Here is a 284,011-nt window from a genome sequence, read left to right on the forward strand (position 1 = left end):
AAGCTTTTGTGAGCCGGCTGCTACTCTTAAACTAGGAATGTCCTCGTAACTCAAATAACCCCATTGGGGAGGACCAGTTGGCAGTCAAAAATTGGGGTGGCAGCCCAGTTCCTAGTGAACAAATGTGTACGTTGACCAAACCAACTCTGGGCTGGCACTAATTGGGGTAGCAATGACCACAGTGGTGCTGTCTGGGCAATACCATGGTGGCCACAGCATCTGGACATTCTCTTAGGCTGTGAACTCCTTGGGGGCAGGGACAGCACCTAGAACAATGGGGCTCCTGGTCCATGAGTGGGACTCCAAGTCTATGATACAAATAACTGTGAAGCAGTCTCAGCAGAGAAGCTGAGGAAAGAGGAGAGGGCCTGATCCAGAGCTTGAAGCCAAGGGGGAGAGTCCCAGTGACTTTGGGCTTTGGATCAGGCCCGGCATGGGCCTAGACACCACTAGAGATTGCTTTTCCAGATGAGGGACACTGTTCTCCTGCGATCCTGTGTTTTATGGATAATTAAAGGCTCCTTGTCTGAACTGCTCTGTGCTGGGCTGCAAATCACCTCTCTTGGTTTGAAGCTGCTTGTCTAACAGACCCTCACGTAGAACTGCTCCGAATGGTGCCCTGATTATGACCGAGACTGTTGTAGGTGGAAATCCAATCAATGGTAATTAGGTGGAGACACGAATTAGTGCCTTGGAGACTGACTCTCTGAACTCTGATTGCAGTGGAGGTTGGGGGGAGGATGACGAAGCCCTGTAGAACAAGGCAGGTATTTAAATGATGCTGGCTAGCTGCCCGCCCAGCTCCCTTGGTGGCTTGCCCAGTCAGAGGAGAGTTCACTGTGTACCTGAAGCACACCACAAAGAGAAGGAGGCAGCTTCCGTTAACCGCTGGCCTGCTCCCTGGGAGCTGTGGAAGGACCATGCTTGCTGCTACCCACCCCCAGCCGCACCTGTTCAGCAGCCTAGCACAGAAGGAAGAGGAGGTGTTTATGGCTTTGTAAGGGGACTCGAGGCTTTACTCCCAGTCCTGCCCGTCTTCATGGGGTGGGGGGGGACCTTGACTGTGTATAATAGGGGCAGGCTCTCAAGAGCTCAGCTGCCACAGTTGACCCTGGATTTTTTCCAAAGAGCTCAGCTTCCATGGTGAGGCTTATGGCCGGATTTTCATCACAGCTGTGCACCCAGCACACCGGGCTCCTCTACAAACCTGGCCCTTTGTCTCTCTGGGCCTGTCCTCCCCACTCTGTACATGGGGAGCACAACTTCCTACCTGTCTTGTGGGGGACTTAGAGGGATAAATGAATTAATGGGGGAGGATGCTCGGATACTCCAGTGGAGATGGGGCTGTAGAAAAGCCTATCCCACTCCCTCAAGCTTGACCTCCGGAAAACCCAGCCCTCTACCTACGTGAGGTGAAGGGGAGGAGACGGCAGTTGGCTTTTGCGCCTCAGAGCAGCTGCTGCAGTTTTCTGGCCAGTGCCTTCCATTCGGGTTGGTGCACTCTGCCCCCGAAGTCCGGAAAACCAGAGCAAGCCACTGAACTAGGAGGTGGTGGTTGCCACGTGTCGGCGGGCCGTGAAACCTGAAGCAAGAGGTTCCCTGTAGGGCTTCCCATTCACTCTGCCTACTTGTGGAGAGACTGCAGGCTCAGGGCCAGGCCCTCTCGCGCCGCTGATTCCTTTTGAGACGTGCCCATTACGTAGCAGCCTGCCAAGCCATTGCCAAGAACTCCCAGGAGGCAATCCCCCTGTTCCCCCCAGCCTGCCCTCACTGCCGCAGTGGGGATGGGGGCAAACCATCACCAGGGAAACAAGAGTCTGACCGGATTAATAAAGTTAGAATTTTATTTCCTTACATTGTTGACATCACAAGTTTTTTGGAAACTTATTACAGTGGAAAAAATCCCATGGATCAGAGTCCCACTCACAACGAGATGGGGAGGAGAAGGACCTCTGTTAATATTTACAAGATGATGGAGCAGGGCTTGTAGGGACAGGGATCTTCCCCCTAGCAGCAGCCAGCTCTTTATGCCACGTGAGAGAGGACTGGGCCAGGTCACCCCAGTATACTGCTGGGCTGCAGGGAATGAAAAGTGGAACCAGCCCATGACCCACCCTGCAATCCCCAACTACAAAGCCACTCTGGGAACCGGGGTAGGAAAATGCTGTAAATCACCAGCCGGCTGCCTGTTGGCTCTCAGTATTGGAGACACAGAGTGAGACCCCTCTTGGACATTGTCTAGCATTCAGAGATGCCCTGGCAGCAGGGATCAAGCCTCTCCTAGTTTAAATCAGTGCCTCAAGGACTCCTGCAAACTTTGATCCATGTTGGTCTTGCTCAGCCTCCTCTTGGCCTGCTCTCTGCCTTCTGCCTTGCTGTCCCCTTGCATTGCAAGTGACCTTTCCTATGGGCTTCCTTCCTCCCAGGCAGATCTGGCTGTTCTGCAAGGCCTGTCTGCACTATTGTCCAGATGCATCTCATGTGTGTTGATGGCTCTGTACCTGTTGGTACCTTGGAGAAGGACATGCAAGCCCTGAGATCCAAACTTTCCCACAGCTCGGGGATGTCTGCACCCACGGCTTTGGCTCAGGCTCCACTCTAAGGATAAGCTCTCCGGGGCACAGACCATCTCTTTGCCAGCTGTATAGTTCTGACCACCATAAAGCACTCTCTATAGAGCAGAAAGGGCCTGATCCTGAGAGGTGACAAGCAATTTCAGCTCCCACTGGCTTCAGAGTGGGTTGTAGGCACTCAGCACCTCTCAGGCCTTGTCCAGATGAGGATTTGGAAGGTGTTAACAGCCTAAAAAGAAAAGGAGTACTTGTGGCACCTTAGACTAACCAATTTAGAAAGCTTATGCTCAAATAAATTGGTTAGTCTCTAAGGTGCCACAAGTACTCCTTTTCTTTTTGCGAATACAGATTAACACAGCTGTTACTCTGAAACCTGTTAACTGCCTAGTGTGGTCAAGGCAGTGTGCTTTTAATACATGTTACACCGGTGCCTTGACCTAGGCTTTAACATGAGCCATGCAACATGTGTTAAAGGCATCCTACCTTGTCTGCACCAGGCCGTGAACACAAGTTAGCCAAGACCTCCCAAATCCTGGTCTAGACAAGGCTGCAACGTCAAGCCCTGAGTGCTTCCCCAGCACCCTGACCAGCTCCCCGACCTTCCTCTTACTTCCACTGTGGGATCAGACCAGTGTGAGGCAAACAAGCCTTTCCAACCCAACAGCTCAGGCTCTCAGCACGTCCTCACTCCACCCTCTCTCTCCCTCCTGCCCATGCACATGGCAAATACCTCCCCAGGCTACCCTCCGCCGACAACAACTGAGGGACATCAGTGGGAAGGCTGGCAGGCACTCATGGGAACCCAATTCGGAACAGGTAACTCCATACCAAGAGTGATGCTTGGCCAGTCAGGGCCCCAAAACACCACCATGGGACCAATCAAAACAAATGAACATGACTCAAATTAAAGATTCTTTCCCCCCCACCCCCACCCAATGATGAATTGACTGCAATTGGGCAACAGGCTGAGAATTTATTCGTAGGAATATTTAGCCATTTGTTCTGAGCCGCTGAATGAACCTGGGGAAATTGTGAGCTGCTGATGGACAAGTTGCAAAGGGAAAGGGAAGAGAAACTCATCAAATCAATGTTTCCCTATGGAACAACTCACAGCAGCTGGTGAGGAACCTGTGCTGCTGGTTGTGGGGTGGGGGCTTGGCTCAGACAGCCCCACACCACCTCAGCGGACTTTCCAAAGGGCTGAAGGTGACCCAGTGGGGTAGAGATGAGATGACCTTAGCACCTTCTCTCCGGAGCTGTCCCCGCTGCATCCTCTCGCCCTCTGGAGATTGGGAGGGGAGGAGAAATACAAGAGAGAGTTTGCTTCCCACCTCTCAGCTCCGCTGTAGTTATACATCAGCCAGCATCCATCTCTCCTTGGGTCTCACAGCCTAGTGAGCCAGCCGCAGCAAATGTGCCCACTCTTTATGGGTGCCAAGGGGCTGCTCCCTCTGTTCACAATTAAAAGGTTTGCAGAAAGGTGCATTTCAGTTAAAACCCCTCTGGACAACGGAAATCCATTCCATCGGGATAAACCCGACATCTTTCCAGCTGTTTGGCATCATCCAAGCCGGCAACAGAGCGAGGCCGCCTGGCCCAGGTGGTGCAGAGCAGAGACTTGCCAGGCCCTGCTGCAAGGAGACCAACCCACGGGGATGTGGACAGAGGGGCTGGCCCATTGCCCCAGGAAGGTGGTATACTGCTGCGGCAGCAAGGAGTGGAGGCACCAGGCTCAGGCCGTCAGCTGCTGCTGTCAGGAGACCTGGGGAAACAAAGCACACAGGGAGCCTGTGAATCCCCCCCCATCCTTCTCTGCCTCCAACAGCCCTGGGTGCTTTGGGGCAGGTTGGGGCCCTGGACAGGGGTTTGTGCACCCAGAGGCCCATCTGCTGCCTCCTGCCTGGGGCGTCCCCACTCTTCAGTTAGCCCCTTCCCCCCCCCACCCCCCCCAGAGCATCGTCTCTGTGCTGTGAGCTTGACACTGTGGAAGGGTCTTTATCAACCCTGTGATGGTGGGGAGAGCCTAGTGCATAACAAAACCTCTGCCCTCTCTGAGAAGAAAGACACCCCAAACCTGGATATCAGCAGAGTACGGAGTGGGGGGGCATGTCAGCCTACAGGGATGGGAGTGCAGGGTCCAAACAGGGGATCCAGAGGGGGACACTGAGCAGAGAGCCCTGGACAGTGTGTGTGTGGAGTTTGAATGCCTGTGTCTAGCCACAGGGCAGGTGCCACGGGGCAAGCTCTCCACCCCAGCCCGGCAGGGTGAGAGGGGAGGTTGGCCTCCCAGCCCCGGTCAGTCCTTGGCCTCGCTGAGGGCAGCTCCTGGGTCATGCACTTCGCACTGGCCTGAGTGCAGCCAGGCCACCACACAACAGCCCTTGGCTGGCCACCGCTCTGAGGCTGGGACTGTTGAAGGAGCCGCTGCCTCAGGGTGTTAGGTGCGCAAAGCCCAGGCACCAGGCCAGATGTAAATGGGAAGCCAAGAGATGAGTGACTCTGTCTCATTCCCAGCGCCACAGGCCTACCAGCCCCCTCCTTCAGGCTGAATTTCTGAGGTGCTTTATGACTTGGACTGAGCACTGCAGGCTCCATGGAGCCAGGTGGTTCTGGGAGGCACAGAGAGGCCCACTGTATCCCCGTCACTGTGGGCACTGGCAGGTATCCTGGGGTTCCCGGGGTAGGGTGGTGATGGAGGGCAATGGGATGGTGGTGTGCTAGCATCGAAGCTGCAGAAGGGGGCAGTAGGGCTCATTCCAGCCCTGCCCTTTCAGCCAATGGCAGCTGCTTGCGTGTTTTTGGTGGTGAATCTGGCTCAGGATGAGTTTGGCTTTAGCTCTTTCTCAGTTACTGGAGGTTTTTAAGAACAGGTGAGACAAGCACCTGCCAGGGATGGTCTAGATAATACTTAGTCCTGCCCCGAGTGCAGGGGACTGGACTAGATGACCTCTCGAGGTCCCTTTCAGTTCTACCATTCTATGATCCTTTGTACACAGGAAGGAAGATGGGAGCTGGGGGGAGAGAGGCATATGTTTACATGTACACACACACTGGGAATTTTGGGGCCAGCTCTCCCCATGGGAGCAGCTCCCAGAGGAGACATGATTGGGGTGAGAGGTGCCCCTTTATTGAGCAGTCCCATAGGATAGAATACGAAATGATCACTTTTCTATAGAGTTTTTTGACCCATCCTGGAGAATCTAATACAAGGTTCTGTCCCTTCAAAGGGATGATACCAAAAGCTATAGGAAGTGCCATTCTGGGCCCATTTCAATGGGGCTTTACAGCAATTTCTAGAGAATCCTATTACATTTCTAAAACGCCCCATGGGTTTCACCCGATTAACATATCTAGGGTGGGGCCAAAGTCCCACATCTTTAGAACAGGTACAAGCATGGCCTAAACCCTGGCATGGTGACCCCACCTCCAGAGATGGGAGTTCAGTCTCCATCCAGTCGGTCCCTGGCACCTCTGCCGAGACCTGTCATTTGGTGCCAGTTATGACAGTGTGTGTCCACTAGGAACTAGAGTGAGACCCATCCGCTTATTGCACATAATCTTCCGATGGCAATGGCTCTTGGTGATGCACTATCTGGACTGGAAATGAATACCAGCCCCCTGAGCCCTCATCTTAGCTCCCCATTTCTTAAACGGTTGTAGACGACGTCATGCTCTTGGAAGCAAAGGTCTAGCGAGGAGTCTGGCTGTGCTATACAATCAGCTCTATGCAGAGTCGCCCAGAAAGACCTGCCAATGTAGCTCTCCCCTGACCTGCTATCTAGGTCGGGGCCTCCCCTGAGCTGGGGCTGCCAGCTGGCCCTCTCGGCATGGTGGTATTGCACACAAATGTCTCCTGCAGATTAAGCTGGGAGCAGCAAATCAGTTTCACATGGAACAAAGTGGCAATCTATCTCAGGTCCCCAAGAGCTGGCTGGTGCTTTACCCTGGTTGTCCTCTGAGAAACTTGTCTTTCAAGGCCCTGATCGTCTTGCTGAACTGAGACCCAGCCAACTCATCACACAGTCTACAGGCTTGTGCCACAGTAGTTCTCGACCTTTTCCATATTGCAACCCCCTTTTCAATAATCTAGCCCTGAGATTTATAAATAGGGGCAGGGCAAGGTGGTCATGATCCCCCTGACACCTGGTCATGACCTCCAATCAAGAACCTCTTCCCTAAGCCGGATGGTTAGTGCCTGGTCTAGCCAGTACCTTTCCTGTACCGATCTACTTCTGGTTGGGCTTACTGAAGGAATTAGGGGCTCCTCCACAGGAATGAACTCTGAATCTCAAGGGGGTCAATAAGAAAGGCCCAGGCAAAGAGGCACAGAGTTTGGAGGAAGAGCGGTGGGGTGTGCTGCCCCTTTCAGACCTCCCGGAGAGAGGTTGCGGGTGTTTCTGTTTATTGTGATCCATTTGCTCTGGTGGGGAGGTTTCTCCGCTCCAGAAAGCAAGTAGGATTCTGCGTTTCCCCCAACTCCTGGGGAGAAATGTGCAGATTCCACACCGCTGCCCAGTGCATTTGAATATTTAATTATGCAAAACAGGGCTGTGCAAATGGGGCAGGAGGACAGTTCTGAGACGGTGTCTGATCAGTACGAATGAGCCGCTCCTCTCCCCTGGCTCCCACTCCCAGCGTCCCAGGGTGGATTTATATTTCCTTCGGTGCCTGGAAATGGCACGCAGTTGGCTGTTCTCTGGAACAGTCTGGACCCTTTTATGCTGCACGCCAGGCTCTCACACCAGAGAGACATGCAGGGAACTGCAGGCTGAGTCAGAGGGATGGAAGGATGGGATCCCAGCCCAACAGAGCCCCAATATTCTAGACGAGGCCTGGGCTCCCCAGAAGTGAACCCACCCCCCATGAACAAGAGTCCTGACATTACAGACAGGGCTCCATCCATACCCAGACTTCTCCACTGGTCCCCAGTCTCTCAGAACCAGCTTCAATCCTAAAACCAAACCCAGTGACAACTGCAGAAAAACAGCCGTGTTAGTCTGTCTTTGCAAAAAGAAAAGGAGGACTTGTGGCACCTTAAAGACTAACCAATTTATTTGAGCATGAGCTTTCGTGAGCTACAGATCACTTCATCGGATGCATACCGTGGAAACTGCAGTAGACATTATATACACAGAGACCATGGAACAATACCCCCTCCCACCCCACTGTCCTGCTGGTAATAGCTTATCTAAAGGCCCAACTTGATGATCACTTTAGATAAGCTATTACCAGCAGGACAGTGGGGTGGGAGGGGGTATTGTTCCATGGTCTCTGTGTGTATATAATGTCTACTGCAGTTTCCACAATATGCATCCGATGAAGTGAGCTGTAGCTCACAAAAGCTCATGCTCAAATTGGTTAGTCTCTAAGGTGCCACAAGTACTCCTTTTCTAACTGCAGAAAAGACCCTGATCCAGACTCAGAGCTCAGCCTTATACAGAGACTCTGTCCTGACCATGCAGATAATGCCCTGACAATACAAAGGGTCCCATCCTTTTTAGGCAGGACTCCATGGTCATAGGGGGATGGGGCTGGAAGGGATCTCCTGGGTCAAGTCCCCTGCTATCACCAGGGCTGGGGCTGGCAACCCAACCCTGCAAGGCAAAGCCCTGATAGCGCACACAGACCTAGATGGGACACCAGCCATGGATACAGAGTCCTGAGGCTGCAAATCTGGTCCTGACCACGCACCGATAGACCTAATTAGATTCATGATTTTGCACATCATTTGATGGTGGAACTCACTTCCACATGAGGTCACTGAGGCTAAGAATTTAGCAGGATTAACAAAAGGATTGGACATTGACAGATACCATGAATATCCAGATTTAGTGTACCGTAGTTATTGCTCACAAACATTTTGGAAGGGCTAACCTCATGCTTCATAGCTTAAACTGATCTCAGGAGGAGACATAATGCAGGTTACCCATAGCTGCCCATTACAGGGTTCTTGCACCTTCCTTTGAAGCAGCAGGTGCTGGTCACTGTTGGCAACAGGATACTGGGCTAGATGGGCCCCTGGTCGGACCCAGTGCAGCCGTGCCTATGAAACTAAACAGGAAACTAAACTGTACTTCAGAGCCCAGAGGTCAGCCCTTTGCATGGGCACCTCATTCTAAACCAGCCTGAGAGCCGTGGTTTCTGCAAAGGCTCTGTCCAGCCCTCATTCCTCCCTGTGCAACAGAGGGTCCCTCCCACCGGGCCATGAGACAAACCCGATAACGTGGAGATGGCTAGAGGCCAGGACAGCCGTGCTCACACAGCTGCCTGCCTGCCAGATGAACAGCCGTGGCCTGGCCATGCCTGTCTCCCCTGTGCTGCGGGGAGCATAATTTGCTCTTCTCCAAACCTTAATGTCTCTGACATTAATAAAATATCCCGCTGCACTTCTGAGGCTCCCACCAGCAGCATCCAGCTCCCCGTTCATTGTCATTCACTGGCTGAGCTGACTGCAGAGCAGACTCCCGGGCCTCGCACGGAGGGAAGCTACGCAGCTGCTTCTGGAGCCGAGGGCTCGTTTGGGGGATGCGGCTACAGGAGTGTGTCACTTTAACAGCCTTCAGATGCAAGATACACAGACCCTCCTCCACCTGCGTCCCCTCAGACCTCCCCACAGCAGAGACCAGGGCTCCAGTCTTTCTCGGCTGTCTGTGAAGGGAAAGGCCGAGCAGCCTGACAGAATGGGCCCCAGCTCAAACCCTGGATCCAGACATCCCCAGATTCTTGGGAGGTGCCTGGAATCTGAACTTGGATCCAGGTCTGAACCTCACAGCTGGCCCCCATATCTAGAAGAGGCCAGAATAGAACCACCGATCTCAACACCCCCAACGTGTGCAGTCAGAAAGGGTTCCAAATCTGGATCCAGGTTTTGCAGCTCGGGCTTGTCCACTCCCCACCAGCCTATAAAATATCCCCAAAGTTCCGGTGGGCGTTAGGAAAAGCATGCCCCCTTCCCCTCCTCCACGGCACTGCTGCTGTCCCATGCCCGACAGCGCCCCCTGCTGGGAACGGCAGGGACTGTGGTAGTTGGGCCCTCCCCCACAGCCAGTGCTCTCGCCTCCTCCTTTACAGTCCCCGTGCTGGGAGAGGCTGGCACTAAACCAGCTGTGAACAAGTCTGCAGGTTTCAGACGTTTAAAATGACAGCATGTGTACAGGCCTATTCCAGGCTGCAGCCTGTGGCATGCTGGGGGAGCCTGGCAGGCAGCCCCAGTGGAGAAGAGGGCCTCTCCCTTGGGAAGTCAGAAGGCTGCCTGTGTTCCCTGCACTAGAAACAAAACTGTGATGCATTTGTAATCGGACAAGGCAGAACCGAGCTGGGTCCATTCTATGATAATGCAGGGCCAGGGCTTGTACCAAAGGGACACCTCCCCTTTACCCCGTCCCTGGGGTAGAGATAGTGCTGAGTGGAGTCTGTGAGTGGGGGCTAGCAGGTGGGTACTAGACCTTCTCCTCTCCCTGGGGGATGGAGCTGGGTTCGAGAGCAGGGCCTGCAGGATCTATTATTCTCTCCCTGGGTTAGCAAAGCTGATTCCCTTAGTTGCCAGCAGCTGCCTCCCTGTGCTCTCAGGGCAAGTGGAAGGAAAGTACCACGGGTTGGGATTTCATTGCAATTTCCATCAAAGCTCACAGCTCAGAGGTCTGTGTTTCAAGGGGCTGTTTCTCCCGTCGGGGTCTGTGCACGTTGCGTGGAGCAACCACAGTGCTCTGCCTGCCTGTCTAGAGTAAGAGACAGCAAGGTCCCTTTCCCGCCATGCAAATATTCCCCCTTCCCGCCCTATACCTAAAGACTTGACCTTCCCCATACACACACTCATACTAGGAGAGGGACGGTCTTGTGGTTAGTATTCAGGCCTAGGAGGCTGGAGATCTCGGCTCTCATTCTGACTCTGCCACTGAATCCGTATGCACAGTCACTTCCCCGCTCTGTGCCTCAGTTTCCCCATCACTCTAAGATGGGATAACAATTATGCAGACCTGTCCCACCCCTCACAGGCTCATTTGCGAGGCGCCTAGGCCCAGATCTTTAGGCTCCTAAATAGCTTTAACTCCCATTGGAATCACTGGGAGTTGGGCTCCTAAATACTTTTGAGGATCCAGACCATTGATAATATGGTGCTTTTTAAGCCAATCTCATGATTTTCGGGCACCTGCCTCAGGATCTTTGAATGCTTGGGGCTGACTGTGAGGGGAGAGGCCTGGAAATGCCCATAGCCACTGAAGCTAAGATCAGGCAATGGGAGTGACAGGAGGTGTAAAGAAATGGCAGTGAAACCAGTTTCTCCAGCAAAGGAGCATCCAGCCCTACGGAGACATGTTTATAGCCTGTCCTGATTGGTTCCTGGAATAGCTCTCTGGGCAGAGCAGCTCTGGTTTTACTGGGAGTGCTCCCAAATGCATGAGCTGATGGGGGGGGGGTGTCCTCACTCATCCATGGACAGACCAGTGATTCACTTTCTTTCCCAGCTAACACCAACCCCCCACAGATACCTTCAAACCAGGACACTCTCCACCCCCAGCTGGTTCCTTCTCCCATCTCAGTCGGGTTGGTTGCCAGGAGGCAGGAGTTACTTACTGTGACAGTTTTTATTCGGCCCAATCGTCGAGTGCAGCTCCAGCCTGAACGATTTATTAACAAAGTGCACTGCTCCCCTTCGGCACAGGGCTCCATCCCGCACCACTGCTTACTGGCAATGAGCTGAGCTGCCACATAGAGCGGGGGAGGTCACGGAGCATGGGGAGGGAGAAATTCGAAGGGTTATGAAAAGAGGGAGAGAGAGAGGTAGGGTACAAAGGGGAAAAAGATGGGTGTATATAGGGATGGATAGAAAGGGGTGTGTGTGTATATGTATATATATATATAGGGATGGAGAGAGATGTATATGGGGATGGATGGATAAACAGATGGGTTTATATTGAGATGGATGGATAGAAAGGTGTATATATAGGGATGGATATAATATTGGGATGGAGACAGATGTGTATGGGGATGGATGAATAGACAGATGTGTATATACAGAGATGGATGGATAGATAGATGGGTGTATATAGAAATGGAGAGACAGATATGTATGGGGATGGATAGATGGGTGTATATATAGCGATGGATGGATACATAAATGGGTGTATATAGGGATGGATGGACAGAAAGGTGTATATAGGGATGGACAGACAAATGAATATATAGAGATGGATGGACAGATAGAGGTGTGTGTGTGTGTATATAGATGTGGAGAGACAGATATGTATGGGGATGGATGGATGGATGGATAGGTGTGTGTATATAGACATGGAGAGACAGATATGTATGAGGATAGATGTGTATATAGAGAGATGGATGGATGGATAGATAGATGGGTGTGTATATAGATGTGGAGAGACAGACATGTATGGGGATGGATGGATAGATAGATGTGTATATAGGGGGATGGATGGATAGGTGTGTGTGTGTGTATATAGACGGAGAGACAGATATGTACAGGGATGGATGGATAGAGGGATGGATGGATAGATGGGTGTATATAGACATGGACAGGCAGATATGTATGGGGATGGATGGATAGATGGGTGTGTATAGGGAAAGAAAGATGGGTATATATAAGGAGGGATGGATGTGTATATATGGATGGATAGGTAGATATGAATGGCAAGAGAGAGGGCACAAGATTAAACAGGAACAAATAAGGAAAGTAAAATCAAAGGGAGTAGAAAGAAGGGTTGAGTTATCCAAAACAAGGAGACCAGGAGATAAAATAAGAGTAAAATAAAATGTGTCAAAGGGGCAGAGGCGAAAGAGAGAGAGAATTGAGGCCGTCAGGGACAGTTTATGCAGAACGTTACAATCTGTATCATTGTAGCACCTACCAACAGTAGATAACAGCCATCTGCAAGCCGGAGGCTTGGAGCAGCCTCTCGTGTTCCTCACACGTAGGGACACCTGCCACCTGTGAGGGACACATTCCCTACACATAGCAACCTGAGATGACATGTCCCTCCCTCACCAGGGCGCCACGTGGCCCCTGACACCTGCAGGACATAGCAACGCTCCTGCCTGGCAAGGCTTCCGGCAGGCACCGAAAGGATCAGTGTGGCTTTCTCTGCAGAACTCTGCCCAGCATGGCTCCTGCCTCCCTGCACTCATGCAGTGCCTGGGAGTGGAGAGGAGTTCGCTTGTGAAGCTGGACTTCCCAGAGTTCAGAGCCAAATTTTCAAGGGCTCAGCACCCACAAACAGGCCAGATTTTCCGAAGAGCTTTGCACCCCCACTTCCCCATGCTGAGGGGGTTCTTCTCCTCCCTTGCCCCCCACCTTGCTACCAACAGATATAAACCCTGATACAGCTGGACGTTGCTGGACCATGAGTGTTCTCAATGAGCAGGTGCGTGTGTGTCACCGTGGACCCCACCCAGGACAGTTTGACTGTGTGTCATGTCACCTGTACAGTTAGCTGCTCCCAGTGATGATAGGGGCCTGTGTTTCGGGGGCAGGCAGGGAGGCTGGAATGATTTGTAGAGTTGGAGGCAGGGGCTGAGAGTCATTGAACTAAACAGTAAACCCTGCATGTGATGGAAACCACTTCAAGCCAGGGGGTGCGGCCCTGCCCCTAGTTTCAGCACCTCTGGGAGCAGGAGGATCTGAGTTCTGTGGCTGCTGTCACCATAAAGTCCCAAGTGACCATGGTGAACCAAGAAGCCACAGGCAGCCCCATGGCCCTGGCCCGTAGCTCTCTGGAGCAGTCAGAGCCCTCTTACCATCCACGCAGGCAGGTTTTGCCCTCATTGTGCCCGCGACTTGGCCTCTCCTGCAGGCACAGCGTGCTGTCTGCCGGGCGATCATCCTCCTGGGGTGGCTGAGGTCTCTGTTCAGCGCCGTAATCTCACACATCCCCACCTCCAGCTCCTTGCCTGCAATGAGACAAGGGGACATCCAGCAGCCGCTGCGCAGTCAGAGTGTCGGGGCAGGGCACAGCCCTAGTAGCAAGAACAGGGAGGTGGGAGTCCGGGTGGCTGGGTCCTATGCCCTACTCTGTCACTGACTTGCTGTGTATTCTGGGCCAACAGAATCAAAAGAAGCCACTGATTTTTGGATGCCTCTATATCTTGGGAGCCCAACCAGAGCCAGCTAGGGCCTGGTTTTCAGAGGGGCTAACAGCCTGATGCTCCCACGGTGAAAGGAACTAAACCCCTCAGAAGTACAACTCCAGCAGTCCCTGTTGAGTTCAGTGGAAGCGGTTCCTCCATGGGACTGGAGCCTGAGTCAGGACAACTCTGGAGATGGCCCAATCTAGAGAAAACGCTTTTCACCTCCCTCCTGGCCAGGCACTGAGCACCTTCCCTTAGCTCCTTTCCTGTCCCGTGGGGCCTGGGAGTGGCTTACAACATAAGCAGGGTCCTTCTCCCAAGGGGAGGAGGGGGAGTCGTTCGAACAGCTCTACGGTGATCCCTTAGCACCTCTGTGCAGGGGGAGGGCTGGTAACATGGGGACGGGAAGGCAAAGCCAGCAGGCTGGGTGCACACTGAGCCAAACTGCAGCAGCTGGCAAGGCTCAGAACGTCTCCAATCCAGCCCGCATAGGGCAAGGCCCAATCTGACTGGCCTGAGGAGACTCCTCGGTACCTAAAGCGGCCCTTCCTCCGTCCTTTGATCTGTAAAGGGAGCGTGAGTGAATCCCACAGACAGGAAGGCTGGGCTGCATGCAAGACAGTCTGGGCTTCCTTGCTCTAAGGGGAAGGCTGCACTCAGCCGGAGCACGCCTCCTTGTGCTCAGCCCGGAGCGTTCCCCTGTAGCTGAGCACAGGGTCTGCGCCTGTCCTTGTTAACATTTTGGTCCCGGGGAAACAGATGTCAACCCATGAATGCCGCCAGGCAGCTGGGTGAGAGGCAGCCGCACGTGAGCGGCATCATCTCAGAGCTTTTTAAATACTCCATCCGGCTCCCCTTGCGCGCTCTCTCTGCAGCCTGTGACAAGGGGCAGGGGCAGGCAGGCCGGCAGTCCAACATGGCCCAACGCAGGGTGTTTAAAGGGTTCGGGTAGTTCGGCAGCACGCTGCCACCCTCAACTCTTGCTCTTTAGCCCAACACAACCCCCCGTTCTGGGTCTGTTTCCCTTCCCTGTTGCACTGGTGTAACTCTGACTTCAGTGGGGTTACTCCTGGTTTACACTGGTGTAAGCAAGAAGAGAATCAAGTCCACTGTAAACCTGGGGCAGGATTCTGCTCTCGCGTAGGGCTCAATTCAAAGCCCTGTGACCTAAACAGCCACTGGCTTCAGTGGGCTTTGGATCGGGGCTCAGAGATCCAGTGTACATTCACTGGGCCTGATCCTTCCCTCCTGCCACTTTTACGCTGCTGGAAGCCCACAAACTGCAGTGGAGTTACTCCAGATTTCCACCAGGGGATGTGAGAGCAGCATCCGGCCTTCAGCGGATTTACACTGCTGTACCTGAGATCAGAATCTGGCCCCTGGTATCCAACAGGCATAACAGGGTTCCCAAAACTCTTTCCGTTCCAGTGATCTAAGCTGTTCTGACTAATGCGGGGTTAGGAAACCCCTTCCCTTTAAATGTATGGATGGTTACAAACAGGAGAACATGGCAAGACCTCTTACACAGCAATGTGACTGATTCTGCCAAGGCCCCTTTAACGCCTCGCAAGCACAGTCTGCAGTTGTGGCATCTCTCTATTTCTGACAGTCCTGCTCCTTCAAATGAGGGGGAAAACCCCCACCTGTTGCCGTTTGCCCTATTAGCTGAATAAAAACATTTTTTGCTTCCCATCATATTTTTTTCCAAATTGCACAGATGAAAAGATATGAGGTCACTGGGATTTATATGGAAGGATTTGGCAGCCTTTTCCTATTTATTTGGCCTGTAATATATAAATTCAATCTGGACTCTCCCAGAGTAAGCGATTTGTTATCTGAGTAAGTAGATGTGGGTGGGTAAGATGTTTCAATTAGAATGGCATTCGTTAGGTATGACTTGCCTCCGAGTGTGGTGTTTTATGCCTTTGTTTTGATTAATTAGGACCCGGTCCTTTATTCCTCATGACAGTCGTACCACTGAAGTCAGTGGGGAACGGCCTGATGAGGAAGGATTCCAGGATCAGGCCCTTCATTTGGGCACGTCTACACAGCACACAAAAAACCAACCAACCCTGCGGCAAGGAGTCTCAGAGCACGGATCAAATGACTCAGGCTCCCAAGGCTGGCACTGCGGGGCTAAAAATAGCCGTGTAGACATCTGGGCTCAGACTGGAGTTGCAGCTGTGAAACCTGGTGAGCAGGGAGGGTCTTGGAGCCGGGGCTCCAGCCTGACCATCTACATGGCTATTTTTAGCCCTGCAGCGTGAGCCCAAGTCTGTTGATCTGGGTTCTGAGACTCGGTGGGTTTATTTTTTGCTATGAGTAGATGGTTTGTTTGGGGGGGGGGTGTTGTGGGGTTTTCTGGTTGACTTTTTAAACTTTGGGAAGCTAGCTATCAGGAGGAATGAGGAGGTGTAGTGGTCAGGGCTTTGTCCAGGGACCCAGGACATTTGGGACCTTGGGCAAGTCACTTAGGCCCAGATCCTCAAAGGTATTTAGGCACCTAATTCCCACTGACTTCAATGGGAGTTAGGCTCTGATCTTTACGTGTCTTAGTTTCTCTGTGCCTTGATTCCCCATCTGCACAATGGGGATAGTAGCAGTGCCCTACCTCCCAGGGGCGTGAGGATAAACACATTAAAGATGGTGACGCACTCTGAGATCTACTGTTGAAAGGTGTGTGACAAAGTTCCTGCTCTACCTTGGTGGGTCTTGTACTTATTGGCAGATTTGCTCGCCTTGGAGCTTCACAGCAGCCCTCAGCTTAGCCATTTTTCTGAACCCACAGTCCAGGTCGACTCCTCCTGTGTCTGACCAGGAGTTGGGAGGATTTGGGGGGAACCCAGGCCCGCCCTCTACTCTGGGTTCCAGCCCAGGGCCCTGTGGAATGCAGCTGTCTAGAGTGCCTCCTGGAACAGCTGTGTGACAGCTACAATTCCCTGGGCTACTTCCCCCATGGCCTCCTCCCAACACCTTCTTTATCCTCACCATAGGACCTTCCTCCTGGTGTCTGATAATGCTTGTACACCTCAGTACTCCAACAGTCCGTGTTCTCACTCTCAGCTCCTAGTGCCTCTTGCTCCCAGCTCCTCACACGCACACCACAAACTGAAGTGAGCTCCTTTTTAAAACTTAGGCGCCCTGATTAGCGTGCCTTAATTGATTCTAGCAGCTTCTTGATTGGCTTCAGGTGTTCTAATCAGCCTGTCTTAATTGTCTCCAGAAGGTTCCTGATTGTTCTGGAACCTTCCCTGTTAAGGAGACGGAATCGTTCTTCACTCGCTCCTGAGCTATCTGCTTTCCTTCCTTTCCTAAAGCCCCCCGGCCCGGATTTTTCACACTTTTCCTTTTGCTTAGTTTCCCCCCCCGCGTTTGGGCCGGACGCTTTGTTTTTTTGGTTTCGTTTTTTCCCGTTTTTTTGAGCTGCGTTAGTGTGCTGGCCGGTCGCCAGCACCCCCCCCCTCCGATACCTGCTTTTGGACTTTGCTCTTTGCTAATTTGAAACCCCCGGAGGAGGGGGGGAGGACTGCCGATCTGCTGTCCGGAGAGGGGAGTGGACCCCCCCAGACCCAGCTGTTTTGTTTTTTGCCTGGACTTTTTCCGAGAGCCTTGGGACAGAGCCAACAGCTGTAGCAGACGCCAGAGGCCGGAGAATTTCGCCCGGGCAGCTATAAATCACCGTGGAGAGAGGCCGTAAGACTGAGGGATTTCTTTTGAATTCTACCCTCGGGGGGGGGGGGGAGTTGACTGCATTTCAGCTGCGTCTGTGGCGGCACAGGGTGTAGCAGGGAGCTACCCCCAGATCCATCGGTGCCCCCAACCCCCCCACCACTACTACGACTATCACGGCCCCCGCTGCTTCGTCCCTGCTGGCAATCTGCCATCTGCCTTCGGATCCAGCTGTTTGCTTTGGACTTTGCCTTTTGGACCGGCATAATAACCGACCAGGCGAGACTCTTTGGACACTTGTGGTGGGTTGTCCTCCCTCCACCCCCCCCCCCCGGATTGTTTACCCCATAGCCTACCCCTACTACCGGACCCCGATTTTTGCCCCCCCTCCCCCTCCCAGTGTTTTTTTGTCACTCCCTGCTTACAATGGCAGAGAAGGAGGGACGCAAGGCCCCTCCACCGAAATTGGTTGCCCCTTCCTTATCTACCCTCCTGCCCACCCCTCAAGATTTCCCCACCGCCTCCATTGTTAGAACCCCTGCCACCGCCCCCGCTGGGGCATCAGCAGTAGGAGGCACCGGGGCGCTTACTACCGCTGCTCTGGTTTCCGCCCCATTAGATTCTAGGAACCCCCCCCCGGTTAGACGGAAAAATCGAAGCGGGCCAAAAGGGAAGGGCCCCGCTAATGCCGCTGGACCCTCCGTGGCAGAGGCCGCCCCCACCACAGTGGCCTCGTCATCGATCGCGGCACCCCTCCCAGCTGTTCCCTCCACCAGTTCTGCGATCATCCCTCCCCCGGCCCCCAGGACGTATGCCCGGGTGGCGACAGGCCCCCCCTCACCTGCCGCCTCCTCATCTCGCCCACCCACTGCCTCCGCTGCCATCACTAGCAATCGGGGCCCTTTTCCCGCCCTGACCAGGAAGCACGGTGTCCGTTGCCTCCTAGTGCCCGCCTCGCCCCACGTGGAGGCATACGTGCAGGCGTTGGCGAAAGTGGTAGGACCCATGGCCATTGTGGCGGCCTCCAAGATGTATGGGAAGGTCGTTTTTTTTCTGGCCTCGGAGACTGCCGCCCAGGAGGCGGTGGAGAAGGGCCTAGTGGTGGGGGGGGTGTTTCTCCCCCTAGAACCGCTAGAAGATCTGGGCGTTCGCTTCGTCCTCACCTCCGTTCCTCCCTTTTTGCCTAATGTTGCCCTGTTACCTGCTCTTTCCGCCCTGGGGAAGCTTGTCTCTGTTATTAGCCCTCTCCCGTTAGGCTGTAAGGACCCCGCCCTCCGTCACGTCCTTTCGTTCCGCCGGCAAGTGCAGATTTCACTGCCGGCGGGGGTGCGTGACGGAGAGGCGCTCGAGGGGTCCTTCCAAGTTCCCTACCAGGGAGCCCGCTATAGGGTCTTTTATTCCACCGGAGAGGCCCGGTGCTACCTCTGCCACTCGGCAGGGCATGTCCGCAGGGACTGCCCTTTGGCCCGGGAGAGAGGGGCACCTGAGACCCCCGAGACCCGGCGGGATATCGGCCCTGTTGTTGCCGACACCCCCGGCCACCCGGCACCCGACACCACCCCCCCTCCCACCCGATCCACCGCTGCCCCCGTCCGGGCCCAAGAGGCGCCCCTCCAACAACGCCCAGGCGACCACGGGAGTCCCACTCTTGCCGTAACCACCTCGGCAGAGTCCATGGAGGGGGGTGTGGCAGAGCTTTTGCCGGGTGCAGGAGAGGGCTCGCCCCACGGAGAACCCCCCGCCCCTAATGCTGCCTTACCGCTACCCCCCCAAACCCCTGAACCTCTGCCTCCGCGCCCCGCTCCGTCCCCTGCTACTCAACCCCCGGACGACGCCATGGAGGGCTGGACTGTAGTCCAGGGGAAGCGAGGCAAGCGGAGGGCTCGAGCTCCGCTGCATTCATCTGACGCGGAAGCCCCCCGGAAGACCAGGAAGGGAGGTACCGACCTTGAGCCTCCCGCCTCGGCCACGAGTGAGATCCATTCGCTGGTGTCGGGAGGTGAAGATAGACCAGCATTGGAGGGTGGAATCCCCCCTCCGCGGGGGACCCTCCCCTCCGAAGCCCCGGAGGAAGCCCCTTCTAACCGGATACCACCTGAACTCCCAGCGAACCCCGACGTGACCGTCGAGGCGGGCCCTAGCGGAGAGGCCCCTGGGGTGGTGGGAGTTGGCCTCTCCTCTGTGTACGCAGAGATTGAAGCCCTTGATTTGACCCCGGTCACCCAGGGAGGGGATGATTTATTGACGGCCGGCCTCGATTTGGGCAATCTCACCCCAGGCCCCCTCTCCCCATGTTCCTTCCCCCTGACCGCCTTTCCGGGTGAGCACCCCACGGAAAGTGGTTTACCACCTGAGGCCATGGCTGCCACGACCACCCCGGAGCCAGTACCTAGCATTCCTCGGAGCCCCCTCCCTTGCCCCTTAACCCCCGACCCTGCTCGGGAGGCACCTTCTTTTTGTTGCTCGCCTCCTGAAGCCCAGGGCCTTACCTCTGCCCCTGCCCCCACCCCTATTCCGGTTCCGTTTCCCTCCTCCTGCAAGGCTACCGCCGCCCCTGGGGTTATTTCTTTTCCGCCTTTTGCAGATTCCCCCCAGGGAGCAGTCTTTACGTTTTCTAGTTGCGACTCCCCAGGAGTTGCACCTTTCCCCCTGCCATCCCCGTCCACCCCAAGGCATGAGATGGAGTTAATAACCCCAGCCTGTCAGACACCCCGTCGGCGGTCCGCACCCTGCCTACCCGCCTTAGCGGACCACGAGGCTGTATCAAAAGCCCCACCAGGGACTGCTCTGGGAATTGTAACCCTACCCCCCCATGAGCTGCAGCACGCACTACGGGAGTTCTTAAAACAATGCCGTGGTGCCCGCGATAGGGCACAGCTGGCTCTCCAGCAATGGGGGGACTTTGATCGACTCCTCCGAGCCGCGAGAGCCCTTATGAGGGAGGGTAGACGGCAAGGGAAGGGCGGTGCCGCGGCCTACGAGCGGGCCCGCAGCTTCCGGAAAGATTTACTTACTCACGGGATGGGACACGGGTTGCTACGCGACCCGCCGGGGGCCTTGAGTACCCCCACCAATGAGAACTCCCCATTCCCCCAGCCCTCCGCATGACACCTCTCACTATTGTAACCCTGAACACCAGGGGCTGTAGGATGGCTCTCCGCAGGTCCCAGGTGCTCTCCTACCTTCGGGAGGGGGGGTACTCTGTGGTTTTCCTGCAGGAGACCCACACGGACCCAACCGCCGAGGACAGGTGGCGGCTGGAGTGGGGGGACGGGGTATACTTCAGCCACTGCACGGCTTGGCAAGCTGGAGTGGCGACCCTGTTCTCCCCCACCCTGCGGCCCGAGGTGCTAGGAGTCACTGAGGCCGTGCCGGGCCACTTGTTGCACCTCCGAGTTCGTCTGGAGGGGCTCGTGGTCAATCTTGCTAATATTTACGCCCCGCAAGTGAGTTCACAGCGGCCACGATTCTACCAGCAGGTGTCCGAATTTCTCGACACCCTAGATTCACACGAGTGCCTGATCCTGGGAGGGGACTTTAACACCACCCTCGAGGAACGGGACCGCTCGGGGGCCGAGCCGAGCCCGGCCGCCGCGACCATTCTCCGAGACATAGTCGACTATCACTCCCTAGTGGACGTCTGGCGTGACCATCACCCAGATGATACTTCCACCTTCACCTTTGTTCGGGTGGAGGCCCGTCGGTCACACCGCTCTCGGTTAGACCGTATTTACCTATCCCGTCTCCATCTCTCACAGGCCCACTCCTCCACCATTCGGCCGGCCCCTTTTTCCGACCATCATTTAGTTGCCGTCACGGTCTCCCTCCGTGCAGAGGGACCGGGGCCGGCTTACTGGCATTTTAACAACAGCCTGTTGGAGGACGAGAGCTTTGTGATGTCCTTCCGGGAGTTTTGGCTGGCCTGGCGGGAGCAGTGGCGTGCCTTTCCTACGGTGCGGCGCTGGTGGGATTTAGGGAAGGTACGCGCCAAGCTCTTCTGCCGCAACTACACTCGGGGCACCAGCCGACGGAGAAATGCGGCGATAGAGCAGTTGGAACGGGAGGTCTTAGAGCTGGAGAGGCGCCTGGCCGCCAGCCCCGGGGACCCGTCCCTCTGCGGAGCGTGCCGGGAGAAGCGGGAGGAACTTCGAGCCCTCGAGGACCACCGGGCCCGAGGTGCCTTTGTCCGGTCCCGCATCCGCCTCCTTCGGGAGATGGATCGCGGCTCCCGCTTCTTCTACGCCCTGGAGAAAACGAGGGGGGCCAAAAAACACGTCACCTGCCTTCTAGCGGAAGACGGCACCCCCCTCACGGATCCGGAGGAGATGTGTGGGAGGGCCCGTGACTTCTACGCAAACCTTTTCTCCCCGGATCCGACCGATCCTGGCGCTTGCGGGGTGCTCTGGGGGGAACTCCCCATGGTCAGCGTGGGCGACCGAGACCGGCTAGAGCTGCCTCTCACCCTGGCCGAGTTCTCGGAAGCCCTCCGTCGCATGCCCACCAATAAATCTCCGGGCATGGACGGGCTGACCGTGGAGTTTTACCGCGCGTTCTGGGACATCCTTGGCCCAGACCTAGTCACTGTCTGGGCTGAGTCCTTGCAGGGCGGGGTCCTCCCTCTCTCGTGCAGACGAGCGGTGCTCGCCTTGCTGCCGAAGAAGGGGGACCTCCGCGACTTACGAAACTGGCGTCCCCTCTCACTCCTCAGCACGGATTACAAAATCGTAGCGAAAGCAATCTCGCTGCGGCTAGGGTCCGTGATGGCGGACGTGATTCACCCAGACCAGACCTATACTGTCCCGGGTCGCAGCATTTTTGACAACCTCTTTTTAGTCCGAGACCTTTTGGAACTCGGGCGGAGAGACGGTCTGTCGTTCGCCCTCCTGTCTCTCGATCAGGAGAAGGCGTTCGATAGGGTAGATCATGGGTACCTCCTGAGCACCCTGCGAGCGTTTGGATTCGGACCTCAGTTTGTGAGTTTTCTCCAGGTGCTGTACGCCTCCGCGGAGTGTCTGGTTAGGCTCAACTGGACCCTGACCGAACCGGTCAGCTTCGGGCGAGGGGTGCGGCAGGGGTGCCCCCTCTCAGGCCAGCTGTACGCTCTGGCGATCGAGCCCTTCCTCTGTCTCCTCCGCAGGAGGTTGACGGGGTTGGTGCTGCGGGAGCCGGAGCTGCGGCTGGTCCTGTCGGCGTACGCCGATGACGTCCTCCTCGTGGTCCAGGACCCGGGCGACTTGGCGCGAGTGGAGGCATGCCAAACCATCTTTTCGGCAGCCTCCTCCGCCCGAGTCAACTGGGTCAAGAGCTCTGGCTTGGCGGTGGGGGGCTGGCGGCAGGTAAGCTCCCTCCCACCCGCGCTTCAGACCATCCGGTGGAGTGCCGGCCCTCTGCTCTATCTCGGCGTTTACCTTTCTGCCACGCACCCTTCTCCGCCGGAGAACTGGCAAAATTTGGAAGGCGGCGTGATTGAGCGGATCAGGAAATGGACGAGGCTACTCCGATGTCTCTCCCTTCGGGGGAGAGCACTGGTGCTTAACCAACTAGTCCTGTCCACGCTCTGGTACCGGCTCAACACCCTAGCCCCGGCCCCGGGTTTCCTGTCCCACCTCCGGAGATTGATTCTGGAGTTCTTTTGGTCAGGATTGCACTGGGCCCCTGTTGGAGTTCTCCACTTGCCCCTGAAGGAAGGAGGGCAGGGCCTGAAGTGTCTGTACACTCAGGTCCGCGTTTTCCGCCTCCAGGCCCTGCAGAGGCTCCTTTATAGTGCAGGTAGTTCGACGTGGAGCATATTGGCGCATGCCTTTTTACGCCGCTTCCATGGGCTCCGATATGACCGACAGCTCTTTTATCTTTGTCCGAGAGGTTTTCCGCGAGACCTCTCCGGGCTGCCGGATTTCTACCAGGACCTCCTCCGGGCCTGGAAACTGTTTTCAACGACCAGGTCCGTGGCGGCCATCGTGGGGGCAGATCTCCTCACGGAGCCCCTGCTACACAACCCTCAACTTTGTGTGCAGGCGGCGGAGTCCCGCACGGTGCGCCAGAGGTTGGTCCTGGCGGGAGTTACGAGGGTCGGGGACCTCCTGGACTACGACCGGGGGGACTGGCTGGATCCCCTGACGCTCGCTCGACGCATGGGGCTCTTCAGCCTTCGCACCCCCCGGCGCGTGCTTCAGGAGGTGGAGGCCGCTCTGACCCCCGCCGCTCGGGCTTATGTTAGCCGAGCCTTGCGCGAGGGCGCACCCCGCCCATCCCTTACCCCAGGCCCGCCGGACCTTTCCATCGGGCCCCTACCCTGCCGATCCCAACACACCCCTCATCCTTTCACTGCAAGCCGGCTGCATGAACTGCAACCGGTCGGTTTTCAAGTTGCATCACGGCAATATTTATATACACTCACGCTTCATACCCTTCATGCCCGCACCCTGGTGTCCCGCCCCGATACAAAGTGGCGAGATCTCTTACCACCTTTGGAGGGTGAGCAACCTCGGTGGGCCAGCCTGTACTCCACCTTGGTCCCGAGGCCCGTCGGGGACATCAGTTGGCGGCTCCTTCACGGGGCTGTGAGCACGGGCGTGTTTTTGACACGTTTTACCTCCCTTCCGGAGACTTGCCCTTTTTGCAACGTGAGGGAAACCCTGGCGCACGTCTATTTAGAGTGTGCCAGATTGCAGCCTCTTTTTCGGCTCCTCACAAATATTCTTTTGCGCTTTTGGCTTCATTTCTCCCCCCACCTCTTTATTTATACACTCCCCATCCGTGGCCCCACCAAGTCGCGGGATCTCCTGGTTAACCTCCTCCTAGCTTTGGCTAAAACAGCCATTTATAAGACCAGAGAGCGGAGGTTGGCTCATGAGGCGTCCTGCGATTGTGAGGCCGTTTTCCGACTCTCAGTACATTCACGTATCCGGGCGGAGTTCCTCTGGGCAGCGTCCACCGACTCCCTTGACACCTTTGACGAGCGGTGGGCGCTGTCCGGGGTTCTCTGCTCGGTGACCCCGTCCGGTTCCCTCCGTCTGACCCTCTGATTGAGGGAAAGAGCGAGAGCCTCCAGCCACAGCCGTTAGTTGCTGTGAATACCATCATTACTGTCTTCTAGGAGGGGTCCTATAATACATGGGTGTACCCCCCTCCCTCCCAACCACCCACCCCGCAGCCGTGCCCATCTTGTCGGGCACTCTCAGGAGAGGGAGGGTCGGTGACCCTGGGCGTGGCACTAGGTAACTCGAGAGGGTGGAAGACCACGAGTGTCGAGGAAGCCCCCCCGCTCTAGGCCACCAGGTAACTCAGGAGGGTGGAAGACCACGAGCGTCGAGGAAGCCCCCCCGCTCTGGGCCTGGGCTAACCTGAACACCTCTCCCTCCTGAAAGCTGTTGTGTTATACCTTCTGATTGCGTTGTCTTGTTGCTAAGTTTTTCTTTATCCTTTTGTACTCTCTGTAACTGTTACAAATAAATTTCTTTTCTGTTTCAATAAAAAAAAAAAAAAAAAAAAAAAAACCTTCCCTGTTAAGGAGACGGAATCGTTCTTCACTCGCTCCTGAGCTATCTGCTTTCCTTCCTTTCCTAAAGCCCCCCGGCCCGGATTTTTCACACTTTTCCTTTTGCTTAGTTTCCCCCCCCGCGTTTGGGCCGGACGCTTTGTTTTTTTGGTTTCGTTTTTTCCCGTTTTTTTGAGCTGCGTTAGTGTGCTGGCCGGTCGCCAGCACCCCCCCCCTCCGATACCTGCTTTTGGACTTTGCTCTTTGCTAATTTGAAACCCCCGGAGGAGGGGGGGAGGACTGCCGATCTGCTGTCCGGAGAGGGGAGTGGACCCCCCCAGACCCAGCTGTTTTGTTTTTTGCCTGGACTTTTTCCGAGAGCCTTGGGACAGAGCCAACAGCTGTAGCAGACGCCAGAGGCCGGAGAATTTCGCCCGGGCAGCTATAAATCACCGTGGAGAGAGGCCGTAAGACTGAGGGATTTCTTTTGAATTCTACCCTCGGGGGGGGGGGGGAGTTGACTGCATTTCAGCTGCGTCTGTGGCGGCACAGGGTGTAGCAGGGAGCTACCCCCAGATCCATCGGTGCCCCCAACCCCCCCACCACTACTACGACTATCACGGCCCCCGCTGCTTCGTCCCTGCTGGCAATCTGCCATCTGCCTTCGGATCCAGCTGTTTGCTTTGGACTTTGCCTTTTGGACCGGCATAATAACCGACCAGGCGAGACTCTTTGGACACTTGTGGTGGGTTGTCCTCCCTCCACCCCCCCCCCCCGGATTGTTTACCCCATAGCCTACCCCTACTACCGGACCCCGATTTTTGCCCCCCCTCCCCCTCCCAGTGTTTTTTTGTCACTCCCTGCTTACAATGGCAGAGAAGGAGGGACGCAAGGCCCCTCCACCGAAATTGGTTGCCCCTTCCTTATCTACCCTCCTGCCCACCCCTCAAGATTTCCCCACCGCCTCCATTGTTAGAACCCCTGCCACCGCCCCCGCTGGGGCATCAGCAGTAGGAGGCACCGGGGCGCTTACTACCGCTGCTCTGGTTTCCGCCCCATTAGATTCTAGGAACCCCCCCCCGGTTAGACGGAAAAATCGAAGCGGGCCAAAAGGGAAGGGCCCCGCTAATGCCGCTGGACCCTCCGTGGCAGAGGCCGCCCCCACCACAGTGGCCTCGTCATCGATCGCGGCACCCCTCCCAGCTGTTCCCTCCACCAGTTCTGCGATCATCCCTCCCCCGGCCCCCAGGACGTATGCCCGGGTGGCGACAGGCCCCCCCTCACCTGCCGCCTCCTCATCTCGCCCACCCACTGCCTCCGCTGCCATCACTAGCAATCGGGGCCCTTTTCCCGCCCTGACCAGGAAGCACGGTGTCCGTTGCCTCCTAGTGCCCGCCTCGCCCCACGTGGAGGCATACGTGCAGGCGTTGGCGAAAGTGGTAGGACCCATGGCCATTGTGGCGGCCTCCAAGATGTATGGGAAGGTCGTTTTTTTTCTGGCCTCGGAGACTGCCGCCCAGGAGGCGGTGGAGAAGGGCCTAGTGGTGGGGGGGGTGTTTCTCCCCCTAGAACCGCTAGAAGATCTGGGCGTTCGCTTCGTCCTCACCTCCGTTCCTCCCTTTTTGCCTAATGTTGCCCTGTTACCTGCTCTTTCCGCCCTGGGGAAGCTTGTCTCTGTTATTAGCCCTCTCCCGTTAGGCTGTAAGGACCCCGCCCTCCGTCACATCCTTTCGTTCCGCCGGCAAGTGCAGATTTCACTGCCGGCGGGGGTGCGTGACGGAGAGGCGCTCGAGGGGTCCTTCCAAGTTCCCTACCAGGGAGCCCGCTATAGGGTCTTTTATTCCACCGGAGAGGCCCGGTGCTACCTCTGCCGCTCGGCAGGGCATGTCCGCAGGGACTGCCCTTTGGCCCGGGGGAGAGGGGCACCTGAGACCCCCGAGACCCGGCGGGATATCGGCCCTGTTGTTGCCGACACCCCCGGCCACCCGGCACCCGACACCACCCCCCCTCCCACCCGATCCACCGCTGCCCCCGTCCGGGCCCAAGAGGCGCCCCTCCAACAACGCCCGGGCGACCACGGGAGTCCCACTCTTGCCGTAACCACCTCGGCAGAGTCCATGGAGGGGGGTGTGGCAAAGCTTTTGCCGGGTGCAGGAGAGGCCTCGCCCCACGGAGAACCCCCCGCCCCTAATGCTGCCTTACCGCTACCCCCCCAAACCCCTGAACCTCTGCCTCCGCGCCCCGCTCCGTCCCCTGCTACTCAACCCCCGGACGACGCCATGGAGGGCTGGACTGTAGTCCAGGGGAAGCGAGGCAAGCGGAGGGCTCGAGCTCCGCTGCATTCATCTGACGCGGAAGCCCCCCGGAAGACCAGGAAGGGAGGTACCGACCTTGAGCCTCCCGCCTCGGCCACGAGTGAGATCCATTCGCTGGTGTCGGGAGGTGAAGATAGACCAGCATTGGAGGGTGGAATCCCCCCTCCGCGGGGGACCCTCCCCTCCGAAGCCCCGGAGGAAGCCCCTTCTAACCGGATACCACCTGAACTCCCAGCGAACCCCGACGTGACCGTCGAGGCGGGCCCTAGCGGAGAGGCCCCTGGGGTGGTGGGAGTTGGCCTCTCCTCTGTGTACGCAGAGATTGAAGCCCTTGATTTGACCCCGGTCACCCAGGGAGGGGATGATTTATTGACGGCCGGCCTCGATTTGGGCAATCTCACCCCAGGCCCCCTCTCCCCATGTTCTTTCCCCCTGACCGCCTTTTCAGGTGAGCACCCCATGGAAAGTGGTTTACCACCTGAGGCCATGGCTGCCACGACCACCCCGGAGCCAGTACCTAGCATTCCTCGGAGCCCCCTCCCTTGCCCCTTAACCCCCGACCCTGCTCGGGAGGCACCTTCTTTTTGTTGCTCGCCTCCTGAAGCCCAGGGCCTTACCTCTGCCCCTGCCCCCACCCCTATTCCGGTTCCGTTTCCCTCCTCCTGCAAGGCTACCGCCGCCCCTGGGGTTATTTCTTTTCCGCCTTTTGCAGTTTCCCCCCAGGGAGCAGTCTTTACGTTTTCTAGTTGCGACTCCCCAGGAGTTGCACCTTTCCCCCTGCCATCCCCGTCCGCCCCAAGGCACGAGATGGAGTTAATAACCCCAGCCTGTCAGACACCCCGTCGGCGGTCCGCACCCTGCCTACCCGCCTTAGCGGACCACGAGGTTGTATTAAAAGCCGCACCAGGGACTGCTCTGGGAATTGTAACCCTACCCCCCCATGAGCTGCAGCATGCACTACGGGAGTTCTTAAAACAATGCCGTGGTGCCCGCGATAGGGCACAGCTGGCTCTCCAGCAGTGGGGGGACTTTGATCGACTCCTTCGGGCCGCGAGAGCCCTTATGAGGGAGGGTAGAGGGCAAGGGAAGGGCGGTGCCGCAGCCTACGAGCGGGCCCGCAGCTTCCGGAAAGATTTACTTACTCACGGGATGGGACACGGGTTGCTACGCGACCCGCCGGGGGCCTCGTGTACCCCCACCAATGAGAACTCCCCATTCCCCCAGCCCTCCGCATGACACCTCTCACTATTGTAACCCTGAACACCAGGGGCTGTAGGATGGCTCTCCGCAGGTCCCAGGTGCTCTCCTACCTTCGGGAGGGGGGGTACTCTGTGGTTTTCCTGCAGGAGACCCACACGGACCCAACCGCCGAGGACAGGTGGCGGCTGGAGTGGGGGGACGGGGTATACTTCAGCCACTGCACGGCTTGGCAAGCTGGAGTGGCGACCCTGTTCTCCCCCACCCTGCGGCCCGAGGTGCTAGGAGTCACTGAGGCCGTGCCGGGCCACTTGTTGCACCTCCGAGTTCGTCTGGAGGGGCTCGTGGTCAATCTTGCTAATATCTATGCCCCGCAAGTGAGTTCACAGCGGCCACAATTCTACCAGCAGGTGTCCGAATTTCTCGACACCCTAGATTCACACGAGTGCCTGATCCTGGGAGGGGACTTTAACACCACCCTCGAGGAACGGGACCGCTCGGGGGCCGAGCTGAGCCCGGCCGCCGCGACCATTCTCCGAGACATAGTCGACTATCACTCCCTAGTGGACGTCTGGCGTGACCATCACCCAGATGATACTTCCACCTTTACCTTTGTTCGGGTGGAGGCCCGTCGGTCACACCGCTCTCGGTTAGACCGTATTTACCTATCCCGTCTCCATCTCTCACAGGCCCACTCCTCCACCATTCGGCCGGCCCCTTTTTCCGACCATCATTTAGTTGCCGTCACGGTCTCCCTCCGTGCAGAGGGACCGGGGCCGACTTACTGGCATTTTAACAACAGCCTGTTGGAGGACGAGAGCTTTGTGATGTTCTTCCGGGAGTTTTGGCTGGCCTGGCGGGAGCAGTGGCGTGCCTTTCCTTCGGTGCGGCGCTGGTGGGATTTAGGGAAGGTACGCGCCAAGCTCTTCTGCCGCAACTACACTCGGGGCACCAGCCGACGGAGAAATGCGGCGATAGAGCAGTTGGAACGGGAGGTCTTAGAGCTGGAGAGGCGCCTGGCCGCCAGCCCCGGGGACCCGTCCCTCTGCGGAGCGTGCCGGGAGAAGCGGGAGGAACTTCGAGCCCTCGAGGACCACCGGGCCCGAGGTGCCTTTGTCCGGTCCCGCATCCGCCTCCTTCGGGAGATGGATCGCGGCTCCCGCTTCTTCTACGCCCTGGAGAAAACGAGGGGGGCCAAAAAACACGTCACCTGCCTTCTAGCGGAAGACGGCACCCCCCTCACGGATCCGGAGGAGATGTGTGGGAGGGCCCGTGACTTCTACGCAAACCTTTTCTCCCCGGATCCGACCGATCCTGGCGCTTGCGGGGTGCTCTGGGGGGAACTCCCCACGGTCAGCGTGGGCGACCGAGACCGGCTAGAGCTGCCTCTCACCCTGGCCGAGTTCTCGGAAGCCCTCCGTCGCATGCCCACCAATAAATCTCCGGGCATGGACGGGCTGACCGTGGAGTTTTACCGCGCGTTCTGGGACATCCTTGGCCCAGACCTAGTCACTGTCTGGGCTGAGTCCTTGCAGGGCGGGGTCCTCCCTCTCTCGTGCAGACGAGCGGTGCTCGCCTTGCTGCCGAAGAAGGGGGACCTCCGCGACTTACGAAACTGGCGTCCCCTCTCACTCCTCAGCACGGATTACAAAATCGTAGCGAAAGCAATCTCGCTGCGGCTAGGGTCCGTGATGGCGGACGTGATTCACCCAGACCAGACCTATACTGTCCCGGGTCGCAGCATTTTTGACAACCTCTTTTTAGTCCGAGACCTTTTGGAACTCGGGCGGAGAGACGGTCTGTCGTTCGCCCTCCTGTCTCTCGATCAGGAGAAGGCGTTCGATAGGGTAGATCATGGGTACCTCCTGAGCACCCTGCGAGCGTTTGGATTCGGACCTCAGTTTGTGAGTTTTCTCCAGGTGCTGTACGCCTCCGCGGAGTGTCTGGTTAGGCTCAACTGGACCCTGACCGAACCGGTCAGCTTCGGGCGAGGGGTGCGGCAGGGGTGCCCCCTCTCAGGCCAGCTGTACGCTCTGGCGATCGAGCCCTTCCTCTGTCTCCTCCGCAGGAGGTTGACGGGGTTGGTGCTGCGGGAGCCGGAGCTGCGGCTGGTCCTGTCGGCGTACGCCGATGACGTCCTCCTCGTGGTCCAGGACCCGGGCGACTTGGCGCGAGTGGAGGCATGCCAAACCATCTTTTCGGCAGCCTCCTCCGCCCGAGTCAACTGGGTCAAGAGCTCTGGCTTGGCGGTGGGGGGCTGGCGGCAGGTAAGCTCCCTCCCACCCGCGCTTCAGACCATCCGGTGGAGTGCCGGCCCTCTGCTCTATCTCGGCGTTTACCTTTCTGCCACGCACCCTTCTCCGCCGGAGAACTGGCAAAATTTGGAAGGCGGCGTGATTGAGCGGATCAGGAAATGGACGAGGCTACTCCGATGTCTCTCCCTTCGGGGGAGAGCACTGGTGCTTAACCAACTAGTCCTGTCCACGCTCTGGTACCGGCTCAACACCCTAGCCCCGGCCCCGGGTTTCCTGTCCCACCTCCGGAGATTGATTCTGGAGTTCTTTTGGTCAGGATTGCACTGGGCCCCTGTTGGAGTTCTCCACTTGCCCCTGAAGGAAGGAGGGCAGGGCCTGAAGTGTCTGTACACTCAGGTCCGCGTTTTCCGCCTCCAGGCCCTGCAGAGGCTCCTTTATAGTGCAGGTAGTTCGACGTGGAGCATATTGGCGCATGCCTTTTTACGCCGCTTCCATGGGCTCCGATATGACCGACAGCTCTTTTATCTTTGTCCGAGAGGTTTTCCGCGAGACCTCTCCGGGCTGCCGGATTTCTACCAGGACCTCCTCCGGGCCTGGAAACTGTTTTCAACGACCAGGTCCGTGGCGGCCATCGTGGGGGCAGATCTCCTCACGGAGCCCCTGCTACACAACCCTCAACTTTGTGTGCAGGCGGCGGAGTCCCGCACGGTGCGCCAGAGGTTGGTCCTGGCGGGAGTTACGAGGGTCGGGGACCTCCTGGACTACGACCGGGGGGACTGGCTGGATCCCCTGACGCTCGCTCGACGCATGGGGCTCTCCAGCCTTCGCACCCCCCGGCGCGTGCTTCAGGAGGTGGAGGCCGCTCTGACCCCCGCCGCTCGGGCTTATGTTAGCCGAGCCTTGCGCGAGGGCGCGCCCCGCCCATCCCTTACCCCAGGCCCGCCGGACCTTTTCGTTGGGCCCCTACCCTGCCGATCCCAACACACCCCTCATCCTTTCACTGCAAGCCGGCTGCATGAACTGCAACCGGTCGGTTTTCAAGTTGCATCACGGCAATATTTATATACACTCACGCTTCATACCCTTCATGCCCGCACCCTGGTGTCCCGCCCCGATACAAAGTGGCGAGATCTCTTACCACCTTTGGAGGGTGAGCAACCTCGGTGGGCCAGCCTGTACTCCACCTTGGTCCCGAGGCCCGTCGGGGACATCAGTTGGCGGCTCCTTCACGGGGCTGTGAGCACGGGCGTGTTTTTGACACGTTTTACCTCCCTTCCGGAGACTTGCCCTTTTTGCAACGTGAGGGAAACCCTGGCGCACGTCTATTTAGAGTGTGCCAGATTGCAGCCTCTTTTTCGGCTCCTCACAAATATTCTTTTGCGCTTTTGGCTTCATTTCTCCCCCCACCTCTTTATCTATACACTCCCCATCCGTGGCCCCACCAAGTCGCGGGATCTCCTGGTTAACCTCCTCCTAGCCTTGGCTAAAACAGCCATTTATAAGACCAGAGAGCGGAGGTTGGCTCATGAGGCGTCCTGCGATTGTGAGGCCGTTTTCCGACTCTCAGTACATTCACGTATCCGGGCGGAGTTCCTCTGGGCAGCGTCCACCGACTCCCTTGACACCTTTGAGGAGCGGTGGGCGCTGTCCGGGGTTCTCTGCTCGGTGACCCCGTCCGGTTCCCTCCGTCTGACCCTCTGATTGAGGGAAAGAGCGAGAGCCGCCAGTCACAGCCGTTAGTTGCTGTGAATACCATCATTATTGTCTTCTAGGAAGGGTCCTATAATACATGGGTGTACCCCCTTCCCTCCCAACCACCCACCCCGCAGCCGTGCCCATCTTGTCGGGCACTCTCGGGAGAGGGAGGGTCGGTGACCCTGGGCGTGGCACTAGGTAACTCGAGAGGGTGGAAGACCACGAGTGTCGAGGAAGCCCCCCCGCTCTAGGCCACCAGGTAACTCAGGAGGGTGGAAGACCGCGAGTGTCGAGGAAGCCCCCCCGCTCTGGGCCTGGGCTACCTGAACACCTCTCCCTCCTGAAAAGCTGTTGTGTTATACCTTCTGATTGCGTTGTGTTGTTGCTAAGTTTTTCTTTATCCTTTTGTACTCTCTGTAATTGTTACAAATAAATTTCTTTTCTGTTTCAAAAAAAAAAAAAAAAAAAAAAAAAAAAAAAAAAAAAAAAAAAAAAAAAAAAAACTTTCCCTGTTAAGGAGACGGAATCGTTCTTCACTCGCAAAAAAAAAAAAAAAAAAAAAAAAAAACCTTCCCTGTTAAGGAGACGGAATCGTTCTTCACTCGCTCCTGAGCTATCTGCTTTCCTTCCTTTCCTAAAGCCCCCCGGCCCGGATTTTTCACACTTTTCCTTTTGCTTAGTTTCCCCCCCCGCGTTTGGGCCGGACGCTTTGTTTTTTTGGTTTCGTTTTTTCCCGTTTTTTTGAGCTGCGTTAGTGTGCTGGCCGGTCGCCAGCACCCCCCCCCTCCGATACCTGCTTTTGGACTTTGCTCTTTGCTAATTTGAAACCCCCGGAGGAGGGGGGGAGGACTGCCGATCTGCTGTCCGGAGAGGGGAGTGGACCCCCCCAGACCCAGCTGTTTTGTTTTTTGCCTGGACTTTTTCCGAGAGCCTTGGGACAGAGCCAACAGCTGTAGCAGACGCCAGAGGCCGGAGAATTTCGCCCGGGCAGCTATAAATCACCGTGGAGAGAGGCCGTAAGACTGAGGGATTTCTTTTGAATTCTACCCTCGGGGGGGGGGGGGAGTTGACTGCATTTCAGCTGCGTCTGTGGCGGCACAGGGTGTAGCAGGGAGCTACCCCCAGATCCATCGGTGCCCCCAACCCCCCCACCACTACTACGACTATCACGGCCCCCGCTGCTTCGTCCCTGCTGGCAATCTGCCATCTGCCTTCGGATCCAGCTGTTTGCTTTGGACTTTGCCTTTTGGACCGGCATAATAACCGACCAGGCGAGACTCTTTGGACACTTGTGGTGGGTTGTCCTCCCTCCACCCCCCCCCCCCCCGGATTGTTTACCCCATAGCCTACCCCTACTACCGGACCCCGATTTTTGCCCCCCCTCCCCCTCCCAGTGTTTTTTTGTCACTCCCTGCTTACAATGGCAGAGAAGGAGGGACGCAAGGCCCCTCCACCGAAATTGGTTGCCCCTTCCTTATCTACCCTCCTGCCCACCCCTCAAGATTTCCCCACCGCCTCCATTGTTAGAACCCCTGCCACCGCCCCCGCTGGGGCATCAGCAGTAGGAGGCACCGGGGCGCTTACTACCGCTGCTCTGGTTTCCGCCCCATTAGATTCTAGGAACCCCCCCCCGGTTAGACGGAAAAATCGAAGCGGGCCAAAAGGGAAGGGCCCCGCTAATGCCGCTGGACCCTCCGTGGCAGAGGCCGCCCCCACCACAGTGGCCTCGTCATCGATCGCGGCACCCCTCCCAGCTGTTCCCTCCACCAGTTCTGCGATCATCCCTCCCCCGGCCCCCAGGACGTATGCCCGGGTGGCGACAGGCCCCCCCTCACCTGCCGCCTCCTCATCTCGCCCACCCACTGCCTCCGCTGCCATCACTAGCAATCGGGGCCCTTTTCCCGCCCTGACCAGGAAGCACGGTGTCCGTTGCCTCCTAGTGCCCGCCTCGCCCCACGTGGAGGCATACGTGCAGGCGTTGGCGAAAGTGGTAGGACCCATGGCCATTGTGGCGGCCTCCAAGATGTATGGGAAGGTCGTTTTTTTTCTGGCCTCGGAGACTGCCGCCCAGGAGGCGGTGGAGAAGGGCCTAGTGGTGGGGGGGGTGTTTCTCCCCCTAGAACCGCTAGAAGATCTGGGCGTTCGCTTCGTCCTCACCTCCGTTCCTCCCTTTTTGCCTAATGTTGCCCTGTTACCTGCTCTTTCCGCCCTGGGGAAGCTTGTCTCTGTTATTAGCCCTCTCCCGTTAGGCTGTAAGGACCCCGCCCTCCGTCACATCCTTTCGTTCCGCCGGCAAGTGCAGATTTCACTGCCGGCGGGGGTGCGTGACGGAGAGGCGCTCGAGGGGTCCTTCCAAGTTCCCTACCAGGGAGCCCGCTATAGGGTCTTTTATTCCACCGGAGAGGCCCGGTGCTACCTCTGCCGCTCGGCAGGGCATGTCCGCAGGGACTGCCCTTTGGCCCGGGGGAGAGGGGCACCTGAGACCCCCGAGACCCGGCGGGATATCGGCCCTGTTGTTGCCGACACCCCCGGCCACCCGGCACCCGACACCACCCCCCCTCCCACCCGATCCACCGCTGCCCCCGTCCGGGCCCAAGAGGCGCCCCTCCAACAACGCCCGGGCGACCACGGGAGTCCCACTCTTGCCGTAACCACCTCGGCAGAGTCCATGGAGGGGGGTGTGGCAAAGCTTTTGCCGGGTGCAGGAGAGGCCTCGCCCCACGGAGAACCCCCCGCCCCTAATGCTGCCTTACCGCTACCCCCCCAAACCCCTGAACCTCTGCCTCCGCGCCCCGCTCCGTCCCCTGCTACTCAACCCCCGGACGACGCCATGGAGGGCTGGACTGTAGTCCAGGGGAAGCGAGGCAAGCGGAGGGCTCGAGCTCCGCTGCATTCATCTGACGCGGAAGCCCCCCGGAAGACCAGGAAGGGAGGTACCGACCTTGAGCCTCCCGCCTCGGCCACGAGTGAGATCCATTCGCTGGTGTCGGGAGGTGAAGATAGACCAGCATTGGAGGGTGGAATCCCCCCTCCGCGGGGGACCCTCCCCTCCGAAGCCCCGGAGGAAGCCCCTTCTAACCGGATACCACCTGAACTCCCAGCGAACCCCGACGTGACCGTCGAGGCGGGCCCTAGCGGAGAGGCCCCTGGGGTGGTGGGAGTTGGCCTCTCCTCTGTGTACGCAGAGATTGAAGCCCTTGATTTGACCCCGGTCACCCAGGGAGGGGATGATTTATTGACGGCCGGCCTCGATTTGGGCAATCTCACCCCAGGCCCCCTCTCCCCATGTTCTTTCCCCCTGACCGCCTTTTCAGGTGAGCACCCCATGGAAAGTGGTTTACCACCTGAGGCCATGGCTGCCACGACCACCCCGGAGCCAGTACCTAGCATTCCTCGGAGCCCCCTCCCTTGCCCCTTAACCCCCGACCCTGCTCGGGAGGCACCTTCTTTTTGTTGCTCGCCTCCTGAAGCCCAGGGCCTTACCTCTGCCCCTGCCCCCACCCCTATTCCGGTTCCGTTTCCCTCCTCCTGCAAGGCTACCGCCGCCCCTGGGGTTATTTCTTTTCCGCCTTTTGCAGTTTCCCCCCAGGGAGCAGTCTTTACGTTTTCTAGTTGCGACTCCCCAGGAGTTGCACCTTTCCCCCTGCCATCCCCGTCCGCCCCAAGGCACGAGATGGAGTTAATAACCCCAGCCTGTCAGACACCCCGTCGGCGGTCCGCACCCTGCCTACCCGCCTTAGCGGACCACGAGGTTGTATTAAAAGCCGCACCAGGGACTGCTCTGGGAATTGTAACCCTACCCCCCCATGAGCTGCAGCATGCACTACGGGAGTTCTTAAAACAATGCCGTGGTGCCCGCGATAGGGCACAGCTGGCTCTCCAGCAGTGGGGGGACTTTGATCGACTCCTTCGGGCCGCGAGAGCCCTTATGAGGGAGGGTAGAGGGCAAGGGAAGGGCGGTGCCGCAGCCTACGAGCGGGCCCGCAGCTTCCGGAAAGATTTACTTACTCACGGGATGGGACACGGGTTGCTACGCGACCCGCCGGGGGCCTCGTGTACCCCCACCAATGAGAACTCCCCATTCCCCCAGCCCTCCGCATGACACCTCTCACTATTGTAACCCTGAACACCAGGGGCTGTAGGATGGCTCTCCGCAGGTCCCAGGTGCTCTCCTACCTTCGGGAGGGGGGGTACTCTGTGGTTTTCCTGCAGGAGACCCACACGGACCCAACCGCCGAGGACAGGTGGCGGCTGGAGTGGGGGGACGGGGTATACTTCAGCCACTGCACGGCTTGGCAAGCTGGAGTGGCGACCCTGTTCTCCCCCACCCTGCGGCCCGAGGTGCTAGGAGTCACTGAGGCCGTGCCGGGCCACTTGTTGCACCTCCGAGTTCGTCTGGAGGGGCTCGTGGTCAATCTTGCTAATATCTATGCCCCGCAAGTGAGTTCACAGCGGCCACAATTCTACCAGCAGGTGTCCGAATTTCTCGACACCCTAGATTCACACGAGTGCCTGATCCTGGGAGGGGACTTTAACACCACCCTCGAGGAACGGGACCGCTCGGGGGCCGAGCTGAGCCCGGCCGCCGCGACCATTCTCCGAGACATAGTCGACTATCACTCCCTAGTGGACGTCTGGCGTGACCATCACCCAGATGATACTTCCACCTTTACCTTTGTTCGGGTGGAGGCCCGTCGGTCACACCGCTCTCGGTTAGACCGTATTTACCTATCCCGTCTCCATCTCTCACAGGCCCACTCCTCCACCATTCGGCCGGCCCCTTTTTCCGACCATCATTTAGTTGCCGTCACGGTCTCCCTCCGTGCAGAGGGACCGGGGCCGACTTACTGGCATTTTAACAACAGCCTGTTGGAGGACGAGAGCTTTGTGATGTTCTTCCGGGAGTTTTGGCTGGCCTGGCGGGAGCAGTGGCGTGCCTTTCCTTCGGTGCGGCGCTGGTGGGATTTAGGGAAGGTACGCGCCAAGCTCTTCTGCCGCAACTACACTCGGGGCACCAGCCGACGGAGAAATGCGGCGATAGAGCAGTTGGAACGGGAGGTCTTAGAGCTGGAGAGGCGCCTGGCCGCCAGCCCCGGGGACCCGTCCCTCTGCGGAGCGTGCCGGGAGAAGCGGGAGGAACTTCGAGCCCTCGAGGACCACCGGGCCCGAGGTGCCTTTGTCCGGTCCCGCATCCGCCTCCTTCGGGAGATGGATCGCGGCTCCCGCTTCTTCTACGCCCTGGAGAAAACGAGGGGGGCCAAAAAACACGTCACCTGCCTTCTAGCGGAAGACGGCACCCCCCTCACGGATCCGGAGGAGATGTGTGGGAGGGCCCGTGACTTCTACGCAAACCTTTTCTCCCCGGATCCGACCGATCCTGGCGCTTGCGGGGTGCTCTGGGGGGAACTCCCCACGGTCAGCGTGGGCGACCGAGACCGGCTAGAGCTGCCTCTCACCCTGGCCGAGTTCTCGGAAGCCCTCCGTCGCATGCCCACCAATAAATCTCCGGGCATGGACGGGCTGACCGTGGAGTTTTACCGCGCGTTCTGGGACATCCTTGGCCCAGACCTAGTCACTGTCTGGGCTGAGTCCTTGCAGGGCGGGGTCCTCCCTCTCTCGTGCAGACGAGCGGTGCTCGCCTTGCTGCCGAAGAAGGGGGACCTCCGCGACTTACGAAACTGGCGTCCCCTCTCACTCCTCAGCACGGATTACAAAATCGTAGCGAAAGCAATCTCGCTGCGGCTAGGGTCCGTGATGGCGGACGTGATTCACCCAGACCAGACCTATACTGTCCCGGGTCGCAGCATTTTTGACAACCTCTTTTTAGTCCGAGACCTTTTGGAACTCGGGCGGAGAGACGGTCTGTCGTTCGCCCTCCTGTCTCTCGATCAGGAGAAGGCGTTCGATAGGGTAGATCATGGGTACCTCCTGAGCACCCTGCGAGCGTTTGGATTCGGACCTCAGTTTGTGAGTTTTCTCCAGGTGCTGTACGCCTCCGCGGAGTGTCTGGTTAGGCTCAACTGGACCCTGACCGAACCGGTCAGCTTCGGGCGAGGGGTGCGGCAGGGGTGCCCCCTCTCAGGCCAGCTGTACGCTCTGGCGATCGAGCCCTTCCTCTGTCTCCTCCGCAGGAGGTTGACGGGGTTGGTGCTGCGGGAGCCGGAGCTGCGGCTGGTCCTGTCGGCGTACGCCGATGACGTCCTCCTCGTGGTCCAGGACCCGGGCGACTTGGCGCGAGTGGAGGCATGCCAAACCATCTTTTCGGCAGCCTCCTCCGCCCGAGTCAACTGGGTCAAGAGCTCTGGCTTGGCGGTGGGGGGCTGGCGGCAGGTAAGCTCCCTCCCACCCGCGCTTCAGACCATCCGGTGGAGTGCCGGCCCTCTGCTCTATCTCGGCGTTTACCTTTCTGCCACGCACCCTTCTCCGCCGGAGAACTGGCAAAATTTGGAAGGCGGCGTGATTGAGCGGATCAGGAAATGGACGAGGCTACTCCGATGTCTCTCCCTTCGGGGGAGAGCACTGGTGCTTAACCAACTAGTCCTGTCCACGCTCTGGTACCGGCTCAACACCCTAGCCCCGGCCCCGGGTTTCCTGTCCCACCTCCGGAGATTGATTCTGGAGTTCTTTTGGTCAGGATTGCACTGGGCCCCTGTTGGAGTTCTCCACTTGCCCCTGAAGGAAGGAGGGCAGGGCCTGAAGTGTCTGTACACTCAGGTCCGCGTTTTCCGCCTCCAGGCCCTGCAGAGGCTCCTTTATAGTGCAGGTAGTTCGACGTGGAGCATATTGGCGCATGCCTTTTTACGCCGCTTCCATGGGCTCCGATATGACCGACAGCTCTTTTATCTTTGTCCGAGAGGTTTTCCGCGAGACCTCTCCGGGCTGCCGGATTTCTACCAGGACCTCCTCCGGGCCTGGAAACTGTTTTCAACGACCAGGTCCGTGGCGGCCATCGTGGGGGCAGATCTCCTCACGGAGCCCCTGCTACACAACCCTCAACTTTGTGTGCAGGCGGCGGAGTCCCGCACGGTGCGCCAGAGGTTGGTCCTGGCGGGAGTTACGAGGGTCGGGGACCTCCTGGACTACGACCGGGGGGACTGGCTGGATCCCCTGACGCTCGCTCGACGCATGGGGCTCTCCAGCCTTCGCACCCCCCGGCGCGTGCTTCAGGAGGTGGAGGCCGCTCTGACCCCCGCCGCTCGGGCTTATGTTAGCCGAGCCTTGCGCGAGGGCGCACCCCGCCCATCCCTTACCCCAGGCCCGCCGGACCTTTCCATCGGGCCCCTACCCTGCCGATCCCAACACACCCCTCATCCTTTCACTGCAAGCCGGCTGCATGAACTGCAACCGGTCGGTTTTCAAGTTGCATCACGGCAATACTTATATACACTCACGCTTCATACCCTTCATGCCCGCACCCTGGTGTCCCGCCCCGATACAAAGTGGCGAGATCTCTTACCACCTTTGGAGGGTGAGCAACCTCGGTGGGCCAGCCTGTACTCCACCTTGGTCCCGAGGCCCGTCGGGGACATCAGTTGGCGGCTCCTTCACGGGGCTGTGAGCACGGGCGTGTTTTTGACACGTTTTACCTCCCTTCCGGAGACTTGCCCTTTTTGCAACGTGAGGGAAACCCTGGCGCACGTCTATTTAGAGTGTGCCAGATTGCAGCCTCTTTTTCGGCTCCTCACAAATATTCTTTTGCGCTTTTGGCTTCATTTCTCCCCCCACCTCTTTATTTATACACTCCCCATCCGTGGCCCCACCAAGTCGCGGGATCTCCTGGTTAACCTCCTCCTAGCTTTGGCTAAAACAGCCATTTATAAGACCAGAGAGCGGAGGTTGGCTCATGAGGCGTCCTGCGATTGTGAGGCCGTTTTCCGACTCTCAGTACATTCACGTATCCGGGCGGAGTTCCTCTGGGCAGCGTCCACCGACTCCCTTGACACCTTTGAGGAGCGGTGGGCGCTGTCCGGGGTTCTCTGCTCGGTGACCCCGTCCGGTTCCCTCCGTCTGACCCTCTGATTGAGGGAAAGAGCGAGAGCCTCCAGCCACAGCCGTTAGTTGCTGTGAATACCATCATTACTGTCTTCTAGGAGGGGTCCTATAATACATGGGTGTACCCCCCTCCCTCCCAACCACCCACCCCGCAGCCGTGCCCATCTTGTCGGGCACTCTCAGGAGAGGGAGGGTCGGTGACCCTGGGCGTGGCACTAGGTAACTCGAGAGGGTGGAAGACCACGAGTGTCGAGGAAGCCCCCCCGCTCTAGGCCACCAGGTAACTCAGGAGGGTGGAAGACCACGAGTGTCGAGGAAGCCCCCCCGCTCTGGGCCTGGGCTAACCTGAACACCTCTCCCTCCTGAAAGCTGTTGTGTTATACCTTCTGATTGCGTTGTTTTGTTGCTAAGTTTTTCTTTATCCTTTTGTATTCTCTGTAATTGTTACAAATAAATTTCTTTTCTGTTTCAATAAAAAAAAAAAAAAACCTTCCCTGTTAAGGAGACGGAATCGTTCTTCACTCGCTCCTGAGCTATCTGCTTTCCTTCCTTTCCTAAAGCCCCCCGGCCCGGATTTTTCACACTTTTCCTTTTGCTTAGTTTCCCCCCCCGCGTTTGGGCCGGACGCTTTGTTTTTTTGGTTTCGTTTTTTCCCGTTTTTTTGAGCTGCGTTAGTGTGCTGGCCGGTCGCCAGCACCCCCCCCCTCCGATACCTGCTTTTGGACTTTGCTCTTTGCTAATTTGAAACCCCCGGAGGAGGGGGGGAGGACTGCCGATCTGCTGTCCGGAGAGGGGAGTGGACCCCCCCAGACCCAGCTGTTTTGTTTTTTGCCTGGACTTTTTCCGAGAGCCTTGGGACAGAGCCAACAGCTGTAGCAGACGCCAGAGGCCGGAGAATTTCGCCCGGGCAGCTATAAATCACCGTGGAGAGAGGCCGTAAGACTGAGGGATTTCTTTTGAATTCTACCCTCGGGGGGGGGGGGGAGTTGACTGCATTTCAGCTGCGTCTGTGGCGGCACAGGGTGTAGCAGGGAGCTACCCCCAGATCCATCGGTGCCCCCAACCCCCCCACCACTACTACGACTATCACGGCCCCCGCTGCTTCGTCCCTGCTGGCAATCTGCCATCTGCCTTCAGATCCAGCTGTTTGCTTTGGACTTTGCCTTTTGGACCGGCATAATAACCAACCAAGCGAGACTCTTTGGACACTTGTGGTGGGTTGTCCTCCCTCCACCCCCCCCCCCGGATTGTTTACCCCATAGCCTACCCCTACTACCGGACCCCGATTTTTGCCCCCCCTCCCCCTCCCAGTGTCTCCCTGTCTCTCCCTGCTTACAATGGCAGAGAAGGAGGGACGCAAGGCCCCTCCACCGAAATTGGTTGCCCCTTCCTTATCTACCCTCCTGCCCACCCCTCAAGATTTCCCCACCGCCTCCATTGTTAGAACCCCTGCCACCGCCCCCGCTGGGGCATCGGCAGTAGGAGGCACCGGGGCGCTTACTACTGCTGCTCTGGTTTCTGCCCCATTAGATTCTAGGAACCCCCCCCCGGTTAGACGGAAAAATCGAAGCGGGCCAAAAGGGAAGGGCCCCGCTAATGCCGCTGGACCCTCCGTGGCAGAGGCCGCCCCCACCACAGTGGCCTCGTCATCGATCGCGGCACCCCTCCCAGCTGTTCCCTCCACCAGCTCTGCGACCATCCCTCCCCCGGCCCCCAGGACGTATGCCCGGGTGGCGACAGGCCCCCCCTCACCTGCCGCCTCCTCATCTCGCCCACCCACTGCCTCCGCTGCCATCACTAGCAATCGAGGCCCTTTTCCCGCCCTGACCAGGAAGCACGGTGTCCGTTGCCTCCTAGTGCCCGCCTCGCCCCACGTGGAGGCATACGTGCAGGCGTTGGCGAAAGTGGTAGGACCCATGGCCATTGTGGCGGCCTCTAAGATGTATGGGAAGGTCGTTTTTTTTCTGGCCTCGGAGACTGCCGCCCAGGAGGCGGTGGAGAAGGGCCTAGTGGTGGGGGGGGTGTTTCTCCCCCTAGAACCGCTAGAAGATCTGGGCGTTCGCTTCGTCCTCACCTCCGTTCCTCCCTTTTTGCCTAATGTTGCCCTGTTACCTGCTCTTTCCGCCCTGGGGAAGCTTGTCTCTGTTATTAGCCCTCTCCCGTTAGGCTGTAAGGACCCCGCCCTCCGTCACGTCCTTTCGTTCCGCCGGCAAGTGCAGATTTCACTGCCGGCGGGGGTGCGTGACGGAGAGGCGCTCGAGGGGTCCTTCCAAGTTCCCTACCAGGGAGCCCGCTATAGGGTCTTTTATTCCACCGGAGAGGCCCGGTGCTACCTCTGCCGCTCGGCAGGGCATGTCCGCAGGGACTGCCCTTTGGCCCGGGGGAGAGGGGCTCCTGAGACCCCCGAGACCCGGCGGGATATCGGCCCTGTTGTTGCCGACACCCCCGGCCACCCGGCACCCGACACCACCCCCCCTCCCACCCGATCCACCGCTGCCCCCGTCCGGGCCCAAGAGGCGCCCCTCCAACAACGCCCGGGCGACCACGGGAGTCCCACTCTTGCCGTAACCACCTCGGCAGAGTCCATGGAGGGGGGTGTGGCAAAGCTTTTGCCGGGTGCAGGAGAGGGCTCGCCCCACGGAGAACCCCCCGCCCCTAATGCTGCCTTACCGCTACCCCCCCAAACCCCTGAACCTCTGCCTCCGCGCCCCGCTCCGTCCCCTGCTATTCAACCCCCGGACGACGCCATGGAGGGCTGGACTGTAGTCCAGGGGAAGCGAGGCAAGCGGAGGGCTCGAGCTCCGCTGCATTCATCTGACGCGGAAGCCCCCCGGAAGACCAGGAAGGGAGGTACCGACCTTGAGCCTCCTGCCTCGGCCACGAGTGAGATCCATTCGCTGGTGTCGGGAGGTGAAGATAGACCAGCATTGGAGGGTGGAATCCCCCCTCCGCGGGGGACCCTCCCCTCCGAAGCCCCGGAGGAAGCCCCTTCTAACCGGATACCACCTGAACTCCCAGCGAACCCCGACGTGACCGTCGAGGCGGGCCCTAGCGGAGAGGCCCCTGGGGTGGTGGGAGTTGGCCTCTCCTCTGTGTACGCAGAGATTGAAGCCCTTGATTTGACCCCGGTCACCCAGGGAGGGGATGATTTATTGACGGCCGGCCTCGATTTGGGCAATCTCACCCCAGGCCCCCTCTCCCCATGTTCTTTCCCCCTGACCGCCTTTCCAGGTGAGCACCCCATGGAAAGTGGTTTACCACCTGAGGCCATGGCTGCCACGACCACCCCGGAGCCAGTACCTAGCATTCCTCGGAGCCCCCTCCCTTGCCCCTTAACCCCCGACCCTGCTCGGGAGGCACCTTCTTTTTGTTGCTCGCCTCCTGAAGCCCAGGGCCTTACCTCTGCCCCTGCCCCCACCCCTATTCCGGTTCAGTTTCCCTCCTCCTGCAAGGCTACCGCCGCCCCTGGGGTTATTTCTTTTCCGCCTTTTGCAGCTTCCCCCCAGGGAGCAGTCTTTACGTTTTCTAGTTGCGACTCCCCAGGAGTTGCACCTTTCCCCCTGCCATCCCCGTCCGCCCCAAGGCACGAGATGGAGTTAACAACCCCAGCCTGTCAGACACCCCGTCGGCGGTCCGCACCCTGCCTACCCGCCTTAGCGGACCACGAGGTTGTATTAAAAGCCGCACCAGGGACTGCTCTGGGAATTGTAACCCTACCCCCCCATGAGCTGCAGCATGCACTACGGGAGTTCTTAAAACAATGCCGTGGTGCCCGCGATAGGGCACAGCTGGCTCTCCAGCAGTGGGGGGACTTTGATCGACTCCTTCGGGCCGCGAGAGCCCTTATGAGGGAGGGTAGAGGGCAAGGGAAGGGCGGTGCCGCGGCCTACGAGCGGGCCCGCAGCTTCCGGAAAGATTTACTTACTCACGGGATGGGACACGGGTTGCTACGCGACCCGCCGGGAGCCTCGTGTACCCCCACCAATGAGAACTCCCCACCCCCCCAGCCCTCCGCATGACACCTCTCATCATTGTAACCCTGAACACCAGGGGCTGTAGGATGGCTCTCCGCAGGTCCCAGGTGCTCTCCTACCTCCGGGAGGGGGGGTACTCTGTGGTTTTCCTGCAGGAGACCCACACGGACCCGACCGCCGAGGATAGGTGGCGGCTGGAGTGGGGGGACGGGGTATACTTCAGCCACTGCACGGCTTGGCAAGCTGGAGTGGCGACCCTGTTCTCCCCCACCCTGCGGCCCGAGGTGCTAGGAGTCACTGAGGCCGTGCCGGGCCACTTGTTGCACCTCCGAGTTCGTCTGGAGGGGCTCGTGGTCAATCTTGCTAATATCTATGCCCCGCAAGTGAGTTCACAGCGGCCACAATTCTACCAGCAGGTGTCCGAATTTCTCGACACCCTAGATTCACACGAGTGCCTGATCCTGGGAGGGGACTTTAACACCACCCTCGAGGAACGGGACCGCTCGGGGGCCGAGCCGAGCCCGGCCGCCGCGACCATTCTCCGAGACATAGTCGACTATCACTCCCTAGTGGACGTCTGGCGTGACCATCACCCAGATGATACTTCCACCTTCACCTTTGTTCGGGTGGAGGCCCGTCGGTCACACCGCTCTCGGTTAGACCGTATTTACCTATCCCGTCTCCATCTCTCACAGGCCCACTCCTCCACCATTCGGCCGGCCCCTTTTTCCGACCATCATTTAGTTGCCGTCACGGTCTCCCTCCGTGCAGAGGGACCGGGGCCGGCTTACTGGCATTTTAATAACAGCCTGTTGGAGGACGAGAGCTTTGTGATGTCCTTCCGGGAGTTTTGGCTGGCCTGGCGGGAGCAGTGGCGTGCCTTTCCCTCGGTGCGGCGCTGGTGGGATTTAGGGAAGGTACGTGCCAAGCTCTTCTGCCGCAACTACACTCGGGGCACCAGCCGACGGAGAAATGCGGCGATAGAGCAGTTGGAACGGGAGGTCTTAGAGCTGGAGAGGCGCCTGGCCGCCAGCCCCGGGGACCCGTCCCTCTGCGGAGCGTGCCGGGAGAAGCGGGAGGAACTTCGAGCCCTCGAGGACCACCGGGCCCGAGGTGCCTTTGTCCGGTCCCGCATCCGCCTCCTTCGGGAGATGGATCGCGGCTCCCGCTTCTTCTACGCCCTGGAGAAAACGAGGGGGGCCAAAAAACACGTCACCTGCCTTCTAGCGGAAGACGGCACCCCCCTCACGGATCCGGAGGAGATGTGTGGGAGGGCCCGTGACTTCTACGCAAACCTTTTCTCCCCGGATCCGACCGACCCTGGCGCTTGCGGGGTGCTCTGGGAGGAACTCCCCACGGTCAGCGTGGGCGACCGAGACCGGCTAGAGCTGCCTCTCACCCTGGCCGAGTTCTCGGAAGCCCTCCGTCGCATGCCCACCAATAAATCTCCGGGCATGGACGGGCTGACCGTGGAGTTTTACCGCGCGTTCTGGGACATCCTTGGCCCAGACCTAGTCGCTGTCTGGGCTGAGTCCTTGCAGGGCGGGGTCCTCCCTCTCTCGTGCAGACGAGCGGTGCTCGCCTTGCTGCCGAAGAAGAGGGACCTCCGCGACTTACGAAACTGGCGTCCCCTCTCACTCCTCAGCACGGATTACAAAATCGTAGCGAAAGCAATCTCGCTGCGGCTGGGGTCCGTGATGGCGGACGTGATTTACCCAGACCAGACCTATACTGTCCCGGGTCGCAGCATTTTTGACAACCTCTTTTTAGTCCGAGACCTTTTGGAACTCGGGCGGAGAGACGGTCTGTCGTTCGCCCTCCTGTCTCTCGATCAGGAGAAGGCGTTCGATAGGGTAGATCATGGGTACCTCCTGAGCACCCTGCGAGCGTTTGGATTCGGACCTCAGTTTGTGAGTTTTCTCCGGGTGCTGTACGCCTCCGCGGAGTGTCTGGTTAGGCTCAACTGGACCCTGACCGAACCGGTCAGCTTCGGGCGAGGGGTGCGGCAGGGGTGCCCCCTCTCAGGCCAGCTGTACGCTCTGGCGATCGAGCCTTTCCTCTGTCTCCTCCGCAGGAGGTTGACGGGGTTGGTGCTGCGGGAGCCGGAGCTGCGGCTGGTCCTGTCGGCGTACGCCGATGACGTCCTCCTCGTGGTCCAGGACCCGGGCGACTTGGCGCGAGTGGAGGCATGCCAAACCATCTTTTCGGCAGCCTCCTCCGCCCGAGTCAACTGGGTCAAGAGCTCTGGCTTGGCGGTGGGGGGCTGGCGGCAGGTAAGCTCCCTCCCACCCGCGCTTCAGACCATCCGGTGGAGTGCCGGCCCTCTGCTTTATCTCGGCGTTTACCTCTCTGCCACGCACCCTTCTCCGCCGGAGAACTGGCAAAATTTGGAAGGCGGCGTGATTGAGCGGATCAGGAAATGGACGAGGCTACTCCGATGTCTCTCCCTTCGGGGGAGAGCACTGGTGCTTAACCAACTAGTCCTGTCCACGCTCTGGTACCGGCTCAACACCCTAGCCCCGGCCCCGGGTTTCCTGTCCCACCTCCGGAGATTGATTCTGGAGTTCTTTTGGTCAGGATTGCACTGGGCCCCTGTTGGAGTTCTCCACTTGCCCCTGAAGGAAGGAGGGCAGGGCCTGAAGTGTCTGTACACTCAGGTCCGCGTTTTCCGCCTCCAGGCCCTGCAGAGGCTCCTTTATAGTGCAGGTAGTTCGACGTGGAGCATATTGGCGCATGCCTTTTTACGCCGCTTCCATGGGCTCCGATATGACCGACAGCTCTTTTATCTTTGTCCGAGAGGTTTTCCGCGAGACCTCTCCGGGCTGCCGGATTTCTACCAGGACCTCCTCCGGGCCTGGAAATTGTTTTCAACGACCAGGTCCGTGGCGGCCATCGTGGGGGCAGATCTCCTCACGGAGCCCCTGCTACACAACCCCCAACTTTGTGTGCAGGCGGCGGAGTCCCGCACGGTGCGCCAGAGGTTGGTCCTGGCGGGAGTTACGAGGGTCGGGGACCTCCTGGACTACGACCGGGGGGACTGGCTGGATCCCCTGACGCTCGCTCGACGCATGGGGCTCTCCAGCCTTCGCACCCCCCGGCGCGTGCTTCAGGAGGTGGAGGCCGCTCTGACCCCCGCCGCTCGGGCTTATGTTAGCCGAGCCTTGCGCGAGGGCGCACCCCGCCCATCCCTTACCCCAGGCCCGCCGGACCTTTCCATCGGGCCCCTACCCTGCCGATCCCAACACACCCCTCATCCTTTCACTGCAAGCCGGCTGCATGAACTGCAACCGGTCGGTTTTCAAGTTGCATCACGGCAATATTTATATACACTCACGCTTCATACCCTTCATGCCCGCACCCTGGTGTCCCGCCCCGATACAAAGTGGCGAGATCTCTTACCACCTTTGGAGGGTGAGCAACCTCGGTGGGCCAGCCTGTACTCCACCTTGGTCCCGAGGCCCGTCGGGGACATCAGTTGGCGGCTCCTTCACGGGGCTGTGAGCACGGGCGTGTTTTTGACACGTTTTACCTCCCTTCCGGAGACTTGCCCTTTTTGCAACGTGAGGGAAACCCTGGCGCACGTCTATTTAGAGTGTGCCAGATTGCAGCCTCTTTTTCGGCTCCTCACAAATATTCTTTTGCGCTTTTGGCTTCATTTTTCCCCCCACCTCTTTATTTATACACTCCCCATCCGTGGCCCCACCAAGTCGCGGGATCTCCTGGTTAACCTCCTCCTAGCTTTGGCTAAAACAGCCATTTATAAGACCAGAGAGCGGAGGTTGGCTCATGAGGCGTCCTGCGATTGTGAGGCCGTTTTCCGACTCTCAGTACATTCACGTATCCGGGCGGAGTTCCTCTGGGCAGCGTCCACCGACTCCCTTGACACCTTTGAGGAGCGGTGGGCGCTGTCCGGGGTTCTCTGCTCGGTGACCCCGTCCGGTTCCCTCCGTCTGACCCTCTGATTGAGGGAAAGAGCGAGAGCCTCCAGCCACAGCCGTTAGTTGCTGTGAATACCATCATTACTGTCTTCTAGGAGGGGTCCTATAATACATGGGTGTACCCCCCTCCCTCCCAACCACCCACCCCGCAGCCGTGCCCATCTTGTCGGGCACTCTCAGGAGAGGGAGGGTCGGTGACCCTGGGCGTGGCACTAGGTAACTCGAGAGGGTGGAAGACCACGAGTGTCGAGGAAGCCCTCCCGCTCTAGGCCACCAGGTAACTCAGGAGGGTGGAAGACCACGAGTGTCGAGGAAGCCCCCCCGCTCTGGGCCTGGGCTAACCTGAACACCTCTCCCTCCTGAAAGCTGTTGTGTTATACCTTCTGATTGCGTTGTTTTGTTGCTAAGTTTTTCTTTATCCTTTTGTATTCTCTGTAACTGTTACAAATAAATTTCTTTTCTGTTTTAATAAAAAAAAAAAAAAAAAAAAACCTTCCCTGTTAAGGAGACGGAATCGTTCTTCACTCGCTCCTGAGCTATCTGCTTTCCTTCCTTTCCTAAAGCCCCCCGGCCCGGATTTTTCACACTTTTCCTTTTGCTTAGTTTCCCCCCCCGCGTTTGGGCCGGACGCTTTGTTTTTTTGGTTTCGTTTTTTCCCGTTTTTTTGAGCTGCGTTAGTGTGCTGGCCGGTCGCCAGCACCCCCCCCCTCCGATACCTGCTTTTGGACTTTGCTCTTTGCTAATTTGAAACCCCCGGAGGAGGGGGGGAGGACTGCCGATCTGCTGTCCGGAGAGGGGAGTGGACCCCCCCAGACCCAGCTGTTTTGTTTTTTGCCTGGACTTTTTCCGAGAGCCTTGGGACAGAGCCAACAGCTGTAGCAGACGCCAGAGGCCGGAGAATTTCGCCCGGGCAGCTATAAATCACCGTGGAGAGAGGCCGTAAGACTGAGGGATTTCTTTTGAATTCTACCCTCGGGGGGGGGGGGGAGTTGACTGCATTTCAGCTGCGTCTGTGGCGGCACAGGGTGTAGCAGGGAGCTACCCCCAGATCCATCGGTGCCCCCAACCCCCCCACCACTACTACGACTATCACGGCCCCCGCTGCTTCGTCCCTGCTGGCAATCTGCCATCTGCCTTCGGATCCAGCTGTTTGCTTTGGACTTTGCCTTTTGGACCGGCATAATAACCGACCAGGCGAGACTCTTTGGACACTTGTGGTGGGTTGTCCTCCCTCCACCCCCCCCCCCCGGATTGTTTACCCCATAGCCTACCCCTACTACCGGACCCCGATTTTTGCCCCCCCTCCCCCTCCCAGTGTTTTTTTGTCACTCCCTGCTTACAATGGCAGAGAAGGAGGGACGCAAGGCCCCTCCACCGAAATTGGTTGCCCCTTCCTTATCTACCCTCCTGCCCACCCCTCAAGATTTCCCCACCGCCTCCATTGTTAGAACCCCTGCCACCGCCCCCGCTGGGGCATCAGCAGTAGGAGGCACCGGGGCGCTTACTACCGCTGCTCTGGTTTCCGCCCCATTAGATTCTAGGAACCCCCCCCCGGTTAGACGGAAAAATCGAAGCGGGCCAAAAGGGAAGGGCCCCGCTAATGCCGCTGGACCCTCCGTGGCAGAGGCCGCCCCCACCACAGTGGCCTCGTCATCGATCGCGGCACCCCTCCCAGCTGTTCCCTCCACCAGTTCTGCGATCATCCCTCCCCCGGCCCCCAGGACGTATGCCCGGGTGGCGACAGGCCCCCCCTCACCTGCCGCCTCCTCATCTCGCCCACCCACTGCCTCCGCTGCCATCACTAGCAATCGGGGCCCTTTTCCCGCCCTGACCAGGAAGCACGGTGTCCGTTGCCTCCTAGTGCCCGCCTCGCCCCACGTGGAGGCATACGTGCAGGCGTTGGCGAAAGTGGTAGGACCCATGGCCATTGTGGCGGCCTCCAAGATGTATGGGAAGGTCGTTTTTTTTCTGGCCTCGGAGACTGCCGCCCAGGAGGCGGTGGAGAAGGGCCTAGTGGTGGGGGGGGTGTTTCTCCCCCTAGAACCGCTAGAAGATCTGGGCGTTCGCTTCGTCCTCACCTCCGTTCCTCCCTTTTTGCCTAATGTTGCCCTGTTACCTGCTCTTTCCGCCCTGGGGAAGCTTGTCTCTGTTATTAGCCCTCTCCCGTTAGGCTGTAAGGACCCCGCCCTCCGTCACGTCCTTTCGTTCCGCCGGCAAGTGCAGATTTCACTGCCGGCGGGGGTGCGTGACGGAGAGGCGCTCGAGGGGTCCTTCCAAGTTCCCTACCAGGGAGCCCGCTATAGGGTCTTTTATTCCACCGGAGAGGCCCGGTGCTACCTCTGCCACTCGGCAGGGCATGTCCGCAGGGACTGCCCTTTGGCCCGGGAGAGAGGGGCACCTGAGACCCCCGAGACCCGGCGGGATATCGGCCCTGTTGTTGCCGACACCCCCGGCCACCCGGCACCCGACACCACCCCCCCTCCCACCCGATCCACCGCTGCCCCCGTCCGGGCCCAAGAGGCGCCCCTCCAACAACGCCCAGGCGACCACGGGAGTCCCACTCTTGCCGTAACCACCTCGGCAGAGTCCATGGAGGGGGGTGTGGCAGAGCTTTTGCCGGGTGCAGGAGAGGGCTCGCCCCACGGAGAACCCCCCGCCCCTAATGCTGCCTTACCGCTACCCCCCCAAACCCCTGAACCTCTGCCTCCGCGCCCCGCTCCGTCCCCTGCTACTCAACCCCCGGACGACGCCATGGAGGGCTGGACTGTAGTCCAGGGGAAGCGAGGCAAGCGGAGGGCTCGAGCTCCGCTGCATTCATCTGACGCGGAAGCCCCCCGGAAGACCAGGAAGGGAGGTACCGACCTTGAGCCTCCCGCCTCGGCCACGAGTGAGATCCATTCGCTGGTGTCGGGAGGTGAAGATAGACCAGCATTGGAGGGTGGAATCCCCCCTCCGCGGGGGACCCTCCCCTCCGAAGCCCCGGAGGAAGCCCCTTCTAACCGGATACCACCTGAACTCCCAGCGAACCCCGACGTGACCGTCGAGGCGGGCCCTAGCGGAGAGGCCCCTGGGGTGGTGGGAGTTGGCCTCTCCTCTGTGTACGCAGAGATTGAAGCCCTTGATTTGACCCCGGTCACCCAGGGAGGGGATGATTTATTGACGGCCGGCCTCGATTTGGGCAATCTCACCCCAGGCCCCCTCTCCCCATGTTCCTTCCCCCTGACCGCCTTTCCGGGTGAGCACCCCACGGAAAGTGGTTTACCACCTGAGGCCATGGCTGCCACGACCACCCCGGAGCCAGTACCTAGCATTCCTCGGAGCCCCCTCCCTTGCCCCTTAACCCCCGACCCTGCTCGGGAGGCACCTTCTTTTTGTTGCTCGCCTCCTGAAGCCCAGGGCCTTACCTCTGCCCCTGCCCCCACCCCTATTCCGGTTCCGTTTCCCTCCTCCTGCAAGGCTACCGCCGCCCCTGGGGTTATTTCTTTTCCGCCTTTTGCAGATTCCCCCCAGGGAGCAGTCTTTACGTTTTCTAGTTGCGACTCCCCAGGAGTTGCACCTTTCCCCCTGCCATCCCCGTCCACCCCAAGGCATGAGATGGAGTTAATAACCCCAGCCTGTCAGACACCCCGTCGGCGGTCCGCACCCTGCCTACCCGCCTTAGCGGACCACGAGGCTGTATCAAAAGCCCCACCAGGGACTGCTCTGGGAATTGTAACCCTACCCCCCCATGAGCTGCAGCACGCACTACGGGAGTTCTTAAAACAATGCCGTGGTGCCCGCGATAGGGCACAGCTGGCTCTCCAGCAATGGGGGGACTTTGATCGACTCCTCCGAGCCGCGAGAGCCCTTATGAGGGAGGGTAGACGGCAAGGGAAGGGCGGTGCCGCGGCCTACGAGCGGGCCCGCAGCTTCCGGAAAGATTTACTTACTCACGGGATGGGACACGGGTTGCTACGCGACCCGCCGGGGGCCTTGAGTACCCCCACCAATGAGAACTCCCCATTCCCCCAGCCCTCCGCATGACACCTCTCACTATTGTAACCCTGAACACCAGGGGCTGTAGGATGGCTCTCCGCAGGTCCCAGGTGCTCTCCTACCTTCGGGAGGGGGGGTACTCTGTGGTTTTCCTGCAGGAGACCCACACGGACCCAACCGCCGAGGACAGGTGGCGGCTGGAGTGGGGGGACGGGGTATACTTCAGCCACTGCACGGCTTGGCAAGCTGGAGTGGCGACCCTGTTCTCCCCCACCCTGCGGCCCGAGGTGCTAGGAGTCACTGAGGCCGTGCCGGGCCACTTGTTGCACCTCCGAGTTCGTCTGGAGGGGCTCGTGGTCAATCTTGCTAATATTTACGCCCCGCAAGTGAGTTCACAGCGGCCACGATTCTACCAGCAGGTGTCCGAATTTCTCGACACCCTAGATTCACACGAGTGCCTGATCCTGGGAGGGGACTTTAACACCACCCTCGAGGAACGGGACCGCTCGGGGGCCGAGCCGAGCCCGGCCGCCGCGACCATTCTCCGAGACATAGTCGACTATCACTCCCTAGTGGACGTCTGGCGTGACCATCACCCAGATGATACTTCCACCTTCACCTTTGTTCGGGTGGAGGCCCGTCGGTCACACCGCTCTCGGTTAGACCGTATTTACCTATCCCGTCTCCATCTCTCACAGGCCCACTCCTCCACCATTCGGCCGGCCCCTTTTTCCGACCATCATTTAGTTGCCGTCACGGTCTCCCTCCGTGCAGAGGGACCGGGGCCGGCTTACTGGCATTTTAACAACAGCCTGTTGGAGGACGAGAGCTTTGTGATGTCCTTCCGGGAGTTTTGGCTGGCCTGGCGGGAGCAGTGGCGTGCCTTTCCTACGGTGCGGCGCTGGTGGGATTTAGGGAAGGTACGCGCCAAGCTCTTCTGCCGCAACTACACTCGGGGCACCAGCCGACGGAGAAATGCGGCGATAGAGCAGTTGGAACGGGAGGTCTTAGAGCTGGAGAGGCGCCTGGCCGCCAGCCCCGGGGACCCGTCCCTCTGCGGAGCGTGCCGGGAGAAGCGGGAGGAACTTCGAGCCCTCGAGGACCACCGGGCCCGAGGTGCCTTTGTCCGGTCCCGCATCCGCCTCCTTCGGGAGATGGATCGCGGCTCCCGCTTCTTCTACGCCCTGGAGAAAACGAGGGGGGCCAAAAAACACGTCACCTGCCTTCTAGCGGAAGACGGCACCCCCCTCACGGATCCGGAGGAGATGTGTGGGAGGGCCCGTGACTTCTACGCAAACCTTTTCTCCCCGGATCCGACCGATCCTGGCGCTTGCGGGGTGCTCTGGGGGGAACTCCCCATGGTCAGCGTGGGCGACCGAGACCGGCTAGAGCTGCCTCTCACCCTGGCCGAGTTCTCGGAAGCCCTCCGTCGCATGCCCACCAATAAATCTCCGGGCATGGACGGGCTGACCGTGGAGTTTTACCGCGCGTTCTGGGACATCCTTGGCCCAGACCTAGTCACTGTCTGGGCTGAGTCCTTGCAGGGCGGGGTCCTCCCTCTCTCGTGCAGACGAGCGGTGCTCGCCTTGCTGCCGAAGAAGGGGGACCTCCGCGACTTACGAAACTGGCGTCCCCTCTCACTCCTCAGCACGGATTACAAAATCGTAGCGAAAGCAATCTCGCTGCGGCTAGGGTCCGTGATGGCGGACGTGATTCACCCAGACCAGACCTATACTGTCCCGGGTCGCAGCATTTTTGACAACCTCTTTTTAGTCCGAGACCTTTTGGAACTCGGGCGGAGAGACGGTCTGTCGTTCGCCCTCCTGTCTCTCGATCAGGAGAAGGCGTTCGATAGGGTAGATCATGGGTACCTCCTGAGCACCCTGCGAGCGTTTGGATTCGGACCTCAGTTTGTGAGTTTTCTCCAGGTGCTGTACGCCTCCGCGGAGTGTCTGGTTAGGCTCAACTGGACCCTGACCGAACCGGTCAGCTTCGGGCGAGGGGTGCGGCAGGGGTGCCCCCTCTCAGGCCAGCTGTACGCTCTGGCGATCGAGCCCTTCCTCTGTCTCCTCCGCAGGAGGTTGACGGGGTTGGTGCTGCGGGAGCCGGAGCTGCGGCTGGTCCTGTCGGCGTACGCCGATGACGTCCTCCTCGTGGTCCAGGACCCGGGCGACTTGGCGCGAGTGGAGGCATGCCAAACCATCTTTTCGGCAGCCTCCTCCGCCCGAGTCAACTGGGTCAAGAGCTCTGGCTTGGCGGTGGGGGGCTGGCGGCAGGTAAGCTCCCTCCCACCCGCGCTTCAGACCATCCGGTGGAGTGCCGGCCCTCTGCTCTATCTCGGCGTTTACCTTTCTGCCACGCACCCTTCTCCGCCGGAGAACTGGCAAAATTTGGAAGGCGGCGTGATTGAGCGGATCAGGAAATGGACGAGGCTACTCCGATGTCTCTCCCTTCGGGGGAGAGCACTGGTGCTTAACCAACTAGTCCTGTCCACGCTCTGGTACCGGCTCAACACCCTAGCCCCGGCCCCGGGTTTCCTGTCCCACCTCCGGAGATTGATTCTGGAGTTCTTTTGGTCAGGATTGCACTGGGCCCCTGTTGGAGTTCTCCACTTGCCCCTGAAGGAAGGAGGGCAGGGCCTGAAGTGTCTGTACACTCAGGTCCGCGTTTTCCGCCTCCAGGCCCTGCAGAGGCTCCTTTATAGTGCAGGTAGTTCGACGTGGAGCATATTGGCGCATGCCTTTTTACGCCGCTTCCATGGGCTCCGATATGACCGACAGCTCTTTTATCTTTGTCCGAGAGGTTTTCCGCGAGACCTCTCCGGGCTGCCGGATTTCTACCAGGACCTCCTCCGGGCCTGGAAACTGTTTTCAACGACCAGGTCCGTGGCGGCCATCGTGGGGGCAGATCTCCTCACGGAGCCCCTGCTACACAACCCTCAACTTTGTGTGCAGGCGGCGGAGTCCCGCACGGTGCGCCAGAGGTTGGTCCTGGCGGGAGTTACGAGGGTCGGGGACCTCCTGGACTACGACCGGGGGGACTGGCTGGATCCCCTGACGCTCGCTCGACGCATGGGGCTCTTCAGCCTTCGCACCCCCCGGCGCGTGCTTCAGGAGGTGGAGGCCGCTCTGACCCCCGCCGCTCGGGCTTATGTTAGCCGAGCCTTGCGCGAGGGCGCACCCCGCCCATCCCTTACCCCAGGCCCGCCGGACCTTTCCATCGGGCCCCTACCCTGCCGATCCCAACACACCCCTCATCCTTTCACTGCAAGCCGGCTGCATGAACTGCAACCGGTCGGTTTTCAAGTTGCATCACGGCAATATTTATATACACTCACGCTTCATACCCTTCATGCCCGCACCCTGGTGTCCCGCCCCGATACAAAGTGGCGAGATCTCTTACCACCTTTGGAGGGTGAGCAACCTCGGTGGGCCAGCCTGTACTCCACCTTGGTCCCGAGGCCCGTCGGGGACATCAGTTGGCGGCTCCTTCACGGGGCTGTGAGCACGGGCGTGTTTTTGACACGTTTTACCTCCCTTCCGGAGACTTGCCCTTTTTGCAACGTGAGGGAAACCCTGGCGCACGTCTATTTAGAGTGTGCCAGATTGCAGCCTCTTTTTCGGCTCCTCACAAATATTCTTTTGCGCTTTTGGCTTCATTTCTCCCCCCACCTCTTTATTTATACACTCCCCATCCGTGGCCCCACCAAGTCGCGGGATCTCCTGGTTAACCTCCTCCTAGCTTTGGCTAAAACAGCCATTTATAAGACCAGAGAGCGGAGGTTGGCTCATGAGGCGTCCTGCGATTGTGAGGCCGTTTTCCGACTCTCAGTACATTCACGTATCCGGGCGGAGTTCCTCTGGGCAGCGTCCACCGACTCCCTTGACACCTTTGACGAGCGGTGGGCGCTGTCCGGGGTTCTCTGCTCGGTGACCCCGTCCGGTTCCCTCCGTCTGACCCTCTGATTGAGGGAAAGAGCGAGAGCCTCCAGCCACAGCCGTTAGTTGCTGTGAATACCATCATTACTGTCTTCTAGGAGGGGTCCTATAATACATGGGTGTACCCCCCTCCCTCCCAACCACCCACCCCGCAGCCGTGCCCATCTTGTCGGGCACTCTCAGGAGAGGGAGGGTCGGTGACCCTGGGCGTGGCACTAGGTAACTCGAGAGGGTGGAAGACCACGAGTGTCGAGGAAGCCCCCCCGCTCTAGGCCACCAGGTAACTCAGGAGGGTGGAAGACCACGAGCGTCGAGGAAGCCCCCCCGCTCTGGGCCTGGGCTAACCTGAACACCTCTCCCTCCTGAAAGCTGTTGTGTTATACCTTCTGATTGCGTTGTCTTGTTGCTAAGTTTTTCTTTATCCTTTTGTACTCTCTGTAACTGTTACAAATAAATTTCTTTTCTGTTTCAATAAAAAAAAAAAAAAAAAAAAAAAAACCTTCCCTGTTAAGGAGACGGAATCGTTCTTCACTCGCTCCTGAGCTATCTGCTTTCCTTCCTTTCCTAAAGCCCCCCGGCCCGGATTTTTCACACTTTTCCTTTTGCTTAGTTTCCCCCCCCGCGTTTGGGCCGGACGCTTTGTTTTTTTGGTTTCGTTTTTTCCCGTTTTTTTGAGCTGCGTTAGTGTGCTGGCCGGTCGCCAGCACCCCCCCCCTCCGATACCTGCTTTTGGACTTTGCTCTTTGCTAATTTGAAACCCCCGGAGGAGGGGGGGAGGACTGCCGATCTGCTGTCCGGAGAGGGGAGTGGACCCCCCCAGACCCAGCTGTTTTGTTTTTTGCCTGGACTTTTTCCGAGAGCCTTGGGACAGAGCCAACAGCTGTAGCAGACGCCAGAGGCCGGAGAATTTCGCCCGGGCAGCTATAAATCACCGTGGAGAGAGGCCGTAAGACTGAGGGATTTCTTTTGAATTCTACCCTCGGGGGGGGGGGGGAGTTGACTGCATTTCAGCTGCGTCTGTGGCGGCACAGGGTGTAGCAGGGAGCTACCCCCAGATCCATCGGTGCCCCCAACCCCCCCACCACTACTACGACTATCACGGCCCCCGCTGCTTCGTCCCTGCTGGCAATCTGCCATCTGCCTTCGGATCCAGCTGTTTGCTTTGGACTTTGCCTTTTGGACCGGCATAATAACCGACCAGGCGAGACTCTTTGGACACTTGTGGTGGGTTGTCCTCCCTCCACCCCCCCCCCCCGGATTGTTTACCCCATAGCCTACCCCTACTACCGGACCCCGATTTTTGCCCCCCCTCCCCCTCCCAGTGTTTTTTTGTCACTCCCTGCTTACAATGGCAGAGAAGGAGGGACGCAAGGCCCCTCCACCGAAATTGGTTGCCCCTTCCTTATCTACCCTCCTGCCCACCCCTCAAGATTTCCCCACCGCCTCCATTGTTAGAACCCCTGCCACCGCCCCCGCTGGGGCATCAGCAGTAGGAGGCACCGGGGCGCTTACTACCGCTGCTCTGGTTTCCGCCCCATTAGATTCTAGGAACCCCCCCCCGGTTAGACGGAAAAATCGAAGCGGGCCAAAAGGGAAGGGCCCCGCTAATGCCGCTGGACCCTCCGTGGCAGAGGCCGCCCCCACCACAGTGGCCTCGTCATCGATCGCGGCACCCCTCCCAGCTGTTCCCTCCACCAGTTCTGCGATCATCCCTCCCCCGGCCCCCAGGACGTATGCCCGGGTGGCGACAGGCCCCCCCTCACCTGCCGCCTCCTCATCTCGCCCACCCACTGCCTCCGCTGCCATCACTAGCAATCGGGGCCCTTTTCCCGCCCTGACCAGGAAGCACGGTGTCCGTTGCCTCCTAGTGCCCGCCTCGCCCCACGTGGAGGCATACGTGCAGGCGTTGGCGAAAGTGGTAGGACCCATGGCCATTGTGGCGGCCTCCAAGATGTATGGGAAGGTCGTTTTTTTTCTGGCCTCGGAGACTGCCGCCCAGGAGGCGGTGGAGAAGGGCCTAGTGGTGGGGGGGGTGTTTCTCCCCCTAGAACCGCTAGAAGATCTGGGCGTTCGCTTCGTCCTCACCTCCGTTCCTCCCTTTTTGCCTAATGTTGCCCTGTTACCTGCTCTTTCCGCCCTGGGGAAGCTTGTCTCTGTTATTAGCCCTCTCCCGTTAGGCTGTAAGGACCCCGCCCTCCGTCACATCCTTTCGTTCCGCCGGCAAGTGCAGATTTCACTGCCGGCGGGGGTGCGTGACGGAGAGGCGCTCGAGGGGTCCTTCCAAGTTCCCTACCAGGGAGCCCGCTATAGGGTCTTTTATTCCACCGGAGAGGCCCGGTGCTACCTCTGCCGCTCGGCAGGGCATGTCCGCAGGGACTGCCCTTTGGCCCGGGGGAGAGGGGCACCTGAGACCCCCGAGACCCGGCGGGATATCGGCCCTGTTGTTGCCGACACCCCCGGCCACCCGGCACCCGACACCACCCCCCCTCCCACCCGATCCACCGCTGCCCCCGTCCGGGCCCAAGAGGCGCCCCTCCAACAACGCCCGGGCGACCACGGGAGTCCCACTCTTGCCGTAACCACCTCGGCAGAGTCCATGGAGGGGGGTGTGGCAAAGCTTTTGCCGGGTGCAGGAGAGGCCTCGCCCCACGGAGAACCCCCCGCCCCTAATGCTGCCTTACCGCTACCCCCCCAAACCCCTGAACCTCTGCCTCCGCGCCCCGCTCCGTCCCCTGCTACTCAACCCCCGGACGACGCCATGGAGGGCTGGACTGTAGTCCAGGGGAAGCGAGGCAAGCGGAGGGCTCGAGCTCCGCTGCATTCATCTGACGCGGAAGCCCCCCGGAAGACCAGGAAGGGAGGTACCGACCTTGAGCCTCCCGCCTCGGCCACGAGTGAGATCCATTCGCTGGTGTCGGGAGGTGAAGATAGACCAGCATTGGAGGGTGGAATCCCCCCTCCGCGGGGGACCCTCCCCTCCGAAGCCCCGGAGGAAGCCCCTTCTAACCGGATACCACCTGAACTCCCAGCGAACCCCGACGTGACCGTCGAGGCGGGCCCTAGCGGAGAGGCCCCTGGGGTGGTGGGAGTTGGCCTCTCCTCTGTGTACGCAGAGATTGAAGCCCTTGATTTGACCCCGGTCACCCAGGGAGGGGATGATTTATTGACGGCCGGCCTCGATTTGGGCAATCTCACCCCAGGCCCCCTCTCCCCATGTTCTTTCCCCCTGACCGCCTTTTCAGGTGAGCACCCCATGGAAAGTGGTTTACCACCTGAGGCCATGGCTGCCACGACCACCCCGGAGCCAGTACCTAGCATTCCTCGGAGCCCCCTCCCTTGCCCCTTAACCCCCGACCCTGCTCGGGAGGCACCTTCTTTTTGTTGCTCGCCTCCTGAAGCCCAGGGCCTTACCTCTGCCCCTGCCCCCACCCCTATTCCGGTTCCGTTTCCCTCCTCCTGCAAGGCTACCGCCGCCCCTGGGGTTATTTCTTTTCCGCCTTTTGCAGTTTCCCCCCAGGGAGCAGTCTTTACGTTTTCTAGTTGCGACTCCCCAGGAGTTGCACCTTTCCCCCTGCCATCCCCGTCCGCCCCAAGGCACGAGATGGAGTTAATAACCCCAGCCTGTCAGACACCCCGTCGGCGGTCCGCACCCTGCCTACCCGCCTTAGCGGACCACGAGGTTGTATTAAAAGCCGCACCAGGGACTGCTCTGGGAATTGTAACCCTACCCCCCCATGAGCTGCAGCATGCACTACGGGAGTTCTTAAAACAATGCCGTGGTGCCCGCGATAGGGCACAGCTGGCTCTCCAGCAGTGGGGGGACTTTGATCGACTCCTTCGGGCCGCGAGAGCCCTTATGAGGGAGGGTAGAGGGCAAGGGAAGGGCGGTGCCGCAGCCTACGAGCGGGCCCGCAGCTTCCGGAAAGATTTACTTACTCACGGGATGGGACACGGGTTGCTACGCGACCCGCCGGGGGCCTCGTGTACCCCCACCAATGAGAACTCCCCATTCCCCCAGCCCTCCGCATGACACCTCTCACTATTGTAACCCTGAACACCAGGGGCTGTAGGATGGCTCTCCGCAGGTCCCAGGTGCTCTCCTACCTTCGGGAGGGGGGGTACTCTGTGGTTTTCCTGCAGGAGACCCACACGGACCCAACCGCCGAGGACAGGTGGCGGCTGGAGTGGGGGGACGGGGTATACTTCAGCCACTGCACGGCTTGGCAAGCTGGAGTGGCGACCCTGTTCTCCCCCACCCTGCGGCCCGAGGTGCTAGGAGTCACTGAGGCCGTGCCGGGCCACTTGTTGCACCTCCGAGTTCGTCTGGAGGGGCTCGTGGTCAATCTTGCTAATATCTATGCCCCGCAAGTGAGTTCACAGCGGCCACAATTCTACCAGCAGGTGTCCGAATTTCTCGACACCCTAGATTCACACGAGTGCCTGATCCTGGGAGGGGACTTTAACACCACCCTCGAGGAACGGGACCGCTCGGGGGCCGAGCTGAGCCCGGCCGCCGCGACCATTCTCCGAGACATAGTCGACTATCACTCCCTAGTGGACGTCTGGCGTGACCATCACCCAGATGATACTTCCACCTTTACCTTTGTTCGGGTGGAGGCCCGTCGGTCACACCGCTCTCGGTTAGACCGTATTTACCTATCCCGTCTCCATCTCTCACAGGCCCACTCCTCCACCATTCGGCCGGCCCCTTTTTCCGACCATCATTTAGTTGCCGTCACGGTCTCCCTCCGTGCAGAGGGACCGGGGCCGACTTACTGGCATTTTAACAACAGCCTGTTGGAGGACGAGAGCTTTGTGATGTTCTTCCGGGAGTTTTGGCTGGCCTGGCGGGAGCAGTGGCGTGCCTTTCCTTCGGTGCGGCGCTGGTGGGATTTAGGGAAGGTACGCGCCAAGCTCTTCTGCCGCAACTACACTCGGGGCACCAGCCGACGGAGAAATGCGGCGATAGAGCAGTTGGAACGGGAGGTCTTAGAGCTGGAGAGGCGCCTGGCCGCCAGCCCCGGGGACCCGTCCCTCTGCGGAGCGTGCCGGGAGAAGCGGGAGGAACTTCGAGCCCTCGAGGACCACCGGGCCCGAGGTGCCTTTGTCCGGTCCCGCATCCGCCTCCTTCGGGAGATGGATCGCGGCTCCCGCTTCTTCTACGCCCTGGAGAAAACGAGGGGGGCCAAAAAACACGTCACCTGCCTTCTAGCGGAAGACGGCACCCCCCTCACGGATCCGGAGGAGATGTGTGGGAGGGCCCGTGACTTCTACGCAAACCTTTTCTCCCCGGATCCGACCGATCCTGGCGCTTGCGGGGTGCTCTGGGGGGAACTCCCCACGGTCAGCGTGGGCGACCGAGACCGGCTAGAGCTGCCTCTCACCCTGGCCGAGTTCTCGGAAGCCCTCCGTCGCATGCCCACCAATAAATCTCCGGGCATGGACGGGCTGACCGTGGAGTTTTACCGCGCGTTCTGGGACATCCTTGGCCCAGACCTAGTCACTGTCTGGGCTGAGTCCTTGCAGGGCGGGGTCCTCCCTCTCTCGTGCAGACGAGCGGTGCTCGCCTTGCTGCCGAAGAAGGGGGACCTCCGCGACTTACGAAACTGGCGTCCCCTCTCACTCCTCAGCACGGATTACAAAATCGTAGCGAAAGCAATCTCGCTGCGGCTAGGGTCCGTGATGGCGGACGTGATTCACCCAGACCAGACCTATACTGTCCCGGGTCGCAGCATTTTTGACAACCTCTTTTTAGTCCGAGACCTTTTGGAACTCGGGCGGAGAGACGGTCTGTCGTTCGCCCTCCTGTCTCTCGATCAGGAGAAGGCGTTCGATAGGGTAGATCATGGGTACCTCCTGAGCACCCTGCGAGCGTTTGGATTCGGACCTCAGTTTGTGAGTTTTCTCCAGGTGCTGTACGCCTCCGCGGAGTGTCTGGTTAGGCTCAACTGGACCCTGACCGAACCGGTCAGCTTCGGGCGAGGGGTGCGGCAGGGGTGCCCCCTCTCAGGCCAGCTGTACGCTCTGGCGATCGAGCCCTTCCTCTGTCTCCTCCGCAGGAGGTTGACGGGGTTGGTGCTGCGGGAGCCGGAGCTGCGGCTGGTCCTGTCGGCGTACGCCGATGACGTCCTCCTCGTGGTCCAGGACCCGGGCGACTTGGCGCGAGTGGAGGCATGCCAAACCATCTTTTCGGCAGCCTCCTCCGCCCGAGTCAACTGGGTCAAGAGCTCTGGCTTGGCGGTGGGGGGCTGGCGGCAGGTAAGCTCCCTCCCACCCGCGCTTCAGACCATCCGGTGGAGTGCCGGCCCTCTGCTCTATCTCGGCGTTTACCTTTCTGCCACGCACCCTTCTCCGCCGGAGAACTGGCAAAATTTGGAAGGCGGCGTGATTGAGCGGATCAGGAAATGGACGAGGCTACTCCGATGTCTCTCCCTTCGGGGGAGAGCACTGGTGCTTAACCAACTAGTCCTGTCCACGCTCTGGTACCGGCTCAACACCCTAGCCCCGGCCCCGGGTTTCCTGTCCCACCTCCGGAGATTGATTCTGGAGTTCTTTTGGTCAGGATTGCACTGGGCCCCTGTTGGAGTTCTCCACTTGCCCCTGAAGGAAGGAGGGCAGGGCCTGAAGTGTCTGTACACTCAGGTCCGCGTTTTCCGCCTCCAGGCCCTGCAGAGGCTCCTTTATAGTGCAGGTAGTTCGACGTGGAGCATATTGGCGCATGCCTTTTTACGCCGCTTCCATGGGCTCCGATATGACCGACAGCTCTTTTATCTTTGTCCGAGAGGTTTTCCGCGAGACCTCTCCGGGCTGCCGGATTTCTACCAGGACCTCCTCCGGGCCTGGAAACTGTTTTCAACGACCAGGTCCGTGGCGGCCATCGTGGGGGCAGATCTCCTCACGGAGCCCCTGCTACACAACCCTCAACTTTGTGTGCAGGCGGCGGAGTCCCGCACGGTGCGCCAGAGGTTGGTCCTGGCGGGAGTTACGAGGGTCGGGGACCTCCTGGACTACGACCGGGGGGACTGGCTGGATCCCCTGACGCTCGCTCGACGCATGGGGCTCTCCAGCCTTCGCACCCCCCGGCGCGTGCTTCAGGAGGTGGAGGCCGCTCTGACCCCCGCCGCTCGGGCTTATGTTAGCCGAGCCTTGCGCGAGGGCGCGCCCCGCCCATCCCTTACCCCAGGCCCGCCGGACCTTTTCGTTGGGCCCCTACCCTGCCGATCCCAACACACCCCTCATCCTTTCACTGCAAGCCGGCTGCATGAACTGCAACCGGTCGGTTTTCAAGTTGCATCACGGCAATATTTATATACACTCACGCTTCATACCCTTCATGCCCGCACCCTGGTGTCCCGCCCCGATACAAAGTGGCGAGATCTCTTACCACCTTTGGAGGGTGAGCAACCTCGGTGGGCCAGCCTGTACTCCACCTTGGTCCCGAGGCCCGTCGGGGACATCAGTTGGCGGCTCCTTCACGGGGCTGTGAGCACGGGCGTGTTTTTGACACGTTTTACCTCCCTTCCGGAGACTTGCCCTTTTTGCAACGTGAGGGAAACCCTGGCGCACGTCTATTTAGAGTGTGCCAGATTGCAGCCTCTTTTTCGGCTCCTCACAAATATTCTTTTGCGCTTTTGGCTTCATTTCTCCCCCCACCTCTTTATCTATACACTCCCCATCCGTGGCCCCACCAAGTCGCGGGATCTCCTGGTTAACCTCCTCCTAGCCTTGGCTAAAACAGCCATTTATAAGACCAGAGAGCGGAGGTTGGCTCATGAGGCGTCCTGCGATTGTGAGGCCGTTTTCCGACTCTCAGTACATTCACGTATCCGGGCGGAGTTCCTCTGGGCAGCGTCCACCGACTCCCTTGACACCTTTGAGGAGCGGTGGGCGCTGTCCGGGGTTCTCTGCTCGGTGACCCCGTCCGGTTCCCTCCGTCTGACCCTCTGATTGAGGGAAAGAGCGAGAGCCGCCAGTCACAGCCGTTAGTTGCTGTGAATACCATCATTATTGTCTTCTAGGAAGGGTCCTATAATACATGGGTGTACCCCCTTCCCTCCCAACCACCCACCCCGCAGCCGTGCCCATCTTGTCGGGCACTCTCGGGAGAGGGAGGGTCGGTGACCCTGGGCGTGGCACTAGGTAACTCGAGAGGGTGGAAGACCACGAGTGTCGAGGAAGCCCCCCCGCTCTAGGCCACCAGGTAACTCAGGAGGGTGGAAGACCGCGAGTGTCGAGGAAGCCCCCCCGCTCTGGGCCTGGGCTACCTGAACACCTCTCCCTCCTGAAAAGCTGTTGTGTTATACCTTCTGATTGCGTTGTGTTGTTGCTAAGTTTTTCTTTATCCTTTTGTACTCTCTGTAATTGTTACAAATAAATTTCTTTTCTGTTTCAAAAAAAAAAAAAAAAAAAAAAAAAAAAAAAAAAAAAAAAAAAAAAAAAAAAAACTTTCCCTGTTAAGGAGACGGAATCGTTCTTCACTCGCAAAAAAAAAAAAAAAAAAAAAAAAAAACCTTCCCTGTTAAGGAGACGGAATCGTTCTTCACTCGCTCCTGAGCTATCTGCTTTCCTTCCTTTCCTAAAGCCCCCCGGCCCGGATTTTTCACACTTTTCCTTTTGCTTAGTTTCCCCCCCCGCGTTTGGGCCGGACGCTTTGTTTTTTTGGTTTCGTTTTTTCCCGTTTTTTTGAGCTGCGTTAGTGTGCTGGCCGGTCGCCAGCACCCCCCCCCTCCGATACCTGCTTTTGGACTTTGCTCTTTGCTAATTTGAAACCCCCGGAGGAGGGGGGGAGGACTGCCGATCTGCTGTCCGGAGAGGGGAGTGGACCCCCCCAGACCCAGCTGTTTTGTTTTTTGCCTGGACTTTTTCCGAGAGCCTTGGGACAGAGCCAACAGCTGTAGCAGACGCCAGAGGCCGGAGAATTTCGCCCGGGCAGCTATAAATCACCGTGGAGAGAGGCCGTAAGACTGAGGGATTTCTTTTGAATTCTACCCTCGGGGGGGGGGGGGAGTTGACTGCATTTCAGCTGCGTCTGTGGCGGCACAGGGTGTAGCAGGGAGCTACCCCCAGATCCATCGGTGCCCCCAACCCCCCCACCACTACTACGACTATCACGGCCCCCGCTGCTTCGTCCCTGCTGGCAATCTGCCATCTGCCTTCGGATCCAGCTGTTTGCTTTGGACTTTGCCTTTTGGACCGGCATAATAACCGACCAGGCGAGACTCTTTGGACACTTGTGGTGGGTTGTCCTCCCTCCACCCCCCCCCCCCCCGGATTGTTTACCCCATAGCCTACCCCTACTACCGGACCCCGATTTTTGCCCCCCCTCCCCCTCCCAGTGTTTTTTTGTCACTCCCTGCTTACAATGGCAGAGAAGGAGGGACGCAAGGCCCCTCCACCGAAATTGGTTGCCCCTTCCTTATCTACCCTCCTGCCCACCCCTCAAGATTTCCCCACCGCCTCCATTGTTAGAACCCCTGCCACCGCCCCCGCTGGGGCATCAGCAGTAGGAGGCACCGGGGCGCTTACTACCGCTGCTCTGGTTTCCGCCCCATTAGATTCTAGGAACCCCCCCCCGGTTAGACGGAAAAATCGAAGCGGGCCAAAAGGGAAGGGCCCCGCTAATGCCGCTGGACCCTCCGTGGCAGAGGCCGCCCCCACCACAGTGGCCTCGTCATCGATCGCGGCACCCCTCCCAGCTGTTCCCTCCACCAGTTCTGCGATCATCCCTCCCCCGGCCCCCAGGACGTATGCCCGGGTGGCGACAGGCCCCCCCTCACCTGCCGCCTCCTCATCTCGCCCACCCACTGCCTCCGCTGCCATCACTAGCAATCGGGGCCCTTTTCCCGCCCTGACCAGGAAGCACGGTGTCCGTTGCCTCCTAGTGCCCGCCTCGCCCCACGTGGAGGCATACGTGCAGGCGTTGGCGAAAGTGGTAGGACCCATGGCCATTGTGGCGGCCTCCAAGATGTATGGGAAGGTCGTTTTTTTTCTGGCCTCGGAGACTGCCGCCCAGGAGGCGGTGGAGAAGGGCCTAGTGGTGGGGGGGGTGTTTCTCCCCCTAGAACCGCTAGAAGATCTGGGCGTTCGCTTCGTCCTCACCTCCGTTCCTCCCTTTTTGCCTAATGTTGCCCTGTTACCTGCTCTTTCCGCCCTGGGGAAGCTTGTCTCTGTTATTAGCCCTCTCCCGTTAGGCTGTAAGGACCCCGCCCTCCGTCACATCCTTTCGTTCCGCCGGCAAGTGCAGATTTCACTGCCGGCGGGGGTGCGTGACGGAGAGGCGCTCGAGGGGTCCTTCCAAGTTCCCTACCAGGGAGCCCGCTATAGGGTCTTTTATTCCACCGGAGAGGCCCGGTGCTACCTCTGCCGCTCGGCAGGGCATGTCCGCAGGGACTGCCCTTTGGCCCGGGGGAGAGGGGCACCTGAGACCCCCGAGACCCGGCGGGATATCGGCCCTGTTGTTGCCGACACCCCCGGCCACCCGGCACCCGACACCACCCCCCCTCCCACCCGATCCACCGCTGCCCCCGTCCGGGCCCAAGAGGCGCCCCTCCAACAACGCCCGGGCGACCACGGGAGTCCCACTCTTGCCGTAACCACCTCGGCAGAGTCCATGGAGGGGGGTGTGGCAAAGCTTTTGCCGGGTGCAGGAGAGGCCTCGCCCCACGGAGAACCCCCCGCCCCTAATGCTGCCTTACCGCTACCCCCCCAAACCCCTGAACCTCTGCCTCCGCGCCCCGCTCCGTCCCCTGCTACTCAACCCCCGGACGACGCCATGGAGGGCTGGACTGTAGTCCAGGGGAAGCGAGGCAAGCGGAGGGCTCGAGCTCCGCTGCATTCATCTGACGCGGAAGCCCCCCGGAAGACCAGGAAGGGAGGTACCGACCTTGAGCCTCCCGCCTCGGCCACGAGTGAGATCCATTCGCTGGTGTCGGGAGGTGAAGATAGACCAGCATTGGAGGGTGGAATCCCCCCTCCGCGGGGGACCCTCCCCTCCGAAGCCCCGGAGGAAGCCCCTTCTAACCGGATACCACCTGAACTCCCAGCGAACCCCGACGTGACCGTCGAGGCGGGCCCTAGCGGAGAGGCCCCTGGGGTGGTGGGAGTTGGCCTCTCCTCTGTGTACGCAGAGATTGAAGCCCTTGATTTGACCCCGGTCACCCAGGGAGGGGATGATTTATTGACGGCCGGCCTCGATTTGGGCAATCTCACCCCAGGCCCCCTCTCCCCATGTTCTTTCCCCCTGACCGCCTTTTCAGGTGAGCACCCCATGGAAAGTGGTTTACCACCTGAGGCCATGGCTGCCACGACCACCCCGGAGCCAGTACCTAGCATTCCTCGGAGCCCCCTCCCTTGCCCCTTAACCCCCGACCCTGCTCGGGAGGCACCTTCTTTTTGTTGCTCGCCTCCTGAAGCCCAGGGCCTTACCTCTGCCCCTGCCCCCACCCCTATTCCGGTTCCGTTTCCCTCCTCCTGCAAGGCTACCGCCGCCCCTGGGGTTATTTCTTTTCCGCCTTTTGCAGTTTCCCCCCAGGGAGCAGTCTTTACGTTTTCTAGTTGCGACTCCCCAGGAGTTGCACCTTTCCCCCTGCCATCCCCGTCCGCCCCAAGGCACGAGATGGAGTTAATAACCCCAGCCTGTCAGACACCCCGTCGGCGGTCCGCACCCTGCCTACCCGCCTTAGCGGACCACGAGGTTGTATTAAAAGCCGCACCAGGGACTGCTCTGGGAATTGTAACCCTACCCCCCCATGAGCTGCAGCATGCACTACGGGAGTTCTTAAAACAATGCCGTGGTGCCCGCGATAGGGCACAGCTGGCTCTCCAGCAGTGGGGGGACTTTGATCGACTCCTTCGGGCCGCGAGAGCCCTTATGAGGGAGGGTAGAGGGCAAGGGAAGGGCGGTGCCGCAGCCTACGAGCGGGCCCGCAGCTTCCGGAAAGATTTACTTACTCACGGGATGGGACACGGGTTGCTACGCGACCCGCCGGGGGCCTCGTGTACCCCCACCAATGAGAACTCCCCATTCCCCCAGCCCTCCGCATGACACCTCTCACTATTGTAACCCTGAACACCAGGGGCTGTAGGATGGCTCTCCGCAGGTCCCAGGTGCTCTCCTACCTTCGGGAGGGGGGGTACTCTGTGGTTTTCCTGCAGGAGACCCACACGGACCCAACCGCCGAGGACAGGTGGCGGCTGGAGTGGGGGGACGGGGTATACTTCAGCCACTGCACGGCTTGGCAAGCTGGAGTGGCGACCCTGTTCTCCCCCACCCTGCGGCCCGAGGTGCTAGGAGTCACTGAGGCCGTGCCGGGCCACTTGTTGCACCTCCGAGTTCGTCTGGAGGGGCTCGTGGTCAATCTTGCTAATATCTATGCCCCGCAAGTGAGTTCACAGCGGCCACAATTCTACCAGCAGGTGTCCGAATTTCTCGACACCCTAGATTCACACGAGTGCCTGATCCTGGGAGGGGACTTTAACACCACCCTCGAGGAACGGGACCGCTCGGGGGCCGAGCTGAGCCCGGCCGCCGCGACCATTCTCCGAGACATAGTCGACTATCACTCCCTAGTGGACGTCTGGCGTGACCATCACCCAGATGATACTTCCACCTTTACCTTTGTTCGGGTGGAGGCCCGTCGGTCACACCGCTCTCGGTTAGACCGTATTTACCTATCCCGTCTCCATCTCTCACAGGCCCACTCCTCCACCATTCGGCCGGCCCCTTTTTCCGACCATCATTTAGTTGCCGTCACGGTCTCCCTCCGTGCAGAGGGACCGGGGCCGACTTACTGGCATTTTAACAACAGCCTGTTGGAGGACGAGAGCTTTGTGATGTTCTTCCGGGAGTTTTGGCTGGCCTGGCGGGAGCAGTGGCGTGCCTTTCCTTCGGTGCGGCGCTGGTGGGATTTAGGGAAGGTACGCGCCAAGCTCTTCTGCCGCAACTACACTCGGGGCACCAGCCGACGGAGAAATGCGGCGATAGAGCAGTTGGAACGGGAGGTCTTAGAGCTGGAGAGGCGCCTGGCCGCCAGCCCCGGGGACCCGTCCCTCTGCGGAGCGTGCCGGGAGAAGCGGGAGGAACTTCGAGCCCTCGAGGACCACCGGGCCCGAGGTGCCTTTGTCCGGTCCCGCATCCGCCTCCTTCGGGAGATGGATCGCGGCTCCCGCTTCTTCTACGCCCTGGAGAAAACGAGGGGGGCCAAAAAACACGTCACCTGCCTTCTAGCGGAAGACGGCACCCCCCTCACGGATCCGGAGGAGATGTGTGGGAGGGCCCGTGACTTCTACGCAAACCTTTTCTCCCCGGATCCGACCGATCCTGGCGCTTGCGGGGTGCTCTGGGGGGAACTCCCCACGGTCAGCGTGGGCGACCGAGACCGGCTAGAGCTGCCTCTCACCCTGGCCGAGTTCTCGGAAGCCCTCCGTCGCATGCCCACCAATAAATCTCCGGGCATGGACGGGCTGACCGTGGAGTTTTACCGCGCGTTCTGGGACATCCTTGGCCCAGACCTAGTCACTGTCTGGGCTGAGTCCTTGCAGGGCGGGGTCCTCCCTCTCTCGTGCAGACGAGCGGTGCTCGCCTTGCTGCCGAAGAAGGGGGACCTCCGCGACTTACGAAACTGGCGTCCCCTCTCACTCCTCAGCACGGATTACAAAATCGTAGCGAAAGCAATCTCGCTGCGGCTAGGGTCCGTGATGGCGGACGTGATTCACCCAGACCAGACCTATACTGTCCCGGGTCGCAGCATTTTTGACAACCTCTTTTTAGTCCGAGACCTTTTGGAACTCGGGCGGAGAGACGGTCTGTCGTTCGCCCTCCTGTCTCTCGATCAGGAGAAGGCGTTCGATAGGGTAGATCATGGGTACCTCCTGAGCACCCTGCGAGCGTTTGGATTCGGACCTCAGTTTGTGAGTTTTCTCCAGGTGCTGTACGCCTCCGCGGAGTGTCTGGTTAGGCTCAACTGGACCCTGACCGAACCGGTCAGCTTCGGGCGAGGGGTGCGGCAGGGGTGCCCCCTCTCAGGCCAGCTGTACGCTCTGGCGATCGAGCCCTTCCTCTGTCTCCTCCGCAGGAGGTTGACGGGGTTGGTGCTGCGGGAGCCGGAGCTGCGGCTGGTCCTGTCGGCGTACGCCGATGACGTCCTCCTCGTGGTCCAGGACCCGGGCGACTTGGCGCGAGTGGAGGCATGCCAAACCATCTTTTCGGCAGCCTCCTCCGCCCGAGTCAACTGGGTCAAGAGCTCTGGCTTGGCGGTGGGGGGCTGGCGGCAGGTAAGCTCCCTCCCACCCGCGCTTCAGACCATCCGGTGGAGTGCCGGCCCTCTGCTCTATCTCGGCGTTTACCTTTCTGCCACGCACCCTTCTCCGCCGGAGAACTGGCAAAATTTGGAAGGCGGCGTGATTGAGCGGATCAGGAAATGGACGAGGCTACTCCGATGTCTCTCCCTTCGGGGGAGAGCACTGGTGCTTAACCAACTAGTCCTGTCCACGCTCTGGTACCGGCTCAACACCCTAGCCCCGGCCCCGGGTTTCCTGTCCCACCTCCGGAGATTGATTCTGGAGTTCTTTTGGTCAGGATTGCACTGGGCCCCTGTTGGAGTTCTCCACTTGCCCCTGAAGGAAGGAGGGCAGGGCCTGAAGTGTCTGTACACTCAGGTCCGCGTTTTCCGCCTCCAGGCCCTGCAGAGGCTCCTTTATAGTGCAGGTAGTTCGACGTGGAGCATATTGGCGCATGCCTTTTTACGCCGCTTCCATGGGCTCCGATATGACCGACAGCTCTTTTATCTTTGTCCGAGAGGTTTTCCGCGAGACCTCTCCGGGCTGCCGGATTTCTACCAGGACCTCCTCCGGGCCTGGAAACTGTTTTCAACGACCAGGTCCGTGGCGGCCATCGTGGGGGCAGATCTCCTCACGGAGCCCCTGCTACACAACCCTCAACTTTGTGTGCAGGCGGCGGAGTCCCGCACGGTGCGCCAGAGGTTGGTCCTGGCGGGAGTTACGAGGGTCGGGGACCTCCTGGACTACGACCGGGGGGACTGGCTGGATCCCCTGACGCTCGCTCGACGCATGGGGCTCTCCAGCCTTCGCACCCCCCGGCGCGTGCTTCAGGAGGTGGAGGCCGCTCTGACCCCCGCCGCTCGGGCTTATGTTAGCCGAGCCTTGCGCGAGGGCGCACCCCGCCCATCCCTTACCCCAGGCCCGCCGGACCTTTCCATCGGGCCCCTACCCTGCCGATCCCAACACACCCCTCATCCTTTCACTGCAAGCCGGCTGCATGAACTGCAACCGGTCGGTTTTCAAGTTGCATCACGGCAATACTTATATACACTCACGCTTCATACCCTTCATGCCCGCACCCTGGTGTCCCGCCCCGATACAAAGTGGCGAGATCTCTTACCACCTTTGGAGGGTGAGCAACCTCGGTGGGCCAGCCTGTACTCCACCTTGGTCCCGAGGCCCGTCGGGGACATCAGTTGGCGGCTCCTTCACGGGGCTGTGAGCACGGGCGTGTTTTTGACACGTTTTACCTCCCTTCCGGAGACTTGCCCTTTTTGCAACGTGAGGGAAACCCTGGCGCACGTCTATTTAGAGTGTGCCAGATTGCAGCCTCTTTTTCGGCTCCTCACAAATATTCTTTTGCGCTTTTGGCTTCATTTCTCCCCCCACCTCTTTATTTATACACTCCCCATCCGTGGCCCCACCAAGTCGCGGGATCTCCTGGTTAACCTCCTCCTAGCTTTGGCTAAAACAGCCATTTATAAGACCAGAGAGCGGAGGTTGGCTCATGAGGCGTCCTGCGATTGTGAGGCCGTTTTCCGACTCTCAGTACATTCACGTATCCGGGCGGAGTTCCTCTGGGCAGCGTCCACCGACTCCCTTGACACCTTTGAGGAGCGGTGGGCGCTGTCCGGGGTTCTCTGCTCGGTGACCCCGTCCGGTTCCCTCCGTCTGACCCTCTGATTGAGGGAAAGAGCGAGAGCCTCCAGCCACAGCCGTTAGTTGCTGTGAATACCATCATTACTGTCTTCTAGGAGGGGTCCTATAATACATGGGTGTACCCCCCTCCCTCCCAACCACCCACCCCGCAGCCGTGCCCATCTTGTCGGGCACTCTCAGGAGAGGGAGGGTCGGTGACCCTGGGCGTGGCACTAGGTAACTCGAGAGGGTGGAAGACCACGAGTGTCGAGGAAGCCCCCCCGCTCTAGGCCACCAGGTAACTCAGGAGGGTGGAAGACCACGAGTGTCGAGGAAGCCCCCCCGCTCTGGGCCTGGGCTAACCTGAACACCTCTCCCTCCTGAAAGCTGTTGTGTTATACCTTCTGATTGCGTTGTTTTGTTGCTAAGTTTTTCTTTATCCTTTTGTATTCTCTGTAATTGTTACAAATAAATTTCTTTTCTGTTTCAATAAAAAAAAAAAAAAACCTTCCCTGTTAAGGAGACGGAATCGTTCTTCACTCGCTCCTGAGCTATCTGCTTTCCTTCCTTTCCTAAAGCCCCCCGGCCCGGATTTTTCACACTTTTCCTTTTGCTTAGTTTCCCCCCCCGCGTTTGGGCCGGACGCTTTGTTTTTTTGGTTTCGTTTTTTCCCGTTTTTTTGAGCTGCGTTAGTGTGCTGGCCGGTCGCCAGCACCCCCCCCCTCCGATACCTGCTTTTGGACTTTGCTCTTTGCTAATTTGAAACCCCCGGAGGAGGGGGGGAGGACTGCCGATCTGCTGTCCGGAGAGGGGAGTGGACCCCCCCAGACCCAGCTGTTTTGTTTTTTGCCTGGACTTTTTCCGAGAGCCTTGGGACAGAGCCAACAGCTGTAGCAGACGCCAGAGGCCGGAGAATTTCGCCCGGGCAGCTATAAATCACCGTGGAGAGAGGCCGTAAGACTGAGGGATTTCTTTTGAATTCTACCCTCGGGGGGGGGGGGGAGTTGACTGCATTTCAGCTGCGTCTGTGGCGGCACAGGGTGTAGCAGGGAGCTACCCCCAGATCCATCGGTGCCCCCAACCCCCCCACCACTACTACGACTATCACGGCCCCCGCTGCTTCGTCCCTGCTGGCAATCTGCCATCTGCCTTCAGATCCAGCTGTTTGCTTTGGACTTTGCCTTTTGGACCGGCATAATAACCAACCAAGCGAGACTCTTTGGACACTTGTGGTGGGTTGTCCTCCCTCCACCCCCCCCCCCGGATTGTTTACCCCATAGCCTACCCCTACTACCGGACCCCGATTTTTGCCCCCCCTCCCCCTCCCAGTGTCTCCCTGTCTCTCCCTGCTTACAATGGCAGAGAAGGAGGGACGCAAGGCCCCTCCACCGAAATTGGTTGCCCCTTCCTTATCTACCCTCCTGCCCACCCCTCAAGATTTCCCCACCGCCTCCATTGTTAGAACCCCTGCCACCGCCCCCGCTGGGGCATCGGCAGTAGGAGGCACCGGGGCGCTTACTACTGCTGCTCTGGTTTCTGCCCCATTAGATTCTAGGAACCCCCCCCCGGTTAGACGGAAAAATCGAAGCGGGCCAAAAGGGAAGGGCCCCGCTAATGCCGCTGGACCCTCCGTGGCAGAGGCCGCCCCCACCACAGTGGCCTCGTCATCGATCGCGGCACCCCTCCCAGCTGTTCCCTCCACCAGCTCTGCGACCATCCCTCCCCCGGCCCCCAGGACGTATGCCCGGGTGGCGACAGGCCCCCCCTCACCTGCCGCCTCCTCATCTCGCCCACCCACTGCCTCCGCTGCCATCACTAGCAATCGAGGCCCTTTTCCCGCCCTGACCAGGAAGCACGGTGTCCGTTGCCTCCTAGTGCCCGCCTCGCCCCACGTGGAGGCATACGTGCAGGCGTTGGCGAAAGTGGTAGGACCCATGGCCATTGTGGCGGCCTCTAAGATGTATGGGAAGGTCGTTTTTTTTCTGGCCTCGGAGACTGCCGCCCAGGAGGCGGTGGAGAAGGGCCTAGTGGTGGGGGGGGTGTTTCTCCCCCTAGAACCGCTAGAAGATCTGGGCGTTCGCTTCGTCCTCACCTCCGTTCCTCCCTTTTTGCCTAATGTTGCCCTGTTACCTGCTCTTTCCGCCCTGGGGAAGCTTGTCTCTGTTATTAGCCCTCTCCCGTTAGGCTGTAAGGACCCCGCCCTCCGTCACGTCCTTTCGTTCCGCCGGCAAGTGCAGATTTCACTGCCGGCGGGGGTGCGTGACGGAGAGGCGCTCGAGGGGTCCTTCCAAGTTCCCTACCAGGGAGCCCGCTATAGGGTCTTTTATTCCACCGGAGAGGCCCGGTGCTACCTCTGCCGCTCGGCAGGGCATGTCCGCAGGGACTGCCCTTTGGCCCGGGGGAGAGGGGCTCCTGAGACCCCCGAGACCCGGCGGGATATCGGCCCTGTTGTTGCCGACACCCCCGGCCACCCGGCACCCGACACCACCCCCCCTCCCACCCGATCCACCGCTGCCCCCGTCCGGGCCCAAGAGGCGCCCCTCCAACAACGCCCGGGCGACCACGGGAGTCCCACTCTTGCCGTAACCACCTCGGCAGAGTCCATGGAGGGGGGTGTGGCAAAGCTTTTGCCGGGTGCAGGAGAGGGCTCGCCCCACGGAGAACCCCCCGCCCCTAATGCTGCCTTACCGCTACCCCCCCAAACCCCTGAACCTCTGCCTCCGCGCCCCGCTCCGTCCCCTGCTATTCAACCCCCGGACGACGCCATGGAGGGCTGGACTGTAGTCCAGGGGAAGCGAGGCAAGCGGAGGGCTCGAGCTCCGCTGCATTCATCTGACGCGGAAGCCCCCCGGAAGACCAGGAAGGGAGGTACCGACCTTGAGCCTCCTGCCTCGGCCACGAGTGAGATCCATTCGCTGGTGTCGGGAGGTGAAGATAGACCAGCATTGGAGGGTGGAATCCCCCCTCCGCGGGGGACCCTCCCCTCCGAAGCCCCGGAGGAAGCCCCTTCTAACCGGATACCACCTGAACTCCCAGCGAACCCCGACGTGACCGTCGAGGCGGGCCCTAGCGGAGAGGCCCCTGGGGTGGTGGGAGTTGGCCTCTCCTCTGTGTACGCAGAGATTGAAGCCCTTGATTTGACCCCGGTCACCCAGGGAGGGGATGATTTATTGACGGCCGGCCTCGATTTGGGCAATCTCACCCCAGGCCCCCTCTCCCCATGTTCTTTCCCCCTGACCGCCTTTCCAGGTGAGCACCCCATGGAAAGTGGTTTACCACCTGAGGCCATGGCTGCCACGACCACCCCGGAGCCAGTACCTAGCATTCCTCGGAGCCCCCTCCCTTGCCCCTTAACCCCCGACCCTGCTCGGGAGGCACCTTCTTTTTGTTGCTCGCCTCCTGAAGCCCAGGGCCTTACCTCTGCCCCTGCCCCCACCCCTATTCCGGTTCAGTTTCCCTCCTCCTGCAAGGCTACCGCCGCCCCTGGGGTTATTTCTTTTCCGCCTTTTGCAGCTTCCCCCCAGGGAGCAGTCTTTACGTTTTCTAGTTGCGACTCCCCAGGAGTTGCACCTTTCCCCCTGCCATCCCCGTCCGCCCCAAGGCACGAGATGGAGTTAACAACCCCAGCCTGTCAGACACCCCGTCGGCGGTCCGCACCCTGCCTACCCGCCTTAGCGGACCACGAGGTTGTATTAAAAGCCGCACCAGGGACTGCTCTGGGAATTGTAACCCTACCCCCCCATGAGCTGCAGCATGCACTACGGGAGTTCTTAAAACAATGCCGTGGTGCCCGCGATAGGGCACAGCTGGCTCTCCAGCAGTGGGGGGACTTTGATCGACTCCTTCGGGCCGCGAGAGCCCTTATGAGGGAGGGTAGAGGGCAAGGGAAGGGCGGTGCCGCGGCCTACGAGCGGGCCCGCAGCTTCCGGAAAGATTTACTTACTCACGGGATGGGACACGGGTTGCTACGCGACCCGCCGGGAGCCTCGTGTACCCCCACCAATGAGAACTCCCCACCCCCCCAGCCCTCCGCATGACACCTCTCATCATTGTAACCCTGAACACCAGGGGCTGTAGGATGGCTCTCCGCAGGTCCCAGGTGCTCTCCTACCTCCGGGAGGGGGGGTACTCTGTGGTTTTCCTGCAGGAGACCCACACGGACCCGACCGCCGAGGATAGGTGGCGGCTGGAGTGGGGGGACGGGGTATACTTCAGCCACTGCACGGCTTGGCAAGCTGGAGTGGCGACCCTGTTCTCCCCCACCCTGCGGCCCGAGGTGCTAGGAGTCACTGAGGCCGTGCCGGGCCACTTGTTGCACCTCCGAGTTCGTCTGGAGGGGCTCGTGGTCAATTTTGTTAATATTTATGCCCCGCAAGTGAGTTCACAGCGGCCACAATTTTACCAGCAGGTGTCCGAATTTCTCGACACCCTAGATTCACACGAGTGCCTAATCCTGGGAGGGGACTTTAACACCACCCTCGAGGAACGGGACCGCTCGGGGGCCGAGCCGAGCCCGGCCGCTGCGACCATTCTCCGAGACATAGTTGATTATCACTCCCTAGTGGACGTCTGGCGTGACCATCACCCAGATGATACTTCCACGTTTACCTTCGTTCGGGTGGAGGCCCGTCGGTCACACCGCTCTCGGTTAGACCGTATTTATTTATCCCGTCTCCATCTTTCACAGGCCCACTCCTCCACCATTCGGCCGGCCCCTTTTTCCGACCATCATTTGGTTGCCGTCACGGTCTCCCTCCGCGCAGAGGGACCGGGGCCGGCTTACTGGCATTTTAATAACAGCCTGTTGGAGGACGAGAGCTTTGTGATGTTCTTCCGGGAGTTTTGGCTGGCCTGGCGGGAGCAGTGGCGTGCCTTTCCCTCGGTGCGGCGCTGGTGGGATTTGGGGAAGGTACGTGCCAAGCTCTTCTGCCGCAACTACACTCGGGGCACCAGCCGACGGAGAAATGCGGCGATAGAGCAGTTGGAACGGGAGGTCTTAGAGCTGGAGAGGCGCCTGGCCGCCAGCCCCGGGGACCCGTCCCTCTGCGGAGCGTGCCGGGAGAAGCGGGAGGAACTTCGAGCCCTCGAGGACCACCGGGCCCGAGGTGCCTTTGTCCGGTCCCGCATCCGCCTCCTTCGGGAGATGGATCGCGGCTCCCGCTTCTTCTACGCCCTGGAGAAAACGAGGGGGGCCAAAAAACACGTCACCTGCCTTCTAGCGGAAGACGGCACCCCCCTCACGGATCCGGAGGAGATGTGTGGGAGGGCCCGTGACTTCTACGCAAACCTTTTCTCCCCGGATCCGACCGATCCTGGCGCTTGCGGGGTGCTCTGGGAGGAACTCCCCACGGTCAGCGTGGGCGACCGAGACCGGCTAGAGCTGCCTCTCACCCTGGCCGAGTTCTCGGAAGCCCTCCGTCGCATGCCCACCAATAAATCTCCGGGCATGGACGGGCTGACCGTGGAGTTTTACCGCGCGTTCTGGGACATCCTTGGCCCAGACCTAGTCGCTGTCTGGGCTGAGTCCTTGCAGGGCGGGGTCCTCCCTCTCTCGTGCAGACGAGCGGTGCTCGCCTTGCTGCCGAAGAAGGGGGACCTCCGCGACTTACGAAACTGGCGTCCCCTCTCACTCCTCAGCACGGATTACAAAATCGTAGCGAAAGCAATCTCGCTGCGGCTGGGGTCCGTGATGGCGGACGTGATTCACCCAGACCAGACCTATACTGTCCCGGGTCGCAGCATTTTCGACAACCTCTTTTTCGTCCGAGACCTTTTGGAACTCGGGCGGAGAGACGGTCTGTCGTTCGCCCTCCTGTCTCTTGATCAGGAGAAGGCGTTCGATAGGGTAGATCATGGGTACCTCCTGAGCACCCTGCGAGCGTTTGGATTCGGACCTCAGTTTGTGAGTTTTCTCCGGGTGCTGTACGCCTCCGCGGAGTGTCTGGTTAGGCTCAACTGGACCCTGACCGAACCGGTCAGCTTCGGGCGAGGGGTGCGGCAGGGGTGCCCCCTCTCAGGCCAGCTGTATGCTCTGGCGATCGAGCCTTTCCTCTGTCTCCTCCGCAGGAGGTTGACGGGGTTGGTGCTGCGGGAGCCGGAGCTACGGCTGGTCCTGTCGGCGTACGCCGATGACGTCCTCCTCGTGGTCCAGGACCCGGGCGACTTGGTGCGAGTGGAGGCATGCCAAACCATCTTTTCGGCAGCCTCCTCCGCCCGAGTCAACTGGGTCAAGAGCTCTGGCTTGGCGGTAGGGGGCTGGCGGCAGGTAAGCTCCCTCCCACCCGCGCTTCAGACCATCCGGTGGAGTGCCGGCCCTCTGCTCTATCTCGGCGTTTACCTTTCTGCCACGCACCCTTCTCCGCCGGAGAACTGGCAAAATTTGGAAGGCGGCGTGATTGAGCGGATCAGGAAATGGACGAGGCTACTCCGATGTCTCTCCCTTCGGGGGAGAGCACTGGTGCTTAACCAACTAGTCCTGTCCACGCTCTGGTACCGGCTCAACACCCTAGCCCCGGCCCCGGGTTTCCTGTCCCACCTCCGGAGATTGATTCTGGAGTTCTTTTGGTCAGGATTGCACTGGGCCCCTGTTGGAGTTCTCCACTTGCCCCTGAAGGAAGGAGGGCAGGGCCTGAAGTGTCTGTACACTCAGGTCCGCGTTTTCCGCCTCCAGGCCCTGCAGAGGCTCCTTTATAGTGCAGGTAGTTCGACGTGGAGCATATTGGCGCATGCCTTTTTACGCCGCTTCCATGGGCTCCGATATGACCGACAGCTCTTTTATCTTTGTCCGAGAGGTTTTCCGCGAGACCTCTCCGGGCTGCCGGATTTCTACCAGGACCTCCTCCGGGCCTGGAAACTGTTTTCAACGACCAGGTCCGTGGCGGCCATCGTGGGGGCAGATCTCCTCACGGAGCCCCTGCTACACAACCCCCAACTTTGTGTGCAGGCGGCGGAGTCCCGCACGGTGCGCCAGAGGTTGGTCCTGGCGGGAGTTACGAGGGTCGGGGACCTCCTGGACTACGACCGGGGGGACTGGCTGGATCCCCTGACGCTCGCTCGACGCATGGGGCTCTCCAGCCTTCGCACCCCCCGGCGCGTGCTTCAGGAGGTGGAGGCCGCTCTGACCCCCGCCGCTCGGGCTTATGTTAGCCGAGCCTTGCGCGAGGGCGCGCCCCGCCCATCCCTTACCCCAGGCCCGCCGGACCTTTTTATTGGGCCCCTACCCTGCCGATCCCAACACACCCCTCATCCTTTCACTGCAAGCCGGCTGCATGAACTGCAACCGGTCGGTTTTCAAGTTGCATCACGGCAATATTTATATACACTCACGCTTCATACCCTTCATGCCCGCACCCTGGTGTCCCGCCCCGATACAAAGTGGCGAGATCTCTTACCACCTTTGGAGGGTGTGCAACCTCGGTGGGCCAGCCTGTACTCCACCTTGGTCCCGAGGCCCGTCGGGGACATCAGTTGGCGGCTCCTTCACGGGGCTGTGAGCACGGGCGTGTTTTTGACACGTTTTACCTCCCTTCCGGAGACTTGCCCTTTTTGCAATGTGAGGGAAACCCTGGCGCACGTCTATTTAGAGTGTGCTAGATTGCAGCCTTTTTTTCGGCTCCTCACAAATATTCTTTTGCGCTTTTGGCTTCATTTCTCCCCCCACCTCTTTATCTATACACTCCCCATCCGTGGCCCCACCAAGTCGCGGGATCTCCTGGTTAACCTCCTCCTAGCCTTGGCTAAAACAGCCATTTATAAGACCAGAGAGCGGAGGTTGGCTCATGAGGCGTCCTGCGATTGTGAGGCCGTTTTCCGACTTTCAGTACATTCACGTATCCGGGCGGAGTTCCTCTGGGCAGCGTCCACCGACTCCCTTGACACCTTTGAGGAGCGGTGGGCGCTGTCCGGGGTTCTCTGCTCGGTGACCCCGTCCGGTTCCCTCCGTCTGACCCTCTGATTGAGGGAAAGAGCGAGAGCCGCCAGTCACAGCCGTTAGTTGCTGTGAATACCATCATTACTGTCTTCTAAGAGGGGTCCTATAATACATGGGTGTACCCCCCTCCCTCCCAACCACCCACCCCGCAGCCGTGCCCATCTTGTCGGGCACTCTCAGGAGAGGGAGGGTCGGTGACCCTGGGCGTGGCACTAGGTAACTCGAGAGGGCGGAAGACCACGTGTGTCGAGGAAGCCCCCCCGCTCTAGGCCACCAGGTAACTCAGGAGGGTGGAAGACCACGAGTGTCGAGGAAGCCCCCCCGCTCTGGGCCTGGGCTAACCTGAACACCTCTCCCTCCTGAAAGCTGTTGTGTTATACCTTCTGATTGCGTTGTTTTGTTGCTAAGTTTTTTTTTTATCCTTTTGTATTCTCTGTAACTGTTACAAATAAATTTCTTTTCTGTTTCAAATAAAAAAAAAAAAAAAAAAAAAAAAAAAAAAAAAAAAAAAAAAAAACCTTCCCTGTTACCTTACCCAGGGAAAAGGGACCTACTTAGCCTGGGGCTAATATATCTGACTTCTATTACTCTCCTATAGCCATCTGGCCCAACTCTGTCACAAGTGCTACAGAAGAGCAAGATATGATTATTCAAAGAGTGTGAGGCAGTTGGATGTTATGGTGATGCGGGCCATATAAGTACCTACAATAGCTAGAGATGGGTCTCAACTGGGATTATTTAATCTGCAGAAGAGAAGAATGAGGGGGGATTTGATAACTGCTTTCAACTACCTGAAAGGGGGTTCCAAAGAGGATGGATCTAGGCGGTTCTCAGTGGTAGCAGATGACAGAACGAGGAGCAATGGTCTCAAGTTGCAGTGGGGGAGGTTTAGGTTGCATATTAGTGAAAAAGTTTTTCCTAGGACGGTGGTGAAGCACTGGAATGGGTTACTTAGGGAGGTGGTGGAATCTCCTTCCTTAGAAGCTTTTAAGGTCAGGCTTGACAAAGCCCTGGCTGGGATGATTTAGTTGGGGATAGGCCCTGCTTTGAGCAGGGGGTTGGACTAGATGACCTCCTGAGGTCCCTTCCAATCCTAAGATTCTATAATTCAGTTCCCAAGCATTTGGGGCGACTGTGTCGAAAGCAAGAGCTAAACTCTGATCCAAATGGGCTGTCTGTGGAATGGACCGAACCAGTGAACTGTCAAATCTTAACACCTCCAAGCGCTGGAGCTGAATTCTAGACCCAAAAGCAGATCTGGGTCATCAGGAAATACAAAAAAAAAACCATTGAAAATATTTTCTAAATATGTTTACACTTCAATAATAACCTTCAGCAATTTGGGGACCTATCCTACAAAGTGCTGAGCATCTTCAGCTCCTGCTCAAGTGAACAGGAGTTGGGCACTTGCCACATCACAGAATCAGGCCCTTAATTCATAGTAAACGGAGGGCAAAACATTACAAAGCTTTCAGAACTTCTTTGATTCTTAAATCTATGGTCCCCATCTGGCCTCACATAACAATAGTGTCTGAGCGTCTCACAGCCTTTTAATGTATTTATCCTTAGTCTTTTTTCTTTTTTTAATTGATCTGAAAATATAGCCACTTCTTTCTTCAGCAATAGCTTTGCCCTGCAGTCCTGCTGAGTAACTGGGATGTGACTGCTTTGTTAGTCTTGTGTGGCCCGCCGGCTGGAGCTTCCCTGTTGTCCTGACGAACGCTGAGGTGGCTCCTGCTCCCACTAACGGGAGTAAAACAGGAGGGACTCAATTGAAGACAAGTGAGGAAGGCCTGGAGAGCTTGATTGGACTCACTGTCTCGTCTCTTCCAGCCCCACCCAGCGCTTCTTCCGGATGAAAGCCAGCCAAAAACCTACAATGCTATACCTGTGCCAGGCTCTCTGCACAACGGTGAGTTTCCGGATTCCTGGACAGCCTGTCTCACCAGTACAGCCACATTTCCACAGAGCAAGTGCCCTGCCCCTCAGGGCAGACTCTCTAGATTGATGTGATCAGGCCTGACTCTCTTAAATGCTCCAGCTGGCCAGAAACCCCTGTGGGCCCGTGCTCTGCTCCACCTGCCTCTCCCCTGAACTGCAGGCTGCTTGGTTTCAATGCTGGGCCCAGTTTGAAACGTGCCGGGGTCAGGCACTGTGGAATTCACTCTGCTTGGAGCTCAGGATGAGACTTGAAGACATGAAGCAGTGTCTCTTTGGACCAGCCTCCTGCTCAAGGGAATAAGCCATCCAGCTCAGACTGTATGCCTGTCCACTGCCTGGATGCTCAAGTGTTAGAGCAATTGCCATGGATGGATAGATAACTAGCTAGCATGGTTTTCAAACACACATTGACTCCATCCACTCCCATCAGCTAAATCAGCTTAGAAACCAGTTTAGCTGGAACCATTATTCAAGCCAAGTTTACTCCCAGTTCCGTTTAACAGAGAGACCGTGTCATGGATGCCTCCCCTACCATCTGTGCTTCTGAGGTCTGGATGGACACCCAGCCTTCTACCAAGCCCTGGGAGCTATGTACATACAGTTCCCAATGCTGCAAAAGGCTTTCAGTACAGCTGTGGGGTGAAATGGTGCTCCAGAGGAAAGTCAGTGGCAAAACACCCACTGAGTTCAATGGACCCAGGCTATTAAACTTGGCATTTAAAGTGGAAGAGCGGGGGAGTTCATCCCCTGGAAGTTCTGGGTAACTGAGTCAACATTGGTTTTAAATGCCCATCAAAGGCAACACTGACAAATGCCAATGGACAGCTGCAGTTTGCACTTGGCTATGAATCCAAAGCCTCCATTCCTTGGGGCAATTATTTAACACACCGCTATCCCTCTCATTACATTGAGATGAATTGTGTGCCTGGCATTCAGTGTTCCTAGATTTAAAACAGCCAGGCTCCTGCTTCTAGCTCCTCTCTCAATCAGCCCCTTGAAAATAGCACGGAAGAGACAGGGCGTTTTCTTCTCCTCTCCTCGGGTGACAAGAGCGAGACGTCTTCAGGAGCCCCAGTCTGTATTAGACAGAGAAAAGCACCACGTGGAGAGAGACAGGAGCAGGAAAAATTCACTGGGCTGAGATGTGCACCCCATGGACCATTCCTAAGTGATGGGTCAATAACACTGACCGTCCCTCGTCATTACCAAATTTTTAAAAATGCACAGACCAGTCACCGGGGAGAATCTGTTAAAAAGGGAGTCTGTGGATGAGTATTAGGGGCTTCAGCCATCATTCCCAGCCTCTGCTGGGTGCAGGAAGGGTCACTGCTGAAGATGCAACCCTACAGGCTGCTACAGGCAGTCACAAGTGTTTTTATAGGCAGCTCCAGTGTGAGCCATGTTTGGCCTAGTGCTTGGTAGCTTTGAAGCCTCTGCTGTCCACAGCCAGGCATCCTCTGGGCCAAATGCTTGTTCCAATGAAATCAGTGGGAGATTTGCCATTGATTCAGCAGGGATTATGGTTTGGCTTGGGAGTCTCTGGGATCTGCACCAGGGGGATGCACCATTCCCCCTGCCCACACATACACTGCCAATTAGCTGTGGCCATTTGGACAATGGGCGATTTCAATAATGTCTGGAGGAGATTTTATGAGTCACACGTTGCAAAATGCTCCAGCACAAGAATGAGGGCAGCTTGGAAAGCAGCTAATATGAATCCAAACTAAATCCTCCTTCTAAAGGAGCGGGCGCTACCAGCTCTGCACTCATACACAACTGCACGCCACAAGGAATGCAAGAGAACTGCTCTGAGTTGTTTGCTTCCATCAGAAGCAGTATGAGAAGAAACTCTCAAGCAGGGCAAGGGCACTGAGAATCACGGCTCTGAACATGTTAGGGTCTCTCTGAAATTTTTCTGCTCAAGGAAGTGTTCATTTCAAAATTTGCTCAGAGCCATTCAAATTCTATGCCCTCCAGTTACCCAGCTGGGGCAGGGGGATGTCTTTTTGTGCCACTAGTTTTTAAATCAGAACTCCCCCTTGAAATGACTGGAAACTACTTCCCCCTCCACCAGGGCACAGGCATGCACCCAGCCACACGCACACACATCTGAGCATTATACTTAGCACTTGCCTAGAGAACATTAACTGATTGATCCTCCCAAACCACATCTGATGTAGTTAAGTGCACCTGTCTCCATTGTACAGACGGGAGCAACTAAAACACACGCATGTCAAATTGAGAGAGGGCCAAATTCTCACTTACTCCACAGTGAATCAGAAGTGACTCCACTGAAGTTACTCTGGATTTACACCTGTGTAACTCAGAGCATAAATTTGGCCCAGAAAGGTCACATGATTTCCTCAAACCCACCCAGTGAGTTAATGGCAGAGCTGAGGTTTGAATTTAGGATTTCCTGGTTCAATCCGCTAGATTGTGCTGACTCTCTCACTAGGCCTTCTCTCTACCCATTTGTTAAGCAGGGCTTTCTGGTTTAATATCTTAAACCAGAAGGAAACTGGGGTTCCTTTCCTCTGACATTTGCAATCTGGGGCAGCCCCTTACCTCTAACAAGGATGAATAATGACTAGTAGTTCCCAGCTGCTTTACAAATTGCCCAGCAGGGGGTGCTGTGGAGTCAGGAGCATTGCACCCTCTAGCTGTTCTATCCTGCAGCTTTACCAACCCCATCTGATGCTTTAGCAGTTCTAGCCTCTTCCACGCCCAAGGCCAGGCTTGAACTTGTCTCTTGCTTGGCTGAGTAATGCTGCATCATTTGAATTATTGCATAAATGTTTAGTTACAGTTGGTAATTGTGGCATTATTTATGGATCCACATGGCTCAGCAACGCTCCTCTCACGTCCTCATTTGCAAGCGCAGCCTCTGGAGGGGAGGGAGACGCGGCAGGCTTGCTGAAGCGCTCAGCGTAACGGTGTCGATTCAGGGGGCGAGCAAGCGTCTTGGCATGGTTTATTCAGGTTGCTGCCAGCCCCGGCAGTCACGCGGCAAATTAGCAGCAAGAAAGCGGAGGAGAAGATTGAACAGCAAATCAGTTACGTAGCACGGGGCCTGTCCTTTGAGGTGCCAAGCAACCTCAATTCATGCAGAATCATAGAAGATTAGGGTTGGAAGAGACCCCAAGAGGTCATCTAGTCCAACCCCCTGCTCAGAGCAGGACCAATCCCCAACTAAATCATCCTAGGCAGGGCTTTGTCAAACCAGGCCTTAAAAACCTCCAAGGATGGAAATTCCACCACGTCCCTAGGTCAAGGGATGCAGCACTCCCGCAGGATTGAGCCCCACAAAAGGGGGGTGTTCTTAGCAATTTTTCACCCCAATTCCCATGCCATTTTAACAGCTTCTCTTCCAATTTCCTACTGTCTTTCCTTGGGTCATGTGTGAAACTCTTTTCCCCCATGTTGGCAGCAATTTGGGTACAGACCAAGCAGTGTTAGAAGTGAATTTCATTCAGCTATAAAAAGGATCCGTACTGCATGAGATACCATCAAAAGACAATGGAGGGAGAGATTCCAGCTCTCATCCAATATACATGCCTGGCCATCCCCAAGAGCCTTCTGGAAACCAGCTGGGACAACATTGGAAAGTGGGACACTGAACTAGACAAAGTTCAGTCACTGTGAAACATACAGCGCCCCCCAGTCTGGAGAAAAAGGGAAACTGACAGTGCTCTTCAGGGTTGGTTGGTTTTTTAACCTGGCAGTTTTCCTTTCTCTGTTCTACTTTCACTTCTCTCCCTCCACCCCCCTTGTCTGGGAGAAGAGTCACCCTGGGCACCCAAGCTGCAATCCACACTATATGGGACTCTGTACAATTAAAGAGAGTTCATTCTCCAGGCAGCTTATTTTAATTTATCCCATGTAAATATAACAGCACCAGCCCCCCGTGGAAATAATATTTTGCACTTTGTAGCACCTTTCACCTAAGTGCTTTACCCCTGTTAATAAAGAATCCTCAGTAAACAGAGGTACAATGATCTCCAGTTCACAGATGGGAAACCAAGGCAGAGAGGGACTAAGTGACTTGCCCAAGGTCCCACAGAAAGTCTGTGGCAGAGCCAAGGGTTGAACCCAGACTTCCTAACTCCCAGTCCTATGCTTCAGACCCTAGAGCAAACTTTTCCCCAGGGTATCCTCACATCTTAAGGGAGAGACTGTCCTATGGGCAGATCCCCACTCATGATGGCGCAAACCCCTTCCCTTCCCACTGGATGACACCGCAATTGCCTTGCATGGAGAGGACTCATTAGGGAAGTACTGACTGTATCTCATGCTCTTTCTAATGTGATTTAGCAGCTGGTAACAGGGAGGAGAGGCAGCCCCATCTCTTGGGCCAGCTCTGACCTACCTCCATTTGACCCAGTGCACCACGCACTCCCAGCAGCCTCGGGAAGGAAGGGCAGCCCCAGTTTCCTTGCTGAACGGCTCAGCTCGCAAGGCTTATCAGTCCCCCAGACTCCCAGTTCACAGAGGTGAATCCTCCCCCTACCGCAGGCCAGCGCCTCTCAATTTGAAAACCAGTCCAGGCACCTGGCTAAGTCCAGTGGGAGACTGAACCTCTTCTCCTATGGGGAGCCCTTGCTGAAAAGTTTCCCCCAGCCCCTCCAGCAGGCGATGCTACCTCTGCGATGCAAAATCTCAGAGAGGAGGGGGATCCCTGCTGGTTGCATGGCACCAGATGGCTCTGACGCAGGCTCTCTGGGGTGGCATGTGGCAGAAGGGGACACAACCCCTTTAAACCCTCCCCCCTGCCCCGGCTGGCACAAGCCAGCAGCCTTGGCAGGAGTATGATACAGCGGAGACTTTACCTTCCTTAGGCGGCTGAGAATACAAGAGCCAGAAGAAGAGGAGGAAGCAAAGCGTGGCACCAATCCCTGCAGAGAGCTCTCTCCAGCCGGCCAGCATCCTGAGTGGGCTGGGAGGGGGGCGGGGAGGCAGGGCTGGACCCCCCTCTCACGCTGCAGGATCCCCTCTAAATCCAACTACCAGGGACGTTTCCACCTGGCACAGGGCAGCCCAGCATGGCTGGGGAGTAGCTGCATTCCCTTCAGAGCAGGAGGGCTGGAGCCATTTGGGGGGGGGGGGGGCTGAGAGCTGTTGAACCAAACTGTCAACCCTGGATATGATGGAAACCACGCCAAGCAAGGGGGGGCGGCAGCCCCCCTAGTCCCAGCCCCTCTGAGCAGGAGAAAAGCTGCAGCCACGCAGGAGAGCTGCAGCTCCAGGGGGGCACAGGCTGGTTCCTTTAGTACCCGGGTCACCACATCCCAGCCTCGCAGGGGGACCCCACGTGCGGGAGGGGGGGGGAACTGCCCCTCTCGAGGGTGGCTCCTTGTCACAGCGTCCTGTGCTCCTGGTCCAGGCAGGGTCAGACTCTCACCCACAGCGGGTTTTTTCCAAAGCCCAGTGTCTTCCAGCTGGTGAAAGTAGCCAGAAGATGCAGCCCGTCCACCCGGCTTCTCTCTGGGGGCCAAACGTCTCTGCTGCCCGGCGGGGGCCGGAGGGAGCCCGGATCCCTGGGCAGCTCCTTTGCATTCAGCCCGCAGAGCGGCGGCTAGTATCTCCCCCCGGCTGGGTGCAGTTTGCCAGGCGAAAGCCGAGCGGTAATTCCCTCTCCGGCACCGCCCGCAGCAGCTGTGCGCTTCCCTCCTGCAGCTGGGCAGGGAGCGAGGCGGGCAGCAGGAGGGTTCATGGCAGGGATGGGGAGGGCTAGCAGATCCCCCCCCTTTCCCCCTTCCCCCCGGCTGCACCGTGGCAATGTGACTAGCTCCGCGGGGCGGGGGGTCCTTCCCGGCCGGGGGGCGCCAAGCTCGCTGCCCGGGACTAGGCTCGCGAACCTGTGGCGGGTACCCAGGAGCCAACAGCCCCCGCTACCCCGGCTCAGCTCAGCAAGCGGCAGGGGAATCCCGGGAAGCGCAGCTGGGGGGGGGGGGAATCAGCCCCGGTAGGTGCCCCCCCCCCGGCCCTGCAAGCTGAGACTTGCCACAAAGCCCCCCACACACTGCCCCCCCTCCTCCTCCTCTTGATGTGTCAGCTCGCTGCAGCCTGTGGATTGCACCCCCCCCCCCGGTGCTGCTGCAACCCCGCGCCCCACGGCTAGGAGCGGTGGCGTCTCTGCAGCCAGCTGCGGGTGGGGGGGACCCGCGGCCGCTCCTCCCTCCTCCGAGCATCCCCCGCGGCTCCGGCAGAGCCTCCGTCCCCCCCCCCGGCCGTGCAAGGAGCCCCCCCGGGGGCTGCCTCCCCTCCCCCTGCGGAGCCGTGGCCCGGCGGCGCCCGGCGCAGGGGAAAGTTTCTCGGCGCGCGGCGGCGGCGGCGGCTCCCGTGAGCCCGAGCTCCCCCCCGCCCCCGGGAAGGGCCCGCGCTGCAGCGCCCCCTGCAGCCGCCCGGCCCGAGCTGCCGCAGCCTCGCCGGGTCCGGCTGGGGGGGGCGGCCCCCGGCAGCATTTCTCCGCTCCAGCCCGGCCAGAGAGGGAGCCCGCGGCTGGGATGCAGCCTCGCAGGGGTGAGCGGCTTGGGGCTGGGACGCCCAGCGCTGGGGGAGATCGGGGGATGCCCGGGGGACGGGCTGGGACGCCCAGCGCTGGGGGGCGGGGGAGATCGGGGGATGCCCGGGGGAGGGGCTGGGACGCCCAGCGCTGGGGGGGGGAGGGGAGATCGGGGGATGCCCGGGGGACGGGCTGGGACGCCCAGCGCTGGGGGGGGGGAAATCGGGGGATGCCCGGGGGAGGGGCTGGGACGCCCAGCGCTGGGGAGGGGGGAGATCGGGGGATGCCCGGGGGAGGGGCTGGGATGTCCAGCGCTGGGGGGCGGGGGAGATCGGGGGATGCCCGGGGGAGGGGCTGGGACGCCCAGCGCTGGGGGGGGGGGAGATCGGGGGATGCTCAGGGGAGGGGCTGGGATGTCCAGCGCTGCGGGGGGGGGGAGGTGCAGGGACGCCCAGCGCTGCGGGGGGGAGGTGCAGGGACGCCCAGCGCTGCGGGGGGGGGAGGTCTGGGATGCCCAGCGCTGGTGGGGGGGGGGAGGTGCTGGGATGCCCAGCGCTGCGGGGGGGGGGGGGGGAAGGTGCAGGGACGCCCAGCGCTGGTGCGGGGAAGGGGATTGGGACACCCCAGCCCTCTGCTGGGGCTGCTGTTGTGGTGCCCAGGCTTCGCGCAGGTGGAGACGCTGCAAGCCGGCAGTGATACCTGTCTAGTCCAGCTCTCTGGCTGTGGGGGGATGGCTGCTGTGTGACCGCTTCTGGGGCATCTGTGGGTTTTTTTGTGTCCCAGAGCTCCAGACTACTTGGTCAGGGTGCAGAGGGAGGCAGGGTATGCTAGGGTCCCGAATGGCAGGGCCTCTTGGCTGAGATCCCACACGCTCACCACAGCTGCCTGACTTAGGTCTTGATGGGATGTAAGGCCCCAGTTCCCAGAAAACAAGGCAAGAGAGAGAAAGGTACAAAACTGGAGATGGGCTTGAACAAAACTCCTAGCCCAGTCCCTAGCCCCCAAACCTGGATCTTAATCCGAATGGACTCCTATCTTTATAATGGGCTGGACCAATCTTCCAGATCTGAACACCCCCCAAATTGGGACCTGGATCTGGGCAGGGAAGGTGACGGAGAGTCCATCTCATCCTTGGCACCGATGGAGAACCAGCACCAGCCTCCCGCCCTCTGTCTAGTGCCCCAGATTCTGTGCTCTCCCCATTCAAACACAGGGACGGGAGCTAGTTCATTACCTCGGGCAGCTCCAGTTTTAACCCCCGCTGACCTCCCCCCACACACACACCTTCTCAGCCCTCTCCTTTGATTTGGGGGAAATTGATACATGCTTTCCACCACAGCAGCGCCTGTGACTAATTTGTTAACTATGGGGACTCCTGAATGAATAGCGCTCAGGCAGGTAATTTACCAGCAGATCTGAGAGGGGATAAAGGGAAACCAATATAAATAGTCAGTAATAAAACTGTTTACTGACACCGGGCCTTCTTTTAATGAGATTTGTATGCAGGGGAGGGCGCCTCTGATAAGTTCTCCAGCTTACAATTATTGACTCTTGTCCGGGGGAGCCACAGAGCGGGGAGAGACCATCTTCATAAGGCCCCTGATCCCATTAATCGGGAAGGGAGCTGGAACAGAGTTGAAAAGGAGCCGGGGCACGAGTCAGTGTTATTAGTGTTGCTCAGAGAGCAGCCCTTAGTGCTGCCAGGACAGGCCACCAGCAGCACTGAACTAGAATCCTAGACGATGAGGGCTGGAAGAGACCTCAGGAGGTCACCTAGTCCCACCCCCTGCTCAAAGCAGGACCAACACCAACTAACTCAACCCAGTCAGGGCTATGTCAAGCCGGGTCTTAAAACCCTCTAAGGATGGAGATTTCACCACCTCCCTTGGCAACCCGTTCCAGTGCTTCACCACCCTGCTAGGCCTGGCCACCTGATCCTTGCTCAGAGATGTGCTTGCTGCATACATAACCCGTCGCGCTGATCGCATTCCTTGCAGCTCTCAGTGGGGAAAAGAAGTGTGGCAGCCCCTCCCCAAATAGCCGTGCCGAGATTGTTGGGTAGATGAGCACGGGGAGGACATGGACTGGCAGATGCCTTAAGCTGGCAGGATCTGGACAGCTGTCTCCACTAGAGCGGCTCTGTTATGGGTTGGACTAGACCTTATTGAATTGGAAAAGGGGACGGGGGTGTAACTGCTGCCCTTCATTTAAGATAGTTGGAGCTTAATTGTTTCTTACTTTTATGGAATCAGATAGCTGAAACAGCAGCCCTCACCCAAAACACAGGCGCATGGAGGGGTTTCGCTGGCTATTGTTCTGTGCGGGTTTGTGTGTCTGTGAAAGAGAGACGGAAAGGCCAGAAGAGCAGAGAAAGAAGCAGGTGATAACACAAGACAGCAGGGACCAAAACGCCCCTGTACAAGTCCTGTGAGTGTGGCCCTGAGAAAAGCTTTTGGGCTAGGTGCTGGCTAGAGAGGGTCTTCAAATCGGGTGACCATACATCCCGTTTTGGCTGAGACAGTCCCCTTTTTAAGCCCTGTCCTGGCTGCCCCGACCTTTTCTGCATTTGTCCCACTTTTGATCAGTTGGCAAGGGCAAACGGGACAAGTGCCCACTTTTGTCAAAAAAGTGGGGTGTGGAGAAATGTGGGGGGGAGTGAGCGGAGATGCCAGCCCTGTGTGGGAGGGCAAGGCTGGGTGGGAGGGCAACGGTCCAGCATGCGAGGGGCTGGCAGGGTTCCGGCAACAGCCTCTGTGGTGGGGGCCTCAGGTGAGCGGCTGGGGGTGTCCTGTTTTCCCTTGGGGGAAATACAGTCACCCTGTCTTGGAGCTGCAAGCCCAGAAACTGTCTCCTGTTGTGTGATTCCTCCTGCATTCAGGGAAATAGGACTTTGTACATTCTCTGTAAATAATCAGCATTGGATCAAAGAAAGCTGACTCCCTCATCAATTTCTCCTGCTATCGGAAACAACCCTCAGCACCCCAGTTGGACTAACTGCTCGGATCAGAAAGGGATAACACTTTCATTTGCACTGACGGCCCAACCCTACGCTCGTTCAAGCTCAGAGTGTGGGTACCAGCAAGCAAAGAATAGGCTTTACAGTGAGTTGCTGCATCTCCAGGAGCAAGACCCCTTCTTAGCCCCATCACGAAGGGTTCTTGTCTGTGCAGTGGCTGCTGGTGCTAGCTGCAGAGACCTGTCCTTGTTGTCCGAAGCACTTGGAACTGGAGGAGCTTGTGTGAGCGGTCGTGGTGGGCGAACCTTGGGAAGCAAACTAAGTGGGCAGAAGGAGAGGGTTTCTTTTATAAAGTGCTTGTAGAGAGGACTAATGAGGCCCTAATTAAAGTCAGTGGGGAGAAATTAAGAGGGGGAAGAATTAGAGCAGCAGAGACACAAAGGGAAAAACACCCTCCTCTAAAAAACAGAGGAGAGGAGATCAAAGGAGAGCCGGGGAACGAAAGGAAAACATGTTTCCTAATTGTGCTTAGAGTTTCTTCTCTCTGAGGTATGCCCACCCCTCCCCAGCATCTGGCATGGAGGCAGGTCCTGCCGAGGCAGGCATGCAGCTGGGCGTCTCTGGCACAGAAGCGTTTCCCTTTGTAGACACTAGTTATCCATGGGAGCACCCACAATCGATATCGACGGGGTTTCCCTTGAGCTCATCCTTCCCTACGGCAAGATCAGGGCTTGAGCCACTCTCAGTCCGTCACCCGGCCTCATTCGTGGCGTCTGCCGACATACCAGCGAGGTGTCACTTTGTTCCCATCTCGGTCCCTGGGAGTTGGACTCCAAAGCAAAGCTAGGCCAGTGCTGAGTATGTCTGAAAATCCGCCCCTCCCGGTGGAGCAGAGGCAGCCCCTTAGTGGCCCCACCTTCATCTCTCCCTCAAAGCTCGTGTTGCCTCTGGGGCTTAAAGTGTGGTTCTGCTCCGAGACGTGACAGGGAACCCCGTGGTGCCATTTTCACAGACTGTCATCTCTGCATGGATTTCTGATCAAGTTTGCTCAGCTTACTAGCAAAGAAAAGGGTTTTTTCCCCCCCTAACTGCCAGCCCTCCAAACTCATGGGAGCTAGGATGCACCAGCATCAACTCAATTCCCCTTTCTGTTCAGAAACCCATTGGGATGCAGGAGATCTCCACTTTCACTGGGGGAAATTCACCCTGGGCAGAGAGCCAGCACAGGCCCACACACCCCTTAAAACCCTAGAACTGCTTCAGGGCATCAAACAAGCTGTAACTACAAAGGGATCAGGAGGAGATTTCTCTGTGGGGCTGATTGTCCCACATCTGCCAACTATGTGGTTTCCTGCACCTTCCTCGGAAGCATCCGGTGCTGGCCACTGGATCCTGGGCTAAATAGTGCATCCAGTCTGACAATCTGTATTTTTTATTTTTTAAATGTCACCCCGTGATGGTGGTTATTTATTGCTGTTGTTGCCCCGAAGGCCCAGAGGGGCAGGAGGCGTGGTGCCTGGGTCTCTGTGAGAAGCCGCATGGGTATTTGATGACAGCGGGTTAGCATTCCAGGAGCGTCACACAGCCCCAGGCCCTGTAAAATACACCTCCTGGGAAAGAAGCCCCGATCAGGCAGTGACAAACCAATCCCCAGATAACATGCTGCAGCCTCACATTCAGGCTACGTCTACACTAGGATGACCAGATAGCAAGTGTGAAAAATCAGGACAGGGGATGGGGGGTAATAGGAGCCTATATAAGAAAAAGCTCCAAATATCAGGATTGTCCCTATAAAATCGGGACATCTGGTCACCCTAGTCTACGCTGCAAAGTGAAGGTGTGACTGTAGCACGGGTAGTAACCTAGCTAGCACGGGTCACAACAGTAGTGAAGATGTGATGGCACGCCAGGGGTTCTGGGTACGTACTCCGGTTGCTAGTGTGCACTGAAGCCCGGGCTGCTAGGTCTTCACCACTGTGGTCAGCTCCGCTAGCTAGCTGAAAGCTAGCCCGGGTTTGCTACAATCACACCTGCACTCTGCATTGGCAATTGTGGGCACCCTCTTACTTAACCTTTCTTGAGCAAATCCCTTAATGCCTCTTTGGAACAGAACCCAAATCCCCAGTCAGTGCTCTAACTCCATGGCCGTTCTTCCTAGGCCAGCTCTTGGCTCTGCTATTGGCTTGGGCGTGGGCCCAGCAAAGCACTTAAGCACATGCTTAATTTAAGCGGGTGACTCATCCTCATGCCTTCAGTTGAGGCTTACTGTTAAGCAGGCGCTTAAGTGTTTGGCTGGCTTGGTTCCATAGCGCACGGAGGCCATTAAGCGAAACACAGGATGGGAACCTCAGACGTCGGTGGGTTCAGAATCTAGATGCAGCTGGCACCTGTTTTTATTTGGGCTGAAGCGATGTAGCTTTGAACAACCCCAGAACCTTCGAGGCACGTGACTGTTGTCACCTGGGGCCAAACAGTGCAGCTTGCGAGCATCTGGGGAAATGTGATTGTGAAACCAGCTAATAGTGAATCTAGGGAAAGGCCCAAAGTGTGGGGCAGGGTGGGGGGAGAAATCTGAGCTCCAGACTTTGTGGCTCACTGAAAGCAGTCGCTCCATCTCCCAGAAAAGTCTAAGAAGGCACCTGAAAATGTATCGTACGTTATTTCGTATCATATCAATTAGGCAGAGGGGAAAAAACGTGCCTGACCTGCTAGACTGACAAGTATTTTGATGCTGGAGTATAATAGCCAACAGTTCAGTGGGAAAACTCATTAACCAAATTAGCCTCCCGCAGGTGAGTTCTGACCCGGGAAAGGGCACCAAGGAATAGAAGCTCTTTTAATTTAATTTTAAATTATTCTGAAATACTCTCAAGCGTTCAGACCCCTGGAGCTTTCATTTATTTGAGTTTCAACCTGAGCGGCTTGGAAAGGAAACGCCAGGTTGGAACAGACTGGTGACTTATCTAGGCTAGTGACTAAGCCTGGCTGTTGGGGAGCTGGTCATAATGCAATTAACTAGGCTGTGCCCTCTCATAGCGCGGTAGGAGGTTTCATGTTTCTATCACCCAGGAAGTAAGTGGGCCACTATCTGTTTATCACCAGTACCTGTAGGGCTCCCACGGTCAGAGTGTGTGAGCACTTCACAACCTGGGCAGCAGGGCAGTACTTTTATCCTCACTTTTCAGATGGGGACCTGAGGCCTAGCTCCTCAAAGGGATTTAGGATCCCAGGTGAGTTAGGAACCTAAATACCTTTCAGGATCAGGCCCAGAGAGATTAAACAATAATAAGTAGCTCTTAGAAAGTGGCTTTACAAAGGAAGGAAGCCTCGTTGTCCCCATTTTAGAGGTGGGAAAAATGAGGCACAGGGACTTAGCTGAGGTCACACAGCAGCAAAGCAGAGAATAGAAGCCAGATTACCTGAGTCTCAGTCCAGTGCTCTGTCCACTAGGCCATACTGCCACCCTTGTCCAAGCTCACCCAAGAAGTCTGTGGCAGAGGAGGGAGTTGAACAAGGGTCTCCTGAGTCATAGTCTAGTGCTCTACCCTCCTGGACAAGCCTTCCTCTGTCAGCTCCTCTTTTCTCCTAATTGGAACTGGATAAGTTGGGTCTGGATCCAGTGCCTGCTAGGTGGAAAGACTTCCACTGACTTCAGTGGGCACTGGATAATGCCCTTTGTGGCCATTAATCAATAGCCTTTGCAGCTCTAATAATATGTAATTAGATGTTTAATTCAGCCTCAAGCTTCCAGGGTGTGTGAGCTGATCTGTCAGACCAGCAGCTGCAGTTTTAAAATGGTTTGAGTCCTTACGCGCGTGATAGACAATGATTGATTTCTGTAGCAGCTTCCAAAACACGCAGGGGCTTTGCGGTGTCGTAGCCCACAGCATCATAGAAGAAAAGTAGCTATGATCCTTTTTAAACATTACCTACCTGATCTTTGCAGCTTTCAAGAGGCCACCAAACAGACTTTCATGTCAAGTGATAACGTGGAGACCTCCTGGGGAGAGGAAATGGAGGGTAGCCTAGGGAAACAATACCTAGCTAGATTACTTACTAAAAGTTCTAAGATTCCATTCCTGGTCTATCCCCGGCAAAGACCCAGCATACAGACAGGTTTCAGAGGAACAGCCGTGTTAGTCTGTATTCGCAAAAAGAAAAGGAGTACTTGTGGCACCTTAGAGACTAACCAATTTATTAAATAAATTGGTTAGTCTCTAAGGTGCCACAAGTACTCCTTTTCTTTCAGCATACAGACACACAGACCCTTTGTTTCTCTCCCTCCTCCCAGCTTTTGAAAGTATCTTGTCTCCTCATTGGTCATTTTGGTCAGGTGCCAGCGAGGTTACCTTTAGCTTCTTAACCCTTTACAGGTGAGAGGAGCTTTAGAAAGACGCCACCTCCATCAACCTGATACTCCGAAGCTGACACAGACCAGCACAAGGCTGAAATAAAGGGCGGAAATTGGTGGACACCTGATGGCCTGAGAGTGCAGGAGGAGAGCGAGAGAAAGAAGAGGTAATGGTAACCATTGGGTCAGTGGAGACTTATTTACTCAGTTATGTGACCGGTGACTTTTTATTACCCATGTCAGGTGATCGAAGCTAGGAATGAAAAGTCCAATCTCTGAGTAGCACTACCGTGTGTCATGGCTTTATTACATCCTTGGTAGCGTCCCTGCCCCTTGGCCCTGATCATTGAAGTCAATGGAAAGATTCATAGTGACTCCAGTGGATTTTGGATCAGACCCCCTATCATTATGCATAGGGGTGGGTCCCAGTAATCCCAGTTCTAGCGGCCGCTCCACTGGTTGTTCTGTGAGATGAGAAATAACCTCATTAAGGTTCCTGGGGGGAGATTTGTCGTAGGCAGAGAGGGCAGCGGGGTCCCAACTCCCATTGGAAGATAATGAGAGATGGGTGCCTTCCTCCCAGATGTGCCTTTAGCACTCTCCCACATCAGCGCGTACTCCATCCGAGGCATGCCAGTCCCACCGAGGCCAGTGGGATGATTCACATGCTTGAAGTTAAGCATGTGCTTACGTATTTGGCGGAATTAGGGCCTAAGGCCTTAGAGTCCAAGGTCCACTGACATCAACGCAAAGCATTGGAGAAGGCCCCTTCTAGGTAAAGAAATTCACGCCAGGAGACTTGCTCTGGGGCAGCATGAAGACTGAAGGGTCAGTGGCCATGCGTGCAAGCCAGCCTTGATGCTGTGTGTTTCTTCTCCCCTGTGCCGGCTGAGCAGCAGCACCTGGATGCAATGGGGCGCGGGAACTGAATTTCCCAGGCTGCAGTCAGGCCTTTAACATTATTTGAATGCATTTTTTTAGTCTTTATTACATCAGCAGTCACCTCAGGCGTGAATTTGTGACCTTTAATCAAAGCTCTCCACTACCTGACCCTCTCTCAGGCAGAAACTTTGTGCCCATTATAATGTTGATTAACTGTGTGTTGCTGGTGGAGAAGGAAAGGAGACTGAAAAGAGATAAATTGTACAAAGTGCCTGACTATATTTGGATGTGATGTTATGGTACGCTCTGAACTAATTTAGTGACTCCTCCTAACCTTCTTATGAAGGTCACCCCATATGGGGTGAAGTGTCCTCATTTGAAGGAGCCTCAGCCTTCGGCGTGGGAAGATTGATGTGTCCAGCGTGGGCGGGTGGAATACATGCGATCCCATTTCCATTGGGACAAGGGCTCTGGGGAATGATCGCCATTTCAGGCCAGCTGACGCTAGGACTGTGAGCTGTGGAGTACTCTGCTGTCAGCTGACGTGTGCCACGAAGATAGATCAAAAGGGTGCTGGATACCGGCTGGTTTGGAGGACAAATGGCTTTTTGGACAAATCCAAACAGTTTTGTGAAACAGTTTCATGTTTGAAATTTTCTGTTTTTTTCCCCTTCGACCAAAGGATTTGAAATGAAAATGTTTGATTCTGATTAAGAACCAGTCTGGGGGCATTACGGGCCTTTCTCTCCAGTGGAGAACTGAAGGGAAGGGGATGGCAGAAAACGGAGGGGAACCCCTACACCAACTGTTTGCCCATTTCAATTATGTGTGATGTGAATCAACATAACAATAATTTTAAAAAATGGTTGAAATCCTTTTGTTGAAAAATCTGGAAAAATTTCCAAACAAAACGAACATTTTTCATTTCACTCAAGATTTTTCATGGGAAAAATACCCAGGGGCTTGGGTTTTTTTTTCTTTTTGACCAGCCCTAATTGATTGGCTGGCAGTGCCTACAGTGATCCCCAGTTGAACTGTCAACCATCGCCACAGAGCGCCTTCACTAGGGCCCCGATCCTGCCATCAGCTCCATGCTAGCAGACCCCTGTGCCGGGCTGGAGCCCCAGTAGGCAGGGGTCTGCCCTCTCAGAGAGCATTGCAGGCTAGAAGGCTAATGCCACCAAAGAGCGATTCTCACTGGCTTAGTGTATCTGGGGGCTTCTGGCTGGGGGTGAGCAGTAACATGCTTTGTGGGCTCTGGCAAGGCAGCATTTTCCAGCAGACAGATGATGGTTTTGGTGTGGTGGCATTTTATGCCCATCTCTTAGGACAAAATGTGGCTTATCGTCTAAAAAAGGAACGTTTTCTGGTTTCCTTTCAATAGCATCTCTTCCCCCGCCCCCATTTTTCCTCCAAAGATTTATCTCAGCCCATTTCCTTTTAATGGAAGGAATCATTTAGGTCTCCGTTATTACAGCCTTTCAGGCTTAATGCTTTAATAAAGTCCTGATCTTATCTGCAGAAGAGGGCTGCAAATATGGTTGCATTTAGCGAGCTGTTTATTGTAACGAATGCGGGATGAGAGAGGAGTAATACAATTTTCCCATGTTAATTCCATAACTGCTTCGTTCAGGATCCAGGATCAACCCTGAAATTTACTTTCTTGTTATTCAGTTTCACTGAGAGCCTCTTGAAGTATGTCTTTAGAAAAATAAAAGATGGGGAGGTGGGAATATTTTAAAATTATTATTATTTATTATACGTCTTATATGATAGCACCTTGAGGCCCCAACCAGGAATAGGGTCCCATTGTGCAGATGCTGCACACCCTCATAGCGAGAGGCAGTCCCAGCCCCAAAGAACTGCAGCTCAAAGACAGATAAAGGGTCGGAAACTGAGGCATAGAGAAGTTAGGTGTCTTGCCCAAAGTCGTGCATCAGGCCAGTGGCTGAGCTGGGAACAGAAACCAGGGCCCGTGACTTCTGATCCATTAAAAGCAGATCAGATAACGGATTTGAACGAGCGTCTGATCTATAAACAGGCTTGGGACCCCCAGGCATGATTGGGAGAGGTGCTGAGGCCCACAGCTCCCATTGACGTCCACTGAAGTTGTGGGTGCTCAGCGCCTGTGACAATCGGAGCCGCCACGGACTAAATCCTCCTCCTCTTATGTTGCTACAACTCTACTGAAGTCAGTGGGACTGCACCAGTGTAAATGAGAGAATTTAACGCTCTCTCTTCATTCTCTCTAGGTCAGCGGTCCCCAGTCCTTTTCTGGTTGAGCACCAGTTACCGAGGATTAGGTACTTCTGCTAGGACCTCTCAATCCATGCCTGGCGAAGTTGCCACCATCTTTGGAATCCCACCCCCCCACCTTTCTGTTTTCTCTCTGTTGTCCTTTCCTGCCTCTGGTCTGCCTTGAGGACTGATGTCCAGATCTTCAAAGATCTATTGGTTTCAGTGGGGACTTAGGCACCAAACTATGCTTGAGGATCTATGCCTGAGCCCTTCCCTGGTTTATACACACAATGCTTCAAAAGGACGTTGCAAATGGTCAATATCCCATTGGTACTGATGAACCCACGCCACTGCAAGAAATGGCTTGGAAACACTTGTGCGATTAGAGCCAAGGCTGGGGAGTTGGGGATGGGGAGAGGTTCGTTCCTGGTGAGAAAATGCAGCTTCTTGGTATGGACTGTTTGGAGCATTCACCCAGCCTGGGTTCACCCCCTGCCTTGTTTGGTTACATTGACAACTAGAGCTGGGTGATGTTTTTCAGCTGATACGTTTTTTCCAGCAACAAAGGCAGATTTGGGTCGACCGAAACGTTTGGCAAATTCGTGGTGAGTTCAGCGAATTGCTTCGGTCGCAGCGGGAAACGAAATCGGCAGTGTTGAAATGGTTCCTAATGTTTCAATTTTTCGGGCGACATTCCCAAGGGGAAGAGTGGGAGGAGGTCCCCAATAGCCCAGTGCTTAGGGAACTCACCTGGGATTGGAGAGGCCGGTTTGAATCCTTGCTCTGGAGTGGAGCCATGAACACAGGTTTCCCCTATTCCTGGTGAGTGCCCCAGTCACTGGGCTATCGGGTATTCCGGGGTGGGGTTCTCCATCTGTCCTGTTGAAACATTTCCACTGCGTATAAAATACTTGAACAGCCATTGGGCCAGAGAGAGAGAAATGCGAATGACTCTATAGCAGTGGTTCTCAACCTGCGGCCCGCGAGCCGCTTGCGGCCCAATTCAGCACAGAGCTGCGGCCTATGTGACATCCTCAGGGCCAGACAGGTAGTACTGGATGTGGCCCCCAGTGGTAAACGGGCTGAGAACTACTGCTCGATAGCAGGTGCGCTAGAAATGCATTGTTAGAGATTGGTACAGGAGAGGGTCGCTCAGCTCACCTGTCAGGGAGCAGGTCCATGTTCCCTAGCTCACAAGAGTGTCATGTCCTGGCTACTGTGCATGTGCATTCCTGCCCTCTACTGGCCAGAATGAGATCTGCTCAACCGTGTGTCACAGGCCCTGTATGGCCGAGAGCCTGCATTCTCGCTGCGGTGGCAGGGGCCTGTGCTTTGGGTACAGGAGGCTCAGGGTTCTTCTGCTGTTGGGAAAAGTCCTGAACAGGTGCCGCATAGCAGCAGCCATTAAATCTGAAGTGTTACAATATCCTATTAAACAACATCAGCTCTCACTCACGAGTGGCCCCTCCTGGCCAAATCCACCTCTACTTTGCCATGGTAAATGACTTCTCAGAAACAGTTGAGTCAGGAAATCGACACCATCAGCAACCCTGCTCAGGATAACGTCATTAATTCCACGTCGTTCCATGCTCCCTCCTTTCCTTCTTGGGTCCCTCATTCCCGGTCTTTGTTCCACATCCGGCCCTCAGGAGGTTGATGGGTTAGGGGGTGTCAAACAGCCACTTCTCTGTCCTGGCACTGCGTTTGTATGTGCTGTAAATTGTCTAGCTTTTCTTCTAGGGGGGCGGGGGAAGAGAGAGAAACAATGAAGACTTGCTCTGCGCAAAGGCAATTGGGGAATGCTGACCTGGGTGTGCCATAAGCAGCCTTTTGTATGTCTACTTATACACGGAGCCTTTTGTTTTTTTAACATAGGAAACTGAAGTAGCCCTTTTGCCAGAGAATTCAAATGTGACGAGCTGAGAACACTGATTCCCCTCCGCTCATCCCCAGAAGCCATGTAATTTCATGCAGCTTCCTTCCCCTCCATTGTGCAGGCTGATGTAGCGATAACAGAAATAAAAACCCGAAGACCTTTCTTTCTTTCAGATCTGGCTGGCACGTTAATTGCATTCTTCAGTCTGGCGCTGTCCCAGTACAATTAAAATTCTAATAGATCAACAATTACAGCCCTGTACTGTGGGGAAGGATTAAATTGATCCCTGTTAACGTGGGGACTCTGAACAGCGGGGAGTTGGGGATGTCTTCACTGCTGTTACGCGTTGCGACGTTTTGGCCTGGTCTACACTATGAAGTTAGGTCCACGTCAGTTGCCTTGTGTTACCCAATGGGTGCATGTGTCTACACTCAGATTTGTCTCTGGCTAATGATGTCAGAGCCCTGTGACAGCGATGTGGTGAAACCACCTCCCCGAATGGCATACTGACATTGACTCAGTGCAACTGTAGACATTGCCCGACCTGCACTTACCCTAACAGTCCTTCAGCAGCTGGTCCACATTCCCTGCGACAATCACAATTTAAAACTCCACAGAACCCAGGGATCAAGAGCTCTGCATGTCCCCACGTACTTTGCTCACAAAGACCCTAGAGTTAAGGTGATGCATGGCAGAGGTTAGGTGGTCAATGCTCTGCCCCCGCGTCACGTCTTGTCTTTCTTCTCTAAGCTCTGATCGCCACCCCTGTCCCTTTCTATTCCTGACCAGCCGTGGAGCTGATTGACGAATATAAACTTTCGCTGAGCAGCGACGTGGCCATACGCCCCAGCGAACGTTCTGACCGGCGCCCACAGAGAAACGCCGCTGTGCATTGTGCCGGGGCTTCGTGTGTGACTGTTACCAAACGCTACAGGCCGGCGTGGCTGAAAAGGAAGGTTCAGAAGACCTGAAACAAGCAAACAAGGTGCCTTTAGCACTGGGCATGTGCCCTCAAAGCCCACATCAACCGTGGCGTGGATGCAAACGGCTTTCTAAGTCCCTAAAGGGAGATTAAATTGCACTGTGAAATGCCTGGGTGATTTATCGCTCGTCACGGCGTGCTCGGCTCTCGTGGCAATTTCCAGTTGTTTCCATGGCAGAAGCCATCGCTGGAGGAGGGAGAGAGCCAATCAGCAGCCGCAAACAGCTGTCAAATGGCCAGAAGGGCTAGCCGGGTGGCTGGCTCTCCTCTTTCAGGGAACGTAGGTGGGTCTCGCGTTGCACCTTTTCTGGTCTGTTTCGGGGGGGCGGGGGAGAAGGCTGTTGTGGCTTCTGGGGAGATTCTTAAATCAAAGCCTGGGACTTGACGCTGGGGGTGGGGCATACACAGAAGCCTCATTGCACCTGTCTGCACTGCGTGGGCACCCACATGGCCCAGCTTGAACGCCCGAAGTCCTCTTCCCACAGGTGGTATGGGGGAGATTTCCGGGGGCTGGCCTCTTCTCTGGTTGTGTCAAAGTGCCTGTGAGTCATCTGTAAGGGATGGCCCTGTGGCCTTCATGTTACATGGTGGTGCAGTGCTTCCTTGGGCAGAGCCAGCAGGCAGAGGGATTTTAGGGAGAAGTTTGGGACTGTATCTGGATTAGATGGGGGAGGGGCACCAAAATTGTACAGGATTTCTACCTCCTTGGGCTGGATCTGAACCGGACCAAGAAAATCGGCCCTTTTATGGTTTTGATCTAGTTTGGTTTATGCCCAGGTGTTTGAATCCGACCCCATTTCCCCCGCCCCAAATCAAGGGTTGGGGAGGAGCATGAGAAGCTCCCTCTGGGCTCCTTTCTGCTTTAAAGCCGGAACAGCTCCACTTTCATGTAGATATATGACCGTGACCTGTGCTACAGGAGGACATTACCAGCTCGCGGCTTGATCTCCGGAGATCCTGAGCAATTGCAGCTCCTGCGGAGGTCATTGGGTGGCGCCGTCAGCACCAATCGGGTTCAAGCCCTTTGTAACGGGGTGAGGGAGAGGAATTAAAACCCTAGTTCATGCGGCTCCTGAAGGATGGACTCCTGGAAACTACTAGCCAGGAGGATGACAATGGCAGGGAACCAGAGGATCAGGACCGACTAACGATTCCCTGCATGGGTCATCAGCTGAGTTTGAAGATAGGATCTGCAGCCGCACAGCACAGGCCTCTGTCTCCTAAGCAAAAGGAGTAATTCCTTTAGGCAGTAGCACTAGTAGGCTGTTGCTCTCTGATGGATGCAACGCACATTTGTCCACTGCAACCGCCAATTCGGGGGAGAGCTCCCACAGGTTTTATCTATCTCCCCACTTCCGCCCTGCAGGGTTATTTGCCGTTGATTTGGAATATTCTGTGGTGATGCCAGGTGGTGGGCTCAGTCCCAGCTGTCTACTGGAAGCTTCCCTTTCTAGAGCATCTTCCATCCCACTGCGCTTTACAGCCTAGCAAAACAAAGCGCCCCCGAAATGCAGCTGCTTGTGGGCTGCACAAGCCGGCACACTAACCGAACCCGCAGTGGGAACAAAGCGAATGGCAGAGCCACCTGGTGACAAACCCAGTTGGGAAGCTGGTTGCCACAGTCACCATTTAGTGCATTCTTTGGATTCATTGCCCAGGGCTTCGGCGCGACACATACCCCGGCCCTGCTACGTCCATAGGGCCAGGGATGATGCAGGCTTCAGGCTTACGCATTAGCATCCCATGCTACACTGGACTCTGCTTGGGCCAGCAGCCCCCTCGGGTCTCCCTACTGTCACACAGCTGTTTCCTTTTACTCCCCATAAGTGGGCAGCACCACGGGGCAAAGTCTTCAAGGGGAGGTACTCTGGTTGTGAAACATTTAAAGAGTGGATGAGGGTTTCTAAACAGGGAATGAGAAGAAGGAGTAGAGGAAAACGGCCAGGAGAATATTTAGATTGCAAACTCTTTGCGGCTGGCACCTGCCTTCTTATACGGTTGTAAATCATCATGCAAATCTATGGCACTGAATGACTAGGGGTAATTAGAGAAGGGGAAATAGAAAGACTCACAGTATACAAATCCAGGCTCAGGAAAGCCGAATCCTTTCTGCATGTGATGTTTTCTCACTCTCTCCCAGAAGTGCCAGCAGCTCTTTAAACCCAGGACAACTCCAGGAGGTTGATGGACATTACAAAGAGGGAAGCATGCAGCAAGCTCCAAGTGCTGTGGAAAGCTGGGCTCCTGGTGGGAATCTGGGCTTTCTTTTATGAGTTCCTCCTGTAATTTCAGGTTCGTAATCTGACACGTCTGTTCTTAGGCGCTCAGAGAAGGGAACGGAAAGCCCAGTTGCTCCTTGCGCGATTGTCTTCACTCAGGGCAGGGGGTGTGTTTTCCGGTTCAGCTGGGGTTGCAGAGAGAGCTTTACAGGAAGCAGAGATGGGCTCAGCAAAAGGAAGACCCAGCTTTTGCTGGCTGCAAGCCAGGGGTGTGTTTTCGGAGGTGGGGGGCTGATTTCTTTCCAAAGATAAAGGTTGAGATTTTTGGTGGCGACTGGGGGTTTCCCATGGAATGGGAGGTCTGCGGCCTCCGTCCGGAAATTCAGCTCAAAGCTTTTGGCAAAATTCAACGCCCAACAACCAGACATATCAAACAACCCCACACTTCCAGGGGCAGCTATTGGGTTTGTGTCTCCCACAGACGAGGCTGGCTCTGTTCAAGATTGGCCCGGAGGACAGATGATGCAGTAGCAGGACCCCAGCCTTGATTTTGGTTTGGTCCTGGTTCAAGGCGAAATGCGCCTGGCTTAGGGTTTCCTTACAGCTGTGCTAGATTTCTTCATGTTATATTTTGGCCACAGGCACAACCACTGGGAGGGGAGATGGAAGGGGCAGGTTCCTCTAACTAACAGTTAGCGGTTCATTTTCCCCCTCACCCCACAGTACTGGACTTTATTATGTGGCTGCACTTCAGGATTAAACTGGATCCTTTCTTTGGGCAACTGGAACAGGCTTAGCATTTTGCTTTCTTCTCTTCCGCCCTGCTGGTATTGCAATCACTCGCTTCTGCTCTGTTCTGTTAGCAGTGGATTCAACACTGGAACACGCCGATGTCTGGAAATGAGATGTCGCTTACCACGCAGACATGCAGCAGGAGCGGGGTCTGCGGGAAAAGGTGCCTGGCCGGTTTGCTCCAGGCAGAGGTGCTGCTCTGCATTTTGAGAGGGGAAACTCTCTCCAGCGGCCTGGGCTGGTGGTGCTCTGACAAGGGGAAGCCCCTGAGGTGGCAGACACAAGTGGGGACACAGGCCTGCCTCCCTCGCGACAAGGGGAATTCTACTGGTGCAACTGTCATGTGTAAGCCAGACCTTGGTGTAGACAAGGCCACGCTGAGCCTTGCTCCTACTTGCAATCAAGGCAAAACCCAGCTTGCCGTTGTCTGGGCTCAGTCCTGGGGCAGCTATGCGGATGACTGAATCAGGGCAATACCTGAGTGTGGACAAGATTCTGGCACTTCCACTCCCCTTTTGGGGTGGGGCAGAGGGATGGATGTGGCTAACAAAATAATAGGGAGGAAGAATAGACCCCCCTCAGCCTGAGTTGTGACCTCCCAGGAGCTGCTGAGCTGGAAACTCGCAGGCCAGAGGGACAAGAGAAGGGCGTTGAGAGGTGGGTGGGCTGCTGGGAGAGAGCCGCTGGCTTCTGCTTTTTCCCACAAGATGTTGTGGGCCCATTCCCTGTCTGTCTGCTAGGTCTCCTCATTCATCAGGAAAAGCTAATATTTGCCTACACAGAAGAACCACCCTTTCCATCCACATGCCTTCAGGCACCAGTGGGATGCTAGCAGCGGAAAGGACTTGGCAAAGGGAGGGGACTGTTTTCGGGCTGAGCTTTTCCAACCTGCCTCAGAGACTTGCGGGTGCGAGCGAAGGAGCAGGTTTACAGGTCTTGACCCAGTGCTGTCCCCATCAGCTTGCAATCCAGAGAGGCGCCGCTTGCTGTCAGGAATAAATCCGGGCTGCAAAAAGCTCTGAGAAATGCCTTTTTGCAAAAGCACCAAGGGCTGGCGGCTGCTGCTGCTTAGGGAAGAGGTGTCTGGGGAGAGAGAGACAGATGCTGCAACGTGTTGCAAAGATTAACCTGTTCGTGAATCCAATGGAGGATCCGAGCAGGGAATTCGCCCGGTAGGGTCCACCAGAGACACTCCACTGGTCGCTCCCAGCCCAGCATGACGCTTGACAACTAACACTCCACCGTCTTGTCGCCTGTCTTTCAACTGGCCTGGTGAGACCGTTTTCCGAAGGTGGGGGGAGACCCTGTGCAATGATCCAGTTCAGCCTAGGTAGGTCAGTACCGTTCGCTGCCTTTTACAGAGCCGGGCGGAAATGCAGCAGAGAGACGCTAAGGTCCTGGATCCTTCAGCGAGCTCAGGGGGTGTGATGTCAGTGGAATGAATTACGCCACTTGTTCTAACTTCAGCGGAGTCGGTGCCGTGAGCGACGCCGTGTGTTCCCCCAGGAACGGCGCTGCGCCGATTGGCGATTGGGGCAGCACTTCACAGCGCCCGTGCGGATCCCTGATTCCCAACACTGTGGTCTGGCATGGGGCATTCTGGGTAATTTTCCGTGGTCTCATGGGATACTTTCAGAGTAGGCCCAGGGGAATTGTGGGAGAAGAGGCTCAAAGTCCCATGGTTTCCCAAGAGGTTTGCTTACGCTAGGACTCAGCAGTGCTCCCCACCAGTGGAAGGACACGTTGGCCACACACCAGGGCCTCAAGGCCTGATTTTCCTAATCAGCACGTGCAGAAAATTGCACACGCAATTGCCTACCTAATTTGCATGCCCCATTCCCATGTCTGCCGGGGCACACCAGGTAAGTGGGCGAGCCGATGATTATTTGTCTTGTGGTGGCACCCAGGGTGTGCTGGGCATTTGCCAAACCCAAGAGCAGATACAGTCACCACCCCAAAGTAGAGGGCAGTCCAGAACCACGAAGGCAGACGGAAGGGATATAACAGACATGCAAAGCGATCAGATGCGTGGCTTATGGCTTAAGATGGTCTAAATGAACTGCCTCCCCGCTCCAAGCCAGCGACGCCTTGCCAGGAGGGTGTTTTCCCTGATATCTGGCTTCCTAGATCTTTCCTTGCTTAATTTGATTTCCTTGCTGTTAATTCAACTACCCTTGCCTCGCCCCCTCCCTTGGGAATCCCACTCCCCCCTCCCAGTCATCACACCCAGCAGCCCAGTGATCTGGCACCATGGTGTTAACGGGGTAACGGCTGCTGGGTGGGAAAAGGGAGTAGCACCATGGGAAGGAAGGACCGGGAAAGCCAGTGTTCCTGAACCTGTTAGGGCAGCGCCCCCTCCCTCCCAGCCAAAGTCCCGAATCCCTGCGACCCCTTGACATTTACTTTATAAGGCAGAGTAAAACATGGCTCAGTGCTACCCCTAGAGACTCGGGCTGTGTGTGTGTTTTGAGGGGCTGACGGAGAATACTGCCCTTGAAGGGCCGGGGTGTGTGGGGGAGTAGGGGTGGGAGGTTTGCTTTGCTTCAGACTGTAATAATATTTTAACAGTGAGGGTAATTAACCGCTGGGCCAGTTTACCAAGGGCCATGGTGGATTCTCCATCACTGACACTGTTTAAATTGCGAGTGCATGGTGCTTTGCTAAAAGCTCGGCTCTAGGAATTATTTGGGGGCGGGTCTCTGGCCTGTGCTAGACAGGAGGTCAGATCAGTGGCTCTGGAACATTTTTCATAGTGGGGGTGCTCAAATCCAGCCCCCTTACCCTGTCGTCCCCCCTCCCCAGAGCTGGGGCCAGGAGCAGGGCTGTGTTTCCAGGACGGGGGGGACCTGGACAGGGGTAAGGAGGCTGAGGCTGGGGCCACAACTGGGGGCGGGTGCAGGACCAGCAGCGGAGCCTCGGGCACGGGGCAGCAGCTGGGACCCCGGGCACGGGGCTGGCAGCAGAGCCCCAGGGGTGGGACCGGGAGCCCCAGGAGAAGGGCTGGCAGCTGGGACCCCGTGGGGGGGGGCGGGCGGAAGTGGAGCCCTGTGTAAAACTTGGGGGTACTGCAGCAACCCCTAGTTCCCGCGCCTATAGGTCAGATGAGATGACAATGGTTCCTTCTGGCCTTAGAATCTATGAATCAACATCTCACATCTGTCCCGCTGCCCCCGACTGGTCTTTCAGGGCCCCCCGCCCCTCTCCCCCGGCGGCACAACCCTCCAGTGGACAAACAGCTGTCCAGTAGGGAGAACAGTAGCTTGAGGCTCAGGAGACATAGCTACAAATTTCCTGTGTGAAGTTGGGCGAGTGACTTAGCCCACTCTGGGCCTCAGTTCCCCATCTGCAGCAGCGGGAAAGTCTATCCCTGCCTCCCAGGGCTACTGGGAGGGTAAAGGTCTGTTGCTGTTTGGGAGAGGCTCTGCTCCGCTGCTGATGGGGACCGTATGACTACCTGGGGCTGTGATTTGCAAAAGGGAACCAGGGAATTGGAAAATCCCCCACCTTGCTGGGCACAGATCCCTGCTCCTTCCCCCATTCCCGGACTTATGGAGATGGGGCTGTTCAGTCACAGGCTGGCGGGGGCAAGGGTAGGACAGATGCTGCTGCGACCCTCTGCCAATGAGTTCGGTGCTTCGCTCTCACTCGGTGCCAATGTGAATGAGGCTAATCAGCTGATGAAGATGAACACAATAAAATCACAGAAGATCAGGGTTTGAAGGAACCTCAGGAGGTCATCTAGTCCAACCCCCTGCTCAAAGCAGGACCAATCCCCAATTTTTGCCCCAGATCCCTAAATGGCCCCACAATGAACGCACAACCCTGGGTTTAGCAGGCCAATGCTCAAACCACTGAGCTCTCCCTCCCCCCCGCCCATCACCTATCCCCTCTGCATGGCCACCTCCGGTTGTCAGCGGCTTGCTTTTGCAGCACAGCCCACCCCAACCTCCTCATGAGGGCAGAGAAATTCCTCCTCCAGCGGGAGTGTCAGAGTTAGTTAAGCTTTCCTTCCCGAGTAGCAAAGCAAACAAGCCAGTTTCCATGGCAACTCGGGCAAGGATCACTTCAGACAGCAAAACAGGACAAAACTGCAACCTACAGAGCTTGGACATAGAAGGGAGGAGTGAGAGAGAGAGTGGAATTCCTTCAGTGAGAGCAGGAGCGGAAAGCCCATCAGTGTGGGAGGATACTGTAGATTTCAGAGTAGCAGCCGCGTTAGTCTGTATCCGCAAAAAGAACCGGAGGACTTGTGGCACCTTATAGACTAACCCATTTATTAGAGCATAAGCCTTCGTGAGCTACAGCCCACTTCATCAGATGCATAGAATGGAACATAGGGTAAGAAGATATTTATACATAGAGAGAACATGAAAAGGTGGAAGTACCCATGCCAACTGTAAGAGGCTAATTAATTAAGAGGAGCTATTATCAGCAGGGGAAAAAAAAAACTTTTGAAGTGATAGGTTTCAGAGTAGCAGCCGTGTTAGTCTGTATCCGCAAAAAGAACAGGAGGACTTGTGGCACCTTAGAGACTAACCCATTTATTAGAGCATAAGCTTTCGTGAGCTACAGCTCACTTCATCGGATGCCTGTAGCTCACAAAAGCTTATGCTCTAATAAATTTGTTAGTACTTGTGGCACCTTAGAGACTCCTGTTCTTTTTGAAGTGATAATCAAGGTGGCCCATTTCGGACAGTTGACACGAAGGTGTGAGGATACTTAACATGGGGAAATAGATTCAATAAGTGTAATGACCGAGCCATTCCCAGTCTCTGTTCAAACCTAAGTTAATGGTATCTAGTTCGCTTCTCTCTGATAATAGTTTGTCCTCCTAGAGAGTGTTTCCACTCCTAGGGCTTCCCAACACCCTTGTAGGTCAGGGATATAAATTGTTATGAGCTGGGTTGAATTAAAACCCCATTGAGCTTGTTAGGTGTGAACTCAGCCTTCAGTTAACATAACTGGAAACATAACCCCCTTTGCCCCCTGCACAAAACAAAGGTGTGTATGACTGTGCCCAGGAGCTTTTCCCTGGGGGGGTGTGTGTGTGTGTGTGTGAGAGAGAGAGAGAGAGAACACACAGAAACTGACAACAGAGAGAGAGCCAGAGACAAAAAGCTAGAAAGCCAAGCAGTAGCCTGTGAGCAGAGCTCAGTGTGATGCTGGAAGAAGCTAGAGAGAGAGCTTTTGGGTCTGCTGGTTAAAGAGGCTTGGGGCTGTAGGCTTTTGGGTCTGCTGGTTAAAGAGGCTTGGGGCTGTAGGCTTTTGGGTCTGCTGGTTAAAGAGGCTTGGGGCTGTAGGCTTTTGGGTTTTGTCCCTCCTGTATTCAGAGGAGCAGGCCCTAGTACATTCCTTGTACGCAAACAAGATTGCCTCAGAGAAAATAAGACCCCATCACTTTCTTTTTTCATTTCCAGGGCTCCAACATTTGACTAGCCACTCGGATCAAAAAGGGGGGACACTCTTGCAGCATCAGAGGTATCCGAAAGAGTGAGGTGAGTTCCAACAACCTTGAATGCCGCTAAGCCGGTGAGACACGGGAAATTGCTCTGCCGGGAACACTGCACACCAGTTTAGGAAGGAGGAGGCCACATTCAGTGGAAACTGCAAGGGGGAGAATTTAGGCAGGCAGAATATAATGACCCTTGATTAAATCCAGGCCGGGCACCAGGGTTAACCAAAAGCACAGAATCATAGAAATGTAGAGCCGGAAGTGGGAGAGGCTCTGGAAGGGAGGCTGGTGGGGGAAGGGTGGGAAACAGGGGTGGGCTCCCGGCCAGGCCATGGTGAAGGGAGAAAATAGTGCCCTCGAAAATGTGCCTGTGTGTATGTGTGTGTGTGTGTGGGGGGGGCAGGCAGAGCAGCAGCCCCCTGCCCGGGCACACATGTGCAGCTGCTTGGGAACTCCGGGTGGCAGTGACCGGGCGCTCGGTACCCGCTGTTCCTGGGAGCTTAACGCAGCCCGACTCAGAGGCAGTGACTGTAAGACAGCCAATGGCACGGGTCCCGGGCGGGAGCTGGGGCGCAGCCTGGCAGGGTCGGCCTGTGGGGGGGGGGGGGGGCACTAATCGGTGCAAAGGGTCATTTTCTCAGCCTGTCTCTTTCAGGAAGAATTGCCTGGCTTTGGCTCTCACAGCACCCAGCCCTTCCCCGCCGGCACTCAGCAGCGCTGCAGTCCCGGAGGGGCTGGGTACTGCCGCACGTTCCCAAGGACCAGGCCCTGCTCAGGGGAGCAGCGCGCCCCTCTAGGCCCCATAGAGGGTGTCGCACGGGGAGCCACCGGGCTTTCCCTGGAAGCAGCGTCTGGCTTGGCAGCTCATTTCCTAGACACGCTCCTGCAGAAACAGCCCTGGGGAGCCACCTGCTACATTTCACCAACCCATCACAGACACACCTGCCCAAGCTCCTCTCGCATTGATGCTGCTGGCTGCTCCATTGAGACAGCTACAGCTCCCTGAAACTTTCCTTTGCTGACCCACCCATGGCCTCTCTGGCACGGCACCTCAGTGCTGCACTGGGCCCCTGCATCCTTCTCTCCAGCCACCCAAGCAATCCCTGACCTCAGTTCAAATGCTGGCCCAAGGTTTATCTGGCCCTGAATCCCCACAGTCCCCTTCCTATCCCTGAGTCTCTCCAGGCTCCACACAGATTCCTCCCTGACCCCACCTTTGCCTCTGTCCTGCCCAGCTGTGGGAGCCGTACCTGAGTTATGTAATTGACCCGCTGACACCCGTGACCCCTAGTGAATGGCTCAAAGTGGTGGGTATTTTTCCCAGCATATACACCAGTAATTGCAGGCAGTGTGTACAAAACACTCGGCTCTGAGCCCAGAGATGCTACTTGGCCAAGAAAGAAAACAATGATCATCATAATTCTACAGCTGGGTTTCTTGAAACCACATTTTACGGGCTGGAAATGTACCCTCCAGCAGAGCCTGTGTGACGTGCACCAGGTATCTGCTCCCACACCCAACCCTCAAGATGGCTGCAAGAGAGAATCTGGGGACAAGGCCTGCCTGCTGGTTCCCATGCAGTGTCACCGACTGTCCCTGGCGGGTGCAAGGCCTGCCTGCTTGGGAGACCCTGAGATCAGCTGGTGCACGGACTCACAGCGTTCCTGGGAGACGACAAAGCAGGCGAGTGGGTAAGAGACTCAGGGTATATACCGGACTAGGTGCTGTGTGCTGAGGAAATGCACCGTGCATCGTACATCCCCTAGACGCTCCAGGGACGTGCACTTTAGAGGTGCGTTGTGTTGTCGCTGACATCAGCTGAGACCTGATGAAGAGCTCCGGGTGGCTCGAAAGCTTGTGTCCAGTAAAAGCTATCACCTCCCCCACCCTGTCTCGCCAGCTGACCAGAGTAGGCAGGAGTGGATAAATGCAACACTCCCAAGGCAGCACCTGCGACTGGGCTAAGGAGGAAATACCAGGGGGCTAGTGATCTGTCCCCCTTCCCAGACCTGGCTCTGTGCCACAGCGGAGAAGAATGAGCCCCACCACCTGGGCTTGCACCTCCCACTCAGAAACCGGACATCAGCGGAAGCTGGGGACACTCCAGCACCTCTCAGGATCAGGCCTCATGCCATGGGGAGAGCGCTCACATGGCCTGGTGATTCTGAAGCACTGTAAGTGGACAGCAGATGTTTGGTGAGGGGCTGAGACCCCAGGGGGCCTTTGCTACCAGTGAGCAGGGCCATTGCTTTGTCAATTAATCTGCCTTTCCAGTTGGATTCAGCAAGGAGCTGGCAATCCCTCTCCTGCCTCCCCCCGCCCGCCCTGAGTTTAGCAGGCAGCTCTCACGCTTGTCCGTCCTCAGGAGGGGGAACGCAAGACAGTCTGGGTTGCCAACGAGTGCCAGAGCGGCTCCACAGAGGCATCAGTCACTGGCACCCATTGTCTGCACAGGGGCCAAGTGTGTGCTCAGACGAGAAAACAAGCTGGACGTGGCCATCGCCGCAGGACCAGCTGTCGGCGGCTAGCTGTCTTCAAACCAGAGTCACTAGCACTAAAATAACAGCAACAACACTCTGCATCTCTGCAGGCCTGTTTATTTGACAATCTCTACGTGCTTTACAGACATTCGCCCCACCCACCAGCCCTTCGGGAGGCAGGTGCTTTCTGTTAGCCCTGTATTGCAGATGGGGAAACTGAGGCACAGGAAGGCTAAGTGACTTATACCAGGTCACAAAGTGTTAGAGTCGAGGCTAGAATCCAGAAGTCCTGAAGCCCTGTCCTTTTCTCTCACTAACAGGTCACCCTCCTTTCTGGAGTGACACTACCTGATCCTGCCCCTTTGGCTCTCCTTGAATGTATTAGGCCAAAGGAACCAAATTGCTCAGCGGATAATAGCTGAGGGTGGTGCAGAAGAAGCTCATAATCAGCTGATTGTAAGCCATGCTGGGTCCCCCTCTAGTGGTGACTAGGATTCGAACACAAGAGGGTGGGGGTGCTACAAGCCTTTGGGTCCTGCTTTGAGATCCCGCGGTCGCGGGTTCGGTCCCTGCTTAGTGACTCAGCCAGGGGCACAGTGGAACAGGAGCAATATTGATTCTCTGACACTCTTTATACCACACCCTCTTGAGGCCTTCTGAGCTCATGACAGTGTCTCAAGTCTAGAAATGCTGTCAGGAGTGAGTCTGAGGACCCGCTGGCGGGGGGAATGGGTTTATGATACTTGTTGGGTGAGGCTGGCACCCCGGCACCCACTGGGGCCCGCTCAGCGTCCGAAGCACTCGCTCCCCCAGATGGAAACATTGGGCGGAAGGGGAGCCGCTCTGGCGCAGCACGGGATGACATTTTGAAATCCACCCGTCGGGATTTGACCTTTAATCCAGAGCAATGTTGACATTTCTAGGATGTCAGAAGAAATCAAGCCTGCTTGACTAAGTGCAGAGCGGGGCAGGGATTGGAGGGGGTTGAAATGGCAGCGTGATGCTACCGGAGATGGGGTTGGGAAGGGGTGTCGCTCCCTGGATGCCTGCATCCACGGGAACTGGGGCTCTCGCCAGCCAGGGGCTGAGTGCTAACCCACACACAGATGCAGCAACCAGCACCACTGCTTATGGCCCATGAGACCCCTGTGCAGCCTGCAGAGGATCCAGAGCCTGATCCTGTGCAGTACTGAGCTCCCCCAGCTCCCACAGGTGTCGGTGGGAGTGGTATTGATTTCATGGGCCTAAATAACTTTGAGGATCTGGGTCTCTCAGGATCAGTCCCTTATATACCCCCTGACACTCGGGCCAGGCTTTAATCTCCTCCCAGTCCATCCCCACACAGATTCGTTTTAGTGGGGGAGGGTTAATTTGCCTCATACCCACCCACTAGACCGAGGTCCTGTTCCCAGTCAAGTCCAATGGCAAAACAGCCCTTGATATCAAGGAGAAAAGTAATGGGTGCTTTAATGCCACACTGGAGGCAGTGTGGCCTAGTGCAGGGAGCCTGGGACTCAGGAGACCTCGGTTCTAATCCTTCCTCTTGCCTGCTGGGTGATCTTGGGCACGTCACTGCCCCACTCAGTGCCTCAGTTTCCCTATATGCAAAATGGAGAGAATGTTCCTGACCCCCTTTGTAAAGCACTTTGAGATTATGGATGAAAAGAGGTAGGCATTACTAGATTAATGTGCTTCCTGGAGAGTGCTAATTACTCATCCCCCCCCCCCGGCCCATGCTGGTGTAACTCCCATTTCTGTGTTTTATTTCATGGGGTTCAGCCTGTAACCCTTATGGCTGTAATTCCAGCTGCTGTTGCTAGTGGTGCTCCCACAGGGGGCAGTACAGAGCCTGGCGGGAGGGCAGTTGCCATTTCAGCCCCCTAGAGGGAGCGTGGGAAGTTTGTGCCCATGCCCAGTAGCTGTTTGGAAGCTGGTGTGGAAGGCTCCATTAAGGGCAGCATCCCCGCTTGTGCCCACATCTCCCCTTAGTTAGAAGCTGGGAGCTCTGCCGGGGTCAGGTGCAGCCTAGACCTGCAGGGAGGAGGCAGAGCTGCCAGGGGTGACCCAGACTGAGCTGTGGGGTGGATCTCAGTGCAGTTCCCTCTAATTGCACGGGTTAGTTGGATGTTACGGGTCTGCAGCAGGCAGGGCTATGCGAAGGTGTCTGTACAGTCCTTCGTCCCAAGAAGGAAAATAAGTTGGTTTTTATATTGCAGTGGATTAGGGACTGGGAAATTAGCTACTTGCCTGAAAGCGTGGGGCCTTACCCGTGTTAGAAGTCAGTAGGTTTCAGTGGTAGCCGCGTAAGTAAGCGGGGCAGTTGTGTTTGTGGGACTGTATCTATTGTGGAAGCACAGAGCATGACCCTGTGCCGTGACTGTAGAGCAGGTCTCCAGCCCCGCCCTGCAGGGAGAAGATAGAGCTGCTGGGGGTAACCCAGACAGGTCTGTGGGGTGGATCTACCGTTCCGGGCAGTGCCTCATTACAAGGGACGTCTCTTGTCTTTTCATCGCTGTTCCACAAGAACGGGAGTTGCTGAGTGCTACCAAAAGCAGCAAGAAATGTCCCTGGTGAAAGTAAGTGAGTCCTGCTTAGTGTTATTATGAATAGTGGTGGTGATAATAATAATAATATCAGGAGGGGGAGGTGCTAAGAAAACAATCCCTTGTTTTGAAATACAATGTTGGCAAGCCTGGTTGGATCTCCGTACAGGTTTCTGTAATTTTACACAAGTCAGTGGGATCGAGACGGGGAAGACCCCATAAAGGCGTAATCGCAGACTGGAGGCCAGATGTCTTCAGGAGGTGTGTCTGAACCAGAGACTGTGCGTGAGCCTGACAACTGCACGCATTGTCCGGTATCTCCCTTTCTCGCTGGAAGTTGCGTCTGTGCCCAGTAATATGGATGCTGAAACAACTGAGTATGTAGGACAGCTACATTCTTTATTTTAATTGTCACCATAATACGCAGGGCGAGCCTACGTGAAAGCAGATCTCCAGTTGTCAGAGGTCCCAGCCCCTGCATTGATTTGGGAAGGTAGTCTCTGGATTTGGGGTTTAGGCCCTGTGTTCTGTCCTTCATGTCAGAGGAAAAACAGCACAGCTCTAGTTAGTGATGTTAGTTTCCCCAGGGGCCTTTGCAGTTGCGGTGGTGCAATGGCTTATCCGTCGAGTGTTATTCGTAAGAAGGAATTAGAAATTAGTGTCTGTGTGTGTGTGAATCTGATTATAATTTCCACTGTTAGTATTTAAAAGGTGTTTTTAGAAAACCCAGCCGTTGTCCCTCTTGCAAGGATAGGAATTCATGATCTGTGCAAATACTTTGTCAAAGAGAAGAATGCTGCGGCACAGAATTGGCAAGTCAACTGACTTACCTCCCCTCTACCCAGGTTATACTGGGACTTAGTCTCCCAGATTCTTGGTGGTGCTTTGCAGGGCCGGGGCTCTGCAGCCACATCCTCCGGGGAGGGTGGGATCATGCTGCTCCATTATCCCTGCTCCCTGTTTCCCATCGCTGGGATGGAGCAAATGCCCCAGCACTGGCTGTGCGTCCCAGCTTCATCTGCTCGCCCCGGGGGAATTCACACTGGAGTTCATAGGCTCACCCCAAAGGCTTTCTTCCCATACCACAAATACCGGGATGCCTTGCCAGCCACAACACTAACCCCTGTGCCTTCCCCTTTCAATCCCTGCTTCGCTGGAGGAAAACCTCTGGAATGAAATCACTCGTGTTAGAATTAACACAGGGCCTGCCCTTTACTGGGATCAATCTCATTTGCTTTAGGCAGGTATTACTGGATAATTCCAGCCCTGGGGTTTTGACCGTCCCTATGGGCCAGGTTGTGCCTCTCTTAATCACGGTGAGCAGCATCTTGCTCTGTGAGCAGCCCCATTGAGTTCGGCAGGAGAACTGGCAGGGTGAGGCGCTGGTCACTCCAAGTAGCCCTGGCCCTGGATGGGGTAGTGAGGAAAGAACCAACATCCTTATTGATTGAGGCTGAGCTTTGCAAAGGGAGTTAGACACCCAATGAGTTTTCGAGCGACGTAAGCATCCAATGCCCTTAGGCAGCTTTGTAATAATCAGCCTTGATTCTTAGCAGGTCCTCAGAGGAAAGATATCCCTGAGAGAGGAAGGATAGAATATTTCCTCCCCTGAGTCTCTCCAGGGCTGTCACCTGTGCTGTCATGGTGCCCCTGGTGGATCGCTCTTTGCAATGGGTGACGTGGGGCTTTGCTGGCCTTCCCATTCTGCAGAGCACTTTGTAAGAGAAGGGTCTCCACTGCTTGGCTGCTAAGATATTTCCCTCCGCTGGTCCAACACGAAGAGCTCCAGGGGCCACAAGTAACCCATTGGTCACTGCCTCATCAGAGACCACTTACAAACTGGGGCAGGACATTGCAGCCCCACCGCGGGGACCTCGGTGACACACAAGAGTTTAGTCTCCTGAGGCCTGAAATGCTTTAGTTTAACCCAAGTCACTAGGGTCAGTGCAGGAGAAACAGAATGAAATCGACGGGGTTGTGGTGGGAGGTCGGGCGAGATGATTTGGCAGTCCCTTCTGCCCTGAAACTCTCTGGAACTGTGACACACACGCTTGGAAACAATAACTACGTAAGTGCTGACAGAAATCTTGACAGCACTTAGGCAGTCAGTGTGCTGCGGCCACTGTTGGTGATGCTGACCAGTATTGTCTCGTTGTTTCCTTGTGCTTCCCTGCCTGTATCCACCTGTTGGCCTTTGCCTTTTACTTAAATTGTAAACTCTTTGAGGCAGGGACTGTCTTTTTGTTCCATGTTTATACAGCCCTAGCCCTGTGGGGACCTGCTCTAGGACTGTGGTTCCTGGGTACTACTGCATTGCAAATAATGAATTATAATAATCAATCATAATAATGGCTGGGTGCTGTTAAGCAGCTGCCAGGTCTCACCCAGAGGTGGCTGCATCTGAGTGGTGGGCAAAGCAACCCTTATGCATGAGTTATATATTAGAATGACAGCCACGCTCTGCACTTCTCAAACATCTTTCCTTCGAGGATCGCACGCTGCCTTACTGTGACAGAATGCCTTCACACCTGGCACACTATTTTGTAATAATCTTTGTACAAAATATGCCTTGTAAGGTATAATTTGAAAACCAATAACTTGCTGATCAGTAATGTCATGGTGAAACTCCGGAGACTTTTAAATAGGGTCATCTGAGCTATTTTATCCAGCGCTCCGAATGGAAAGTGCATGGGGCTCTCCCACCCCAAACAACCAATTCACTAAAAAACTAACCTGGAATAACAACAACAATGGTCTGGCATTCATGGCAACCCTACAGTAAACAAACGAGTGAAGGAACAGCAATCTAGATGCAGGACTAGCTGCCACAGAGCTGTAACAGGGCACTGGGATTTATTTTACAGACAGAATCAGCATCTCTCTCGCTGATGATTTATAGCCCTGACAGCTCAGGCTTGCTCTGGCTAGAGTGAACCAAACTTATCTGTGTCCATGCCCCTCTCCGTATCAGGAATTCAGTCTTTATCTGGACCAGTGTGGTCCAATGGATAAGGCACTGGCCTGGGAGTCAGGAGGGCTGGGTTCTAGCCCAGTTGTGTTACTAACTGAGTATGTGTCCTTCAGCAAATCAATCTGCCACTCCTGCCTTGTCTCATTAGGCTAGAAACTCTTCAGGGCAGGGACTGGGACTGGCTGTTCCCACTGTCATGCACAGCACCTTACACGAGTAAGTTAGTGTCTCTAGGCACTGATGAAATACTGACAGTGGCAGGAGCCCCCCAGACAGCTGCTAGGCGCTCTGCTGTCGTGAATGGGGCTGAATAGCCTCGATTGCTCATTTTAACCCGGCGCCTTAAACTTCCCGCAGTGCGTGCCGTGTGGTTGAACTGGCTCAGCCTTTGATTTACTTCTGCAGCAGCTTCCCCAGACAGCTGCCAGGGTTGCCTTTCAGGCGTCCTCAGTCTTTTCTAATCAGCCTCACTTGGTTGGCACATCCGAGGCTTTGCTTGGGAATACAATTCAATTAAGGCTTTCACGCTTTTGAAATGGAAATTCCTCCACGAGCTGACGGGCCTTCCTGCCAGTGGGCTCTGCTGTACCTGACAGCAGCCTCCTGGGAGGTGGGGGGAATAAAGGAAACCCTGTTGGTTTCTTGGGAAGGGGTTGGCCTGTCTCCTTGCAGCTTGACTTTCTGCTCTCCCTTGCCACAGAGCTCCGCTCATCAGCTCCTGAACAATGACACAAGGTCTCCGGCGCATCTGGGAGGTGTCAGAGCAGGGATCTGATCTCTGCTTTCTAAGGGAACTCATGTCACAGCAGTCTCCTTCCCTCTGTCCCTCTGTACATACCGCAAAGGAGGACTAAGCAGAAAGGGTCGGACATCAAGAGCAGATGGATGGCACTAGCCAAGTTCTTTCCCGCCCCCACCTCCCTGCTGTATATTTCAGTCCTTCCCCCATGTGCCTGATCTCTTTTCAACCACATTTATGGCATTGGCTTTGATGGTCTCTCTCAGCAACTTAACCCCTTGTTTACTTCCTTCTGGTGCTATGGGTCGGCTTCAAATGCCCCACACATCCTTTCCTCCCAGGGTACAGTTCTTTGATAGCTCGGAAATCATTCAGGGTTGTTTTTATGCCCAAACATCCTGCCGCTGGAAAGGGGAGCAAAAGAACTCAGCATCTCCTAGAGAAAGGCGGAGGAGGCAGTTGCGGTTGGTGATTTCTATTCGCTCCTCCTGTGGCTGCATCTAACGCTAAACTGAGCCTTTTCTACTGCGGCTAGGCACCAGGCTGAGAGTTAAAAGGTTTGCTCCCCCCAAACCCTTGAGCTGCCTGGAGGCGGCCGCAGCATTGGTTTGCTTTCCTGCAAACAAAAGCAGTTAGAGGGAGGGAAATGAATACTGGGGCTGCTCATTCCGAGGAGTTATTTTTGGCTAGTTGATCTTCACAGGTAGGCACATCAGGTTAGCTTCAGCTGCTCTGTAGCCGCCCCACTGAGCTGACAGCGCCCAGACTACAGCCCCCTGGGCCTGCATGGCACCCCATTGACTTCAGAGCTCATGGCAGGATCAGGCCCCGGAGTCTTCTGTATCATCCTCTGCCTACCTGGAGCCCCAGTTCGGATCTGATCCGAAGCCCATTGGGAGTCTCTGTGTTGACTCAGGGAGCGGTGTCCTGCTTCAGTGCACTTCCCATGTGGTACTTCAATATAATTGCACCTAGCTCTTACCCAAGGCTTTTCATCCATAGAGCCCAAAGAAGCGCTTTACAAAGCAGGTCAGGATCACGATCCCGGGGGAACCGAGGAACCAGCCTGGGGAAACTGAGGCGCCAGGAGGTGAAGTGACTTTCCCAAGGTCGCCCAGTAGCAGAGCTGGCATTAGCATCCAGGTGTCCTGAGTTGTAGGCCAGTGCTCTGTCTTGTAGGCTACCCTGTCTAGTCTTGAAACTCCAGTGCTCTGTTCAAAGTCATTTTAGAATAGCCATGGTCCGTCTACCTGTTAGAGAATTACAGAAATGTGGGGCTGGAAGGGACCTTGAGAGGTCATCTACCCCATGCCGAGCCAGGTTTAAGTAACCCCGGACCAGTGTTTCTCAACAACCAGTCCATGAACTGGCACCGATCCTTGAGATTTTTCTGACACAGTTTAGGAAGGCAGCAAGCTGGTCCCTGGTATCAAAAAGGGTGAGAAACACTGACCAAGACCATCCCTGACAGGTATTTGTCTAACCTCGTCTTTAAAACCACCAACCACAAAGATTCCACATCCCCATTGGTAACCTGTCCCCGTGCTTAGCAATCTTTAGAGTCAGAAAGTTTTTCCTAATACCCAGCTTCAATCTCCCTGCTTGCAAAATAAGCTGCTTCCTTCTTGTCCTGCTCTTGGTGGACATGGGGAACAATGGATTGCCGTTCTAACCCTCACCTCTTCTCGTTGACACAGAAGGAATCGTAACCAGGAGTTGACTCAGCACTTTTGATGCTTTTCTCTTCCTTGCTGAATTTCACTCCATTTGAGCCAGGCAGACGGTTAATGGCTTTGCAGCCAGGTCACCATTTGCAGCCCCGGGCCTGGCCTGATTTCATGCCAGGAATTTAGCATCTCAAGGAAGGGAGCTGTTCACTTTAGCACAGTTGATATCCCCCATCAAGGGTATCCAGTGCACAGAAGGAACAGAGCCAGGATTCTACCCACCGTGCTAGCGTTTCCCCCCTCCCCCATCCTTAAACCAATAAGCACAAAAGGGGAAACTTCTCAAGTGTGTTTGACAACCTTAAGGTCCTTGTCAATTCAGGGCATTTGCCTCCATTCCGGGCAGCTGCACCCATGTGAACCCCTAGTGCAGAGAGGCAAAGCTCTTTGCACCGATGCTCACTTTTGCTTGAAACTTGCCACCGCAAGGTGTGTCCTTGGCGGTCCCTCGGCCTCTCCTGTTCTTTGCCTGGGGCACATGCAGTTGTCTCCCGAGGACTGAAATGCTTTAGTTGAACTCAAGTTATTTGGGCTCAGTGCAGAGGGATTTGGGTGCAATGGAACAGCCTTTGCTATGCAAGAGGTCAGCTCTATGCATCTATGAAACAGGGATCAAGTCCCCCTGGTGCAAACGGCAGCTTTGTCTGTCTGTGTGAGGGGCTGGCCTCAATGCAGGTGCCACCAGTGGCTGGAATCGGGGCAGATCCCCATTGCAGCTGAGGCCTCGATATCATCCGCAGCATGTCCTTCTTGAAAATCACCAGTAAGAAAGCTCCACGGCACCAATTCTACCTTCAATGCCTCCCATCGAGACCCCCTCTCTGGCGCTGCCTCTGATGGATTTCCGCTGCTATAACCGCCTGGGGGTAAGCAAGCGATTCCAGTGCAGATTCACAAGCGGGAATAGACTCCAGCTTGCTCTTGCCTGAGCTCTGCCGGGCGAAGGAGCGTAAAAGGCAGGAAAGATCTTATTTATCACTGTGGCCAGCGGGTAGGAGTGACCCTCACTGGGAACAGATCTGTTGGGTAGCATGGGGCCGTTTCTACATCGTCGCTTTTCAAAACAGAACTGCCCTGAAAGCGACAGAGGCAAATGTGTTATGCAACGCGTCTGCTCTGCATCCCCTTGCAGCTCGCGGTCGTAGGTCATGAGTGAGGTGCAAGAGGCAACCGGAGTACAGCAGAGAAGGTTGGAGCCGCTAACAGGGGCGTTCAGAGAGGCTGCAGCGAGGTGGGACTAGACCCAGCTGTAGGATGGAAAGCAGCGAGGGGGTAATGCGGCCCAGGAGAAGAGCAGAGGGTATCGATAGCAGCGCAATAACAGAGGCTGTTGGGCCCCTGCAGCCAGGACATGGCCAGATACGGCAGAAGGGAATGCAGCCTAGCCACGGCCAGAGGTGACCAAACAGGCCAGAAAGTGGCGAAGGTGCAGGCTGGGGACTGTGGAAAAATCCCCATCTCTGAGAGCCGTCTGCTCTCCCGATATCTGCAGCGGTATTAATTAGATAATGCGAGAGCGAAGCAGGCCATTAGCAATCAATTACAACAAAGCGCTGGCAATAAATGCAGATAATTAGGCTCCCAAAAAGTAATTACGTTTGTTCCACTCCAGTGAACTTTTTATTTTAATAGTAATTAACTCTGGCTGGGGGCAGGGAGGGGAGGTTTTCATGACCTGCTGCGACCAGCCCAGTCTGCATGAAAAATGGAGGGTGTCTTCTTCCAGCTATGGACTTTCCCTGCTCTCCTTGAAACTTTTATATGCTGGAGGCCGCTCCAAACAGATCTTTTTTGGGTCACATTTTCCAGATAGGCGTCACCTAGGACGTGGAACCCGAGGATTTACCACAGATCATCATCATGCTCTTTTGCCCGGTCAAACCATCCCTGAAGTTTCCTAAAGCCTCGTGGGATAATTTGCTTGGAGACATGGGCGGCAGCTTTCGTTGCCACTGAACATGGCCAAATGAGGCATCTCAAGCCGCAGAGGGTGCTGCTAATGAGAATGCCATCAGCTGATTTATCCCTTTGACTAGAGGAACTTCTATGACCCTGTAGCATGAGTCCACAGAGCAGCTGTCTGTGCCCCTGGACCTGTTCTCCAAGAGGAAATGTTTGTAAACTACATTAATTTTTCAGGCTCGCCTGAGGAGCCAGTTGGCCTTTTGTTCACTCGTGCATTACTCAAACCACAATCAGCCCTATGACTGAGTGACAGCAACCTCTCTGTCTCTGTTTAAAAGAAACTCCACATCAAAGGGTATCCATCCAAGCCAAGGAAGGCCTTCGTATATATTTGAAAACACAATAACATAGGAATTATGAAACATACAGGCTTCAAAGCAGCAACATCCCTTCCCCTGCCTACGAAACATCATGTGACCAATACAGCTTAACCGTCCCACCAAGAGACTTGAGTGAATTTGGTGTTGATGAAACGTGGTGGATTGACAGCTTTGGGCCAGTTCTGCACTAGAGATCTGAGCCATTGGTAATCTGACTGGTACCATTGCATTTAGGGTAAATTGGCTGAAATTGGCAACAAGGGGCCAGTTGCCGTGAGGGGTGCGGCTGGTAAAGGTGGATTGCAAAGTCTCATTACAGTTGAGAATGATTAGAGTAAACTTCAGAGGATGCACACAGCCACCTCTGATGTAAGACCTTTTTCAACTGTATATTCATAATAAGTCTCCCTTAACTCATGTGTTCAGTTTCTGTTACTTGAAAACGTGGTGTTAAAGTATAAATATTGTAGCCAGTTACTTCATTCTATCATTCATTTATTGTGTGTTGTGTGATGTTAAGTTTACCTAACATACCATGTAATATATAATCATTGTATGTTGAATAGACTGAAGTGGTAGGATTATAGGCCTATAAGATTGATCAGTAATTAGAAGGGATAAATATGTATTAGGTATCTAAGTAAATAGGGCTGAAATGTGAGGCCTACAGGCTGAGGCCTGTATGATTTTAGCTTAGCCATACTAGGCCTTAGAATTAAGAAATGCTTGACATAAATGACCAAAAAATAACCCGATGCCATAAGATTACAGGGGAAAAATGTACCAATGGGTGATATTGCGAAAAATTAGCCATAAGATTCATTTTAGATCACAAAATGCCCGAGAGGTACCTTTTTTCTAACACATGCCTTACCCGCAGGATGCAGGTTGTGCATCAGTACTAATGAGAATAAAAGGAACTACACACAACCTATGAGAAATGCGGTACCCCAATATTCTTGGAGACACAATATGAATGAGGAAAAAGAGGGTTGACACTTTCACACACAGGCATAGTCAGAATCACATTGAAAAAGAGGGTGCCCAGATTGGGAAAATTGAGTTCCCTATGGGAAAATTCCAACAGGAACCATCCCTCTCCTGATGATCAATTAATGAGAGATCCATCAGACCGTAAGACTATCTAGGAGGATGTGAGTATGACTGTAGCTATAATTTGTGCGTGGATATGTGTAGGATTTATCTATACTTGAATAGTCATAACTTTGCTGGTAATTTAATAAAATTTAGAAAGGCTGTTAGACATTGTTCTTGTGACTGTCTGTGTTGCTTTCCTTGTTCCTAGAGGCTCTAGATCTGAAACAAGTGGCAGAGGTAACTTTCATTCTGTTGAGACTGAGACCGTAGCCAGTGGTGTAAAACGACATTATTAAATCCACTTTAACTAAAATAAAAGGTCACAATATCCCTTCATTCTGGTCTTAAACAATGGGAATCAAGCAGCATGGATACAATGCATCACAAGAGAAGAAAGCATGCCATATAAAGAGGTGTGACCAAAGCATTTCTGGATCTCGCATCTATGGAATGCAGGTAGGAAGGACTCTTGGTCTCTTGACCCCTTCAGTATTTCTGTTCTTCAAAACAAGCACAAGGAATTATCACGTAGAGTTTACTAAGGGCCACGTTCTTAGCTGGTATAAACTGGGGCAGCTTCATTCTTCACCTCAATCGAGCTACACCATTTTACACCAACTAAGAATCTGGCCCTAGAAACATTGTTCTGATTCTCCACCCACACTGTTCAGTGTTAGTCAGAACTGGAACCTGGAAGAAAGAAGAACATAAACTTTCCATGCTCGTTCATTTCTAGGAACATTTTAGTCTAGTCGATGAAATACCAGACATCCTTTTTGTGCTAACTGTTATGGCTTTTCATGATTAAAATGATCACCCCTTCCTGCTAGATACTGAAAGCATAAATTTCTTCCACTTATGCCTCTGAGAAGATTTAGAACATTGCTCTGCTGTGTCTGCAGGATAATTATTATGATTAAAACACATATATAACACTGTAAATAGCTAGCATCAAGTAGGTTCCTCTCCAGTCTTCAGCATTCTGATGCCAAACTGATTACCCTTTAAATTACATGTGGTATATAACCGAATTCTGTATCCACTCGCAGATCTTGATTGTGTCAATATTCCTGTCTAGATTTCCTTGCCATTCTTTATTTCTGTGCTTTGGAAAATAAGACTATAGTACTGTGCATTACCAGCTGAGGGGAGGGTACAGCCAGTGGTGAGCTGGAGCCGGTTCCCACTGGTTTGCTAGAACCGGTTGTTAAATTTAGAAGCCCTTTTAGAACTGGTTCTAAAAGGACTTCTAAATTTAACAACTGGCCAAAAGTGGCGCCTTAGGTGCCGACTCCGTGGGTACTCCGGGGCTGGAGCACCCACGGGGAAAATTTGGTGGGTGCAGAGCCCCCACCGGCAGCTCTCCGCCCCACCCCGCGCCCGGCCCCAGCTCACCTCCGCTCCGCCTCCACCCCTGAACGCACCGCCCCGCTCTGCTTCTCCACCCCTGCTTCCCGTGAATCAGCTGTTCTCGCGGGAAGCTGGGGAGGGCTGAGAAGAAGGCGGTGGCTTCGCGCTCAGGCCCAGGGAGGTGGAGGCGGAGTGGAGGTGAGCTGGGGCAGGGGTGGGGGCGCGAGGAGGGCCACCTGCACCGCAGCAGGTAACCCGGGGGAAGGGGGCACGCAGGGGAACCGCTCTCCGCCCCAGCTCGCCTCTGCCTCGCTGGGACTGAGCGCAAAGCCGCCGCCTGCTTCTCAGCCCTCCCCGGCTTCCCACACGAACAGCTGATTCATGGGGGCGGGGGCAAAGAAGCAGAGTGGGGCAGAGTGTAACTCAGGGGAGGAGGCAGAGGCAGAGTGGAGGTGAGCTGGGGCCGGGCGCGGGGCAGGGAGCTGCCGGTGGGTGCTCTGCACCCACCAAATTTTCCCTGTGGGTGCTCCAGCCCCGGAGCACCCATGGAGTCCTTTTGATGTGATCAGTCGGGGGAGCGGCTGCTCCCCCTCAGCTACGATCCCCAGGGACCTGCCAGCTGCTTCCTGGGAGCTGCTCCAGGTAAGCACCGCTGGGACTCCCCACCTCGCCCGCCAGCCAGTCCCTCTGGCTCTTAGGGGCGAGGTGAGCACCCACTACGGTGGCCCACGAGACCCTCCTGTCCAGTTCTGGGGGCAGTCAGGGGACGGGGAGGGGGGTAGATGGGGCAGGGGTCCGGGGGGGGCCGTCAAGAAACGCGGTGGATTGGATGGGGCAGGAGTCCTGGGGGGGCAGGGGTGGGCCACGACCCCCTGGTGTGGTGAGGAGAGAACCGGTTGTTAAGATTTTGGCAGCTCATCACTGGGTACAGCACCTCTCTTAAGGTCTGGTCCACAATGGTTGTTTATCCCCATTTCAGCTACTGTTTTTTGCTGCACAAGTGCAAACCCTTAGCGTAGATGGGGTAAATTGCTATCAATCACTGTTTTCATCCATGCATCTAATACTGGTTTCAAGCAGGGGTAAAGTGCACCAGTGCAAATTGCAGTTTATAGCCTGTCTACCTAGGAGTTTGCACCAGTGCAGCTATACTGGGGGCTGTCTAGCAGTGGCTTAAACCTCCCATGTAGCCACGGTCTTTGATTCAGTTAGAAGCCTGGTACATAAATTGCCCTAAGCTGTTGAGACTGGAGAGGAACTAAGCATTTCATGTATCAGCTTGATTGTGGACCCCTTCCTTTTAGGCTAACGCTAAACAGTGTCAGCAGTGTGCCCTTGTTGCCAAGAAGGCCAATGGCATTTTGGGATGTATAAGTAGGGGCATAGCGAGCAGATCGAGGGACGTGATCGTTCCCCTCTATTCAACATTGGTGAGGCCTCATCTGGAGTACTGTGTCCAGTTTTGGGCCCCACACTTCAAGAAGGATGTGGATAAATTGGAGAGAGTCCAGCGAAGGGCAACAAAAATGATTAGGGGACTGGAACACATGAGTTATGAGGAGAGGCTGAGGGAGCTGGGATTGTTTAGCCTGCAGAAGAGAAGAATGAGGGGGGATTTGATAGCTGCTTTCGACTACCTGAAAGGGGGTTCCAAAGAGGATGGCTCTACACTGTTCTCAATTGTAGCAGATGACAGAACGAGGAGTAATGGTCTCAAGTTGCAGTGGGGGAGGTTTAGATTGGATATTAGGAAAAACTTTTTCACTAAGAGGGTGGTGAAACACTGGAATGCGTTACCTAGGAAGGTGGTAGAATCTCCTTCCTTAGAGGTTTTTAAGGTCAGGCTTGACAAAGCCCTGGCTGGGATGATTTAACTGGGAATTGGTCCTGCTTTGAGCAGGGGGTTGGACTAGATGACCTTCTGGGGTCCCTTCCAACCCTGATATTCTATGATTCTAAACTACGTGCTTTTCCTTCTGTCAAATTAGCTGAATTGTTTACACGCAGGATGTTTCGAAGGCGCAGTAATTCGAGAGACACATAGAGTAGCAGCCATGTTAGTAGGTATCCGCAAAAAGAACAGGAGGACTTGTGGCACCTTAGAGACTAACCAATTTATTTGAGCGTAAGCTTTCGTGGGCTACAGCCCACTTCATCGGATGCATAGAATGGAACATATAGTAAGAAATACATACAGAGAACAAGAAAAGGTGGAAGTAGCCGTACCAACTGTAAGAGGCTAATTAATTAAGATGAGCTACAAAAGTTTTTTTCTTCTGCTGATAATAGCTCATCTTAATTAATTAGCCTCTTACAGTTGGTACGGCTCCTTCCACCTTTTCTTGTTCTCTGTATGTATATCTATCTATATATCTATCTTCTTACTATATGTTCCATTCTATGCATCCGATGAAGTGGGCTGTAGCCCACGAAAGCTTGCGCTCAAATAAATGTGTTCGTCTCTAAGGTGCCACAAGTCCTCCTGTTCTTTTTATAGTCTGGATTATTGTTCTTTTTATTCAAGGTTTGCCAAGTAGATACTGGCCAATTTCTCTGCCAAGACAAGTAATAGGGAAGTAAACCATCACCTGCTGGCTTCAAACAAGTCCTTTACCACAGTGGCTTTCAACCTGTGGTCCACAGACCTCTGCAGACTATGTCTAAGATTTCCAAAGGGGTCCGCACCTCTCTGCACATTAAAATTTTTTTTAGGGGTCTTCAAATGAAAAAACGTTGAAAACCACTGCCCTACCGCTTCCTTCATAGCGGTAACCACGTCAGAGCAGACCTGTTGGAACGCTTTGTGTCTCAGCCTATTGACTGCTGTCGGACATAAAAAAACGAGAGCTCCTATCCGTTCTACTCCAGCTTGCATCTCATCCTCCAGCTATGATGGACAACCGCAGGAGAATACAGAAACCTTGGACAACCACCCTGGGGCATGTTCCGCTCGTGGACTGCAACACCCACCATGCCACAGGGGACTGGGCACCCCACAGCTGACGTCCGCCTGATGGATTTTGCTCACACCACTTATAAAGGGTCTAAGAATAATCATGGGGTGGGCCAGACCAGGGCTCCATGTTCTGTGTAAAATCTGGTCTGCCCCGACCCAGCAGACTGGGGGCAGGTCAGGGCTAGGAGCATGCACCAGGCTCTGCCCCCTGCACCCCACCGTCCCCTGCTCCCAGCCACAGGGGCCTCTCAGGGCACATGTCCATGTCAGGCGCTAGCCCCTTCGGCGCATGCGTATCCGCCGCCTTAGCTCCACCTCCTGCCCGAAGCACATGGCTTCGCTGGACTATGCTGCGCATGCGCCACCTGACCTCCGAACGGCCGCTCTGAGTGCGCACGCGCCTTCCGCTCTCGGCCAGTGTTTCCCTCTCGGCCTCTGTAGTTTTGACTAATTAGCGAGCTTATTGGCCTACTCCGGGTCACGTGACCTGTTAATCGTCTGTGGCCGGGTACGTGACGCCGCGGGAGCCGCAGTCCCGAGATGGCGGCCACCCGCTGCCGGCGGTTTCCGGAGCTCTGCGAGGAGTGGCCGGGGGAGGAGACCAAGCGGGCCCGGGACCTGGGCGCCTTCCCGCGGCAGCGGGGGCCCAGGCCTTCCGGGAGGGGGCGAGCACCCAGGTGAGCGCCGCGGGGCGGGAGCGCGGCCGGGCCCCCGGGGGGGCCGGGGCTGGGGCCCTGGGGGGGAGACAGCCACGGCCCGCGCCTCGCAGCCCCCCCCAGCTACTCCCGGGCACCTACACCCCGTGCAGCCCCCCAGCCACCCCCGGTTTATCTCCCCTTCACAACCACTGCCCCACAGCTCCCCTGCCCCCCCCCAGGCCCTCACAGGCCCCCAGCCCCACCCCAGCTACTGCCTGACACCTTCACCCCCTGCAGCCCCCCAGCCACCCCCGGCTTCTCTCCCCTTCACAACCACAGCTCCCCTGCCCCTCACAGCCCCCCCCAGCGCCCCAGCTACTCCCTGACACCTACACCCCGTGCTCACCCCGTGCTCACCCCCTGCAGCCCCCCAGCCACCCCCAGCTTATCTCCCCTTCACAACCACTGCCCCACAGCCCCTCTGGCCCCTCACAGCCCCCCCAGCTACTCCCTGACACCTACACCCCCGAAGCCCCCCCCACCACCCCCTTACACCTGTACCCTATACACGCCCCTTCAGGCACCTTGCCTTACATCTCTGCCTGTTGTCACTGCCCTCCCCAGCCCCTCACAGCCCCCCCTTACACCTGTACCCCATAGTGGCCCTTCAGCCACCTCTTCTTACATCTCTGCCTGCAGTCACTGCCCCCCCACGCCCCTCACAGCCCCCCCCCACACACACACCTGTACCCCCTACACACCCCTTCAGCCACCTCTTCTCTTACATTTCTACCTGCAGTCACAGTCTTCTCCTCTGGCACCCCCAATCACCCCCTTACACCTATACCCCATAAGCACCCCTTTTAGCCCTACAGCCACCTCTTCTCTTACATCTCTACCTACAGCCACTGCTCCCCTGTCTACTGTCTGTTTTATTCACATGATTAAGATTTGCTGGGGGGGGTTTCTTCAGTGCTGTCTGCTACACATGTGGGTTGCTCTTTGTCATTTGTTGAAACGTTTCCACTTTAATTATTAATTGGGCCAAAGCAAGAGGTAGCTCTGAGATGACTTCCTTAGTTCAGTGGTTATGGCACTGAGCTGTGATGTTGGAGGCCTTGGTTCAATTCCCACCTCTTCCTGCCACGAAGGGATTTGCTACCTAAGCTGTTTTGTTTTGTTTTAATTAAGTGAGCACAAGAGGAAAAAACTTAAAAATGAATCACTCTTGTCCCGGACCCCTGTCCAGACTATGGGAGATCCAGTCCCCCCTCTGCCAGGGGACTTGAACATGGATCTCCCACATCCCAGGGGCCACGCCCCCTGCACGGTGGGTGGTTCTTAATTCAAGCCCCCTTCCTTTCTCAGGAAGACAATGGCTCCTATGAATGAGAGGGGATTTAAACAAGGACCCCCCACCTCAGTCACCTGGGAGAGAGGAGAACCCTCTTCAAACCCCTTCTAAGGGGCAGAGGGAGGACTCAAACCAGGATCGCCTATATTCTGGGCGAGAGTCCTAGCCATGGGACTATAGTGTGATTCTAGCTTTTTAGTTGGCCCAATGAATAGTTTAATTAAAGTGGAACAGCCTCAAAAGGCAAGACTGAGGGAGCTCCCTGTTCAGATCCCAGCTCCTCATCAGGCGGAGGGGGGAATCAAACTAGGGTTGCTAGCATCCCAGTAGCAGACCCTGACCACTATGCTAGAGAGGGCTGCTCATGTCTGAGACTTGCTTGGGTCCAATTAATAGTGAATTAAAGTGGAACAGCTTCAATAGGAAAGATTGAGGGATCTTGTTCCACATGAACACTGCTCATTTTTGCCCCTAGCATTGTGCAAAAGAGTGATTTCGTCCCATCCCAAGAACAAGCATGAAATATCAGCTGGGGTGTGTCAGTAACCTAATTGCATGCTGTCATTTATAAGCCTGCTCCCATTATCTACAGAGTGAGCAGTTTTGAGGGCAAAGAGGCAAAACACTCCGACCTGGTCATCTATCAAAGATGATCCAACAGTCTTGGGAGGTAGCTACGTCTCTGCCTGTTGATGGCTTTCTAAATTAGGACCATTACTTTGAATTCGTGGCATGGACAGACCTGACCTAGCCAGACAGATAAAGCACCAAGCAGTAGCTGACAAGTAGCCCTGGCTCAGTGTCATTAGCAAGATTTGAAGGTGGGTAACTGCAAGACAAGGCAACTGCACTTCTTCAGCGTCAGCAGCCTCTGACTCACTGGTATCTTTATTGTACTGTGGGGAGAAGCAAGCAACTCTGGATAACATGCGCGAACACAAGTGAGCAACTGTCACCAACAATAGCCTCCTTCAGGCAGCACCTGAAAGGTGCAAATTATCAGTCATACATAATGGAATCATGCAACAGGTCAGTATCTTCAAGTGTCCCCTGTCAACAGGGGATGGGCAAGAGATAGCATGGGCCAGCCAGCTTCTAGAGTGATGATGCTACCACCTGCTCCAGCCGCCATCCTTTCTGCAGTGTAGCTGTGTGAGTAGCTGTGCAACAAGGAGATATAAATGCTGCAGGGATTTGGGGCTTTCGAGGCTCGCAGCTGGGACAGTGACGAGTGTAGCAAACGTGTGTTGAACACATCAGAGACAGATTCTGAGGGGTGTGTTAGAAACATTTCAACTCTCTGCCACTTACTGAGACTTTTTCTGAGTGAATATAGCTCAGAGGAGTGTTGCATTAGACATGCAGCAGCTCGTAGTGATATGTAGGGTTACATAAGAGGATGTGGTTATACTTTGTTATTCACACATGACAGTCTGCAGCCCTTCTACTAAGCGTCATTACTGTTCTATAGGTAGCTTACGTGTACTGTCCTTGTATTCAGGGATAGGACGGAAGCACCCCATGCACCGCTACAGACTAGGGACCGAGGGGCTAGGCAGCAGCTCTGCGGAAAAGGACCTAGGGGTGACAGTGGATGAGAAGCTGGATATTTTGGGCTGTATAAGTAGGGGCATTGCCAGCAGATTGAGGGACGTGATCGTTCCCCCCATATGACATTGATGAGGCTTCATCTGGAGTATCCAGTTCATCTGTGTCCAGTTTTGGGCCCCACACTACAAGAAGGATGTGAAAAAACTGGAAAGCATCCACCGAAAGGCAACAAAAATGATTAGGGGACTGAAACACATGACTTCTGAGGAGAGGCTGAGGGGGGATTGTTTAGTCTGCGGAAGAGAAGAATGAGGGGAGATTTGATAGCTGCTTTCAACTACCTGAAAGGGGGTCCAAAGAGGATGGATCTAGACTGCTCTCAGTGGTAGCAGATGACAGAACGAGGAGTAATGGTCTCAAGTTGCAGTGGGGAAGGTCTAGGTTGGATATTAGGAAAAACTTTTTCACTAGGAGGGTGGTGAAGCACTGGAATGCGTTACCTAGGGAGGTGGTGGAATCTCCTTCCTTAGAAGTTTTTAAGGTCAGGCTTGACAAAGTCCTGGCTGGGATGGTTTAGTTGGGGATTGGCCCTGCTTTGAGCAGGGGGTTGGACTAGATGACCTCCTGATGTCCCTTCCAACCCTGATAGTCTATGATTCTATGATAGTAAGGTAATTACAATTGTATTATGTGGGTTTTAGACTTTTCTCCAGCTGAGCACATAACATCAAAACTATATGTTTTATAATTAGCTGCAGAATGTCATAAAAATAGCAGACAGATAAAACTTTACTCAAACCAGTCCATTCTATAAATGACAAGATGTTGTGTGACTACACACTTTAGCTTTAACTGCAGGCCAAAAAGTATAGGAAAATGCATAAAATATATCAGCTGGGGTAAAGAGTTTCCAGACGTTCCAAAGCAGTACTATTTTGAGTACATAGTTGCATTATCAAATGTATTTAGAAGCTTTCTGCCAATTTTGATAAAAATTAAAACGATGCTTCTACAAGTTATGGCCCTCTTTGTGATTTTATGATTTTTTCAGACAGGCACAGGAAGAGAAGTCACAGGTAGCAGGAGGCTGGATGGCTTAGGGGAAGGGTGAGAAGATGGAATCTTTCATCTTTAAGGTCCTGCTTTGAACCCAACACAGGTCAGTATTGGCCAAAAACTGTCACCATCTGAGGCGGCAGCATGGTCTAGTAGACAGGGCCCTGGCGAGGGAGTAAGACCTGGGGCAGTCACTCCCCACTCTCCCTGTCTTGTCTATTTAGATAGTGAGCTCTTCTTGTACTATGTGCACGTACAGCGCCTAGCACAATGGAGCCTCTAGGGTAATAGCCACTAGGGTAATAGCCATAGTAATAGCCACTTAGTAGTCTAATGAATTGGTCCAGGTGCCAGTGGGTATATATCCCCCAGACCATTTCCCACGCTGTACCTGTCTCAGCACTGGGAACTTTAGCTTCTGTGGTGGTTACCGCAGCACATTTCCCCAGCAGTAAGATTCATGTGCAATCTTTAATTTAGAAGAGACGTAGGTTTTATGGAGTCTAGATTCACAGATTGTAAGTCCAGAAGGGACCATTATGATCATGTAGCCTGACTGACCTCCTGCATAACACAGGCCAGAGAACCTCAAGTATAGCAATGTCTGCATCAAACCCAATCATTTGTGAACTACAGCATATCTTTTAGAAAGACCTGGAGTTTTTAAAATCAAGACTGGAAGCAATAGAGGCTGTGGAGCTGGAAATTAATTCAGAGAAGAGAGGAAGCAATAGTCCATCTATTTGAAGTCCCTTAGTAAATAATAATTATCTTTAGCCCTTATGTGTATGTGTGTATATATATATATATATATATATATATATATATATATATATATATAGCTTGTCGTCCAAAAACCTCAAAGCACTTTAGAAAGGAAGTCAGTATCATTATCCCCATTTGACACATGAGGCACAGGGAGGTGAAGTGACTTGCCCAAGGTCACCCAACAATCCAGTGGCAGAGCTCCACTTACACCCCCTTCTCTCCCCCTCCAACAAATCAAATAGCTTCTGGCACACATTTTAGTTGGGTTTTTGTTTTTAATTAGTCATGTTAAACTAATGACCATCGGGTCGCTCTCTCAGAGAAAACAACAAAAGGCACACACAAAAAAGTAAAGTCAGAATGCCTGAGACAACAACTCCAGCTTAGGAAAGCAACTCTTGAGACGCTGGTTGGAGTTATATTGGCAACATGGCTCTCACATCCTCCGGCCTCGCCAGCAATTGTTATTTGACTAACGCCACTGGGACTCTCTTTCCAAAAAGAACAACAACTCAAATAATAACCAGTGCGCTCTGGTCCCCAGGGAACATGCCGAGATCACCCCTTGGAGCAGGGGGAGGAACTCCCCCTGTGAAGAAATCGGCCCCAAGAAATCAACATTTGGCACTGAAATGGCGCCTTCCGCCAGGAATAAAACGTTACATTAAAACATTCAAATTTGGGTTTTTAAAAGCACATTGAGGCAAGGTCTGTGTGTGGAGGGTAGAGAGGGAGGAGTCGTGGGGGCATAAGCCATCTCCTCTGTTCTCTCTGCTCCCTAGGAGCGTAGACAGACACACTAGAGCGCCCAGGCCTCTCTCTTCGTGGCCCTGAAGAGCCAATGGGACAATCCGATAGGGAGGCAGGAGAAAAGAAGCAGATTGATGCTCATTCCCCTTTAACAAGGATACTGCAGTGATGTACAGTAATGGCCCAAGCCGCCACACTACGGTGCTTGGGGAGAGGTTACCGGAGTACTCTTCACAAGGGCATGGCCAAGTGTGGAGAAGGTTGGCCGACACCCCGCAGTTCACATCCCGGCTCTTCCAGGGGCTGCTCCTCCCCCATCTCCGCAAAATACCCAGCCCCTCTTGAAACTGATTTGTAAGTTTCTAGTTGAGTTTTCCTAATAGGAATTCAACACTTGTCTCTTAACGTGCTAGTGCAGAAACGCCTACAGCTCGGCAACCCCGAACGCCAGAGGAGACCGGAGCCCTCCCGTACTTGTAGCTAGGCGGCCTTTGCACGCATGAGAGGCATATTATAAATATAAAATCATATCTGCTACAAACAGAAGACGTATATTGTACATCTCTTACCCATATACACAAGACCACAATATACACATATGCCTTGGAGGAAGAGGAGTGTCATCATGGAAAGAGGATTTTAAGAGGCACAGCTCCCCCCCTGCCAGCCCTGCTGGGGGGGTGGGGTGAGAGGCTGTGCACACAGCAGGTCAGATCAGTCACAGGAGGAGTCTTGTCCAGTGGACATGTGTCACTCAGAACAGTGCATGGATGGGCCAGTCTCCCTCACACATGTGCATGCCCCACAACATGCATGCACCCATGTGCTGCATGAGAGGAAAAGAGAGAGTGCGCAAGCCTGTCTCCCGTTACCCTTGAAGTGCTGCGTTTCTTCAGACACTTGGAACGAAGCTAGGCCCTGAGAGCTTTTTGCATCCTACAGCACGGCTGCCCTCAGAAAGGGTTCCACCCAGGCAGGTCTCTGGTAAGGCATCTTCGTCTGGGAGTTGGATCAAACTGTGTCTGAAGAGAAAATGGACCCAGCTGGGAGCGTGTGCGCTTGGGTAGGCTAACAGGAGGCAGCAAGGCTCAGATGGCTGGTGACAGCCAGGCCTGCGGAGGCATCCAGAGGCTCAATCCTTGGCTCAGTTTATACTTAAAGCCCCAGAAGCTGCCACTCTTTGCCTCCTTTCTCCCCAGACTCGGGCCACCACAATGGCATGGAATACTGATGGTCGTTTGAGTGGCACATCCACACACGGAGTGGCAAGCAGGCAGACGTAAGAGTTAAGACAAAAGTCGATGTGAGCTTTGTACAGCTAGGAGTGGCTCCTGGCCAGCGCGTCCGAGGACTTCGACGATGAAATGCCACAGTGATTAGATCAGGCCGGGGTGGGGAGACCAAGTCCTGGCACCTATCGGCGGTAGTGATTGGGGGCATCCGCAAACATGTACTTGAGTCTGTAGGCTTCAGCAAGGAGGAGTCCAATCTCTTCGTTGCCCCAATGTATTGTTGGTAGGTTTTGTAACAACATTAGAAGACCCTGAAACAAGGGAAAAAGGGGTTCTTATTTTGGGAGGCAGTGGAGCAAGGATTCCAGCCGTAGGGCAAATTTAGATCTGGTATGAGTAGGCACAGCAGCACTGAATCATGATATGTTCTAGCTTTAGTACACAGAGCACTTTCCATCCATCAAAGTGCTTTACAAAGGTGGTTGAGGGGGAAACTGAGGCACAGAGCGGGGATGTGACTTGCCCGAGGTCATTCAGCAGGCCAGCAGCGGAGCTGGGAATAGGACGCAGGTCTCCTGAGTCCCAGTCAAGTGCCCTGTTCATGCCTACCATGCTGCCTCCATGATGTCAATGGAGTTGCACCTGTTTACACTAGATCTGAACATGGTCCTGAAGGCAGAGGTAGAGATAGCCTCATCAACACTGCACATACGCAGACACACACCTCACTCCTGCATGCTGGCGGCCACCCAAAGGTGGACAGTGGACTCTTTATTAACCATGGAAAATGGAGTCCCATCCCCCTGCCCTTTTCCTGATGCACTGAAGCCTTCATACCTCACGTCTGCAGCACACAAGTCTTTATAGCGAACAAGCCTGATCTCAGCACACATGAAGTGCTCCCTCTTTATCCAACTGGATTTCACATTCCCTGGTCTATTGAAACGATTGCAGTGCTCAGACCCTGGCAGCAGCAAAACCTGCTTACCCAGCTCTGTGTGAGAGTTGGATACACACCCTGGTATGCCCCTCTTCAGCTTCCAGGCTGCTTCCGGAGGGTCTCAGAGCACTTGTCAGAGGGGCACTAACGGAGCCTCACAACCCCACTGTGAAATACAGCATTAACACTCCAGCTTTACAGATGGGAACCACAGCACAAAGACACACAAGGTCAGACAGTGAGTCTGCAGCAGAGGATCCCAGAGCACCTGGCTCTGCCCTGTGCTCAGTGTAACCAATCACGTGTCCTCTATTAACGTGGTTATGGGACGGTCATGCAGGGGTCCTCCAGTCAGAGGAGTTGAATGGTGACACCTTGGTGTAGATTTTATGATCTGATCTATCACTTGGGTGCAATCAACACGCGCACAGCCGCATGCGGTGCATCTCTGTGCTTGATGTTTAACCACTTACACGTAAACCACCCAACTGTGGCAATTATGTCGCCCGCCCTCCTCCCCACCAGGGATTCACCTGGAAGTCCTCCTCATCCAGGATCTCTTTCCGCCACTTGATCAGGAAGGCGGCACAGACATACAGGTGGAAATGGGAGAATCCTTCCGGCTCCGACTGGAAAGGACACAAAACTCTGGGTCAGTCCTTGCAGCATGAGGATAGCACCGGCAAGCCCAGCGTAGCCTGCCTTTGCTCCAGGCTCTCCCCAGCAGGCCTGTGGCAGGCACTCAGGGCTGCACTGCACAACAAGGCAGACAAGAGGAAGGAGCAGGTCACTTTGCTGCTGCTGATCTCTCTGAGCGCAACACCCTTCCCAGCACTGCAGCTGCCCCATGCCCACCACTGGGGAGGCTGTGCTGGGAGCCTGCCCGAGGGCAAAAAACGGGGAGGCTGGGAAGTTTTAGTCCTACGTACCTGGTAGGTGTCCCACAGGCGGATAGTGCAGCGCAGGGGGAGCTCCCTCATCAGCAGATTGTTCATCCAGCGAAAGGCAAACTGCAGGTATTCGACCTCATATTTCCTAAAGTGATTGTGTACCTGCTCTGAAACAGCACATTCCATTACACATCTGGATCCCCATGGGGCCCAAGGCTCTGTGCCCTAATGCCCTGCCCCTCAAAGCACTCTCAGGACCAATCCCCTCCCCTGTCCAAATGCATTTCAACCCAATCCCCTCTCCCCATTAAACCAAGCCTCCTCCTACCATGTGCATTAAAGTCCCCTGTTCTGTTAAACGATGCCCCCTTCCACATGCATTTCAACCAAGTCCCCTCCCTTGCTAAACCTCAGTCCCTTCTACCATGTTTTCTCTGGCCAAATGACTCTGATTTGTGCCAAGCTATGCCCTCGCCCACATGCCTTCCAGCCTAGCCCTCTCCCCTGCCAAGCCATGACCCCAGCTGTGTCTCTTCCACCTGAGTCCCTTCTGCCTCCTAATCCACCCCACCAAAACCATGTCGCCTCCCACATGCCTTCCAGCCAACCCAACCCCCTTCCTCATCAAGCCACATCCATCCCAACTAATTCCGCCGCACTTCCCCTCTCCAAACCAAGCCCCACTTCCAGCCCCTTCCCATGGTTTGTAGCCTCTGTCCTGATCCGGATACCATCTGGCACAACCACTGGTCTTTGGGAACCTCGTGGGGGAATGGGAGAGGAATTGTTACAGTGCAAGCCTGCTCTCTGCCTCCGTGCGTATGCTAGAATTCCAGAGGGAAATCATGTCCATCAACAGCTTCCACCCTGTTGAATACTCCACTTCTTCAAATAAAGACCCATCATATCACTGCAATCAGTGATTACTAAACAGTAATAAGTCACCAGGACCAGATGCTATTCACCCAAGACTTCTGAAGGAACTCAAATGTGAAATTGCAGAACTACTAACTGGTATGTAACGTATCATTTAAATCAGCTTCTGTACCAGATGACTGGAGGATAGCTAATGTGACGCCAATTATAAAAAAAAGGGATCCAGAGGTGATCCCGGCAATTATAGGCCGGTAAGCCTAACTTCAGTACCAGGAAAACTGGTTGAAACTATAGTTAAGAACAGAATTATCAGACACATAGATGAACACTATTTGCTGGGGAAGAGTCAACATGGTTTTTGTAAAGGGAAATCATGCCTCACCAATCTACTAGAATTCTTTGAGGGGGTCAACAAGAATGTGGAGAAGGGTGATCCAGTGGATATAGTTTACTTAGATTTTCAGAAAGCCTTTGACAAGGTCTCTCACCAAAGGCTCTTAAGCAAAGTAAGGAGTCATGGGATAAGAGAGAAGGTTTTCTCATGGATCAGTAACTGGTTAAAAGATAGGAGACAAAGGGTAGGAATGAATGGTCAGTTTTCAGAATGGAGAGAGGTAAATAGTGGTGTCCCCAAGGGGTCTGTACTGGGACCAGTGCTGTTCAACATATTCCTAAACGATCTGGAAAAAGGTGTAAATAGTGAGGTGGCAAAATTTGCAGATGATACAAAACTACTCAAGCTAGTTAAGTCCAAAGCAGACTGTGAAGATTTACAAAGAGATCTCACAATACTGGGTGGCTGGGCAACAAAATGGCAGATTAAATTCAATGCACATTGGAAAACATAATCCCAACTATACTGATAAAATGATGGGGTCTAAATTAGCTATTACCAGTCAAGAAAGAGATCTTCGAGTCATTGTGGTTAGTTCTCTGAAAACATCCACTCAGTGTGCAGCGGCTGTCAAAAGAGCTAACAGAATGTTGGGAAATCGTTAGGAAAGGGGTAGATAATAAGACAGAAAATATCATGTTGCCTCTATATAAATCCACGGTACGCCCACATCTTGAATACTGCATGCAGATGTGGTCGCCCCATCTCAAAAAAGATATATTGGAATTGGAAAGGGTTCAGAAAAGGACAACAAAAATGATTGGGGTATGGAACAGCTTCCATATGAGAAGAGATTAGTAAAACTGGGACTTTCAGCTTGGACAAGAGATGACTAAGGGGGGATATAATAGAGGTCTATAAAATCATGACGGGTGTGGAGAAAGTAAATAAGGAAGTGTTATTTACTCCTTCTCAGAACACAAGAACTAGGGGTCACCAAATGAAATCAATAGGCAGCAGGTTTAAAACAAACAAAAGGAAGTATTTCTTTACACAGCACAGAGTTGACCTGGGGAACTCTGCCAGATGATGTTGTGAAGGCCAAGACTATAACAGGGTTCAAAAAAGAACTAGATAAATTCCTGGAGGATAGGTCCATCAATGGCTATTAGCCAGGATGGGCAGGGATGGTGTCCCTAGCCTCTGTTTGCCAGACGCTGGGAATGGGTGACAGGAGATGGATCACTTGATGATTCCCTGTTCTGTTCATTCCCTCTGAGGCACCTGGCATTGGCCACTGTCAGAAGACAGGATACTGGGCTGGATAGACCTTTGGTCTGACCCAGTATGGCCGTTCTTATGAGCAAACTGCAGGGGGTGAGGAACAAGAGCTGTGCACAGCAAGACCTCCCCCTCCTGCCTTGCTCCCATTCGGATCTCCTCACCACCTACCATCGATCCGGCTGACGAGCTCCTCCAGTGCTTTGACCTTCTTCTGGATCCCGGGCTGTGCAAAGGTGTAGTTATCCTGCAGGAAGACAGTGAGAGTCAAGGGCAGCAGCTACTGTAGTGAAAGCATCCTGGAGCTTGGAACCCAGCTAAAAGACCTGCTCTCCTTCTGCCTACTCCTGGGATCGCTGAGATCAGCTGTCACACTTTTGCTAAGAGTCCCTGGATGTGAATTGTCCAGGAGACAGTGCGTTTGGGGTGGTGGGATCCTCTGCTCTGGAATTCACTTCCCTGTTGGGGAAGATTGCTGCCCTTCCAGGCCCAGTGTAAGCCAGACTCCCTGGAAAACATGAGCATTAGGGTTTTGCTTAGTGAGGCAGGGTGGTCTAGTAGTTAGATATACAGACTGAGAATCAGGAGACCTGAGGTGAAATCCTGACCCTACTGGGCCTTTTGCTGTAGACTTCCATAGGACCAGGCTTTCCCGCCTGGATTCTATTCCCAACTCACGCTGTAACTCTAGGTGAGTCCCTCAACCCCTCTGTGCCTTAGTTTCCCCATCTGTAAAGTAGGGGCAATTTTTTAAGGTGCTTTGTGATCCCCCAATTGGTGCTAAGTGGTAATTACTCTATTTTAAGTGGAAGGTGTTCGACTTTGATGTGTGTCTCATTGTGTGTTTTGTTTCTTGCTGCATATGGGGCGCTCAGATCACAAGAGAGCACACTTGAGAAATCTCTAAATAAGTGAACTTGTGTCAGGGAGCAAGGAAAGCGATTTGGAGCTTACAGAGAAAAATTCCTTTTTAATGGGGACGTACATAGGCAGAGAACGAGAGAGTACTTAATTCTCGCTTTATTAGGAAGGTCGATCCTGATAAAAGAGGGGAGTGTTTTTAATAAAGAAGACAGAGGACATCTATCATTGCCACTTGTAAGTCCATGTGTCTTTGTGGGACCCTGATCAAGTTGGTCCGCAGGCCTGTGTGGGACCACAAGCCAAGGCGGGGGGGTAGAAGTCTGCAGCAATATGGGGCAATGAGAAGCAGAGACGTGAGGAGCCGCACGTGACTGGGGAACAAGATGCATGAGAGATCAGAGAGCATACGCATGGAGACAGCTCTCATCAGAGAGGAGGGGTGGTGGATGTGGGAGTCAGTGTGTGGAGAAGTAGGATACCAGCCAACTGTTGAACAAGCAGTTTCAGAAGTCAGGCTAGAAGGGGGTCAAGAATAATCTCGGCACAACAGCCCTCTGAGGTACGACCTTCATTTTACTGAGAGGGGACTAGACACAGATAAGTGACTTGGACAAGGCCACTGAGTAATCAGTAGCTGAGCCAGGATTAGAACTCGGAAGTTCCTGGCTTTGAGTCCCCAGCCTCTAAAACTAGACAGGACGCAGCTTGTAACCAGAGGGGTTAGGTACAGGGAGATCACTAGGAATGTCACTCAAATTGGGGGTGCAGCCTGAGGGTAGAACAGATGGCTACCCAAAAACAGAGGGAGGACACTGGGATTGCTACCTAAGGGAGAGGGAGGAGCAGAGAGAAATCTGCTCAGGCCCATTTCCCGGTGCACTTACCTGTATGCCATCCAGTAGTTTGCTCATACACCAGAAGCTGTCGGCTTCAATGCTCCGCAACACATCCTGAGACAGGGTCGTCACGTCAAAGTTCTCCACATCCTCTTCTGTAAAACAAAAGGGGGAAGAGAATCCAGAGGACGTGTCTCCAAGGGTGTGGGGAGAGGAGGAGAGAGGGTGCATGAGTGCCTCGTATCTTTAAGAGGATCCTTTAATGTGGAGGGATGCCAGGCTGAGTTCCCCGTAGTGCCACCATCCTTGCTGCAAACACATTTCTGTGTTCCTGGTGCAACCTACCCTTGGCTTTGAGTCACTCTTCTGCTGCCAGGATCAAGGGGGAAAGGGGTGGGTAGAACTGGTTCTAGAAGCCAGAGCTGCTATGAACAAGATTGGTAACGAAGCTGTGCAGCACAGCAAAACATCAGCCCGGGAAATCTGGAAAGCCCAGTCCCCCTGCATGTGGGACAATCACGCTGCCTGGGGATCACCTGTAACACAATTATGCTTTGTAGGGCGGTAGTGTCTATAAGCCCCAAGCGCAGACCAAAACCCCGTTGTGCCAAGCGCTGCACAAATGGCGAACAAACAGTGCTTACAATCTAACAGTGCACCTTACCGTGACAGGAGAGCTGAGCCCAGAGCTACAGTGCCATTCCCTAGATAAGCCAGTAAAGACGCTCCAATGGCTGTGGGTTCCTTACCGGCTCTGGTCCTACTGGCTAGAATATGTACCAACATACCATCCCCAGGCACCACATCAAGGTCACCACAACCAACGAGTCGCTTCCTTGCTTACAACTAGGCTGGGCAGAATTCGATTTTTATTTTTGAGAATATTGAGGTTAATTTGTAAGCATTTTCATCAGTTTCAGCTGTCACCGTTGGGAAATTGGGGGGGGGGGTGCCAAGCAATCATTATTTAATGACAATAGGCATTGAGATTCCCAAAGTGAAAGCTCTCTATAACCATTAAAACACAAACTGTCAACATCACATGTCAGAATATGCAAAATAAATATCCTTAATCAACAAATCACGTGTTTTGACTGCTCATTTGCTAGCCCATATGGAACAAGCCTAATTCAAAAGCTTAACTCCCTGGATTTTTGACTCTTAAATTCTTAAGCAACTCGCCTAGCTCTGCATTTTGATTATTATTGCTGGAAATATTTTTTGTGGGTTTGCGTACACTGAAATTGACGTTTCTCTATATTTACCAATAAAAACCTGATCCATCCATGCCTACTTACGGCTCGCCTTTAAGAGTGTTGGTGGTGTATTAAAGCAAAGTCCCTAAAGTCAGGCCTGCAGGTCCAAGAGGACCAGCCATCTTCTTGGATCAGAGAAACAGTTTATCTGGAAGCTGGGTGGGGAAGATCAAGGAGACCAGGCTGGGAGGAAAAGCCTGTCCAATGGGGTATTTTGGGGGGTGGGGGAGTTTGCCCCATTTATAATCCTAATTCATCCCTGGAGGCCATGGGGATGGCAGGATGGTCACACAGCAACTCCCTTTGTGAAGGCAAGGGGATCATGCCCTAATCCAAGCTGAGAGAGATGCCCCAAGAGAAGCACACAGCATAGTTCTAAAGCCTGGGATTCAGATAGGGATGAGGAAAATGCCACCAGCCACGCAAAGCCTTGTGTTCCTTTGCAAAGGCAGAGAAGCGGCTCCCTTGATTGCATATTTGATCTGGGCTTGGTTCCTCCAGAGGCTGCTTGTAGCAGTTTCTCCTTGGGCTCCTTCCTACTACACTGATTACCAAGGCAGAAACCCCAGAGCTTTAAAGGCAGCAGAGAAATTACCAGCATGCCAGCTCTCTGCGTTCAGTGGTGAGTGCCCTGCTAATAGATCTGACAGCTAGTGGAGAAAGTGCTCCTGATGGGCTGGTTTTGCTGTTAGGACTGAGTGGGAGGCTAAACATTGCCCTCCTCATACAGTCACCAGAAAGATAACGACAGGCCACTCGAGCCTCACGCAGAGTTAACAGCTGCTGAGCAACTGATCTAGTTCTTTGAAGGCAGGTTAAAGGGGTGGAGAGCTCGAGCCCAAAGGAAAGTCAGCAGCCCTGGCATGCAGAACCAACAGCAAGCCCTATGGAGGCAATTCAGGAAGGGAGGGACCCAATGACACTGCTGCTTCTGCCTCTTTATAGCAAAAGCTGCGTTAAAGTTAGAGTGCCTTTCACACCAAACAGCTTCACACCCCAAATCAATTCACCCACCAGTGACATGCACCCACCTCTGAGGTGGAGGGCAGCACTGTTTAACAGGAAGCAGCACCACAGGGCAGAAAGGAGAGAAGACTGCTGTCATGGCAGGGGAGATTTCAGGTACATGGAATTTAATTGCCTGAACTGGAATTTGGCTGAGATACACGGGTCTTTAATGATGCAAAGCAATCAGGGCCTTGATTGTATCTGGAAGAGAGTAACATACCATAAAGGGAACAGCGCCATCTACTGGGTCACGAGCAACCACGTGGCAGAACATGGGTTTGACTGGGAGCAGTCAAGTCTGATGCTGCTTCGATTGTCTGAGGAGATCACAACCCAAGTTATCCTGTCTCCGCAGGGGAAACCTGCCATTTGGCTGAAGTTTCATAGATTCCAGGGCCAGAAGGAATCATTGTGATCTAGTTGGACGTCCCTGTGTAACACAGGCCAGAGAACTGCCCCTAAATATTTGTTTGAATTAGAGCAGATCTGTTTAAAAAAAATATTCAATCTTGATTTAAAAATCACCAGTGCTGGAGAATCCACCATGACCCTTGGTATGCTGTTCCCCTGGTTAATTACCCTCACTGTTAAAAATGTACCCCCTCATTTCCAGTCTGCACAGAACACCAAGAGGCAGGACTTGTGTACTACCACGGCCCGCAGATCCCAGTCTTCTGCCTAGGCCTGACAACCACCACCCCACTGCTGGCCTGCAGAAAGTGCGTGTTGGATTTATAGAGGATTCATTCGAGCACCAGGCACAATGTCGTTCCTACAGGAGGGGCATGCCCGGCTCTCACAGTCTACTTCCTGTAGGCCTGACTTCTGCTCAGTTTGGTTCTGGGTCTGCACAGCTATCGTTCATGGTTTTATGGAGGAGAAGGCCCAAAGAGATGCACCATGGTTGGCTACAGAGCCAGCCTGCCAATGGCCCCAAATGGCATACGTACAGGAACCACTTGAGACCTGAATGCTGCCAAGGTACCTCCTCTGGTGACCCTTTCCCTTCTAGCATCTCCCCTCATCAGTATCCCAAAATGCCCTGCAGGGTGGGATGGGCTCTTACTCCAGGGAGCAGCCGGGTCATTCCGTCCACTGCCCTGCCCTCAGATCACTCCCTTGCCCGGTACATGCTCCTGCTTCCAGGCAGATGGGGAGTGGGGATAGTCAATGACACCTGTGCAGTCTAGTCTCCCCCCCACTGCAGTGCCCAAAACCAGTTGCTCCTTCAGTCAACACAAGTACTGATGAAGACGATGGTATGCTGTGCCCCTCTATAGCTCCTTTAATCTAAGCAGCTCCAAGGGGCTTTTCCCACAAGTCACCCTGTGCCCCTAGGAAACCGGGAAGCCTCATGACCCCTCCGGCTACTAATGGGCAAACGGAGGCAGGGAGAAATTAAGTGACTTGCCCACAGTCACCCAGCGTGTCGCAAACAGCATTAGAATCCGTGATTTGGGACTTCCAGTTCCATCCCCCCCTCCCTTGCCGGGAAGCGGAGACCCCAGCTGCAATTCACAAGTCCCTCCAGAGCGCAGCCCAGGGTTTGGAGAGGCCAGTATAAAAGACTACTGGATAAAAAAATCAACATGGGCCTTGGAACTAACATGAGCATCTCTAACGCCAGCTCGTTGTGAAACCAGCCGCTCTGCTGGGATGAGAAGTCCTGCTCCCAGCAGGAGAGGCAGCTGATCAGCTGCTCCAGAACCAGCTGCATCATAAATACAGATCTCCTTTGGGCCTGGGGTGCGAGCAGCATGTCCCGTGGACTTCTATACTCTGCATAAGCCTCTCTTCTCTCTGCATTTCTAGCCTTAGACCCGGCCGTTCTCAGGGCAGAAAAGGCTGTGGTCCGATTCCACATCAAGGTAAGACGGAGGCCCCGTGAGAAAGGGAGGGTTGAGTAATCGGAATGCTACACATCACTGGTATCGCTCCCCCAGCCCTTCCTGGGCAAGTGATGCTTGTCTAAGAGCAGAGACGCTGATCTAGGCTACATTAGAGAAACGTAGATCCTGAACTTGCCCAAACGCCTGGGAGCTAGACATGCAGATTTCATGAACCTCATGCTCAGGGTATAAGCCAATCTCTAGTTACTAGGAGGAAACCTAACGAGGGTGGGGGAGAAGAGAGAGATTATCCCACAGCTGCCTCAGGTGCGGTTTCTTGAACCTTCCTCTAAAAGCACATGTAAGAGAAAATCCTGATCCAGATGGCGCAATGGTTAGGCCATCACGAGGGACGTTTAAACACGCATCTGAGAAGTTGGCTCATCAGCTCCACACCCATTGCAGTTCCATCCTTTAAACAAGATCTCACGACCAGGGTTTATCCCGGCAGCTGTAGGCAACCTTTCTCCTCCCCCCACTGCTGCTTCTCTCCACCCCAGAGACAGCTGCAGTTCAGTGATGTTTGGAATAAACGGTGCTGCAGGAAGCATGGTCTGGTGGTTAAAGCCAGAGAGAGCTGGCTTCTATTTCTGGGGCTGCCACAGACAATCACACCCTTCTCTGCCTCAGTGTCCCTGTCTGTAAAACAGGGCTCATACCTCCCTACCTCGCAGGGCTGGCAGGAGACTCGGGGCCCCTCTTCCAGAGATGCAGAAGCGCCTGCGTCTCCCCTGGATCACCACTTGCACTGCAGGTGCAGAGCACTTCTCAAAATCAGGCCCCAGTGAAAATAAGGGACGAGGATTATCAGCTCCTTGGGGCAGGGCCGTCTTTTTGTTCTGGGTTTGTACAGCACCTAGCGCAATGGGGTCCTGCACGTTGCCACAACAGACATAATGAATGGTAGGTGCCCAACTCCCCTTGAAACTGAAAGGGCACTGCATTCTCCCACCCTTCCTGTCTAACGGGCTCCTCAGAGGGAAAGTCCTAGAGACGTGCAGTGAATTGGGTGCGGGCTGAGAGCTTAAATCACTGATGCCCATTTCCAGTTAGTGGAGGAACCGGATTCACCTTTCCCTTTCACATCTCCCCTTCCAATCGCCTGTGACAGCCCTCCACCACAGCAGGGCAGATTGCACAGGAAGCCCACTGGCCTCGCAGCAGCAAGGGAATGGAGAGAGCAGCGGGGCCCTAAGCAAGACAACGCCAGCGGACAGGGAATGGCAGCGAGGCACTGAGAAGCGGCTGCTGGAGTCTCTGACAGACGCTTGGTCAGCACAGCTAGGGGATTTTTGGGGAGGCTCGTGACCAGGCCCGCAAAGGTCTGAAAGTTAAATCTGGCTCGGAGCAATTAGCTCTGATGAACTGACAGCGGCGCCTCTGCTGTGCAGCTCCAAAAGCACCCCTTCCCTCTGCCCCTCCCCGTGCAAAACGTGAAAGGAGAGCCCCTGTACCAGCAACCAGCCTTGTGCACGAGAGGGGCAGCATGGAAGATTCTCTTCTGGGCATTGGGGGGCGCATGGGTGGACTCAAGATTTTCACAGACTAGTTTTTCCGAATCCAGCTAATTAGGATCACAGCAGGCAAACGCCGCTGTGGGTTCAGTCCTTGAAGGGTATGCGGAGCGTGAAAGGCAGTTCATCACTTTTAACAGGTCCGTGAGCCACTGGGAAGGGGCGGGAGGAGAGTTTCAAACCCAGATCAGTGCGTGACGAGAAGTTGTGAGCAGCACAGCGAGACAACGCTGCCTTACACACAAGGCAGTGCTGCTCCAGGGACAATCCAGAGACTGCACTGCACAGGCAAGAGCACATCGGGACTCTCACCCAGCACCTGGTGCTTGAAGTCAGGGCATTGGGAGAAGGGCAGTGTGACCTAGTGGATAGGGCACCAGACAGCATCAGGAGACCTGAGTCCCATTGCTGGGTCTGGGCAAGTTGCTGTGCCTTTCTGTGCCTCAGTTTCTCCACTCACTCAGTCTTATCTAGTTAGATTGTAAGCTCTTTAGGGCAGAGGCTGCCTGCATCTGTTCTGTATCTAGCCCAATGCGGCCACTAGAGGCTACTGTAATGCTAATTAATAACAAGAAGATGAGCAAATTCATTTCTCAAACCCACCCTGGCCCTGAAATTCTTTATTTACTGCTGCTTAGGAATCAATGGAAGAGCAGGGGAAATGAAAATTCAAATGAAAGAACTGCCTGTGCCCCACTTAGCCCAGCCCAGCTTTGGGAAGGGGGGTTGTTCTGTCCCCTTCCTCGGTGCTTCGCTTGTGCTAAAAAAGCTGTCAGTGACTCACCCTAGGGGATCCTGACCCCTAACTAGCTTAAGAAGTTAGTTTCAGGTTCACCCAGCAGCCACCATGGCTCATGTCTCTACCTGGGGCAGTTTGGCCTGGAACCAAGCCCAAAGCTGAGGTTTATAACTGACAGACTCGTATTTAATCCTTTGTTAATTTCTGCTTATCATCTAACAACAGGATTAGTAGGAAGCAGGTTCTCTGGCTCTGGATAGTTTTCATAAGCACTGGGATTGTTTTAATGTGTCTTCTCCCTTCCCCTTCTCCAGTGGTTCAGAGACCCAAAGGATTGTGTTAGTATTTTAAAACTTAGCATCTTTCCTTCATGACTCCCCCACTTCGGTCCAGAGCAGATGATTACACATTCGGAGGGAGACCTCCACCACACACCTACATGCTGTGGAAGTGATGCTCCTAATTCTGGCACACTGGCAGTTGGTTCACCTTGAAACTAGGGGAGGGAACATCAGGCTGCTGAAAGACACCATCTTTCAGATGCCAGGTTCCAACCCAGTCCTGACCAGCAATGGCCACGGAACATCTCATGGCACTGCTCACAATTGGAGCGCCCAGCTGGATTCTGCCACCTTCAATTTCAGTCGGGTACAGCACTCTTTGCTTCTTGTCCCAAGCTAGACTCGGGCAGAGTTGCTGTACACCAACACCTGCTACTTCCCCCCCCAGAGGTGGCTGCAGCTCACTGACTCAGCCGTGAGCTCTCTGTACGTTTGTATTTTTATTTCTACAGTACCCTGGGAGCGTCTGATGCTTTGCAGACCAAAAAAAACAGAAACCAAGTCTCTGCCCTGGGGGTGCTTCCAGTTCAGCTCAGACCAAGGACAGGTAAGAACATCAAAATGAAGGAGGAAGGTTAGCGTACAAAGGACAAAAGGGGAGAAGTGGTGGATCACAGATCAGAATGGGAGGGGCAAATTAAGGCACAAGACTGAGGGTGCCGTTCACATATCTGTGTTGGTCTTACAGGGAGGCGGTATCTCTGCCCAGGAACTCAGTATTATTCAATGGACTTCCCCCTGCAGGGCAAGAAACCTCCAAGGCCAGGAGCCCTGGAAAGCCAGGACAGTAAACGCAAGTGGGCTGGGGAAGCTTGCACCATGCCTGGCTGTGCCGTACCAAGCTTGGGGCAATGCTGGTAAAGGAAGAGAGCCTGCGGCACACGTCCCGCTCCATCCTTCAGAACTGCCACTCACAGCACAGATCCCTCGCTGACTGGTTCGGAGGCAAGTGGCACAATCAGAAGGGAGGCACGAGCCAACTATCCTGGCAAACAGAAGCTTTGATAAACCATCAGCACAAACAGCGGTTCCGCGGGATCATTAAAAAGGTCCCGCATAAAGAACCTGGCTCTGACCAAAACTGAAAAGGAGCCAACAGGGGAGCGGCAGCCACGCGGCTCTGGGGTGCAGGAGGTTCTAGCGTGGCTGGGGCTGTCGCTGCAGCACAGGGTGCCTGGCGTAGTGTTCGGAGCATGCCCAGCTCCCTGCTATGCCAGGCATCCCGCTGGGGAAAATAACGCTCCTGGCACTGGAATCAAACTGCCCCACCCAGGGGCTGCAGTAGGGGATCTGGTTGGGTAGCTGATGAAACTGACGAACCCCGGAATTCCAGACCACCAGCCCCAGCACCTTCCTGTGAACTTTGACCCATCTCCGTTCCCACTAAGGGATGGATCATTCCAATTCTAATCACGGCATCCCAACTGTGGGATAGGTTGCTGTCTCTGTATTATGGGCCAGGGGCAGGGGCTTGCTGGATATTTACACCTGTTCCTCGGTGCACAGCTCTGCTAGGGATTGGATGTGTGTACACTGATGGTAGAATGACTTTTCTAGTGGCTTGGTCAAAGGCAGACTCCTGGCTTGGCAAGTGTAGGATAAAAGGGCCCAGCCTGAAACATGCATACTGCTATGTCTAGCATTTGGCTAGTTGAGTCTAATGCCACCACTGACAGTCAGGTCCAGGGGCCACTCAGGACTCTGTACAAGCACCACTCACAGTAGCTGGATAGTTCTCTATTAGCTGCTGTGAAATAGGTAATGTCCTAATTACCATCAGTAGGCTGCAGAGTTAACACTAACTGGGATGTACAGGGGCAGTCTAGAGGGATTGTTCTTATTTGAAGACTTGGAAAAGAAACAAAACAATACACAGAACTGACAGGTTCCTTTAACAACTGCCAGAAGCTAGAAACTTACAGTTATTAAAATATAAACATCGACCTAACAACAGAAACTAGTGGGAACGGTAAGCAGGGCTGGTACAGTGCCCTGGCCAATACCAGCTCCAGCCAACAAGGAGAGAGTCACCTTTACAACCTCCTTTGGATTTAAAGGAGCCGTATGGATCCCTAGTCCCATTGCTGCCATTACCCTACCCTGCTGCTTCTCTGAAAGAAAGGCAACCCTGGCGGCTGTAGAAATCTTCCTTCCCTAGGAGGTCGTCGTGGGGTAAGCACAGTGCTTGGGTTGTTAAGCAGCCCATGACGTTCTCTGTAAGAACTGGCACATTCAACCCCAATGCCCCTGACCCCCTGAACTCTCCCCTGCCTGCCCTAACTCAGCTCGGTTTGCTATGGGCTGGTAAACTGAGGCTGCATTTCACCCAGAGGTGGCTGCAGGGAGGCCAGGGCACAGTGTGTAAAGTGCTCAGAGAGGAGCTCGACGAGCACAAGATGAGCAGCAGTGATTCCTGGGAATTACATGCACCATATCCTTGCCTCCTTCCTGGGCCACATGCAGCCACCTGCGCTGGAATGAGCCATCTGCACACAGTACTCGAAGGCCAGCTTGCATCTCCTGATGACCACTCAGCCTCGCACGCCTGCCCCACCTGCAGGACACAAGACAGCAGGCACAGCTGCTGCTGCTTCTGCAGCCTTGACGCCTCCCACAAGCGCGTCTGTCTCAAGGCACCAGCTGAAACAAGCAGCGCTCAGCACTCTTCAGCTGCAGCCATTGATCGGATGGGAGCAGCAGTCGCTCCAGAGATCTGTTGCTGGCGGAGGCCCAAGGCGTCCGAGGGCTCTGCCAGCTCGCTGAGGCAGCTGCGTTTGGTGCAGCAGGCTGATACAGAACATCTTGGGAACACACAAACCGACTCACCGCTGTGGAGGCAAGGATGGGACTGAGGGACTCAGCTGCAACCCACCTACTAAAGATCTCAAAGCTGTGAGCAAGGGGGGGAGCGGGGCAAGGGAGACAAGATGACCTTCAGCAGAAAGCAAATGCAGAGACAGGGCTGTTCTCCAACCCAACACCACCTCACTGGGAAGGAAACAGGCAGCAGGAAATGGCATCGGGGAACTGACCCCAAGAAGCTCCCCAGGCAGGAAGTAAAAGACTAACCTGCCCTCGATTGACCTGAGAGGCCATCACCCAGGACAGGCACACGTGGCCGGAGCACTGCAGCCAAATATACCTCTCAGCAGACAGTGCGTCGAGTGACTACACCATGAGAAAACCCAACCTCCCCCCCCTTCTATTTCCTTTAAGCACCGATGAAAGGGACCAGAGCTACGGCCCAAGGAGACCCAAGTCCTGTACCACAGAGACAGCAGTAGCATCCGCCACAGCACTGTGTCAGCACGTATCACCCTGGAGCAAGCTTGATGGCTGCTGGAAGGGAGCGGAGTTCCATCTCCGGCCAATCCAAGCATTAGCCTCCCTACTGCCAGAAGAGCCCATGGGAGGGAGGTTAACAGTCCCTGTTGGCTGGGAACTGGACCGAGACCCAGCAGCTCCTGTTAGTAAGGTGACAGCCAGAAGAGAGCAGAAACTGAGGTCATTCCCAGCCTGGCCTGGAGGAGAACCAGCCATCAAGAGAGGCCAGGCTCCAGATTCCACTACCAGTCATGACTGCTTCGCCCCCAGAGTCTCCCACATTCAGCAGCTGCTCATTCCACAGGCAGCGCTGGGTGTTACAGAACTGGGACCCCCAACCAGGACATGGCATTTCTAGCTTTCAAAACAACCCCGGGTTAAGAAGGCCCGAGCCCCTTGTGGAGGGGTTTCTTTCGATCACATGTAAAAAAAACTTTGAGGGTAGCTATTGGCTAGTGCCTTGTCAAAACAGCATCTTCTTACTCCCTGATCTGTTCATACCACGGCTGGACAAGTGTCAAGCCTGGCAGCAGACCCCTCCCACTGCACGCTGACAGAGCCTTTCGCCCAAGGCGTGTTCCTGCGGTAGGTCCCTATTTCATAGATGTGAGGAAAACCCCGCAGTGAGTGACCAGCGAAGGTCACACAGGGAATTGGGTCTCCTGACTCCCTGTTCTAACCACTAGACCACCCTGCCTCACCCGTGGCTAATGAAGTGAGCCAAGTTATGACTGCAGAGCGTTTACTGCTAGTGACAGCCTCAGAGGAGGGAAGCTGCTGGCTTTAAGCTTGTGAACGGAGCACTTTTGATACTGAAGCCATTGAGGGAGTAGACAATGCCCTCCCTGTGTCTTTTATGTCACGTAACCATACCTTCCATGCACGGCTTCTCCCAGGACCTCCCCTCCCACTCCTTCCTACCAGTTGGAGTGAGCCCAGACAAGCCTCTTGGAGAGATGGTTCTGGCTGCTGCTTGTTTTAACTCTTGGCCTGGCCCTTTTACTGATTGCGACCGAGAAGCTGATCAGCCGGAGACATGTATTGACCCCCCATTCAGGGGGTCAATTAAGTTAAGAGGAGAGGTTGTAACTGACCTGTATGAAAGCTGCTGCTGTGTTGGCTTGGAATACAATACCTGCCCAGGCATGAGGAAGGTTAAGGAGTCCCAGTGACCTTCCAAGCTGGGCTCATCTATCACTGGGGGGGACAGATGCTAAAGGAGAAACTAGTAAGTCTAACAGTAAAAGGCTCTGCTGTCAGCTTGGACTTGTGCTGAACAGTTATTTCCCGACAGCACCCTGGGAGCTGCTTTGGTCCTGCTGACTCAGCTGGCTGCAGGCTCTGCTGTCAGGGGAGGGAGGCGTTTGGAAAGCATGCAAGTCAGAGATCTGGAGAGGGTAGTGGGCAGCCAACTACATGAACTTGCAGTAGACTATGATGCGAGGAGAAAAAGCAGTTCTTTTAGGCTGCACATACCGAGCGACTTCTAAGAGCCAGCCACACAAGGGATGTGGTGGGGCAGGCAGTTGTCTGAGTAGGAAAAGGAGCTGAATGGGGGGTTTCAGATGGTCCATGGTGGGTAGGAATAATGGGATGAAGTGAAAGAGAAAGCTCTTCCCAAGGGGATCTGTTCGGCTGAGGTACAGGTCCTAGGGTAAGTGATGAGAGCACCATAACGGAACACCAGCTTGGACAAACAGGTTTGGAAGATGAGCTTTTTATCAGTAAATAATCTGTGTCAATTTCATCGTACACATCTAAACCAATGAAAAATCTTCTCAGCGATAATCAAAGTTTACAGATGGGAAAATGCAGCTGAGAATTTAGTAGAGTTTGATTTAAGGCCATTTCCTTCATATATTTTGATCCGTGATGTTGACATTTGTGTTTTAATGGTTATAAAGCATTAAACTGTTTGGATCTCAGTATCTATGGTCATTATTGTCTAATTCCCTCTCCACTGCCTGACCTCCCAACCCCAAAGTTTCCCCACAACTGGGAACATTTAAAATAAATTGAAAAAAATGCTTAAAATGAACATTGATATTATCCACCAAACTTAATCGAATTCTGCCAAGCTTAACTATGAAGAGACAATCTTGCACTGGTTGGGGACTGTCAAAGGACTAGATCGTCTAGTTGCCTCCTTCCCATGGCTGTAGTCCTCAGAAGTTAGCAATCGCATTCCTTACAATAGGGCTCTGGGGACCATTTACTCCATCAAAATGAACACAGACTACCTCAATCCTTTTCCTTTCAAGCCACCTGCCAGATTCACCACTAGAGGAGACTGTCCATTGCTGGCTCATCCACTTGCAAAGAACACCCCCCCTCCCCCCAGATGTCTGCAGAGGTGTGAAAGCAAGTGGGGAGTATGAGAGGTTACTGCTCTGATGGTCGAGTGCCATCTTCCAGTAACTACCCCGGCCAGGTCCCCTCCGCTACCACTCTGATTCAGATGCTATCCACAGGCATGACAACGCTGCAGGTATATGCAATATACTCAGAGGGTGTAGGAGCGCAGCAGGGCCACCCTGCTGTGGAGGTGGCTCTTTGGGTCTGTGCTGCACGTATCCCAGAGAGCGAAAGCATGTACTTCCTGGGGACAATACCCCGTGAGACGTGCCTTTAAAGAGCGCAAGCCACAGGGCACAAGGAAGAGTTGCCCCAGAGGGGTACGTCTCCTTACAATGAAAATCCACCCAGGGGACCTTAGTATAACAGGCATAAAAGTCTCTCCACGTTACAAGCTATGCAAAGCTGAATGCTCAGAGTGGAGTCTCTTCATTCACTCCTGTTGCAAAAGCCCAGGTACTACCCCAGCCCTTCCTGATCCTCGGGATCACAGGGGTGAATGACTGACAGAGCAAGAGAACCTCCAGCACAAACCTTTCCAGGAATCACCTGCTCTCGTACCTGCCAGCAAGGGCTGCTGCCCTAGGAACAACCCCGGCTCCACACCACCAAGTGAGCAGTAAGTAGGTGAACTTGGGGCTAAGTAGCACTATGTAGCACCAGTCCAGTGTAGCCAGACACCGTGCAGGGTTCTCCCACCTCTCTAGGCCAGTCGATCTCTGGAGACATGCAGCGCAAGCCACTCATCCTTCCCCAGGCCTTTGTTGAGCAAAAGCTTGCCACAGAGTCAGACCACTATCTCCTTAAGAGACTAGAGGTCATTTCACTTGTGATCCAAACTAGATTTGAACCCAGGTCTCCAGAGGTGAAAGACTGAAGCGTTAAGCAGCTGTGCTCCTGGAACCAACTCAGTGAAAGGGCTAATCTCTCAAGCTGAAAATTTTCCTCTTTCCCATGTTTCAGGAGCAGCTTCTATCAGGAGGGAGCTGTTCAGGGAGAAGGCTTTGAGCTTAAGGGCTAACAGGAGTGAAACCCAGTCAGGGCCTGTCACCGTGTGAAACAGACATTCAGACTAGCATGTCTGTTACAGCACAGACTCCACACTGTGTGGGCGTATGTGGACACAGAGCATGAGGCCCTATGGCATTTTCGACCGCAAGAGACCAGCCCCATTACCCACTGGCGATGGACACAGAGTACCAGAAGTTTTAGACTAGTCCTGCACTCAGCCAGGTAATTCACTCGGCCTGCACAGCTCTGCCTCTAACCCAGCCGATCAGACCAGAACGATGAGCCACAGCGGGGACTTGGGGCCATCATGCACCATGGTGTCAGTATATTAACGCCTAGAGAGCGCTCAGTTACAGACTAGCCAGGGGCCTGCTCTTAGTTGCTTCCAGGACACAAGTTTGTTCCTTTTGTGGATACTTAAAGGAAATTCACTAGGGCAAAAAACAGCAAGCCCCTTTAGGTTTTGTGCCATTGTTTCCCCAAATCATTACGCAGAGCACAATCCTGCTAGATGCTGAGCACCCTCAGCTCCCACTGAATGCAAGTTGAAAGGACTCAGCCCCTCACAGGATCAGGCCCTTGGAATCAAACACTGTCAACTCAGTGTAGGCTTGCAGGGACTGATCCAAAGCCCAGCGAAGTCAGAGGGAGTCTTTCCATTGACTTCAGGGTACTTTGTATCAGGCCCTTCATGGGAGTTTGAAGATACGCTTAACCTCATGACAGACTAGCCATCCCGTTTCTAATAAGGTTTTCTAAACCCCTATGTTTAAAAAGCGGCCACAAAAGCTTTTGTGGGGCAAGGAGCAGTTTGACTTTAAACATTCTCCTGCAATGCAGTGAACACAAACAAGACAGCAGAGACTAGAGAACTGCTATTTCAAGTGCAGACCAGACACAGTAGTGAAACTGACCAGCTAACAAGGTGAAAACTTAAACCCCCACCAAAAAAACCACAAAAAACGAACACAAAACCAGAAGAGCAGAAGTGGGAGAAGTCAATTCATGTTTTAGAAGCTCTCCGGTTGAATCAGCTGTGGCTGCATTAGTAACACAGAGCACCAATCTTATTTTAATTTTAATTTTTCAATTTAAACAGGGTCCCTTTATAGCTCACGTGCTCGGGCGCTGAGTGCGTGCCAGCTTGGGAATTCCAGCCAGAAGAGCAAGAAAAATGCAGTTATGGGTTTGAGCAAAGCCTCAAAACGAATAAAAGGCTTCACTGTGTGGAAAACTACAGCCGGATTAAGCGCATTCAAATGTAAATACACCCTCGGCACTTTCGCCTCTGCCGAGCCCTGTACGCTAGGTGGCTAAAGCCAATCCAAAAGGAGGAGAAAAGTGGCAGGAAGGTTAAGGTGCAGCTCCAGCTTTGTGCAGCAGCTGAATAGCAAAGAGATCCTCTCCAGCAGGATTAGCTTGTCTGAGCCTAACAATTCAGAACCACTGCAGCAGCACCATCTCAAAGGCAATTGCACGTTCTGAGCGTCAGATGTCACTTACCAACATGTTCGGAGAGGAACACGACAAAGAATGGAGTGACCAGGTCATTAATCCCCTGGACGTAGCCACTGGCTGGGTGTCGGATGGCCCAGATAAACAGGATTCTTTCAAAGATCTAGGAAAAGCAAGGAGGAAAGCCAGACATCTGTGTTAGCCAGGCCCAGAGGAGAGGCAGAGAAGCATGCATAATAGACAGATGGGGCAGGGCAAGGGGGCAGTGGGGGAGATCATGGTTTGGCAGAGCCATTCCTAGCAGCAACGCTGATAGGATAAAAAGTAAGCAAGCTAAAGAACCAGGACTCCCTGGGGTGTATATGAAGCACAGCTCCCACTCTCAGCCCAGCCCATACCTCCCCAAACCTCAGCATTAGGTTTCCTTGGTGAGTGAACACAGAGCCTGAGTTTCTAAGATCCAGATGCAGCCCTAGATGTGGTGTCAGGCCCTTCCAAAGGCCAGGTAGAGTTTTCACGGTATTACCAGAGCTGTCTGACTGCTAAAAATTGCCAGAGTGGGTCACCCAAGACATTTGCCTCACACAAGCCTGACCACTGTTAGCTCCCAGCTAAGCCAGTTCCCGGCTGTGGAGCATCCAAGTTAGAAGCCAGGCTAGGGTGTCTCTTTACTGCAGTAGCACATCCTTGTTATGGCCCCCAAAGTAGTTCTACAAGTCGGGCACCCAAGGGCTTTTCTGATTTCCTGGAGAGTTACAGAGCATGCTGTGACTGACTCCATACAGGCTTCTTCCCAAGTATCCCTGCGCCTAGGCTCCAGAATCCCATGCCCTCTTCTAGTATGTCAATAGCCTGTGATCTGAGTCTCTAGTGGGGAGAGAGATGTCAGGTTCCCGGTGCCCTGGCAGAGCTCTTCCTAAGTCCTTGAGTTCCTCCTACAACATACACTAGTGAGTCCTCTCAGGAAACTGGCAGACCAAGAACTCTGCCCTAAGTGCAGATCAGTTCCGTTCAATCTGATCAAGCTGCTTGTACCTCCTAGCAACCCCGCTAAATCTTGGGTGTCTCATACAACAGAGGCTGGGATTCTCATGCCTGCTCCCACCAGGGAAAGGCTTGCACATCCAACTTTGATGGCCAGGCTTTAATGTAGCCTACTCTGGCACGATGGCCTTGGGCTGGTTTCAAAGAGCACTTCAGATTTTTGACCAACTCTGAGTTACCTTTAGCCAACTATATCAATCTGTGCCCTTCATAATTGGAGCTCCTGGCCAGAGTCCCTAGAGCAAATCTTTAAAATAGGTCTCCAAAAAGTTTAAAGGCTAAAGGAACTTCCCCAATAAAGTCATAGGGCACGTTAGGACTGGTCTACGCTGGGACACTTACCCGCAGAACTGTACCAATATAGTATTACTGCTATAACCCTCCACCAGCACACCCTTATTCTGGAATCCCAGGGGCCTGGCTCAGGTTAGCCTAAGTTTCTTTCAAAGCATGACAGAGCCCTGTTCCTTCAAAAGAAGAGCCCACACCAAACACACTCTTGCCACACGGTAAAAGGGACTGGATGTGCCATCCAACAGCTAGAACAGCTAGCTGTTAGTATGGCACAGCTATTTGTAGTCAGATGGATAGAGCACTGGATTGGAACATAAGAGACTCTGCCAGCAAATCACTTCCCCTCTGCCTCAGTTTCCCCCCTTGTCTTCTCTATTTTCATGGTAGGCTCTCTCAGGCAGGCACCGTCATTTACTGTGTGCTTGTACAGCACTAAGCACAAGGGAGTCCCAATCTTGGTTGGGATGCCAACACCTCCTCCCCACCCCCCCAGTACTACCCAGAGGAAACACCCAGCCTTGTGCAAGATCCCCCTTCCCATGGGGTGCTGGTGTCTGAATGGTGGGGTGGCTACATTTACATCCAACATCCCCCTCCAAACAGATGTGGTAAGGCTGATCCTAAACTGCATATTAGAAAGGGGGGAGGCCTGCCCTGGGTGGAGGCAAGTCCCCAAATCCAGATGACTAGATTAACTCCACCGGGCTCCATTGGAATGGCCCTCTCAGCACAGAATACGTGCCCCTAGGAGCACGCCCCAAAGCCAGATAGACCTGGTGCCCTGGGTGGAACGGAAGCGTCTCCCGCTAGAAGCCCATGGTCACCAGCAGGACTTGGCCTGCCCCACTGCAGGGAAGCTAGAGAGACTCGTCCCGCCTCACCTCCTGGACTAGCGGCTGCTGGAAGAGTGGGATGAGAGGGTTTGTCCTGGGAATGTCGATGTGGATCTGAAAAGGAGAGAGGCAGAGCGGGTTAGACACACTGACCTCGTGGGGAGGAGAGGGAGCTGCGATTCGAGGCGCTGATGGAGAGAAAAGAGGCCGAATCCCTCAGCCGCCCCACAGGGACAGACCTTGCTTAGAGGCAGAGGGAAGTGCATATACTCTAGTCCCCACCGCTCAATTCTGGGGAAGAAGGGGGAGCAGCTAGAAGGGCTAGCAATCGGTGCACGGGCGGCAAATCCAGCCGATGAGAACCACTGATGCATCTGATACAGCCGCTAACAAGGCAGGATAGGGGCACAACACCCTGCCCTCACTGGGGGAGATAGACTCCACCTTGTATGGGTTGTACGGGACGGAGAGTGGGAGGCTGGCCGGCAGTAGGGCCTCACCCTTGGGTGCAGGGACCCAAAGGAGGAGGAGGAGCAAGGCCTGTACCTGCCGGTAGGTGTCCTGATGATGCTCTTCATTCCTGGAATCGTAATACTGCTCAATGAAGCCGAAATACTCCTCCCGCTTGCGCTGCAAGGTCAGCTTCCTCCGCTCCTTGTTCGCAGGGAGATAGCCCTGCAGCAGAAAGCAGCCTGTCACAGTAGGTCCCCTTCCCCTCTCCCTCCTGCCCCAGCCATGGTCAGTCCCCTGCAATCCTGCCAAGCAGCAGTTTGTCCAGGAAGCGCTTCCAGCCTGCATGCAAAGGTTGGAGGAGGGGAATTCTCCAGGGCTTCAGTGCTCCCAGCACATGTCTGATATCCTTCCTGCCTGACCCCAGGGCAACCTGCCAACACCCTGCTGCATGAGATCGGATTGCTTGTTGCCACACGAATAGCTGAAGACCGCGCTCTCTAAAGCTACAGGAAGATACCGAACGGGTGTGCGAAGCGGCAAGTAGGGCTCCACTCCAAGCGGGAGGCAAGACCACACTGACATGGGCGTTCAGATCATGCGGTGCATGAAGGTGCTGGATAGCACCTGTGTGTTAGCTAGAGCCTGTGAGGTCTGGTGAGGAAAGGGGCTGAGGCGGAGAAAATGAACCTGTAGCATACACAAGATGAGAGCTCCGCTGAGGGAGAACTCGTTGGCTTTAACACTGAGGCCAAACTAGACTTCACTGTATTTTAACATGGCTTTTGTTACTGACTGCGCTGATCCCCACTGCACGGTCATGCCCATTTCAGGGTGCCCATCAGCGACCTCAGAAAGCGTGGGGTTTGAAAGTCAGGAATATCAGATCTCCACTTCCCCGGGTTTGCTGCAGGACTCCGCAGTGAATTGGAGAACTGGCAGCATTGAGACATCCCACCCGACTCCAAAACCTGTGTGACTGCGGGGAGGAATTTTTAAGCATGACAGATGTTAGCCGTGCAGCTCAAGGAAGTGCTGGAAGGTGCTCACGTACTGTGGTGCTGAGTGTGACAAACTATTCTGTGCTAGAGAGTCCATTAAAAAGAGGGAAGCCGCCAAGCAGGGAGGCTCTCTCTGCTGGAAAAATTAGGCCATTTTAGATCACAAAGGAGCAGCAAATGAGACAGGCAACAAAAAAAAAAAAATCTTTGCAGATTCCTCTTACAGGCTTGGCCCAAGGCCATTCAATGTGGTTGGTGGGGTCACCGCTCTGCGCACCGTCTGCATTCACATGCACCAGTGTACACCTCAGTGGCATGCTAGTGACGCTCTCAGACCCTGCTGCTGGTTTCTGGAGCTGGAGCAAAGTATGACCACATCACCTTGCTGAGGTCCCTGCCCTCCACCCATCTGGGAGTTCAGGCCTTGAGGCTCTCCCCTTGTCATCTGACCCTAGACCCCTTGCTCCTTAGGTGCCTCTGTCTCCTCCTCAAGTTCTTGTGCTTTCTCCTCCTAACAGTCAGATCAGCCTCCCATTCTCCAGCCGGTAAGTGACCCCCCCTCCCTAAAGCCCATTTATTCCAATGAGCCTCCCGCACGGAGGAGCTCTGCACCTGGAATCTTATTTGCCCAGGTGAGACCGCAGGCTCCTCAGGGCAGGGCTCTCCGTTCCGTTCTGCCATACACCTTTAAGGTGTCCTGCAAAGAAGAGTTTGGATTCTTTGCTGGGTAGCATATAGTGTGGCCTGTACACGAAAGGGCAATTTATACATAAGGAACGGCTCCATACTCAAGGTCATGGACCACCATGGAACTGGGCAGTCCCATGTCTAGATAGTCATACATGGATCTGCCCCGGGGCCATGCACTGAGCTGATCGGACCTAGTTCAATGCACACAGGAGCATTCATGTTTAGCAAGCCTAAGGCATGTTCATTTGCATGCCCTTCTGTGTGTACACATCCCCCCGTGGGCCTCTGGGCTGCCATCACCCTCATGCGCCCGTTGATTGTGGCACCGGGGCAGATTTGAAGGTGTCGTGCCGGGTGTTGCTGCACCCAGCTCCATGCGAGGCTGCTCAGCCTTTCCCCAGGAACCCCGGGCCGCAGTGGTTGGCACTCACCGACAGTAGTCGCCATGTCACAGGCCGGACCTCTCTGGGCACGCCAGGCCAGCTGCATTTCCTCAGCTCATCTGCAAATGGACAGTGGTGTCAATGGATTAGATCCCAGGCGCATCCCGAATGAGGTCCCCGGCTAGGTAGAGCTACACCTAAAAGGAGAGGAAACCCCAGTCTGCTCCTGCAGGCTCCGGATACGCTGAGCCCCCAGGAAGGCTCCATGTCTCTGATGCCTGGGACACAAGTGCAGAACAAGCACGCTCGTTGATAACATCGACAGGAGACCAGCCCAGCCCAGCCGAACCAGCCTCCAATAGACCCAGAGGCCCTCAGCAATCCCATCCGTCACCCCAGTGACACTGGCCCACATCTGACTGGCACAGAAGTGCCCTCGTGACCCACCCACCTTTCCACCTAGCCCCGCACTCACCCAGGTCCGTGTTGTGGCTGGAGAGGAGCTGCCGGAACTTCTCCAGGCGTGTTTTCTCCCGCACTGTCATTGGGGGAGCCCCCGACGCGTTCTGGTCAGAGATGCGGGCGACGAGTGGAATGATGGGTCTGAGTGGGAGGGACTGCTGTTTGTGCAGGGCATTCCGCATGCAGGCATCCTCTGGAAGAGGGTTCAGATGTGCTGTGAGCAGGGGCCGGGGGGGGGTGGCCGCGTGCAGTAGCAGTTAAAGCACAGAAGTGGGGTCAGGAGATCTAGGTTCTACTCCTCATTCTCCTACTAATCCATGCCTCAGTTTCCCCACCTGCATAATGGGGATAAATCCCTCCCTCAGAATTCATTCCCTCACATTTGTACAAGTGCTTTGGTATCCTCAGATGGAATGGAAGTATCTCAGGAGCCCCCAAACAAAGGAGAGTCCCCCCAGGGTCAAGCTGCTCTCTAGTCACTGGAAAATGCTTGAAAAAAGTTTATTGGTCGAGAAAGAATTTGATCTGGTCTCTTGAGTGCACCCAGGCACCTGCTGAGATCCCCACCCTTAGAATCGGAGTGTTTCAGGCCAAAAGGGCCCACCAGATCACCTAGTCTGACCACCTGTATGGCACAGGCCACCCCTCTGCCCCCACTAAACCCAACTACTGAAACTAGACCAAAGTGTCTCAGCCCACAGGAGACTGGATTGTTATATTCCACAGGCAGAGAATAGGAGGGACCGAGGTGCACCAGTGCCCGAAGCCCCCGCAATGGCAGGGAATTGAATACGCAAGAGATACCCAGATAATCCTGGCAAGTGACTTGCCCTCACATGCTGCAGAGGAAGGTGAAAACGCCCCCACAGTCACTGCCGATCTGACCTGCTGGAAAGTCCCTTCTCAACCCCTAACAGGATCAGTTAGACCCTGAACATTTAATTAAGAACCAGCCAGCCAAGCACCTAAGACAGACAATGTTCAGTGCCACCTCAGAGACCCGGCCCTCCCCATCTTCAGCTGTGGCCAAATCTGGTATTTCACAGGAAGGAGACCAAAAGAAAAAAAATAATCGGAATACGTTGACCCCTGCAGGTGATGGACGCCCTGAAGCATGAGATTTTGGGAACATAAGACAAACCAAAAGGAGACCCCAGGGCTGCCAAGCCCAGCACTCTGCCATCACTAGCAACCCAGCCCTACAATCCCACTCACACATTTGTCCAGCTCTCTCTTCACTAATTATATTGTTTGCCCAGCCCCCCCAGAACTGCTAAGTCTCCCATAATTCCCAATGACCATCTCACTGGCTTTCCCCCACCCTGTACCACATCCACACTCCCACTGTTGGAGAGCCAGGCATCCCCGCTTTCCGGTAGCGGCTCTCACACTTTCATACCATGAACCACTGATCCAGCCTGAGGAAGTCACAGCGCAGGGAGGGGATGCCAGGAGGGCCTGGCTGCAATCCCATCAGCCAGGATGGAACAAGGCCAGCTCCCTGCAGCTGTTCTTCCATCACTTCCTCCTTATCGACCCTTTCCTCTCACTCCTGATGTTCGTCCTCTCCTTCCTTCCCCCCTTTTGCATGCAGCATGCCTGCCTGCCGCTCGACCAGCACTCCACCACAACTCAGAGCGGGAGGGGGCTTGGGAGTCCCAGGGAAACCGACCTTGAAGTTTACCCCACCTTGCCTCCTTTAGCCTACCAAGCAGTCAGAGCTTGAATAGAAATGGAGCCATTACATGGCCTCTGATGCCACCTAGTGGCTGGACTCATCTGCTGTCTCCTTTTCACATGGTGAGTATCTCGTCCGGCATTTCTAGGTCCACTGGCAGCACGGAAGGACACGTTTAGACGACCTCAGACTTTAAGGCCAGAAAGGACCATCATGATCATCTAGTCTGACCATCCACACATCGCAGGCCACAGAACCTACCCATCCACTCCTGGAATAGACCCCCAACCTCTCAGTTACAGAAGTCCTCAAATCAAGGTTTAAAGACTTCAAGTTACAGAGAATCCACCATTTACACTAGTTTAAACCCACAAGTGACCCATGCCCCATGTTGCAGAGGAAGGCAAAACCCCCACAAGGTTTCTGCCAATCTGACCTGTGGGAAAATTCCTTCCTGACCCCAAATCTGGCAATCAGTTAGACCCTGAGCATGTGGGCAAGACCCATAAGGCAGACACCTGGGAAAGAATTCTCTGTAGTAACTCAGAGCCCTCCCCATCTAGTGTCCTGTCACCCTGCAGCCTCTGATCAGACACTGACAGATAAAGCAGTCACATGCCTGGAATCAGACCAGGGTGCAGCACTGATGTGGCAAGACACTCAAGCCAGAGGAGTTAATCTAGTGCACCAAGTACAGTGCTCCAGCTGGGCAATCAGGCTAGGAACAAGGCAAAGCATCCCATCAGACTCAAAGGATCCCATTCCGACCTGTTCCAAGTGGGCGCAGTTCCACCAGAGCTGTATCCGCTTAGGAAAGGTCTGAATTTGGCCCAGAGATTCCAAGAGCAGCACATGGGGTTCCAAAGAGCCATAGGCAGAGCATCTCTGACAAGGCTGAATCAGATGGCCTAGATTTGAAGCACTGGAATAGAATGGAGGATCACCTGGGCAAACCAAAGCTTTGAAATTAGTAGCTGGAGGCTGAATTCCACAGTCAACCAATACAGCATGTGGGCACTAGCTTCAAAGGCAGACAGCTAGGATAGCATATGAGCAACAGACTGGTGACTGCCTCTGGAGAGAGGCTCTCTTACCAGGTGATCTGGACAGCTGGGCCTCGCTGCTGGACTTGATGACCTTGCAGTTGGCTGGCATCTCGCTGAGAGCAGACTGGGCCCGCTCGGGTTTCACACGCAGCTTGCTGTGGTTCTCCAGCACCTGGGCTGCCGTGGCCTTGGCTACTTTAGAGTTCAGGGTTTGGAAAGAGGAGGAGAAGTCTTCATCTTCATCATCGCCGATGTCCCAGGCATCACTGGTGTTGCGTGCAAACTCGTGAAAGCTAGAGGCCTTCTTATTTTTCAGGGGCAGCGCATTGCCCTTGGAATGTTCCTTAATGAAGCTGGGAGTCAGGGACAGAGGGTAAATGCCACGGAAAGAGCCAACCCCAAGCTCCTTACTCCTCCCACAAGCCCATTCCATGTACCCTCTTCTCTTCCTCCCGTGGTACAATCCCTTCCCCTTCCAAATACTTCCTTCCCTTTACCCTCTGGTATACCCCGCAATGCCTCTTCATCCCATGGTACGATCTCCTCCCTCCTTCCTAGGCATGAACTAAGGAACGCATGAAATCCGTCCAAGCAACCCCCACGGCAAGTACAACACTGGAAGGCAAAACAAAGCTGGTACAGTCTCAACACAGGGAAGACCAATGTACCACCTAACCGTTCCTATCAGGAAGGTGTTCAAGTCTATCTACTCTACCCAGCCGGGCAAAGGAGAGGAACTGATTGAGCTCCAGGCTGCATGAGGCCGCTCCTAGGCTTGCAACTGCCCCAGCCGCATACAAGAACAGGAAAAATAATGGATAAATTCAACCCAGGGAGATGTATAGGAGCAGCTCTGTGCTCACACACGCAGGATACAACTGCAGGCCAGACTGGCCTGCTGATGATTTCAGACACAGGGAGAGCGCTCCCACTACCTTCAAGCTCCACAAGTCAAAGTCCACCGTGATAAGGAGCCAAAGCCAGGCGGTAAAGTCTCCCTTTCAGTGCTGGGGAAACGTGCTGACTTGACAGTCCTAGGGGCTGAAGTGCTGCCCACTGACAGGGCAGAGACAGCAGGGGAAGCAGCAGAGATGTGGTTCCCAGGTCCTCCCTACTGCCCGGGAGGGATCCCCTCTAAGAGCAAAGGGGGAGGTCAGTCACCATCACCCAAGGAATCCTTGGTCTCTTCTGCTGACAGCACCCAAGGGGGTGGCTGTGACAGTAGTTATATGATGCGGATTCCTTGCTACTAAGGTGAGGCCATGGGCTCATTTCACACAAGCCAAACAGCCATCAACTGGGAACGTGGGTCAGAGTCAAACAGATGACCTACCGGTGCATGGCTACAAGGGAGTACGGGAACTCTGGAGAGCCCCCGCCCAAGAAGGGACAGAGAACATCCCAGCAAAGCAAGCCCTCCAATGGAAACAGAGCTGGGTGAGAGGGGGGCAGGGAGATGCGACACTTACTTTTTGGTGAGCCGGGGATCCAGAGGAGGATGCTGGGCTCCATAGACGGGTTGAATACTGCAGGGGAAACAAAAGCCACAGAAGATTTGCGAATAATTGCCTCAGCATCGGACAGGGTCACATTCCTCAGCTGTTCTTGGGAGCCGCAAGCAACTTCAATGGGATTCAAAGTTCAAAGCCTTTGATCAAAGAGCCACAGTCAGCTGAAGGTTTATTCTTTCCGAGAGCAGAAAAGACACTAAACTATCAGCCGCACTCTGGCTCAGCTGGGAAGGAGGGAGCGGTGTATTGGGCATTAGGGTTCTATGCCTGGCTGTGTCACCAATTCATTGCTCGAGTATGAGCCTCCGTTTCCCTCACCTGTAAATTCAGGCCAACAGTTATTTACATCAATGGGGCATCAGAGACCTAGTTTGTTATGCCTTGAAAGCCTTGGATGAAAGTGCTTAGCAAAGGGCAAAGTATTACAGCCATTAGCACGCTCGTGTCTTGGAGAGAAAGATGGGGATTTGAGCTCCCCACAAGGTGCTAGGTTCTCGGTTGCTGCTGAGCAGTGCAGAAAGTTACGAGGAAAACACTGCACCGAGAAGCGTGATTGGAGCTCAAGTCCCAGCTTGGTCAGGGATGGCTGGGCAAGTAACTTCACCGCCGTGCCTCGGGCTCTCTACTTGTGGAACAGACTAACACTCCCCTCATTCAAAGGGGGCAAGGATGCTATGAAGCTCTGAACCGCTATGCAATGAGGCCTAGCCTTCACAGATGTTAAAATGAGGATATCGCTAGTTTCACAGGCAATTTAAAGATCCCCAAGGCAATTTCCACAGAGCAGTAGGGGATTCAGTCCAATGTTTAGCCAAGACTCAGGCTAGTTATACATGTCCCCAGCCCACTCCCCTTCCAACATCCAGGCTTATTGCTCGGTCTGCCTCCACGCCAATGCTCTGAGAAGCACAAGCATTCCCGGAGGATGGTTCTCTCAATAACCAAACCCCATCCCTCTGCACATACGTCACATACCTTACTTAACAGCAGGGCCCATTCTCAGCTGGTGTAAGCAGACTGAGCTCCACCTGAGCCAATGGAATTGCAATCGCTTTCACCAGCTCCGGATAGAGCTGATGACTCCAGGCAGAGCCAGCGGCACAGAGAGCTGGGCCCTGCGGTACAGGAGGGAGAATGCAGTCTGGCTGCAGCTTGAGAATGCGCTCAGTGCTGGGAACTATCTGGCTAAGGGGAGGGGGAAGGCGGCAGGACGTGGCAGAAGGGAGAAACAAACAGAAGAGCGAACAGAAGAGCTGCAGTAAAGGCACATGGCGACAATGGGCCCTAAACCCAAGAAAAGCAATGGGCGACGAAACCTAGCATGGGCTTTCTTTGCTGCATCAGCAACTCCCATCTTTCAGCCTACAAAGGCTAGCTGTATTTCCCCAGTAGTGATTAGGCTGGGAAGGAATTTGCTGGCTAATTAAGATCTAGGTGTCAGGATGGCCATTAAACATAGGTGGCTGTGTTGGTGGAGACGATGAGCAGATTATCCAGGGCAAAATGAGATTGATGTTGCTGACAAATGACTCAGATCGGTTTCTTTCAGAGGCCAGGAGAAGCCAGACAAATTGTTTTAAAGCTTAACATGAGTTTTACAAAGCTCATCAAGTTGCCCCTCTGTACGCAGATCAGTGTCATGTGTAACACAGAGAATCCACGTGCTCCTTCTTGGAGAGGATCCTCATTTACACACAGGAAAGGCACTGGGAAAAGACTGACACAGGAATATTGGAGTCCCCTTTGGGAACACACCACTGGTCTCTCAAAACTAGGATCCCGCCTCAGGCTGGCTGTGGTTGCAAGCAGCTAATACTCAGAAGTACAGACCTAAACTTTTGAGTGCGTGCACCCTCTGGGAGACATCTTAAGGGGAGGGGGGAGTCTGACACCCAATACCAAAACCCAACCCAGATCACTAGTCACTTCTGAAAACGTAACCCAAAAGCCTGGGTTATTTTCATATAACAGCTAAAAATGTTATTGGGCAAATATTTCCCAGCCCCCTTTGGGAAGCTAGCGGCAGTATCTGACGTTGGCTTCCTGCAGCAGCAAGTTCCACAGGATGACACAAAAGCAGCATTTCCTTTAGTTTGTTATGCTGTTCATTTCACTGGCTGAACCTTTTGTCCTTTTATTATGGGATGATATAAATGGCAGAGTGAGGAAGAAACAAACACTCCCAAGGAGAAAGCTACAATGGGGTTGACTTCTAGGGTATGTTGGCAATTCCATGAGCTTCCTTCCACTTTAAAGGAAAAAAAACCTTGTTTCCTTAGGTGGCCATCCCCAGCCAGTAAACTAGGTCATAACTCTGATAAGGACCAGCTGAAGACACCGTGGACTTCCCTTAACAGGACTACTTATAGAACTGCTGAAAATGACTCCAGTTAGCTCTAATTTTATAGTGGTTAGAGTTTCTGCAGAGGTGGATAGGAAAATCTATGTAAAAATTAGCTTCAAGAGCCAGTCACATCAATACTCTGCCTGAGACAGCCAGAGATATAAAAATATCCAGAACAAGACTGGGAATAGCCTAGCAACCAACATGGGACTACTGAAAAGTAATAATACTCAGTCCTTAGTGTCTGATCCTGTTCCCATTGGCTTCAAAAGCGAGGAGGATCTGGCCATTATGAAGTCCCCTTCAGTGGAGGCTCTCAAATGTTTTCATGGAATGTTCAGATTTCATTTCCTTTTGTTGCATTGAAAAAGGAAATGTCATCAACTTAGCTAGTGAAACTAGTGTGATCAATTCCACTTTATCTAGTCAGTTTCACTTGCTTGTTCTCTGCTCCACTAGTGAAAGGCTGAGTCAACAGAGGCATGCAGTGAATAGGGCACTGGCTCAGGAGACCTATGCTTTGTTCCCATCTCTGCCACCATCCAAGGTCACAAAGCAGCTCAGGTCACTTTATCTCTCTGTGCCTCTCTTCCCTCTCCCACCTTTGTCTGTTTAAATTGGAAGCTACTTGGGGCGGGGCCTCTCTCACCACATTCATGTATAGTGCCTAGCACAATGGGGACCTGACCTCAGCAGAGGCCTCTAGGGTCTACTGTCTATAAACAGATAAGATTGCTTGGGTTGCCAATACCTCAGCAGAAAGTAAAAAACCAAAAAGGCTGTCAGTGACTCAAAATATTTAACATTTTTATTCTCTTTATTATTAAAACCCTAAGCACGGGTCCCAAACTTCCCAGTGCCCTAGAGAACCTCTCCCTGTAGCAGGGGAAACCTGGACACCAAGCCATGTGCAGGAGAACAAGTGAACCTGACCAATCTTGTTTCACTGAACAAAATCCAAGAAATTAACTAAATTCATTATTCCCAATGTAATAATTTATGGCAATCATTTATTAGCAGGAAAACCCCCCATACATTTTCTTTGCATCTGATTTTATTTTATCTTGACAGCAGTAACCTTTTAATGTTGATGTGATATTGAACCAGCCTGTCTAATCTGAGAGGCCATGTGGCTTGGCAGACTCAGTCTGGGATGTTGCCAGCTGGGTGATGATGGGCAAGTCACTTCACCTTTCTTATGCCTCAATACCCCCCCTCCTTAACACCCCAGTTTCTAAAATGGGAAAGATACCATCCACAAAGCGCTTTAAGATCTACAGATGAAAAGCACTACATTTGAGAGATTTGGTGGATGAAGAAAGCATGAGTGCTTCCATCTCCAGTCCCTTCCAGGGTGATCAGCACCGAGGGAAGGAGCCAGCAAACACACAGGAAAAGACCCCAGAAGGTTTGGTTAAGCAACTCTTAAATAACCTTAACCTCCTGAGGCCATAAGCCTAGCATCTCCTGCTTCCCTCCTCTACTATCCACTGACCTGCCAAGAGGGACAACATCAAAATGGGGGTGATTCAGAGCAAGATTTAAGAACAGAGACATTCCCACATTACGCTGCTGGAATTGATAGAATATTAGTACGCTGGCCTGTTGGGCAAGAGGAACAGTTTATCCAATACCCTGTGAAGTTTGGATTTCTTGTCTGGGCTGGCTGGCTCCTAGTTCTGTCCCCAAACCGGTTTGCCTGGTTAAGCTCTCAAAAGTTGAGCTCAAAATGGTTAAAGATGGAAGAGACTTGTTATCTTAAAGACCACCCCTCTTCACAGGAAGGATGTGGACTCTCGATAAAGAATGTACCAGATAGTAAGATTACACTTAAAGACACGTGCTTACACATTGTGGAATTTATTTTCCAGAAGGAAAGGAGGAGTTGTGGGTTATGTCTGCAGCTTCACACCCCGCCCCCTTCCCTGACCTGGTTTGTCCCAACAACCTGAGTTTGAGCAGGGACAGCAAGTGAAAGTGACAGCACATTAGAAGGAAAGAGAATTAACTGGCCAAGCAGGACTTAAAGCCAGCTAAGCATTTCAAAGGCTGTGCATTTGCACACCAGGAGGGGATTGCAGGGTCAAGATGAGATTAATGGGGGTGTAGAAACCATGAAGCCCACATGAACTCCTCAGACTTTAACCTAACCTTGTAATACTCCTCACATGGAGGTCAGTGAAATTCCCCAGCCTTTTCCCTTTCTCCTGGGGATTTGCTGTGTGTTTTTCTATGGGAACCTTCTTCTCAAAACCACACAGGAGGAGCCTCTCTCCAGGGCAGGTTTCCTGCCCCCCATTTTCATAAATCTATTTTAATGCAGTGGTTTGTGCATTTCTCCCTCTAAGTAAGCGTCCCTTGCTCTAAAGGAAGCAACACCTTGCTGCTCCCCACCCAGAGGAAGTGAGGTGGGGGAGGTACCCCCATAGACTGTCACTGACACTTCCTGAGGACAAACCCTCAATGGAAGCAGAGTTTAAGGGGAGTCCAATGAATTAGTCTCATGGGGATCCAAGGCCACCCATTCTGCTGTCTGCTTGGGGGCAAGGATAGGTTTTGCTGTTCAAGGAGAAACCTCCAGGGCATTGTATGGGGGGGGGGGAGAGGAAGGGAGGGGGAGGTGAAGGGCTTCTGCTTCAACATTTGCCCCGGGGGGGGGCACCGTATGCCCCTCAGCTCTGAAGTTGCCCTTTGGATGTCCAGTAAGCCCCTCTCCACATTGCCTCCTACCTGTCCCACTCCTGGATACAGCATGAAGGAGAAAAGACTTGCTGATTCCTAACCCCACAATATCCAGCCCAAATTGTTCCTCCTCTTGCTTAGCTTCCCCCACTGAATGGGGGGGGGGGGGGGGGAGGGAGAGAAGCAGGTGGACAAAAGTTTAGTTAACTGGCTCCTAAACTCCTCTTTTGTCACTGGCTCCCATTCCCTTGCAGGAGCCTCATGGGGGCAGGGATACAGATTACAGATACCCACAAATCGAAGTGGGAAGTGAATCCCGTTCTCAAGCAGGTCCCCTCCTCTTAGGCCCAGGCTGGAGATGAACATGAGTTCATCAATACGACAGGATCAATCAGGAGGACTATTAGAGAGGTCGGCTTCTTTCTCCCTCCCTGGACAAGCTGCCCAACTCCACTCATGCATGAGCTGGGGGGGCGGCGGGGGGGGGGAAATTTGGCACCGACAAAGCAATAAATAACCATCCTGCCCCCAACTCTCCCAAAGAATGGATGGAAAAAGGGGGTGCCCCCTGCCCGGGCTGGGAGATCACCACTTAGTATCGATAATCCATCAGAGGGCAGGGGGAAGGAGTGTGTGTAGGGAGAGGGGAAGGGTCACCGACCAGCCAGGATCAGGATCGGGACCGAGTCTGAGGTGTGTGTGTGTCACCAACCGACCGGGACCGGGACCGGGACCGAGCCCGAGCCCCCGGGGGGGGGGGTGTCACCAACCGACCGGAACCGGGACCGAGCTCCGGGGGAGGGGGGGGTGTCACCAACCGACCGGGACCGGAACCGGGACCGAGCCCCGGGGGGGGAGGGGTCACCGACCGACCGGGACCGGGACCGGGACCGCTGTCCGGTGCCCCCGGCCGCACTCACCTCCCCGGCAGCTTAGCGCTCCGCTTCCAGAACTGCCTGCTGCTCTCCGCGGCCATGGCGGGCGCTGGGGCCGGGCCCCGGCCGGCTCCGGGCGGGGGGGACAAGCAGGGGCCGCAGGTCCCGGAGCCGCGGGCCGAGGCCGCTTCACCTCCTCCCTCCGGAGGCCCCGCTGCCAGGCTCCGGCGCCGCCATTTTGGATCCGGGAGGGCCCACCCCGGCCATTGGCTTCCTGGCCCCGCGGCCTCCGGCTCGGCCAATCCTGAGCCGGGATCCGGCCCGGTCGTGAAGCGAGGGCGTCCGGGGCCGGGCAGAGGGGCGGGGCCGCGAGAGGCGGGAGAGACCATCTGCGGCCAGGGAGGAATAAACCATCTCCGCTGGAGTGGAGTGAACCATTTCCACTGAGGAGGGGGAAGGGGTCGGGTAAATCACCTGCACTGATTGGGAAAGGGAGAAGCTACTCTGCTTGGGAGAGGAGTGGGAGAATAGGGTAGATTTTCTGCCTTGAAGAGGAGGGGTAGAGTGTGTTAAACTATTTGCGTTTGGAGGGAGTTACACGCTCTGCACTGGGGAGGAGAGGGTTAAGCCATGCGCCCCAGACGCGGCGTGGAGTGGGATTAAACTAAGGAGTGGGTTAAACCATCTTCGCTGGGGGAGGATAGGTGGAGAGGGTTAAGCCATCTGCACTGAGGAGGGAGTGATGTAGGATCAAACTGTTTGCACTGGGAGGGAGTGGGTGATAAAGCTGGCGGGCACCTGCTGGGTCCCCTATGATTCAAGTCCAACCAATGTTTCCATATCACCCCCCTTTTCAGGTGCTTGTAAATTTGCCTTGGGGAGCCCTGAAACTTCCCACCTCTGGCCTCTGCCCAATGACAGTTTGTTTTTATTTATTTTAAGTTAAATTGGACAGGAAACATTCCAAATTCTGACACTTTCAGCTGAGAGTGGGGTGGGGGTCGGGGTGGGGGGAAGCACTTTCTCCATTAGCATAAAAATGTCTTAGATGTTTCAGTTCTAGGACCTGAGTGGTTTGGGGCTGAATCCTGGATTGCATCAAAAACACAACTCCCAGGTTGATCGTGTGCCTCTTGGAATCGTGGTGGAGATCCACCTTGATTTGCCCAACCTCAAAAAAAAAATCTTATTTTGCCCATGCAAGTGGGATTACACAAGGAAAATGGTAATGCAAATTTTAAAACTTGTAAGGCGCTCAGTTATCCCGGTGATGAGCACAGTACATACGGCTAGGCAAATCAAAAAATAGGTCAGATGGATGGGTATGCATGGCAATTATATAAACAAACATTTCTCTCTCCTTGTGAAAATGTTATCGAATGTAATAGAAATTGGTAACTTTTCCATCGTGTTTTTGAACCATCCTATTAAATGCGATAAATAATTATAACTCTGCTATAGAATTCTACAGGATGGTAAAAAAGGAACTCACAGAAAGCTGTGGTGCCCTTTCAGATTTCAGTGGGGAGGGGGCAACTTTCAGCAGGAGTCAGGAGGCTGTTTCAGTCCCCAGAAGCTCTTGGATTATTTGAAGAATAAAAGTGTAAAAATGAGCCTATTTCAGGAGCATTTGTTGTGATTATTTCCTATATGTTTAATAACAATTCATGAAGGTTTACTGCAACAAAATGACCAGCACTGGACAAACAGGAAACTAAGCAAGCTAAGCAATCTGCACCTGTGGCATGTAGACCCAGTACCAAATAAAACCTATTTCAATTTGAGAAAACAACAAGGGTCCGAGCATACAGAAGTTTGCGAATACAGACTAACACGGCTGCTACTCTGAAACCTTCCATAGGAATGACACTCAAAGCAGACATCCCAAACCAGTAATTAACTAACAAAGTCAACTAAAAAGAAAAGGAGTACTTGTGGCACCTTAGAGACTAACAAATTTATTTGAGCATGAGCTTTCGTGAGCTACAGCTCACTTCATCGGATGCATAGAACTAAGTCGACTAATAAAATCTAAAAAAACCCTCCAAAAACAACCACTCTCCCCCAAGCAGAGTTTTGACTGAAAAGGGTGAAGTGCCAGATTGTTCATGTAATTGACTAGGGACTGTGCTAACACTTTTGATTTTATGTGGAAGGCTCTCAGATATTACGGTGAAGGGCGGCAGTATAAAACCCATATGTAGGGACACAGGCAGGTGCTACCAGTAGTCATTCTGAACAGAAACCTGTGTTTAGTCCAAAATGCTTTTGTGCATAATGAGCAGAGCATTCTGAATCATTGCTTTGTTTGGGAAGTCCCTAACATTCATTCGTAGGCTGATCCTTGTCAAACATTTTGAGCTTTCACCCCATCTTTTTCTCTTGTAGTACAGCAATTGATCACCATGATACCACTTTGGGAACAACCACCCCTCCCCCAGTTCATCTAATGCCATCCACTGTCACTTGTGCTATTTTAGGGAGGAAAATTCCACAGATTCTCTTTAAGTAGAAACCTGGTCCAGGCAGCAGGTGTATTCCCAGCTTGATTGCATGTTCCTTCTCTTATACTGGTTTCACATCAGGGCAATTGCTTTGCCACCAGTGGAATCGCATCCTGATTTACACAGGCGCACGTGAGAGGAGAAGTAGGGCAAAGAAGCTCCTTTTCCTTCAGGCTGGTGTGTGACGAAGTGGGACTGTTCTTAATGTTTTCTCTGAATATTGTGGGGGTGCCTCAGTTTCCCCTATGCAGTTCTTAAGTATCTAGGTGGTGGGATAAGGGTGTATGATCATTGCAGAGCCCTAGAGGGCAGGTGTGTGCAGGGGTCTGGACACAGAGAATGGCCAGCACCCTGTTTCCTGGCAACTGATGGCCTGGCCCTTCCCCCCTGCAAGGTGACAGCTAAAGGGTTGAAGACAAAGAGATCAGGTGACCTCCTGGCCCGGGAAAGGGACAAAGCCCAGAGGAGGAGGAGCTGGAGAGAGTTTTCAGTTTGGGGCTGGCTCCGGACGTGGAGTGAAGGGCAGACGCGGTTGTCTGGCTCACTGCCCCCAAAATGGGCTCGGCTGAGGGGTCCTGTTCTCTGTACCGAAAAACTCTGTTTTAGACCATGTTCCTGTCATCTAATAAACCTCTGTTTTACTGGCTGGCTAAGAGTCACGTCTGACTGCGGAGTTGGGGGGCAGGACCCTCTGGCTTCCCCAGGACCCCGCCTGGGCGGACTCGCTGTGGGAAGCACACGGAGGAGCAGAGGAGGCTGAATGCTCCGAGGTCGGACTCAGGAAGGTGGAAGCCGTGTGTGAGCTTCTTGCCCTGAAGACAGTATGCTCCCAGAGAGGAGACTCCCCCTGAGTCCTGCCTGGCTTTGCAGGGAGCAGTTCCAGAGCATCGCCCGGGGACTCCGTGACATGGTGTTCACTAGCAAATAAGAATGTGCTGGAACGTGCTAACTAAAATGATCTCAAATGCAACTTTGCAGGCAGTCAGATGGACCTGAGCTTAAACCCCAAATCTGAAGATACCCTCCATACACCTAACATACCTAAAGTGACCATGGGCATGTCTACACTGCAATGTCAACCCAGATTTTGAACTCAGGCTCAAGCCTAACCCCCCTTTCATCTACACAGAAATTGCACTGACCCAGGGCTCGGACCCAGGACCCTCCAGGTGTGCAGGGTCTGAGTCTGTGTCAAGTCAGGACACAGGGATTCAAGCCCTATTGCTTTTCAGTGCGGATGCAGTCCCACTGGACTGGAGCCCACCAAAAGTATCCCACAATCGCAGGGGTCGACTTTCTTTGTCCTCTGAACAGTCAAGTTTGGTGAACAGTTAACTTTTCCACAATGCATCATGAACAAAGGGCTAGAGTGGCCACCTTCTGGGAGGGTGCTAGGAAGTCTGGGATATGGGTGGTGGGAGTCAAGCCTGCACAATGCAATGTAGATGCTGGAGCCTCAGGTTGGGACCTAGGGTTCAACACTTCCTAAAATGGGGTTAGCAATGAATGTAGATGCTCCAGCCCTAGGTGAACAAACCCAGTGTCTGCTTACTCAAGTTCTACTAACCCAGGGCTTACATTACAGTGTAGACATACATCATATGTCCTGGTTTTTCATCTGTATCCCTGGATCTTCTTTTGGAACATCTGGGATGGATGTGTTTGTGTCTCAGTGAAGGTTTCCCCCCCCCCCTACTTGTTTTTGTTTTACATTAGACATTCAGGGGTTTTTTAAACCCGGAAACTCTCTTGGAGATTGGAGGGCTGTTAGCCTTGGGGGGGGGGGAGGATAGTTCAGTGGTTTGAGCACTGGCCTGCTAAACCCAGGGTTGTGAGTTCAATCCTTGAGGGGGCCATTTGGGATCTGGGGCAAAAATTTGGGATTGGTCCTGCTTTGAGCAGGGGGTTGGACTAGATGACCTCCTGAGGTCCCTTCCAACCCTGATATTCTATGATCTATGGAACTCAAACGTGGGAGAAACACTTGGGGCATCTTTGTTAAAGATCCCACACCTTTCCATTAAGGAGTGGGGAAGGAAGAGACACTACACAGTTGAGATCTCCAAAGAATTATCCACCAAGAGCAGGAAGGAACTTTCCATTGTTGATATTTCCAAGGTTAAAAAACAAGCAGAACCATACCTCCCCCAACACCCCATGCACTCCCCTTTTTTTTAAAGGGGGGAAAATCTTCTGAATTTGAATGTGTGATACAAGTGACGTGTTGATCTCCCCGCCCCTGTCCTGCGGAGCGGGGGTGCCAGTACCGACTATAGAGCTCCTGGGCTTTAGTTTTTAGGTGGGTGTAGGTTTTGTGGCTGCTTCTCCAAGGAGCTGATCAGCCAGGGGGTTTACGCCACTTGTGCTGAATCTGCTGTTGAGGGAAGGGAAGAAAGCTTCCTGCTCTATGGGAGGGGTGAAGTTAGAGGCGGTCAGTGGGAGCCTTCAGCAAAAGCTTGCCAGCCCCAGGAAACTTGCTGGAGTGCTGACTTTACTCTGGCATTTCCTATGTGTCTTTGGCTGCCTCCCGCAGGGATACAATTGCCAGCTAAGCCAGCTAACAGGGACTTGAGCAGAGGCCAGTTCCTAGACTGATGCCGTAACCGCCGGCTCATCCTTCTTCTCTGATGACTTCGGATCAGGACCTTTGTCCAGGACTCTACACTTTACCATTGCCCAGCAACTAGTTCCACATTATGGAATTTCTTTTCTGTATCAATTTTCTTTTCCTCTCTCTCTCAGAATAAAAACAACAAAATCCAACACCGTAAACATTGCATTACAATCGCTGTGTTCATGAAGAGAACACAAACGCTGCAAAGCCAGGCACCCCACGCCAGGGCGTTCCAAAGCGAACATTTCCCAGGCACCCTTAACTCTGTCCCTTGGCCTGGCTGCACTATTCACCAGCTTTTTCAAGCCCTCAGCACCCACAATTGGTGCCAACGTTTCCTGAGAGCGCAGCTCCCGGGTAGACATCTAAGGAGGGGGCCAAGTTTGCAGACATGCTCAGCCCCTCACAGCTCCCATTGAGAACCACGGCCTCTGCTTTTGAGTCTCTAAATGGAAGCCGAGCTCCTTTGAAAACGGATCCTGTCGTATGATGTTCAATGACACGATCCCCTCAAGGGAGCTCAGAGCCTCTGAAAATCAGGTCCTAAGTCTCCCAAGGCGGCCACTTTTGAAAATTTGGACCCAGGTTTATTTCTCCTACCTTGTTTTGTAAGTCAATGAGGAGGGGTGGTTTGGCTGCTAAAGCAAAGAGCTGGACGCTGGGCCTCCTGGACTGTCTGTCATAACCTTCATCTGCTCGCTGGCCCACGCTCAAGTTTGTTCCTTTGAGTCCATCAAGGCAGCTAAGACCTTTGCGAAGGCCAGTCTGGACCCTCCTTAAACCAGTGAGACTCAGACGGAGGCTTGCGAGCCACGAGTGGTTCTTTAATGGGTCTCCTGCAGCTCTTTGCAGCACACAGTGTTAAAACATTGTGTGACTGAATTATTAACCAATCTAAGTTATTAATCAATCAGGATGCTTTTACTACCTTATTAACCAATTAAGTTTCTGACTTGCACTAAGTTATTAACTTATTTGCTGTGAGAATAATATATATATTTCCCCATCATTCACACAACTGTGTCTCTTTTGAGTAATGTTGATCGCTCCTGAACCACTGCGGTGTGAGTATCACTGCCCTAAACTTTTGTTACAGGCTGAAAACAAACTCTGCGGTAAACAAACATTTGCAATTCTGGAATATGTATTTGGGGAGCATTCAAACTAGCCTGTGCAGACATATATTAATTGCCTTGAGATAATTAGCAACCAATTTATTCAAGGTAAAAACTCAAGTGTCAACCTGTCCGTCTGACTGAGGGCAAGTCACTGCCCCGCTTTGTGCCTCAGTTTCCCCATCTGTAAAGTGGGGATAATAATGCAGGACTGTGTCAAGAGGATTCCTTCGATACTCTCAAAAGTGCTGTGAGGACATGAGAAGGAAGGTGTTCTAGGTGGGCAAAATGCTATTATTTGTATAACAATTCAAGAAGAGAATGGGTCTGATTCTCCATTGCCCTGCACCAGGCGTGGTCACTTACACCAGGGCTAAGTGAGCAGAAAGTAAGTATAAACTGCTGACGGGCTGATTTGCTGGCGTCGCTGGCCCCCTGTGCATGAGCGTGAATGATTTACACGCGGTGTGAGGTGAAGGAGAATGGCCCCCCATGTTTCTCTTGAACATTCAAGTGAGGAAGTGTCTTCTTTAAAGTTAGACAAGGATTCTGAGGACAGATTTTCTAGAGCTCAGCAGACACCACTGGGGTCAGGTTTTCAGACGACCCAAGCACTGAGCACATGAAAATCTGGCTCTTTGTTTCAATGCCTCAATGGGACACGCTAACACCAGAGGGCAGCGCAATTCTACAGCTGATAAGAAGCCAGGCCACCTACACTCCCCTGCGCTATACACCTTACAGAGGTTCTCTTTACTTCTGAACCAGCCAGCAGGAGCCTCCCAGCTGGAAGTTGGCCAAAGGCAAAGGCCAACTTTCGTTTCTGAGCAAGACTGAAAGTGAAGGGACAAGAATCAGTTCCCCCTCCTGCGCCCTGCCAAGCAGGGGAAAGTACTTAAAGCCAAGAGAAAATTGAAAGTTAATTTTGTGGCTCCCAGCTGCAGCGAGATCAGCCTCTCCAAGGCAGGGGCAAAGTAGGGGGCATGCATGCTTCCTCTTGAGTCCTATTAGAACAGAAAGCTTCAGAGTTTCATACTTCCATAGACTTTAAGGTCCGATGGGACCATTAAATCACCTAGTCCAGTGGTTCTCAAACTTTTGTACCGGTAACCCCTTTCAGATAGCAAGCCTCTGAGTGTGACCCCCCCCTTATAAATTAAAAACACTTTTTTATATATTTAACACCATTACAAATGCTGGAGGCGAAATGGGGTGTGGGGTGGAGGTTGACAGCTCACGACCCCCCATGTAATAACCTTGCGACCTCCTGAGGGGTCCCGACCCCCAGTTTGAGAACCCTTGACCTAGTCTGACCTCCTCTATATCATGAGTTCTCAACCTTTTTCTTTCTGAGGCCCCCACAACATGCTGTAAAAACTCCTGGGCCCACCTGTGCCACAGAGGTACAAAAATAAAAAAAGGGAATATTATTTTTGTTTTACTTACTTAGTGTGAAACTCGTTGCTGATGCTGACCCACAGGCAGGGTGGCCTGCTGAGGTGAGTAAAGGGGCGGAGGTAGCGTTCCCTCCCCGAGTCCCACCGCCTGGGGCTGAAGCCGGGTTTATTTTGGCAGATCCCCTGAAACCTGCTCACGGCTACCCAGGGGGCTGCAGATCCCTAGTTGCGAATCACTGCTTAGAGAACTGCAGTTACTCCTATAGTGAGCCTAGTAACTTGTGTTTGGCTAAAGCATATCTCCCAGAAAGGCACCCAGGGCTGATTGGACAACATCAAGAGATGGAAAATCCTCCCCTTCCCTTGGCCACTTGTGCCAGTGGTTAATCGCCCACATTATGACAAACGCATGTCTTATTTCCAACGTGCCCCGTTTCTAACAGGGGCTCAAGGTACTAGCAGTGATCATCCTCGTGACGTCTTACATAGCGATCAGCCTGAGTCACTGCCCCCCCGCCACTTCCAAATCCTCAACATCTGGCAGTCGGCATCTCACTTTCATAAACGGCCCCTCTCTTTATAACGGGCTGGAAAAGACTTGAGATCAAAACACATCCCCCCCAAAGATTAGGCTGATCAAAATCTGCAACCAGCTTTTGCAGCTGGAGCTCAGCCTTCCCTTCCATCTGGTTAGCAAACTCACCATGCACCGCAAACGACGTGAACACAAATCACGTCACCGAGAGACAACACCGCTTTGCTCATAGCCCTTTGCAAACCATGAATGCACGAAACCTCACAACTTCACAATCAGCGGGCGGTCAGATCTGTATTACTAGTCCCGGTTTGCAGAGGGGGAAACTCTGGCACAGTGAGTCCAAAGGTCAATGGTTTCTGAAGCGGCCATCGACTCGGGTCACCTCCAGGTTCGGGACACCTTGGTGCCTGAATTTCAGAAGCATGAGGCACCTGTAAGTGCAGCAGAAGCCAATGGGGGCTGTAAGTGCTCAGCATCTCTGAAATCAGGCCTGCTTACCATGCCCCGGGGAACGTAGCCTCCTTGAACCAGGGGACAGGCTTGACAATCTGGTCTAAGTGCTCAGGGTCTGCCCCAACTACCACTGAAGTCTGTAGAAAGATTCCTTTTCATGTCAGTGGTCACTGAATTGGGTCCTTCGCAATCCAGGCTGGATAGGGTGATAAGGAGGATGGAGAGGATAGGTCAGGACAGGAGATAGAGAAAATTCCCTCTCACTAGGAATTTTACCTCTGGTTTCTCCACAGATTGGCCCCACAGGCTTTGTTCCTTGGGGAAATTGTTTGGGAACGACTCCGATGAAATCAGCCCTAGTTACAAGACATTCCCCTCCTCTCTGATGGGCTAAGCCAGCATCCCAATTACTGTCCCCCAAAGGAAGGTGGTGCTCAGATTTTAATCCCTTACTTGCCATCTCGCAGCAGGGCGGGAGAGGAAAAGTTTGACTTTAAGGTTTTATTCTGCCCAAATCCTGGTTTTCTCATGACAGGTGAAATGCACCCCAGGGCAGAGGGCCCTCATGGGGCTAGACCGGCAAATGAACTCGCAGACAGATAGTCAAGGGCTCAGCATCCGCAACTGGGACGTGGTTTTCCAATGAGCTCATTCAGGCACCTAAGGGGATGAAATACCACCTGCAAGCTGAGGAAAGGCACCGATCAGCAAAGGGAGCCAGGCTCCAGCTGTCTGAGGCCAGCTCCCCATTCCTGTGTGACATCAGTTTGGTGGGGCTCAGCCCAAATCCCAGCAGCCAGGCATTCGCTTCACACAAACACCACAACCAGCAGTGACTCAGGCCACCTGGTCAGCAGCCTCAGTGGAGAAGGCAAGGCCCTACTGAGACTAAATTCCCCCATCAGGCCCTCCATAGCTGAGTCTCATTGACAGATGAGGATGGGGGGAAGCTGGCCACGGGCCGAAGCAGAGCAAGAGGGAAGGGAGGAAGCCCCCATTAAAAGAACCAGAAGTCCTAGAGATCGCTCCAGCCCTCAGCTCGAAAGCCTCGTCTCCAGCCCAGGTCCGTCACGAGTAAGCAGAGAGTGGGGAGGGAATACTACAAAGTTTATGGTAACGCTGGTTCTGGGGGTAACCATGGTAGGGAGGGATGGGACGGAATAAAAAGCATGCGAGCGGTTAGGGAGCTCCCACTGGGGTCAGGTATTTACGGCTGGCGGGGGTGAGTGTAAGGGCCAACGGAGGGAGTATTTAGGGGAACTGGTGCCACTCGCTCAGTGTGGCACGGACGGGTACGCTAGGCCCGATGTGCTTTCAGTGACGCCGGTATAAGCCTCCAAGCGAAGAGGGGCTCTGGCCTACATGCGACGCCCGCGAAGTCAAGAGTTACTCCGGGCTCACGCTGGCCCAGGGTTTGCATTGAGAAGGATTCTGAGACGAAGCTGACGAGACACGGTCCGGCAGCTAAGGGAGCGCGGGGGGGCGAATGAGCGTATGTCGGCTCATGATGATTAGTTATGATTGGTACCGTGGGCAGGGGCGTGCCCAGGGAGCAGGGCCCCCCTGTGCTAGGCGCTGTACAAACACAGTTCCAAAGGCTGTTTACTGTTGATGGCTCCAGCATAAAACGAGAGAAAGAGCCAAGACAGTGGAACACTGAGGCTTTATTCATTCCCACCAGGCCTCTCTCATCAAGCACTTCCTGCCAGTAGAGTTCCCAGATATTACCCTCTCCATACCGTCATCCTCTGACACCCCCTCTTGGGAAGCCGTCTCACGTAACGCTCTCAGATGCACTGGTACTTATGTTGTCCATGAATGCCTCAGGAAGCCGTTGATTTAACTGGGAATTGGTCCTGCTTCGAGCAGGGGGTTGGACTAGATGACCTTCAGGGATCCCTTCCAACCCTGATATTCTATGATTCTATGACTAGGCTGGAATAAAACCTTATCAGGCCATCTTATGTTCGATCAGTGCCGGAGTGGTACCAGTGCCGCAAGAAGCTCATCGCTCCTGTGATAGCAACCCCGTCAAAGGCTCCCTGAGCTGAATAACAGCCCTTGTCAAACAGCAACTTTGGGCAAGTTTGTCTGGGCCTCAGTTTCTCACGGGTGACCTGGGGCTAATTGTACCTTTCCTCTCTCCCACTCTTTGCTGCCCCATCTATTGAGATTGTCAGCTCTCTGGGGGAGGCATTGTCTATTGTGTATATATATGTGCAGCATCTAGCACGATGGGGCCCTGGGCCCCACATACACAACACAAATAAGAATAGAGTCCACACAAACAGACTCACACAGCCCTGATCTTGATTGGGGCCTGCAGGCGCTCTCATAATGTACCCTGTGGTCTGGGACGGCGCTCTTTGGCAGAAGGGATACAGTAATACAAATTAATAGATTTCCATTTATTTGGGTCCCTTTGGAATCCACATACACCAACCTAAGATGGCCCCCAGAACTTTTTTTTTTTAAAAGTGTGGAAAGGGGGAATGGGAATTGCTCAAACCTGACTTCGATAGAAATTTTTTTTAAAGTTGCAATGAAAGCCACTTGTATGTGGCTGTTAACAATTCCTCTGCAGGATTTGCCACCCAAACCTTGCAGCTTTGGGGTAAGGCACAGAGGCCGAAAGTGAAACTGATTAGACTAGTTCCACTCTCCCAGCTGGAAACATTCGCAGTGGTACAGAGTAATTGAGAGTCAGGCCCCAACAATTATGAGATTGGCTTAAAAATCATGGTTTTTAAAATGAATAAACATGGGTTCTTTGTCTTGCCTTTAGGCAGAACTCGGGTAACGTTTTCTGGATTTTCTCCACAACCATGAGGGCTAGAAATTTTTTTTTAAAACAGAAGTCGACATTCTCACCAAATCACTTGCCTCCAGGAGCTGGGGCTTTAAGAAAAACACCAAATATCGCAAGTCTCACGATAAAATGATGGGAGTTGACAATACTGCCGTTCTTGCCCCAGTGAACCTATAATCTAAGGCCCTGATCCTGAAAACACTTGAGCAGGTGCATAACTTTGCATCTGTTAAGAGTGTGCATGATGGGGGGGCCTGAATTCTTTTTAGCTTCTTTTAAGGGAGGAAGCCAAACAGAGTCACTCCCCATCCTAAAGTGCAGGATCTAGGGCTGGCAGTAATGCATCCCTGCCCCATGTGGGGTCCAAAATCTCTTCATTGCCTGAACAGACCAAGGAGGCACTACTGATTTCTTGGCCATGGAGACAAGTCCTCCCCCAGGCCCCTGTCCTAGGTGCTGGTCTCCAGCAGGGGGAAGCAGCTTACCTTTTTCTGGCTCTAGGCAGGTGGATAATTTGGTTTCTGCCAATATTTGGGTCAGGTGCCTTCTGTTTGGCCATAGTTAGTGTCTAACTGTTAGATTAGCCCACTGCTACCTTCTGGTTTTTGTTTGTTTGTTTGCATCTTCCTCTGAAGCATCTGGCACTGGCCACTGTTGGAGAAAGGATCCTGGACTAGATGGACCTTGGTTCTGATCCCATCTGGCAATTCCTGTGTTCCCTTTGCTTTATAGGTTCCTGATGAGCTGAGTAGTTGGAGGAGTTATTCCTTTAGCAGAGCAGGGTCCCAATGGGAAGAGCACATGGTCTCTCAGCCATTAACGGCTAAGGTCCGTGGCACTGTGGCGAGGCATCATTTCCAGCTGGTGCAAAGATATCGCAGCCGATCCATCCACCAGGTCTCCTCCCTTTTCTCTCTCAGAAGGAGGTACGTTAGCCCTGACCTGCTCACTGAGTCTAACCTTTGAGGGGCTGGAAATGCCTCCTGTTGGTGGGAATGAAAGATGGAGACGAAATATAAAGGCCTATATCCGGATGTCCCCATTCAAACAAACTTCCATTGACACTGATTGACATTGACACTAAAGCTCCAGGCTTTGGCCCTTTGAGTTCAGTGGGAATTGCTGGCAGTCATAGCCTAGAAATCTGGCCAGAGCACCACAATGGGAGCTTCTGAGCACTGAGCTAATTTGGTCAACCTGGCCCAGAGAGCAGGTCCTGCTGGGCTCTTATGAATCTGAAAAACATGGTCTGTGGATTTCCAGGAGAGCTGTGGGCGCTCAGCCCCGCTGAGGAGTCAGCCTGCAGGCTTGGCTTCGCACCTTTTCTTTTAATTTATTTTATTTTATTTTGCAATGCTTTTTTTTAAAAAAAAAAAAAGTCTGTGTCAGTATAGAGCTGGCTCAAGGGGCCTGCAATCTAGAGCTAAGTGGTTACATTGTAGCAAAGAATTGATTCAACATATATTTGGTGATTTTAATGAAATAATAATAAAGACCTCACTCTAATCTAGCACTTTTCATCTGTCGTTCTCAAAGCGCTTGACAAGGGAGGGCACAGTAGCATTATCCCCATTTTACAGGTGGGGAAACTGAGGCACGGAGAGGGACGTGACTTGCCCAAGATCACCCAGCAGGCCAGTGGTAGAGGTGGTAGAACCCAAATCTCCTAAGTGCTCTATCCACCAGGCCGCCAACAGCTGGGAGACTGCTAGACTCTATGTTATTGAGATTAAAATAATAAGGAGGCCTATGCAAGGGCTTAGGCACCTAACATCATTAATTATTCGGTAAACACAATTAAATTTAATCTCACCAGCATTAAAATTAGTTCCACAGGAACTCGAGCAATCAACCACCTGTCCCCTTCACTGTTTCTAAAAGGGGACTAGAGTGGGCCCCCTTTAAAGCAGGCAGGTCTCTCAATGCAGGAGCTCAGGAGCATGGCTCGTTGTTGATTAAGGGGGCTGGGAACCCTTCTCTGCACTTGAGGGTTGGGGGATGTGGAACGCGGTCAAGAGCACATAGGATCATGGGGGACATAACCAAGTTTTGGTTTAGCAGGAATCTTGGTGAGATGGGGCTACAGAGTGTGTGTGTGTGTGAGTGAGATGGGGTTACAGTGTGTGTGTGTGTGTGTGTGTGTGAGTGTGAGATGGGGTTACAGTGTGAGAGAGAGAGATGGGGTTACAGTGTGTGTGTGAGAGAGAGAGAGATGGGGTTACAGAGTTGTGTGTGTGTGTGTGAGAGATGGGGTTACAGTGTGTGTGTGTGAGAGAGAGAGAGGGGGGGAGTTACAGAGTGTGTGTGTGTGAGATGGGGTTACAGTGTGTGTGAGAGAGAGAGATGGAGTTACAGAGGGTGTGTGTGTGAGATGGGGTTAGTGTGTGTGTGTGAGAGAGAGGGGGGAGTTACAGATGGGGTGTGTGTGTGAGATGGGGTTAGTGTGTGTGTGTGTGTGAGAGAGAGAGATGGAGTTACAGATGGGGTGTATGTGTGAGATGGGGTTAGTGTGTGTGTGTGTGAGAGAGAGAGATGGAGTTACAGATGGGGTGTGTGTGTGAGATGGGGTTAGTGTGTGTGTGAGAGAGAGATGGAGTTACAGAGGGTGTGTGAGAGAGAGAGAGATGGAGTTACAGATGGGGTGTGTGTGTGAGATGGGGTTACAGTCAGTGTGTGTGAGAGAGGGGGGGAGTTACAGATGGGGTGTGTGTGTGAGATGGGGTTAGTGTGTGTGTGTGAGGGGGGGGAGTTACAGATGGGGTGTGTGTGTGAGATGGGGTTAGTGTGTGTGTGTGTGTGAGAGAGAGAGATGGAGTTACAGATGGGGTGTGTGTGTGAGATGGGGTTACAGTGTGTGTGTGTGTGTGCGTGCACACGCTAACCAATTCTCCTTGGGAGTCCAAACGACGATCTCCCACCACACGATGTTTCAGCCTGATCCTTTTCCTTTCCAGCACAGCCCTCGTCTCACTGGCTCCATACCTAACACAAGCCCCGCCGACGTCTTTCCTCGCTTGCCTTTCTACTCTGCGACGCTCCTTCGGTTTCCTTGGCCAGCGAAGTTGCCTGTGGAGAAAACATGATCATCTTGTGCCCGGGGGGGTTCTGTGGCATGACCCCCAAGGCCGGGGCCATTGTCGCTGCTGTCTACATGATCCTAGTGACCAACATGTACCTGATCTTTGAGTTTGGCCACTTTGAACGAGCAATGACTGACATGGCGCAAATCAAGCCCTTTAACATGACCAAGCTGGGGAAGATGCTACCGTATTGCTACTATACAGCCATCACGCTGGCCATCATGACCTACCCGGTGTGTGTCTTCCTCATCTACTCAGTCCACAAGCGGCACTACAGGGGGTTGTTCGCCTATGTCGCATGGATCACCTTCTACGACCTGGCTAACTGCTTCGTCGTGGCCCTGGCTTACCAGGTCTCCAAAGAAGCCTGGTTTTCCCTCAGCCCCCTGGAGTGGTTTGGGCTGGCCACCAGGATCCCCATGGATTGCTTCTGGCTCTCCTTCATTGTCACATATGCCCTGCTGATTATTGACAGCAAAGGGAAAGGAAGGCTGTCGCTCAGGCTGAGGCGGATCTCTAAGAACGTGTCAGAACCGCCCAAGTTTAGGTTGAGCTCCACTGCTCGGAAAGGCGTGTGAGGGGAGGTTTCGGAGCACTGCGTTGGGCTCCATTTTCACATATTTCCTACTGGTGGAGATGAGAGACCGTTACCTGTATAATCTCCTTCCTCTGTTGTGTAATTCAGTGTTTCTCTTGCTGTTGCTGCATTTCCCAGGCTGTGCGTTCAAGTCCTGAATAAACCCCCTAAAGCCCATCGTTTATATTTGTGTTTTAGGTTCTTCCCAGGCTTTTATTTTGCAACAGGGAGCCACAGGATGTGGGAACTGGGAGTCGGCAGAACTGGGCCTTTCCACAGCTCTGCGACCGACTCACCAAATGACCTTGAGCAAGTCACGTCATCTCCCTCTACCTCAGTTTTCTCATCTGTAAAAGGGAGAGAAAGATCTTGACGTATGGTATATAGGGAAGGCACTTGAAGCTCGAGGGATGAAAAGCCTGACATAAGGCCAGCTTTTGAAAGGTATTTAGGCATTGTGGGGCTCAGCGTTGCAACACCAGAAAAGCCAAGCCAGTGCATGCTGGGGCAGGACTTTGGAATTTTTGCCTGGTGCTGTCAGAGGCTCTAGCTAGCCCCCTGAGCTCAAGCCCATTCTACCCGCGGGGTCTGAGATCGTGTGGCCAACGCTAGCCTCCACAGTTTCCAAGATGTCCACCCTGCTATTTTCTAGGGTGTTCCCAGCTGCAGTGTAAACATACCCAGTTAGGTGCCATTGACTTCCCAGGGCTTCAGCACACGTTTAAATGTTTTCCTGAACCAGGATCTTAGATGGATTTAACTCCCAGCCTCAGTGAGAGTTATGCCTACGTGACAAAGGGCCTAATTAGGCTCTATGCGCTCCTTGGTACTCTGCGCCATTTGGATGTCATGTCTCCCTGACAGCATTTCCCTCCTACTGAGCTGGCCTGGCCGGGCAATAGACATAAGCTGCAGCAGGAAGCATAGTGACTATCATTGCATCGGTCCCTGCAGGGCTTGACACTCTGATCTGACTTGGCCTTTCTGTGGTGAGGTTTCTAAGAAGTGGAATAGCAGTTGAGCAGTGTGTTTACGGGAAGGAAGGAGAGCCTCCACTCAGTGGGGAGCAGTTTGCTGTGATACTGTAACTGCGCCCGGCTAAATTTCACTCGCTGCAAGAGACTCATTTGCTGCCCTAAATGTGTGAGATGGACTTTCTCAAAATAAGGAGTTATAAAGTTTGTTTTGGTCTAGCACAAGAGCCTGCAGTTAAATGAAAACCACAGAGCTCAGTAGCCCCCAGCCTTTGAAGAGGTGGAGCTGAGCTTTCTTGTTCAGCCCACCTACAAAAAAAAAAAAAAAAAAAAAAAATTAACTCACTAATGCCTTTCCTCAAAGGGACCTGCAAGGGCTGTACAGAGGACTCTTTACAGATGGGGAAACTGAGGCATAGAGCAGAAAATGACTTGGCCCGGGGTACACAGCAAGGAAGTTGCAGTGCAGGAATACAACTCCTATATCCTGCTGCTCATGCTTGTAGTCCAGCGCCATACCTAGAAGACTCTAGGCAACGCCAGTGCTCACTTGGTGGCAGGCACCTTGCTGGAGATTAGCAGTGCCGAGAGGGTCAAATATTTCCCCAGGAGGCTACAACCAACAGGGTTTTAAAAAGAAGTGCACTGTGCAAACAATGCTTGCAGTCACTGCTCCCTCTCTTAACGTTACACAGCCCCACACTTGAACCAACAGCATAGGTTTTAGACAACACCGTGAATATTACAGCCAGGTGGAGCAACTGTTCCATTCAACCCGCAGACACCCTGAAACGTAACAGGTAAAGAATAGCTCCTGCCTCCACCAGGGTAAAGCAGAGTTTTAAAGGTTGTCGCTAACTCAGTGCTGCACAAGTTACTGTTCACACCAAGAGGCCGTTGCCTGCACCATGTGGTCGCTGTAGTTTAACGAGGGGAAGCCCAGCTTATTTGTGCTGAAGAGTGTGAAAACGACCACGTTCTCCTAGTCTGGACGTCAACAGCTCCCGTGGCTCTGGGCCAGCCCCAGCCTGGCTGAAGATGGTGATAGTATGTAACGAATCAGATGCCTCCAGAGCCTGCCACACAGGATCGGTTACTGAAACCCCATGTGCCCAGACATGGATGGTCAGCATCCAGTGTGCCACGTGCATGGGTAACATACTGCATCATCAATGCAGCACTGACGTTTACCTGCTTTGTTCACACACGACTAGGCATGAATGGAAACGGTATGTACATACTTTATGCCTCAGCCATACACCTTTGATCTCACAGTTCAGTGAAGAAGGCTGCCAGAGATGGCCAGAACCAGGACATCTGGCATGGAGAGTGCACCAGTTCAGATCCAACACTAATAGCTGACACCTTTAACGGGCTGAACCAAAACACTGCATCTGAGTGACACGGCTTTGAGGACATGTGAATTCAAGCTTTGTGGTTTGGGCTGCTATCTCTAGCTGTAGCTTACTCATCTCCTGCTCCGAGAGCCGCGCGCTTTGGTGGTGCTCTTGGCGTTTGGATCACGTTATGAAGGGTCCTGAGTTTCGACAGCACCGCTTTGCTGCGCTGTGAAACTGGCAGTTTTACTCCACCCGAAAGAGAAGAGGTCTCAGGTTAAGTCAAGTGATTCATTTTTATTTAAAACCGCATGTATAAAAAAAATAGGATTTCTGAATTCCCCTGTACAATATTAACTATTAACAAAAGCAGCAGACTACACACTGATGACATATACAGGCTTGACAGTGTTGGAGTCCAGGGTACCTTCCCCGACAGCTCGGCAAAACCAGTGCTATATACACATGACGTCCCGCAGCCCAGACAAATACCCGTGGAAATGCCTTTAAAACAATTGAACACACGCGTGGAAGAGGAACACCGGCAGCCGGAACTATTTACAGACAGCTGGGAAGCAGTCAGCCACTCCACACAGTGGTGAGATGTTAACAGAGCATTTTAAGAAGGGAGTGCAGTCGGGTGGGGAGACCCCAACTGGAAACCAGATCAGCAGCTATGGAAGCCAGGCATGGGCTCTGAACCCACATGAATTATAAATAAATAAATAAGTTATCCTACAGGTTCGGACATTTTCCTTAAAAACAAACAAACAAAAAATAACCCAACCCCCTGAAAATAAGTTAAAAACAAAAAAAAAAAGTAAAAACGTTACCATTATAAACTACAGTCCTCTGTACACCAAGCTTCGCTCCTGTATAATTCTGTACACATTTACAGCTCAATTGGGTTGCATTGTTTGTGCATCTGTGAGGATGCCCCAGCTTTTGAGACTCAAAGCAAAGAGCTGAGGAAGAAAAGTTTCTGCTAGACAGCATACCTCAGAAACAACTAGCCAGGGTGCACTGTTTTCACCCATGGCTGCTTCTGACCTGTTCCTTAAGGAGGGGAATATAAAATAAACCCAGGTGAATCTTGGAGAAGCAGAGGTGTAGGAAGATTCAAGTATTTCCCCCAGCACAGCCCAGATCGCAACTGAAGGCACTCAGAACACGGTGACACAGTGAATAAGACAGGTATTCAAATCAGTACCTTCCCTCCCTCTCCACAGCCAGTTTCCCCAAGCGAAACTTTCTTGCTTATTCTCTGGTCCTTGCTCAGTTCCTATTCCAGGACTCAGCAGGTCAGGGACACTCATGGATGTGCCCATAAGACAACAAAAAAGTCTACTGGCAAGACATCAAGTAAGGCAGGACCTAACGAGTTCAAGACCAGTCCACCTGGGATGGATGGTAACCTCCAGCCTCTCAGAAGATTCTCCAGTTAGCTGAGCTCTGGAATGAGATATGCATGTTCCCATGTAACAGGCAGACAGTTACTGGTGAGAGTTTTTTCTTTTACACCCAATGGATGAGAGGAGCTGCTATTTGCCAGACTCCTGAATTAGACTGTGCAGGTGGATCTCTGCCGTTTTCTGTGGCAAGAGGACGTCTTGCATCCAAGAATGATTTAGAAGGTCTTCAAAGGATGGCCTCTCGGAGGGCCTCAAGGCCAGACACCATTTAATGAGGTGCTGGCACTCTGGGGAGAGAAAACAAGCAGTCAGTGAGAATCTGCTGCTGAGTAATGTCTGTGAAGCCTACAACAAGCCTCCCTATTTTGCCATCTGCAAGTCTGCTTTGGGATCTGCCTTTCTTGCTTCACAGGACAGATTACCATGGCTGTGGCTAGGTGTGGTTTCTGAGTTACGCCCCCCCCAGCCCCCGTACGTGGGTGAACCAGTTCCCATCTTTGGAAGGAGACTCCGAAAATACACAAGGGAGCAAACTGGCAACGAAAAGCCGTGAACAGCCCATCTTCCCCTGCCATTCACACCCAGGCTAATAGCAAAAATCAGCTTTCCCTTCCCCAGTGAGATGATTAAACCGGAGAGCTACTTGGTTCAAGATCTTTTGTCATTTCCACTTTCTGTAAGACTGCTTCAGCAGCCAGCTGCAGTAGCCACATTAAAGACCCCAGCAAGCGGCAGGAGAGTCAAGTGCTGAAGTGAACTACAACAGTGAGCTCTGAAACAGCTGTCTAAGGCAGAGAAGACAGCGGGGTCCCCCGCACTTTGCTGGGATTCAATAGCATTAAACATCTCATTGAGTTTAAGACAAGAAGGGGACCACTAGATCACGGAATCATGCCTTGCACGTCTCACTGGTTGCATGAAGTGATGGTAATGCATCTCTATGGCATCATATTATCACTTTGTCAGTGTGGCATTCAGGCTAAGCAGTTGTTTGCCCAACTCTAACACAACAAAGGAGAGTGCTCACCTGGAGAGACCCTCTGTCTGAAGTAGACCTGGCCCTTAATAATCTCCTCATCATGTTCAAAGGGGATATCCCCGCAGACCATGTCATACAGCAGGACCCCCAGAGACCAGACTGCTGCTGACCTGCCGTGATATCGGTGACAGCGGATCCATTCCGGGGGGCTGTACACTCTGGTTCCTGTAGAGAAGATTAGAGGATCATGGTTAGCAGAAATATTTCATCTTGTACCCTAAGCAGAGCAACCAGTTATTAATTCTTTTTTCAGGTGTTATCAGGGTGGTTTTAAGAGACCAAGTCAGGTACTTCAGCCCCAAATTTAGGTTGCAATATCTTAATATTGTTTAACTATCAGCCAAGTCTGAGTGGGATTTAAGCCCCCAGCAGTTTTAGCAATTGCAGAGTTGCACTAGGGCACAGACTACAAATGAAGCAGAACCAAATGGAGTGCAAATAAACATGTTTTCCAGCTGCAATACAAGCCACAATAAAGAACAGGTTTCTTAAGGCCACTGTTGTCCTGACTTTCTCGCTGTCGATGTAACCATTTCTCACTGAGGTAAAGAGAGAGGCAGCTTGCAGATGCTTCAGTCCATGGTGACCCAGTGTAGACGGAGCATTTGGGGTGGGGCTGAGGCCTTGTCTACTGCACTACAAGGAGCCCAGACAACCTTATAGTCCTTTCTTCATAAATGGGTTTCCTTGTGGAACCCAAAGAAGGGCAGATACCTTGAAGAGTTTATTCCTTTTTTGGCATTATACCTGACTGACTCAACAGTAGCCAAAGCCAGCCTACTCCAAAGCTGTGGACAAAGGTTTGTTGTACAACATCAAGGGAGTGGTTTTAGTTAGTTCAATTGTGCATGTGATAATTATGCTTGGAACTCAGATTCCACCCTGCTTTTGGCCTCTGCAGATGCTTACGCCCTTTGCCTTTGTTGTATTTGATCTCTTCCCTTCTGGCAGGAAGAGGAGACTGAGGTCAGAGCTCCTAGTCTGGTTCCTGGCCACGTGACTGTTGTTTACAAACTTTGGGTTGTAAAAAGAGACCCGATGCCCCACCAGGGGGCACCACTAGCTTGGGAAATTCTGCAGAAGAGAAGGTGGTTGGGAGGGGCAAACCCATCCCTTGTCATCAACCGTTAAATTAAAAACAAAAAATGCAGCATAGCCCAAGCCATCCGGCAAAGCAGAAGCAAAACAAACCCTCAACAACAAACAGTGATTTTTTTTTGAAAGTCAACGGCCCTACCCTGAATATGCCTTTCAAGTGAGTCAGAAAAAAGCCTACCACCAGCAACACAAGGCAGCTCTCTTTATTTGTCCCCCGCGCAGATCCCTGCACCCCTGCTCCAAGGTCAAACACTCCTCCCTGGGTTTATAGCTCCCCCCTCCCCAAAGATCTGACTCAGGTGCCTTTGGGCAGCAGAGGAAAGGGAGCCTGCTGTAAGCAGATCTCCTGCAGATCCTATTTCACAACATTCATCCCGTGACAAAACACAACTTTCCAGTGAAATGAATAATTTAGCGAGATGGCGGAGACAGCAGCTTCTCCTCTTGATCCCCTCCCCAAATTGATGTCCATCCATCCTCACAGAAAGAAACTGTACAAGAGCCCTTCTCTTTATCCTTAGGGGGGAAACATCCCCTCCCCTGCATTCTAGCTGCTAGATTAGGTTAGAATCCAGCATCTGAGCAGCCATGGCTGCAGACAGGTTTAACTCAATCTTTCCCCATCTATGAAATGAGGCAGATCTTGTTTGCACCCCCCCCCCCCCCCCGGAGGGTGGAATACCAGCCAGATCCCTGCTGAAATGCTACAGATGTGATGGACCTAGAGAAAACCAAACCACTGGAACCAGAGCCCAACTTTCTCCTCTCATTGCTCACAGGGACTCCAGAGATAGATTCTTGTGAGTTCACACCCGGTTTCTGCCATGTGCCCCCCCGCCACCCCCTGCATGACATGGGCAGCTACCACCAGTGCCTGTGATTAACACCCAACAAAAGGGCAAACACATTTGTGAAATGCTTTTTGGATACAAGGCAGGGAGGAAAACCCCAAAGGTATCAAAGCTGCAGATCATACAACAGTATATTTAGCAAGTGACAATGGCAGGGGGAGGAGGGAACAAAACATTCCTTGGCTGGGAAGTTACTGAACATTTACAGGCAGGGAACAACCCATTTCAAAGAGGAATTTCCCTGGCTTCCCTCCCTACGCAGATAAAATAGAAGGGGATGGAAATAGACACTCACCATCAAAATCAGTGTACACTGTGTCCTTGAGTAATGCCCCAGACCCAAAATCTATCAGTTTCAGTTCCCCGCTGTTCAGATCAATCAGGATGTTCTCGTCCTTGATATCCCGGTGCAATACCCCACAGCTATGACAGTGCCGAACCGCCTCCAGAACCTGGCGGAAAAAGCTGCGGGCGAGCTCCTCAGGGAGAGCACCCCTTTCCGTGATGAAGTCAAACAGGTCCTGCACGGGATCTGGCCGCTCCAAAACCAAGATGAAGCTGTCCGGTCTCTCAAACCAGTCCAAAAGCCGAATGACCCCCCGGAAGCCTGAGCCCACTTTCTTCAGGAGCAGGATCTCCATGGGCACTCTGGTCCCGCCAGGCTGCACAGAGAGAGAAAGGAGAGCTCCATCAGAGGCAGGCAAATCGACCCACAAAGTCAAGAGCTACCTATGACACCGGCTGCAACCTTCACTACAGAGCCATGACCATGCAATGCAGAGCCACAACAGCTATTCCTGCCCCAGGCACTTACCAGCTCTCCCCAGTCAGAAATCCGGTCCCGGGCCACGTGCTTGATGGCCACCTAGAACACAAACAGAACCCCACAGACAATCAGAGTCAGGTCAGGCAACCCCAGAAAGAGGGGAGGCAAACAAGGGACCGGGGAAGGGGATGCAAGATGGTGGTTCTGCCAGGGCAAAGCAAAGGAGATGCAAGTGGGTCAGGGACAGGTCTCTCACCAAAGGTAGAGCTCTGTAGAGCAGCAGGCATGGGGAGCTGGCTGCAGGGGTGGGGGGGGGGTGGGCTCTACTCACCGGGGCGCCGTCGGACAGGCGGGTGCCCGAGTAGACAGACCCAAAGCCACCACTGCCCAGCAGTGGGCCCACCTGGTACAGCTTCTCCAGGGGCTCCTTGTCCTTCCCTGCAAGCAGAGACAGACAGACACCAGGATCAGACCCAGCTGTTGTCCTCAAAAGACCGGGCCAGCCCTCCAGACCGGACCGGACCGGACCCACATCCCTCCTCGGAACGACCCCGAACTGGACCAGACTCATCATCCCTCCCCAGACCAAACTGGATCAGACCCCCCATGCCGCCTCAGACCGAACCCCGCCAACCCGGACCAGACCCCCCGAACCGGATCAGACTCCTCTATGAGCCTCCCCAGTGCCCCGCAGGACCGGGCTCCTCCCGCACCGAACCCGGACCGCTCTGGGGCGCCCCACTCCAGAGCCAGCCCCGGCCGCGGATCCGAGCCGAGCCGAACCGAACCGGGCCTCACCTGGCTGTAGCTTGGCCGGGTGCTCCCCGCCGGACCCGGAGCACAGGTGGGCCAGCGAGTTGATCTTGGAGAGCAGCATCCCCGCCCCGTCCCCTTGCTCCGGGACCGGGACCGGGACCGGGACCGCCCGAACCGAACCGGGCGCCAGTGGCTCGGCTCGCAGCCCCGCCGGGTCGGAACCAAGGGGGTGGGGTCCGGGCTGGCGCGGGAGGGGCGGAGGCCGAGGGGGGAAGGGGGGGCGCGACTGGGAGCAGAGCCGACGAGGCTGCTGCGCTCGGTGCCGGGCTCCCGTGTGGCGCCGGCTCCCCTCGCTCCAGCCGCCAGTAGTAAGGGGAGGGAGGGAGCCGGGGCAGGGGCGGGGCCGGGGACAACCTGGGGGCGGGGCTTCGGCGCGGGGGCGCGCCCCGCCCACAAAGCCGCTTGCAGCCAATCAGCCGCGGGGCCCGTCCTCCCCTCCCCCCCCCCCGTCAGAATAGGACGAGGAGACTAAAGACGTGGCGGGAAGGAAAAGGCGCCAAGAGGGGGGAGGGGTCGGGGGAAGGGGAGAATAAAGGAGCGGGGCGGGGGGAGAGACTGGGGGGAGCGGCCTGAGGGGGGGAAGAGGGAGGGGAAGCCTGAGGAAAAGCGAGGGAAGACAGCAGGTGGATGGGGCAGGGGCAGGTGGAAAGTTTGGGAGGGGCAAATAAGGGGGGGAGGGGCAGAGGGTGGGAAAGGGGGGGAGGGCTGTAAATACCCCCCCCCCAAATCCAGCTGAAAATACAAGCCAAAATAAACTAACCCCCCCTTCGCTCCCCCCGCCCCCGCTGGGCTCCCTGGGATCAGTGTGGTTACAAGCAAGAGGGCGGGGGGGGGCGCCCTCCCACCCTCCATCTGTCTCTCTGTTTGGCTTGTAAGCTCTTCAGGGCAGGGACCTCCAGTAGGTTCCTGTACAGCGCCTAGCACAATGGGGGCCCTCATGACCCACCCATAAAACACATCATAATCCAACCACACCCATGCAGTCACCTCTGGGGTGGAGGGTGGTGCACTGGCAGGAAAGAGAAAGGAGGAGATTTCTGGTAACGCCCCTATTCCTGCCAGTTGGGCCATGGGCTCTTTAATGTCCACCTTGACCAGAAAAACGCTGGCATTTTCAGATCTCACCTGACGTAGATGGTCAACTAACTCGGTGGGGTCTGATTCTGCCCTCACACCAGTTTGACGCTGGCACGGTTCCATCGATTTCAGTGGAGTTACTCTCTTGATTTACACTGGCGCAAATGAGCTCAGACTCGTGCCCTTTATCTTGCGTATATGTAAAAATAGGACCCATACACGGTAAACAACATGGCACCCAGTCCCTTTGGCTGCTTTAAGGCAGTGTATAACATCTCACGCTCTTGCAAGTAAAGATTTTTGCAGCATGTTCCAATAAACGTGCTTTTTAAAAAAGTCACTCCTTCACTTAAATTGTCCCTCTCAGCCAGCTCTGAAGGAGAGCTGTGTTGTGTGCTGTTATGTGTACATTGAGCTAGAGAAATACAAATACAACCTTTAAATAGGGTCAATTCAAATTTGGCCCCATCATTTTTATTTTGGATAAACAAGCTGTTATAAAACCTAAAGCCAACAGAAATCTCCTCACAATATTTGTATTTTAAACAAATTCTGGCAGGAGTAGCTATATTTAAAACAAACAAACACTTCCCAGCAATGCTTGCAAGCCAAAGGTTGCAGCAACCCGAAAGTGAAACTGACTATAAACACAAGTGAAACTGACTAAATTCCATCATGTGCAAGATAAGTGCAAAAAGGAACAAAGTGCAAAGGAACAAAGTGCAAAAAGTGAACAAAGGAAAAATGGTAGAAAATAAATAGGACGTTAAACATGTTTTCTTGCCTTATGCTTTGTGTAGTTACTGACAACTGTGCACAGTGGGTGTAAAAACACTATTAAACCAGAATTCTCTATTCATCCACTATATGCTCATTGTGTATGGGTGTAAATGATGGCAAAAGCAAGTCAGTGGAGATGCAGGCTCTTTTCATTAAGTTATTGTCCAAACTTTCAGTTCTTCTATTCTTCTAAACTTATAAAGAGACGGCTAAGGGGAGATATGATTGAGGTTTATAAAATCATGGCGTAGAGAAGGTAGGTAAAGAAGTGTTGTTTACTACTTCTCATAACACCAGAACTAGGGGTCACCAAATGAAATTAATAGGCAGCAGGTTTAAAACAAATAAAAGGAAGTATTTCTTCACACAATGCACAGTCAACCTGTGGAACTCCTTGCCAGAGGATGTTGTGAAGGCCAAGACCATAACAGGGTTCAAAAAAGAACTCGATAAAATTCATGGAGGACAGGTCCATCAATGGCTATTAGCCAGGATGGGCAGGAATGGTGTCCCTAGCCTCTGTTTGCCAGAAGCTGGAAATGAGCGACAGGGGATGGATCACTTGATGATTCCCTGTTCTGTTCACTCCCTCTGGGGCACCTGGCATTGGCCACTGTTGGAAGACAGGATACTGGGCTAGGTGGACCTTTAGTCTGACCCAGTAGGGCCGTTCTTATACAATATAACTATTTCAGAGCAATAGCACCCAAAGCATTATGATCCAGATTTTGACCCACAATTCTGGCTCCTCTGTATAGGGTCGCCAGTTGTGGTTGGACGAATTCCTGGAGGTTTCATCACATGACATAATCTTTAATTTTTGGAGACTCCAGGACAATCCTGGAGGCCTGGCAACCCTAGCTCTGTCTTGCTCTGAAACAGCTAGGAAGCCATCTTAACCACCTATCTGGGAATTTGTCTTTTGCACAGAGAATCTTTGGATGGGTTGGGCCAGTCTAGTGGCTCTGTGCCTGCCTGCCCTTTCCCCTTGATCCCTAGTACCAGAGATGTGGATAGGGGAAAAAAGTATAGCTATAACAGCGGTGGCTTAAAGGATGGGGGATCAGTGTTGCCTAACAAAGTATTGAGCTAGCTTCAAGAGACCAAGGTTCAATTCTTGACTCTCCCACTTGCCTGTTGAGTGACTTTGGGCAAATCATATCCCCTCTCTGTGCCTCAGTTTCCCAGCTGTAAAACAGGGATAATGATACAAACCTCCTGCTTTGAGATTGCTGGTGAATCTATGAAAGCACCCTCTGTTCCAGCTATTCTTAGCATTAGAATGGCCCTAGTAGGGATAGTAAGCAGCCAGGTGTAAGTTAGGTTTGAGCATCTCTCAAAGGGCAGGACTTCATAACAGAATTTCCATTTGGTTGAAATGTCTCATTTTTCTCAGTCGCGTGGTGAATTTCACGTGGGGAATTCTGTTTGGCTGATTTGAAACCATAGCCATTTCACACAGTGCATTTAACTTGATATCCTCTTCTTCTTCAGTATCCTCTTACCATTGTCTCTCTCTCTCTCATTTTTTTTTTTTAACAAAAAAGATGATGATACAACCTTGTGGTTGAAGTTTTTACATAAAATACTCAAGAAATTCCAAAATGCTACAGCTGCCCCATCGATCATAGTTTGGGCACTGTATACAGAGCTCAAAAACACTATATAAATGCAACGTGTTCAAGTTACATTTGTTCTGAAGAACCACCGTTTAGAATTTCCCCATTTCCAGCTGAAGGAAATCAGGATGGAGAGGATCTTGATAGAGGAGTCACTGTAAAATTGAAAGGTGTTAGAGACAGGGATGGTAGACCCATAAAAAGAATAGACTGAAACAATGGTAGGTGGTAGATAGAAATGAGAACAGAGCTTTGAGCTTCTGCACAGAGGAATAATCTACTGTCAACAGAGCAACCACCAGGGATACAGAGAGGTAGGAGGAGTGATACCATGTGACGAAGAAGCCAGCAACATCAGTGTTTTCTTCAAAGCTTTCCAAGGGGAGAGTGTCAAACAGTGCAGTGGCTGCAGGACAGAGTCTGGTACAGATAGAGCCTCCCGGTACAGAGAGGAAGGATGGGTCAGTAGTTAGGGCACTAGCCTTGCACTTAGGTCAAGTTGCTGCTTTCCGGTAGACTTCCTCTGTGACCTTAAGCAAGTCACATACACCTAGATCCTCAATGGGAGTTAGATGCCTATATACCTTTGAGGAGCTGGGCCTCGCTTCCCCATCCGTAAAGTAGGAATCGTTGCATTTCCCTACCTCACCAGGCTGTTGTGAAGATAAATACTTACATGATTAGAAGGCGCTCAGCCACTGCAGCAATGTGGGGGGGCCATACAAGTACCATAGACAGACTATGGCAGTGAAGTTAAAAGATGAGCCCCTGGTTTTGTTGGCGAGGGGTGAAATACAGTGGGAGCAGTTTTGTCAGGTGCTGGTCCTGTTCTGTGGGAATACAATGGCTCTCTAACTGGTCTAAATCCAAAAGTACTTGTCTTGCAGCACTGAAGGACTATTTGGTAATAGGATGGGATTCATGAAAGGATTTAGGTGCCTAAACCCCAGATTTAGGAGCCTAAGTCTCAGTATTGGCTCCACTGAGATTCACAAAACTCCCTCTGAACCCTAGGTGCCTAAACTCTCTTGGTGCCTAAGTTTTTCAGGATAAAAGTTCCCCAGGTAAATGCTAAAATAGTCACTGGGGGAGGTGGGGAAGAGCAAGAGAAAAAACTCTGTAGGCCAGCGGTTCGGGCACCCACATGGGAGACCCTGGGTCTAGTTCCCCTGCTCCAATTACTCGTTTATTATTTAGCCACAGAGGAACACCTGCGAGAGGAGAGACTCAGAGAGCCACCCCACCAGAATATGCCATAGCTCAGTGATTAGGTGGGAGACTCCTGTTCAAATCCTTTAGCAGAGAGGGGAGAATAGAACCTGGATTGCTCACATCCCAGGTGGATGCTGTAACCACTGTGCTAAAAATTAGAAGGTGGGCACCACCTTTTGTGGCCATTTTCCTTAGGCAAGTCCCCGCCTACTGTGCTGGCTTTTGTGCATTGCATTCTAAGGCACCTCTCTCTCCCCATTCATTGTACAGGGAATCTAGACACTGAACTCGGCTATGTGGATTGTAGCATTCCTGGATTTCCTAGGCCCCATGATGCTCGGTGTTGCAACGCACAAGTCCCTTCATGGATCCCACCCATAGTGCCTGTCAATGCTGGCATCATCAACACAAGCCAGACCCCTTTTGCCGCCTTGAAGAAGTCAGCTTTGATTGGCTTTGGGTATTATTGTAATTACGTCATTGCTTCCTGATCCACACACAGACTTTTCCCTTTTCTAGTAAAAGTGGAGATTCCAGCTGGGAGTTCTTGACCAACAGCCTCTTTCCACAGAAGTCGCTGGCTGAGATGCTTTGCTGAGTTCCAGAGATAAGATAAATAATTTACTGGATGAAGGGCTCTGATTACTCACTCTATTAGCATTTAGAGCAAAGAGCTTCAGCCACTGGGAGCTAAATTATTACAGATGAAGCCCATCTGGGCTCTTTTTCCTGAGAAGCTCAGGGAGCTCCCAGCACCCACACATACTTGTGGAATGAATTGCTTAAATCTAATGGGTTTTACTGGAAATTCTGGTGAGCCTTGTTTTCTTTTATTATTTAAAAAAATACACAGCTGCTGAGGCTCCTTGCTGAGTCAAAACAAAACTCCCCAACTGATTTTCAAAAAGTACACAGGCTCCGATAGTTGAAAACAGAGTTTCAGTCTCAGACCCTGTCATTGTCCTAAGAGACAGATGGTACGTGGCAGGAGCAACTCTAAGAGTTGAGATTAAATATCTTTCTAGCACGGAGTATCTCTGCTTTCAAGAGAAGTATGTTACCATATACAAAAAGGAAACAAATATTCACATCATTTCTACAAGTGGACCAACAAGCAATTATAGGCATAACAAAAGGGCCACACCTGTAGCTGCAGTGCAGATTCTTATAATTATTTGTGTTTTTATAGTGCCAGTCAGGAACCAGAACCCTACTGCGCTAGGTGCTGTACAAACCCAGAACAAAAAGACCATCCCTGCCCCCAAAGCCTAGAAGACAAGTGACGACTGATAGAGACAGACAGGGGAGCCCAAGGAAACAATGAGGTATTATTGGTCAGCGTGGCAGACAGTGAGCTCAGAGTTGTGGAGTTTTTTGTAAGCATCACGGCAAAGGAGACACCCCGCTATTCTGGGAAGATATAAATACAAGATGTGGCACATACTCAGATGGGATCGAGCTAAAAGTGAGCAGCGTGATAAACGCACGTTTCATTCATTAAGGATGAATCCACAAAACACTTTGCCTTCCCACCTTATACTGTTCACCAAGCATTCAAGGCTGCAAAAGAGTTTCAATTTTCTGTTTTCGGCTTACTCAGAACTTTCTGAAACATCCTCTTGTGCAGCTGAAATTTTCTAGGCTTGGTCTCTGGCCAAAGGTGAAATATTTGTTGCTGGAAAGTTTGAGGAAAATCTGTTCAGTCTTTTCTTGAGTGATGCAAGGCTGCAAAAAATACCTCCCAGAGCCCTGTGTCTCTTACTGCTCACGCCAACAAGTAGTTTTGTGTCAGGCAATGGGACTACTCATGGGAGCAAGCGCTCACAGTTTGCCCCTAACCAATTACTGAATTCCTTACAGTGATGATGAAAGGTCCCAAACGGACTGCCCTAGAAATGGAGGTTCTCTGTTTACAAACAGAGTGGACAGAGCAACCAGGCAAGCTTTCCTGCCAACGTGCCTTGATTCTCACCTGCAGGGACTTCCTCTAAAGAAAGGTGGAGGAGGATGTACAAGCAAGCCTCTCTGTTGAAGCTGCTAATCAGGGCCAAATGTAGCAGTGTTTCTTGTAACATGGACTCCTAGGGCCAAATCCTCAGCTGGTCTAAATCAGTCTACTTCGACTGATGTCAGTAGAACCAAGGCAATTTACACCATAGAGGGTCTGGCCCATGCACTGGTGTAAATGATGTCTCACAGAAGCTTTGCCTGTCTATGCTAAGGGATTGTCCCATTGCAGCTACTCTAACAGTCCCCCAATGACTGAATCTGGGGGAACCTCCCCAGTATAGACAAGACTTTGGAAGTGGACTGAGTCCCACACCAACTTATTTCCCATGGTCCACTGAACAGCTGTCACGTGGTGACAACTTTCTATCCCTACTGACTTGTGCTGGATTTAAACTGGTGATCTAGAGGCGAAAAGCTCCATCTCCCATCACCAATGGCCTAAGCTAGCCATGCCGGACCGAGATAGCATGGGGGTGCATGCAATTACTACATGTCCGTTTGTTGCTGGTGGCTGAGGCCTATCTTTCTCTCTTCAGGGTGTTCCATGAGGGAGTAGATCCATCCCCCAAAATGGACTAAATGGTGTGTGAAAAGCCTCATTCCGCTGAAACCAAGGTTTGCATGTTTGTATTTAACCTGGCCCTGATTCCAGTCCAGGCTTCCCTGCTTGAGGCAATTAGGATGTGTCAGATGTGAAGTAAATAAATGAATAAATAAATAAACAACCAACCAAACACTCCAGCTCACTACCTGGTGTGTGCTTGTTTGGTAGGGTAACCTAGTGTTCTGGTTGATTCCAAAGTGCCCCACCTCTCCCCCTGGCAATCTGCAGTCAGGATAAAAGCTGCAGAGGATGTCAGCCTCTCGACACCATCAGCATCTGTTCCTGCAGTTTAGCGCCTCTCGGGGACACCCAGGCCTTCAACCAGGGCAATTTACTGCCCATTTCAAGCAGGCCCCGCTATGGCAGCAGATAGGGGAGGCTTCCCTGGGCTTCGAATCACTGCGCTAGCCAACGGGAATCCCCTAAATCAAGGGTGGTCCGCTTGTGTCTGTCTGGTTCTTCCTCACTCTCTCTCCATCTCCAGGCCAAATTCAGCCCTAGAGAAAGCAGCTGTCGCTCTAGTGAAGAAGGCAGTGTTTGCGTGCAGTGACACCAGGGCTGAATTTGGTCCTGCTGTCTGAGAGGCGCTCACATTTCTCGCAGAGCAGACTGGGAGAGTAAATCTTAGACAGTCTGGGGAAAAAAAAAAAAGCAAGCAAGCAAAAAGCCGGGAGCAGGAGAGCTGGGCGTGTCGGCAGGCTTCCCCAGAATCTCGCAGTCAGCTCGCGCCCCATTCTGTCTGCAGCGTGGTTTGTCGGCACAGGATTGCACAGTGCACAGTCTGGTGACTGGCTGAGCCAAGCACCACGCAGACATCAAAGGATCAGTCCCCAGCCCTGCAAACAATCCCTCCAGCTTGCAGTCTCTTCAGCTGCATTCCAGTCGAACCATGGCTGCCTTGCATGATAATCAGGTCTAATTGCCGCTTTATCCCTTGATTGTTGTGCTGGGCCTTTGGCGCTGCCATGTCCCTTTCTCAGTTTATATTTTTGTTTCCTCTCCCCCACCCCACTCTTTAGATCCTTCAGGCTCCAGATTTTGTCATTACAATTAGCAAATAGGTGAAAATGGTTAGTAGCAGAGCTGGGCTTTATAGTTTCAATTCACTGCACACAAATATCTGGAATTGGCTGTCAGACAGGGGCTTGCGCGCCATGCAACATTCTGGACAGCAGAAGGAATATCGCTGGGTTCATTACTGAGGCCGGGTCTACGCTACAGTTAGGTCGACGCTGCAGTGTTGTTCCCACCGATGTAAGTTGCCCAGTACGACAACGCTAATTTAATAACTGCACCTCCGTGAGAGGCGTACTGCTTAGGTCGCTGTAGTTAGGGCAACGCAGTGTCAGTGGAGACACTGCGTTACTTACGTTGGCTTTAGTGGCCTCCGGGAGGTGTCCCACAATGCCGCACCGTGACCGCTCTGGTCACCGTTTTGAACTCTGCTGCCCAGTGGCCAGGTATGCAGGTACATGCCCCTCCCCTTTTAAAACACTGTGAATTTTTGAAATTCCATTTCCTGTTTGCTCCGCATGGAGCGCTCACCTAGCAAGTGCCCAGCTGACCACGCCGGCTCCACGCTGCAGACGCGCTCCCGCCTGGCCTACACAGGAGGTGGTGGATCTCCTGGGCCTGTGGAGAGAAGAGGCTGTATGGGCAGCCGTAGAAACATTGATATCTACGAGCAGATCACTCGGGGCCTGGGGGAGACAGGCTACAAGAGGGACCCACAGCAGTGCAGCGTGAAAGCCAAGGAGTTGCAACAGGCGTACCAGTAGGCAAGGAAGGCTAACAGTCGCTATAGTGTGGAGCTGCAGACACGCTGCTTTTACAAAGCGCTGCCTACCATCCGGTGGAGACCCCACCCTCACCCCCATAGGGCCCTTGGATACGCTGGGGAGCTGGAGTCACAAGCCCCTAGAGTGAACAGTGAGGAGCAGGTATTGGATGAGGAAGAGGAGGAGGAGGAGTATAGGGGACAGGTGACTGGAGGATCCAGTGGTGCAGTGAGCCAGGACCTGTTTTTGACTCCAGAGAAGTTGAGCCAGTCCCTACAGTCCAGCACGGGTGAGCCTGATGCAGAGGAAGGAACCTCTGGTAAATATGCCGTTTGCTTTTATATTGCAGGGACACATCTGTTCATTTAGTGGCCTGATCAGGCTATAAGAGGTAGCAAAGTAACCAAGAGCGGTAGAGTTGCTATCTGCTTCTCATTCCCCTGTACAGTCACGCAGAGGGGGCATCGGGATGTCCCATGACTCTTCCATCGAGATCTTGAGGAAACTTTCCTGAAGGTAGTCTGCAATCCTCTGCCGAAGGTTTCTGGGGAGGCCTGCCTTACTTCTTCTTTCTACCGCGAGAGGACACTTTCCCATGCCAGTCTGCAATTACTTCAGCAAGTACCATTGCAGCACACAGGCCAGAAGCATACGGATCCCGTAAGAGCTGTCCGCTTTCAACCTCGGTTACCCTCAGGAGTGAGATATCAGCTAATATCACCATTGCCTGTGGAAAACAGTGCCAGTATTCAGTTCAGTTGTCCTCGCTGCATATACTCATGCCTGTGAGCTGCCCCCTGCCTCACTTATTGTCCCAACGTGCCCCCTCCCTGCCAGGCTGTACTCACCCTAGCTGGGACTGCTGCTGCACCCTATGAATCCCAGGGAGAAGAGAGAATGTAGCACTAGTAACTTGTGTGGATCAAGGGGAGTGAGTTCAGTATATCAAGTTCCCATTTATCTTGTGAATACACTCACAATAGTACCTCTGTGCATTGTATCTTTTGCAGCCGGAAATGTGGCCTTGAGGATCTCTCCATTCACACCAGCGGGGCGCCCCAGCCAGATAAGGAGGAGAAGAAAGAGGGCAGGAGATGACATGATGCAAGAGATCTGCAATCTGGTGCTTCCGATTCTGACCACAGGGCTTAGAGGATCACCCTCGCGGACAGAAGGGACAGGGATGGAGCACAGAGGAGAAAAGCCCAGGAAAAGGAGAGAGACGTGCAGTGGAAGATGCTAGCATGTTGGAGACTCTTGTTGACCTTCAAGTTCAACAGGTCTCCCTTTGCAGCCCATAGAAAACTGCATTTCGGGACCTCCCCCAACACACACCCAGGTTCCACCTGGCTTCCAGGGCTGTTGTACTGTCCCTACCACTCCACCCCAGAAGAGAGCACAATCACAGCCGCACATACGCTGACCTGTGCGGGACATGGTTGGACACGTGTGTTTGAAATGAGAATGACTTTTCTTTCCCATTCCAAGGTTCTTTCCCCTGTACAGTAACGGCTCGCTTAACATTGTAGTTATGTTCCTGAAAAATGCTACTTTAAGCGAAACAATGTTAAGTGAATCCAATTTCCCCATAAGAATTAATGTAAATGTGAGGGTTAGGTTCCAGGGAAATTTTTTCCCCCAGACAAAAGACATTATATACATATACAGTATAAGTTTTAAATAATTTGAAACAAACTATTTAATACTGTACTCCCCAATGATGATTGTGAAGCTTGGTTGAGGCGGGGCATAGTGGGGTTGGGGTGTGGGGGCTTGCCCCACTCCAGCTGTCCGGTGCTCCTACCAGGGAGGCGGGTCGGGAGCTTGCCTGCTCCCCAGCTGGAATGCCGGGTGGGCAGAGTAGGATAAGCCCCCGCACCCAAACCCTGCTCCCCAGCTAGAATGCCAGGTGGGTGGAACGAGGCAAGCTCCCACTCCCCGACCCTGCTCCCTGGCTGGAATGCCACATGGGCGGAGCGGGGCAAGCCCCTGCGCCCTAAGCCCTCTCTCTGGCAGGAGCGCTGGGTGGGCAGGTGGAGCAGAGCAAGCCAAACAACCTTGGCACAAAAAGTGGGAATGTGCTAATAAAGTGTGCGGATGACACAAAGCTGGGATATCTCTGCCAATACAGAGAAGGACCGGGATATCATATAGGAAAATCTGGATGACCTTGTAAACTGGCGTAATAGTAATAGGATGAAATTTAATAGTGAAAAGTGCAGGGTCATGCATTTAGGGATTAATAACAAGAATTTCTGTTATAAACTGGGGACGCATTACTTGGAAGTAACAGAGGAGGAGAAGGACCTCGGAGTATTGGCTGATCACAGGATGACTATGAGCCGCCAATGTGATATGGCCGTGTAAAAAGCTAATGCGGTCTTGGGATGCATCAGGCGAGGTATTTCCAGTACAGATAAGGAGGTGTTAGTACCATTATACAAGACACTGGTGAGACCTCATCTGGAGTATTGTGTGCAGTTCTGGTCTACCATGTTTAAGAAGGATGAATTTAAACTGGAACAGGTACAGAGAAGGGCCACTAGGATGATCCGAGAAATGGAAAACCTGTCTTATGAAAGGAGACTCAATGAGCTTGGCTTGTTTAGCCTAACTAAAAGAAGGTTGAGGGGAGATATGATTGCTCTCTATAAATATATCAGAGGGATAAATACCATGGAGGGAGAGGAATTATTTAAGCTCAGTTCCAATGTGGACACAAGAACAAATGGATATAAACTGGCCATCAGAAAGTTTAGACTTGAAATTACAGGAAGGTTTCTTTCAGAGTAACAGCCGTGTTAGTCTGTATTCGCAAAAAGAAAAGGAGTACTTGTGGCACCTTAGAGACTAACCAATTTATTCGAGCATAAGCTTTCGTGAGCTACAGCTCGATGAAGTGAGCTGTAGCTCACGAAAGCTTATGCTCAAATAAATTGGTTAGTCTCTAAGGTGCCACAAGTACTCCTTTTCTTTTTATGAAGGTTTCTAACCATCAGAGGAGTGAAGTTCTGGAACAGCCTTCCAAGAAAGCAGTGGGGGCAGAAGACTTATCTGGCCTCAAGTCAAAGCTTGATAAGTTTATGGTGGAGATGATATGATGAGATAGCCTAATTTTGGCAATTAATTGATCTTCAACTACTAGTGGTAGATATGCCCAATGGCCTGTGATGGGATGTTAGATGGGTTGGGATCTGAGTTACTACAGAGAATTCTTTCCTGGGTGTCTGGCTGGTGAGTCTTGCCCATATGCTCAGGGTTTAGCTGATCACTATATTTGGGGTCAGGAAGGAATTTTCCCCCAGGGCACATTGGCAGAGGCCTTGGGGGTTTTTTGCCTTCCTCTGCAGCGTGAGGCACAGGTCACTTGCTGGAGGATTCTCTGCACCTTGAAGTCTTTAAACCACTATTTGAGGACTTCAGTTGCTCAGACATAAGTTAGGGGTTTGTTACAGGAGTTGGTGGGTGACATTCTGTGGCCTGCGTTGTGCAGGAGGTCAGACAAGACAATCATAATGGTCCCTTCTGACCTTAAAGTCTATGATTCTATGATCCAGACTTCTCACAGAGATGGCGGATGTGTGGGTTTGCAGGGCCTTTGATGAGAGGTGCAAAATATTATGGGATGCACATAAAATTATAGGATGGAGAAAACTGCATCGTGGGACATTGAAACCATGTTCCCAGGCACTCCTGCGCAACTTGTTTGCCCCCAAGAGGCATTGCAAACCCTTCCCAAAACACCCTGCGCTAGATGGTAGAGAGTTGCACAGTGGGATAACTACCCACATTGCACTGCTTTCTGCATTGATGCAAGCGCTGCCAATGAGGATGTGTACCGCCGACACACGGAGCGTAGTGTGGACATGCAAAAGTGATTTAATTACTGCAGTGGCTGTACGTTGACATAACTTAGGTCGACTTACTTTTGCAGTGTTGACTTACCCTAAGTTCAAGACTGAAACAAAGATTGTCAGCCAATGCAGGCTTTGAGATGTGTCTCCATTCCCAATTCCCTGCCATTCCAGAGTGGATGAGAATCACAAAATTCACTTCAGCATTGCCAGAAAAGGAGGAAGGATGGGCTAGTGACTAGAGCAGTGGACTGGCAAGCCATGAGGTCTGTGTCCTGCTCCTAGAACTGTCGCTGACTCACTGGACAACCTTGGGCAAATCATATTTTGACTCTGTGCTTCAGTTTATCCACCCATAAAACTGGTTACCACTCACTGACTTAACAGGGGAGTTGGGCATACATACATGGGATCATTTTGAGTAACTTGAGCTTAAGCACACACGTAGGGTGACCAGACAGCAAATGTGAAAAATCGGGACAGGGGATGGGTGGGTAATAGGAGCCTATATAAGAAAAAGACCCAAAAATCAGGACATCTGGTCATCCAACACACGCTTCTGATTGTAGGTTATTGTTGGACATGTGATACCTTTTTAGTGGACTAGCAAATAAAGGCACAGACCTCCCCCTCCATACCACAGGGTGTGTGTGACAACTTCAAAGCCGCGCATCCCCAGCACTCGTGAGCCCCAGAAGCAATGAAGCCCTAGGCCTCTCCGTTGGCTCTTGAAAAAAAGGGAGACCTCCAAAATCAATGGATGCTTTGGAAAAGGGAGGTGGCCTCATGGCCTGAATCACTTCCCCTCCCGCAGATTCCCCAGGAGCAGGTACGTCTCAGGCTCCTGCCCTTAATGTACTTTGAGACCTTGCCACAGATTCTTGTTCCAGACCTTTGAGACCTTGCTACCCACTGGCCTACTAACGGGGGTCCCGGAACCGACCTTCCAGCTTCATGCAAGGGCAGCCTTGGGGTACAACAGCTCCCCTCCCATGAGAACCTGGAGGTTCCCCAATTGTGGAAGAAGAGGGGCACAGTTGGGGCGCCCTGCCCTGTGGGAGATCCCTGCTATGTGGGAGAAAAGCCCCCAACGCGGACTAGAGAGCTTTGGGTTGACTTTTTCAGCATGGGCTTTTTGGGGAGTAGGTGCAGCATGTCAGGAGGGAGCAGTCGCCCTTGGAGGCAAAAAAACCATCGCTAATCTGCTTTGTGAATGGAGCTGCATGGGGGGCTGGAGAGGGGGAGATGGGAGGGGGAGGGAGCCACATGCTTGAAATTCCTTTATCTGGGTGGGCTCTTTCTCTGCAGACTCTCAGGATGTGGGAAATGGAAGATGAAAGAAGCTGCGTTTCCACCCTCTCGGGTTACAATGTCTAAAACAGAAAAGGCTGGTGGAAGGGGGCGGAGGGTGGGGGGGCTGCTGCAGGGAGACCTGGTTTGGGAAATGGCATAGGGAGAGAGAGAGACTTGGGGGGGGGGGAGGGTGCTGGGGCTTGGGGGGATCATGTTTCACATCACATCAGAGCTGTGGAATTTCCTCTGGTCTGGGGGTGCCTTGCAGAGAAGGGGTAGGCTGAGATTTTAAGGGGTTTTAAGGCTAGCTTGGGATGAATAATAGCCCAGAGGCAACTGATGAAGAGTGTTACTAAGTGACTGATGTTTACAAAGCTAACCCTCCCGCAGAGCAATGTGGGCGGGGTGTGTGTGTGTGTGTGTGTGTGTGTGTGTGTGTGTCTGAGAGAACCCTGTGACACAGCAGGGACTGGGTGTGTGGGGGTATATCTAGCACTTCCCTTACAATCAGAGCTGGAAAAATAAATCCCAGCCACCAGCTGGTTCCTCTCATGCAGCCGCTTTCTCTGCTTGAGGGAGATCCAAGCATAGGTGCTGGAACTGCGTAGCGGCAGCACCCCTTGGCTAGACGTGGTTTCCATTGTATACAGGGTTTACAGTTTGGCTCAATAGCTCTCAGCTCCTCCCTCCCCCCCACTCTACAAATTGCTCCAGCACCCCTGGATCCAAGATCGGATCTGCATTTCCTCAAATGTACCCTTTCTCCGGATCTATCTGAAGAGCAGCCGTGTCCAGTTTTCTTTATAACTCTGCCACTTGATCATGTATATTCTCAGCAGCAATTGGTTGGGCAAGTCACATGGACATGGTTTCTGCCACCCTCCTTGGCTGAGGACAGGAGTTCTGCCAGCGGGAATATTACTGCCAGTAGCTACAAAATTGGCTTTCCCTGCTTGTGTGTCCTGGGCTGCTCGGAGGATCCAAGAAGAGTGTAAACACAGGACCAGCGAGATATCTTCAAAAATCCCAGCAAATATTGTGGGAAATATTTCTGCATCATTCCCTCAATGTTACACAAGATACAGATCCCAGTACACACATGTGAAGTGGAAGTTTTGCCCAGTCTACCCCGGTTTTAAATTAAATTCGGGAATCACAAACTGTATTAGAACCATCTTTAAAATTCACAGGCCAGCCCGTCAGCTGGTAGTAACTTGGCCTAGCTCCACGGACACCCACTGATACCAGCTGAGAATCTGGCCCCATTTTCTGGCCTGGGTTTTCACCATGTTAACACCCAGGTTTGCAAACCATCTGGAAGGAGCAGGTTAGCAGAAGAGCTCAGCTTCCACTTAGGTACCAAAATGAATGTACAGATTGGAAAATCTGCCCTCAAAGGGTCACAATGCTCGGAACAGAGCCCTTCTGAAAATCTAGGGGTCTAAATGTGAGCTGAAGTCTGTGGATACTGAGCCCTGCTGTGCTAAACCTGGGTTAATGCATTTTTTGTCATTCTTGTTATGAAGCAGTGTTGACCCCATGTATGCTAGCAGGACTAAAGCGTGATGTTACAACACTGTCTCCCAAAGCAGACTAAGCAACCAGCCTTAAACAAGGTCAATTTTTTAGGCTGTAGCTTTTTTAAGGGGGAGGTGTGCGCATGTGGAAATTCACTTACAATTGCATAGGCTTTGGGGCAGCTCTAACATGGACCACCACTGTGGTCACTAGAGCATCACCTACCCCTGCTCATAGACATCACCACCAAGCGACTGAAACACTGATCAAAGGGGAGAGCCTGGCTGAAGGGCAACCAGCCAGCCTGTGGTGAGAAACATCTAATTTTGTAAGGACACTAAAAGTGTTAAGATCAGCTTAGAATGTGTTTTGTTTTTATTTCATTTGACCAAATCCAACTTGTTGTGCTTTGACTTATAATCACTTAAAATCTATCTTTTGTGGTTAATAAATTCGTTTGTTTATTCTACCTGAAGCAGTGCGTTTGGTTTGAAGTGTATCAGAGACTCTCCTTGGGATAACAAGCCTGGTACATATCAATGTCTTTGTTAAATTGACAAACTCATATAAGCTTGCAGCATCCAGCGGACACAACTGGACACTGCAAGACGGAGGTTCCTAGGGTTGTGTCTGGGACCGGAGATATTGACTAGCGTCATTCTGTTGCACAATCCAAGCAGTGGCTGGCCAAAAGTGTTCACTCATGTAGTTGGAAGCAGCTTACATGCCAGAGGCTCTGTGTGAACAGCCCGGGAGTGGGGGGGTCTCACAGCAGAGCAGGGTAAGGCTGGCTCCCAGAGCCGAGGATTAGAGTGACCTAGCAGATCACTGGTCCAGATAACACCAGGGGAACGTCACACATCCTTCCTGTACATTAGTGGTGGCAGAGGCTGTGACAGAAGTGCTGGTGTGAATGCCATAAAACAACCCCTGACTCCAATCCAGTTCAGCAGCACTGTCTTACCCCCTTCAGTCTATAGGGGTTACCACGTTCTGGACAGGTCACTGTAGATCCTTCCCCTCCCCACCCATTCATTAGATGCCTGTTTGTCCTGGGAGCGGATAACGAAGGCTCCAGGGCACGGCCCATGCAGCTGGCGGAGCAGCAGGACTGCCAGGCACTCACATCACTCAGACGGAGCCAGCCAGTTGGCAGCGGTGTTGCCAGGCTGAGCTCGCTCAGAGGGATGCCCTTTGTGGGTCCCAGCATTGCCAGGCTCTGTCCATGCAGGAAAGCCCAGCTGGTGAGGATGGCGACAATGCCGGGATCAGGGCTGGAACGGCAGCCTCCCCATGCTGACGGGTTCCAGGAGCGGGCCTGAGGACAGGGGGGTGGGTGTGCCAGAAGCAGGTGGTTTAAGGCCGCAGTAAAAACCAGCTCAGAAGGCAAGCGGTTTCCCTGCTTCTGTCTCCGGCCAGTCATTTTAAGCCAGCTCTGTGTAGTTTCAGAAGTGAGCAAAGCACTGGGTGAAGAACGCTCGTTTGGGCAGGCAGGTGCCCTGCCTACGTCTCCTGTGCAACTCTACCTAGTCCCAACCTGCAGCACCTCCTGCTCGTCCCGTTCTGGGCCTCTTTGACACAGAGACGGCGGGGGCTCCTTGCAGGAGGAGTGGAATCGGCCCAAAGCACATGATGGTTGTGTGGCAGCCACTGGGATTAAGGTGAGCCCCACATCACTTTCATTCGGGCCAGAAAGCCAGGATCTGAACGAAGTCTTAGGAGTGAACAGCTCAACCCCCCTGTGCTGTGTAACGGAGCCTCTCGTCTAGGATGTGCTTATCTGAGGCAATTTGCCCAAGGCTTCTCTTTATTAATTGCCTTTATTTACAGACCGACCCCGATCGGCAGGCTCCACATCAACTGATGACACAGCAACCCAAACCCAGAGCATGGCTCTTCGGGGCTTTTACACCCGTCCACACCATAAGCACCACATTCACTCAGCGCTAACAGGTACTGGGCCCTGCCAGGGGCAAGATGCCCGGGGGAGCGGGATGGACAAATGGGCTGACCTCAACTGAGAGGTTCCTTTGATCTCTCTTTCTTGCCTGACCACAAGCCAAAGGAGCTGCATAGAAACCTACCCCTGGTTTGCCCCATCCAGGGAATCCACAGTGTCTACACTCTACTACGAACCTCAGGGCTGGCAAGAGGATTTCTGCACCCAGGCCTTAAAAGTTCTGGGCCCCGTTACCCTGGCTGTCGGTCTGCAGCACGCTCCTGCTGTCCCTTTCACATCACTGTTTGCATTTCCCCATGGCATGACCTGGAGAGTCCCACTTTTATGCCAAGGGTGTATGTGTGTGTGTCTCAAGTTCTTGGATATTAGGGACAAAGGACATAAATCAGGGGATGCCAAGATAGGAGGAGGAGAAATGCTGATTGTGCACAGCACAGTCTAGCGATCAGAGCAGGGGCCTGGGCATCAGGTGCACTTCCTAACTCTGCCACTGACTCACTGTGTGACCTTGGGCAAGTCCTTTCACTGCTCTGTGCCTCGGTTTCCCAGTTTCTAAAGAAAAGGGATAACGATACCCCCCCGACTTGGGACTGATGTCGTGGAAGTGCCTTGAGATCCTCGAATGGGAAGTGCTAAGGAAGGGCAGAGGCTTAGCAATAGGCCTTAGCTACACTGGAAATTAGCTAGTCACTGAAGCAGCTGCAACCCTGCATGCCCCCAGTATACAGCAGGAAAGCTGTGATCTGTCCCCACGCAGGCCCCCCCCCCCCCCCCCCCGGTTTCAAGCTCCCCTGGTGCAAATAGCATCGGTGCTTGCCTGCACTGGGGGGGGGGGGGGGTTCACATGGGCACAGCTACACCAGGGGCTGGACTTGGGGCTAATTCCCAGCATAGCTAAGGCCTTAAATGGAGTCAGTCTCCAGTCCAGCCGAGAGGACTTGCTGACGTCCGCTGCTCTCCACAGCCTGTAAAAGGAAACACCTCCCCGGGGACTGAGAAGGGAGAGTCTGGTGCAGAACACGCCTTTGTCCTGTGAAACCTGAGGCACTGGGGTCACAGTGCCCTTGGCACAGGCTGTTCCGTGGCACCTTTGTTCCCGGGGGCACATTTGGTTGGATGGCTCATGACCTGGCGGGGAGGAGAGGTTACTGCCATTTACCCTGGCTTTCACTCACTGCATGAGTCTGACTGGAGACCCCAGCACTGGCCGGGGGTTGGTGGGGCCTGGTGCACAGTAAGAGAGGCGGGGACCTTCCTGCAGGTGGGGGAGGGTTTGGCACAGGGCTGGCCGGGGGCAGGGGGCTTTGACAGGACATTGCTGGAGAATTGGAGCAACGGGGGAAGAGGGGGATCAGGGTGCTGAGGGCAGGGCAAGGGTTTGACCAGTTTGAATTAGGTGGTGGGTAAGGGGCTGGCAACTGGAAGGGGGGCTTCAAGCCAATGGGGAGAGGCCCTCCCCCCTGAGAAGTGTGGGGCCCAATGCCAATGCCCCAGGTGTCCAGCCATCTGCTGAATGTGCCGGTGCTCATCAGAAGCAAAGAGTCTTCTCCCCTCTCGGATCCAGGCTGGGTCAGTTTCCACCGTGCGCAGTTGATCTTGCATTGAAAAAAAAAGGGAAGTGGGCCTCCCGGCTCCCAGACCATAAGACGTCCATCGTCTGCGATTGGTGGGAAATGATGTCATGTGTGGGGACCCCGGAGCGTCTGGGATTGGGGGCGGGGTGGGGGGTGCTGTCTGTGGTGGCTGCTTCCTCTCTCTGAACCTTGACCTTAGCAGATGAGCGTGAGATCAGGGAAACATTTTACCCATTGTGAGATCAGCCCTTCTATTTAAAAAGCTCCACAAGTCACACGGCATCCCTAGAGGAACACAAGAGCACTTGTCTCTGGCTGGCAGGTGACCGTCTGATGAGCTGCCTGGCTTTGATCCTTCCAGAAGCCACTGCCCCAAGTGGAATTCCAGGAGTCAGTCGGGATGGCCATTTACGGTGCTGTCCTTGCATCAGATTAGTCGCTTTGTTTGTGTGTTCAGGGAGGGCTGAGGGTGGGGGCAGTGGGGAACTCACTAAAGGGAAAGTATCTGCACAGTCCACTGCTGCAGCCCCAAAGGTGCGCCCAGGCCAGGCCAAGCCCAACGTCTTGGGGCTGGATTCCCCAGGTGGCTTTGGTTCTTGTTGTGTTCCCAAAGCAAATGAAAACATGTTACATGGGAGAGGGGTGTTAGAGCAGAAGGCTGGGACTCTGGACGCCTGGGTTTGATTCTCAGCTCTGACAGGAGAGTGTGATCCAGTGGTTAGAGCAGGGAATAATGATTAGGGACTCCCCTGTTCTGGGTCACCTCTGAAGGAAGTGTTACCTAGTGGTTAGAGCAATCAGGATGCCTGGGTTCTAGCTGCAGTTCTGCCACATATCTGCCATGTGACTCTGACAAGTCACTAACCCGCTCTGTTCTTCTGCCTGCCCATATGTAAAAATGAGGCATGAACGTTTACCTACCTCACAAGGGGTCAAGAGGATGGTAAGTGCTTGTCCAGCAGAGCTGGGCCAAAAAAGGTTTCCCATCCCACAAGACTTTTGGCGATATCGAAAATGTTTCCAGAGCTGAATCGGGACAAAGTCAAAATCTGGACAATTTCACAAAGCAATCAGCTGAAGAAAGAAAATAGGATCAGGTCAAGCAAAGCCTTGTGGTTTCATCATTTCAAAGCATTTTGTTCGGGTTCCAACCTTTGACAACGTTTTAATCTCTTTAGTTTAAATCAACTCAAGTTTCAAACCAAACAGTTGTTCCAACCCCCGAAACAAAGTTTCTCAGTTTTTTTTAAAAAAGTCACATGGGTCGTTTCAACCATTTCAAAGCTTTTTTTTTTCCCCGCAGAAAAGTTTTTTGAGTCAGGTAATTGATCAGACCAGATCATCTCCCACGAATGGTTTCGATGACTCAGCATTTACCGATGGGGTAAAGAGGTTCAGTCAGAATTTCCCAACCAGCTCTGTTGTCAAGTGCTTTGCAAGGTGCAAAGAACCACGCCACACTTTTCTTTCTATCGTGGGGATGGGACAGGCTTGCGGATGTCCAATATTAAGCACCGGAGGGTATTAAAATGGGAACCGATCTCCAGGGAATGATTACACAGGGGATTGTCAGCTCTGTGAAGCTGAGAGAGGCAAAGGACACTGGGCGTTTGACTGTAGCTCGTTCCTAACTTCAGTGTGGAGGTGGCTGTAGACAGCTGCCCCATGTCCAGGATCAGGGAAAAATCACAGCACAGCAAGGTGAAGTAAAATCATCCGCCAAGATTTTCCATGGGGATTCTGGTGGATTCCATCTTTGGGTCCCTCAGACCTTAAAGAGGCCTGATTTCCAGACAGCAGGTGCTCAGCACTTTCTAACTGTCATAGGGCCAGCCACCTTCCCCACACATGACCAATGGTGGCTCTGCAAGCAGTCCCTGCCTCAGTTTCCCCCTTCTTAAATAACCTCCACACCCAGACTTTGCATCCAATAGCACCCATTCCTCAGGGTCTGGTTTTATTAACAGACCAGTTCAAAATAAAGTGCTCACATCCATCTGTTTACTCTCTTACTGGGTCACTCCCAAGCCTTCCCTGCCTGTATACTCCCCCTTCAAGTCCCAGGTTTCTCGGCTGGAGCTTGCTCACACCCAGCAACTCAACTCAACTCAACTCAACTCAACTCAACTCAACTCAACTCAACTCAACTCAACTCAACTCAACTCAACTCAACTCAACTCAACTCAACTCAATTGCACAACCATCCCCCCACTTTCTGCACCTTCCTGCTGCTTTTTATAGGGGAATCAGCTCAACCCTGCACAGCTGTGCCTCCTTAGGAACCAGGGCTCTAGCCCTTAAAGGGGCCAGTCACCTTGTTGCAGTAAAAATCAGGCCCCCTGTACAGCATCTCAAGCTGAAATGACTCGTCACTTTTGCAAGTCGTGGCAGGCGCTCTTCTAAGTGTGGAAAGCATTGCTGCTTCCCAAGGACTCTCCGCTGTCCAAAACCACATCCAGCCTGTCCTCTGAATGGAAATGACCCCTCTGTTTGGCGGAAGCATGGCTTCTGCTACCCTGAAACCAGAGTGGTCTCAGTCGCCCGCTACCCTGAAACCAGAAAGGATGCTTTCCCTCTGCAACCAAAATGCACCCCTAGGCGTTGAGGATCTGTTTAGGGTCCAGCCGCCTGGTGGCAATGTGCTCTGACCATTGGAGCTGGTGCTCTCACACTGTCTCAACAGGGCTGCTCTTCAGTCAGCTTTTTGAGCCTGGTTGCCCCTAATGGGGCCCTGGGATGGAAGGTGAACGAGGAACAAGGATGCCGAGGGGAGAGGAGCCTCGTAAGTCACCGGCACTCCTCCAAAACGAAACCAAGCCCTGCTCCAGGGAATGGTGCCATTTTGCCTCCTTCTGTCACCTTTGATCTGAGCATCTCACAGCACTTCCCAAACAGTAATTAAGCCTCAGGAGCCCCCAGCAAAGTAGATCGGTAGTATTATCTCCACGTTAGAGATGGGGAAACTGAGGCACATAGAGCTTGCCAGAGCTACATGGCGAGTCAGTGGCCAAGCTAGAAATGGAACCCAGGAGTCCTGGCTTCCAGCTCCTTCCTTTAACAGCTACCATGTTTCCTTGAGCTCTCCCCTTCACTGAATCTGCGCCTTTCAGAGGCCTCAATCTGGCCCAGATGGATTGTCTCAGGAACAGCTGGGGAACCAGTGAGACAGAGGGAAATGTGCTGCAGTCAAGGGGAGCTGGGAATGCAACCCCTGCCCCTTTCTCCCCAACCCCTAATGTGCACAGAATGTGGGCGGGTCATTTGTCACTAGCTGTGGGTCCCATCCCTGGCTCTGCCCCAGCCTTGCGGCATGACCTTGGGCAAATCATTTAGGGCTGGACCATTCATGGTGCTGAGGGCTCTGGCCCTGATCCAGCGCAGAAGAATGTGCTTAATTGTAAGCGTGCGAGCAGTCTTGTTGAAGTGACGGGCTTAGCTGGATCAGGGCCACCATGCAAGCACAGAGTGATTCCCTTCGCTGAGATCAGGGCATGCAATGTCAGGCCTTGCTCCCGCAATCAGAGCTGCGTGGGGACTCTTGTGTCTGCTCAGAGTCCCAGTGAAGTCAATGGGGATCTCAAAGGTCTGCTCGCATGGATCCAGCTGCAGGATCGAGACTGAAGGGCCCAGTCCAGGCAACCACTTGCAACTGGGCAAAATGCTTCCTGCTGGGAGTAGTCTGATTGGTTTCCCTGTTTGCACCCCATGTTGGAAGCATGCTGGGTAGGGAGCGATTGCCTAGATGGGAACGGAGGGGAGGGAGGTCAGGAGGAGGACACACGTTCTGGGCCAGACCCTGAGCTGGTGTAAATCGGTGTCACTCAGGGGCCACGGAGCTGAGTTTATTTGCAGCAGCGGAGGAGATGGAGCGCTGCCAGTTTACACCTAGTGAAGATCGGGTCCTGGGAGTTCAGCCAGAACAGATTCCTTAAACGATGCAAGATTTTTCACAGCGGCACCCAGAAAACTGGCTTTTTATATTTCAAGCCATTCACAGCTCTTTTGAGAGTTAAAGGGGAGCTTGCTCTCACAGCTCCATGTGTCTCTGCAGGTCCTGAGCAAAGGAATTGCCCATTCCACAGGTACATTCCTTGCATTCTTCTGTCCATGAGCACTGGAGAGAATGCTGACCCCTGCGACCATGGGAAAATGCCTCTCTCTGCTGTAGGGAATAGGCAAGGGGTCAGGAGATCAGACAGGAAGTCTCTTTCATCTTTTCATGGTCCTTAGCAAACACATCCAGCCTGGGCAACTTGGGAGAGCCCCTGGAGAATCGAGGGCAGAAGACAGCATGTTTCATTCGTGATCCGCTTCTGCAAAGGGGGCTACCTCGCACCGGGCTCAGGACTAGAGCAGAGTGACGTTTTTCGGACACCCCTTTTTTTCCACTGAAAAATGCAGGTTTGGGTCGACGGAAACATCCCGTGACTTTGCGTCATAAAGTGTTTCCGTCCGAAACAAACTCCGGCCAATCGAAACACTTTGACGGTTTCTAAAGGAGACGTTTTGATTTTTCCATTTGAACAGCTTTTCCTTTTGAATTTTCCTTCCGTTTTATTTTTAACAAAAGGGTAAAAAAAAACAACAACCCAACCCTCAGAAATGGGATGAAATGCACGGAAGGTCATTCAAAGCCCATGTCTATTGAGTCCTGGCCTTCCCTGTATTGGTGCCTAGGGCATATTGGCTCATCCTGTCCAGAGATGTGATTCACGTCCGTTGCCTGTTTTCTCAGCCGCGGATTGAGATCTCCTGGTCCCCCTTGGAAGTGAATCTGCTTCCATGGTGGAATCCAGGGTACGCCGGTGATTCTAGGTCTCAGAGGCAGAGGTGTCACAGAATTTGCCTGCATGGCTCCAGTCCTCTCCCCTCTCCCACTGCTAAGTGCGATTCACTAGAGAAGAAGCAGTTCAGTGCATCGCTCCTGGAAAAGCTGACGCCAGCTAATCAATGTTGCAGACAAGTACATGGAGTGCCGGCTCAGCTGCCCCTGGACAGCTGCTGCTGCTATGTGATATTTCAAGCACCTGCCTGGCCCACATTCTCCCCTTCTGGCCCACTGGACATGGCCTTGGCCGGTATGCAGGAGAACTCACGCCTAATTGTCCAGCGCTTTGGAAACGGGAATCCCAGAGTTCACTGGGAAGCAGCCACGGTGCCCCAATGGCACGGCTGTGACCTCCACTTGCCGGGACAGGGGCTTGGCGGGGTTAAAAAGGAACGAGGATGCGGTGTGGAAAGCCACTACCAGGCATGTCAGCGCTCACGCTGGAATCATCCTCTAGCCCGCACGGGCCCAGCGATGAATGATCTGTGGAAACATAGCTTCTGACAGCCAAGAACGCCCCCCGCCTGGGACGCTGTGACTCCCTGCAGGCAGAGGTGTGGCTGTCACGCTGGGGATTCAGGCTGCGAATCGTGAGCTAGGCCCTGAAAGCCAAAGCTAGCACAGCCCGTCTCAGGACAGGCTGGCTGCACAGATAGCTCCGTCCCCGAACGGAGAGCCCTGGCGCCGCGGGACCCTGGGTGATATGTAGATGACCTCGCTGCAATTGGCTCCCGCTCAGCCGGAGCTCTCCGTTGCCAAAACAAGACTATTCCCCAGCACGGTTTCCTAGCTACGAGGCGCTGTCATAACAGCCGCTTGTGCTCTGGAGATCGGTGTCTTGCAGTTACTGGATGGAGCCCAGGTCAGGAGATTCAAACCCAAATACGAAAGCCGGGCGTGCTGCCATCGCGGGCAGTGGGACCATGGAGAGGGGGCCGAGCGTGTCAACTGCCCGCCCGTTCGGCTGGCATTGTACCAGAGGCAAGGCAGTCAGATGCACAAGCTCCAACCTCCCTGAGGGAGGGCTCTCTTTTTGGGGCTCCATTCGGGCAGGAGTGGGGTTGTCTGGGGAGCCCTTCACAGCACCAGCTGCTCACACTCCCCTCTGTGTATTTATCCTCATCATTGCAGGGGCCTCCCACCTGTTGCACCAGGAAAGCTGCTGCTGCTTTGGTATTCATGGGAGCATCATTCAGATTCGTACAGCCGTGCAGGCTGCGGGAAGCGGGCAGAGCCGCAGTGTTTGATCCACGCCTCCATGTCGCAGGGCTGGCTGGGCCCAGGGGATCCGTTCAGCCCGTGGCAGAGATCTGGCCAGATCAAAACGTCAGTGAAGCTCAGGGCTGATAATCATAGAAACGCAGGCCTGGAAGGGACCTCGAGAGCTTATCCAGTCCAAGCCCCTGCCTTGAGGCAGGGCCAAGTAAACCTAGACCAGCCTTGACAGGGGTTTGTTCAACCTGCTCTTAAAAACCACCAATGACGGGGATTCCACAACCTCCCTGGGAAGCCTGGTCCAAAGCTTAGCTACCCTGATAGTTAGAAGGTTTTTCCTACAATCTAACCTCAGTTTCCCTTGCTGTAGATGAAGCCCATTACTTCTTATCCTACTTTCAGTGGACATGGAGAATGACTGATCCCCATCCTCTTTCCAACAGCCCTTCACACATTTGAAAACTGTTATCAGGTCCCCCCTCAGTTTTCCTTTCTCAAGACTAACCGTACCCAGTTTTTTCACCTTTCCTCACAAGGTCGGGCTTTCCAAACCTTTTAGCATTTTTGTTGCTCTTCTCAGGACTCTTCAGTTTGTCCACATCATTCCCAAAGTGCGGCGCCCAGAACTGGACCGAGGACGCCAGCTGACGCCTCACCCGTGCCGAGTAGAGTGGGACAATTACCGTCCATGTCTTACACACTGTGCTTCTGTTAATACCCCTTAGAATGACATTAGCCTCTTTCGCAAGTGTGTCACACTGTTGACTCATATTCCATGTGTGAGCCACTGTAATCCCCAGATCCTTTTCAGCAGTATTACCCCCTAGCTGGTTATTCCTCATTGTGCATTTGATTTTTCCTGCCCATGTGAAGTACTTCACACTTGTCGTTTTTGAATTTCATCTTGTAGATATCAGATCAATTCTCTAATTTATGAAGGTCATTTTGATTTCTAATCCTCTCCTCCCAAGTGCTTGCAATCCCTCCCGGTTTGGTGTCATCTGCAAATTTTATAAGCATCCTCTCCACTCCATTATCCAAATCATTAATGAAAATAATGAACAGTACCTGACCCAGGACTGACCCCTGCGGAACCCCACTTAATACATGCTCCCAGTTTGACAGTGCCCCATTGATAACTACTCTTTGACTATGATCTTTCAACCAGTTGTGCACCCACCTTATAGTAATTTAATCTAGACCTCATTTCCCTAATTTGTTTATGAGAATATCATGCAGGACTGTGTTAAAATTAAGATATACCACGTCTACTGTTTCCCCCCTCCACTAGGCCAGTAACCCTGTCAAAGAAGGAAATTAGGTTGGTTTGGCATGATTTGTTTTTGACAGATCCATGCTGGCTATTCCTTAATTCCTTATTATCCTCTGGGTGCTTAGAAATTGAGTGTTTAATAATTTGTTCCAGTATCTTTCCAGGTATCAAAGTTAGGCTGATTGGTCTCTAATTCCCCAGGTCCTCTTTGTTCCTCTTTTTAAAGGTAGGTTCTATGTTTGCTGTTCTCCAATCATCTGGGACCTCACCCATCCTCCATGAGTTCTCGAAGATAATCACTAACGGTTCCGAGATTGCTTCAGCTAGTTCCTTAATTACCCTAGGATGAATTTCATCAGGCCCTGCTGGCTTGAATACCTCTAACTTATCTAAATATCCTTTAACCTGTTCTTTCCCTGTTTTGGCTTGCGTTCCTTCCCCCTGTGTTGTTAATATTAATTGTGTTAAGTATCTGGTCACAATTTATCTTTTTAGTGAAGACAAGCAAAATCAGCATTAAACACCTCCGCCTCCTTGATGTCCTCAGTTATTTGTTCTTCTTTCCTGCTGAGTAGAGGGACCTACACTTTCCTTGTCTCTCTCTTGCTCCTGTCTCGCTCTGGGCTGTATGCAGGTCAGGCAACGCGGGTGTCAAATCATGGAATTATTCAGTGGTAAAGCTTGCAACAGAGAAGGATCGGCCAGGATTTAAAACCTCCTCAAAACTCATTGTGGCAGGTCCTTTTGCTCTGACTCCACCCACACAAAACAGGGGCTCCCCCACCAGCCTTTCGGCCATCAGGTGACTGATCCTTGCTGGGGCTTGCTTGGCTATGGAACTTGTTCTTCCGGGACATTTGCCTCAGTCTAGCTCTTTGCAGCCAGACTGCGGCGTGTTCGGGTGTCTGATCTGTATATGTAGAAGCCTGGGGTTCTGTTCCTTCCTCTCCCTGTGTGACGTGGGGCAAGTCACTGCCTTGCTCTGTGCCTCAGTTTCCCCAGCGGTAAAAGGGATAATGATACTGCCTGGTGGGATGGATTGTCTGTGCAACTCACTCAGGACTGCAGGCAGTCCAGAGGTCACTTGTTTAGAGCAGGCCTGTTGCTAGAACGACCCAGCTAGGAATAAGGGAATGGGGATCTGTTGGGTTGGCCTTTGGAGTCACGGTCGTACCTACGCAGGCGAGATGTTGGGAGGGTGAATCTTGACTGTCAGTAAAGGCCCAGGATTTGGGCCAAAGTGCTTTGAGATCCCTGCATGAAAGAGTCCATATCCATGCAAAACAACGGCAAGGCAGCTACGCTGTGTAACACCAGCTGAGGATCTGGCCTCACTATTATGATTTACAAATATCGGTCCTCATTCTATTCTAGTTTGTAATACTCTGCCCATCACACTGGTATCTGAGCCCCTGTAACTCCTCTGAAGCACTTGGATATTCCGGTACCTAAAGTCACTCTGGGCTTGCTCGGCTGTAAGTGAGACCAGCAGCTGGCCCGCCTCTCACACGGCCTGTGGGGGAGACATCAACTCTGCCCCCTTTGCAGGAACATCTGGGTCTCTGATATGGTTCTGGAGCTGCCATGTTCTGTGCTGGCCTCTTCCCTGATGGGGAGTTTGCTGTTGTATGTTTAATGCTGTTGAAAGGTGACAGATTGACACTGCTGGAGACGGGGGTCCCCTCGTCATCCCCAGAGCAGGGACATCGTGGGCGGCGGCTGGGCAAGTTCCCCCTACAGTCCCCTGCCTATGAATATGCCTCCATTGGACTATGCCTCCTCTCTTCTTTAGAGCCGAGTCCAGTCTCAATGACCCCTTGAACCCTTGGCCTTTCTGCTGCCAGCCTGCGAATAAGAGGTTCAACTCGTACTAGTTGTAGGGGCCGCTAGGATCTGGGTTGAGAACTGCCAGACTCGTTACATATAGGCCTTGGACAGCCGCTCATCCACTAGGAACTGGCCTGAGACCAGGGGAAGCTGCGTGTTTGTATTTGGACAGGGCTTTTCCTCTCGCTCCCTGGTGCCCAATCAGATCACAGGGTTTGCTCTCCCTCCCTTTCATTGCCTGCTGCTAGCACAGATCCAAACCCTTGGAAATCCAACGTCCAGCCGGTGCACTGGCTGTTCCCCCTGCTGCAGCCCATCACCCTTTGCTGGGGATCGGGTCTTTGTGTCCTTGGCCGGGGCTCCGTGCCTCCATCTCAGCCTCCGCAGCGTGATTGTCTGTGCCTCGCGGTGCGCTGAGCGTCTCCCAGACCCGCCGCTTCGCCCACATAGGCGGTGGGGAGCTGGGCGTCCTGCTGCCAAACGGACTCCAGCTTCGGAGGAGCAAACTCCTTGGGATGCGCTTTGCTAATCCCAGGTGAATCATGGCGGGCTAGGAGCTTCCCAAACGATTTCCCTGCCTGGCTGCATTGCCAGAGCCTTTGGAGTCGGGGTTGCTTTTGTATTTGAGTGCAGGGCGGTGGGGGAAGCTGATTTTCCCTGTTTATAAGGAAAGAGCCCTAGCACTGGGTTCCTCACTCAGCTCTGCTCATGCAGCTCAGTCCCGACCCTTATTCCAGTCCCAGGGCCCCACAGAGCTCTGCCAATGCCCCCCGGTCCTGACCCATTGCAGCCCAAACACTCCAGTCCTGCCAGCCAGTGCACCTGTCCTTGGAGATGCCTCTCTACCTTGGTTGTTCCCACCCAGTGATGAGGGCGGTGGAGGTGAGCTTCCTTGGATGTGGCAGCACTGACTGGGGGATCACGACTAAAGAGGAAGCAGTTTCCACCATCCCGGCTCAGCCTCTCATGATATGAGAACCTCAGAGCAATACTGATAAAGAAATTCCATTCCCGACTCGTCTCCCTCTATCCCTCACACACACCTACTGTAACCAGACAGCAGACGGATACCAGCTGCAAGTATCCTCTCCCTGCCAGCTGTGCCTTGACAGCAAGTGGGCCCTGCAGGAGGCAATGCTGGCTTTTATCCGCTAAGTATATAACATGCCACGTTATAATGATCCACTCAGACCAGGGCCCCATTGTGCTAGGTGCTGTACAGACACACGACAAGAGACAAGCCCTTCCCCTAAGTGCTACAAACTTAACTAGACAAGACAGACAAGCGGGCGAGGGGAAACAGGGCCAGGTGACATTCCCAAGAGCACACAGCAAGTCAGTGGCAAAGCCAGGAATACAGCCCATGCTGATTCCTAGGCCACTGCCCTGACCACTAGGACAACCTGCTCCCCAGGGATAATTGTATCTAAAAATCTCTCTTCTGGGGCAGGGAAGAGGACTGGTTTCTGTGTCTCACAGGTTGGTTTCATGTCCCTAGGGAGGCTGGCCTCTTCTTTCTCCCGAAGAAGTCTCGGTGGGCTTCACATGTGGCCACCAGGAGGAAGAATCAGCCTCCCCATGAGAAGGCCTATCTGGGCAACATCAGGGAGGGACAGCGCAGGAAAAGTGCATGCGGGGACAGGATGGGGCTGACGCATGGCAGGAGGTTGCACAAGGGAGTAGAAGGTGTGGCCCAGTTCGTGTCAGCACAAAATCTGGGATGAGGAGATGGAGGAGACGGGAAGGGGCCTCTCAGGACAACATGAGGCAGGGGCATATCGGGACAACATCAGGGAACAAAATATCATGGCAGCATCGGGAAGTGGCACATCAGGACACAAGGCGGGGATGACGAGCCATGTGAAAACCCCATTAGGAAGATGTGTGGGGATCTTGACCAGTTCCTCATGGAGATTACTGCCCCCAAAGCCTCCCCTGGTGGGTTTGTCCATGGGGCACCAAGATGTGGGCCAAGGCCAGTGGAATACCATGTTGCATCCTTTCACCCTCACTATCACCTGTGTGCTGTCCACGTGGATCATCAGCTCTGCCTGTCCTACTCCAAACCCGCAGTTACAACTTGCAGTGTTGATGGGACCCGGCTAGCCATGGCTCGGTGACTGGGCTAAAGCCACAGGCTGTGCAGGGTCCTGACTTGGTTATGGGGGTGTGGCTAAGATCTACCTACACCAGGCCCCTTAGTGGTCTTGTAACCAGGCCTCTGGCCCACACAGCCTAAGAGACCTCGTCATCAGGACATTGCCATTGGTATTGCACTAACTCCTAAGGGCTGCACCTGAGGTCAGGGGCTCATCTTGCTGGGTGCTACACGCAGGCCTCGTAAGAGACACGCCCTGCCCCAAAATGTGTACATACTGAATAAAGAAGTCAGGCAAAGAAGCAGGGACTTTTTGTTCTGTGTTTGACCAGATGTGGGGTCCTGGGCCAGGACCGGAGCATCTAGGCACCACGCTAACACAAATAATAAATATCAGTGATGGGCTGGGTGCCTTAACACCAGCTTCTCTTTCCTCTCCAGAACAGCCTTCCGACTTTGCCTGGTCTTTCTTAGTTCCCTCTTATATCCCCTTGGCCACCCACCACGACCACCACCACCACGCTGGAAGCTGCAGACTCTTGAGCCCAAATTACAGTCTCAGAAAAAAACCTGCCCCAGTGCAACCTGAGGAGACCTGGCTGGGTTGACGTCAGCTGGAGCTTCCTCTTCTGGGCGGCTGGTCAGCACAGGCATGTTCTCCTAGCTGCACCCGCCTGGCAGCGCGTGCTCCAGAGGTGTCTGCATCCCACAGGCTGGCTTCGAGAGTGGGGAGATTTGATCTCTGAGGGGAGGCTTTGTAAAGGGAAGCGATCCCACCACAAAACGGCCTTCTCCCCTGGGTTTGTTCATTTGGCTGGTTCTCAGTGGTGTGGCGCGATGAGGGAGTCCATCGCACACGCAAGGCTGATGGTCAAGCAGGACTAACAAGATCAAAGATGAATCCTCAGTTTGTTCCCAAGTCACAGAATCACATAATTACTCACAGAAGCTAGAGATGGATGAGACCCACCAGATCATCTCCGCTCCCTGCCCATGCAGGATTGCCTCTCACCGTAGGGAGACAAGGGACGGATTCTCACATGGGGTAAATTGATGCTGCTGCCTCACAGATTTGGGGGATCTGTCCTACTCCTGAAAAGCTAAGCCATAGGGCTTTCACCATCTCCCTTGGGGGATGCCACTTCACAGCCTCAGAGTCCTCCCAGTCTTCTGCCTTTCCTCCCCTGGCTCCCAGTTATAGCCGCAGGCTATACAGAGGCGGATGAGCCTTCTCCATCCCATGTCTTACCTGTTCACACTCTTCACATAGTTGTTACCATGATCCATTGCCATTTGACTGAGCTCCACAAATTCAGCTGTTTTAATCCTTCCTCCAGCAACCAGATTATTTCTGGGATGAGCAGGAACTGAACTCCCTAGAACTTCAGACTGGTTCTCCTCTTACCCTGGTGTAAATCAGGAGTAACTCCATTGTTCCTGGTTCTCCCCTCACCCACCCAGGTGTAAATCAGGAGTAACTCCATTGGGCTTGGGTCTCCTCTCCCAGTGTAAATCAAGAAGTTAGCCAAGTTCCGGTAGCTGTAATATTAATGCTAGACTCGGGCCCCAGGAGTTCAACCCTTCGGGCCCATCTCACTTTATAAATGCCCAAATCCTTATTCAGGCAGAACATCCGAATTTGTGGACCAAGGGAAAAACACGCAGGACTTGGCCCACCGCTGATCTTTTGCGAAGACCTTGGCATAGGGCTGCGTGAGGGTTGGAGGGACTTTTGTAACTGCCTCAGGGCACGGCTACACTGCAAGCTGGGTGGGCGCGATTCCCAGCTCAAGGAGACGCTGATGATGCTCACGTGCAAAAACTAGAAGGCAGCAGCGGCAGTGCGTGGGACTAGCTGCCCTGAGCTCGCGCTCATCCGTACATACTCACCCTCCTGTTACTCGCGCAGCTAGTTCGCATCGAGCTAGCGCGGGAATTTCATCCTCCCTCCCCCCAGCTCAGACATACCAGGGTGGCCTGGAGCACGCCTGGCACTAGGCAAACATTAAAGAAAAACACATTGGCCTATTCACTGGCCTTGCTGACTCACTTCTATAGCAGCCTCCACGCACCTAACTCCTTCCATCCCTCACCCGCTTCCTGTTTGCTGTTAGGGTTTGCAAAGCCTCCTCTTGCGACCCTCTGCCCTCCAGAGGATGATATCTGGCCCTTGTCCTCATTAGCTGTGATGTCTGATCTCCACAAGACGAGTTTCGAAAGGGCCCAGCATTCAGCACCTCCCACTGTTCTCAGCAGGGACTCATAGGCACGGAGTCCCTACGTGCTCCATTACAAGTCGTGGTTTACCCCAGTGCTTCACATCTATGCTCTGAACTAGGGATGCCTCTTAAAGCTACCCACCCCTGATTCTCCTCTCACCCAGCCCTAACGCTGTTGATTTCAACGGCATTCATCCCGATTGACACTGGGCTGAGCGAGAGGGGCCTCAGACCCCGCAGAGTTACTCTTGATTGCCAGTGGGTGAGTGAGACGGGAATTAGGCCAAAGGTGGGTTACTCCAGATTTACACCAGGGTGAGTAAGAGGAGAATTAGGCCCAATGTTGCACCCATTCCTGCCAAGAGGCTCCGCGGGGCATACGATCAAAGTGCTATCTTCGGGCAAGCAGATCCAGCCGCTCGTTGGCTTGTACCATGTTTACCTTTGCTTCAGCATCAGTGAGTCCAGAGAGGAAGTGTGAGTAAATGCAAAGTTTCGGGAGCACATGCTGCTGGGCCACATAGTTTCCCTATTAACACACATTCCTCCGCAGCGCATACCAGCGGCCTCATTATCAGCGTGCCTTGTTTGTTTGCTGGAAAAGGGTGGTAGCGGAGCGGTGACCCAACACTTCCTTCCTTTCCTGGAAGCTGAGCACTGACACCCTCCCGCGCTGATAACCCGCCGCTTTCACAACACAGCGCAGAGCGTGGGTTTCACAGGGCGGGGCTGGCTTTGGGATCCTTTCCCCGCTCCTCGCCACAGCCCTCGGCCCCGGCTGTGTAGGTGGCTCCTTGAACAGGATGGGCCGGGGATGCGTTTTTCTGAATCAGGGCTGGCGGCGCCAAGGTCTCACCGGCTGCTCTGACTTTGGCCCCGAAAGGGTGCAAATCTGGCAAGATCGTCTTCTGGGCTCCTCGCAGTTAGACCTGGCCAATAATCTCCTTCTGGTTTGACCTCCAACTCACTGGGGGCGTGGGGGGTGGCTCTGGGGATGTCGGTTCAACCCTCACATCTCTCTGCCTGAAACTGGGCGAGTTTGCATCGCTAGAGGGTCTGGGCCAGGCCCTCAACTGGTGTAAATTGGTGGCGCTCCACTGAAGTCAAAGCGGTGATGCTAATTTACGCCAGCTGAGGCTGTGACTCTCGGCATCTCAGGAGAAGGATGCTCCGACAGCTCTCGCGGGCTCAGAGAGGGATGTTTCCACAGCAGCCCCGTGGCAAGATGCCTTTTCCCAGAGGCATTAGGGCTCCTGGCTGTAGCTACCTTAGTGGAACCACGCTGGCGTGAGCAGGTGCAGTACATGCTTGGGAACACTAGAGGGTGCTGAAGCAAGGATTCTGGAGAAAAGGGAGACTTTTAACTCCACCAATCCATGGGCGTGTACAGCACCTAGCACAATGGGGCCCCGATGCCCAGCTGCGGCTTCTAGGCGCTGCTGTAATACAGCTAAGAAATGGGAGCCATGGAGCAGGATTCAGCATGGCCCATCTGGCCAACACTCCAGCCCAGCACTTGTTTGTCACGGACACCGCGGGACATGCTCTTTGTCAGCAGAGAACACAGTGTGCGTGAAATAGTTTGCAGGTTTTAGAGACCCCCAGGGGTGTAGAGACCCCCAGGTCAGTTTGTAGAGACCCCCAGGGGTGCAGTGTGGGGCGGCTGTCTGATAACAGAAAGCAGGGCTAGTTAATCTCTTCCCTTGCTCTGCCCTTAACAAGGAGGCGGGGTATGGTTCCTGCACGGGCTCAGTGCCCGAGCTGGAGGTGGATTCACCCCAGGGAAAGCACTTCACCCTGTCAATGCCAGCGCCCGTCGTGGGCACAGGTCTGGGAGGAGGCCCCCCCAATGGCTCCAAGCACAATGCAGTGGGGCAGCCAAGTCTGAGGCCATCTGGCACTTGCCCACGGCTGCTCCTGGGCAGCGAGGGAGTTAGTCCAGCCCCTGCTTGATTTTGCGGTGGGGGGGATCCAAATTCACAGGTCGGACAAGCTACATTGCCTTGACGTGCAGATTGGTGCTTGTCACACCTGTAAAACAGGGGGTGACATTACAGCTGATCATTCGGCCTGAGCTGCTGGCCTAAGCCATTGCCTGAAGTGCAGGACCCAGCCCTTGGCGGGCTCTGCTCTGACACAGAGCGCTGCCCTGCACAGCCTCCCCTTTGGGGATCTCATAAGAACGACCCTAGTGGGTCAGACCGAAGGTCCATCTAGCCCAGTATCCTGTCTTCTGGCAGTGGCCAGTGCCAGATGCCTCAGAGGGAATGAACAGAACAGGTAATCATCAAGTGATCCATCCCGTCGCTCATTCCCAGCTTCTGGCAAACAGAGGCTAGGGACACCATTCCTGCCCATCCTGGCCAATAGCCATTGATGGACCTACCCTCCAGGAATTTATCTAGTTCTTTTTTGAACCCTGTTATGGTCTTGGCCTTCACTACATCCTCTGGCAAAGAGTTCCACAGGTTGACTGTGCGTTGTGTGAAGAAATACTTCCTTTTATTTGTTTTAAACTTGCTGCCTATTCATTACTTGATTCTTGTGTTATGAGAAGGAGTAAACAACACTTCCTTATCTACTTTCTCTACACCAGTCATGATTTTATAAACCTCAAGCGTATCTCCCCTTAGCAGTCTCTTTTCCAAGCTGAAAAGTCCCAGTCTTATTAGTCTTTCCTCATACAGAATCTGTTCCATACCCCTAATAATTTTTGTTGCCCTTTTCTGAATCTTCTCCGATTCCAATATATCTTTTTTGAGATGGGGCGACTGCAGCTGCACACAGTATCTCAAAGCACTTCAGAGACATCCACTGCTGCCTTGCACGTTAGGTATCAGGGAGCCCCATTTCACAGGTGGGGAAACTGAGGCACAGAGCTGGGACCTGACTCACCCAAGCTCACAGAACAAGTCAGTGGAATAGAACCCAGGAGCCCCAGCCCCCCCTCCCCCATTGCACGAATGAACAGCTACAGGTGTATGATAATTAAGCACCTACAGACGCTCCTTTTATTGTTACTACCTGTATTATTACAGCAGCTGGCTTGCCTGGCGATGGGTGAGGGCGTGTTAGCATCTGCCTTGTGAAACTCGTCATTCAGGAGTTTATATAACTTGGCTGCAGAGCGTTCACTCTGGGCTGAGACCTGCTTCCAAAGCTGGGAGACTTTTCTGACTTAAAAAACCCAAAGTGCTGCAGTCCCCGTACCTTTTCCACGTAGTGGATGCAGAATGGTACAGGGCGGTTTGGGGATGTTTCCCAGAAAGCCACAACTCAGAAAACAGACACAGGTTCTTTTAAAATATAATCCAGTTGGATCAGAAGTGAGAGTGGCCATCTGTGGGACATTCAGTGTAGCGAGTCTGGGGGGTTCTCAGCCCTGCTCCATTGGGAACAGCTGTCCACACCCCAAAACCGCCAAGACAAAGGGTACTCAGGGGCACATGGGGTGCTTGGCTCTTTGGGAAATCTGGCTCTGACTGTGGATGCAGAGACACCTTGAACATCTGGCCCCGAGCTCTTTGCGACACCTAGAGGGGCCAGGAATGAACAGGCTGAGATCCCTTGAGTCCCTGATCACCCCTGGCAGGCAGGGGTTGAGGCAGAACAGTGAGATGGGGTGTGTGTGTGTGTGGGGGGCGGTTGCACTGTTGCTACCCATGCTGGTGTGTGGATAGCTAGAGCCCAGCCAGTCACCCTATTTCAGGGCAGTTCTCTGGCCCATTTTATGGAGGAAGTCAGAGGAGATGATACAGTGGTCCCATCTGGCCTTACACTCTATTAATCTTTCCCCGTGAGCATCAGGCAAACAAAATATATATTTTAATAGTAGGACCTTAATCAGTGATACAGACCAGTCACTGTATGTGTGCCCCAGGTACACGAGTTATGTTGGAAGCTATCTTGATCCCTGTACAGCTAATCTTATGTTTGAGTGTTTCCATAGCACCCAGAGGCCTCAGATGAGGTCCGAGACCCATTGAGCCAGGTGCTGAGAGACCGCGACTGATCCAAATTGCTCATAATCCTTCTCAGTGGTATCTGAGCATGGCACAAAGGTTAAGGAATTTAGCCTCACAAACCCCTGGGAGGAAGGGAGCCATTATTTCCTCCATGTTGCCAATGGGCAAGCAGAGGTGCAGAAGGCTAATGGCTTTGTTTTTCGAAGGATCAAGGCACAGCAATGGGAGTCAGGCCAAATATCTTTGAGGCTCTGGGCCCAAGAACCCCAACGCCTCTGAAAACCCAACTCTGGTGGTGATGGTTTCTCCATCACTGTAGAAAACCCACCTCTGTGAGAGGCGGCAGCTAGATGGACGGAAGAATCCATCTGTGCCTAGTGCAGGAGTTAGGTTGACGTACCGACACTGCACACGGGAAGAAATGTTTCCCAGCCCGGAGCGCCGCAGCTAGGTCGACCTACATTTGAGATGTAGCCCAGACCGAAGCGACTCGCTCAAGGTCACACGGGGAGACTGGCCGAGGCAGGAACTGGACCCTGATCTCCTGCCTGCCAGCACCTTACGCACAAGACCTGCGTGGTTGCCCTGGGTCTCTACTGCTGCTATTTATGCTCCACCTGAGGGACACTTATGATGTTGTTAGCATGTCTCTAGTTCTGCTGTAACAGTGGTGCGACAGGCCCTGAGACTCCTTGTTTCCTAGACAGCTGCAGACAGAGATCCAGCCTGCATCCTGCTGTCCCTGGCTCGCAGCACTTTCCACGCCCACCTTTCCATCCGATTTTGCAGTGTCGTGTCTCCTCTTAACCAGATTCTCTTTGGAGCTGCCCAGTGAGGAAGTGGACGGTAGAGTCCCCCGTGAGTCACGGATAATGGGGAGGTAAATACCTCTTGCCCGAGCAGCCCAGCAGGTTGGGGCACGCCGGCCAGAAAGGCACCCATTAGGGCTGGGAAGGAATGTGGGGGCTAGTGGAACCCATAGTTAGGAGGCGGGCAGCTTTATGCATCAGACACATCCACCTTGCCTCTCCTAGATGGCGGTGGGCACACCCTCGGCGCTCTGCCATGCAGAGACCTCCCAAACAGTGCTCTGGGCAATGGCACTGCCCTTCCAGGGGAGCTGTGTGGGCCCCTCTGCTCCCCAGCCCCACTGAGATGGTTTAAAAACGGCACCCGAAGCGAACGAATCCCACGTCTCACTGCGGAGGGTGACAGAGAGAGCAGGGTGCTGCCTGCTGCCAGTGCTGGCGAGGCCAGGGGGAAGGAGGGGAAATGTGTGTGCGGGACAGAGATGTATGCTGGACAGATGTGCTAAAGAACAGAACAGCCCCCAGATGTGGAGAGCCCATGAAGGGAAGCTGGCTGACTCCTAGAGCCAGAGCCCAGCATCCACCCACCCCCTGGTCCTTGGGAAGACCCAGACTTCCCAGCGAGGGCTTGGGTCTGGACAAGGACCCCGCCCCTCATTTGGGCTGGCCTCCATTCGAATGGGCCAGAGAAGGCGACTGTGTGTGGAGGTGTCAACACCTTACGCAACAGAGCTGCTCCCGGGGTGGGTCTGTAAGTCACCTCTGCTAATGTTACCCCTGGGCAGAGGCAGGGAGCCACGGGACGGACGGTTCTGTAGAACCACAAGTCAGACCTGAGCAGGCCTTGCTTTTCCAAGACGTGCCAAAGCTTTGATCGACAGTTCAGATACATGAGAAACGGCAGCTTATTCCTAATACTACTGTTCTGAACACCTCTATCACCTTCATCACACCGGAGTGTTTTACACCCATCAGTAGGTGGTTGGGTCTTCATCATTATTAAGGCCACTTTCCAAACGCGGAAACCGAGGCAGAGAGGGGAGCACATCCTGCCCAAGATCACACAGTGAGTCAGGAATAGAATAATAGAAATCCCAGAAATGTAGGGCGAGAAGGGACCTTGAGAAGTCATCTAGTCCAGGCCCTTGCTCTGAGGCAGGGCCAAGTAAACCTAGACCAGCCTTGACAGGTGTTTGTTCAACCTGTTCTTAAAAGCCACCAATGACGGGGGTTCCACAACCTCCCTTGGAAGCCTGTCCCAGAGCTTAACAATCCTGATGGTTAGACATTTTTTCCTAATATCTTACCTGAATCTTCCTTGCTGCAGATGAAGCCCATTACTTCTTGTCCTACCTTCAGTGGACAAGGAGAACAACTGATCCCCATCCTCTTTATAACAGCCCTTAACATATCTGAAGACTGTTACCAGACTTCTGTTCTCAGGACTAAACATGCCCAGGGTTTGTAACCTTTCTTCATACGTCAGGTTTTCTAAACATTTTTGCATTTTTGTTGCGCTCCTCTGGACTCTCTCCAATTTGTCCCCATCTTTCCTAAAGTGTGGTGCCCTGAACTGGACACAGTTCTCTAACTGAGCCTTTTCCATAAATTCATCACACTCAATTGACTCTCACTGGATTCGTGATCCACTATTGCCCCCAGATCCTTTTCAGCCTAGCTGCTTATTCCCCATTATCTAGGGGGCATTCGATTTCCCGCCCCCAAGTGAAGGACTTTGCACTTGTTTTGATTGAATTTCACCTTGTCGATTTCAGACCAATTCTCTGATTTGCCAAGGTCGGATTTGAATTCTAATCCTGGCTTCTTTAAAGTGCTTGCAACCCCTTCCAGTCTGGTGTCCTCTGCAAATGTTATAAGCATATAGCTTAGGAGTCCTGATTCCCCATCCTGTGTTCTTCAACACCATTTTCTCCTCCTGGGCCTGAGCCAAAGGCTTTTGGAGCCCATGGGATTCTCTCCCTGTGCGAGGCAGGTATACATAAGAAGGTGCTGGAATGGAGTGGCTGAGATCATTAGGCAGGCCGGGATTTGGTATCCAGGTAAATACAACCCTGGCTGTATCATCACCTCTGTACCTCTCAGGTGTAACAAATGCTGCCACCCCTCCTGGACAGCCTGCCCGTAACCCAGCTCAGAAAGACCACATCAGCTGACATCTCTTGTCACCAACTCTTCTGCGGAACCTTCCCCACTGAGCGTCACTGCTCCGTGCTCTGCTGGGACTGAGGCATACGAACTGGGGATAAAGGGGAGCAGTAGAATGGGCTGGAGAGGCTGGGCCAGGAGCACCCAAGTTTTGCAACCCAGGGAGCCTACACGGCCACCCTGCCAGCACCACCCCCCTCTTCCCCCAGCCGCATGGCTACATTTAGATAAGGAAATGGAAGCATCCAATAGAAAAGGCACTGGACTGGGATTCAGGTGTTGGGTTCTATTCCCTGCTCTGCCATGGGCTTGCTGGGTGACTCTGGGAAAGTCACTTCCCTGCTCTGTGCCTCAGTTTCCCCTCCCACCCTTTATCTTGTAAACTTGTTGGGGAGGGACCAATATTCACAGAGATGGGCCCAAGCTGCAACACTCAGATCCCGCAGGAGAAGTCCAATGTCCCTAGTTTTGCGGGTGGGGGGGAGGGAAGGGGAGCAGTTGGATTGGGTGTGGGGTCATTGCAGACCCAAGTCTCCCTGCGGTTTGCTCCCTGCATTGCTATCCCTACACTGGGCCCACAGACGTCAAAGCGAGCATTTCCAGTGGCTTCAGTGAGGCCAGGGCTTAGACCCTGGCCGCGGCTTTGCACTTACAAGGAGGAAGCTTCAGGGCATGTGTGAGATCTCTGCAGCCCCTGCATCCTAGGCCCCCTGCTCGGCCCCAGCCCGCAGCACCTCAGTAACAGAGCGGGTGGGAGTGATGCCAAGGGGGAAGGGGGAAGATAGCGAAGACTCAGACTGGGGAGTGCCTGATTCCCTCCCTTGGCCGCATGGACAGGTGAGGGGGCAGCTGTCCAGCACCCGGCTTGCAACAAGTTTAACACATTCAGAGCTAATGCACAAGCCTCTTCCCACAACTCAATACCCCCCAGCACTATTCTTGGGAACCGCAATGAGAGGCTGTTCCATTATGTACCGAGGCGATTCCCTGCAGAGCAGGGGGAGGGGTGTGGGGCGCGGCACGCTGCATTTTGCAGGAGTGGGGGGTATGGGGCGCGGCATGCTGTATTTTGCAGGAGTGGGGGGTATGGGGCGTGGCATGCTGCATTTTGCAGGAGTGGGGGGTATGGGGCGCGGCACGCTGCATTTTGCAGGAGTGGGGGGTATGGGGCGCGGCACGCTGCATTTTGCAGGAGTGGGGGGTATGGGGCGCGGCACGCTGCATTTTGCAGGAGTGGGGGGTATGGGGCGCGGCACGCTGCATTTTGCAGGAGTGGGGGGTATGGGGCGCGGCACGCTGCATTTTGCAGGAGTGGGGGGTATGGGGCGTGGCATGCTGTATTTTGCAGGAGTGGGGGGTATGGGGCGTGGCATGCTGTATTTTGCAGGAGTGGGGGGTATGGGGCGCGGCACGCTGCATTTTGCAGGAGTGGGGGGTATGGGGCGTGGCATGCTGTATTTTGCAGGAGGGGATTTTTGGCCCAGCCTGTATCTCATCCCTACTGTCTAAGTGTGACAGATAATCCAGCCTTTCCTCTCCTACCTCCAGGCAGAAATAGCAGGAGCCCTGTACAGGGGCCGGAATAATTAACCAGAGAGCAGTTAAAGGATTTAGGGCCGAGAGCTGTTTAACCATGACCTGCAGCCTCCCAGTGACCTATCGAACCTGCTGGGATTTCTGTGGATGCTGAGCGGGGTTGCGGCTCTGGGCAGGGATGGCTGCGAACCGGGTGGGCAGGCGGCTGGGACGGGGGTCTCCGGCGCGCTCTCCGGGGAGTCCCTGGGTGGAGCCGGCCCGCAGCCCCGAGATCTAGAAGCGCCAAGCCCCGGTGACGGTGAAGTACGACCGGCAGGAGCTGCAGCGGCGGCTGGACACCGAGAAATGGATCGACGGGCGCCTGGAGGAGCTGTGCTGGGGCCGGGAGGCAGAGATGCCGGAGGAAGTGAACATTGACGAACTCCTGGAGCTGGACGCAGACGGGGCATGGGCCGCGTAGCTGCAGGGCATCCTGAAGTCGTGTCACAACAGCACGCAGGCCTTCGTGCAGGAGCTACTCCTCAAGCTGCGGGGGCTCCAAAAGCATCAGGCCCTGCGACGGCCCAGCCTGGAGCTCCAGGAGCGAGCGTGACCCCTGCCCAGGGAGGGACCCCCTGCGGCCCTTGGCAGCGGCAGCTTCCTCCAGACGAATGGGACCAGTGAGGCCCCGCAAATCCAGCCTGGGGCCGGGGGCTGCTCGGCGGAGCCTCCTGACGCAACAGCTGGTGCCCCTGCAGCTGGGGGTGGCACAGGCCTGGCTGTGCACAGAGCCCAGACGCGCCCCCCCCAGCCCCCTGGACAGTATCCCCCTGCTCTGGCCTACGACTGGCCCCTGTGTAAATCTCTGACGAGCTGAGTACTTGGGGCTCAGTGGGTGCCTTTTGGTCTGTAATAAAGCCTTGCTCTGGCGCACTCAAAAAAAAAAAAATCACAGTCTATTGATGGGAGGGGCCCGAAATGGGTGGATTGTGTCAGCCACTCTTTCCAGCAGGGCTGCTTGCTCTAATCTGGCCTTCACAACGACATGACCCTCAGTCATGGCAGGATTGATTCGAGCTGTCAGATCCCTTCCCCCTGGTGATGCGGGGAGTCTCTGCCAGGACGAGGGCATGCTGTGATTGCAGTCGCCACTGAATCTGCATTTAGACGGATGGAGCAGCAAGACACACCAGTTATGTCAGCCACCACGCCCAGGTCATTCAGCATTGAAGGTGTTAAAAGATACATAATTGCAAGGGAGTCTGGCATCATAGTAGGAGTAAGAGACTGGGAGTCAGGACTCCAGGGTTCTGATCCCAGCTCTGAGAAGGGAGTACGGTCTAGTGGTTCGAGCCTGGCAATGACTCCGCCACTGACATGCTGTGTGACCTTGGGCATGTCACTTTGCCCCCTTATGCCTGGGAGGGCCGAAGCTCATGAGCAGAGCTACCCTCTGTTCAAATGCTCAGGCAACTAACAAGGCCCATGGGCGACAGTTCCTGGTTCACGGCTGCCCGAAGAAAATCTGAACCTTTGTGACTTCTCTTTATCTGGGCTGCGCAGGGGGGAAGTTGGCAGGGTGGATTCCATTGAGGAAGGTAAACAGAGAACAGGTGGGAAGACGTGCTCTCTCCTGAGCTCAGTTCAAAACACCCATTCAGCCTTGCCAAGGGACCGAGCTGGGTTTGCACAGCCAGTGGCAGCTTATCTGCCCTAAGATGCCTTCTCCCCGGCACAGGGATTCTCAAACTGGGGGTCGCAACTCCTCAGGGGGTCACGAGGTTGTTAGGTGGCGGTCGCGAGTACATGCACGAAACAGAGCAACTGCTATGAAATATATCATTTACATCGAGTATTTTAGAAAATTACACACACCTTTCCGTCGCAATCTCGTGTGTTTACTGCAAAAAGTATTGTCAACGGATAATGTTTGCGAGCGCTGTTCCTGAACAAAATATATATTTGGATTAGCACCACTTTAAGGAAATTGGAGTCTGGGGATTGTCTATTTTGTGTGCAGGTTTGTTGTCGAGACTAAAATGATGGGACTGAGACAACATGAGAGGGCTTGATTGTTCAGCAGCTGACGAGGCGCCTAAAACCGCAGACCAATCAGTACACGGAGATTGGCAAAAAAAAAAAGAAGTAATTTTATAATTTAACAAGCAGACACACAGGCAGGAGTGGCGCTGGGGGAGGGGGGCTTTGCAGCGGTTATAGGACCCCCAAAATTTGCTTTAGCCGCCCACCGTAGCCACCCCTCCCAAAGCAAATGTCAAACGAGATGCAGAGGTAAGGGTGGCATGGTCTGACATGGCCACCCTTACGCCTGCAGTTCTGCGCGGCTGCTGGAGGTGGCACTGCTTTCGGAAGTAGGCATCCAGCCCGCCACCCAGCTCTGAAGGCAGCACCTGCTTCTAGCAGCAGTGCAGAAGTAAGGGTGGCCATGGGGTTCCAGTAAGTCGGCTGCGAAAAGTGATAGTGTCCTTTCTTCCCAGGATCAAACAGCAACTCTTGAAAAAAAAAAACACCAAAAACTTTTCTGCTTATGACCATAATTCAACAAAAACGTCTTTTCGTCTTAAGTGAAAACGGTGAGAAAAGGTCAATTCATTTTAAAGAATTGAAATATAAATCGAACATTTAAAATAGCGCGAAATCAAAAATGGGGGGTGTTTTTAATTTAGAAGGGGGGGGCCGCAGTCGGAGGCTTGCTGTGTGAAAGGGGTCACCAGTCCAAAAAGTTCGAGAACCACGGCCCTAGAGAGACCGCTCCAGCAGCATCAGCCACACTCAGCCCTGCCGGCTCCCCATCTCCCCCTCAGACATCCGAACCTACTGGGGCCGACCCAGTGCTGCGGGGCCCCAGCAGCAGAAAGACCAGGGTTGAAGTAGGGGCGGCTGCATCCTCTGCCTGCATTTGCCAGCAGATTCCCGCCAGCAAGGCCTGACCTTACCCCCTTCCTCTGTCTGTAAAGTGCGGGGTGTGAGGATGGGGCATGGTCACAGGTCTCTGCAGGGCTCCTTTGTAGCCCCCAAGAGGTTCTGTTTCCAGGAAGCTTCTGCCCCAAGGTTAATTCCTTCTCCTTGCCACAGGGACTCATAATATCTCTGCCCGAGCCTGGGGGAACAGAGGCCTTTATCTGTGGGGTTACCTCTTTGGTACTTTCCGAGCGTGAGATCGCTGGGGCCTGGCACCTGCTCCTGGTGGGGCAGTCTCTGCTGATCAGGAAGAGCTGTGTCGATGCACAGGGCACCGTGTGAACACGAACGGAGCCAAGAAAGAGACAGACCAGCCAGGGCCCTAAACCGGGACCCCCACGTTTAGCATAGCACATCTGAGGGCATGGAGGGGCCTGACCTATATACTGAGGCCCGGCTCTGTCAGATCCTGGGTTCAATTGCCGGCCCGCCTCTGCGTGTGCGCGTGCTAACATAACACCAGCCTACGCAGAGCCCAGAACCAGCCAGCCAACACACAATTAATGAATGACAGAGCAGGGGAACCTGGCCTAGTGATCTAAGCGCCGGGCAGGGAGACAGGAACTCCAGGTTCCAATCCCAGCTCTGGCACTGGCTTACTGGGCAGGGCAGATTGCCGCCTGGTGCCTCAGTTTCCCCTTTGAGCCTCTCCCGGCTCAGCTTAATCAGCTAGCACCTGCGTGATGCTTTGATGATGCCCCACGCGAAGGGCGATTGTAAAACGCCCCGGTGCGCTCAGCTCTCGCGGGTGCCCGCAGCAGGGAGAGGCGAGTGCTAATGAAATAGGAACTCCCTGGAGACACCCTGCCGAGCCCGATTAAGGCAGGCAGTTTTATGGTCTCTTTCTGAATAATAGCGATTCACAACAAACCCTCCCAAGCAATAGCGTGAGTAACCCTGTTAGGAAAGCTGGGTGGGGAGGGGGCGGAGTCCTGGCCTAGGCTGTACACAGCCAAACAATCTGCACAGAGGCAGCGGGTGGGGCATAACTTCAGTTCATTCACTGTTAGCCTCCACTCAGGCAAGAAAAGAGAAGAAACTTTTGGGGAAACTATTATTCTTTCCTCCCCTTGTTTTGAAAAAAAACAATACACCGGCCGATTTAGGGTCAATGCAAGTGGAGGGGTATTAGCATCTGGTGGCACAAGTGTCGGTTTTGGCATGGAGCTCTGCCCGGGCACCTTGCAATGAGCCCTGCCCGCTCTCCCTACACCCTGCCCTGCAGCTGTATAGCAAGGTGCTGCTGTCCTTATGCAACACCGCTGCTCTTCCGGTCCTGCTCCCTCCCACGGCTCTGGCAGGGAACCTCAGCCCAGACTTTCCCATCCCCGTCCTGGCCCCCTCGCCTCTGGCGATGCACCCTCAACCGGACGTACCATCAGCTCCGTCCTGATGCAGATTTGAACTCATCCTTGAAGTCAGACTCACCACCATCCCTAGGGTGGGTACGTCCGTACCATCCCTGTGCTACAGATGGGGAAACGGAGGCACGGGGTGGGGGACAGGGCAGCGATCTGAGGCTGGGTGTGGGGAGACGGGATCCTGCTACGCCATAGGTGGGTTTTGTGCTGCGAGCTAATGAAGAGCTCAGAGGGTGAAATTCACCAGGGCGCAGAGGGGACCAGAGCAAGAGGCCTGCGGTAGGGTTGCATGGGGTGGCGGGAGGAGTGACCATGGAGGGGGTTCTCTGTATGCCCTGAGCACATCACCCTGCCACAGATGGGAACAAGGATCCATGTTTATCCTGATCCCCTAGCCCCTGTGCTCCCAGTGCAGAGACTGTAACCGCCAGCAGGGGAAAGGTGGGCCTTGTGCCCTGGGATGGGGATTTTGCTCTGGAAGCCCAGTTCCTGAGGTTTGAAGAGGATGAAGTCAGTTTCACTCACAGGCCCCCAAGCTCCTGGTTCCACTAACAGCAAGAGGGACCCTGTCTGTGATGCCATGAATAGCAATTGACGCAAAAGCCTCCCACTAGACCCGAGTCTCTACAGCGTCCAGCTATCTCTCCCCTCCGAGCCCAAGTACTGCTCCATCCCTTCCAACGCATGCAGGGGAATCCTTTCCCTCTCCTCTCTGCCCGTCCAGTGATGCTGGGAGCTGGGGTGCTGCTGGGAGAGCTTGAGAGAGGGGTTATGGGAGGAGAGAGTCATGCCAACGAGTTTTCTGCCTTCTGTTGAGCTGCAGAATTTATTACCTAGATGGGGGAAGGAGCAGAGGGGTGAGCGGGAGGACGTGTCTCTGGGGCTGTCAGCTGCCAGCCCTGTGGTAGGAGCCCAGCTGTTCAGAGATGGAGGATTGCTGATTGTGCAGCACTTGAGAGCTGGTGCTTCCAGCCTGAGCGCTTGGCAGTGATTTTGATGATCCCTTTTGTGCCAGTCGGTGTGGACCGAGTGTCACACAGCCACATTCAACCCCCATCAGAGTCAGAGGTGGTTTGGGCCTGATCCTGATCTCCAGGACTGCAGTAGGTACTGGAGGGGCTCAGCACCGCTCATGATCAGCGTCCCTTCGGCGTAGCTCCATTCCTGTTGTAGGCAATCGCCCCCCGGGAGTGGGAGAGAGGGGTTCATCCTGGAAGGTGTTAAGTTCCTTTATGGAGAATTGCAGGGTGCTGAATCTCTGAGCACCTTACACCCTGCAGACTCCACCCAGGTGATCTGTGCCAGAGAGTTTGCTGAAGAGTCAGATCTCGTCTACACCACCAAGGCAGCTTATGGCGACCTAACTACGGAAGTGTCTACACTGACATTTCACTCCCGCTGATGTAACAGCCCTGTTACGCCGACTTAATAACTCCACCTCCACGAGCAGCATTGATTCAGGGCCGACGTAGTTAGACCAATGCAGCGTCGGCGTAGACACAGTGCGGCTTACTCTGACTTTCCGGAGCCGTCCCACAAGGCCCCACACGGACAGTGCAGTCGGTGCCCTCGCTCCTGGGGAGGACGGGCACTGCCTGCACAAAGAGCAACGCACAGACACGCACAAGCGGTGAGATTACAGCAGCGGCTGTATGTGGGGTTGACTCAATTTTGTTGTGCAGACGTGGCCTCAGACGTGCATGGAGAGGGGAGCGCGGGTCCTTCTGGGTTCTAGCCCCAGCTCCAGGAGTGTCTAGTAGCTAGAGCAGGGGATTGCGAGCCAGGACACCTGGGTTCTATACTCAGCTGCTGCACTGCCTTGCTGGGCAAATTCTGCACAGAGAACACACCCCTTGCCAGCAATGGATAGCGGCTGTCTGAAGAATGAACATGTGCCACAAAGTGTTAAGAAACCAGAGTCATATGGGAACAGAGAACCTGCTCCCACTGAAGTCAATGGCAAAATTCCAGTGGTCTTTACCCAGAGCAGGAATGGGCTTAGAACAACTGATGTTAGGACAGGAGGCTATTAACTTCTCTGGAGATTAGAGAGACATCTTCCTTGCCAAGCACAGGGGGAAAGAAAACCCTCTTTCTGTCCTCTTGAAGCCTTCTTAAGGACACTGCCTTACTGGAGAAGAACATTTAACTGCTTGGCTGAAGAGGGAAACAGAAAACGTAGGAATTGCAAGAGTGGGTCTGCAAGATTATGGTCACATGGGCTTCTGGGGCAAATGTGCTCAGTTTACAAGCTGCCAAACCTACAAACTCACCCTGAGATCTGAGAGGCAGGATGGATTCTTTCCTTCCTGGGCATCACAATGCCACTCGCCCCTAAGGACACATGCTCGCCAGGACAAACCAGGCCCTCAGTGACACCTGTGCCATCCCTCTGCCTTCGCGACCCTGCTTCTGTCAGGGGGTCTGCACAGGTGTGGAGTGGAATTCACTTCCCCACCCCGAAGGGTTCGGTAGGGCTGAAAAGCACGAAAGGTTGGGGGCTGCAGATCTGAGTGAGCAAACGGAAGAGACGCGGAGGAAATGCATTCAAGGAGCAGCGGGGCCATTTCTGCCTCGTTATTTTTTCAGAGTAGCTCCGGCTGGCTCGGCGAGACGCCCACGGGGCTGGAGGCCTGCGTGGAGGGCAAGGAGTGCACCACTCGGACATGCTGTTCTTTAGACCGGTCAGGGCACCAGCAGCCTCATCGTTAGTTAATTGAATCAGCAGAGGCAATGGGCTGGCATGGAAAAGGTCTTCGCCCGCCCTGCCAGCTGAGACTGAGTCAGAGTGCAGCTGACTCAAGAGCAAAGGGCTGCTACACCCTCCCCTCCAGCCTTTACAAACCTGCTGCTCCTCCTGGCTTCTCAGCCTGCATTTAAGCTCTCATGGCCTCTCCAGTCAAGGGAAGCCAAGTCCTGGGATCGGCCTGGACATCACGTTCAGCCATCCACCCATATGGTGGGGGGTGGGAGGAGGGTTCTGGGACGCTGATGTTCATTTAGAAATATACGGGCCAGATCCTCAGCTGCTGTTAATCAGCACAGCTCCCTTGCCATCACCAGGGTTACGGGGCTCTCCACCAGCTGAGCATCTGGCCCTGCGTGGGGTATAGTAATGGTGCCAGCCCTCACACAGTTTGGCTCTCGCCCGGAGCGGCTGACATTTCATAAGCAATCATTACTTTGAAAATACAACTGCATTTAACCCCGAGTCGCCAACCGGCTTGGGACCATTGCAATAATTTCATAAGCTAAATGCATAGAAACAATCATCTGATAAAAGCGTCCCTCCTTAACAGCGTGTGGAAAAGGCCAATTAGAAGGGGAATTCTAGGGCCCAATCCAGCTCCCACTGAACTCAGTGCAAAGACCCCCCACTACTAGAAACAGAGAGATCAGGGTGGCTCTGAAGGAACCTGGCTATTTACCAGCGACCCCTGCAATCCAATCCCTCACACGCCCAACCACCCTGCCCCGCTAATGCAAGAGCACCTGGACTTTTCCATTCTCAGGATGAGATGGCACAAACCAGGATGTGGGGGCAGGTGGAAAAGCAGCTGCATTACAACATTTGTGCCTAGCTGGTTATGTGCACTGAGCATCTCTTGGGAAAAGTAATTATATGTATTGATTAGTTCTTCTAGGAGCACAGGAACTGCCAGATGAGACCAATAGTCCAGCGAGCTCTGTATCCTGTCTCTGGCAATGGGCTAAGCCGGATGCTTCACAGGAAGACATAAAACCTGCATGATGCCCCCATAGTTGTGCAATACTATCTCATGAAGAGGGGGCATTTCTTCTTGGCTCCCCATTTGTGAACACCATATGCCCTGACGCATGAGCATTGAGTGCCCTGGTAAATCCATCCTAGCTAGTGTAAGTGTGGATGCTATTCTCATTCATCTCTTATCCTTTTTTGAATCTCACAAGCTATTTGCTTCAGTAATATCCTGAGGCAGGAAGTTCCATGGGTTATTATTAACTTTTTTTTAGTGATTTACTCATCTTTATAATTAGATATCACGATTACAATCTCTCTAATATCACACTGGAGTTTGTTAGAACTGACTGCATCCCTGTGACATAGATTTGCCCAGACATGTATATTATTACCCCTGTGTACAAACATCTTCTCAATATTTTACCAGAGCGGGTCCTGGGTGGTCTCTAAGAACTCGCTGATCGGCATGGTTATTGTGAGAGGTTTGTACGGGAAAAAGCTTGAGAGAGGTGCAAAGTGTTGAATTCTAGATTTCAAAACCTGAGAAAGTGAAACTTGTGTCCTGAGGCAAGGCAGGTCTCAGGGCTAACACAATTGGCAAGGAGAACAGTGGACATCTCTGTAGCCAGCCCCAGCCCTGTGTTTACGGTCTGGACTTGGTGGAGACTTGGTCAGTCCTCAAGTCAAAAGAACCCCAAGATAAGTCTCTGAATAGGGGACCTCCTGGGCTAAGAGATAATAGAAACTGTACAAGAGATGAAGAAAGAGCATATGTTGTTACCCATTATGGAGGAGACACTCCACCAGTGGGAGTGTCTCATGCAATGTGGAGCCCAGCTTTCTGGCCTGGCCTGGGCAGTAAGCTCTAACCATTGGGTAAGAAATACCTTATTAGACAGCAAAGAAACTTGTTAACAAGCCTAGGCTATCGCCTGCATTCTGTGTTTTTCTTTTATTTGTAACCTGATGTTTCCAAGCCCTTCTACTTGCTTTTATTTGAATCTCTATCTCCAGCTCTGTTAAATAAACGACAATTGTTAAACTGGAGTGCCAGGCTTCCACTGAGGCAGCGGATCGGTGTCCAAAAGACAAGGGCCTGGGCACTCAAATGTGACAACCTGGGGTGTGTAAATTGCTATCTGGGAAAAAGAGCGGGCCTTGTGGAGCGGAGCGCTTGTGTTGCTAGCAGCCGGTGGCTGGGGAGAGTTTCCTGGGGTGGGCAAAGACTTGGCTCCCTCCCGCGGTGAACAGGTGGTAGAGATTCACCCTGGGAAAATGGCCATTGACCCTGAAAAGTGCCCCCATCACCTGGCAGCCACTGCACTGAATTCCATCTAGCATGGAATTGCCCAGTTACCTACTTTGGCTAAACCATTCCAGAGCTCCTCAATCCTCTGCATGGACCTAAAGAACTGGTCAGAAGACATTTTTGCCACCTTGCTCTTCATCTCCATTCCAGGCTTCTAATCAATATATTGAACAACACTGGTCCAAAATCTGATTCCGAGAGCACCAGTCTAGCCTCGTCCTTTTCATGATCACGCCTAGTCCTATTTATCAGCCAGCTTCTAGGGTACGATCTTCAACTGGAGTATATCGGCATTGCTCAGCCACTGGAAACTCGTATGACACCATTGACTGCAGTGGATCAATGCTGATTTACAACCAGCTGAGGATCTGGTCCTTCATCTTTACCTCTCGCACTGTATTTGCCACATTTCTTTAGCAGCCCCTGCCCGGGGGCTTCATTCAAAGCCTTTAGAAAAGACAAGTTTATGACACCGACCTGTTGTTCTTTCTCTACTATTGAACCCGAAGAGGTTCTGGCACTAGGGGGAGCCCATATTGTGTCATGACTGTGGCACAAAGGACAAGAATTTCAAAGGAAAAAGAGGAATTTTCAGGGTTCGGGGGAAGGGTGTTTCCTTAGTCCAGACCTAGCGCTGGATTCTGGAAAAGCCACATGCAAGTCAGAGCTCATTTATGGTAAGTTTTTGCTGTTTCAACGAAAAAGCAGGAAGAAGAATGGTTGAGGTATTTCTTTATGCAGCCCTGTAGTTGGATATGCCAATTTACCAGCACAAAAGAGATAATATTACTTATCACTTCAGTAGTGCTTTTCATAGTAGGATCAAACCCTGGACAAGCATCATTGTCCCCATTTCACAGAGGGATAAACCGAGGCATGGAGTGCACCACTTCATGATTAAGTGGGAGAGCCAGGGACAGAACCCAGCTCTGCTTAAGCCACTGGCCTGTGCACTGGGGCAGGCCTTGCTCTGATGAGTTCACATCTCTCACACAGGTGTGCTACATGGGCGGCCACTCCATGTGCAAGAAGGGATGGAAACAACGTGTGAGGAGAGCAGCTGAAGTGGGTATAAGGAAGTACTTGGGATGCAGATGCTAGGGACTTGGGGGGGGTCACAGTTCCAAAGGAGTCAAAACAGGCAACAGAAATCTCAACCCCACAAGACACATATCCCTCTCCGGTGAATTAGCCTCATTTCTACCGAGGGGGAAACTGAGGCACAGAGAGGGGCCATGACGAAGAGTCAGAGCTGGGATAATTCAGAGAGTCCAAGCTTCAAAGAAGGGAGCGATGTGATCTAGTCAGACCTACATCCAGTTGAGAATCCAGAGCTCCCTGTTCTCAAACTTCTAGACCATGTTTTGGCCTCTGTGCCCCTCTCAACAAACGTCCCTGATGCTCTGGTTCTGCAAAGCACCTCAGGACACACGTAAGTCACATGGACTTTGGGTATTGAGCATGTGTTCAGGTGCTTTGCTGAATCAGGTCCCAAGTGCAGCCAGAAAATCTTATGGAGAAGGTTGGGTTTTATGCCTCCTTTGAAATAAAGTCATTAAGCACTTAAGATCTCTGACTCAAACTGGGCAGCGGAGCTGGAAGCTAGTAAAACGCTGTTAATAGTGCAGTAGGCCAGCTAATCCTAAACCCACAAACAGTGACAGCCATCAATGAGACGCACCAGCCGCCCGTGGGGTGTCACAATCCAGACATGATAGATGGGCAGGACTGAGGGAGAGAAGAGATGGCTTCATCATAACACCACCAAACTACAAACTGCAATTCACACACGTTTAAGGTCCACAGTCACAGTGGGGAAGCAGGAGGGATGCCTAACATAAGCATGCTCTTTTCCCCGGTCATTTAGAAATACCCAGAATGAGCAGAAACAAACAAATCCCAATACTCAGCATTGTTCCAGCCCTGCAGGATCTGACCCTAAATTCCTTTCAATGATACCGTGCCTATTTACTCCAATAGGGAATTTGGCCCAAGACCATCTATTCCCTGCCATATAGCACCTGGCTATTAATTGATGCTGGAATCACTGGGTGAAGCGATCAGGAGACCTGGGTTCTGCGCCTGAATCTGCTACTTATTCACTAAGCGGGCTTAGGTAAGTCACTGTGCCTTCTGTGCCTCAGAGAGAATGATCCTTGTCCAATGTTTGGTGGGCCTGTGTTATGCAGGATGATCACAGTGATTCCTTCAGTAAAGTAACTCCATTTGGGAATTAGGTGTTTATATACCTTTGAGGATCCGGGCCTGAGATTGACATGTCTCAGTGCATAGGGTAAATGCTGCAAAGGTACAGAGAGGGAAAGCCCTCCACCCTTGCAACTTTTCCCTACTCGGTTGATGCCTCCCCTTGGTGTGTTCTTCCTCGGTTTGTGGTGGCAGTAACTGGGAGTCACTTTTTTCAGGAAAAAAGAACAGGAGGACTTGTGGCACCTTAGAGACTAACAAATTTATTTGAGCATAAGCTTCCGTGAGCTACAGCTCACTTCATCGGATGCATTCAGGCGATCTTAAAGTCCCGAGGGTTTGTTTTGTTTTCCAGTTTGCTGTGCAAACCCATCCAGTGGCTAAAGCACCAGCCTGCAAGTCGGGAGAGCTGGGTTCTGTTCCTGGCTCCCCTACTGACCTGCTGTGAGTTTGGCCTAGTTCCTCAAACAGTATTTAGGCTCCAAACCTCCACTGAGGATCTGGGCCTTCCTGTCTCTTCTCTCACCCTTCATGTGGGTGGGGCGGAGATTTATGGCTGCCTAGGGAGCCCCGATCCTGCATGGCGCTGGCTCAGCCTAATAGCTGGGGGTACCTCTCAGGATCAGGACCTTAAAGATTGCCAGGGCTGCAGTTTTTTTTGCTTGTGTTTACTGTGTCAGAAAGAGAAGCCGTAAATTCCCTCTGGTTTAATTGAAAGCCGGTGCTGTGGGTTTGGCTTAATCCGCCCTCCTCCTCCTCCATTAGATAACGTCTCGCTGAAACCACGCTCTGCAAGCTCACAGCATTCCAATCTGCTGATCCCAAGTGGCAGCCGGCTGGGGCATTGCCGCGTGAGCGACTCGTGTGCTGATGGGGCAGATATAATAGACGGTGTGGATTCCCACAGCCATGCCCACCCCAGTGATGCTCCGGCCCTGCTTCCAGCCTCTCCCCAGGCATAACACAAGCAAATTGCAAGATGCTGGCCCTATAATATGCTGGAGGATTGCAGGCGGAGGGGGCTGACCCAATCATGAAACAGGACTTGTGTCTGGAAAGCAGGACCATCCCCGCCATGAGTGATGAGCAATCAGGGCTACTGCTGCTTTGGAATTGAATAGGAATGGTGATGCAATTGGAGAGCAGGAGAAAGAGGCTGGAATCCTGCCAGGGGGCATATGGTTACGAGTATCTCATCTCGATGCTCAGTGTGGGCTCCCGGGAAGGTGTTGGATGAGAGGGTGGGGGAAAGAATCGAGGGCTAAAAACAGTGCAGGGGTGGGGATGGCCCAGGCACAGGTGAGGCTGTGGCCTACCGGTGACGAGACGAGGAATGTGAAAATGATGAAAAGTGGCACCCGGGGGGCTCTGAGTTTGCTGGCTCTTAATGATTCCTGGATTGAATGTGATCAGAGAAAGAGGTTTCTTGCCTCCGCCACCTTCCCAGCCCTGCAGTAACCCTGGGATCCGAGAGCCACGCTGGGATCTCTTCTTTATCACCAGCAATACGGGCTTTGCAGCATCAATGAGGCTCGGAGGGATACCCGTTCAGAATTTGGTGCCCTCAATGGGTTGGCTCAGGAGGGACCCACTGGAATGCAATAAACCCATGTTTCTCAGTTGGTGGGTTGTGAACCCCCATGGAGGGAAGGGGGGGCCCAAAAGGGAAGCCACTGGGGCACGTGGTGTTGAAAAGTTTATTGCAATCTAAATAGGGCTGGCCAGACTCCCGAATTCCCATGCCACGGACAAGTGCAAAATTTCCAAACCAAAATTTCACTCTGCCTGAGGCCAGAGCCTTGCATGTCCAGATTTCCCACGGAGTGGGAATTCTGAAAACTCATTCCGAAAAAGAAATCAAACCCACATTTCATGATGAGTTTTTGAAATGAAATTGGCCGGGGAGGGAGGGAGAAGGGGTGTTTCCAGGATCCTTGCCACCGGGCTGGGAGCCCTACCTCAAGCCAGGGCTGCTTGATATTTCCAGGCGGCCCTGCTCCCTGTTACAGAGCAGGGAGCCTAGAATCCGTAACAGCCCTGGTTCCAGTATTCTCCACCAACCTCTCCCACTACACCCCATTCAATTATCTAGGCTTAACTTTGGGGTCATTGAGCCTTTTTAAAAAAAAAACTCCTACTTTTATAGTAAATGGCGAGGGGTCATGAACATTTTGACTTGGAATAAGGGGACATCCAGGGGCAAACGTTGCAAAACACGGCAGGAAAGAATCTGTGGCTGCTGCCCAAGAAGGAAGAGGCTTTAGCTCACTCTCCCCTGCAGGCTAACGGGATTGAAAACCAGGAAAAGTCTTGGTCGCTCAGCAGATCTGTCTCTGTTGAATGCTCAGGACACAGATCGATTGGGTAAGAAAGCACCTCCCAGCCCACACGCGTCCCATAGTACCGTGGACCTACGTCGCAGAGCTCTTCCACAGTGTAATCTTGATGGAGTGTTTCCTGTAGCTGGTGGGCGTATCTGCTTTTGAGCAGCAGCGCAATCTTGAAAAGCAAAACAAACAACAACAACATCATCAGAGACCAGCAGGCAGGGCTCATTCTGAGCAGATCCTATTTGCGTGAATCTGGGCCTCCAGCAATGCTAGGTTCACCAGTCGTTTGTTGCCCAGCCCAGGTGGGGAGGGGAACTCAAACATGCAGACGGTTGCACGGTCACTGACTGCAGAGCGAGGGCCTTGGCAGACAGGACCAGAGGGAAATATGGAGCTGATGGTTGGCATGAGGGCTATGAGGCTGGTGGGGGAAACTTGAAGCTCTAAACAGCAGCGTTTACACTCCTAAAGCTTGCCAGAGTTAGAGGTTCAAATCCCAGTCCTGGGGACTTGGACTGTCATCCTTCTGAAGTACACAGTAGATAACTTATCATGGAGTTCACATGTATGGGTGAGAGAAAGAGGTGGGACCTGTAGTGAATTAACATCTACAGATAACAGGTGGTTAGGACAGTCTCCACGGTGAAATGCCAACTAGCTGATCGTTATTATGGTAGGACCTAGAGACCCCAGATGAGATCAGGGCCCTATTGTGCTATGTCCTATACACAAAGTAAGATACAATCTCTCCCCGAAGAACTTACTATCTAATGAGACAAGCCAGACAAAGGAGGGAGAGGAAACTGAGGCACAGAGAAACATCATGGAAGTGACTCGCCCATGATCACCCAGAAAACCGGTGGCAGAGCCAGGAATAGAAGCCAGGGCTCCTGACTCTTCATCCAGTCCCTTATTCACTAGATCACATTACATTCCCCCCACCCCCAGGTATTGTAATGGACACAGGAAAGCCCCTTATTATTTTGTAACTTGATGGCACCTCTTTTAGAGAAGCGGCTTTCTTCCAAAAAAAAGGGAGATTTTGTTTTAAAAGTGATTGACGAGGCCGACAAGAGTGCTCAGGGTGGGAGGGAAGAGGTGTGAGCTTGGGGTTAAAAAGGAAAGCTGATCATTTACAAAAATGAGGAAACGTGGTAAACACGGAACTCTAAACAGAGAAAGGGAAATTAACACAAGAAACAGCTTCTGGGAAAGAAGGTTACTATGGCGATATATAGCAACACCACCCAGCTCTTATCTAGGGCTTTTTGTCCATGGATCTCAAAGCACTTTACAGTATCATTACCCTCATTTTACAGGCAGGGAAACTGAGGCATGGATTTTCAAAAGAGCTCAGGGCCTGATTTTTCAAGCACTCAGCACCCACAATTGAGGCCAGATTTTCCTAGGGTTCGAGCACTCAGCAAGCGGAGTACCCAGAAAATGCAGTGACTCCTGGAGACCCCATGAATGACTGAGACCTGGGCTCCATGGTGCTAGTAGCCACACACACACTGGGTATGAGACAGTCCTGTCCTGAAGAGCTGACAATGCCAATAGGGGTACGGGGAAAACGGCGGCGCAAAGTGACATTCCCAAGGTCACATGGGAAGCCAGTGGCAAAGCCAAGACTAGACTGCAGCCCTTGAGTCCCGGTGTAGGACCCTATCCACTTGTTCCACTCTGCCTCGTCTACATATTCAGGAAACCTCTAGCTCTCTTTGGAGAGAAGGACGGAGCAGAATTTAGGAAGAAATACAGAGGGGAGTGGCATGCTGGGGGGCCGGACGGCTCCTTCTTGTTCCTCTTTTCTTTTCTTTGAAATAAAGAAAAGGAAGAGGTGGAAATTGACAGGTAGAAAAGATTAGAGATTAATTTCTTGCGAAGTCTGGTGAGTCAAGGCTTCTCCTGCAAAGCAGCGAGCAATCCCGAACGGGCAGACCGCCTTCTACTCCCTCTGCAGGCAGTGGAAGCCCTGGGTGCGCACACTGCAGGATCCGGCCCTAAGCCAGCTGGGATTCAAGGCGGAGCTTGGCTTGAGGTACAGGCGCACAGGTTAGGGCATAACATCTGGGTACCAGGTCCTGGTGCCTTCTTCCCACCGCAGACCCTGCAGACCCCTCACAGAGAGCTCGCCTGCCCCCGTTTCACTGCGACAAAGCTCTGCTACTGACCTCCAGAGAGTGCTCCCTGATCTGCACTGGTGTGAGCAGGAGCTGGGTCCGCTCCCTTCACTTATCCAGAGCCCCTTTTGCCCCAGGCCAGGAGGGGCTGTCTCTAGCCCAGGCCCCTCTGCCCCACACTGAGAGGGGCTGTCTCCATCCCCAGGGACCCTTCTCTCTTACTTAGAGTGGCTGCCCCATTCTGCACGGTACTGACAGCTAATAGATCCCAGATCCGGTAGCAGTAGTGAGGCACCACGAGCAGCTCATGCCATGTTCGCCAATAACAGGACTTCCTGGCCCGGGGCTAGCACAGATTCAGGCTGGGGCATGCGGCCAGCGCTGCCCAGGCCTCGCTCTGCTAAAACCATTTTCCAAGCCACATCTCCCGCCAGCCTCCTTTGTACAGCCCTGAGGATCTTCCCGCCACCCCAGCTCCGGCTCTGCTGTGTGTTCTCTTGCACGGGTGGGTGGTACCAATGCCAGGCGGAGGATCCTGGCCTCCAGTGCTCAGGGGAAATTTGTTTTGAGAGGGGAGTTCAGGGAGAGTGCGAGGAGCTGGGGCGATTGTTAATAGGATTTGCTGCGCAGGGCCTGCTGCCTGCAGTCTCTGACCTGACAGGAATGCTGTGACTCAGAAGGAAAGCACGTCGGCCTCCAGGAATCTCGGACCAGCCCCTCACGGGGCATTGCCTCCCAGTCTCGCTGCTGGGGAGCGAAAGGCCTGGCAGATAGAAAGAAAGGGAGGAAGCAACCACCCCCGCCCCCCGCTCTCCCCAATGAGGGCAGCTCATCAAGATGGCAGAGGCTTGTGGCTATGCACCCGCTGCAGGGATTCGCTTCAGAAACCCCACCCACGCCCATGCAGGTCACAAGCAAAAAGCTGAAAACCCAAGCAGAGACTGCTAGGCTGAGCTGGACAAAATCGGAGCTCTCTTTGAAAATTCAAGGTCCCCAAACTGCAGAGGGGCCCCCCCACGCAGAATAGTGCAACGACGAGGAAAATCAGTGGGGAGGAGATCAGATTGTTCTAGAGGTGCCCATCACCGCAGCGTCTGGGTGTCAACAAGGATCTGTCAGGGATTTGTCGGTTCACTGGGAAAAAAAGAAATATCAGGAGAAACCATCAAACTGAAAATGATTTTTTTGGACATTCGGTGAATCAAAAAGTAAAATGACAGGTTTCAGAGGAACAGCCGTGTTAGTCTGTATTCGCAAAAAGAAAAGGAGTACTTGTGGCACCTTAGAGACTAACCAATTTATTTGAGCATGAGCTTTCGTGAGCTACAGCTCACTTCATCAGATGTATACCGTGGAAACTGCAGCAGACTTTATATACACACAGAGAATATGAAACAATACCTCCTCCCACCCCACTGTCCTGCTGGTAATAGCTTATCTAAAGTGATCAACAGGTGGGCCATTTCCAGCACAAATCCAGGTTTTCTCACCCTCCACCCCCCCACACAAATTCACTCTCCTGCTGGTGGTGGTAGTGAATTTGTGTGGGGGGGTGGAGGGTGAGAAAACCTGGATTTGTGCTGGAAATGGCCCACCTGTTGATCACTTTAGATAAGCTATTACCAGCAGGACAGTGGGGTGGGAGGAGGTATTGTTTCATATTCTCTGTGTGTATATAAAGTCTGCTGCAGTTTCCACGGTATACATCTGATGAAGTGAGCTGTAGCTCACGAAAGCTCATGCTCAAATAAATTGGTTAGTCTCTAAGGTGCCACAAGTACTCCTTTTCTTTTTGCAAAAAGTAAAAGTGGTTTCAAATGAAAATGTTTTGTTTTGAGCATAAACCTTTAAAAAACATTTTAAGGTGAAAAAAATAAAATTCAAGGAAAACGTCAAATAAAAAGTGGCTTTGAATCAAAAGGTTTTGATTTTGTGTTAGGTTTTTCCCCGACTGAAACAATCCCGTGAAACTGACACAAATTTGTCAAATCTGCCTTTTTTTTTTTTTGCTGAAAAAAAGGGTTTGGTTGAAAAAATTTCACCCAGATATGTGTCCTCTCTGCTGCCCAAGGCCATCAGGCTACAGTTTTAAATTGGTTTCCTTCCCACCCTTCCTTCCATTCTGCTGCTCCTCTCTTCTTGACTTCAATTTTTCCTCCTCCTCCTCCTCCTCCTCCTCTGCTGTGTTGGGTTGTGGTTGGGGGGAAGCCCACTGAAAGAGGCAAGTTTTCTGCTTTGGTCTGAAGGCCGTGGGGTTTGGGCTCACTCTTATCTCTGCTGGTAACAAGTCCCAGATCCGAGAAGGCCTTGAGAGAGATTACTATTGAGGGATGGTGGTTGTACAGAAGACTGGTGGTGCTCTCGGCCATAACACGGGCTGGTTCCATGGAGGGTCCTGGAGACTAAACCCAAGGCTGGTGAGATGGCCTGGCCTGGCCCCAGAGTAGCAAGGCCTGTGCAGACCTAGCTGAAGCTTTAACGCCTGCCTGTAGTGACTGATGACAGTCCAGCTGAAGGCAACAAAGGCCTGCATTGCTGTGACCATGTCTGTCTTTGGTCAGATATGGGGCATTGATGGAGGATGGTGTTTTTAAATGGCCATGGTCACCTATGCGTGTCCAGTAGCTGCAAGGATTGTCTGGGGCCAGGCCGCACCACTGGAGGGTGAACAGTTGCCTTGTCTACAAAGCATTTCCCTCTTCCTGTCAACATCACACCTGGGTTCAGCACCCGCCGGCTGCCTTTCCTCCAGGCGCTGACCCCAGCCAGGCAGAGGGGGAGCTGGGGGATGGTGCTCTCGGCAGAGGTAAAGGAGATGGAAAGCCATCTCGTCGTTTTCCCCCAGTAGCTTCAGTAGTCCTTAAAGAGGATTTGGGAAGTGAGCACTTGGTGTGCACTCTGGAGGAAGGGGGACACTTCCCCGACACCACTCTCCCTCTGAGAGGAAGGACTGGAGTCTTTTCTGAGCTTTCCCTGCTTCGTCTGAGGCAAGACAGGCGAATCCAGTGGTCATTCCTGAGACATGCAGGAGGACAGGTGTGCATGCCCTCCGCACCTCTATGGACAGGAGGAGCTCATCCATCAATGCAATCAGCACTCTCCATTCCAGGAGCCTGCCTAGATATTGGCAGTGGATGGGTGTGTTTGGAGACTACTCTTCACTAGTCTCTCAGGGATCACGCCTCAAAGCAAGCAGTGTGGCACTGGGTTGACCAAGGTCTCCTGGGTCCAGAGCTGATTTCTTGAGACCAGCCTGAGCTACGGCCCTCTTTACGGCAGCTAGGAGGCACCCCTCTCCAAAGGTGGTGTTGGCAAAGCCAGGCTCGTATATTCTGCTGGATCTCTTTTGCTAGCCACAGTGAGCATGGGGCTGGGCCCAGGTGGCACAGGGACCACCTGGAGTTCTTTCAGCATTGCTAGAGTGGCTTGCTCCATGGAGCTGCCAAATACTGTCAAGGGGGGAGATGAGAATGGTGTTATGGCGGCTCATGACACAGAGAGGTGAAGTGACTTCCCCAGGGTCATCACCATGGTTCAGATCTCTACCACCTTCTCTTCCTTTTGTTATGATATTTTCTGGGAGGGCTCTCTCCCCCCCTCGCAACGTTCTTCTCTTTCCATGAGGAAAGACCAACAGCACGTTGCTGGGCCACTCTTCTGTCTCCAGCTATCCGCAGGCAGGGCAGCTTTGGCTGTAAGAGGAGTCTTGTGATGCGCCCTACTGGGGCTCATGCTGGTGGCACGATGGGACCCAGTCTCGTGACTAGGCATTGATGAAAGATGGTGTTTTTGATGGCTGTCATTAGCTGCCTCTGTAGTAGCCTCGGGGAGTCACTGGGAGGATGGTGAGTTCCATAGTGCGAGGCCCGCTCCCAGGGCGTTCCACTCTGGGCTCCGTGAGCTGCAGCATCCCCCGCTCCTCCCCAGAGCAGTGGAGGTCACTGAAGGAAGGGGGACTCCAGCCCCCACTCAGGGGCTCCTCCCCAGCTCCTAGCAGAGGGGCTGACAGGCTTGATGACAAGTTCTTCAGGAGAAAGGCAAAGCTTCCCAAGAACCATGGGCTTCCCCTTGAGTCACACAGGCCTCAGCTGGGGGCACAGCAGGGGAGATCAGTAGGTACATGGGGAGCATGAGACAAAGGAACGGGTCACCTTCAGGGCCCACCATCCATGTTAGCCTTTACTCCACATTTGGGAGTCCCGGTATAAACCCAATTCCAATTCAGCTGGATTCTAGTGTCCCAGTTTGCCTCTCCCAATCCCCCTTCGGGGACCCTTCTGCTGGGGGAAATAGGGCCCAGGGTTCCACCCTTACCATGCTGGTGGCCCAAACCATCTCAGAAACCACTTTGGTTGGCACAGTCTTTAAAGTCAATGTAAACACAGGGGGAAAACACAGAAGGGGTCTCATCCAGGCCCAAGGGATACAAGGTTAAAGGTTACTCAGTTGTCCCTTTCCCACATGTGCAGGATACAACAAGGGGAAGGAGGTTTCTCTTGTGATGAAAGCGCTGGGCTGGGACTCTGGAGATGTGGGTTCAATCCTGGCTCTGCCACAGACTTCCTGTGTGACCTTGAGCAAGTCACTTAGTGGCTCTGTGCCTCCGTTTCCCCAAACGGGGATAACCATCCTTCTCATCACTTACCCTATGTCTCTTGCCTTCCGACTAGAAGCCCAGTGAAGGGCGCTGAGGCCTCTAGGTGCTGCTGGAAGAGAAGAGTCAGCTGTCTCTGACTCAAGGCAGCAGGGTGGGGGCAAGACAGAGACAAGCACATGGGGGGGGGCACTGTTCATCCTTGGGGTGACTTGGCTTGGCATCAGGGGACCATGTTGATGGGGTTGCTAGGGCGACGGGGTTGTGCTAGAGAGGGGTAAGGGCAGGAAGCCAAGCGCTGGTGACCTCCGCTCCCCCTGCGTGTCAGAGCCAGGACAGCGCGGCTGGAGGTTTAAACAACAGCAGGCACTACTGGGTGTGAGTCAGGGCTGTGTGTGGAGGGAAAATGGAGGAAGAGATGAGTGTGCCTGGCTGGTCACCGCCCCTCCAGCTGCTCCTCTCCTCCACGTGGGGGGGCTGGATGAGGCATCCCTGCCATCCCTCGCTGGCTCTTTGCTGCTGGAATGGCTCCCTGCTGGCTGAGCACCAGCCCTCCCCTGCTCCGGAGATGCCAGCTGCCCCCCCGCAGCTCCAGTTTCACTTGAGCCTTACGCGCTTCCCTGGATCGGGGCCTTGGACAGATCCTGGCAAGGCCTTGTGAGCTCTGGGGTATATCGGACTGAAGCCGGTCAGGGCAGGGACCCTTGAACACGGCAGCAATCTCACACCATCAGCAGCCCTGCCTGGGCAATCAGCACTTACTGAATTAGACTTGATTTTACTCTGTGTCCGGGCTTTTGGTAGTGAGAAAGGAGAGGCCCCCGGGCAGAAGCGGGGAGAGGCCCCCAATGGGGAGTGGGGAGAGGGTCATTGGTGACAGCTGGTTCCATCAACAAGGGCATGTCTTGGAGGCAGTGTGGTCAAGTGGCAGACACGCTGGATAGGGACGTGGGTTCTATTCCCAGCTCTGCCGCCAGCCTTGGACAAGTCACTTCCCTGCTCTGTGCTTCCGTTTCCCGATCTATAAACGGAAGATAAGGATACTGAGCCTCTTTCGTAAAGTGCTTGGAGATCTCTGGACAACGAGAGCTAGCTCGTATTAGTTATAGTGCCTTTGAGTTCCAGGTCCCAAACACAACTCCACCTTGACTCTGCTTGAGCTGTAATCCAGACATCACTTCCCTCGGCTGTGCTTTTCTCCAGCGAGTTCGAGTCCTCCAAGAGATGCCAGAACCTGGACCCTGCTCCACTCATGGGATATTCCCCCATATCCTACCATCCTAGGCTAGGAAGTCCTAGGGCTTCATGTTAACCTCATTGGACCTTCAAACCCTTCTCTTGCTGAGATACCAGATGTGGGAGAAGGGCATCCAGGACGCCTGCCTGCACCTGTTACTATTTTACCTGTACACCGCAGAGCTAGAGGACTGGCTACATCTTGAGCTGGTCCCGTAGGCCGGTACTGTACCGCTTTGCCTATCAAGAGCTCCTCCCATCCAAGAACTCAAAGCTCTTTAAAAGCATTCATGATTTTTGTCTTTTACAGATGAAGGAAACGGAGGCCCGGAGACACAGTGACCAGTCCCAAGCCACCCAGTGAGTCAGTGGCAGGAAGAGGCTCCTGGTCTAGGCCCGGGGGCGGGAATCCATGTCTAGACGTGGATTTTGTCCAAAGTCATGTGGTAAGAGAGTTTCCACCCTCAGTGCCTCTGCCTCCACTTCCTGGTGAAAAGGCAACGAACTCACTGCTGAGCCCATCGGTCCTGGGAGTTAACACGGGAATGAAGCTACCCCTTGTTACACGAGATACCGTAGCAGCTGGAGGCCCCCCACTCAGACCTACTGCTCTAGGGGTTGTACAGACCCACAGTTCCCGCTGGAAGAGCTCATAGACTCTAGACGAGGAATGGGAGAGAGGAAGGGTTAGGATCCCCATTTTACAGATAGGAAAAATGAGGGCCATAGGAATTACTAAACTGGATCAGACCCCAGGGCCACCTAGCCCAGTATCCTGCCTCCAGCAGCAGCCAGTTCCAGAGGAAAGTGCAAGAACCCCACAGGAGGCAGATGTGGGTTACTGCCACGCGAAGTGTCTCCAACTAAAACCGAGGCCTAATCTGCACACAAGCTTTCTCTGCTTTGGTGAAACCTGTGTGGACGCTCCCCTTTCAGTTTAGCATCAGCCTGATCCCAATTGACTGACACTAATGGAAATAAGCCTGAATGGTTGTAGCTGAACCAGGTGAGTTCTCACAGCCTTCGTGAGAAGTTTGGAAATCACACCCATAGTCAAAACAGTGCAACTCGGCAAGTCTGGAGCAATTAAGTGGCTTATCTACGGTCACCCAGCAAGTCTGTAGCAGAGCTAGGAATTGAACCCAGGAGTCCAAGTGTTAGGCCTTGGGCACCCACCCATCCATCCCCTCCTCCCCATTTCTAAAGTGATGCTAACATTAGCCATCCCACCGCTGCTAGCCTAGCTTCGCTGCCACGTGTTTCGCTCCTTGAGATTTGCCCTAGTCTGTCCTACGGATTCCCCTTCATGTGTAGTATGCACTGAGCCCCACATCCCCACGTTTCCACCTGCACTGGCCACAGGAGTGCATCCCCCCCCCCCGCTGCCCCTGACCCCCTCACTTCCATCACACAGCTCCCCCGCCCCCCCGGGGAAGGGGCTGCGAGGGCCATTTCCCCCGAAAGGCAGGGCGCTCTCAGCTTTATCAGCTCTCTGCAGCTTCGCGCGCCACGCTGGAGAGGAGAGAAAGGTTTTTCCCAGCGGCGTCTTATCGGGCCGCGGAGCTGCGGCCGCTGCTTTGTTTCAGCTCGTGTTCCAATTACGGGTGGAAATGACATTTGAGGGAACAATTGGTAATTCTCAGAAGATTATCAGAGCCCAACACACTGTTCAGAGGGTGTGTGGGGGGGGGAGGGTGGAAGGGAGAGTCCAGGCCTCTTGCTCTGTGTTGGGCAAAGGCCCTGGCATAGTAGGGATGCTGGCTGCATCTCCTCCACCTCTCGCCAGGGGATGCTTGGTGAGGAGGCAATGGCCCCATTTCAGGGTGCTGCCCCTTACCTAGCCACGAGGAGGTGAAGTCGTTCACCCAAGGAGCAATGGGTGGATGGGCCCAGCCAGCTGCCCCCCCTCCCCGGGTCCATGAAATATCACTGTTATGTGCCACTTATGAGAGATGGGCCCTCAGAGCAGAGTCTGGGTCCAGATCTGACCTTTGCCAGAATTAGGAGGGGTCCAGGGCACAAGTGCTGCTGGGCCCCTTACAGAGAAAGGGGATGGCCCCACAGAGCTGGGATGGGATCCACATGCCCCCAAGTGCCAGGGGTGGCTGTTCTCTAAGCCAGTGGCTCTCAACCTTTCCAGACAACTGTCCCCCTTTCAGGAGGATGATTTGTCTTGTGTAGCCCAAGATTCACCTCACTTAAAAGCTACTTGCTTACAAAAATCAGGCCTAGAAAATACAAAGGTGTCACAGCCACAAGTACTGACAAATCGCTGACTTTCTCATTTGTCCTACAGAATTGTGCAAAAAAGTGACAGGAATATAAATATTGTACTTACAGTTCAGTGAAATACTTGAGCCAGTTTTTTACTTGGGAGCCTTGTCTGAAGCCCAAGCCCAAGCCCCAGGTGGCAGGGGTGAAGCAGGACACTGATCTTTGCGGGGCACCCTGTGGCATGGGGCCCTGGGCAGTTGGCACCCCCCAATGCTGGCCCTGCACTTGTGATCCAGCTAAACCCATCACAGAACCCCCTGGTTGAGAAACACTGATCTAGATGAGTTGAGTACCCCCTGGAAGACCTCTGAATCCCCCCAGGGATACATACACCCTGGTTGGGAACCACTGCTTTAAAGAACACCGCTCACCCTTGTAGCACTGACAGATTTTAGCTAATGCACCCTAAAGCCAGGACTAGAACCCAGAAGCCCTGATTCCCAGGCCTTCGCTCTATCCCCTCCCAGAACTGGGAACCGGCCCCACACATCCCGTCTCCTCCTATCCACTTGGCTGTGGGTGCCCCCTTCCAGGCCTCCCTGCTGCCCGCTCAGAGCTGGTCTGAGGCAAGGGACACACTGGAGCGGGTGCTTGGCAGAGTCCTGCACTGGGCAGACAGCTCAGAGTTCATGCTCGATTGTCGGGCATGGAGGGGGGCAGGAACTTGGTGCTGCAGCCTGATTACCCCCCTTCCCCAACCTCCTTCAGCTTGGCAGTGCCAGTTATGAGAGCCGCAGGCCACTGCCAGAGTCACTTACAGCAACTGCCTGCAGTGGAGAGCAGACACGCCAAACCTTGCAACGGGGAAAGGAGGAAAGAGGCAAAGGGGGCGCGAGACTCCTCTGCCCCCTGGAGACTGAGTGCTAAAGGCATAAGTTACCCAGAGCCAGGCAATCTGGTGGTGCTGGGCCATGGGAGAATCTAGTGATCAGCAAAGTCTGCAGAGGCAGCCCAGGGCAGCTACGGGAGTGGTGACAAAGGGGACAGCCTGGATACTAAAGGCAGCGAGGTTATACCTGGGGTGAACATACTAACAGCCAGACTGGGTCAGACCAATGGTCCATCTAGCCCAGCGTCCTGTCTTCTGAGAACGGCTGATGCCAGATGCATCAGAGAGAATGACCAGACAATGATCGAGTGACCCATCCCCAGTCATCCACTCCCACCTTCTGGCAGTCAGAGGTTTAGGGACACCCAGAGCGGGGGGTTGTGTCCCAGTCAACTGGTCTAATAGCCACTGATGGCCCTGTCCTCCAGGAATGGATCTTATTGTTTTTGAACCCAGTTATACATCTGGCCTTCACAGCATCCCCTGGTGAGGAGCAGATGTTTTCGGAGAGCTCTCCGCAAGGACTCCAAGATGTCTTTCCTGATTGGTAACAGCTACTTTAGACCCCACCCTTTTGTCTGTCCCTGGCTTAATCCAGAGTTTGGCTTGGCCCCCTGTAGATGCAAGAAGCAGCCTGGGAGGTGTGGATCCAGGTTCTGATCTGAACCTGTACTTCCCCAAAGTTCAGAGGCAATGGAGAGGATTTAGGTTTCAGGTCCATTACAGAGATGGGGCCAACCAAAAATATTGGGCCCGATTCTGCCCTTGGTTGCACCAGTGTGAATCTGGAGTAATGCAATGGGGTTACCCCGGCCTCAAACTGATGAAAGTGGGAGGAGATCCGGGCCCACTGGATTTGTATGCAGCTAGTCCCATAAGTTATATGGGGGGTAGGGGAGGACACAATGGGTTTTAGCAGTGGTCCCTTTAACGTGGGTGTACAATCAAGTCAAAGGGGAGCCAGGGAACAGGCAGGCAGATCAACTGCCTACCCTAGAAGTAACCCAGGTCCCTGATAAAAAACACGGTTAGCTCCCATCTGCCCCACACCTGGCTGTTTATGCCGCTTTCTGCAGGAATTGTGATGGGGGGCCACCCCCTCCTCGCCCCAGCTCCTCCTCTTCCCTTTCAGCACAGCCAGCCTGACGGGAAGCTAACAGGGGGATCTGTCCGGCTGCTGTTCTGCACAGTGGGTTTGATGGATTGGGGTTGCTCCTTCCTTGTAATCACTGGGGAGTTGCTCACTGGGGCACCGATAAATCCTTCTCGGCCTCTCTCGCTCCAGCAACAGAGGAGACATTAGAGCGTTAAGGTTAATTTAAGGTTAATTTTAGAAGCAAGTTCAAGGTGCACCGGGGTGGAGGCAGCGGGTCCCGCCCTGATGAAATCTACGAAGGACGGAGCACACTGTGCCATGGAGGCCTCTGCGGCATCGCTGATGGATAGTGCACGGACGGGGGCAGGAGGGGATGAGAATGCCACGGAATGGGGGGTGCTCTTCTGGGGGAAGGAGCAAGGGAACACAAGCTTTCAGCCCTCCCAGATCTTACGGTCAGTCTCTTTCCCCTCTTGTGCCCATCTGCCTGAAAAACCAGGTGACAGCTTGTAGGTTTAACACGGCCTGAAGACATCAGGCAGCCAATTCCCATTGAATTGGAGCGTCCCAGCCTGGGAGCACCCAAGAGCCACTCTTCAGACCAGATTTTCAAGGGTCCAGTGCCCACCACTGGAGATGTATTTTCCAGAAGCTCAGCTCCCTTTTTAGGCACCCAAATAAGGACCACATTTTCCAGAGTGCCCAGCTCCAGCTGCGACACCGATGGGCAGATTTCCCCAAAGATATCAGCATCCAATGTGCTGAGCTTGTTTGAAAGATCTGGCTGGTTATTCAGGGGTCTGAATGGGAGGGGAGCTCTTTGGAAAATCCAGCCCTTAATGATTTTCTGATGGGCCAGAGAGACCATTATCCCCTGCACACAGGACTTTGACTGGCTGCCAGGGGAGAACCTCCCTGCCTCTCTTGCTCTTTATTTTCTCTTCTTTGCTCCTTTGTTCTCTACAAGAGGCTGAGACCATAAGATCCTATTGGGAAGGGGTAGAGTTCTCCTAAGTCCCCTGGCCTGCCTGGCACCCCTGGGCCCTTCCCGGTCTTGGGGAAATGTCAGCGTGTCAATGGGAACAGAATTGCTCCAAGAAGAACTCTCCTTCTCCTCATTTGGAAGTAGCTGTCAATAACTGATGCTGCTAAGTACACAGATGAGGGATAAGGAGCCCTGATCGTTTTAGAGCACATTGAATAAGAGAGATTCTGATAATGGTTTCCTGGAATCTGTGCAGGGAGCAGCTGACAGGAGAGGTGAAGGCCTCCCAGGTGTATTAATGTGGAGAGGTCTCTGACAGCAGCCGCTTTAGCACTTGCAACACCTCTAGATTCACTGGGGTTATTATATATTTCACTGCAAGATCTCGCAGCCCAGCCATGGACCAGGACCCCACCACGCTAGGTAATGTACAAACAGAGAACAAGACTGTCCCTGTCCCAAAGAGCTCCCAGTTCTCCACTGCCTTGCTTTGGTGGCATTTTATGCCTTCTTGGAACAGCCATAAGTGATGTCACAAGTTGCAGGACAGGGGAAAATCCAAGCCAGTATGTTCACTCAACCTGGGCAAAAACACAGCCCTGTATATAGTCCTCAAAGATTGTTAAAGGAATTTGCTTGGTCTCGGTTCACTTTGCTAGAATGGCTGCAGAAACAGAACACGCACACTGGCTGGCAGGCCTGACTGAAGGAAGAGCATATTATTAAATGAATACTCTTGCAGTGTGAATTCTGAATTCAGACCCTTACAAAGAAGGCCTACAGAATGTAGCAGGACTTTCCTATCGCTTTTTATGGACCATCCTAGAGATTTGAAAATTAAATCTCTACTACAGAATTCTGTAGGATAGTTAAATAAACCCTAGAGAAAGACAGCACAGCCGAGTGGATAGTGCATGGGACTGTCTTTTAGGAAGCCTGGTACTGCTCAAGGTCACCAGCAACTTCCCCTCTCCATGCCTCAGTTTCCCCATCTATAAAATGATGCTGACCTCCTCTCATTGAGATGGATGGATGAAAAGCACTAGATATTACTATAATTTTAGAATAATTTGTACAGAGCCCTAAACAATTTCATCCCTATTTAATTCTATAGGATTTTTCCATAAAGGTAACTGTAGGTATTTGCATTAGAAGCCTGATCCTAAGAAGGACACGTATCCAATCAAGGAACCAATCATGTGACCCACGTTTCCAACACTGAATGTTTACAAGGAATAGCCCCCCATGCACCATTCACAGACCAGGAGTTTTTGGCAAATCGTTTCAAACAAGCAGTCCATACAAGACAAATCATGAGTCACTCATGGACACTCCATGAACAGAAAATGATCCAGTGAATTCATCTCACAGAGCACCGGTTCTCATTGGATGGGTGTCAAGATCTAATTTAAGTACTCCCCTCCACCTCCCATTACTGTTTATTAGTTGCAAGGCTGTTGGGGAAAGACACTAGAAATTTGGTTCAATAGAAACAGGGGGGAATGTCCTCAAACACAAGGCTTCAAGTCAGTTTGGGCAGAAGGTAAAAAAAGTGTGGCCACCACAGGAAATCCAGAGTGTTTCCTTCCAAGCATGTCAAATTATAGGGTCAACTTTGCCAGCGTGGCTTGTCGAGAATCTACAGATCTCCTCATGCTCTGCATATTGAAAGGGGAGCTTGATTTAGTAGTGAAAGACCAGGACTGGGAGTCAAGACCGCTTGGTTCTGTTCCCAGCTCTGCCAGCGGCTCTCTTTGTGAAGGTCATTTCACTTCTTTATAGTGCAATAGCACCTAAATGCCAGACTGGGGCCCCATTGTGCAAGGCGCAGTATGATGAAAAGACACACCCTGTGGCTTCAGTGGGAGTTGGATGCCAGCCCCATTAGGGCCTCTCTGAAAGTCCCACTGTGAAGCGGGCGGATAGGGCTTTGAGATCTCCAAATGGCAGGAGAATTTGAGACCTCATCCTTCAGTCGCAGCATCAAAAAGTGCCCACATTTAATTAGATTAGGGGGAAAATATTCCCCACTGGTGTCGCGCCATCATGATACAACATCCTCAAGCCCCGTTGTCCCACCGTTACTGTTTTCTCCTCCAGTAGGACAAGACAGGAGAGGTTGTAACCTCCAAGCGCATAGAACTAAGTAAGGAGAGGAACCTTTTAATTACACAGTAACTATTGACCACATAAGTGCTTCGTAATCACAGGGTCTTATCTAGTTACTCCTGCCTCGTACGCTAGAGGGTTATCATGAACACAAGCTATATGGTAATTGATCTTTGATTTTCATATGGCTAATTTCCTATGAGTTATATGGTAACTCTCTGGATGATTTCCAAGGCATCTCTGGGACTATGCCGTTACCATGCTCTGCACGTGTGTTGCGTTAGCCAGTAGTTACTCTGTTGATGGTGGACTGTTATTATACAATCACAGATGCTGCAGAGCTCAAAGCCCCATTAGGTCCCAAATAGTGCATCTCCTAGAGACCACTGCAGAAGTGTTTCCTATACTTGAGGTCTTTACCCAGTCCAGTTTTGAATGAATCAAGCAATGGGGCTTCCATTTCCCTCCAATGCCAATTCCAGAGTCTAATAGGTGGTCTTATCAGCAGGACCTGTCCCCGTGCTGTACAGCAAAGAGCTGTGGATTTAGTCAGGGCCTGAGCCTCCTCTCGCTTCGCCTGGTGTCAGTCCGTGGTATCTCCTTGGAGGCCAATGGAGATATGCTGGCATTACGGTGGTAGTGAGGGAGGGAAGAATTAGGCCCACAGTGTCAGGTTCTCCCCTGCCTTGCGCTTTGGGTTGGCATTCACACCAGTTCAAAGTGAGCATGACAAGCTTCCTCAGCATGAGTTGAGAGATCTCATTCAGGAGCATTTTACGCCTCCTTTGTACTGGTGCACGACATGCAACACAACCAGGCCCTGAGGATTGATACTATGCACATGCATGGTATCCAGTGAGTCCATTCTGGGTTACACCATTGTTGGGCTGGGGGGCAGATCTACCTAAGGTACTTATGTGGCTCCCATCACCATATCATCTGAGCACCTCAAAACATCTCTAATGTATTTAGCTTCACAACATCTAGGTGAAGTAGGGGAGCACTGTTATCCCCATTATACTGCTGGGAAAACTGAGGCACATCAGTGATGTCCCCAACGTCTCAGATGGAGTCTGTGGGAGAGTAGGGAACTGAACTCATGTCTCCCAAGTCCTAGGCTAGTGCACTGGCCAATCCTTCCTCTCTCGCTGGTTTTAAGCCATGTTTGTGCTCCCCTCCTTCCAGGGCTATAGAAGGGCCAGCCTAGCTTCTGTTGTAAGTTAGAGCAGCCCTGTGGTTGCTCTAATTTACACTCCACTTCCCATAGTTCCCTACACGCCCTAGAAAACAGACAGGAGACATGCAGGGCCGACAAGCCTCTCCCCCGACACAGCCCTCACTCTGAGGGCTGGGAGCAGGGACAGCGTGGAGCCTTTGCCCTGCGTGGGAACGCCTCCTGCGCAGGGAGATTCTTAGGCAGCCATATTTCACCTACTTTGAGATCAGACATAAATGAGTCTCAGTGTAACTAACAGTCAAGGTCCAACGTGTGTATGGGGGGGGAGGGGTGTCTCATCTGTTTTTGTGCAGCACAGATCTGCAGCTAGTTCCTAAAAGACACAAAAGTCTGCCCCCTCCCCTTGCAAATGCCTGCTAAAGCATCCAGCCTCTGCCCTCCGCCTCCCCCAATCTCCCAGCATCCCAGGTAGAACTGGCTGGGGAAGATGAGTGATGGCTCTGCCAAGGAGGAGCAGGGCTGAAGGGAGCAGCTGCTTGAGGGATTACTAATGAGCAGTGAATGATGGGAAATGTGAAGATCAATTGAAACAAAAGAGTTCAATAGTAAGAAGAAACATTTGCAGAGTAATGAGAGTCCATTTCTCCAGCCGGCTGTCGGAAATACATCCTGTTAAACATCCATCAATTATCCCAGCTTGCAAATGCATTAAGGTAATGAGGAATTATCCATCAAATACACTTAGACCCAGTGCCCTCCCTCCGCCAGCCACCAAGGAAAGAGCTGCTGCAGAGAAGAAAATGTTCTTAAGGAGAACAAAATTGCAAGAAGGCGAAATGGTCCCCTGGTCTCTTCGCAGAGCTTGAAGCAGGCACCCAGAGACCTTTTTTAGGGGGATGTTCTCCTGGCTTGGGGTGGGGATTTCCAGACTGCTCAGGGCCAGATGTTCACAGGCTCAGCACCCACAACTGAGACCAGTGTTCAACTGCCAAGATGCTGGGCTCTTCTGGAAACCTGGCTGCTTGTGTTAGTTCTTCAGCGGTTGCAGAGCCCTTCTCATGGCCCGAGTTCAAGAGAAATCAAAACGACAGTCCCATACTAGTGGCTAACCTGTCTGCAACGGACGGTTTTATGTCACAGATCCCTAGACAGGCAGGGCCAGCTGTAGTGGGGGTTCATGGGTTCAGCTGCACGCATAGAAATCGTTGAAACCAAAGGTGCAAAGACAAGCCGTAGGGACAAAGGGGGAAGCCGCATTCACTCCTGTGTGTGAGAACCCAAGTGTGGCTGTGTGCCATGGTGGTGCTGCTCCCGGCCAGGTTGCAGCGTGACCCTGTCTGCAGGTGGAAGGGACGCTGGTGGTAGGGTGCTGGGCTTCTCCCAGCTCTGACCAGCCAGGTCCAGATGCTGAGTGGAGCCTCCCCCCCCACTGCACCCCAGGCAGGGTCTCTCTCACCACCAACAGGGCACCCATTGAATCGGGAGGCTGCCGAGAGGGGAAGTGACTTCCCTCAGATCGCACAGACAATCTGCCGGCAGATCTGGGAACAGCACCTGGAGCTTCTGATCCCCAGTTCTAACCATCCTGCAAAGACTGCTAAGCAAAGGCCAGCAGAAGTCCAAACCCCTCTGATCTTCCCCGCTATACCGAGGCACATGGCAATAGACTGATCCAGCATGTACTACATTGTGGTGATGAACTTCTTCTGTAGGGTAGAGGGCAGAAAAGCCAGGAGAAGATGGAGCCAAAATACTGGGAAGGTGAACTTGCTGTCATCAGAAACAAGCCGGGCAATGCAGGGATGCGGCCATCTGTCTCTCCCAGATTTAAAGGGCCAGCTCTCATAAGAGCCTGTTGAAAAGTGAACCTGAACTGAAGAGTTCAATGGTAACTGGGTAGCAGAAAAGGGCACGGTTCTCGCTAGTGGTAATACAAGGGGCTACATTCCTAGCTCTCTAAGGTCTAAGAAATCCTGGCTTTTCTTAAACAAAGCTGGAAGCCTTGGCAATATTGGTCTCATTTATTGTGCAGTGTTAGGTTGCAGCCAGCACAGATCAGAACCCAACTCCCACATGGGACCCTGTTGAAGTCCTAAGGCTCTGCAGGGTTCAGCTGGCAGGATCAGGATTCCAGAATCCTGTCAGACGTACTTTCCTGCCTGCCCCACGGCCTACTCACAATTATACACGCTGCCTTCCACACCAGAGGTGGCTGCATTTCTGTACCGGATGAAGTTGTTCCCTGGTTTAGTTTGTAATGTATTTTGGGGCTTCCTGGGATGAGAAATACTATAGAAATGAAATTACATTCGCTGCTTATGTAATAATAATAAATCAAATGCCTGCCTCTCACGGAGCACTTTCTATCTGTAGATCTCAGCGGCGCTTTACAAAGGAGGTCGGTACCATTATCTCCATTTTACAGATGAGGAAATGGAGGCACAGAGGGGACATGACTCATCCAGTATCATATACTTTATTACTGATTATCAGAGTGGTCCTGTGCTTACATTCCTGGGTGGTCCAAAGGGTCAAGAGGACAAATTCATCTCTGCTGTAACACCACTGAAGCCAACAGAGATGCACCAGGGATGAATCAGACGCAAGTGCAAGGAAGAATTACTTGTATGCATCATGCCAGCAGCCAACGTCCATTTGAGGAGACAACTCTGGAGAGTCCGAATGTTCAGAATTGCTCAGCATAGTGGCTGTGTGTTGGGTGTGGAGTTATTTGGAGAACCTGGCCCTGGTTCACATGCTCAAATGGGTGCTGAGCTCTCGAAAACTTGGGCCTGAGCTCTTCTGAAAAATCTACCCCGAGCTGAGAGATCGCGCCAGATGGAACCCCTGAGACAGGTCACGCAAGGGATCAAGGATGCGGGGAAAAGCTGAACACACCAGCCAGGGAAGTTTATTGGCCAAAGAGGTATACAAGCATTGAGAGGGGAGACGGAACGATGGTGCATGCCTTAAATAGCACCACAAATCACAGCAACAGAGCCTGCTTGTCTAAGGGGAAAACCTTCAGATCCAGTTTCAGCTGAGATGCTGCACTCGACTGAACCGGACAGGACAGAGTGGGATGGGGAGGTTGTCAACGCAGGGCTCTGGGAATTGGACAGGAGCCCCAGCTAAGGAGTGTAGATCCAAATCAGAGTGGTCCCAAAGCTCAGGTGCAGGGTTTGGGAGCAGGTCTCTCTCTACCTAGAGTGGGATCTTTACTGCTTAAGCCTTCCCTTGCTCAGGAAAGGAGGGGCCTTGAGAGCTTGGAGTCCCGTTCCCAGCTCTGTCTCTGACCACAAGTGAATTCCTTAGTCTTTCTTCACCTTGATTCCCTGTTTGTAAAGAGGGGATAATTCTGTCCTATCTTTTCAGTCTGGGAGCTCTTTGGGGCAGGGACCGCGTCTCACTATGTGTGCACAGAGCACCTTGCACAATCAAGCCCTGATCTCGTAGTCAAGGGCTCTCAACGACTAGATGATCAGACTGGTCCCTTCCAGATGGGGAATCTATAAATGCTACCACAGTCCTGTCCACGTCACATCCGATCACCTTACAAACATCACCCCCTGGGAGACAGAGAAGTATTAACCCTTCATGATAGAGATGGGGAAAATGGGGCTCAGAAAGACTAAGTGACTTGAAAGGGAGTCTGGGGCAGCGCCAAGAGCTGAACCCAGGTCTGCCAAGTGCCAGGGTGCACCTCCACTGCAAGGGAAGGGGGGTTTGTAGCCAGGGTAGATATATTAAAGGGTACCCTTTATCCAGCCAGCCCTGGGAACAACAGCAGTGTAGCCATGGCTAGCCACCAGAGAACATCCGGGGCCCCCAGCTGGCTTATACTCAAGCAACTGGCCCGTGCTGCCATGTCTTCCTTATTACTGTTACCCGCGCTAGCTAGATTAAAGCTAGCAAAGGACTTCCTCCCCATGATGTGCATGATACACCTTCGCCTGCAGTGTATGCACCCTCTCCCTTTGCTTTGGAGGAGCCTCCGGGGGGGACTGCTGCAGCTGGCCCGGAGGCTCCCAGAGACAGAGTCTGTCTGCACAGCAGGTGGGAGGTGTCACTCCCAGCACTGGCAGACGTACCCGTACTAGCTCTGTTCAAGCTACGGCCACGAGGCCATGACTACGAGGGCTAGGGCTAGCCTCCCCAAGTGCAATCCCACCCACTCCCCCGGGTATGAACTAGCCTAAGCCATCCCCTATGCCACCATGGGCACACTTTCGTGGAGCTACTGGGCATGCATTTATCTATCACACTTCCCAGCAGCTGTGTAGCCATACCCATAACGGGGTCACTCTGGATCCCCAGATAAGAACATTGGAACTGACCTAGTGGACCAGGCCCGTGGCCCATCTAATCCCCGTGCCCTGTCTCTGACAATGACCAATGCCACAAGCATCCTGGGAAGGGGTTAATTCCTTAGAGTGCGCCTGTTGCTATTTCTGACACTCCGACTCCTGCCTGACCCCAAATAAGGATGCACTTATAGCCTGAAGCTTGAGGGATTGGTAACCCTACTCGCCTGTAGTTCAAGCTACCCTGTCTGCCGTCATGAATCTTACTCCTCTAACTCTCTCAGGATGTGATGCGGCTATTTACGCATGTATCTCCCCCGTGCTTTGAGACGAGAACAGCGGGCGCTCGGATGTGCAGCTCCCAGGGTGCGCGATGGGAATTGTGCCCTGCTCCTCTTTGTTGGTTGATTTCCATTTGCAGCCGGAAGAGTGATGGGTATCGCAGGCGATGCCAGCAAGAGGCACTCGCTGAGCCAGTATCTTCAGAGCGGCTGTCTGATAAGCACTGGCAAGATACACACGCACACAAAACCCTGCGTCACCAGCGCAGAGGGAGAGAGCTGTGCAGAGGGCCCAGAGCCAAGACGTCGCTGCGATTTTCAACCGTGCCAGCAAATTCCATCCCAAGCAGGGCTGCTGGATTTCTTGTGTTATTATATCATGGTAGCACCCACCTGAGATCAGGGCTCCATTGTGCTGGGCCCTGCACAGACACAGAGGACAAGACAGTCCCTGTCCCATAAAACTTGCAATCGACACAGACCAAACAGCCAGAGGAAGAGTTCTTATTTCCCATCGGGCACTACTGCATCCTTGCTCTGGACACAATGTTAAGGATCTGATTTAGTTGGGGATTGGTCCTGCTTTGAGCAGGGGGTTGGACTAGATGACCTCCTGAGGTCCCTTCCAACCCTGATCTTCTATGATTCTATGAACCACACACACAGTCAGATTCCAACTAACTACATACACACATACAAGGCCTAGCTACATATAACATGCTGCTGCAAGCTTCTGCACTGGAAATCAGGCCAGGGGTCTACTAGCTGGCTCCTTAACCATTTGAAGGGAGACCACCCAATTCCTAGACACTACAGGAACAGAGGCCCACAGGGATGTGGTGTCATGCCCAGGGTCACACAAGAAGTCTGGGTTAGTCCCCACTCAGTGTCTTGACCACACGACCATCCTTCCTGCATTAGGCTTAGCGTCAGGAGTTTTATTTTGGAAAGACAAGGAAGGCCAGGGGTGGGAATTTCCCCAAGGCCTTTGGTGGTGGGCAGCTGCAGCTCCAGATCGGTAAATATCCCAGAAACCACAGTTGTCTCTGCAGGTGTATTAGGCGACAGCACAGAGTAAAGCCAAGTGAGTTTCAAGTTTCATTCCCTGACTGCTGGTTAGTTTCAGTTTTGCATCAATACCAGTTAATTTCCATTCTCTTTACGCGCAGGGTGCTTCTGTATCAATCCCAACAGCGGTGGCCTTGCTTTGTGCTAAGTGAGGGAGCGGGGGCCGTGTCTGGAATGTACCATGCAGTCTCAGTGCTATCCAAACAACAGAAAGATTGGTCCAAAATTCCCTCACTGTTGTCACACTGTGTGTGTGTGTACTGCACACTTGAAATGTCACGGCAACCACCTGGATGGAATTCAGATCTTTCTTTCTCAAAGCACCACTTGAACTAGAGGAGACTCCCCACTGGCTATTAGCAACATGGGGTCTATGACACACAGTTGAGTAGTTCAGCTTCCCTCCAGCAGAGGTGTACAGACACACAACTCATGCATTCTCCCATCACTGTGGGAGTCCCATCAGAGATAGATAACCTACCTCTGTGCTTGGCCATCTTTCTGAGGTGCCCTTGGGACTCTCTGCTCCAACCCACGGAAAGGCACAAGGAAAAGCACCCGTTAGGAACACGAGTCTGGATGCTTCTCCCGCTGCTAAAAGGCATCACCCAGACTCTCCCCCCCCACACCCCCAGCCCTCCCGTAGGATTAATGGGCTCTTAGGCAGTAAACAACAAGCTGGTAACATACAGGCCCCACAGAGATAAATGACCCCCTGCCCATGCCCTGAGCTTTGCAAAAGTAATGAGAACCCACAGGAAACAGACAACAGGAAGGATTCAAACTGGAGTGGCCACTTCCACTGGTCAACATGGGCGAGGGGAGAAATTGCCCATTTTCTCCTAAATGGTCCCCAAAAGCTGACTAGAGGAGCAGCCCCTCCCCCCACCCCAGTCTATTTGCTGGCCTCAGATTGGAAGGGACCCCTCTTCCCCCCTCACCTGTACAGGCAGCTGTGGAAGGAACTTGTGGCGATGGTCAGACACAGAAGGTCTGAGCTCTAGCTTGGTCCTGCCACTGACTCCCTGCGTGCAAGCCTGCAAGCCTCTATTTCCCCAGCAAATGGGGCAAAACATACTGCCCCCACCTCACAAGCGCCATCCCGCGGCATCCACGAGGTGCATGTTTGCTTCAGCGATGGGGCCAGATAAAATCCCTAGATGGATGGCCCCTTGCTAGGGAGGATTATGGTGCCCGGACTTGCCAGAGGGGCGTTCACCTGCTCTTCAGCTGCTCCAGAGCTCTCCAGGCCCTGCTCATCACCAAGGTTGGAGAAACACCGTTTGCGAGCTGGACAATACCCTGCGGGCATCTGCCCCCAGAGCCATGGGGCGGAGGCTAGGAGGTGGGAAAGAAGATCCAGCAGGGACAGGGCTGACCTCCGCCTTGCCAGGACAGAGTCTGCCTCGGACGCCCTTTGGGACCTGGGAGTTTTTAAAACCCTTTCCAGGAGGGTGATGGCACCCAGCCCTTGATTTTCTTTTCCATGTACAGAGCGCCATTGCAGTGCGGAGCCTGGTGCCTGGCTGTACTGCTGATCTTAAATCATTTAGTAAAGGCCGGTAAATGCCTCGGAGCCTTCAAGCATGAAAGACGAAGCACTCACCACCCCCTTTCAGCCTGTTCCCTGAGTGCCCATCTCGCCGCACGAAACCTTTTATGTTCCACCTCCCTCCTTAGCCCACCACTCGGGAGAGCCCTGGAGTGCATCCCCGTCTCCTCCGCCACGAGCACGCTGCACATTGCTCACCTGCGTTCCTTCCCACGCAGAGCGTTCTCCTTTCTCGCCCCTGCAACACCACTCTTGAGGGGCGGCGGGTCGAGTTTCCCCCATCACAGTCATTTGTCAGTGAAAACGTGTAAATCGGTCTCATTTTCACCAAAACAGGCCTGGCTAGGGGGTGGAATTTTCACCAAATTGGGAGCAATTGTGAACGTGCAACAAAAATGCAGAAAGATACGAGTGTTTCAAAATTCTTTGCAATGGTCTCACCCCTCACTGTGCCCTGCTATTATTTACGGGAGGCAGCGCGGCCCAGTGCTTAGGACCCTGGACTGGGAGTCAAAAAACTTGGCTTAGATTCAGTTAACAGGCAGATATGTCATCCACTGTTGTCTGACAGGGAAGGCAGGATGAACAGGACCTGGCTGGAGGGGGATCCCATCAGGGTCCCCTGGTGCTGGCTGGCTGGGGGGTGGGGTTAGAGGGGGATCCCATCAGGGTCCCCTGGTGCTGGCTGGCTGGGGGATGGGGTTAGAGGGGGATCCCATCAGGGTCCCCTGGTGCTGGCTGGCTGGGGGGTGGGGTTAGAGGGGGATCCCATCAGGGTCCCCTGGTGCTGGCTGGCTGGGGGGTGGGGTTAGAGGGGGATCCCATCAGGGTCCCCTGGTGCTGGCTGGGGTGGGGGGGTTAGAGCAGGATCCCATCAGGGTCCCCTGGTGCCAGCTAGCTGTGGGCAGGGGGGTTAGAGCAGGATCCAGTCAGGGTCCCCTGGTGCTGGCTGGCTGGCAGGAGGGGGGCATGTTAGAGTGGGATCCCATCAGAGTCCTATAGAAGGGTCATTTGCCAGCTGGTGCACCCCTCATGGCTAGGCATGGCATATCAGCCTTGGATTCCAGTGCTGCCTGTCCACAGCCACTCCAAGTCTGCAGTAGTTTGCTCTTCCTCACCACCCAGCCCTCCACCCCAGAAAAACCAACAGCCCATGGGCCTTATTGCAGGTCTTCAGCCCAGCCTGGGCTCTTAGCCCCCTTGCCTCAGGAGGGTTTCCCATCCCCTTTGGGCTCCAGCCCAGGGACCTCACATTAAGCAGCTATATCTGTTCCCTCAGGCTCACTGCTGCTTCCCTGCCCACTTCCTATCTTCATCTGCCTCCAATTCCATCCTGGGAGGTTCAGCTCCTTGCACCACTTCTTCCCTCTTTACAGCCAAGGGAGAGCACTCCTTAGCCTGTGCTGGGGCCTTTTATCCCAACTGTTGCTGGTCAAACAATTAGCCGCAGATGGGGAAGTAGCTGCTCTGTCCATTAACCCCTCAGTGGCTGTTGCCGCATAGGGTCTCTACATCCCATCTCAGGTCTGGCTGTGTGGGATGGGATCAAGCCTTGGTTCCCGGGGCTGGCTGAGGATGGGATCTTGCCTGGGGCTTGGTGAAGGGGTGGAAGACACAAGCCGCCTGATTCTACTCTCGTGCTAATGTAAAGATGGAGTAACTTCACTGAAGTCACTAGCGTCTCAGTGGCATAAATCAGACCAGAGTGAGGCCTACTTTGCTGCAGTCTCTTTCATCCTTTGTCAGGAGCTTTGCTACAGGTTTCTGCGGCTTTCCCTCAAAGAGCTCTCACGTCCATAATGGCTCAGAGAGACGCACGCGCGTCTATCTATTCTCTTCACTTTGGCATGGTTGGCATCTGGATTCGATGCTCGGCAGGGCCAGGAGTATGACCAACAGCTGGTACTGTGTGCAGATGTGGTCGCCCCATCTCAAAAAAGATATATTGGAATTGGAAAAGGTACAGAAAAGGGCAACAAAAATGATTAGGGGTATGGAACGGCTTCTGTACAGGGAGAGATTAATAAGACTGGGACTTTTCAGCTTGGAAAAGAGACGGCTAAGGGGAGATATGATTGAGGTTTATAAAATCATGACTGGTGTAGAGAAAGTAGATAAGGAAGTGTTATTTACTCCTTCTCATAACACAAGAACTAGGGGTCACCAAATGAAATTAATAGACAGCAGGTTTAAAACAAATAAAAGGAAGTATTTCTTCACACAACGCACAGTCAACCTGTGGAACTCCTTGCCAGAGGATGTTGTGAAGGCCAAGACCATAACAGGGTTCAAAAAAGAACTAGATAAATTCCTGGAGGATAGGTCCATCAATGGCTATTAGCCAGGATGGGCAGGAATGGTGTCCCTAGCCTCTGTTTGCCAGAAGCTGGGAATGAGTGACAGGGGATCGCTCACTTGATGATTCCCTGTTCTGTTCATTCCCTCTGGGGCACCTGGCACTGGCCACTGTTGGAAGACAGGATACTGGGCAAGATGGACCTTTGGTCTGACCCAGTAGGACCGTTCTTATGAATTATCTCTGTGTCTATTCCACTTATGCTCTGCATTGGGGAGTGCAGCTGTCTACTACTTTGCACTTGTCTATAGCTCTTGCAATAGTCGTGTTTGCTCTCTTACCCTTCTCATTCGAGCTCCTGCATCTTTCGTCCCTAACGCCCATCTATCCCAAATTAGTCCACCTTTTAAGTTTTGATAATTGCCTGCATCAGCCATTTTGTGCAATTTGGCACTATACTGATCTCTTGTTTTTCTGGATCCTTGATTACACTTGTTGAAAAGTTTCAGAGTAACAGCCGTGTTAGTCTGTATTCGCAAAAAGAAAAGGAATTTTTTCCAATTTCCAAGAAAATATTTCCAAAATACCTCTGAAAATTGGTTAGTCTCTAAGGTGCCACAAGTACTCCTTTTCTTATTGTAAGGAGAGTGGTCACTTTAGATAAGCTATTACCAGCAGGAGAGTGAGTTTGTGTGTGTGTGGGGGGGGGTGAGAAAACCTGGATTTGTGCTGGAAATGGCCCAACTTGATTATCATACACATTGTAAGGAGAGTGATCACTTTAGATAAGCTATTACCAGCAGGAGAGTGGGGTGGGAGGAGGTATTTTTTCATGCTTTGTGTGTATATAATAAGATCTTCTAAACTTTCCACAGCATGCATCCGATGAAGTGAGCTGTAGCTCACGAAAGCTTATGCTCAAATAAATTGGTTAGTCTCTAAGGTGCCACAAGTCCTCCTTTTCTACTTGTTGAAAAGATACCTTTCACCTGTGACATTTTTTGTGGATTTAAAATGCTTTCAGGATTTCGCCTGGGTGCTCCTGGTCGGCTGCTGACGTATTCTGATGCTGTTGGAGCATGCAGCAACCTTTGCCCATTACAGCTCGTGGCTGGGCTTATTTTGTTTTCCCTTTTACCCAGTCCTGTTGCAATTTTGTAGTTTTCCAACTGGGAGTGACAGAGTGCCCAGTTGCTAAACACATCCCCTTTCCTATCTATCTGCTCGGGGACAGGAATCTGGGAAGTCACGGGATTACTCTTTGTTTTTGGAGTTGTTCTTTTGCAGTGTTCTTAGTGTCTGATTTCATGTACCTGTGGGACCTTGACACTGTGTTCAGGGTTCAAGCATTACATGAGAGAAAGCCAAGACAGTGCAACATTCAGGCTTTCTACCATTCTCCGCATGCCCTGTCCTCTCTCTCAGCAAGCACCCCTGGAAAATTTTCAACAGTTTCAGACATTACCCTATATGCATAAACACGGTAAAGCACCCCCTGCTGGGAAACATTCAACCAGACACTTCAGGGCCCGATGGCCCACGAGTTTCACTTCCTTCCGCCTCAACAGAACCCAAGTTGGAGCATTTGGTTTTACCACAGTCTGATCTGAGCGTGAGGCATGTGATCTCTTTGGGGTTAGATAAGGTGATGGCTGTGGCAGGATGTCTTTGAAGGCAGCATGATCTCACATGCTGTGATGCGGCCCTGAGGCCCCTTCAGGTGTTCGGGAGTTGATGAGGTTGAATTCTTTAAAGTGGAAGGTTCATCACAGTGATGCTGTCGAGGGGTGGCCGGGAGAGCCTGGGAGAGCACTGAGGTCACGACATCTTAAGAGATCCACGAGGCCATGACCCTGCCAGGGTTAGATGGGCGAAGAGGGAGGGGTCCCCAAGGAGACATTTGGCCCTCCGAGCCCACCTGGTGATGCGGCTGTTCCCAAAAGACCGTGAACCCTTGTAAGCAGCACCCCAGCCCTCTCGTCTGGAACATTAACCGTGATGATGTGTGCGGCCTCACGAGAATGGCAGCCTTGTGCAAATTGCTCAGAGCAGGGGAGGGCCGAGCGGCTGTGATTATTCAATGTGGAGCAACCCCGACCTGCTGACAAAGGCAGAGTTATTTTTAAAAAGCAGCAAGTCAGCGGATTTCTCCTCAGCCACGGTCGCCGCTTGGAAGAAATCAGCCCCTGGAAACTCTTATCAACGCGTTGAATAATGTGGGGCAGGGGGGGGGGGCACGAGACACCCTGCGAACCCGTGTCCCTTCCCATCACGCGGGGATCAGTTAGCACAGGAAGCAAAACGGCACCGCAGCTGACCGCCCTCGTAAGCTGCTTTCCCGGGAGAGAGCTCTCTTGACATCTGTCCCTCCCAGGAGCGAGCACCTCCTACGCTGTCAGAAGAATTCACAGCCTGCTTTCCGGGGCAGTTTGCAGCCGGTGTTCCCTCCTCCCACCGCCCCGTCCAGGGAGTAGTGGGGAGCGCTCAGCACCTTGCAGGATTGGGCCTTACTGTGGGTTTGACTGTTATGTTTCTCTGGCCCCTGAGAAGAGGAGGATGGTCTTGGGGCTAAACCATGGAGAGCCAGGTTTGCCCTGGTGCTGGGGCGGCAGTTTGTGGGCTGTGAGGGCCGCTGTGACCCTCCCGTATGAGGATTCTCTAATGAGTGCCCCTGCTTCAATGCTTCCTGGGAGGTTTTTGTAGGGCCCCAGGATCACTAAGGTGTAATAAAGTCTTCTCCACTCCCCTTCTTTTCACCATCCCATCTTTGCCTCACTGCTGGGCCAGGCCCTGCAGCCAGGGCTCCTGCCGAGGTAGCACAGAACTGGAAGGGCTGGCTCTGCACCTGGACCTGAGGTCCCCCCACAGTAGGGTTATACCTGTCCCGCTGCAGCCCCCTCACACCAGCCTCGGGGGCACAATGGGGCCTTAGGGCAGAGGTGAATAGGGCTGGGAGTCAGGAGGGCCAGGTTCTGTTCCTGGCTCTGCCACTGAGTCATGGTGGCCTGGGGCAAGTTGCTAAGCCTCAGTTTTCCCCTCTATGAAATGGGCCTAGTAAAATAATCATGCTTGTCTGACAGAGGTGGGAAACTGAGGCACAGTGACTTGCCTAAGGTCAGCGTGAATCAGTGGCAAAGCTAGGAAGAAAACCTTACTACAAAGCTCCTGCTTTAGTCACTAGACCGTACTCCCCTCCCAGTGCTAGGCATGGAACCCAGGAGTCCTGCCCCTGACCACCCCGCTTTCCACTAGACAGTACTCCCTCTGTAGGGAGGAAGCTTGTCTGGGAGTCAATAAAGAGTGACTGTGGAACTCCCGCAGGGTTAGAAGTTCATTTTGAGCGGTGGGCTGAGGGTCAGCAGGGTCCATATATTTCTCCCCCATTATTCCCACGAGCCAACAAACACACCAACACATGACTTACTAGTACCCTTGTTCAAAAGTCCATGCTAAATAAGATGAATTGCATATTGGGGAGAATACCCCTTGAGCTGCCTGGGGCCCTACGCAATTGTTTAGTTGGCTTGTGTGTCTATGGAGTCCTCCGCTTTCCTGCCAGCAAAAGGGTTTGATTGGTGCCGATTGTGGAGGTGGGGTTTATTCTGCAGACATCCGTCCAACAGGCATTTGCAGCCCGGTCCCAGCTCTTTGCCAGTGGGGCTCCCCAGTAGCCATGAGACACAATAACTTTCATGTCGTTACTGACTGGAGGCTTAGACATAGGGCTGGTGGGAAGGATTTCATCGGAACGGTTTCCCGTCAGAAAAGGCAGTTTTGTCAAAATCAAAATGTCCCACACGTGTGTGGCGATTCTGGCAAAGTTCACAGCGGGAGAAAGTCGAACTGAATCGTTTCGACTTTCTCAGTTCGATTCAGTCTCGACCCCCAGGTTGCATTTTGAGAGGATCACAATGTTTTGTGTCAGCTTTCGTGTTTCATTTTGTTTGCCCTTCAGTATGATATTAAGCCATTAATGTTAAGCACATGTTATATTGATATATATTTACTATTATAGATGTGTATTTAACATTTTGTGATTAAGTTTTGACATGATGGGAAGAAAACAATTTGATGTTTCTGAAGTGACGTTTTCCAGAATGTCCATTTCAAGGTCAATTTCGGAAGGCAATCAAATTCCAAAATGTCTGAATCTTCCATTTTCCAGCCAGCTCTGCCTGCAGGTTTCCATCTGATGTTAAAGCCTGGTGCCCTGTTCCTAGGCAGAGATCTTGTTACAAGCCACCCTTAGCATGTTCACTCCCGTGAGGACCCCACTAGGACCACAAGTGTGGCTTTATTTTTATTGCCTAGATGTGAGTTAATACCTATTTCCTGAAGCTTTTATGGTTTCCTTCCAAACGGCTGCTGCACCAGGAGGGATGTTATGTGACAATGAAGATCGGAAGAAAGGAAAAAATCCAGGCTCTGGATCCATTTGTCTCAGTTTCCATCCCCTGCATTGCCTCTTCCTCCCTCTATTCAAGAACCAGCTCCCATCCCCCTTCAAACTTTCCCTCATTCCTCCTCCCTGAATCCCTTGTACAGTTTCAGCTGGATATGCGACTATTCAATTCGTCTTACTGCTTATATTACAGTGGTGTCTACTACAGGCTCAACTGAGATTAGTGTCCCTCTGTACGTACACAGTGAGAGATTGTCACTCCTCCAAAGTGTTTTACAATCTTACCTGGCTTGGCAGACAAAGGATCAGAGATGGGGAAAAGGCACAGGGAGAGGAAATGACTTGCCCAATGTCACCCAGCAGATTGGTGGCAGAGGTGGGAAAAGAAGCCAGGTCTTTTGACATCCAGCCCAGTGCCCTAGCCAAGGCCAGAAGTTGCATTGCCGTTCAGGCTCAGGTCCAGTCCCTGCCCTGAAGATCTTACCGTCTAAACAGACTGAAGTTGAGAGGTGAAAACAGAGGCACAGGAAGATGAAACAACTTACCCAAGGTCACACAGCAGGAAAGTGCCAGAGCTGGGAAGAGAATGTACATCTTCCAAGGCCCTATCCACACCTAAATGGCTGGGGAATGTAGCTGTGCAATGTTAAACAGCTGCTGCGTTCCGTCTCAGAGGTGGCTGCATTTCAGTGGTGGCAAGTGACTCTTTGCAGCTAGGCACAGTCAGACTCAACAAGGATTTAGACAAATGAGATGGCAGAATGTGAGAAAGGAGGTTTCACATCAATGGAGTGATTTTTCGAAAGAAGAGGCTGGTCTTGTGAGGAAGGCAATGGGCTGGAAATGCTGGGGTTCGGTTCCCAGCTCTTCCCTGCTTTATTCCTGAGCAGTTGGTTAGGTAAGGGATTTGCTAAGAAGCCTATGGTATTCAATGGGATTTAACGCCAAATCCCAGCCTTAATCTGTCAGCTCTTGATCTGTAAAACAGGGGTAAGTACACTTCCCTTGGCTGTCTTGTCTATTTCGATTCTAAACACTTTCTCTCTCATTATGCGCTTGCATTGTACCTAGTGCAATGGCGGCCTGATCTTGGCTGGGGCCTCTGCGCACCAAAATAATGCACATAATAAGATTTGATAGACAATGTGAATCCCTCGGTTAACTGAGGCTCATCTAAGTGGGATACGGCTGTATATAGCACTGACGCTGGGGAGCTGCAGGGTGGAGATCGCTGTATGAGCTGCATTACGTTGCGATGAAATGATTCATTAGGAACGATAACCCCGGACATCAACCTTGTGCGAACGCCTCAGAAGCGTCTCTGCGACGGTTCGTACACACTACACTATGAGTGCATTTGCACCTTTCCTGGGCGCTCTTCCCCAGAACGGTCCAGCAAACCAAGTCACAGGCAGGGCGTTTCAAGTCGGTGATCACCACAAATACCCCTCAGGAGTGTCGTTGGCTACGGGGCAAGGGTCAGTCGCCCCACCCCAATCTTGGTTTGCACCACCCCCCAAGTTTTCATAGGTCTTTATGTGCTGTGATGCCTTCCACTCCCCAGGCTCTGCAGGACACAATATAGTCACATATCATGTTCTAGAGGCTGACACAACTTTGTCCCTCATCCCCTGAATTTTACTGAGACCACGCCCCTGATTCCCATGCTGGAAATCTGACCTTACAAGTGATGCTCTTCCATTCAGGAAGCAGAATCCACGCCATCTGAGCTCTGTATCCAATCAAAACAACTTGAGTAACAAAAGACTCGTTTATGACTTTGTTCATTGTTATTTCTATTACGCTAGGTCTTGGAGGCCCCGGTCAGGATCGGGGCTCCACTGTGCAGGGTGCAAACGAAGAGCTGATCATTTAATTGTAATTCATGAGCTATTGACCAAAGCATAGGACTGAAGGACTGCAGCTGTACGAGGGCCGCCGGACATTGCTTAAGGCTCAAGAGGTCTTACGGTAGGTCGAAATGTAATTCACACCCTGTTTCAGAGCAGTGAAAAGGGACTGTAGCGTGGGTTACGTTTTCACTGCACAGTTAACTGGGGTGATCAGCACACGGGTCTGAGCACCTGGGTTAGCCTAGCCTGGGGGTGAGCAGCCCCACTGCAAAGCCGTACCACCTGAGCCAGGCCCGAGTTGACCCAGCCATGTTGGCACTATAGGATGGCCGGGGGCCTAGCCAATGGTTCGTAGGGCTGCACTAAGTTTCGCCACCCCCTGAATTCTTTCGTAGTACATTGTGGAAGCACTCGTCTGTCCCTTCCCGAGCCCCTGTGCAGAAGTGCTCTTAGCCTCCAGCCAAGTAAAGCAAATCACTTCTGGCCGGCCTCGCTGATCTCTGGCCCCAGTCTCAGCTCCAGTGGGAATCAGGGCGTGGATCTGACTCTGGCCAATGGCCTGGTTTAACTGCTGACATTCACGCCGTGCTGATTGCGGAACCAGGAGGCAGCTGCAGGGCATGAGATGTGAGAATCGGGCCCACCGCAGGCAGATATTACTTCTGCCCCAATTCAGCAAGGTACTTCAGCACTTGCTTAACTGTAAGCAGGTGAATAGTCCTACAGAAATCCAAAGGAGGATCGATCACCTTCTTAAAGGGAGGCATGTGCTCAAGTACCCTGCTGAATGGAACAATCTGCTGTCCGCAGAGAATGTGATGACCTGCCAGGGGACGAGGCACAGCACGGAAAAGTTTGTCCTGAATATTCAAGACAAACTTTCTGTCCAACTCTGCAGCCCTCCTGTCCCATAGACAGGCGCTGTGTGCTCCAGTTCTGTAATGGCAGTTGCCAAGCAGACGGTCCTCGGGAGGAAATCCTCTCTTAGGGGTTTCCTCACTCAACCACACATATGGTAATGCAGACTTCCCATCCCTTGGAGTAACTCTCACTGCACAGCTGACTTCCTCTCTCTCTGTGCACATCAGCGCCCAGGCCAGTCCAGCAAGGCACATGAGAGGCACTGGAATCGGGGGACTAAGCTAGCCAAAGCTTTAAAGGTTCCCCTTTGCAGAGGAGTACATGGATTGACAGACTGGATCAGACCCGAGATCCATTATCCAGTCCAGGGTCCTGTCTCCAGACACTGGCCAGCACCAGTTGCTTCAGAGGAAGGTGCAAGAAACCCGTCAGAAGGCAGCTCTGGAATAACCTGCCCTGAGGGAATGTTTCCTCCTGACCCGCATGAGTTAGAGGCTGCCTCATGCCCTGAAGATGAAGTTGATAGCCCTTCCAAATCTCTTGGATTTTTAAAAAATCCTTCTAACTCTGGATATTCTCATCCTCCCTTTATTGTAGATCCAGAAGACTGAAAGAATTCCTGTGTTTTCCCACACATGCACTCTGCTTGCAACATTTAAAATTCAGGTCTTG

The 284,011-nt window shown here is 53.7% G+C and overlaps 4 protein-coding genes, 1 long non-coding RNA gene and 1 pseudogene across 6 annotated transcripts; 3 read left to right on the plus strand and 3 right to left on the minus strand.

The window, feature by feature from the left end:
* Positions 1-1,830: 1,830 nt before the first annotated feature.
* Positions 1,831-87,860, minus strand: LOC125625015 (chemokine-like protein TAFA-5). The gene is made up of 4 exons (XM_048826509.2): positions 86,690-87,860; positions 13,323-13,475; positions 11,148-11,275; positions 1,831-4,335 (listed from the first exon to the last, which is right to left on the minus strand). The coding sequence occupies exons 1-4, from the start codon at positions 86,784-86,786 to the stop codon at positions 4,327-4,329; spliced, it is 387 nt and encodes a 128-aa protein (XP_048682466.1). The 5' UTR covers positions 86,787-87,860; the 3' UTR covers positions 1,831-4,326.
* Positions 87,861-88,241: 381 nt separating this feature from the next.
* LOC125625016 (uncharacterized) lies at positions 88,242-124,162 on the plus strand. 2 transcript variants are annotated; one of them, XR_012665680.1, is made up of 5 exons: positions 88,242-88,382; positions 95,695-95,839; positions 98,807-99,397; positions 110,079-110,156; positions 122,383-124,162. It is a non-coding gene; the product is annotated as an uncharacterized LOC125625016 (long non-coding RNA). The 2 variants fall into 2 exon arrangements; XR_007353446.2 differs by lacking the exon at positions 98,807-99,397.
* Positions 124,163-133,884: 9,722 nt separating this feature from the next.
* On the minus strand, positions 133,885-172,175 carry TBC1D22B (TBC1 domain family member 22B). Its single transcript, XM_048826367.2, has 13 exons — positions 171,863-172,175; positions 165,875-165,931; positions 164,454-164,758; positions 161,695-161,874; positions 161,268-161,338; positions 159,242-159,370; positions 158,744-158,809; positions 156,573-156,687; positions 141,681-141,787; positions 140,104-140,179; positions 137,481-137,608; positions 137,085-137,180; positions 133,885-135,922 (listed from the first exon to the last, which is right to left on the minus strand). The coding sequence occupies exons 1-13, from the start codon at positions 171,916-171,918 to the stop codon at positions 135,794-135,796; spliced, it is 1,515 nt and encodes a 504-aa protein (XP_048682324.1). The 5' UTR covers positions 171,919-172,175; the 3' UTR covers positions 133,885-135,793.
* Positions 172,176-186,326: 14,151 nt separating this feature from the next.
* TMEM217 (transmembrane protein 217) lies at positions 186,327-186,905 on the plus strand. The gene has a single exon (XM_048827013.1). It carries the CDS (start codon positions 186,327-186,329, stop codon positions 186,903-186,905), a length of 579 nt encoding a protein of 192 aa, XP_048682970.1.
* Positions 186,906-189,497: 2,592 nt separating this feature from the next.
* Positions 189,498-195,486, minus strand: PIM1 (Pim-1 proto-oncogene, serine/threonine kinase). The gene is made up of 6 exons (XM_048826880.2): positions 195,180-195,486; positions 194,713-194,819; positions 194,430-194,480; positions 193,911-194,277; positions 191,655-191,831; positions 189,498-190,914 (listed from the first exon to the last, which is right to left on the minus strand). The coding sequence occupies exons 1-6, from the start codon at positions 195,256-195,258 to the stop codon at positions 190,757-190,759; spliced, it is 939 nt and encodes a 312-aa protein (XP_048682837.1). The 5' UTR covers positions 195,259-195,486; the 3' UTR covers positions 189,498-190,756.
* A 41,026-nt stretch (positions 195,487-236,512) lies between these two features.
* LOC125625210 (protein phosphatase 1 regulatory subunit 14A pseudogene) lies at positions 236,513-237,004 on the plus strand (annotated as a pseudogene).
* Positions 237,005-284,011: the final 47,007 nt, after the last annotated feature.

This window comes from Caretta caretta, chromosome 21 (assembly GCF_965140235.1).
Source record: "Caretta caretta isolate rCarCar2 chromosome 21, rCarCar1.hap1, whole genome shotgun sequence".
Taxonomy (NCBI): domain Eukaryota; kingdom Metazoa; phylum Chordata; order Testudines; family Cheloniidae; genus Caretta; species Caretta caretta.

Coding starts and splice junctions, on each gene's coding strand:
- LOC125625015 (XM_048826509.2), bottom strand. CDS start 86,786: ATGCTGGCCGGCTGGAGAGAGCTCTCTGCAGGGATTGGTGCCACGCTT. Junction 13,476..86,689: donor TTCTCAGCCGCCTAAGGAAG/GTAAAGTCTCCG, acceptor GTCTCATTGCAG/GCAAGGAGCTGGAGGTGGGG. Junction 11,276..13,322: donor AAAACCTGCCTGCGTGGATG/GTAAGAGGGCTC, acceptor TCTATGTGGCAG/CTCAGCTCATTGCCAGTAAG.
- TBC1D22B (XM_048826367.2), bottom strand. CDS start 171,918: ATGGCCGCGGAGAGCAGCAGGCAGTTCTGGAAGCGGAGCGCTAAGCTG. Junction 165,932..171,862: donor AGCGCTAAGCTGCCGGGGAG/GTGAGTGCGGCC, acceptor TTTCCCCTGCAG/TATTCAACCCGTCTATGGAG. Junction 137,609..140,103: donor GCTCGTCAGCCGGATCGATG/GTAGGTGGTGAG, acceptor GTGCTGTTTCAG/AGCAGGTACACAATCACTTT.
- TMEM217 (XM_048827013.1), top strand. CDS start 186,327: ATGATCATCTTGTGCCCGGGGGGGTTCTGTGGCATGACCCCCAAGGCC.
- PIM1 (XM_048826880.2), bottom strand. CDS start 195,258: ATGCTGCTCTCCAAGATCAACTCGCTGGCCCACCTGTGCTCCGGGTCC. Junction 194,481..194,712: donor GCCTGTCCGACGGCGCCCCG/GTGAGTAGAGCC, acceptor TTTGTGTTCTAG/GTGGCCATCAAGCACGTGGC. Junction 194,278..194,429: donor TTTCTGACTGGGGAGAGCTG/GTAAGTGCCTGG, acceptor CTCTCTGTGCAG/CCTGGCGGGACCAGAGTGCC.